This window comes from Mauremys mutica, chromosome 7 (genome assembly GCF_020497125.1).
Source record: "Mauremys mutica isolate MM-2020 ecotype Southern chromosome 7, ASM2049712v1, whole genome shotgun sequence".
NCBI lineage: Eukaryota > Metazoa > Chordata > Testudines > Geoemydidae > Mauremys > Mauremys mutica.
Window position 1 is genome coordinate 70329175 of NC_059078.1, and position 218453 is coordinate 70547627.

Sequence of the window (218453 nt, forward strand, 5' to 3'; positions counted from 1 at the left end):
CTGGTCGGGGTTCTAAGGGTATGTTGATTTGTTCCGGTGTTAGCGTAGGGAGTGTCCTGAGTAGATGGTGCAGTTTCTTAGTGTATTCCTCAGTGGGATCTGAGGGAAGTAGCCTGTAAAATTTGGTATTGGAGAGTTGTCTGGCGGCCTCCTTTTGGTAGTCAGACCTGTTCATGATGACAACAGCACCTCCTTTATCAGCCTCTTTGATTATAATGTCAGGATGGTTTCTGAGGCTGTGGATGGCATTGCGTTCTGCACGACTTAGGTTGTGAGGCAAGCGATGTTGTTTTTCCACAATTTCTGCCTGTGCCTCTGTGTTTTGGGATTCTTGTTTCCCCAAAGGTTCCTGACCTTTGCTTTTCTTTGCTCTCTGACATTATGCAAACATATGCCTCCTTTTCACTTTGCCAGCTACTAAGCTTAATCTCCTGGTCTCTGGAGCAGTGATGTTGATGCTCCAACCCAGTTAGAATTCATACTACATACCTCCTAAGCTATACTGCTCCTATCACACGGCACTTCCATATTCCCCTTGGTCCATATGTGCCTACGTAGTACAGTTAATATAGATCCCAGCAATATCGAGGTATAGTTTATATGATTCCTTCCAATGTGCATCACCTTGCACTTGTCAACAGTGAATGTAGTCTACCCTCATGCTACCCATTCACCTAACTTTGTTAGGCCCTTTGAAGTTCCTAGTCTTCACTGTTTTTGATAAACCTAAATAATGTTGTCTCATCTGCAAAGTTGGATGCATTGCTGTTCCTTCCTTCTTCCAGATGGTTTACAAATCTTCACCATCAGCAGTTCCTATATAGAACTTTAGGCTACTCACTTTGGCCTGTGAAAAAATGAACATTTATGTGTACCCTGTTTTCTCTCTTGGCTTGTTTCTAATCCATGACTTTAATTCATACTCCATTACTATTTTGTTTCAGTAGTAGCCTCTTGTGAGGGACTTTGTCAAATGCTTTTTGCAAGCTCAAAAAAAAAAATTAACCAGTTTACCTTCATCCACTGATTTCTTGATGCTTACTCTCACAGAATTCTAGTAGATTGAAGGAAGAATTATGATTTTCTTTAGCAGAAGCTGTGTTGCTTTGCCTTTATCATATTTTCACGCAGGTGTCTAATAATTTTATTTTAAATGATCGTGGCACGTAGCTTTCCTCATAGTGGAGTAAGGCTGATGGGCTTGTAGCACCCAGGATCATCCTCAGCACCACTTATGAACATAAGAACAACATTCCCAACTCTCCAATACATTAGCTGATGTTAAGGAGATATTGCAGATTTCTGGTAGCAGTTCAGCTACTTCATTCTTAAATTCCTTCAGAACTCTTTGGGTGCAAATCATCCAGTCCCCTGACTCAATCTATTTAGTTTATTCAAGAGAAGGTGACTGCATCATGCTCTACACCTACCTACGTGGGGTAGAGATTTCTGATAATAGACAGCTCTTTAGGTCATGTCTACACTTACAAGCTGTACCTATACAGATCTGCCACTGCACGAGCACTCCAATGTTATGCCAATGGGAGAGAGCTCTCCAGTTGACATAAAATCAGCTCAACCAGTAGCGGTAGCTATGTTGGCGGGAGAGCATTTCCCACCGACATAGTGCTGTGCACACTAGTGCGTATCCCCGCAAAACTTATGTGGCTCAGGGGTGTGTCTTTTTTCCGTGATGTTCTCACCTTTTATCATCTGAATGGAAGCAGAAGGGATAATCAGGGCTAGAAAGCAGCTACTTGGTGGGTGAAAGGGAGGGTGTAAATGTAACAGTTGTTTTCAAAATAACCATGTCATCAGTGCAGTATTTTCTAAACAAAATGAAAAGCCTGAGGCTACCACACCATTATTTCTATGTACCAACCTCTTTGGAGCACAGCCAGTCTTTGTTCTGTGCTTGTACCGAACTTAGTACAATGGAGTCCTGGGGACCCTAGGTACCATGGCACTATAAAGAGTAATTATTATTATTGTGTGTGTGAAAGAATAGGAGTGGAGTGGTGACTTAGGGAGGGAGGGGCTGGCTTCTCAACTTCTAAAGGGCCATTAAAAAGCCTGACCAAATGATTTGTTCTGACCTATCGTCTGTACAACCTCAGGGTGACTTCACCGAGGTTGGGGAGGGTTCAGTCAGCTGGGAGTTAGTCAAAAAGATGTTGCAAGAAAAAAATTGCATAAAATATTATATAAGTTTCCTTTTAGGTTTAGTGACAGTGGAACTGCAGCCTAGTACGTGGGAGACCCCCTGACTCCACATGCAGGCCGGTTACAGCGTAGTTATGTAGCCTATTTTGGGCGAGTTTTCAAGCCTCACCCAGGCCCTCGGGCGTGCACTGCAAGCCCTTTGTAACACTGACCCAGACCGGGAAACCCATGCGCTGCTGCGTGGGCAGCCGCCGAGCGGGAGGAGCGGGAGCGGGAGCAGGCGCTGGAGCTCGCCCGGGGCACAGCAGAGCTCTCCCGAGCACGGAGCGAGCCACACCTGCATTTTCCGAGCGCAGCAGCCCGCTGGGCTCAAGAGAGCCCCGCCTTTCCCCAGGCTGCAGGGCGCGCTGTCATGTTTTCCACGGCTGCTGCGGGCGAGTGACACTCTCCTCCCCGCCCCGGGCCCGGCCGAGCCCACAGCGGGGAAGCAGGAAGAGCTCTTGTCAGCAGCTGCGGCTCCTCCTCCTCCTCCTCCTCCTCCCCCCCCAGAGCGCCTCGACCCACGGGAGCAGCGGCCGCCTCAGCTTCCGGGGAGCCCCGCGTCCCCCAGGTAGGGGCCGGGGGTGCAGGGGTGGCTGGGCCAGCCGAGGCGCGCTGGGGTTGGCGGGGCCGGGCTGGGCTGGCAGGCGAGGCGGAGCAGCGGGAAGCGGCGCAGGAGCGCCCGCGGCACCTGGACTGGGCTGGGCGGGCGTGCGGGACCCTTTTCCCCCCCCCCCTCACCCCCTTTCTCTGCTGCGCGCCCAGCCCCGACTGCAGTTCCCCGGCCCGAGGCCGAGCTCCCGGCAGCCAGAGGCGAAGGAAACCCCCACCCTGAAAGCCCGGGGAGCTGCACCGGGACAGAACCAGGCAGAGTCCGGCCCCTCGGCTGCAGCGTACCCAGGATTTCTGGTGTTGCTGGGTTGGGACTGCGAACTCCGGGGTGGGGGGCTGTCTGTCTGTGCCGTGCAGCACCTAGCCACAGGCAGGGCTGCCATGGAAATACGTGTCAATTTCACTGCTCAGTAACTACTGCTGAAAGGACAGGAGGGGTATGTATACGGGGGAGGGGAGGAGTATAAGCTTCCATATTTACATTTCTTCCCCTCCCTGCACACATTTTCCTACACTTCTTTTGGGCAGTAGCCAACAGCGTGATGCCATGTGGTTGCTTCCTGGTATGGTCCAGGAGAGTGGCTAATAAAAATAACCTTGTTGAAATATATTGTTAAATATTACATAGGTCATACATGTGCCTTTTAATCAGCTGAAAGTGTTTCCTCTTCACCTGAATTCCCTCCAGAGTGTTGTCACATCACATGCTCTTCGTAGGTGTGTTACATTTAATTTCAGAAAGGGGGAACTACACAAAAACTGGGAGGTTAGTTAAACAAAAATTAAAAGTTACAGCACTAAAAGTAAAATCCCCTGCAAGCTGCATGGAAACTTTTAAAAGACACCATAATAGAGGTTCAACTTAAATGTACACCCCAAATTAAAAAAAAATAGCAAGAGAACCAAAGAAGTACCACTGTGGCTAAACAAAAACGTAAAAGAAGCAGTGAGAGGCAAAAAGGCATCCTTTAAAAAGTGAAAGAAAATAGAAAGGAGCATAAACTCTGGCAAATGAAATGTAAAAATATAAATAGGAAGTCCAAAACAAATTTTGAAGAACAGCTAGCCAAAGACTCAAAAAGTAATAAAAAAAATGTTTAAGTAAAGAAGTAGGAAGCCTGCTACACAACCACTGGGGCCATTGGACGATCAAGCATGATAAGGCCATTGCGGAGAAACTAAATGATTCTTGGCATCGGTCTTCATGGTCAAGGATGTGAGGGAGATTCCCAAACCTGAGCCATTCTTTTTAGGTGACAAATCTGAGGAACTGTCCCAGATTGAGGTGTCATTAGAGGAGGTTTTGGAACAAATTGATAAACTAAACAGTAATAAGTCACCAGGACCAGATGGTATTCACTCGAGGGTTCTGAAGGAACTCAAATGTGAAATTGCAGGACTACTAACTATGGTATGTAACCTATCATTTAAATTAGCTTCTGAACCAAATGACTGGAAGATAGCTAATGTGAAGCTAATTTTTAAAAAGGGCTCTGGAGGTAACAGTGGTAATTACAGGCCGGTAAGCCTGACTTCAGTGCCGGGCAAACTGGTTGAAACTATAATAAAGAACAAAATTGTCAGACACATAGATGAACATAATTTGTTGGGGAATAGTCAATGCGGTTTTTGTAAAGGGAAATCATGCCTCACCAATCTACTAGAATTCTTGGAGAGGACCAACAAACATGTGGACAAGGGGTGGATATAGTGTATTTAGATTTTCAGAAAGATTTTCAGACCTTTGACAAGGTCCCTCACCAAAGGCTATTGAGCAAAGTAAGCAGTCATGGGATAAGAAGGAAGGTTCTCTCATGGATTGGTAACTGGTTAAAAGATAGGAAACAAGGGGTAGGAATATATGGTCAGTTTTCAGAATGGAGAGAGGTAAATAGTGGTGTTCCCCAGGGGTCTGTACAGGGCCCAGTTCTATTCAACATATTCATAAATGATCTGGAAAAAGGGCTAAACAGTGATGTGGCAACATTTGCAGATGATACAAAACTACTCAAGACAGTTAAGTCTCAGGCAGACTGCCAAGAGCTACAAAAGGATCTCATAACTGAGTGACTGGGCAACAAAATGGCAGATGAAATTCAGTGTTGATAAATGCAAAGTAATGGCCATTGGAAAGCATAATCTCAACTATACGTATGAAATGATGGGGTTTAAATTAGCTGTTACCACTCAACAAAGAGATCTTGGAGTCGTTGTGGATAGTTCTCTGAAAACATCCACTCAGTGTGCAGCGGCAGTCAAAAAAATGTTGGGAATCATTAAGAAATGGATAGATAATATGACAGAAAATATCATATTGCACAACTTTAAACGGAGCATGTTCTGTAATTGAGCAGGGATGTAAGATCAAAACAATGTTAAGCGAGAGGATGTTAAGTGGGGAGTTACTGTATATAAATCTATGGTATGGCCACACCTTGAACACTGTGAGCAGATCTGGTCACTCCACCTCAAAAAAGATATATTGGAATTGGAAAAGGTACAGAGAATGGCAACAGAAATTATTAGGGATATGGAATAGCTTCCATATGAAGAGAGATTAATAAGACTGGGACTTTTCAGCTTGGAAAAGAGACGACTAAAGGGGGATATGATAGAGGTCTATAAAATCTTGACTGGTGTGGAGAAAGTGAGCAAGGAAATGTTATTTATTCCTTCACATAACACAGGAACTAGGTGTCACCCGATGAAATTAATAAGCAGCAGGTTTAAAACAAAAGGAAGTACTTTTTCATACAACATATAGTCAATCTCTAGAACTCATTGCCAGGGATGTTGTGAAGGAATTATAACAGGGTTCAAAAAAGAACTAGATAAGTTCATGGAGGATTGATGGGCAGGGATACAATGCCATGCTCTGAGTGTCCCTAGCCTCTGTTTGCCAGAAGCTGGGAGTGGGCAACAGGGGATGGATCACTTGATGATTGCCTGTTCTGTTCATTTCCTCTGGGGCACCTGGTACTGGCCACTGTCGGAAGACAGGATATTGGGCTAGCTGGACCATTAGTCTGACCCAGTATGGCCATTCTTGTGTTCTATGTTCTTATTCATGCTGGGAGGTGCGATTAGCAGTTTGTGTAGATGTGCTTGTGCTAGCTCTGTTTGAGCTAGCGTCTAAACATAGTGGTGTGTCCATGGTGGCACAGGCAGCCACTTGGCCTGGAGTACAATCCTTCCCGACCCCCTGGCTATGTACTGGGGTGGCAAGCCTAAGCTGTCATCCATGCCACTACGGACACGCTGCTGTCTTTTAGGTACTAATGTGGGTATCTCTGTGAGCTGGGAGACATGTTTCCCAGCTCAAATGTAGACATAGCCAGAGAAAGGAACTGTCAGATGAATGGGAATCCCTGCCATGAGGTGGAGCATATAGGGCAGGGGTGGGCAAACTTTTTGGCCCAAGGGCCACATTGGGGTTGCAAAACTGTATGGAGGGCAGGGTAGGGAAGGCTGTGCCACCCCAAACAGCCTGCCCCCCTCCCCGCCCCCCTCAGAATCCCCAACCTGTCCAACCCCCCCCCCCGCACTTTGTCCCCTGACCGCCCCCTCCTGGGACCCCCCACCACTAACTGCCCCCCCGGGATCCCACCCTGCTCCCTGTCCCCTGACACCCCCGCCCCCTATCCACGGGCCCCCCAGGACCCCCGACCCATCCAACCCTCCTGTTCCTTGTCCCCTGACTGCCCCCTCCTGAGACCCCATCCCTAACTGCCCCCCCAGGACCCCACTCCCTATCCAATCACCCCTTCCCCCTTCTGGGACCCCCTGAGCCCCAGGGACCCCACCCCCTATCCAGTCCTCTCACTCCTTGTCTCCTGACCGCCCCCCCCGAACCTCCGCCTCAACCAACTGCCCTCTGTCCCCTGACTGCCCCCTGGGACCTCCTGCCCGTTATCCAACCCCCCTCTTCCCCTGCCCCCTTACCATGCTGGTGGCAGGAAAAGCTTATTGGAAAGCCTGGGAGGTGGGCAGGTGCAAGCCGCGCTGCTCGTGTGGCGGCATGGCTGCGGGGGGGGGGGGGGAGGGCGGAGGGGCCGGGGATTAGCCTCCCTGGCTGGGAGCCCAGGGACCGGCCAGGACAGTCCCGCAGGCTGGACGTGGCCTGCGGGCTGTAGTTTTCCCACCTCTGATATAGGGGATGGATCTAGTGTCTCAAGGGGGAATTGCAAGTGATGCTTCAGGAAGTGAGGGGAAACTGCATTGGGGAAAAAAAGACATGGGAGTGTGCATGGCGGCTCTTTCCCTCAACCCATAAAATATATAAATACAACTGCCATTGGGTAAGCCATCAGAAATAAATGTCCTAGACCAAGCCTTAAAATACATATAAGGCTGTTTTCTCTGTTTACAGTGGAGTTATGCCAGCAGAGAACTTGGCCTCATATCTATCTCCTTATTGAGCAAGGCAGAGTTCCCAGACTCACTGAGGTTCTTGCGGAAATCCCACCTGCTAATCCTATACCTAGTAGTCACCAGAAGTCCTGCATCATGAGAGCCTGTCATGCTGTCCTGCAGTGGCTCAAGAGCATAGGTACCAACGTCAGGGCAGACTGTTAAGAACCAGGGCACAAACACCAAATTGGTTCTGAGTTCTATACTTAGATTTCACTAGCCAATTATCAAGTGTAAATTTCTCAAGCCCTGTACTAGCCTTAACATGGAGTCATAGACAATCTCCTGGGGTACTCCGATCTATCTTGTGATAGATGGTCCCTTACACCAAAAATCACAACAATATTCAGATTATTCCCAGTCCCAAAGGACCAGTCCCTTACCCCAGTTCAATTGCATCTTAGATCTCTCACCAAAAACAATGCTTGTATCCAAACTTATAATAAACTGTCTAAAGAGTTACTAACTAGGAAAAGGAAATAAGTGGTATTTACAAGGTTAAAGCAGGTAAATGTAGATTAACACAAATGGGTTCCGATCTTAAGTTTCCAAAAGTAATAGAAATTTTTATAATAAGCAAACTTTCTATGTTCTTTAGTACTAACCTAGACTAAGCACTGGTATTCTTTTGTTTATGCTTAATAATCTTTGCCCTTCAGAGTTCAAGCAGCATAAAAGATACAGTTCCTCCTTGCTAGGGCTTTTGATTCCTTCCTGCCTTCTGCAAATTCAACTGTTGGGAGGAATTCACTTGCGCATCTCCTGGGGCGGGAGCGGGAGGGAGGAGCAGTCAACAAAGTCTTTTGTCCTCTGAGGCCACGTCTATACTTACCCGCCGGGTCGACGCGGCGAGTTCGACTTCTCGGAGTTCGAACTATCGCGTCTGATCTAGATGCGATAGTTCGAACTCCGGAAGCGCCGCGGTCGACTCCGGTACTCCACCGCGGCAGGAGGAGTTGCCGGAGTTGACCTTGGAGCCGCGGAGTTCGCTTCTGCGGCGTCTGGACGGTAAGTCATTCGAACTAGGGTAGTTCGAATTCAGCTACGTTATTCACGTAGCTGAATTCGCGTACCCTAGTTCGAACCAGGGGCTGTGTGTAGACCAGGGCTGAGAGTCCACAATGGTTCGTCTGGTGGAGTTGGCCTTCTTTTCTTGGCCAGGAGATAACACCTCCTGCTGGAAACGAATATGTCACTCGATGCTTCTCTTTTGTCTGGTGACTTACAGTTACAAACACTTCAATATTGCCTTATAACTAGTCAAGCAATTTAAAAAATAATTATGATTAATCGCGTGATTAATTGTGCTGTTAAATAAATGTTGTTCTATTATTGTTTAAGTATTTTTGGGTGTTTTCTACATTTTTCAAATATATTGATTTCAATTACAAGACAATAAAAAGTGTACAGTGCTCATTTTACATTTATTTTTTGCTTACAAATATTTGCACTGTAAAAACTAAAATAAACAGTATTTTTCAATTCATCTCATACAAGTACTGTAGTGCAATCTCTTTATCATGAAGGTTGAACTTACAAATGTAGAATTATGTACAAAAAATAACTGTATTAAAAAATAAAACAGTGTAAAACATTAGAGACTACAAGTTCACTCAGTTCCACTTCTTATTCAGCCAATTGCTAAGACAAACAAGATTGTTTACATTTATGGGAGATAATGGTGCCCACTTCTTATTTACAATGTCACCTGAAAGTGAGAACAGGCATTCACAAGGCACTGTTGTAGCCAGTATCGCAGGATATTTCAACCACCATGCCAGAGAACATGTCCATGCTGATAATGGGTTCTGCTCGATAACCATCCACAGCTTTCAGATGCCACCAGCAGAAGGTTGCTTTTTCTTTTTTCGTGGTTTGGGTTCTGTAGTTTTTGCATCAGAGTGTTGTTCTTTTAAGACTTCTGAAAGCATGCTCCGTACCTTGTCCCTCTCAGGGCTTGGCTACACTTGCAAGTTGCAGCGCTGGTAGAGGCTTTCCAGTGCTGCAATTAGTAACTGTCCACACCTGCAAGGCACATCCAGCGCTGCAACTCCCTGGCTGCAGCGCTGGCTGTACACCTGGCCAGGTTGGGGTGTAGCGATTGCAGCGCTGGTGATCCAGTGCTGCTCATCAAGTGTGGACACACACCAGCGCTTTTATTGGCCTCCAGGGAATAAGGGGAGATCCCAGAATGCTTTTAACTAAATTACTCTCTTTGTTTTGTTATGCAGCCTCTCTTTGTTTTGTTGTGAACTCCGATCGGAGAACTGCTTATCTAAAAAACAAACACTGATCACAGCAAACAGGAGCTATCTGTACCTGGCTGTGAACGATCAAATGAGAGGCAAGCAGTTTGCTTGACAGAGAAACAGCGTTGGAGGCAGGCTGTTTGCAATTAAGACTAAGGGTTCGCGAACATTTTGTGATTTTTCAATCCAGGGAAGCTAACACACAGTGTTGGCTCCAAAAATCCACTCTCTCTATCTCCCCCGCTCCCTGTCACAGTACACCACCCTCCACCCCCCTCTTTTGAAAAGCACGTTGTTGCCACTTGAATGCTGGGATAGCTGCCCATAATGCAGCACTCCCAACAGCGCTGTAAATGCTGCAAATGTGGCCACACACCAGCGCTGGTAGCTGTGAATGTGGCCACACACCAGCGCTGGCCCTGCACAGCTGCACGACCAGTGCTGTAACTCCCAGCGCTGCAACTTTCAAGTGTAGCCAAGCCCTCAGATTTTGGAAGGCACTTCTGATTCTTAAACCTTGGGTTGAGTGCTGTAGCAATCTTTGCATTTTGTCAAATCTGCAGTGAAAGTGTTCTTAAAATGAACAGCATGTGCTAGGTCATCATCCGAGACTGCTATAACATGAAATATGTGGCAGAATGTGGGTAAAACAGAGCAGGAGACATACAATTCTTCCCCAAGGAGTTGTCACAAATTTAATTCAAGTTTTTTGTTTCTGTTTTTTTGTTTTTTAACAAGCGGCATTAGCATGGAAGCATGTCCTCTGGAATGGTGGTTGAAGCATGAAGGGGCATATGAATGTTTAACATACAGTATCTGGCATGTAAATACCTTGAAATGCTGGCTACAAATGTGCCATGCAAACGCCTGTTCTCACTTTCAGGTGACATTGTAAATAAGCAGTGGGCAGCATTCTCTCTTGTAAATGTAAACAAGCTTGTTTGTCTTGGTAATTGGCTGAACAAGAAGTAGAACTGAGTGGACTCCTAGGCTCTAATGTTTTACATTGTTTTATTTTTGAGTGAGCGAGACGTGATAAATCGATCCCTGATAGATCGATCGCAACCCGCCGATCCGGCGGGTAGTGTGGACGTACCCATAGGCTCTAAAGCTTTACATGGTTTTGTTTTTGAGTGCAGTTATGTAACAAAAAACAAACAAAAAAAATGGTAAGTTGCACTTTCACCATAAAGAGATTGCACTATGGTATTTGTATGAGGTGAATTGAAATATACTAGTTCTTTTATCATTTTTACAGTGCAAATATTTGTAATAAAAAATAATATAAAGTGAGCACTGTACACTTTGTAGTCTGTTGTAATTGAAATCAATATATTTGAAAATGTAGAAAAACATCCACAAATATTTAATAAATTTCAATTGGTATTCTACTATTGTTAAACCATTTGATTAAAACTGCGATTAATCGCGATTTTTGAGTTAATTGCGTGAGTTAACTGCGATTAATTGACAGCCCTACTTATAACATGAGGTACAGATATTATGACATTAATGCATGCAACAATTTACAAGCATTTCATAACGTCTGAACACTAAACGTGCTTAGAATTCTAATACCTATTTTAATAATACTAACACACAGGTGAGTGCGATGGATTCCAGCTATGTATTTGTTAGTGTTTATTTGAGACATGGGGACCTTGGTGTGAGCTACCTGATCTGCCAGCATCATGGTGTCAAAATGATTTTTTGAAACCACATTTGTGGTGAGGGTTTAAAGTCATCAAAGCAGCTCTGTATGTAATATGATATTTAATGGGAAGCCAGTGGAATGACTGTGTTGTTTTAAAAAAAAAAAAAAAAAAGTTTGGGGGTGCGGGGGGAGTGGTATTAGCTTAAAAATCCACGCAGCGATTCTTTGCCTGAGCTCAAGCCTACAGAATATTTTATTTACTAGTTCATAAAACAGCCAGTTATGGTAAATGCAGCCTCTGGAGGACCATTTGCTATCTGGTAGCATGGGAAAAAGGTCGCATGGGATGAAATATAATTATGATCCAGAGATGGCAAGAGAGAAACTCTGGTCAGAATACAGATATGACCAAAGATGTTGGCCAGATGTGAGAGTAGCTGTGATATTAACAGGGCTGCTGACTCTAAGGGCCAGCCCCGTGTATTCTTTAGTATGGCTCCTGGTGCTGCATATAGGAAATCCTGTGTCAGCTACAAGTAAATTCACAGATGGAGGCTTATCCTGAATTAAATCTGAAAGTGAATAATACAAGTGCTCTTTCCCTTTTTATTTATTTTCATATCAAATCATATTAGTTTTACACTACTCCTTGACCTTTATTTCTCACTGTGCCACTTTATACACCCAATGTAACGCTATAAGCATTTAACTGCATTATATGAGCTATGTAGAGAAAAGATGGAGTCTCGACCGCTGGTTAGGGACGCCTTTGGCTTTGGGTGTTCTTGGGCTTGTAAAATAAGCATAAAAGCAAGACGTTAAGGTAAGAAAAGGAGTTTAACTCTGAAATATAAGCAACAAGAAGTGACAAAATGTTTAATGTCCCCCATAACAAGTGAGGTACTAGTTTGCCCCTCTTTCAGTTATTGCGTAAGCTGTTTGCACACAGAATACACTGGGAAGGTTTTTCAGCAAACCATAAGCACTAGAAATGTAGTTTAAAAAAAAAAATTAGGTGGTGGAGCACAATCCTGTGGCAAATATGGAGTCAAAGGAGTCATTTAGTAGTTCATGGGTAAGGCTCCGTGTTTGTCATGGAAGTCACGAATTCCGTTACTCTCCGTGACTTCTGCAGCAGCCCCATGCGGCTGGACCAGGAGCCGCCTGAGCAGCTCAGACAGCCCCCGGGTCAGTCACACTGGCTGCCCCCCAGCAGCAGGAGTTTAGGTGTGGCGGGGCTCAGGGCATAGGGTTGGGCTGTTGCTTACCTGCGGGGGCTCCTCTCCCTCAGTTCCCCTAGCTCCACGTGCTGCTTCTGCTGGCAGCCAGGCACTGCCCCTGCAGTTCCCATTGGGCATTGGGGGCATGGGGCAGAGCGGAGGCAGCACATGGAGCTTCCCAGGAGCTGGGTAAGGAGCAAAGTCGAGCCCACCTCCAAACACCACCCCCCCCCCCGGCAGCAACTCCCACCCAGCACCTGTGCTCCCCTTCCCAGCACACGTGGTGCTCAGTTTGTCGGTATTTTTAGTAAGTCATGGACAGGTCATGGGCCCGTGAATTTTTCCCTGACTTTTATTAAAAATGTATGGCTAAAATGTAGCCTTATTCATGGGGCCTACGTAGAGGCAATGGCACCACAAATATGCAAGGAGGCCACCTGCAGTAAACTCTGCTTTGTCATTGCTCAGCTGAAGAAAACGATCTGACATCTGGGTCTGGACTTAGGTGAGACACAATAGCAGAGAGAACCTGTGATAGAGAAGACTGGAGCTCAGTGTAATCAGAATAACAATGATGATTCAAGTGTACAGGCAAATATCTGAAGTTTGATACTAAAACAGCAGGGTTCTCAAAACAGAGCCTGCTAGATTTTCTACAATATACAGAAATTATATAAGAATAGAATACACAGGTAGAACTAATAAGTAGTGTTCTGATGCTTAGGTGATTGCCTTCACACGCCTTTTATAATGGATAGTATTGATGGAGGTAGTCCTTTTAAATTATGGTAAAACACTACTATTGATCCCAGCATCTCAGCTAAATGGTTTGCTGTTGACCTGAACAACAGAGACCTTACTGTATTTTTTCAGTTTCTGATATTATGCAAATACTGTATTTCCCTTCCTGTAGCTGCCAGGGTGAAATATCCTGCCGTGCTGCAAGTATATAGGTAATGAAAAGGGCAGCAGTAAATATTTACAATGTATTTCTTCCACTGTTTTTCCATCCCAGTCTTAATTCCAGATTCTGCCCTCTGATTTCATAAAGCTTCCTCTGACCATTGATATAGAGCTAGTTCTGTCAACAAGTTATCTGTCTTTTTAAAGGGAGGAATCACATGTGATTCAGGTATCCAAGCAGTAGATATCTGCTACAAGCTGGAGAGCTGGTCTCTGGTGCATTAACCCTAAGAGAATTTGTATCCATATTACTGCAGAAGCCAGCCGTGCGGCAGCTGCACTAGTGCTAAACAGTTGGTGTAGATGGGGCTCAGGTATTATGTCATGAGAACTTGGTCTGAACAGGCTTTTGTTTCATGGTGGTAATAATACTAGAGCCCTGTCTACACCAGTGCCTATCTAGAGCGTGGCAAAATTTTTCAGGCAAATAGTTTTAGACTGAAAAATGCAGTCTCAGTGGATCCGAAACTGTGTTGATTTCTTTTTAATACCACAGAGGGAGCGGGTGTTGGTGTTAGCCCGGTGGTTGGGAGTTCTTGCTTGGGGTTTGGTAGACAGAGGTTCAAATCTCCTGCTGTGAAACAGACCCAAAACAGACTTTTTTGATTAATAAAAAATTCCAAAACATTCAGATTTTGTCTTCTCAGCTAGGCATTGGATTGTGATACCACATTCTCTCACTGAAGCCACTGAACAGACATCATATGGGAACAATGGAAGATGGTCCTTGGATACAGAATCCAGGGAGTTCTGAGGCCAGTTTTAGTTTGTTCCATTAGAGGAAAGGTGGGCAACCTGTGGCCCATAGGCCGCACGCAGCCTATCAGGGTAATCCGCTGGCGGGCCGTGAGACAGTTTGTTTACATTTGCAGGGCTGCCCGCGGCTCCCAGTGGCCGCAGTTCGTCGTTCCTGGCCAATGGGAGTTGCGGGAAGTGGGTTTTGGTTTTGGCTGATCTTCAATAACATTGTTCAGCCTGTACAGTGTTATTTATAAAGGGACACTTCTAGCCTGAAAATCACATTTTGTCTGAAAATATTGTACCTGGGATTGTTACAAGTACTAAATTACAAGAACCTGCTAAATTTGACAAAACTTTGGATATAATCAGGCTGGACCCCTGTAAAGTCAGCCAGTTTCTCCATTGCTGAAAAGACTTTTAAAATTGATGGAACAATTTTTTTTAATAGTAATGATAAAAATCTGGAGATGATATGGGAAAGGAGACTGTCTCAGAAATGATACCTTTAGGCTTAAAAGGAGTGTATTGGTAAATGTCAGTAAATGTTGATTTCACTATATACACACAAACTGACAACGTTTACAGATAGCAAAGTAAGAAAAATGTTGCTTGGGAGCTTGATAGGGTCAAAATCCAATAATTTAGACTTTTAAATTAAGCTTTTTACAAATGGACAAGCAAATGAATAGTAAAAACAGATATGATTTGTTGACTTTAGGATAATATATATATATTCTGGCACATGATGTTGATAATTTGTTTTAACGGTTAATAAAACTTTAACTTTTTGAATCTCAATGTCTGTCATCAAATAGCTGTCTCCCAGGCATAATTTCATACAACTGTTAAAATTTAAATTGATAACATAAAAAAGCTTAAAATGAACATCAATATCTGTTAAAATTATTTTTAAAAATTGAATTCTGCCCAGTGTTTTTATGTTAAAGATGTAAATTGACCATGTTCTTTTCAAAATTGTTTTGTTGATTCGACCTGTGCTGATGGAAGGGTCACATGTTGTAAGGGTTGTAGCACTTCAGTGTAGACATGAGCTACAGCAGCTGGAGGGGTTTTCCAGGTAATGTAAGTAATCTACCTCCCCTAAGTCAACGGAAGCAGACAGTGTAGCACTGTCTACAATGCGGTTTTTTTCTCACCTCTCAGTGACGTAATTAAGCTGACTTAATTTTCTAGTGTAGACAAAGCGTTACTTTCTTTTAACTACCTTTTGACAATTTTAGTAAAATTTTAATTATTGTGGAATGCATGGATTTCTGATTTTAAATACAGTTAACTTGGGGCCTGTGAGGAATTAGTTGAGGCACAGCAGTAACTCTTTGCCGTCATTAATGAACAAAGCACATAGTCAAAGTATGACTATTGAATACAGTACTTTACATGTTGACTTCCTGGACAATTCAGCACCTGAGGGAGTTAAGTATCTAGTGAATGTTGTTACACTAGTCTCCATTAAAAACTGTTGACTGATTATATGCAGACTGATATTTAACTGTGTTTTGACACCATTTGTCCCGATATTCGGGTAAGGAGGTGATTGGGAGGGAGGCGCTGACCCTATGGGTGCTCCAGGGCTGGAGCACCCATGGGGAAAAATTGCAGCCAAGCTCCCTTCTCCTCGCCTCCTTCTCCCTCCATTCCCCCAGCATACCGCGTCCCTGCTCCTCCCCCCTCCAGCACTTCCCGCCGCCTAACAGCTGTTTGGCGGTGCTTAGCGCTTCCAGGAGGGAGGGGGGAGGAGCAGATACGCAGCGCGCTCAGGGGAGGAGGTGAAGAGGAGGCAGGGCAGGGGCGGGGACTTGGGGAAAGGGGGTGGAATGGGGGTGGAGTGAGGGCAGATGCTTGGGTGGGAAGAGGCGGGGGGTGGGTGAGCATCCATCTGGCAGAGGGAAAGTCGGTGCCGTAGGGGTGACTGGCGGGTGGGTGTGGGGGGGTGAAGAGGCGAGGGGCAGGCGGGCGAGGAGGCAAGCGGTGGGTGGGGGACTGAGGAGGAACACAGCAAGTCAGTGGCTGGCCGGGGATGAGGAAGGGCGTGGTGGGGGGGGGCCGAGCAGGGAGGGAGCAGGACCTGGGGCAGAGTGGGGGCAGAGCCTGGGAGAAGTGGGGGTGGACTGTGGGCAGGGCTGATGGCACCTCAGTGTGTCCTAATATTTTAGTGTAGTGATCTGGTCACCCTACTTACAGAGCACGTTCCTATATTTGTACTGCATAGGTTTCACAAATACAGCTTCTACTAAGGTCTCTTCTAGCCAGTATTTCTCAACCAGGGGTATGCAGAGGTCTTCCAGGGGGCACACCAACTCATTTGGATATTTGCCTAATTTTAAAACAGGCTACATAAAAAGCAGTAGCGAAGTCAGTATAAACTAAAATTCATACAGACTTGTTTATACTGCTTTGTATACTATACAGTGAAATACGTATAAGTACAATGTTTGTATTCCAGTTGATTTATTTTATATGATGTGGTAAAATGAGTGAGTAAGCAATTTTTCAGTAATAGTATGTTGTGACACTTTTATATTTTTATGTCTGATTTTGTAAGCAAGTAGTTTTTAAGTGAGGTGAAACTTGGGGGTACACAAGACAAATCAGAGTCCTAAAAGGGGTACAGTAGTCTGGAAAGATTGAGAGCCACTGGGGTTTTCCATCCTAGTGTGTATGAGATTGTCTCCTTAAGAGCTAGGTATTGTTGTTGTATTTTTCCCCTTCTTTTGCAGTTTCTGGAACAGAAATACAAGTATTTGCAATAGAGGTTTCGAAAGGCTTCTGTATTTCTTTTTTTATTTCCCCGAGCTAGGTGGAGAGAATTCCTGAACCCTTAGGCCACAGAGGGTGGCTGCTACGTTCTCTAAGGCCCCACCTTATAAAGTTTGTTATAGGACAAACAGTAAACAAGGCAGGGGTTTGTAATACAAATTGCCATCATGGTTAAGAATGTTTGTTTTTTCTTTTTTAGACAACTTAAATATGACACTGTTTTTTTCCTATGTTTGTGTTTTCTTATCAAAGAAAAGGGCAAGGTTATTTTAGTGCTGTTTGACTCTCTGAAAAAACCTACTCAGAGTAATTATTTTGCAAGGTGTGGACTGTGTTGGACGTATGCCCTTTTAAAATAGAATATTCTAAACCTCTGAGGAGTAATTGAACTCTGAAAAACATCCATGATATTTGTATGGAGGCTGTTTTATCTATTCTCCAAATGACTTTATAAAAAATATTATAATTAAATCATAACCATTCAATTGAATCATATATTCCAAGAGCTCGTAGATCTAATTTGATGTCAGCTGAAGATCTTTTCCTTATGCAAACATCTTGTTCTTACAGTGTGTCATAATGTGTGTATTGTCAAAAATGTTTTTTGACTGAAAGTATAAGAAGCATTTCAAAATGAACTTCCCTGGTGGTGCTACAAAAGGAAAATGATCAGTCAGGGCTGCTTGTAAACTGAGAGATGGAATTAATTGACCTTTTGACACTGGGTGGGGAAGTTAGAAGCTTGTACAGACACAGTTAAAGGCTTTGGTGTTTGTTGTCCCCCAATATGTATTTAGAGACTTTTTAATAAACCAAGAGCTTGTCTACGTAGTGCTTTAGTTCGTACTTGAGTCTAAATTTTAAGGCACTCCAGTGTGTTGCACAACAACTGGCTCTCGTGGACTATGCTGGTATTCACCGAAAAGTTCTCTAATGAGCATTAATGTAATCCCCCAAACCCACAGGGACTGAACTATTCCAAAGAGCACAGACACAATGATTGGGAAACATGTTCAGCTGCATAATAATGTTACAAATAATACAGGATTTTTGGAATTAAAACCTGGACTTTTCTGTGGATATAGCAATTGAGCTGATGATGATTGGCTGCTCCATATCATGCTATTTAACATATTATCCCTTCTCCTACTCATCTGTAATCCTAATGTAAAGTTTCCCTTAAAAATAAACATACAGACATTTTCTTTCCTTTGCCTGTGATTTCTTCTGACTTAATGCTTGTGAATGGTGCTAGAGACCTTGGTCCTGCATATGTCAGAAAATGTGCGATGGCATAGGTGCGGATGTTTTTGTATTGCTCCTCCGTCCTACCGCTGGGCTGATTTGGAAGAATTACATCCATGGCTGAGAAACCAGTTCACTCTCCAAGATCATTCAGTCCATGACCTTTCCTGAGAATATGGGTGTCCCGGTGGTATGATATTGATGAGAACGTGGGCTTACCTTGCCCATTTGTTTCACATAGATTGAAAGTTGTAATTTGATAGCTGTTTGGGAATCACTACCAACTGTGCTAACATAGGTGGGACCTACTGTGAATCATCTTTAAAGAGTCTTGGTGTGGAGCTGCTGAATTGCTCACTTCATGAAATCAGCCTTTGAAACTCCACAGTAGTTCCATTGAGGTCTCCCTTGAACATATCGTGCTTTTTTTCTCAGGCACGTGGTGATTTGCAAGATATAGGTAGTAATTCAGAAGAACAGTGATTTGTCAAGTCCCTTTTGGGAAATGCAGAATTCTCACTAACCACTGGTAAAAGAAACCTTTGGTACTTCAGGGAAATAGAATAGAAAGGCAACAGTTTGTTACTGTTCTTAAATATGGTAGAACTCTTTTCTTTCCTTTCTGTCTCTGTCTTTATCTCCACCCTGGATGGTGATACACTTGATTCAATTGTAACAACTGAAGACTGAGAGTAGAACTCCAGTAATTTGAGCACAACCTGCTCTTTCAAAATAGCATGGTACCTTCTCTAGCTTTACTCAAGTCCAAAGGCAATTCCAGCAGATCTGGGAGGGCTCCTGTCACCCCACCATTCTGATTAAAACAGAGAGGAGCAGCAGACCCAAAGAGTGTGGGGCAAAGGTAGAAGGCAGTGTCCAGGCTGTGGCTACGGTTAAGGAGACCTTAATCAAGCTTTGTTGAGGGTAGTGGCTGTAGCAGTGGTGCTGGAGAGGATCCTGAAGCAGTTGTTGGGGGAAGAAAGGGTTTGAAATCACTCTCGTTAGGGGCAGCAGTTGGTGATCGATCTGATGCAACTCTAGTATGAGGCAGAAGCAACTGCCAGGCCACAGTCACTGGGGCTCTAGCGTAGCCCCTGGTAAGGAGTGCAGCTAGCAAGTAAGAGTGCTAGAGGGAACTCGGACCGTGCTTCCTCTGCTTTCAGTGGGGGACAGAAATATCAGTAGGCCTCCTCCAGGGATGTAGGCTGGCATACAGCTCCAGAAACTGGATCTGGGGCAGCCATATCTCTCCACCATTCATGGATGTTCGCTGCTTGTGCCTTCTGGAGAAGGACTGATGAGCAAGTTTGCCTCTCTGTCTCCCTTATGGGGCCCCTTCCAAACAGGTGGGTGCCTGTTTCACCCTGCTCTTCTTATGCCTGCATTCTTCTTGGAACTGGTGAGATGGTTTAATTGGGATCATTTCCTGCTTGGGAAAGTATTTGTCTTCACTGAGCCTGATTTGAGTGAGTGTGTCTGTGTTCTTTCCCCTCCTCCCTCCCCCTTTAATATAGGGAGGGTTTTAAAATGGCCTGAACCAATATAAGAATAAAAAGACAATAACTTGTTACTACTATTGCACAGGTCAAATCTTTGCTGTTTTAGGCCTGACTCACTCCTGCTAATGGTAGATTCAAGCTGTTTGGGGTTTTTACAGGGAATAGAATGCTTTTTCTTTCTTTTTTTTTAAATCAATGGGAAAACACTGTCTTATCTTATACTGGCCTTGCTTTGACAGTGAAAGTAGTTGTTCCCATAGCTGTCAACTTACTTTACAAAATGCCATCACCTTTTCTTGTCCTGTCTCTTAAACAAGACCTAACACAACAGGAATTAGTTCACTAGTCACCCTCTTGGGTGCACTGTAAATCCCCATGGTGGAAGGGCTATGAGTTATGGGCGCCACTCTGCATAGCACATCCATAACTTTGTGAATGAAGTTACACATGTGAATTAAAGTTTCCAAGATTGAGGCTTAAGTGCATAGTGTTTTTCAGTGATAACACCAAACTTGTCCTGGAATTACTGCCTTTTATTATGTGGGTGTTCTTCAAGGGTGATTAGTCAACCACTGCATAGGCACAGCGGAACTACTTATGGGAGTAAGGGATGCAGGGACCCTGTATTTGCAGGGATCAAAATTATGTCTTGTTTAGATTGTGGTTGTCTGTTTACCTCATGACTTATTTGGTGTATTTTATCAGACACTTTCGGGAAACATGAATACAGAATAACCAAATGGAAATCTCTTTGCTGCATGCTATCTCTCTGAACCCATTGTGACCCTAAGAACCCTGCAATGCCAACTGGCAAAGGGTTCACTCTTCTGTAACAGCAACTCTTAACGGGCTGCTTTCATAGTATTTGTCTAAAAAGGGTGACTAATAAAAGCTTATGTCCTATTGATACTCATAATCATTGTGAGATGTATGTATGATGATTTTAAGGAGTTACGTATAGGTGCAAAAATGTGTCTTAGAGTTTGTGTCCCAGGCAGATTTGTCAAACAAGTTTTGTCATACAAAGGGATGTAGACTCTACAGTCTATGTTCATGTCTAAATCAAGCACTGTAAGCCAACACAATGGAAACCCATTTTGCATACGGAACCAGCTGGGGGATGTGAAATCAACAGTAAAGAGCACACTGGAGAATAAAACACTGGTGTGTGGGGAGTATACTTTAAAAGTTTACTGCATTGTTACTGGGGGACAAGGACAGCACCCAGTTATCCTGCACCTTGGGAGTAATTGATCAGTGCAATTACATTCATGAAAACGGGATCCCAACTTGTCTTGCTTGGAAATGCTGTGAGAAAGTTTTCGGTGAGACAGATGGTTTGCCTGTAAAAAATAAGCTGAGACTCTAAGAAGCATGTTATACCTTCTTGTTTTCTATGTAACCATTTCTGTTCCCACATGTTATCCTTATTTGCTGTCTCTTAGATCTTAATCTTTATTATTAAACTTATGATTGTTTTCACTATAAATATATCTCTGTGCTGTGAAGTTATCAAGGACCTGATCCTGAATTGTACCAGTCTAGCTGTGTGCATACTAGCCCTTTGGGGCCTGCAAACCTGTTAATTTCTGTGAGTGTCCAGTGACAGAGATGTGTCAAGGGGGTTGCGGGGATTGGTATATGCCTATTGCTTGTCTGCACAGAGAGAGCAGGGCCTGCGGAGACCTGGAAGACAGTGCTTATGTGGCCAGAGGTTGTTAGTTTCAGGCAGCTCATAAACAAGAGTTTAACACTAATGGGAGGTGGTGGTGACAGCCCTCACAGCCCTGACCCTCTAGGGCAGGTCTGCACAACATGCGGCCCGCGGAGGCTCACTGTGCGGCCCGCGGGGGGATTCTAAATACTGCGCACACGGTGCTCTGTGGGCAGCCCCAGAGCCCTTTGAATCCCGGCCGTGGCTCCAGCGGATGGGCTGGGGCTGGGATTTAAAGGGCTCGGGCTCCCCTCAGCGGCAGGAGCTCTGGGCCCTTTAAATCCCTGCCCCAGCCCTGCAAAGCTCAGGGTTCCCCCAGCCGCTAGAGCACCGGGCCCTTTAATTTGCCCCTGAGGTCTCCCGGCCACCACCTTCAGCTGGGAGCCCCTGGTTGATTTAAAATCAAGTATCCCCACCTCCAACCTTCCTTTTTGGCCCACAGCTGTTTTGGTGGGGTGGTGCTGGGGAAGGAGGGTTTGTTTCTGCAGGGCTGGGCGGTGCTGGGGCGGGGTGTTTCCGCGGGACCGGGGGGTTTCGGCCCTCAGCTCTTTTCTTTGGAGTAATATGGCCCTCGCCGCTTTACGAGTTGTGCAGGCCTGCCCTAGGGAGCATAACCAGATTTCACCCAGCTCATAGTAGTATGATATTAAAAGTAACTTTGCAGTCACCCTACTTCTTGGTGTGCAAAGTATATAAATTTTGGTTTGGCCTTTAAAATATTGCTAGATCCAGAAATGATTACCTATTCATACTGAGTCTTACAGTGTGACACCACTTGAAACCCTATGTACGTTAGAAGTTATCTGAAATGTGGTCATTTTTGAGCAAGAGAGATAAAAGCTGGTGGTCTTCCGGTGACTTAAAGAAGGCAGAAGTAATTTACTGTAGCATCATGATACTGGGTTTTAAGTGCTGTAGTACACAGAGTCTAAAATCTAATCTAAGATTATTCAGTTAGAGCCTCTCAGTTTTCAAAGTTGCTGGTGTGCTGAAGATCTATATTGATAGAAAACAACAGGATTGTTTTCTGTTTTTTTGTTTCTGTTTTTTCTGGTAATCCTGCAGACTGAAAGCAGAGCAGGAACAGAGTTGCAGCTGTTTGGCCAATGTTATCCATGCTTTCCAATGCATGTTGACTTTTTTTTTTTTTTTTTAAGTTTAACCTTGAATTTTCAGGGTTTTTAATATTCATCTTGCTTGAGAAAAATGCAGTAGTTTCTTACAAATTTTTTTTACCCCTTATTCTTATGTACAGTCTTTGAGTGTGCAATTGGATGCACAAATTTAAGCCAGTATTTCCCCAAACAAGGATGTCCAGAAAACATTTGGCTGAGACAAACAACCATTGGCAACCAATCAGTGTAGAACTTGACTTAAGAGGAAGGGAGGAAAGTTCTTTTTCTGAGCAGATAAAGGATGCTCCGATACTACATGTGCAGTTGTGGGAAACACTCTATAAATGGATATAATCCTGACTCCAGCTTAACAAAAATTCCCTGAACAGGAAAATACCTTCACTTTAGACAAAGGGCTTAGTGTGTCAGTAAGTCAAGTCCCCGTGGAGTTGGTAATCTTTAGAAAGACTCTGCTGCAGTGTCTACGTTATGTAGGAATGAATTAGCGCATTTCTCTCTAGATTGTCCTCGATTTTACCACGTGGCACCTTTCTCCTGGTTCTCAAACCTTGCACCAGTTTTTCCTCACCACCTCCGTTTGGCTCCCGCGTTAACTTTTGACTACCTGATCCTACAAAGGCTTAAGCACATGCTTAAATGTACAAACTGTGCGCAATCCATTGACATGAATGGAATTGCTCATGGGATGCAAAGTTAAGCATTTGCCTAGTAGCTCTTTTCTCCCACTGAGACCCCATATTCAGGTGTGTGAGGAAAAGAGCTCCATATCCATGGAGGTAGGGGGCGGGAGGGGAGGGCGAGGGAGGAGGATTAGTGTTTGTTTATTTGTCCAGTGACATCAAGATTGTTTTACCTCCTTACCTTCCTAAACCAGACCACCAGTCTAGCCTTCTTCTCACCCTCACATATAACTCTCTTCTGTCATGGCAATAATGTTCTTCTAATTATCTATCCCCTATGAAGTCCCACTCTGATATCCAATTAACAGAGTAGCACTACATTCAGGTAACTTGTGGGCTAGTGTTCCTGTTAGATTGCAGAACCAGAAAACATCTGCTTTAATGTGAGCTTAGTTTATTTTCCTGCTCGAATGGTTTTGTTTCACAAAATTGTTTTATTACATGCACTGTGCAGGGCTTTATGGCACTAGATGTATCCTTACTTACTTAGTGTTAATGACTGTTTTTCTAATAGTTTGAGGTCTTTTTAAGGGTACTCATGACAGCTGTCAAAATTCCTGAAAACTATGGGGGGAAATCAACGGATTGCTTTCAGATTTCCAGGCTGTAATGGTCAGTACACAGTCTCTGTTGCAGGAAATCATATTGATACTAGTATATCTTGTTTGATTGCAGTTTAAGGGAGTTGCTGTGTACAGGCTGAAGTGAAACAAAATGGCTTAAATAATTAATATGGCTGAAAGTGAAAGTAAACAGGCTCTAAATACCAGAATCAAATATGCTAGGAAATGTCTGACACCAGAGTATTTTCTGAATAATGTGAAATTTGTAGTTATTGACTAGCTTTGCTTCTGTTCCTACTGTGGTATGGTTCTGTATTGCTGAAAATAAATACTAATTAACAAAAGCAAAGTTTTTTGTTTTTTTTAAACAGAGCTGCTTTATTGAGGAACCTTCATACTGAGCTGCTGTGTGGTGGAAACAGCTTCTTTCCCCCTGCTTTGACCTTGTTTTGACCAGGGTTTGTAACTGTGGCTTCTGTGATTTTTTTTTTCTTATTCCATTTTATTGCTGCTGCCCCCCCCCCCCCCAAAAAAAAACCAAAAAAACAAAAAACAGCCAGGACAGAAAATGTTGGGATGTTTTCCAAGGAAGTAATAATATGGTATGTTATAAAATTAGCAAACTTCAGTAATGTTTTTCTCCTAATTCTGCTCCAGAAGGCAATTTTAAAAACATCATTTAAAATGTGAGGGTGGTTTTTTTTTTAGGTGAATTCATTTTTTGTTTTCCTCACTTACCATTGTCTCATGGGTTGTTGAAAGCACCTTTGTGTAGGGAATCATAGGTTTGGTGAATGAGACTGTAGTGCTTTTTAAGGATGATTATACATGGTTCTCAGTAACATGTCTCTTGGATGGAAACCAGAAAGGTTCCCAAAGAGAAACCGTGAATGGCACTTTCTGCACATGAGATAGGGCTTATGTCAAATCACAGATTGAGTCAATGTTTACACTTACTGCAATGGGTTTAAAATATTTTATTGAATTAGGTCATATCTACAGTTTAAAATGGAGGGGGTCTAGACAAGTATTTGAAATTGTATAAAATAAACACACATACCTCCCATTTTGGGGCGGGGGGAGGGAGGTGAAATATTAAAGAGCTCTTATCTGACATAATGATGAACATGACTTGCATTCAGTGTAGGGTGACCAGATAGCAAGAGTGAAAAATCAGGACAAGGGTTTTTATTTGGGGGGGGGGGGGAAGGGTGTTATAAGTGCCTATAGAAGACCAAGTCCTGAATATTTGAGGTTGTCCCAATATTGGGATATCTGGTCATCCTAATTCAGTGTGGACCAGGACAAATCTGACTTAATGATGAGAGTGATTATATCTTGCTCAGCCCTGGGTTTAATCACAGTTAGCTGATAGGATGCTAAATGTGGCTTGTCCTCATCTACACTGACTGATAAATGAGTTCAGCATTATAGCCTCATTTGATTAGCCATTGGTAAAGTGTGACAGAATTGACACCACACTTGGATAGAATTTCCCAACGAGAGAGAGAGAGAGGAGCTAAGGCAGCATGATCTCGAGAATTACAGCGCTGGGCTGGACTCAGGAGATCTAGACTCTATTCCCAGTTTTGCCACTGACCTACTATGAGCCTTTAGCCAGATTACTTCACCTGTGTGCATGTTTTTCCCCTCCATCCTTTGTCTTGTCTTATTTAAACTACAAGGTCTCTGGGACAGTACAGGACACAAGGGCCCCTGGTTTAAGCACTACTGTGATGCATATAATGCTAATTAGATTAAAAGGGGTTTTACAACAAAAATAGACGATGACATTCATGCTCTTGAGCATGGCACCTATGCCCAGTGAGTTCTAACTCTGGGCATCCTGTAAAATTTTGTGAAGCTTTTTCTTGCTGCCCTTTGTAACAAGCTTTCTGCCAGCATTACCAACCAATTCTCTAGTTGTGCAGTAAGCTTTAGTATAACTTTATTTACTTTTTTGCATTTTGGTCTTATGCATATTGTAAAACAAATACTCTCTCTCGTGATTTTTTTTTCAACCACATTGGTTTATATGGGGGGTTTACTTTTAGAGTTTACTGAAGAGTAAGCCCCCCCCTAAACTTCTCAAATCCATGTTACCAGCTATATCTCTTACAGATAGATCTGTTTGTTTATTCTTGGGCACTTCCCTTTTTGTCCTGAATGGCTAAGGAGTCCTTCTGTTTGAATTTTGAGTCAGGTCAGGTAGCTCGTATTGCTGGGGAAGAACCTTGTACAGCTTTCAGGCTGTGACCAAGGGCGAACACTATGAAGGGATGTGGGATTGACGTCAAGGAGAGAGGATGGTGACTGTAGGTGTGTGGTTGGTTTTTTTTTTTTTTTTTTCCCCTTTGAGGACACTCCCTCTTTCTGTTGTTTATGTGGGGCTTGGAAGGAATATCTGGCACTTCTGTGCTTTTCATCAGTGGCTCGAGGAAATGTAGACATTGCAGCTCATGTGCCACATGCTCACTGTGTTTGCACAATTGGGTGTATTCTAAATCCTGTTTCAACTGCTCAGCTTTAGAATGTTGAAATAGCTGGTTCCAGCACAATGAGTATTGAAATGAGATACTTAAGCATTTTCTCCTCATTGGACATGTCACTCGCTGCATGCACTAGGCTGGGGAAATGTTAGGAAGAGGGAGACAGAGGGTTACAGCAGTGCTTGGGGAAAGTAACCTGGAGAGGTAGCTGACCACAGAGATGGAGAAATGGCTCAAGAAAAATTGACAGAGCAGGCAAGAAGCTGTGGACAGATCAGTTGCTGAGAGTGAGAAGTTTGGATTCTGGTAGACAGGACTTGACTGAAATCAGTGATGTTGAAAAAAATCTATTATAACACATGAATAATGTATTTACCCAAAGGGATTAGAGGATTTTATGTAACATACTTTGCATATTGAGGAATCCTGGCCTTTCTAGTTGAAAATAACATGTCTTCAGTAGTAGTCTTGCTTTTTGAGTCTAAGGATGTTTCTAAATTTCTCTATAATTCGAGAAGATGGTCTATATGAGCTTTTTAATTATTATTATTATTATTATTATTATTATTATTTTATTATTTTTTAACTTTCATCTTAATATTTAAAGGGTTCAGCTGGAAGATAGAATGGAAGGGCAAGTTGTGATTGACACCTTATGAAATTTGTGGTGGTGCTTCTGTAATCTATTATTAAGGTCTGATCTGTTGTGTTCTCCCCCCTTAGCCCCCCTCTTCCCGCCCCCCCCCCCCCCCCTCCGCATGCACATACACACTTGATTTTATTTCTGGAGTTCTATAATGAAAATATTGAGAATTTCAGAATGTCCTGCTGGCTTTACATTTATTTTAAACCTGGAGGCAGCAATGTTGTATTTGGATGCTGAAATAGTTTGGCTGTAAAAAATATAAACGGAGTGAAACAGCATTCAGAGTCATTAAGCCAAGGAGAGGTGTCTGGCTCAATAGGGTTATCTGGAGCAGGGCCAGTGTTGTGACTGGTTTTTGTTTTTTAAACTTAAAAGGAGGCACCATCATTCTGGTCACAGTCTTAATCTACCAAGTGTGTATATATACCCAGGTTTCCTTAATAAGAGTTTCTCCCTTTTGTAGCGCTTTGTAAGAAGCTGTGCTACATTGTACTACACAGTACTACTAAACAGAACTTGCTTAATGAGGAAATAGTATAGGGTTTTTAAAAATATTGTATTTTCTCTGGTTCATGTGTTTCAAAGGGCAGGGTTTATTTTATTGCCAGAAAACTCTGTATGTTAATTGGCCTGTTTTTATTTTTCAAAGATGAAGGGGGTGGGGAGGGAGAGAGAACTAGCTCAGTGGTTTGAGCATTGGCCTGCTAAACCCAGGGTTGTGAGTTCAGTCCTTGAGGGGACCATTAGGGGAACTGGGGTAAATATCTGTCTGAGGATTGGTCCTGCTTTGAGCAGGGGGTTGGACTAGATGACCTCCAGAGGTCCCTTCCAACCCTAATATTCTATGATATAGGTTCTATGAAAATAAGAAACTAATGGCCTCTCTTTCTATAAAGGCATTTGGACGAGGTCAGATTTTATTGCAAAGAGCAAGTTAATATGTAACAACTTGAGCTGCCAAACAATTTTCTCTTAATTTTTACGTAACTTCTGTGGCTCTTTCCCCCCCACCCCACATACTTGGGCTAAACTGGCCTTTCAAGTACAAATAACTGTAGTGGCATTAATGTAATGGCCAAACAAGCTTCCCAAGGCATTCTGCCCATGCAGTACAGCTGATAGAAAGGAAAGGCTGTACACAGGGTTCACGCTTACAGGGTCTTTTAGTTTGGAACTAACTCCAGAAATTGGCTATCCTTTGCATAGGCGGCAGGTTTGTATAATTTTTGGTGGGGCCCAAAATGGTGGTGCCCCCCCGCTCCCGCCCTGTAAGCCGATATAAAATGAAGCTATAACGCGTCAGTGCCACAAGATTACAAGGGTCAATTAAAAGTGGAAAGTCAGAAGCAGCACTTGCCTACTTCAATATACAGTATTATATTTTGTTGCAAATATGGTGATCAGTTAAACCCTGAGCATGTGGGCAAGACTCACCAGCCAGCACCCAAGAAAGTCGGGAGTCAGAGGGCTCTGCGCTGCCCGCAGGCTTTGCGGCGGCGGCTGGGATTTAAAGGGCTCAGGGCTCCCCGCGGCTGCCAGCAGCCCAGAGCCCTTTGAATCCCAGCCCCTGGCCGCTGATTGCCCCCTCCCCAGACCCCTGCCCCAATTGCCCCTTAGGACCCCCACCCCCTATCTAAGCACCACTGGTCCTTGTCCCCCGATTACCCCCTCCCGAGACAACTGCCCCTTGGAACCCCAGCCCCTATCTAAGCCTCCCTTCCCCTTGTCCGCAACTGCCCCCTCCTGAGACCCCACCCAATTTCCCCCCAGGACCCCACCCCCTACCTGTCCCCTGATAAGCCCCCTGGACTCCCATGCCTATCCAACTGCTGCCTGTCCCCTGACTGCCCCTCTGTACCTCTGCCCCATCCAACCCCCGCTGCTCCTTGTCCCTTGACTGCCCCCCGGAACCTCCTACCCCTTCTCCAACCCCCAAACCGCTTACTGTGCCATTCAGACCAGCGTGTCTGGCTCCGTGCAGCTCCAGACAGTTGCTGCCATGCTCTCCCATGGAGCCCACAGCCCTCTTCCACCCCCAGCACCTGCCTTCCAGATTTGAACACCTCAAAATTCAGGAGTGCTCAAGCTCCGTTTGGGCAGCTTTTACTTAATTTCTCCCAAATCAAATATACTGATCCACTGTAACTTGCTGTAGAAAAAGTAGGATAAAATTGAGCAAGAAATGCTTATTAGCACTGGAATTGCTACTTTCAACAGCCATTGCCTTTTTGTTTGTTTGAAAGGAAGACAGTGAGATTGCATTGGCAAATTCCCCATAGAAAGAAAGAGTGGAACAAAAGAATAATAAAGGCTCCTCAACTTTTCCTCATTTATGGAGGACAGTCTTATAATATGCATCCAGATATCCTCCAATCACACAAGCTGAAAATTGTTCCACTTTACTGCAGCTCTGTAAACATATGGGAACCAATCCTGTCTGTGTGTTTTGTGCACATCCAAAATTCCGGCTGAACGACCCACCCTGGGAGCGAGTTACCAGTGACCCAGGGCTGGGGCGGAAGGAGGTGGGTGGGGGGGCACTGGTGGGGGGAGCCTAGGGCTGGGGCAGCAGCAGGGTGGAGGGAGGGCACTGGTGGGAGGAAAGGGGGAAGCCCAGCGCTGGGGTGACAGGGGGTGTGTGTGGGTGGGGGGAGAGCCCAGGACTGGGGCAGTAGGAGGGTACGGGGGGAGCCCAGGGCTGAGAAGGGGGACAGCAGAAAAACCCCAGCTGTGTCCTTGTGTGTGTCTGTCTCCATCATCCCTGGCTGTGTCTGTCTGTCCCACAACCCCCTAGCTGTGTCCATGTGTGTGTCTGTCCCACAGGCCCCCCCCCCCCAAGCTGTGTCCATGTGTCTGGCTGCCCCCAGAGCTCACCGGCTGAGTCTGTCTGACAGTGACAGACCCTGCTGCTGCTCTGCCCAGCGCTGAGAGCCGCTGCCTGTGGCTCCCTCCCCCTCCCTGCTGTGGAGGCGCGGCCAGGCAGCTCCGGCACCGCCCCCGGCAGCTCCCATTGGCTGGGGTTCCCGGCCAATGGGCTGTGAGCCAAGTCAGCCCCGGAGCCTCTCCGGGGCTGGGGAGAGCTGCCGCTGAGGTAAGAGCGCCCACATTGCTGGCGCGGGGACCCCCGGAGCACAGGGCCTGGGGCCCAAACATTGGTGGAGCTGGGCCCACCCTCGGGATTATTGGTGGGGCCTGGGCTCCACGGGCCCATAGAACTCGCCGCCTATGATCCTTTGGGATAAGACAGTTTTGAAAAAGACACTTGGCTGTTTAGTATGATGTGGATTTGAGCCTCTTTTAATGAAGCTCAGCTTTCTTATGTTCCATTAAATTGTGGAGAGTTACAATGGCTTTCCAAGAAAAACAAAGAAGTTGCAGTGAATAACCTTTAGGCTGGAATGTTGTCTCTTTATATCCTTCAAAAGGGGACACACACAGTTTCCACCATAACTTTACAGTATTTGTCTTGGCGTTTCTTATCAGTAAAAATGGGAGGAGGGGCAGATTAGTAATTTATTGGACAATAGAGTGATATATTCTGAGCACTAGAGGCCTTTTCCCAAGTTTGAGATTTTATGCTCTGTGACTGCTAGCACACCAGTGGAGCCAAATTCTGTCCTTGGATGCACTCATGGCACTCCCATGGGATCTATGCGTTACCATCGATGCATGGAATTTGGTCCTTATTGCTAATTTAGTGTGGGGTATATGTGTGTGCTTTTAGTCCTGATTTGATACTTTAAGTTTTATGTAATGCACTTGCTGGTGAAATGAAAAATGGAGAATGGTGCATTCGTGATTAACTTTTTATTATTTTGTTTCCACTGTTATAGCCATGTTGATCCCAGGATATTAGAGAGACAAGGCGAGTGAAGTAATTTTTATTAGATCAACTTCTGTTAGTGAAAGAGGTGGTTTTCAGGCCGGAAACTCTGTATAGCTCGAAAGCTTGTCTCTTTCACCAACAGAAGTTGGTCCAATAAAATATATTACCTCACCCACCCTATCTCTTTATTATTTTAAATCTTTTGTGGATCCACTTTGAAACTTGTTTACCAGTGTGGAAAGGACATTATTGAGACCGAAGGTCAAAAATATGACCTCCCTGTTTTTCCTCATGTGTTAATGTTTTATAGTTAGTCTCAAAACAAATGCTTCAATTCCTGTATTTTCACACACACACACCCATCATGGGTACTTGGAGGGGGAAATACTACTAAGCAGAGCAATCTCAGTTCCAGAGATCTGATTTAAGATCTGATTTTGAGCAATAGCGGTGGGAGGATGATAGGAAATATGAGGGCAGGGGGCTCTTGACTGTGTCCTTTACTATTAAATATTTCACATTGCTCCAGCACTTTTCTGGATTATGCGAAAACACTGAACAAATATTGGGCTAGGTGGTTATTTATACTGGAAAAAACTATTTGGGGGGAAGAAAACACGGCAATTTTAACTCATGGAGTTTCCCTCCAATCGGCCCAGCTGGTTAGGGTGGGACTCATTCCTTCTGTGAAACTGGAAACTCCCTCAGGTACAAAATTCCACTTCAGCATCTGTTGGTGGGGCCTGGTTTCCCTGTCCCTTCATCCCTTGCTATCTCCTACCTGAGATCAGGGTGGAAATGTATGCTCACAAGGCCATTGTTGGTATTGAGAGAGTCATGGTCAGAGTGTCTGGAAACCAATTGACGCTAGCTGGGAGGCAGGAGAGGAGCACCTCAAGGATCAACCTGAAGCCTACTGAAGTGAATAGAAGGATTCCCATTGGCTTCATTGGGCTTTGAATCAGTGAACCTTCTGGCTGAACGAAACTTCTTCCATTCCCAACCATTTTCAGTGTGCAGAGGTTTCTTGTGTAGAAAATACCTGAGTTCTAAGGGAGGTGATGCTGTGGAGAAAGACCACAAAACTGCAGACTTTTGGAGGGGGTTTCCATAGGGCTCAAGGAGAAAGAATGTCACAATACTGTTGCACATCTCTGTTCTGTCAGGTGCTTAGCATGGTCACATACCACTGATTACAGTGGGAGCTGTGGGGGGTTCTAGCACTCTGCAAGATTGTGTCCTACTTGGGGGAAGTACGATAGAGAACCATCTGAATTTAGGTAAACTGTACAAACACTGGGGTGAATTCGATCAACAGGGAAATCCGAGAATTGCTTGAGCATATCAGGATGCCCAAAGGGAAGGATGGATGTATATTTGGAGGAGAGTGTAGACAGAGTCTTTGAGGAGTGGGGCAATGCGCTTCCTCACTCTTTTTTTGCCTATTGCATTTGCCTTTGCCTGCAGCTGAGAGCACTCAGGAGCATTTTGAGCAGCAAAGCATACTACCAAAGTTGATTCTGGCCTGCTATTGAGGCCCCTAACTGATTTTATATAGGCCTCTGATCAGTCACACATCTGATGGTACCAATTTTAGGCGGGTGAAGGTGTCTGTTTTCCTGGATTCTAAATACTGTAGTATAAAACACAAACTGTTTCCTCTGCTGCACTTGGGGAAAAAAAATTGAAGTTTCTCTATGTTCTTAAATCCTTAACTCTTTGAGAAATGGCAGTTATGAAAGAAGGTGCCCCTTGCATACCTGCTGCCTTGTTCACCCTGATTCAAGGATTATTGTTTACGGAATAACTTTCAGGTTATTGTTGTTTCTTAAGCTTATGTGCATTAGCATACTCTAGGCTTCTCTACCTAGCTCTTGTATACCGTTTTTCATCTATAGATCTCAAAGCACTTTACAAAAGAGGTCAGACCCATTATCCCCATTTTACAAATGGGGAAACTGAAGCACAGAAGGGAAAGTAACTTACCCATAGTCACCCAGCAGGCCAATGGCAGAGCCAGGAATACAACCCAGGTCTCCTGAGTCCTAGTCCAGTGCTCTATCTAGTAGGTCATACTGTGTGCCCACATGGCCTAAGACCCTAAGAGCAGGAGAGGGAAGCTGTGAGAATATGATGAGAGAAGTAAGCAATAGGATTTTGACAGCAGTCTGATATCTTAGAGAATTGGAGATGGATTCATTTGCCTACCCTGTGTTTCATAATTCTGATGAAAAATCTATTCAAAATAGAAATAGGCCTTAGCCACAAAATTTGGTTCTTGAGCCAATCCTTCCTCAAAGTCTAGATGTCTTTTGGATCCGGGGTTTTGGCATGAGACATAGGGATCAAGGTGAGTTGTAAAGTTTTGTTTTCAGATCTGAAAAATACCTGCAAAATTTGGAGAGACCAAATTTTAGTATTTTGCCTGGCCCATTGCTAACTCTAGTGGATCATATTTACTACATTTGCCAGATCATAACTTGGAGGTTCTTAGCATGAGTGCAAGATGCATCTGATTGATCTGGTTTTTCTCTAGCGTGGCGCTGCAGCTAAATATTTCCTCTGTGTGTGGGTGGCAAACTAATTGCTAGCAATAACTGTGCATTTATAAATGCTTTCAGTGAACTTGGATATTACGATGTCAGTAAGTGCTTATGTAAGTAACCAGGGACCAGGGGAAATGATGGGAGGAAATGTGGGAAATGTTTACTGCTTTCTGTAGAATATTGAGGGGGCACCTCACGGTGTACAGGATTTTCCTTTTTAAATCCCCCTTTCTTTTAAATGTAGTTTGGCCGTGCACTGTGCATTAGAAGCCAAACGATGGCTGTGGTCTTGCAATCAGATCTGTACAGACTTTGGTGGGGCCTTTTATGGGTATGAGGGTCTGCTTGTGAGGATCAGTTAACAGGATTGGGACCTAAATGTGCACAAACATCTGCACCTTGTGCTAAGATTCCTCCTGCTCACTCTCCTGACGGGTGGAGTTGGTTAAATAATTAACCTTGTTAACACCAACTGTAGAGGATGGACATTACAGCATTCACAGATACTTTTGCAGCTGTAGAGTGTAGCCCTTGTTATTCCTCAATGCTCCCTGCCTGACACAGGAACAGTTAATTGAAGGAGCCACTTATTCTTCCTGGGTGCGGCAATCTGAAGCTTCCATTGCAGTAGCTACAGGGGACAAGTGATTTGGTAAATACCCAGGCTTTTTCCAGCCTAAATTAGTTGTAGGGAAATCCTTATTTCAGGGAAAAGATATGTGACAGACATCCCGTTCTGGAAGTGAGACAATACTCTGCCTTTCTAATACTGAACTGCACACCAGGAAAGTACATTCTCATGTACCCAGTCGAATAGATTTTTCTTGTATATCCAATTTATTTCTTTGGACTTTTGTTAGTTTGCCCTGCTTAGTGTAATCTGTATTGCAATTCTTCAAATTTTGTCTCGTAAGTTAAATGAGTACCAGCAATTTGAAACCCAGTCAGTCTTTTAGAATGAGGTTATAGGCATTTTAGGTACAACACTCACACCCGCCACTTTCTGTGGCCTTTCCTGATCACCCTGTCCCTTTTTTTAAAATGGTTTTTCTGCACTGTTTGCTGTGTGAAAGATCCATTCAAACTGAAGAGGGAGATGAATCCAACTATGCAGAAGAAATAGCGAAACTGACTAGACACACAAGGGTGTCACATGCCCAATGTGAACAAATTGAAAAATAAAGCAATACTTTTTCCGTTAATCTCTGAGTCATTATAGGAGATTTTGGCAATAAGAGAACATAACATTTTGAGAGGGGGTATAATTTTTTTAAAGTCACTGATGTCCCTTCTTTTATTTCTGCTGATGAAGAGCAAGAAAAGGTGAAAGGTTGGTGGGTTTGCAACCACAAGTATTTATCACAAACTGATTGCATGTTGAAGTCTTGAACCTTTTTCATTCTCTAATAAAACACTTTCACTGCAACAGTCACAATGTGTTTCTAAAGAAGACTCCTGGTTCATTTATCCACAGTTACATCTGTGGCTTTACCGAGCATTTCAAGTTCTGATGAGTGACAATAGCACGTGATGTGCGCTTCAGTAACTGGTAATGAGAGATGAAGCTGTATTCCAGTCAGTGCTCTGCATATCCAAATGTATACTACGTTTCATGAGTGAAATACTCTGCACAGTATTTTTTAAAATAGACTGTGGTATTTTCTTATCACTAAAAATAACCTGGAAACCCTAGGAGTGAAGATTCACTGGACATTTGTCAATCTTGGATTCCTATACTGCTTTCACTACAATGCTTGCTAATGCCTGGAGATCCTGCTTCTGCAACCAAAAAGGTTAAAGAACAGACTGACTGTATTGCAGCCTGAAATATACACTTTAAAATAGTTTTTGCACAACATGTGGAACAGGGGCGGGCAAACTTTTTGGCCTGAGGGCCGCATCGGGTTTCATAAATTGTATGGAGGGCCGGTTAGTGGCCCAGCCCCCACCTCCTATCTGCCCCCCCCCAACTCCTGCCCCATCCAATCCCCCGTGTTCTTTGATGGCCCCTCTGGGACCCCAGCCTCATCCACACCTCCCCACTCCCTGTCCCCTGACTGCCCCTGGACTCCCGCTGCCTCATCAAATCCCTCCTCTCATTCCTGACAACCCCCCCCGTGACCCCTGCCACATCCAACCACCCCTTCTCCCTGTCCCCTGACTGCCCCTGAACTCCCGCCGCCCCATCCAACCCCCCCCTCCTTCCTGACTGCCCCCCCCGGGACCCCTGGCCCCATTCAATCCCCTGTTCCCCCCCCTCCCGACCACCATCTACACCCCCGCTCTCTGACCACCACCCCAAACTCCCCTGCCCTCTATCCAACCCCCCCATGCTCCCTGCCCCCAGATGTGGCCCACGGGCCGTAGTTTGCCCACCCCTGATGTGGAAGGATAAATATACAACAAAGCGCGAGTGTGTGAATCCCATTGTATATGTGATATCTTCTCAAAGGTTTTCCTTATTACTTACTAGGATGCTCAAATCCAGAATCAATGTTTCAGTAGGATCACTAGCAAAGTGTTAGTTTACCATTATCAGGAGCTTTTTTGAGTCTGTGTGTACCCTGAGAAATCAATCAAGTGGTGTTTGGGTAACCACATCACTCAGATAAATTAGTTGGCAGGAGGCACAAGACTAAAATCCTCGCACACCATTTAAAAATGTTTCCTCTCAATTTCTGGGTCAAGTTTTTTTGTTTTGAAGTAACTTTAAAAAAACAAAACTTTTATTTTCAGCTTGGGAAACCATTGTTGGGATTGTACAGCTGTCTTTCCCGTTTGGATCTCTGTTCTCTTTGCAGTTATTTTGGACAGCTGATTATTTCATACGCTTTAGTGCTTAAAGGGACACTGTCAAGATTAATGTAGCCAAAATTTGACCTGATTTCTTCTTCCCCTTCCCCTCACTACCTGTTTACAAATTCTATTAATATTGAGTATTGCATACATCCTCCTGCACTTCCACTGTGCCACACCCTCTCTTAGGCCTGGTCTAAACTAAAAAGTTAGGTCAACCCAGCTGCATCGCTCAAGTGTGTGAAAAATCCACATCTCTGAGCAACGTAGCTCAGCCGACCTATCCCCTGGTGTTGAGAGTGCTAGGTTGATGGAAGAATTCTTCTTGGGGAGGCGGGTTACCTGTGCCGATGGGAGAACCCCTTCTGTCGCTGTAGGCAGTGGCGTAGCCAGGTGGAGGGAACAGGGGGAGCGATTTAAAAAAAAAAAAAAGAGAGCCACCTGCTGCGGCACTTTTATTTTACTCACCCGGCGGCACTCCGGGTCTTCGGCGGCAGGCCCTTCACTCGCTCTGGGTGTCTTCGGTGGCACTGAATGTCCCGCCGCTGAAATGCCACCGAAGACCTGGAGCGAGTGAAGGTCCTGCCGCCAAAGACCCAGAGCGCCGCCTGGTGAGTAAAATAAAAGTGCCGCAGCAGGTGGCTCTTTCTTTTTTTTTTTTTTTTTTTTTTTATTTAAATCTCTCCCCCAGGTGAGTACAAAGGTGCCAGGAAATTGAGAAGGCGCCACTTGTGCTCAATGGGAGAGCAGCTGCTCCCCCCACTTCCCCGCCAGCTATGCTACTGCCTGTGGGGAGTGCCTACACTTAAAGCACTATCGTGGCACCACTGCACCAGTGCTGCTGTCGCATTTTAAGTATAAACATAGTCATAGAGTTTGGGGAGAGAGGGGCCCACCAGATCACTTAGTCTGATCTCCTGTATAACACAGGCCACCCACACAAGCACCCGCATACCAAACCCAGACCAAAATTAGACTGAAGACAGTGAAAACTCTAAACCCCTAAGTGCAGTTACTGTGCATGGCCTTCTAGAGTAGGGCAGCGTGAGGCTAGGGGAACATTAGTGAACTAACACTCATACTCTCAGTTAAGAAGGCGAATTATGATGGTTAATAGTACAGTAAGGATTACAAGTGGGTTGGGGCAATGCTGACTTAACTACAGTAACTCCTCGCTTAACGTTGTAGTTATGTTCCTGAAAAATGCGACTTTAAATGAAACGATGTTAAGTGAATCCAATTTCCCCATAAGAATTAATGTAAATTGGGGGAGGGAGGAGGGTTAGGTTCCTGGGAAACTTTTTTCACCAGACAAAAGACTATATATAAAATACATACTCAGTATAAGTTTTAAACAAACAATGTAATACTGTACACAGTAATCATGATTGTGAAGCTTGGTTGCGGTGGTGGAGTCAGAGGGTGGGATATTTCCCAGGAAATGCCTTACTGCTATATGATGAACTAGAACTCGGCTGAGCCCTCAAGGGTTAACACATTAATGTGGCCTCCTACTCTACAAGGCAGCACGAATGGAGGGAGGGGAGACAGCTTGGCAGACAGGAGACACACACTGTGTGCGTGTGTGTGTGAGAGAGAGAGAGAGAGATGTGCATGGTGAACCACTCTAAGTACATTGCCTTTTTAAGTAGACCAGGAAGTTGAGACAGCAGCTGCTGTCCCTCCGCCCTGAGCCCTTTTGTGTTTCCCCTGCTCTATGGAAATGGGGTAAGTGGGGGGGCAGGGGGGAGGGGGACACCCTGACATTGCCCCTCCCCCCCCAGCACAGCAAGCTTGAGGCTCCCAGGAGCAGCTCCAAGGCAGAGGGGCAGCACATGGCAGTGGGGGGAGGGACAACTGAACTACCGGCAATTGATAGCCTGCTGGGCGGTTGCCGCACAGGGAATTTAGGGGAGTGGGGAGCTGATAGGGGGGCTGCTGGTTCACCCTGGTTCCAGGCCCCCACCAGCTAGCTGCAACGGGCTGCTCTTTCTGCAAGCAGTGGACAAAGCAGGCGGCTGCCAAACAACATTTTAAGGGAGCATTGCACAACTTTAAATGTTCTCTAATTGATCAGGAAGTAACAACGTTAACTGGGGTGACTTTTAAGTGAGGAGTTACTGTATATGATTGTTGACTAGCCACTGTTCAGTCTACTGAAAGAAGGGGAAAGGATGGCTAGCTAATTATGGACTAGAATCATCAAGATACTTGGATGTTGGATCGAGGCGTAGGTGATTACTGGGGGAGGGAGATAATCATTGTTATAACTAGCTAGCCCCCACGTTGTTAATGATTAACCGAGGGTTAGGCAGGCTAGTTAATAGGTGGAGAGGCAGGTAGGATTAACACAAACAGCAGAGTTTACAGGTATAAGCATTAATTATATAACATTTCAGTGCTGTCAGTCGCTCTTGCTCTTTGTGTCATTTGAGTATGCGCACTCATACTGTTACTTTATTCTTAACATGAAGTGTTGCCACACCGTCTCACACATAATATCAATATCCCTTGATCCAGCACCAGGAGCTGGGAACAGGGAACCTCTGTTCATGTCTTTTTTTGTATCAGAAAGAACCTCTGTGGCTTACACAATAAGGGTAGCACAGCGAGATCTAAAGTTCGATGTTAGCCCACCATCTATACAATAACTGTACATGGTGTATATAAAACAGAATATTTTTTAAAACAACTTCATAAAATACTTCTCTTTTTTTCTTTTCAGATCTTAGCAATGAGTTACCCAGGCTATCCTCCGGCAGGCGGGTACCCCCCAGCAGCTCCAGGTAACTTATCCAAACAACCCAATTCAAGTGGAGACGGAGCACAAAAAAGAGGGATCTGAATGGCTTCAGGAATTGGGGATTCGAACACAGAGCCTTTTGTGTCTAAGTCATCAGTTAAAATTCAGGACAGGAATGAATGAGTGTTGTTATATCTGGTGGTTATGTGGCCTCTTATGAAATGAATTGAGTGCTTTCAGCCTTGCTCCTAATGTACAGGTACTTGCAGCACACTCAACACTGGGGTCAGTAGAAAATAAATTGATTTTGTTACTGGAGTCCATGATTTCCAAACGCGATGAGTGATTCCGGGTACCCAACTTGTGCTGCCTTAAAGGAGCCTGATTTCCAGATGAAAGGGGCTCGGCACTTTCTGCACATCAGGCCCCCTTAGAGTGTCTCATGTTGAGCATCCAAAAACCGATGCACCCAACATCAGTAGTCGCTTCTGAAAATTTTGGCCAGTATAAATAAATAGCAAGAAGAAATGCCCTGATGGCACTGGATTGGGGAAAGAACTAGAGGGCCTTGCTGCATGCTTAGTGAGGATCTGTTGTGTAATTTGAGACCAATAAGCCACATGGAACATGGGCCTTGGTCGTAATTATCCCCAGTGCACTACATAATACGATGAAGCAGTGAACACAGCCAAATATCAAACATACAGGGCTGCTAAAGGGCTCCCAACAATGCTGGAACTAAAACCTCTGAAGCTACTGTTTTAGAACAGCGTTTGAACTTTGACGCTGTTTGATAGTGAAGGGATCGCTATGTTACCAGAACTATGAAGTGCCTGAGAATGTCCATCCTATTGGAACGCTCAGCTTGCTGAATATCCAGTGTCAACTGCTGCCATCCCAAAATAGATCGAGTCCTTACACGTGAGGATTGAAGGGTCTTCAACTATATTCTATTATATAACTGTATCAAGTTTGCTTTTCTTAATAGAGAACATAATGGTCCAAGGATACTTCACACAGTATTGCACGTTTCTGATTAGATTTCTTTTCCTATTATGGTCATGTTATCACCTTGGTTAGGTGTGAGATCTGCTCATTTGAACGTTGCAGACCTTTTAGTTTAGTTTAGTTTCCTCTTGTCCAAACTGCCTATGTTTAATAGATATTACAGTAAAAATGCAAGTAGTAATGAATAGGGTAGAAAATCATTTAAATTTTGTGGTTCAAGGTGACTGTTTGACTATTTCAGGTAGTAATCCTTGGGGTGGTTCTGGCTATCCTCCTACAAATCCACCTCCAATTGGACTGGAAAATGTTGCCAACTATGCCAATCAATTTAATCCAGACTATATGTCAGGGATGGTGAGTATATTTCCATTTAACATATTTTAAACATGTTTTACTTCAATGTCAAGCGGTATTTCTACCGTAGCAGTGAGAAGGTTGGGTATGTTTTCAGTTTGTGTGTTTTTGCCTAGGAACATACAGGAGTAGCCCAAAGCTCCATACATTCTGGGGGTAAGAGTTCCAGAAAGGGGGGAAATAGGGAGTATATAGTAGCTGAATTCATGGCCTGATTTTTAAAAGTACTGAGCATACAATAACTTCCACTGAGGCTAATGTGTGCTGCTGAGAGTTCAGCATTTAAGAAAATCAGGCCACTAATTTAGTCAACTAAATATGGGTTTAGGAGCCTAACTTTAGGGAAGTTTTGGTGGGTTTTTTTGTTTGTTTGTTTTAATCTTGGCTTGGTATTGTGGCTCTTGCAGTGCAAAGAGGAAGGGGAAACTACTAATGTTAATGTATATGGCTAATTGGTTCACACTGGCAAACTCGGTCCAAGTTCTGCTTTTTACCTAACTCTTCAGCCAGTTTGAGTGAGCAAGGCTGTGAACAAGTGACTTAGTTGAAGTTACATAGTGTGAGACAGTGTCTCATCCCTTGTCTCCCACACTCCTTCTCCAAGACTGGATGCGTCTCCTTGTAATAGATTAAGGTGAAAGTAACTTTTGTAGACCTATGAAAATGCAGAAGTGGTTTATCTCTTTATTTTTATTTGATTCTTGTGCTCAAAGTAGAAGCTGCAGGAAGGCTGATAAATCTTCTTTCACTGTATGCTGTTTATACACAGAGTGATCAATGTAAATCTGACCTATCAATCCTCGTCCTCAAAGGAAACCTACACTCTTTCAAAAGACAAGCCTGGGTGCTTAAATTCATTACTCTGCTAGACACTAAAAATTGTGGACTGAAAGGAGCCACTGGATTTATGACTTATTACAAAAAATCTGTAACTCACAAACCCCTCTTTTTTGTCCTAAGACTGCAGAGGTATTAAGGAGCCACTCTATCTTGAATGGTCCCTAATGTGCAAACTACTTATGCTAAACAATCTGTTCCATCTTGCATTTTGCTGGGAGGCTGGCAGTACCTTCCCAAGACCTGAAGAAAAGCTCTGTGTGGCTCGAAAGCTTCTCTCTCACCAACAGAAGTTGGCCCAATAAAAGATATTACCTCACCCACCTGGTCTCTCTGTTTATACAACGGACTTGGGCAGGTTGTGAACATTTGCACCACAAAGTGCATTCCTGATTGTTTGTTTTTTATTTTTTGGAGATATTTGGTATCTACAGACTGAAATTAGTAGCGTGTTCTCAGTAGTGTAAGTAGCATCACCAGCAGCATGAAACTGACTAGAACCATCCTGTTCTAGTCTCATTTATGCTACTGGAAAAGAAGTACTTTGCAAGAGCATGGTGTGATCACTGAAGGATGGTTCTGTGGGATTCTACCTAGATGCCCAAGTGTGCTGCAGAGGCTATTATAAGTTATAAGCTACTACACATCTGTCTGCCACATAAAATAACCCAGGGAGGAGGGCAAATGCGTTTTACTCACAGTATCTGAGAGCAAATCCCAGCTGATACAGTAAGACAACCATGATCAGAGAAAGAATTGACCTGTTCCTTGTTTGGCTTTTTGGTGTTGGTGTTAATCTGATAACCTTTTTAGCTGTAATGGTGGCATGCTGCTTGTATGAGCATGTGGTCTATAATGCTGGAGGCTGTGGTTATGAGACTGTAGTTCTGATGGCTGAGGTAGAGAAACTTAAGAAGAGACGGTAGGAGATATGCATGGAGTGCGGTTCATTTTCTCCATGGTTGCTGGTCAATCCCTTTCCTTTCCTGACGGGGTTGGAGAGATTCCACTTTTTTTTTTTTTTTAAACAGTGCCAAGTATACAGTTGAAAGTCAACACATGATCCATCTTAATCTATATTGCTTTAATTGTCTGTTATTGCAGGCGTCTAATTTGTCAGGAACCTTTGGAGGTGCCAATGTACCACAAAGCATATATCCTCCTGCACCTGGAGGCTATCCTCCTGTCCCTCCTGGAGGCTTTGGGCAACCTCCGTCAGGACAGCAAGCCTCTTACGGCATGTACCCCCCACCTGGAGGAAATCCACCAGCAGGAATGCCAGCTTATCCAGGATACCCAGGCAGCCACATGCCACCACCGGGGCAGCAGCCAATGACCTACCCAGGACAGCAGCCAATGACCTACCCAGGGCAGCAACCCATGCCACTGCCTGGACAACAGCCAGTGCCACTGCCTGGGCAACAGCCAATGCCAAGTTATCCATCAGGTCCAGCTGTGAATCCCTCTGTGCCGCCTTATTCAGGATCTGTGATGCCCACCATCACACCTGGAACAGTAAGATGCATTTCAGTGTGTTTAATCTTTAATTGCTGCATGTTTCCTTTGTGTGGACCAGAAGCAAACTAAACCCAATAAAATACAAAGGAGGAGATTTGGACAGAGAGAGCAAGTCATAGCCTAATTTTGGCAATTAATTTGGCAATTGATCTTTGATCTTTATCAGCAGCTAAGTATGCCCAGTGGTCTGTGATGGGATGTTAGATGGGGTGGGATCTGAGTTACTACAGAGAATTCTTTCCTGGGTGTCTGGCTGGTGACTCTTGCCCACATGCTCAGGGTTTAGCTGATCGCCATATTTGGGGTCGGGAAGGAATTTTCCTCCAGGGCAGATTGGCAGAGGCCCTGGAGGTTTTTCGCCTTCCTCTGCAGGTGGGGCACGGGTCACTTGCTGGAGGATTCTCTGCAGCTTGAGGTCTTCAAACCACAATTTGAGGACTTCAATAACTCAGACGTAGGTTAGGGGTTTGTTACATGAGTGGATGGGTGAGATTCTGTGGCCTGCATTGTGCAGGAGGTCAGACTAGATGATCATAATGGTCCCTTCTGACCTTAAAGTCTATGAGTCTAAGTCTTATTCAGATCACAACAGTATAAATACAGACTAGGTGACGTTAAATCTCATTTTAGTAAAATACCCTAAATGAAATTCTTAAGGCGAGTTTTAAATCCTTTTTATTGAATCTGCCTTTCCTAACAAAATATTTCCGTTTACCTATACCTCTTTATGAAACCTTAATTAACGAGACGCTGTGAGGCATTTTCTTTTCCACATGTCCACATAGTTTGAATATAAAATGAATAAACCATTTAAATTCTATTGTCATTTTCTTCATTTCTTCTCTGACATGGGCTGTGACTCGGGCAAGTTAGCTAGAAAACTGGATTTCACATTATTACTATCTCATAGAGCTGGAAAGGACCCCGAAAGGTCATCTAGTCCAGCCCCCTGCCTTCACTAGCAGGACCAAGTACTGATTTTGCCCTAGATCCCTAAGTGGTCTCCTCAAGGATTGAACTCACAGCCCTGGGTTTAGCAGGCAAATGCTCAAACCACTGAGCTATATAGCTAATCCAGTATCCTTTTTATTGGCATGATTTAGTCTGGAAAACGAGGCACAATCACTGATGCACCAGGATTTGACCCCCTGCGGGATGCAGAAGTCTTGAGAAAAGCTATGAAAGGATTTGGTGAGTAGTTGATGGGCTTAGTTTCTGTTGAAAGCGGTATTGCAGCATTGCTCCACCACTGCCATTCTTCATTGTTACACTTGCGAAGAGTGGAATAGTTCCAGAACTATTATCCTTCCTGTAACAAACTAAACCTTAATCTGAGGTAATCAACTGGGAGAGACCACAAGAATAACCAGTATTATGAATCTGGTGTGTTTCTTTCCGTTGTATTTGCAGTTGAGATTAGAGCTGGAATTAATTTGACAATCATAGCCTATAACTAGAATATTTGATGTAATGTCCCATCTGATACATTGGGGACGCTGTGCAGTAAGGGTTCAATTCAGCTCCTAGTAAAGTCAAGAAAGTAAAAAATTTAGCTACTGACATAAGTAGGAGTGGGATCAGACCCTAATAGAATGTGATAGCGTTAAAATGTCATATGTTATGCACCCTTTGTGTTCACAGGAACGGATGAGCAGGCGATTATAGATTGTCTTGGAAGTCGCTCAAACAAGCAAAGGCAGCAGATCATCCTGTCCTTCAAAACAGCTTATGGAAAGGCAAGTATTTCACAGCAGACCATTAAGAGCCAACCACCACCTGCTGCCATGCCTTTTATCAATGGGCCAACCAGTCCCAGTGCTTGAAAAAAACACTGAGAATTAACCAGTGTTGATATCACTCCTAAAGGAATGCTGGTATTGGTGGGCAGCCACCCTAGCCCAAGCAGGTATGGCTCCACCCTCCCTGACCTCCGGCCTGTAATCCAGTTTTGTTGCAAGGCGCCAGTCCTCTTTGCTAACTGTTCATTTTGACCCTTTGTTCAGGACACGACATTTAAAGTTTTTTTTTTTTTTTTAAGTTGTTGCCAGTTGCCACCATTAGTACCGTTAAGTGGAACAATTTTATATTGTGTATGTGCTACTTATTCCTAAATGTGAAAAAGTCCCAGTAAGCTGCAAGAATCTAGTGCTAGTATTTGTCAATATCTCTGATTCTGAGCCTTTTAAAAAAATTATTTTTTCCAATCAGGATTTGATCAAAGATCTTAAATCTGAGCTGTCAGGCAACTTTGAGAAGACAGTCTTGGCAATGCTGAAGACACCTGTCATGTATGATGTTTGTGAAATAAAGGAAGCTATAAAGGTTTGTTTAGGGAAATTAAGCCTTTAAGATTATGTAATTTTTGTTAATCATGTTGGGTGCTTAAATTCCCCCATAAACTTGTCTTTGGATTGTCTCTCTCAAATGATTTGTTTATGCCCCACCTCTCAAGGAGATAATGACCAAGTGTAACTGAAATAGATTTGAGGTTCTTTTTTGTTTGTTTAAAGAGAAACAATATTATGCAGAGGATCTGTGTTGGTGAGACTCGGGAACTGAGTTCTAATCCTGATTCTGCCACTAACATGCAGTGTAGGTGGAGGCCAGTTATTTAGACCAAATTTTCCAGATTAGCTGCTCATTTGAGGTTCTTCCATTTTTGGATGCCCAGGCTGAGGCACGATGGGCCTGATTATCAGAGGTGCTGAACACCTACAGCTCCCATTGTTTTCCTTTGGGTTGGGGTGCCCTGAAAATCAGGTCCTTAGATATGTCACTTGGGCACCAAAAATTATTGGGCGAAAACTTTGGCTGTAACTTCGGTCTTGGTTTCCCCCATCAGTAAAATGGGGATATATTTTCCTATCTCACCTAGGACTTCACATAGAATGCTTTAAATGATGCAAAGCATTATAGAAATGATGGGTATTCATTATTATTGAAACTTTCCAGACTGTTTTGCAAGTCTGTTTTCTTGCAAGATAGTTTTCTCAAGATAGTTCCATTTTTAAACATGTTAATTCTTGAACTTTTTTGATAACTTTACAAAAATGAGCTGAAATAAACATGTAAATCCCTGAATCATAGCACCAAGGTTTACATAGAAGTTTTCAGTTGCAGGGTATAAGCAAAGTAGCCAGGGGGTTGAAACAACAGTTAATAACATTAGTTGCCCTCAGAAACAGAATTAGATTAAATCAGTCTTTCTCAAGTATTGTTCATTATAAGAAATATTAACTGTGTAAAATTTGCTGTATAAAATCAGATATAAATGATAATATCACTTAAAAATACTTTGTAAGTACTTAATTAATGCCCTTAACATGGTTCTTGTGTTTTCTCAGGGGAAAAAAGAGCCTGTTAATGTGTATTTGTGTTCTGGAAGTTTGTATTATGAACAACATGTAAACTATTTAGCTGGAATATTTCTTACACAAAATAATGACTTCTGAATTGCCTAGTTTTAATTCTGACCTGGAGATAGTGAGATAGCTCATTGCTGTAATGTACTATCATACCAAAAAACTGAGTGTCCAAGATATGTATGTGTAGATTTTTTTTCTCTCCTCTTCTTTGCATATAGGGTGCTGGAACAGATGAAGCCTGTCTCATTGAAATAATGTCTTCTCGCAGTAATGAGCACATTCGAGAAATCAGCAGGACCTACAAAACAGGTTAGGCTTGACATAGTCCCAGTAACTGTACCTTTTTAGATCATCCCTCAGAGTACATTTTCATAACAGTAATGGAAAAAAATCAGAGGCCTCCACCAGGCATTGGAGGCTGTAATCACAGATTTGTAGTAAAATTGTGTACAAGCACTTATGAAATGAGCAGATATGCACAGTGACTTTTGGTCTTGCAGAATTTAAGAAAACTCTGGAGGAAGCTATACGAAGTGACACATCTGGACACTTCCAGAGGCTTTTAATCTCACTTTCCCAGGTACTTCAACACTCAAGTAATACTTCTGTACAATCCTTCCTGAAAATTAGTGGACATAATGGGATGAGAGAAAGATGCATATCCAGCTCTTCATCTGATATAAACTGGCATCCCTCATTGGCATCAGTGGAACTGTGCCAATTTACAGCTGCTAAGGATCTGCTCTCTTGTATTTTTAGCCTCTAAAATTGAAGTGTGCTGTTTTTTGTAAGGAACTCTTGAATATGGCCACCATAGCAGTACATGGTCGGTCCTTACTGCGCCATGTGGTATAAGATGGTGAAAGTCCTTTAGCAACGCAGGTTGAATTATTCTGGCTAAGAAGAGAATAAAAGGATAGAAAAGACTTAAAATTATCATGTGGCCAGGCCTTAAGGCTCTAAATATTTGTCCACTTTCCCCTGTTTCTTGTCTTGTCTTATAAGAAAGGGTAATATGTAGTAGGGACACACAACTTAATTTTTAAACCACATGACAATTGTATTGAAGGTCTGCAATGGAACATGTTCATAAGTGTTTGCAGAACCTGGGGCCTTAGTTTTGAACTCAGTTGTGGCTAACACAGTTCACTGTTTCTCCAGGAATCTCATAACCTGCATTCAAATAAAGAAGCAAAGCGCTTAAACTAAACTTGTTTGGACAGTAATTTTATTGTTGCGCACGCGCACACCAACACCCTTGGCCTGTTTTTTTTTCAATTTTGATGCAAAATAGAGCAAGAAATTTTTTAAAATTTGTTTCCTGTTTTTTCTAATACTGGTTTCTACTTACCTATTTGCAGTGATAAAAGGGGCAAGTACCTCAAACTTCACTCATGCAAAACGTGAAATCAGTGTATGATTTCAGAAACTAATCCCCAGTCAGAAAAATGATTGTCTGTGTTAGTGCTGCTGGGTCTTCAGAGATGAGTGAAAGGAGGGGGAAAAAATAAGCTTAACTTTAAGAAATAAAAATACGATAATATTGATATCCTGTAACTACCATACATAAATCCTCATGTCCCCTTCTTCATGGATTTATTTTAATTCCCTTTCCCTGTACAAAGATTAGCAGGATATTCTACCTAGTAATTATTCTGAAAAACATTTTATAATGTAATGTCTGTCTATTAAATGGAATAACAGTAGATATAGTCCAGTCTAGAATCTAGGTTTCCCTCTTGATAATATAAATGAACAGTCCAAGGTTGTATGTAGCACAGGGATCTCAAACAAAAATGACCACGAGGGCCACATGAGGACTAGTACATTGGCCCGAGGGCCGCATCACTGACACACACCCCCTCCGCTACCCCCAGCCCCGCCCCCACTCCACCCCTTCCATGAGGCCCCTCCCCTCTCCTGTCCCCTCCCTGCTTCTATTCCAACCCCTTCCCTAAATCCCTGCCCCTGCCCTGCCTCTTCTCCGCCTCCTCCCCTGAGAGCGTGGCTCCTTGCTCCTCCCTCCTGGAAAGCAGTAAGTGCCGCCAAACAGCTGTTTGGTGGTGGGAAGTGCCTCGAGGTAGGCAGAGAAGCGGGGAGAGGGAGGGCAGCAGGTGAGGGGAGCTTGGCGGACGCAGCAAATAATTCAGTGGGCGCATGTTTGAGACCCCTGATTTAGGATATAGGATTATGATGGAGGACAGTGTTTGCTTTACTTAGGTTTAGGTAAACACAATAAATTGTGTTGCTGTAATGTTTGGGCCGGCATCCATTTAAGTACAAATTGGTTCATAATGTTTTCTGGTGGGTTTTGGATAAATGAAGATGGTAACAATGTCATTCTTTCTATTGTCCTTATGCTTGCACCAGTTTATTGCAACAGTAAGGCAATCATTTTCCTGAATTCAGGTGAACACTATTACTTGCACACAACTGTTTTTCTTTACTTGATTACATGTGAATCCTATATTTTTATCTGTTACTTCTATGAATAGGAATTTTATTTGCCCCAGAGTCAAAGGGTCTACAGTTTCCTGTACCTTCAGAATCAAAATCCCCATAGTAACAAAGCAAAAATGGTTTTGTTTGTCCTAGGTAATAAACATTAAAGTGTAAAGGCTTACTGGCTGTTTTTGGGTGTGTGGGAGCTTGAGTGGAAGGGGCTGTTTTGTTAACTGAAAAGTGTGTATATTAATCACTACTATTTGTAATTCTTTCAGGGAAACAGAGATGAAAGTACAAATGTAGACATGTCACTTGTCCAAAGAGATGTTCAGGTTAGTAAGAAATGCTTCCTTGTGTTCAAGTATATATCTCATCTCAGTATGTGGGAGTTTAGTAGCCCAATTCCCATTAAATCCAATAGGATTTGGTCTACTGAAACTGGGCACATTGAACTGAGAGATTCATTTGTAGTTATTCTCTTTCAAAATGTTGTTACTACTTTTTGTGTAGTTGATTTTGTACAAATATTTTCTTTTGACCCTTTAAAAAAATTACTTGTAAAAATAGCTGTTCAGAGATTGTTGATGATTCATTTAGGTTGGTTTTTAATAACTTCAGTGGCTTGCTGCCCCTCCCCCATCCTTCCCATTTCTACAAAACAATATCAAATGATGTCTGTGGCTGAGGATAGAAATTGCTTTGGAGATCCCCATGAGAATGTGGGTACCTCTAAACATGGTTCATCTTACTGATCCTGGCAAGCAGGAATTGTCAGGTTCATGTTTATCTGGTGGTTTACTACCAAATACTGCTGGGTGAGCCATTGCACTAAGAAAAAGAAAAAGGTTGAGTTGAACTGTGTTTTCTGTATACCTTTTGTGGGATCCAGCTCTGGGTGCCCCTCCTCCTGGCATCAGGTTATGAAAATAAAGTCAAACTGTTTTATTATTGTTGTAAAATGACATGGCAACATTGGCACTTAAGTCTCACCTCCTTGCAATGCATGCCCTTGACTATTTTATGCTGATTACAAAGTATGTTTTATTGGCCCAAGGCCAATGTTTCAGCCCAAGAAGGACCCCCGAAGGACCCTGAGGTTATGTCTACATTGCAATTAGACACCCACAGCTGACCCGTGCCAGTTGACTCAGGCTCACAATGACCGGGCTATGGGGCTGTTTAATTGCAGTGTAGATGTTTAGGCTCATGCTGGAGTCCAGACTCTAGGGCCCTCCCACCTCACAGGGGTGGGAGCTTGAACATCTACACTAGGGGTCGGCAGCCTTTCCGAAGAGCTGTGCCGAGGCTCATTTATTCACTCTAATTTAAGGTTTTGCGTGTCAGTAATGCTTTTGATCAGGCTCTGATTCTGTAAATTTGTGGATCCGTTGGCCAAAGCCCTTGTGTGGTGGGTGGGAGAGAAGTATGTGAAGCAGCCACAGGCTGAAGACCAGTGTTTTTAAGTACAATACATGTTTGGAGCAGAGGAAAACTTCCCCTTCCCAACTACTGCTCCTTAAAGCCCATTAACTCAGGATTTGTTCAGCAGGGAGACACTTGGATCCTAATGAAATGTTTCCTTGTCATAGCATGTAGCCACTTACTATCTGGGGAAGGGGGAGAATAAGATCTTTGTGCCAAGGACTGTCTTTCTCTGGGTCTGTACCATGCCTGGCATATTTAGTGCCCTAGTGTGATATAAATAGTAATAAAATTAGCTTTCTGCATGGTGAATTTCATCCTAAGGAAAAAGGAGAATTTTGAGGAACTCCGACAGTGTCTGGGAATATTTTAGGATGAAAACTAGAACGGAACCTTATCACTGGCAAGAATTTACTCTCATCCCGTGTGACCAATCTTTCTTTTTCCAGGAGTTTCCCCTTAAGGTGGGTACTCCGGAGCTCTTGTAGTTAAACATCTGTGCATCTTTCACTGGCAATTCTGGGTGCAAATAAGGCTCATAATGTGCATAAAGGCTCAAGCTCTAGTGCCACTCGGGTCACTTGTTACTTGTTCCTGTTTTCCAACAATGTCCAGACCAAGTTGTCTGTGTTTAGAGGAGGGGAAGTGTATAAGTGCCTAGAAGGCAGGTCTAAAAGCCACCAGACTGGAAAGCTAATTAATGACGTGTGGATTCCTTTTTGTGTTTAGGAGCTCTATGCTGCTGGAGAGAACCGTCTAGGGACCGACGAGTCCAAGTTCAATGCCATTCTGTGTACCAGGAGCAGAGCTCACCTCAGGGCAGGTAATGGTGTCTTAACTTGTTACATAAATGTCTCCTAAGGAGCTTAGATTACACACATAAATGTTGCTTTTAGCTTATCCTGCCGTGTGTGTGTGTGTAACAGTGAAAAATGTAGGCACATCTCTCCTAAAGGTGAAACTATTATAGAGGCTCATCTTTTGTCTGAATGTGTGCCTTAAGAAGAAATTAAGGAGCTCTACATAATTTTTACATCCACATGCCCGCATGGCAGTTCCACATATTCCTTGTTACAATCATATCAGTAGCTCTTTTGGAGTCTATACACAAATACTGTAATTGTTCTACAGTTAGCACTGTTTTTAAATGCTGGGTATTGGGACTCTGTGATGGCATGAGAAAGGAAAAGGTCTGAATCTCACCCTTTAAATCTAGTGCCATGCCCGATTAGTTTCCTCTATATCCAATGCTATAGTGCTCTGATCTCAACATGGGTCTTCTCTGTTCTCGTCTTTTATCATTCCTAAGCAGTCTCACCATTGCTACTCTCAGTGCAGCTCCACTGGTGTTAGCAGTGGGGCATGAAGCTGTAGTGTAGACAAGGTGCTTTTTAAGGGCTAGACAACATGGTGGTTAAAGACTGCTCTGCACTAGTGCTCCCACCATTGCTACCACTTGTGGAGCTACAGCAGAGGGAAATTTTAGGGAACATGTCTAGTGCAGAGACAGCCATAATAGTTCAGAATGTCAGTTTGCAGCTGTAGAAGATTTTGGTTGGCATTTTTCTGTCCTTCTCCCCCAAAACTGAAGTTTCATAATGGTCACAGTCTGCAGTCACTCAGCTCTAAATCTTGCTCATGGTACAGAGAGAGAGAGAGTCTGCATATAGACCCTAGACTTCATTTTTCTTTTGGATCTCTGTAACAATGTGCTCAGCATGGCTAAGAGCTGTGGCTTAGAAGTGTCCTAGGGTGACAGAGTAGAAGAGGATGCTTTTTTTTTTTTTTTTTTCATCCCTGGTCCTCCTTGTGATCCTGGATTAACAGAGTAGCTGTTACTGTACGACGGTCTTAAAGGTCACCTTCCAGTCTGTTGTCAAAGTTTTTTAAATGAATGGCTTAACCTCAGGGAACTGTGACTATGCTATAAAGTCTTTATGCTGAGATTTTCAAAGGAGCCTAAATGAATTAGGCTCCTGACCTTAACTGTGGGGTTGCTAGTTCGAAGCCAGCCCAGGTTGGCAATGACCAGAAAGTTGTTGTATGATTTGACAGTCTCAAAGAGGCCAAGATGGAGAAGTAATCCACTCACCCGCAGCCTCTATTTGCGCTAGCTAGGCTGCCTGATCATTAGGGTGGTGGCTTTGTGGTTTTGTTTTGTTTTTTTAAATCCTGTTTGAATTTAAAGGTTTTTTTTAAAAGTTTTTATATTTAGAGGTGTGTTCTAAATCTTTTTAAAGATTGATTTATATGATTTTTGTGTGTGTGTATATATAAAAAAGGCCTTTCTACCACAGACCCCTTTTCTGTTCATGCTGCTGGGTTCTAAAAGGTTGTTGCCAATAGCAGGACTATGACTCCTGTCTCCTTGAAGAAGCAGAAATCAAGACAGGGAGATATGAGGAAGGCATTTCCTATTTATTCACATCCACCCTTCACAATTACTGTGAAGAGAAGGGGTAGATTATAAATACATGGCTTCTAAATGGAGTACTAAGTGTGGGCAAGTCTTGCTGGGCATGAAGGATGAACTTCCAGTTTTATTTTGAAAACTGGCAAACTAGGCCTGAAAAGCATTTGAACCACCATCACCAGATGCTACGGTAAAGGCTCTGTTAGCATAGTATAACTTCAGAGGAAGCCGACAAGTATAGGCATGAATCAATGCCCATCTTACAAGACTGGCTGCTGAAAGCTCTTTTTTTTTTTTCTCCCCCAGTTTTCAGTGAGTACCAGCGGATGTGTAACCGTGATATCGAGAAGAGCATATCTCGTGAGATGTCTGGGGACCTTGAAAGCGGCATGGTGGCAGTAGGTATGTCTCTCTTTTTCATAGAATATCAGGTTTGAAAGGGACCTCAGGAGGTCATCTAGTCCAACCCCCTGCTCAAAGCAGGACCAATCCCCAGATTTTTACCCCAGTTCCCTAAATGGCCCCCTCAAGGATTGAACTCACAACCCTGGGTTTAGCATGCCAATGCTCAAACCACTGAACTATCCCTCCCCCCGTTTCAGCGTATAGAAGCTGTTGCAGCAATGACGATAACAGCAGGAATCGCTGCGGTTTTTGCACTGCTCGTTCTAGCTTGAGATGGTTTTTTTGTTTTTTTTTCCCCTCAGAGGAAACCTGACCTGTATTTCCAGTTTTTCACATTTTTGTTGAGCCTTCTAGTGAACCTGCCTGCAGTTAATAAAATGTGACAAAGAACTTACCTGGAAAGGAAGGGTGAGGCTTCCACTGAAGGCAGCCTCTGGACTTAAAATTAGAATTGGTTAGACAGAGGAGAGGTAATTATTAAGCATAGTTGGCCTCATTTTCAGAAGTGCTGAGCACTTTCCATTGAAGTCAACAAGAATGGTGCATGTTGAGTGTCTTTTGAAAACCAGGTTGTTAGCTTTAGTGGGCTTTGGATAGGTCCCAATTCCTTAAGCAGCAGCTCAGCTGGGTCAAGCTTTACCAGTTTAGAGTTGCTGTGTGTCCTCTCTGTAATACACATTGTTAAGGCTAATTTACTGACACATCTGTTCCAAATTACCTCCTCTAAATAACTGCCTTGGTATGACACTTGAGTGCTGCCTCCCACAGAATAATTCTTCTTCTTCTTCTTCTTAATTACATTAACAAGTAACTGGTTAACATGGTTTAACACTGACTAGAACAGGGACATGACAATAAAACTTTGAGCCCTGATCCTACTGTTGCTGAAATCAATAGCAAAACTACAGCTAACTGCAACAGGAGGAAGAACAGGCCATTTGGCTGCCTTAGGATAAAGTTGCGGGTTCATTTTATGCAAGTTCCAAACAAAACTTTTCAAAATGTTGAATTTTATGTAAATGTCGTTTATTTTTCACTCCCTAGCTCATGTGCAGAGTGTCTGTGTAACCATCCTTTACTAATAATTAACGTTTTTGAAATGCAGTTTTAGGACTGATTGCTCTCATAGTTAACTGTGCTTATATTTCTCTGCTTGGCCAGATTGTCATTCCAATGACTTTTTTTGAAGCCCTCAATGAGACTTATTTCTTTGGCTTTTCCCATGATTGATAAATTCATACCAGATTAATCATATCCTAATGTTAGAAAGTCAGACCTATGGAACAGAAATAATGGCAAATTAAGTACATATTACCACAGTAAAACCGGTACCTCTTTGGCATCGTATTTAGGACTGAGGATAATGTATTTGAAAAGGCTCCCATTTACCACAGCAAAGAAACTCTGTTGTCACAGCTTGGATCCTACATTCTGATCCTTTTAGGAGTGCCCTTTCCCCACATGGAGTCTCACTGATTTGGGTGGGACTTTGCAAAAGTGCAAGGGGCCAGATATGTGGATCCATGTACAGGACTCGGACTCTAGTTTGCAAGCAAAGCAATAACCCTTTTTAATGTGACCTTCGTAACATTAATGTTTGATCATTATGTAACACATTTGAAATCATCCTGGTTTTGACCAGTTTTTTTATTGCATAAATCAGCCTTTTCCCTGGGATGATTTGTTCTTTGCACCTAGTCTGCAAAAGTCTAATTGTAAATATTTGTTTCCTTTTGGTTTTGCTCTCTTTAAAGCTTTCTGGACTGTACAGATGGTAATTTACAATAATAGACTCAAAATATCTTGCAGTGCAAATGGATTGTTTTAGCCGATTATGGTAATCAGAAAACATACATTTCATGTTTTGTCATCCTCTGTTTTGAAGTGAATTGTGCACATCCTTGGCAGTTGTGTGTATATGTGGACTGCTGTCTTTCATCTACATTTCAATTAAAAACCAAGAAACCTACATTTTTCTCTATAAAGTTTGCATTGCTATGAAACACTCCTTTTCAGATTTGCTCCTTACGTTTTATCCTGATCTTAGTTGGTTGCTTTTCATACTTTTGTAATTCCCTATGAACTGTCCTAATGAGATGGATGTGTGGTGTGGTTACCGCTTCGTTTGTTTTACACTGTGGGACTGACTGTTTGTTCATATCAAATATGAGATCAGTTTGTAGATTTTCATTCTGTTGAAATGATGGGTGGGATTTTTGTCAGTATATTTTTAATATGCTTTTTTACCTTTCTAATTATTTATGGAAAGCCAGTTCAAGCTAGATTTCACTTCCATGGGGATGCCAAGATTTTCAAAAGTCCTTGTGAACCTGCGTGCGGTTACTAAAACAAAGAACAAATAACTTGCCTGGAAGTGAAGGGTGAGGCTTCCAGTGAAGGCAGCTGCTGGACTCAAAACTAGAATCCCAATTTAGACTCCTAAATCAGTTGAAGTCAGTGGAAGGTGCTGGGTTCTCATCAACTTTAGACAGTCACCCCACTGATTTAGGCTCCTAAATGGATTTAGAAGTTAAATTTTATACTCCTACCTTTGAAAATCTTCCCCACAGTCAACAACTGTAAGTTGAACTGCTAGTATAGTTTGGTAGCTTATCAAATTTGACGCTGACTATAGATTTCAGAACTGTTAAAATACAAATTCTTTGTGGCCGTGTAGCTGTTAAACTGCCACCTATTTCTGCATGTGCTACAATGGCTATTAAGTTGTCTAAATCACCTGGAATTAATGCTGTGCCATGCAGTGTACTAAATCCCTGTTGTTGGTTATTTCTCTGTCTAAAAATCCCAGACTTGGCAGCTGGAGGGAAACCAGCTGTCAAGTATTTGAAGGAAATTACAAGTATTTTTGATTATACAGCAAGAGGCTGGAAAGTTGAGAGAATGGGACTCATCTGACCAGCTCAACCACTCCCTTGAACTTTTAGGACAAGAAATTGAATCCACCTTGCACTAGAACTTCTCCACATCAGGAAGACTGGCGAAGACCTAATGTTGTTCCCCTGCCTCAGTCCCATAACTAGATTCAGTCCATTGACCGAAAGATTCACTTTTAGCAAGGAAGTACTGAGGTTTCTCGGATACTACAACTACTACCAGTCTGATGCAAAGTTAGAAACTTTGCCTTGCAAATTAAAAGTTAATTTCAGTGACCTAACTCAAGTGAGCAGGAACTGTGTGTGTGTGTGTGTGTGTATCTAGAGAGAGAGAGGTACATACCTGATTCAGAGCAAGTCCAATAAACTACAATGATTTTTATTTAGTTGTAAGTAACTAACCTGTTACTACAATTTCTTTTGCAGTTAAGTGCATGAAAAATACACCAGCTTTCTTTGCAGAAAGACTCCATAAAGCCATGAAGGTAGGTCTCTGTGGCTGTGTGTGATCTCTCCGTGCATCACTGTGTTTTTATATAATTGCATAAGTGCCTTGGCACTGATAAAACATAACTTCAATAGTAATGGGTCAAATGTGTTGAGAATTTTTGACTGAGCAAAGATTTGATCACTTATTGTGCAAGCACGGAATAAAGCTAATTTGGCTGAGAGGATGAAAATCATCCCAGTTAGGGATGTAAATGATGTGAAGAGCTTGGGGTATGCTGTCTGTATTAGGATAGGCACTACTGTACTTACTAATGTCCATATCTTGCCACCTTGTTCATGTTGAAAAGCACCTTTTTTCGATAAGCTCACCCAGGAGTAAGGCTGATGGAATCTGGCCTTCAGTAGGGGATTTATTAAAGAAATGCACATGATCATAACCTGCTGTCTATTTATGAAAGCCTCAGTTCAGCAAAGCACTTAAGTGTATGCTTAAGCCCCATTCAAGTCAAGACATTGAAGTTAAACTAATAACAGTTGTAATGCAACTCCCTGGCCTTCACACCTTGACCTTCCTACAAATGTATTTTGCTTCTATTTCTTGTTCTTGGAGCCAGAACATGAGTCTAAAACTGGGATCCCCTCAGAAATGGAACTCAGTGCATTTATTTATGAAAAAGACCGAGGCAAGGAAGGGTTGACAATGATGGGAATTGTGGAATGTGGTGGAAATTCATCATCCTCTTTGGTTGCTCTTTGTGCAAGGAACTGAAAGTGATAATATCTTGTTAGCACACGCTTCATTCACTAAAGCACTGTAGGCTAAATTCTGCCCTGTGTTACTCTGTTTCAATCCTATTGATTTCGATGGGGTTGCCCTGGCATAACCTGGGGAAGGATTGGCCCTTGGACTCTCCAATTTGTGTTGAATTGTCTAGAATTTGCAAGCTGATTGTATTCATGCACTTCACTGGTTTCTTCACAGGGAGCGGGAACAAAAGACAGGACTCTGATTCGAATTATGGTGTCGCGCAGCGAGGTTGACTTGCTGGATATACGCACTGAATACAAGCGGATGTATGGCAAATCCCTCTACGCGGACATCACAGTAAGACTTTTTTTAAAATTATTTTTCTCCTACCGTTAATTCCTGTACGTACCATAAAACCCCACTCCCGACACTGAATAACTGAGTGTATGCTCCCTGCTTCTCTCTTCATCCATGGAGGGCCATGGAAAAGCAGTGTGAAGAGGAGACTGGGAAGAGGCCACACTGGTGGCTTCTGTCTACTCTCCATGGCAGCAGTGGAATGTTGGTTTGGGGAGAGAGGGCAAAGGATCAGCATCTCCACAAATTCACTGGCACCCACCTCACTTGCAGAGGAGATGTGCTGGGTCCCCAGCCTTTACTGGAGTGTAACGGGCTGTAATGGCAGCCGTAGAGACTGCCTGCCTGCGCAGCAACTCTGTAACCTGGCTGTGGATGGCAGGGAGAGGACTACTGTCCCCAACCCTTAGCAAATGCTCACTACAAGTCTGTCTTTGGGTGGAGATGCGTTTGCACTATAACTACTAGAATGTAAACTAAAGCCCAAAAATTGGACATGCTGTCAGCAGGGAAGGGGTGTGTGGTTGTGTGTAAAATCAGCTCTTTTATCAGGCAGCAGCAATTGCCAGCCCTAATCAGTTTAAGCAGAGTTTGTAGTTCAAAGATATGAACCCATGGTGATTCAGTTTATTAGACTCTGATTATTCAGGACACCATGGATGTGAATTAAAAAGCAGTTTTATTTATATATATATATATATATATATATATATATATATATATAGCCCCATTCTGTTTCCTTTGAAGTAAAAGTGGAAACGTCCGTTGACTTCTGTGCAAACAGGATCAGGTTCCTAATGCATATTCCCCTTGTTAATGCAGAGCAGCCCTCTTCTTCCATTGACCATGGCATAGATCCGATTTATTAAAATTATTAAATGTTTAGGATTTGTCTTGGTGTATTGAATCAACTTCCAAACCCAGCTGAGAACTGCTGTGACACTGTTAATCCACACAGAACAGTTAGCAGACATGTCCAAAACCAGATTGTACCATGGCTTTAGCGAGTACACAATATTCTTGGACAGAAAACCCGTGTGAGCCCTTTTACAGCACCGGTTTAGCTATCACACATTGTCATTCAGAAACAGATATTTAAAATGATTGTAGCTGGCATGCCTCTGCTCCTAAGGAACCATTGGTGAATTTCAGCCAGTATGGCATTTATGATGAGATATTTGTTAGCTGCAAGATGTCTTGTAACTTTTTCACCTCCCTCTCATACACACTCTCTTTGATTTCTCATTTGGTTTGGGCCTAAATGGAAGCTTTTCTTTTCTTTTTTCTTTTTTTTTAAACCATGCCATAGAATGCAATAGATGTGTTAGGAGTGAGAAATCATTCTGCTAGAGTCATTAATGTGAAGTCACCAATTTCAGCCATCCTGGTGTCTAGTAGTACACTATAAGGATGTCATTCTCATTGCATGTCCCCATAACACAGCAGGATGGAAGGTCAGAAGGAAAGAAAATACGGGCCCCATTTTCCAGTTTCCATCACATTCCCATAGCACATTGTTATGGCTTTTATGCTGCTGCTCGAAAATTAGGTGAATTTGAATACTGGAGGACAAGTTGGTGTGTCCTCCATGACATAAGAACATAGCACAGTATTTAGGAGTCCAGGACAGTCTTCTGAAGAAATATGTTCTTGAAGGGTTTTTACTAGATAAATCCTGAAGATCCTACTGTGGACTTGTACAGTGGTTGGGGTCAGCTCTTTATTAGCCCTGGGATCTGGAATTCAAATGTGAGTCTAGAATAATGAAGGCTACTTTTTATTAAAGGCTACCCTTTTAGCCATTCTGAATGTTGGGATCTGTACAGTGCATCTTCTCTCACCTCCCTCACAAAAAACAGAAACAAAAAAGAAGTGTAACGATTGGATGGCTTTCTTTCCCTAACTTTTTCCCTTTGGATTTGTTGCTAGGGTGATACTTCAGGAGACTACCGGAAAATCCTGCTCAAGTTGTGTGGTGGAAATGACTAAGTGGAGCTTTCAGCTTTTTAAAAAGCAGCTGCTTTTCTGTTATCGCGTTAAAATATCCATGTTGGGTTTTGTTTCTTTTTGTTTTCCAAAAAACCAAACAGGCAGTGAATTGTTTTCCTAAAGCTAGTATGTATGTGTAAAACTAACTCTCCATATCTTCCCCTTTCCATCCAAAAATGTATAATAAACACAAGAAAATCTAGCTATTGTAGAAACTGCTCAGGATTTTTTAAGTCACTCTCTAGTTAATGAATAATGGATTATTATTTCTGCTTGCATCCTTAGCTGCACTAATTTTGTTTCCTGGTACAAAAATCATTCTTGTTGATTTAAAGGTGGTGGGGGGGGGGGGGGTTGAGGACTTTGTTTTTTGTTTTGGATGCTTTTTCTATATGGACATTGTATGAGTCTCTTTTTTCACATGCCAATTTTCTTGCATTTGTTGCACACCATGGTTTTGTGTGCATGAATGGAACCGCCCTCAATTATATTGTTTTTTTTTAAAGAAGTTTTACTAAATACTTTTTTTTCAGGAAGACCTGCTCTGCTCTTTATGCTTCACTGCAAGTATCACAAGAATGTAGAATCAATACCAATTCAGCCTCTCCAGTTAAGGTTTTTGGATTGTGCCTTAAAAGCAATGCATATATCTAAAAGAGGATTGTAAAATTAAAGCCATATATCTTTTAAACCACCCAGAACAGCTTCCTTTTGTTCTTAATATCATCCTACATTTTTTGTGTTGTGACTCAGTTAAACCATGTTACTTGGGACTTAGATGGAAACATTCTGCTGGAACTGATTAAGGATTATCCACAAACAGAACTGTTTTAGCCAATGACAGTGCCTTGCTAATTGTGCTTAGCTATTCTGTGTTTCTTTACTTATGCAATTTCCCGCACGATGATTAGATGTGGGTGTTTGACTTGTTTAATCACTGCTCTGTTTTTTCTCAGTAGGCATGTACCAAATATGCCAATCTCTCTACTCTGACTCATCTCTTCTATGATTGGCTCCTGTAACTCTGAATTTTCAGATCTTTTGCCACAACGTGAATGCCTCTTCATTTTGTCACTCCCAAAGAAGGAAAATGTCAAAATTTTCAAGAGAGTAGGAGGTGAGCTGGAGCTGTGAAAGGGAAAGATTTAGGAAAAATGCAAAGCCCTGTTAACTGATTTCATTCCTTCCACTCTTATCTACTAAAACTCAGGCAGGCGCCTGTTCCTAGGATAAATTACATTGTTTACACTGGGAGAAGCCTAGGCCTTCCAAATTCAGGTTTGAAACAAAATGTAAGCAAATACCTGTTGGTGTTATTCTGGGGAGAGGAGCCTGGCTGAGTCCTAGGGATGGGACAGGAGGCAAGTGACTTCAAACTCTTTTCAAAACCTGCTTTGCCTACTGTGGTTTTACAGCTCAATTAGTCTTAACCTTTGCCTAGTAAAACCTTCCTCAGAATAAATTTACCTTCACCTAATAAGCTCCTTGGCCTTCAGCATTTAGATTTTTATTTGCTGTGAATGCCTCCATCTTTGGCCTTGGAATGAGTTCAGCTCCAGATTTGGTTCTCACCACAAAAAGGCCGAGGGAAGCAGTGTGACGCTGTTATAATAATGTTACTGCACTTCCAGTTTAGGCGGTAACAATGTATCCAACATTCTGGATTCAGATATTCAGGCAAAGGTAGGGATGTGCTTGTATCCCAAGTCAGAATACCCCTAGTTCTGTCTGTTCTGCCAAAACAACCTAGCAGTGTGTTAAGAAAATTCTGAAAGGAAACCATAAGTGAATACGTGTCTTCACCAGTACACACTGGTGACAAGAGCTGAATTCTTAGGTAGAAAGGAGTAGCAGCTGCTTCCTGGACTTTGAGTTTGTGGTAGGTGAGCTTGTCAGGTGTGATCTGGCCCAGGTAATAAGAAAGGATCAGGCTCAAATTTTCAAAACTGCTGATCTCAAGGCATCATTGAAAATCCCACCCTCCAAATGCAATTTTTGTCAAGTGTGGGGTCTGGATTACTTGTAAGATAAAGCTTTAAAACAATGTCTGAAAAGCAATTATTTTTATTACAAAGCACAAATGCAAAGTAATTGACTTCTCAGTGTTCTTCATCCCTCTTCAATCTCTAGAAATCCTACAGGGCTTATTAAAGCAACAAAGTGAAACTGTCTGACAGCCATGCTTTGGAATATTATTAAATTCTGTTCTCTTCCATTGTCCTGGTGTTCAGCTGGCATCTGTGGGAAGAAGATTTGATATTATTTTTGGTGATATGGAGGACAAATAGATACTTCACGTGTGTGAGGTTTTTTGACACTTTAAAGAACAAATAAGAGACTGGCTTTAAGTATGAGAGAGGCTCTACTGATTCATTGGGTCACAGAGGGGAGACCCCTGCAATCTCTCCGCAATTCTTGGACCATTCAACAATTTCTTCCCTCCCCCCACAATAGTATATACTATACCCTGTAAAATATAAATAACACTATCTTCGTTCCTAATTCTACAAATCAGGTTACATCTGACTTCCATTCTATAGTCCCTCGAACTTTTTCATTTTTGGAAAAAATTCTAGTTAATGTAGAGGAGAGCCTTAATTACTGACTAGTAACTGCGGTTAATGGAGAGGCAGCAAGGTCTAATGAATAGGCACAGGACTGGGATGCAGGAGCCCTTGGTCCTAAACCCAGCTCTTGATGCTGACCTGGAGACAGATTTCTCAGGGGGGCTGAGGCACTGGACTGAACTCTCACATGAACCAAGGTCCATCGTAAACCTCAGGCTCCATGTGCCAATTCTTGCAAGGCACATTTCTGCAACCTGCCTTCTCAAAACACCCAGCTGTGTGTGCATTAAATAGCCAAAACATTCACCAAAACAAAACCCAATATTTCATGCACTGGTTTTTTTTTTCCTTTGAAGAGCGAATGGGAGAGAGAACAAACCACATGTGACCGATATTAGTCATTTCACTTAATGCATGACTGGCAGGTGCTCAGCTACTAAGGTGATGAATGCAATAAAAGATTTTGTATAGAAGTAATAAGGAGTCAGGTGGCACCTTAAAGACTAACAGATTTATTTAGGCATAAGGTTTCATGGGTAAAAAACCACTTCTTTCAGATGCATGGAGTGGATACAGACTAACATGGCTACCCCCTGATACTTTGTATAGAAGTGTGACCTCGTGGAAGTCACTTCACCTCTCTGGCCCTGCTGGTTTGCAGATGCTCTCCATGCATTTGGTGTTCAAGCTCTGCATTTCAAAAGAAAACTCAGGCTATCAAAAATGTAGTCTCCCCAGTGATTTTTCAAAAGACTATATGTGGGGCTACAACTGGGGGAAAAAATCGGATCCTTTGGTGTAGCATAACAAAAATTATTGCTGACCTTACTACATACTATCCCTAGGAGATACAGACCATCAAAAATGTCCACGAGGCGGGTTCCAGGAGCGATGGGGGCACTCCATGCTGTTTCACTGATGTCCTTCAGTAACGTCTTCACTTCTGACTCTAGATACTCGACTGTTTTCTCTACCTGCTAATAAAAATAGAGGCAAGGAAGTCAGGATAGGAGGGGAAAAACTATCAAGCCTGCTGGTAAAACAACTAACTGAGGGTCAGGACATTAGCTACAACTGTGTTTAAGTCCTGTACTCATCCAGTCAGTTGAACTGCCTGTTGGTTAATAACTTTTGTGTCATACTGACCTCTGGTGGCCATGAGAGATGAATTTTCATTGAATTTTTGTTTTTGACATGTAGCAGCTCAATAAACTGAACTGTTTGTAATGTTGGCTTTTGGAGGGTGGGTTAGAAAGGATGTGTGTGTTTGAGCCAGCAGAGCACCTAGGAAAACACAACCAATGGAGAAGCTAGGTCAGAGGTGCTGGGTGGAGGGATTGCCTGTTAAGAACTGAGAAAAGGCAGATTAGGTGCCACCCCATGTGCTCATTGAAAACACTTGGTGCTGAACATAAATTGTGTATTGCAGGTGCTTCCTACACTATGGCAAGACAATAAAGGGCCAGACTTGACTAGAAATCCATTCACTGCCTTCATTTGCATTTTAAGCATCTGCAAGAGCCCAGCCTTCTTCAGCCATGAAGTCTGCAAGGAACTGGTGTTAATGTTCTCACACAACTAATAATGATCTGATGCATGGATCGGCAACCTTTGGCACGCGGCTTGCCAGAGTAAGCACCCTGGTGGGCCGGGCTGGTTTGTTTACCTGCTGCGTCCACAGGTTCGGCCAATCGCGGCTCCAACTGGCTGTGGTTCGCTGCTCCAGGCTAATGGGGGCTGTGGGAAGCAGCGCGGGCCGAGGGATGTGCTGGCTGCCACTTCCCACTGCCCCTATTGGCGTGGAGCGGTGAACTGCAGCCAGTGGGAGCCGCGATCAGCCGAACCTGCGGACGCGGCAGGTAAACAAACCGGCCCAGCTCACCAGGGTGCTTACCCTGGCGAGCCGTGTGCTAAAGGTTGCTGATCCCTGATATGATGTGACAGCTTTGGATGGGCACTAGGAGTAATTAAATATCAGTGCTGTGAGCTACAATATAAACCCAGTCATAAATTTGACACCTCAGCCATCAACACTGATGTGGACACAGACCCTTTTGCCATAGGCTTTTCTCCAGTCTAGCACCTGGAAATAGGTAATAGGTTTGTTAACCTTCCGACCATGCTGCACAAGCAATCTTCACCGCAGACTTTTTGGGAAGAATGAGGATGAGAGGGTGGGGGTTGAGAGTGGAAACTTTCTTGGTTTGAAGGGGTAGGGTGGACTAGTCCTGTCCTGGGACAATCCAATATTCAAAGAAATTCTATTTGCAGCCTATATTATGAAGCACTAAGAAGCTGGGATTGGTATGTTGAAGGTAAATTTTATAAATCATTTATAAAGGGTGAATAAGTGAAGTCTTAGTAAATAGTTAATCAAGGGTTGAATGTAATAAGTCAATATGATCCTTAACCATGGCTAGCCCCATTCAATTAGCCATACCCTGCCATGCCACACCTGTGCAGGCTGTAGGATTTTTAAGAAGGGATGAAGCCAGCAAAGGTGGGCCTATCAGAAAGAGCTACAGGGACGTGGCAAGGCCAGGCTCCAGGAAGGCAGCCCTGGGGGGCCAGTGTTCCTGAAGAGGACCAGGGAGAGGAAGAAGTGGTGAGTGACTTCTTCTGTTCCAGGGGAGATGTAGTCTAGTCCTGGAGGCAAAAATCTTGTGTGTCAGTGCTCTGGTAAGGAGGAAGAGAGACTTGATTTAAATTAGCTGCAGCCCAGGTGGGATGGAAGCTCATTGTGGTTTCTGTTGTGCTTGGATTCCCAGGAGGAAATAGCCCAGGGAATTGGTGCTGTGGTGATGGCTGACAAGAATGGCATTGAGCCTGGGAGGGATAGAAGAATTGTGTAAATTGATTTAACATAGAACTAAACAACTGCATGGAAAGACGTGTCCCTTCCTTTTTCTCTCAGGTCTAGCCTAATCTCCATGGAAGTTCTGGTCTAGCTACTTACAGATGTCCTTGGGTGAAATCCTGGCTCCTCTGAAGTCAATGGCAAAATTCCTATTGACTTCAGAGGCACCAAGATTTTATTTCCTGCCTTTAAGCATTTAGTTCTCTTGCAGATAGTGCAAGAGCCCTTGCCCCATCTGGAAGGTCTGGCTAAACTGAATTTGGGAAGGAAAACTGCCTGAAAATGTGGCCTTTTGCTCCACCTTTTTGGTCAGCCTATTGGGACTAAGGTGTGGGGTCAGGTGGCAGCAGTTCTTACCTCTTCGATTGCATCTAAGTGCCTATGGATTGTGTTGTGTTCATTGCACCAGTTGCTCCTCCCTGAACTTCCAGGTGGTACGCTGACAGGATCTGCAGCAGCTGTGGAAACAATTACAGTGATGTGATAACTTTTCATCAGGCAGCACAGCTTGGAGTTCTAATGACTGAAGGGCTCTTGGGATGTTAAAGAGAATGCAATGAAACACCAACATAGGATGTTTGAACTTGTGGTCCTAATGACTAAGCCCCCTAAGCCAGGCCCTGGGGTGTTACATTGTGGTACACACACTGGGGTTGTTGCGATCAGGCTGTATGCTTTTTGAGACCATTGATTTTCTTCCGTGCCATGTAGCCCTTGTTGTATGCATATTCTATGCTTTCCATAACATTGCTGTATCTCTACTAATGTATATCCTGATGGTCAAGGAGGTGCAGCTGTACTTCCACATGACTCTATACCAGCCTTTCTCTAAGGAAAGTGGTGTACCCTGGCCTGGAAGGACATACAGTCTGTTTGGTGATGCCTGTTGCCATTGAACAAGTGTCTGTTGCTCTAGTTTCACAGCAGGGAGGATAAATAATCAAGACATGTACAAATGATGTTTTGTTGACAAATGGTGTGTCTGTGGAGCTGTTTATAATGTGGTTAATCTTTGTTTATCTGCTTAGTAGTGCTGTTGATTGTTTGCATTGCTCTTCCTCTTAATTTACTCAGGGACTTGATTGAGGGAACTAATGAGCTCCTTTTCACTTCATATTAGTGCACTTTTCATTTTCTTGTCTGTAGCCTCTGAGAGGACCTGGGTATGGGTTAGGAGTCTGTCAGCATTCATTCATTAATGTAGCCATCTCATGATTTCCCTTTAATAATTCTTTTGTGTCTATGTGCTGCTGCTTTAGGGTTTTGTAAGCATTTGTGTAAAATCCTATAAGAGCTATTACATTTTTTTTAATAACTAATGGTACCTCCAAAAAGACAAGCATTTCAGCTGGGAATGCTGAATGTGAGAGGACAGTCTTGTGGAAAAGGGTGTGAGCTGCAGACAGGTGGTATGGTGATATGCAGGAGATCAGAGTAAATGATCTAGGCGTTCCTTCTGGCTTTAAACTTCGTGATTCTAAACAAATAATGAGTTAATTTTAAGATGCTCCTATTAAAAGATGACTGACAAACACTAAAGAAATAGCGGTGAAACATCTTGTAACAGTGACACATTCTGCTATTTAAAAGGGCCTGATCTAAGGCTCATGGAAGTAATTGGGAGTTTTTTCTATCAATACCTATGGGAATTGCCTCAGCCCTTATATCTGGTGGCTACTGCTGGCACCAGCCCACAAGGCTGAGAGAAAAGTAGAGGGTGGCCAAAATGTAGAAGAAGAATATCTACATGGCTCAACTGAAGCCATACGGAGAGGGAAGGAGTGGGGGATGCTAGCTCCCAGAAATAAAAGACCTGGGATCTCACTGGCAGACCATTGGCATATGAGCAAATTCAAGTCCTGAAGACCTGTTGACAGGTCCTTCTTTAGGGACCCTTTGTCCCCCTTCACAGGGGAGAGGGAGTTATGGGTTATATCAGGTAGTCAATTATTTTGTCATGGTCCAGATTTCTTGGTCAAGCCATAGTCAAGGTCCAGCCTCCTGAGAAGAAAATAAGTAAATAAAAAGATTCTGAGGTCTATTCAAAAGCATCTGGTGGTCTGGATTTGGCCTGGGGTCCACTCATTGACTACCCCTGTATTATATGGTAAGTTTCTTGTAAAGCTGCACTGGACCCACTTAAATGCCCACAGAAAGAGCTGGGGCAGAGAGGGCCCTTCTTCACTGTTAAATTAATAAAGTTAAGCCTGCCGCTTAAATCATCCATATGTTGGTCTTCATTTTCCTGTGTGTCCTGATCAATGTGAGTCATAGCTTATGTTTAAGTTCTTCCCTACAACACATGCAGCCTCCATTCCCCCACAACATCTAAAATCTATGAGCACCCCTAGTCTCTCCCCACACAATATCATTTACCTTCTCTTTGCAATAGGCTTTCCTAGAAACCATGTTTGTACAATCAGAAGAAAAATTTGCCAAAGTTGCTCTGAGTAACTTTCCTATAGTTGAGTGAAGAGATTTTATTATTTCTTATGTCATCTGAGCCTACAGGCCCACCCTGTAGAGCTTGCAACCCAAAAAGATGAGACTGGTAAAGGCTGGGAGGGGAAAGATAAGAACTTGCGAGGTGAAATGACTCATCCAAGGTCACAGGAACAACTGGGATGGGAATCATTGGGCTCCTGCCTCCTAATTTAGTGCCCTATCCACTAGCCCATTCTGCCTGTCTTCTTGCTCCACAATATAGAGCTCAATTATCAGAGGGGTAGCCGTGTTAGTCTGGTTCTGTAGAAGCAGCAAAGAATCCTGTGGCACCTTATAGACTAACAGACGTTTTGCAGCATGAGCTTTCGTGGGTGAATACTTGCATCCGAAGAAGTGGGTATTCACCCACGAAAGCTCATGCTGCAAAACGTCTGTTAGTCTATAAGGTGCCACAGGATTCTTTGCTGCTAATATAGAGCTCAGTATCTCCTCACTTTAAAGTTGTCCCAGTTAATGTTGTTTCATTGTTGATCAATTAGAGAACATGCTTGTTTAAAGTTGTGCAATGCTCCCTTATAACATTGTTTGGCAGCCGCCTGCTTTGTCGCCTGCTTGCAGAAAGAGCAGCCCGTTGCAGCTAGCTGGTGGGGGCTTGGAACCAGGGTGGACTAGCAACCCCCCATCAGCTCCCTGCTCCCCTAAATTCCCTGTGTGGCAGAAGCCCAGCAAGCTATCAATTACCAGCAGTTCAGCTGTCCCTCCCCACACTGCCAGGTGCTGCTCCTGCCCTCTGCCTTAAAGCTGCTCCTGGGAGCCTCCTGCTTGCTGTGTGGTGGGGGGCGAGGGAGGAAGTGGGAGGGGGGGCTAATGTCAGGGTGTCCCCCTCCCCCTGCCCTCTGCTTACCCCATCTCTATGCACGTGGGGGGACACAACAGACCTCGGGATGAAGGGAGCTTGCTGGCAGCAGCTGCTGTCTCAACTTGCTGACCTACTTAAAAAGGCAACGTACTTAGACTGGGGACGGAGTACTTAAAGGGGCAATGTGCATCACTGTCTGTCTGCCATGCTGTCTCCCCTCCCTCCACTTGTGCTGCCTTGTAGAGTGTGAGGCTACATTAACAACAATGTGTTAACCCTTGAGGGCTCAGCCGAGTGCTAGTTCATCATTTAGCAGTAAGGCATTCCCCGGGAAATAGCCCACCCTTTGGCTTCACCACTTCAACCAAGCTTCACAATCATCGTTGCTGTGTACAGTATTAAATTGTTTGTTTAAAACTTATACTGTGTGTGTGTGTGTGTGTGTGTGTGTGCACGTATGGATGCCCCCCGGGTTACACAAATCTGCACTTATGGAAAAAGTTCCGTAAGCTAGAAATAGGAGGGTGTTTTTTTGTGTAATGGTCGGGGTATACATTTCCAGGTTACACACAATTTGAGTTACGCAAGGTGTTCCGGAATGGAACACTTGCGTAAGTCAGGGAGTGTCTGTATATATAATATAGCCTTTTGTCCAGTGAAAAAAATTTCCCTGGAACCTAACCCCCCCATTTACATTAATTCTTATGGGGAAATTGGATTCGCTTAACATCATTTCACTTAGTCACATTTTTCAGGAACATAACTACAATGTTAAGCAAGGAATTACTGTAGTGCTTACTGAGAGAGGGCAATTTGAATATTGTATTTCAAATACACACTTCTTCCAACTCAGAGCTCTAGTCAAAATGTCAGTGATCTCACTCACCGTCTAGCTTAGACCTACTTTACGTTGTCCAAATTAACTTTAAATAAACTAGTCTCAGAAGTGATTCTTTGCTTACCACCTTTTCCAATCCCCCTGCTCTACTACAAGCAGTAGGGAGGGGAAATGGGTACAAAATTATATATTTGCTGCTGAATATTCTATTGAATTTCTTAAGTACAGTTATAGAGTGGCTAACAGCCACAATAGTTACACTAAAAGTTGTCACTTGAACAGAATCTTAGAAATGTAGGGCTAGAAGCGACCTCAAGAGGCCAGTGAGTCCAGCCCCCTGTCCTGTGGCAGGACCAAATAAACCTAGACCATCCCCGAAAGGTGTTTGTTCAACCTGTCTTTTAAAATCCTTCAGTGATGGGGATTCCATAACCTCCCTGAGAACCCTACTCCAGAGCTTAATGACCTTCACAGTTAGAAAGTTTTTCCTAATAACTAACCTAAATCTCCCGTGCGGCAGATTAAGCCCATTACTTCTTCAGGTCCAGTGAAAGTAGAACAAAAACGATTGTCTGTTCTCTTTATACATACCACCCTTCACATGATTGAAGACTGTTATCTGATCCCCCCGTCATCTTTTCTCAAGACTAAACACGCCCAATTTTTAACCTTTCCTCATAAGTCATGAATCTTTTATCATTTTTATTGCTCCCCTCTGGACTCTCCTTAATTAGTTCACATGTTTCCTAAAGTGTGATGCCCAGAATTGGACACATTACTCCAGCTGAGGCTTCACCAGTGTGGAGTAGAATGGGACAGTTACTTCCCATGTCTTCCATATGACACCCCTGTTAACCCACTGCAGAATGATAATGGCTTTATTTTTTTTTTTTGCAGCTGCATCACATTGTTTACTCATTCAGCTTGTGATGCTCTAACCCCGAGATCCTGTTCAGCACTACTACTGCCTAAAAGTTATTCTCCATTCTGTAGTGGTGCATTTGATTTTTTTTTTCTTCCTAAGTGAAGTACTTTGCACTTGTCTCTACTGAATTTCATCTTGTCGATTCAGACCAATTCTCCAGTTTGTCAAGGTCATTTTGATTCTAATCCTGTGCTCTCAAGTGCTTGCAACCTTTCTAAGCTTAGTGTAATATGCAAATTTTATAAGCATACTCACCACTTCATTATCCAAGTCATTAATGAAAATATTGAATAATACCAGACTCAGGACTGAACCCAGGCAAGACTCCACTAGATAACTCTTTCCCAGGTGGACAGTGAAACATTAATAACTACTCTGAGTACAGTCTTTCAACTAATTGTGCACCTATTTGATAGGAATTTCATCTAGACCCCATTTCCCTAGTTTGATTATAAAAATGTCATGTAGGCCTGTGTCAAAAAGCCTTACTAGAATCCAGATCTATCACATTTACTGCGTCTCCCATCCACTAGGCTGGAGTGTCACTGATAGAAGAAATTTTCTGAAGCTAGATTAATTTTTTCTAATCTCGAACGTGATCTGGTCTTTATTTAAGCACTGACTAGCCCATTTTAAAATAAAGACCATTTCCATTCTTCTCTTTGAAGGTAGATTTTGGTTTGTTTCAGTGAATTCACCAATAGGTGGTGCTGCTGGGACTGAATCCTACTAAAGTAATATGCCAATTTAACTCTCAGCAAGGATGGCTGGAATTTGACTTGTACATAGCTACTAACTATTCTGCAAATGGATACAGAACAATACAGTCATCAATATTTTGTTGCTACTATTGATGTTCTGGAAACACTTTTATGCTATCTTAACTAAAAGTAAAACCAGAGTCTGGCTATAAGAATTGACTGCATAGATTAATTATGAAACAGTAATTTGTCTCATGTACTTGGGGCTTGACAGTTATGCAAGACTATCATAATGGGGTAAGCTCCATTCTACTGAGAGAGGATAATAAAATCTCTCTCCGGCTCCAATATTTACAGATTTAAGCCTGACTGATTCAGCAGCATGGCAAATGGTAACCTTTCCTGTCTAGAAGACCTAGGTCAAGAAGAATTGCATGTGTACCTTGCCTGCTGCTATTGTCAAAAGTTACATGTATGATTCTCATATATGCAGTGTTCTCATTCCCAAAGCTGACTTATTAACAGAGCATAGTGGTGGGTCAGATGTGAAGGAAACTGTTTCTAATTCAGCTTGTTGAGAACTTCCCCAGGTTTAACCACAATGGGTAAATGCTGTAAAAGTAAAATGTGTGGTATTCACATAATTCATGCAAATGGAAAAGAATGTTGCTATCTATAATAGCCTCTGATGTACACTGAATTCTTTTGTTCCGAGCTTAGCACAGCAAATGCAGGAAGGTACCCCCATGTAAAAATACCACAATGGAATATTATTCTCTTTAGTGTTGATTACTGGGATAATCTAATGGTAGGTGGCTGGATCAGGAGGCTATGGGAAGGTTTGAGTAGGGACCCAGCATCTGTGGTGTACATTTGTTAAGGTAAAGCTGACCAAAGGCTACTTTAAGTGTCAGATTCATTTGAGTTTGCTCACTTTATGGAAACAGAATGCAAGGAAGTTAGTGTTTAGCCAATGCTGCCTCCTCTCATTATGATCCTTCTAATGTTCATGTAGCTTATAGAAAACACAGGGCTCTATTGGCATGAATGGAAATGTAACTACTTGTGCTGCTGGACATCGACTGTGACCTTGGGGTTCTCTCTGCTTCTCTAACTCCTCCAACAGTCTGCAGTGCCTGGAATAACTAGATTTCCTTGCATCTTGGCCCTGACGTAGCAGCCATGGAGAATACTGCTGACTATGATGTGGCAAAATGGGAGTTAGAAGCAGGGATGGTACAATTAGGCCTTCTTCAAAGAACCAGCTTTTGTCTCTACTTTGCCTTGTCTGTCTGGGTGCCAGTGAGATTCTTTTCTGTAGGCGGCACCTCAACATGATGTTGCTTGACCTGAGTGCTGCTCTAAACAGGTGTTCACTGGGTGGGGCCAGGATGAGTCAGCAGTCCTTCCAAAGTTGGGCAGGTACACTTCATTGGGAGATCAAGAGGACAGTCAAAGAGTGTAATACAAAGAGTATCTCAAGATAGCTGGGTAAGAATTATATCTAAAGGTGGTTCTGAAACTCAGACTCCTTTAGTGTGTTTTTATGGAGTTTGTTTCAGGAATAAGTGTGGATGGGGGAAAGTGCAACTATAACAAGTTAACAAGAGCTAGGTCAAGAATAAGTCAGCAGCTACAAATCATATCCATGTAGACAAAGCACACCTGAACAATTCAGGTGTTCCAATGCACATGCTCTTCTATTACAGAAAAGTCATGTTGGAAAACTTGGATTTAGAAGTGCAGTAGAATCTACACACTCTCCCAGAGTAAAATCTTGATAAGCAGTTTATAATAAAGAACTCTTGAAGGCCAACTGCTCTTTGTACTGCAATACATAGATTTTATACACTATTACATAGATGAATACATTTTCAAAAATAACACATGAATTTTTTGCGGGGTGCTCAATTTGATAGCTTAAAGGGGCCTGGTTTTCAGAGGGTGGGACAATGTTTCAAATTAGGCACTCAAAATCACTAGTCACTCTTGGAAATTTAGGGGTGTGTGTATGTATGTATGATTGACCCCTGGTTGTCAAGCTATTCTCCAAGAGACAAAACTTTGACGTAATGATCTTGTCTTCCAAGCAGTTGTATTTACTTAGCAGACTAGATGTTTTGCAATAATGTTTCAATCTGGAGGAAAAAAATCAGTAGTTTGGGGCCAAATTTCTCTCCAAACTCAAATGCCAAGACCCCTGGGATACAGTCTATTTCTTGCAAGCAAAATGCTAAGCAGACTCTTAAAACTCAAACTACTCACTCTGGAGGTCGACATCTTAATATTCAAACATTTTTTACAACTCTATGTGAAATAGCTTAACTATTAAGAAAGAGGGCTTATTTTTCAGAAAATTTAGTCTTTTTGCAGTAACAGGGTAACTACATTCACATGCTATCAAGAGTTAGTTTCTATGACCATTGTATATGCAGTTGGAAACTTTTAAAAGGCTGCTACATGCACTATGCTGTCCTTTTTCCCCATTCCCTTTCCCTTGATTAAAATCTCTGTACTGAATTGTCTATGCCAATGAGTTGAGTAACTTTAAATTCCTTGTGGTACAGCCTGTAACTATAGAGGGACCAGGAAATTGTTAGCAGTTTATTCAGAGATTTACCAAAAATCTTTCATGGAAATGCAGGAAAGAGATGGAGTAATTTGGGATAGATTCTGATCTAGTAGGTCTTTTTTCCATCCCTAGAGGACAGAGCTTAGTCTTTTAATAGGGGATGGTTACAGTAATTAACTGTTAATTCATTTGAGCTTAGCCAAAAGACTAATGTGAAATAACATTGCAAACCTTGGTGAGGTTTTTAGGGCCATGGCTGCTGTTATACCTGACCCACCTTGGGCTCCTTCCTCCCCTTACCAACAGTTGCAGTCTGTCATTGTCTACAGATAATTTTAACAGCATATGGAAGCTATCAGCCCCCAGCTCTAATATATCAGATTGTTTTTTCCAATGTCCCCAGTGTTACTGCTGCCATGGGTGGCAAGTTTTGTAGAAATGTTGGTGGTGCCCAGAACCCGCCCCCCAAACTCCGCCCCCACCTGCCTAAGGCTCTGGGAGGGGGCTCAGCGGGGGAGGTCTGGGGTGCAGATCCTGGGCTGGGTATTAGGGTGCAGGAAAGGTGCAGGGTTCAGGCTTTGGGCTGGGGCAGGGGGTGGGTGTGCAGGAGGGGGTGAAGGGTGCAGGCTTTGGGACGGAGTTTGGGGTTGGGAAGGGGTGTGGGAAGGGGTGCACCTTCTGGGGAGGGAGTTTGGGGATAGGAGGGAGTACAGGGGTGAAGGCTGTGGGACTGAGGATGAGGGATTCATGATGCAGGAGGGGGCTCAGGGCAGAGGGTTGGGATGTGGGGTGATGGCTGTGGGGCTGAGGATGAGGGGTTCATGATGTGCAGGGGCTCAGGGCTGGGGCAGAGGATTAGGGTGCAGGGGGATGAAAGGTTCATGATGCGGGGGCGCTCAGGGCTGGGGCTGAGGATTAAGGTGCAGGGGGATGAGGGCTCTGGCTGGGGCTGAGGATTAGGGTGTGGGGGGATGAGGGGTTCATGATGCGGGGGCACTCAGGGCTGGGGCAGAGGATTAGGGTGCGGGGGGATGAGGGCTCTGGCTGGGGATGAGGGGTTTGGGGCATTGGGGAGGCTCAGGGTGAGGGCGGAAGGGCAGAGTAAGGGCAGCCTGCCTTGCCATTAGTGAATGGCAGGCGCTAGGACCCTGCGGCAGCAGACAGCAGTTCTGCCAGGAGCCGATCTCCGGCAGCACAGAGCAGGCAGGGGAGAGGCGCCGCGCTGCTTTTTGTCAGGCAGGGACACGGCGCGGTGGGGACGGGGGGACACGCGGAGGGGGGTGTGGCAGGCGGGGGCTGGGACCTGCTCCAGGCAGGGATGCAGCGGGGCGGTGGGGGGGAGAGGCCCGCGGGGGCCGGGGCCCGATCCAGGCAGGGCCGGGGGAGAGACCCAGCTCCAAATATTGCTGGAGCAGGGCACCCGGTCCTGAATATTCCTGGAGCCTGGGCACCGCAGGTGTATATAACCTGCCGCCTATGCTGGTTATTGCTACCACTGGTGGAAACAAGTAGGGTGACCAGATGTCCTGATTTTTAGGTCTTTTTTTAATATAGGCTCCTATTACACACACCCCCATCCCAATTTTTCACACTCGCTGTCTGGCCACCCTAGAAACAAGTGCTGTAGACAGAGCTCCGGGTGGCTGCCAACATGAAGCACCAGGTTTGGGTGATGTGGTTGCTGAAAAGCCAGCAGCCACATGTGCCTTGTCTACACTAGCAGTCCCACTGTTACTATAGCTGGATGAGAACTGAACTGGTGTAAATGATTACACATGATGATGACAGATAATCAAGCCCATAACTTTCAGTAATGGGTTGAATGTTTGCCATGCTGTACCAGTAAATGATGTGTACATTTGATATTGGGTTACATAGTGATTTTAGACATAATGTGGCTCATCAGCTGAAACTCTTTGCTTGATGACATGTAGGGAAGAGCTCTCAGCTGTAGATATGCATATGGGCCAGTCTAATTCCAGTTATAACAGTAATTTCCTGTAATTGCTTTCAAAAGCTGGCTGTGACATAGCAAACTTAAAAAAAAAATCTACTTGCACTCCTCTGTGGGTACGTCTTCGCTGCAGAGTTAACTCATTATCTACACTCAAGCTATTCCTTTGGCGTTAGCCTTGCTCCGGGGAGAACAGCCACACTGTGTGAAACACTGTAACATTCAAGGTGCTGTGTCCCACTGGCACTGCACTCACCCATGAGTGGCACTAAGGCTTCTGGGGGCATGTCCCATGGTTCTTTGCATGGCAGTAAGTTGAGCTGCTCTGTGAATTCTTTTCCAGTGAACTGTAGGAGACATTGTTTGTCCTTTCTGGGCAGATGGAGGGAATTGTGGGAAGGCATTGGAGGACTACCACCACTCAAGTGGAGATAGCTTGTGTCCACACTGCAGGGGGCATGTTAGCACTGATGAGTTGTTCTAATCTGAGCTTTAGTCTTTACCACTGACACTTCAGCCAATTTGAGGTAAAAGCACCACCACGCATGAGTTTTTGTGCATGGATGGGACTCAACTTGAGTGTTGTCCTTAACTTATATCCTGAGTTGACTTTGCCTCTCGGCACCGGCCGTCGCTGGCACAGACGTCCACTCGGCACCGATCCCTCTCCCTGAGGGTGAAGAGGCACAAGACTCCTGCTGCGTCCGAGCTGCCTGCTCTGCAGCCCGAGCACTATACTAAGTCGGACCGCCCGGCACCGATACCTGCCGTGGCACCGACAATATTGGCACCGTCGATTCCGGCCATGCAAGAGCCGTCGAGTCCGGTGCCTGAAAGCTCCCCGGTGCGAGCCGTGGTTGAGCTCACTATTCTCTCGACGCCGGAGACATTTTCCACGGTGAGGGAGTTGATTGCAATGACAGCGTCTGCGCTGCCTCAACCCCCGGCACTGCTGGTGCGGGTTATACAGTCAATCGGCAAGCCTGCCTTGATCAGACCACCCTCCGTCGGCACCGCAGAGTGGCACCATTCACGATCGCGGTCCCGCAGACGCTCTCGGTCCCGTCGCCGATCCAGGTCCCGACGCTGCTCGCAGTCCCGGCACCGTTCTCCATTTCGGTACCGGTTGTACTCGTGGCACCGGTCAGCGTCCTGTTCGTCGGCCCAATACACTCGGCACCGCTCCAGCTCCCGGCACCACTCCAGGCACCGTGACTCTCGTAGCCACTCCCGACGTCAAGCCTCGAGATCTCGGTCGACCTCCCGGCACCACTCCGGTCGCAGGTCCCGTTCTCGCTCCCGGTACCGGTATGCTTCCCGGTACCGATCCCCGGTGCCGCGTTGAGCGACGTCAGCTAGAGAGGGAGACTCTGCCCAGGGCTTTTCAGCTCCTCCATGGCCATCTAGACATGCATCAGTGTTGTCCCGCGCGGGCAGTTCATATGCGCAGGACCGTGATTCGGATGTGCCCACCAGAGTCTTCCAGGAGCCCCAGGCCCAGGACCCTGGCCCCCATCAGTGGTCATTCTGGACACCCTGGGCGTACCACCAGGCCAAAGGCATACCTGTGATCCCATCTCGCTCTGATCCGTCAGAGCACTGGGTGCCAGAGGCGACAGTTAGCCGTCCCCCTCCGACCGGTATGAAGGAAGCCCTGGTTCAGCCACCGGACTCCCAGATCCCACCGGAACAGGAGGTCGTCCAGGAACACGAGTCCACACAGGACCCGCTTGTCCCCAGCCTTTCTTCTTCCTCCTCCCCAGATGAGGCGGTGGCAGGAATATCCTCCTCGGGCCCTCCTCCAATTGACTTGAGGGCCCATCAGGACTTCCTGAGACGGGTGGCACTCAATATGAACCTCCAAGTGAAGGAAGTCTCGGAGATAGAGGATCCGGTCGTAGACATTCTGTCGGCTGATGCCCCCACTAGAGTGGCCCTACCGTTCATTCGGATGATCCAGGCCAATGCGGATACCATCTGGCAGTCTCCAGCCACTATCCCGCCCGCGGCCCGGGGAGTCGAACGCAAGTACATGGTACCCTCCAGGGGGTATGAGTACCTATATGTACATCCTCCCCCCCTTGCTCCCTTGTCGTCCAGTCAGCCAATGAGAGGGAACGCCATGGCCAGCAGGCACCAGCCCCTAAATCGAAGGAGGCTAGATGAATGGACTTACTGGGCTGTAAGGTGTACTTGGCAGGGGCCCTGCAACTCCGCGTAGCAAACCAGCAAGCCCTGCTTAGCCGCTACAATTACAACAACTGGGCAGCGGTGGGCAAATTTACGGAGTTGGTTCCTCAGGACTCCCGTCAAGAGTTTGCTGCCCTCCTGGAAGAAGGGAAGAAAGTGGCGAGAACTTCCCTCCAGGCCTCATTAGATGCAGCTGACTCCGCTGCCAGGACTCTGGCCTCGGGTGTTGCCATGAGGCGCATTTCATGGCTCCAGGTGTCGGGCCTTCCCCCGGAGCTGCAGCATACTATACAGGACTTGGCCTTCGATGGCAAAGGCCTGTTCTCCGAAAAAACTGACCCTAGGCTGCAAAGCCTAAAGGACAGCAGGGTCACTATGCGCTCTCTCGGCATGCACACGCCGGTGACTCAGCGCCGACCTTTCCGTCCCCAGCCTCACTGCCCTTATCCTGCACCTAGACAAAGACAGGACTTTTGCCAGCAGGCGTGGTCAAGGTGGTCGTAGGCGTCAGTCAGGACCCCAAGGGGGCCAAAATCAGGGTCCCTCTAAACCAACAATGGGGCCAAAGCCTAACTTTTGAAGGCACGCCCGAGGACAGCGTACCAGTTATTACCCAGGATCCGTTCCCTCCCTTTTACGACCGCCTCTCCTTTTTCCTCCCTGTGTGGTCCCATCTAACCTCAGATCGTTGGGTCCTACGCACGGTGGAACTGCCTCCAGTTATTTCGTCCCCCACCTCCCACCCTCCATCCTCGTCCCTCTTTAGGGACTCCTCTCATGAGTAATTCCTCTTGCAAGAGGTGCGGACGCTCCTCACCATCGGAGCTATAGAGGAGGTACCAAAGGACGAAAGGGGCAAGGGGTTCTACTCCCACTATTTCCTAATCCCCAAGACGAAGGGAAGTCTCAGACCTATCCTAGACCTGCGGGAACTCAACAAGTTCATGATAAAGCTGAAGTTCTGCATGGTATCCATGGGGACCGTCATCCCATCCTTGAATCCTGGAGACTGGTATGCCACCCTTGATATGAAGGGCGCATATTTTCACGTTGCCATTTATCCTCCACACAGAAGATACCTCCGGTTTGTGGCCAAACGTCATCATTTCCAGTTTACGGTCCTTCCGTTTGGCCTCTCTACAGCCCCAAGAGTATTCAAAGTGCATGGCTGATGTCGCCGCGTCCCTCCGCTGCCGTCGGATACACGTTTTTCCGTATCTAGACGATTGGCTCATTCGAGGGACCTCTGAGGCCCAAGTTACCAGTCATGTGGGCATCGTCAAGGACCTATTCCTGCGTCTAGGCCTGATGATCAATATAGAGAAATCCACTCTGATTCCCACACAGAGAATAGAATTCATTGGGGCCATCCTGGACTCCAATCTTGCCAGAGGCTGCTTACCTCAGCCTCGGTTTCAGGCGATCATAACAATTATACAAGGTCTATGGAACTTCCCGACAACTTCAGCTCACACTTGCCTAGGTCTCCTGGGTCACATGGCTGCCTGCACGCTCGTAACCAAACATGCCAGGCTTCGCCTCCGTCCACTCCAATCGTGGCTCACCTCGGTGTACCACCCAAGCAGAGACAGCATAGACATGATTGTCACGATCCCCCCGAGCATCCTAGGCTCCCTCGACTGGTGGTCGAAGCCCTCCCTGGTGTGTGCAGGGATGCCGTTCCATCCACCTCACCCCTCGGTGCCCTTACGATGGACACCTCATCTCTTGGCTGGGGTGCTTACCTTGGTCAGTTTCGCACTCAGGGCCTTTGGTCAGCTCAAGAGCTGGCCTTGCACATCAATGTCCAAGAGCTGAGAGCAGTCCGCCTTGCGTGCCAGACGTTTCAGCAGCAGCACCTACAAGGCCGTTGTGTCTCAGTGTTCACAGACAACACAACGGCCATGTATTACATAAACAAGCAGGGAGGAGCACAGTCCTCCCCTCTTTGCAGGAAGCTATCCAGCTCTGGGACTTCTGCATAGCCCAATCGATAGACCTGGTAGCGTCCCTTCTCCTAGAGGTCCAGAACACTCTCTAGCGGATTGCCTCAGCAGATCCTTCCTGTCTCACGAGTGGTCAATTCGTCTGGATGTTATCCATTCCGTTTTCCAGAAGTGGGGCTTTCCCCACATAGACCTCTTCGCTTCTCGCGAGAACAGGAAGTGCCAGACGTTCTGCTCATTCCAAGGCCTCTCCCCAGCCTCGATCTCGGACGCTTTTCTGATGCCGTGGACGAGCCATCTGCTGTACGCTTTTCCACCTTTCCCGCTGGTTCACAGGGTCCTGCTAAAACTCCGCAGGGACAGAACACACCTGATCATGATTGCTCCAGCGTGGCCCAGGCAGCACTGGTACACCATGTTGCTAGACCTGTTGATAGCCAACCCGATTCCCCTGCCTCTTTGCCTAGACCTCATAATGCAGGATCACGGCAGACTTCACCACCCAGACCTGCAATCCCTGCACCTCACAGCATGGCTGCTGTGTGGCTAAACCGATCCGAGTTACGTTGCTCTGCCTCGGTACAACAGGTACTCCTGGGTAGTAGGAAACCTTCCACTCGGTTAACATATCTGGCCAAGTGGAAGCGTTTCTCCTGCTGGTGCAAAACGCACAATGTTACTCCTACCGAGGTCCCTGATCCATTCCATCTTGGACTACCTCTGGTCTCTCAAACAGCAGGGCCTGGCGGTGTCATCATTGAGGGTACACCTGGCAGCCATTTCTACCTTCCACCCAGGGGAGAGTGGCCGCTCCGTATTCTCACACCCTATGGTTTCTAGGTTCCTCAAGGGCTTGGAGCGCTTTTACCCCCAAGTTTGCCGCCCTGCCCAAACCTGGGTCCTCAACCTGGTTCTAACCAGACTTATGACTGCCCCATTCGAGCCACTGGCAACCTGCTCACTGCTATACCTGTCCTGGAAGACAGTTTTCCTCATAGCCATTGCATAGGCCAGACGAGTCTCCGAGCTTCAGGCTCTCATGGTGGACCCACCGTATACTGTGTTTCATAAGGACAAGACGCAGTTGTGACCACATCCGGCCTTCCTCCTTAAGGTGGTGTCGGCCTTTCATATCAACCAGGATATCTTCCTTCCGGTCTTCTTTCCGAAGCCACACTCATCACGAAGGGAGCAACAATTGCACTCCCTAGATGTCCGTAGGGCGCTCGCATTTTATATCAAGCGGACAAAGCCCTTTTGTAAAACGTCCCAACTCTTCATCGTACTGGCAGACCGAACGAAGGGCCTACCTGTCTCCTCCCAGAGGACTTCATCTTGGGTGACGTCGTGCAGCCGCACCTGCTGTGACTTGGCCCATGTTCCATCGAGCTACCTCACTGCACATTCCACCAGGGCTCAGGCTTCTGCTGCTGCCTTCTTGGCTCACGTACCCTTCCAGGAGATATGTCGCGCAGCTACCTGGTCCTCGGTCCACACCTTTGCCTCACATTATGCACTGGTCCAACAGTCCAGAGATGATGCAGCCTTTGGCTCAGCAGTTTTGCATTCTGCAACATCTCACTCCGACCCCACCGCCTAGGTAAGGCTTGGGAATCACCTAATTGGAATCGATATAAGCAAGCACTCGAAGAAGAAAAGACGGTTACTCACCTTTGTAACTGTTGTTCTTTGAGATGTGTTGTTCATATCCATTCCAAACCCGTCCTCCTTCCCCACTGTCGGAGTAGCTGGCAAGAAGGAACTGAGGGGCGGATGGGTCGGCAGGGGTATATATCCGGTGCCACTCCAGGGGGCGCCCAGCCGACCCACCGAGTGTTGCTAGAGTAAAAATCTTCCGACGAACGTGCATGCGGCGCGCGCACACCTAATTGGAATGGATATGAGCAACACATCTCAAAGAACAACAGTTACAAAGGTGAGTAACCGTCTTTTATTGGTTCAACTCACAAGTAAAAGATCTTCCTAGTTTAGTCCTGAGAACATATGTCCTTATTCTAACACAAGCACATAGAGGCCTATGACAGTGTTATAGGTCAAGACTGATTATTTGTTTGCAGAAGACTAGTGGGAAGGGAAGTTTGCACAACAGCTGCCCACACCCAGGTGTAGATTTAGCCAAGCTATTTAACAGGACACTTGAATCAACATTTAATCCTTTAACAATCGTATGTCAAAGCAGAATTTTCTCTAGTTTATCTTAAAATATAACAGCCAGTTGTATTGTTGGACTGTAGCCAAGGGTGGAGTGAAGCTGTTCAAGTAAGAAAAATCCCATCGGGGATGAAGCGATTAAGATTAGTAATGTCATTGACTCCAATAAAAATATGACATACAGAGCCCACTCTGATCCATGTAATGATTATCTTCCAAACGTGCCTTCCCTTAAATGTGTGCCTGTTTGCACAGGATCTATTCCCAATTCACAGAGGTCACTTATCGCTCCCCTGCCAATAAGTGGAAAGCTTTAGATAATTTTATTTACTTGACAAAAAACCCAAACTTCATTATAACTTGATTTTAGTATTAGGGATAAGCAAACTCAGCCTCCAAGTAGCTACCTGGTGAAAAAATTTCTGATAGTAACTTGCTCTTCAGCCTAACAGAAGACATAATATGGTCCAATGGTTGGAAGCTGAAGCTAGACCAATTCAGACTAGAAATGTTTGTTTAAACAGTGAGAGTAAATAATGATTGGAACAACTTACCTAGGGATGTTGTGGATTCTCCATTACTTGCAGAGAGTCCTATGGCACCTTATAGACTAACGGACGTATTGGAGCATGAGCTTTCGTGGGTGCATCCGACGAAGTGGGCATTCACCCACGAGAGCTCATGCTCCAATACGTCCGTTAGTGTATAAGGTGCCATAGGACTCTTTGCTGCTTTTACAGATCCAGACTAACACGGCTACCCCTCTGATACTTGTCTCCATTGCTTGTAGTCTTTACATGAAAACTGGATAGCTTTCTAAAAATATATGCTATAGCTCAACGGAAGTTATGGGCTTGCTGCAGAAATTACTAGGTGGGTTCTGTGGCCTGTAAAGGTCAGGTTAAATGATCATAATTGTCCATTCTGACCTTCACATTGATGAATCTGCAACACTCGCTATGCTTCATTTCATCACCCCTGAGGCTTTGAAATGTTACCAGGTTTGTGATCTGCTCAAGCAAGTGTGTGTGGGGAAAGGGGGGACGGAGGGCAGAACAAATCAAAGAGAGAGAAGACTGCAAGCTAAATGACAGACAAGTGAGACTAAAACAGGAACCAGATGGCAAGTGTGAGAGCTTGACAATATCCAAAAGGGGAAGGGGAAGAGGGAATAATATATCAGGGGAGAGGAAGGGTGTAACTGTTGCAGATAACAGCTGTGTGTGTGTGTGTGTGTGTGTGTGTGTTGGGGGAGGGGATGTACAACTGAATAGAAGGATCCTTCTAGTCCTGATACATAGCACAAGTGTCCCTTAATGACTGTGTCCCATGGAGTTGTGGGGAGGTTAGAGGGGGTTTACGAAAAGTTCATGGTGAACCAAAACAACAGTCTCTGAAAGGTTTCTAGAAGCCCTGACCTCCCAAGGACTTTGCCCTTCCCTGCTTAAATGATTCCATATCTAAATACAGTGTTGTGCTCCACTTTAAATAACTTGTTAGTCCAGCAAATTATACACTTTACGAAAACGGGACTGATGTGGTTAGCTAAATGGAGGTTTAGTGTAAAATAGGCCCACTGCAAGCTTCAGATAGTTGATCCTGCTCTGCCCTGAGCCCCTGTTTGCCATGCTTAACTTGGTAGACTATATATGGTGATTTTGTGATGTGGATCAGTGCTGGTTAGGGGCATCACTCAGCTTCCATGAATCCCAAGTCTCAATTATGCTCACATCTCCAGAGTTAGAGGTACTGGATGAACTTATTGTATCGCTAACTGGGTCTGCTACTATCCGCACACCCCCAACCTCCAGTTAAGATACAATGTTCAGCTGTTGGATTTTAGGAATTTATATTGATGAGGCTCAGTGGAGTAATAAGTTACATGCAAAGATTGTTTTGAGTTTATGGTATATTGTGCATAGTCTTCTGTGCTCCATTCCAGAGGTAGCTGCAAGGATTTGCATATCTGCACAAATGCACCTTGATTCTCCTCCAACTCGCAATGCAGAACATTGTTGCAAATTCTGTAAAGAGCAAGTGTAGAATACGCAAAAATGACCCAAACTACAGATAAAGGTCTGCAGTGCAGACTGGAGAGGAAGAATATACCCATTAACTGTAAAAAGTTTTAAAATAATTTCTAGGACTTCAGTCTCCAGGGCTATTGATACAGTATCTGCTCTAAATGCTAAACGTCTTTCCTTGAAAAAGGGAAGTACCAAGAGAAGGAATTCCGATGCATTGGGTATCCAGAGGAGTTAATAAAACAGGTAAAGACAACATTAGTGTGCTTTAGAAATCACCCCCCCCCCACATAGAGTGCATTAATCTACTGTGTAGACAAGCCCTAGGATGTTGGTACTTGAGAGACTAGCCTTTTTCTTGTTCCGTACGACAACAGTGATTTTAAAAGAGAGGGGGCAGGTGGTACAACACTCTCTATGACAGGTCCTCTGCCCTGGATTCTGGAACATGCGTCCAAAATAGCCCAAGACTATTGACCTCCAGGCCATGCTGCCAATCTACTTGTGCAAACTGCTGCAGAGGTGGGCTTTTGGAGGAAAGCTGATTTATGAAAGGGGAGGGGAGTTTAGTGCTCCTGCAAATGGATTAACTTTATTTGGTTGTGTAACTTATGGGATGGGTGCCTAGAGCCTTGGAGATGTGCCCCTTTATTTTATTTGTTATAAATATATTTTTTGTTTTGGAGATTGCATCTGGCACTTGTACAAGACTATTGTCAGTGGATAGCAGTGTATGGATGATTTCATCTGGAAGGAAAATAAGCAGCATGTAGTGGCACTTGTGCTACTATACACTAGAGTTTTTAGAAGACCAATCTGATGTTTGAGGCACTCAGTCATTGGAGTGATGGGTGCTGCTACAAAACATTAAGATAGGGGTGGGTGTCTGATGTCTTGTTTCCTGATTGGATGGTGAGAGAGGAAGACTTACATTTTGGTTGGAGATTTTGAATCTTTGGAAGAAGTGTGAGTAACCATCTGATTTGCCCATGTCTGCACCTCCAAGAAAAGGAACCAAGTTGCACCACTCAGCAGAAATAGGATAAAACTACCTTTCTCCTTCGGCACGTTGCTTCCAGAAAGCCAAAGACAACTTGAAGAGAGAAGACTGGGGTCCAGGGCTTGGAGCCCTCCTGGTGACATCAAGTGCCTGTCTTGGAGAGGCACGTTCAACTGTCTTCCCATTTTTCAGCAATATAGGTTTCCTGCTAGCGCACTGGGAAAAGATGGTACTTGTGTCCATCCTTCACTCCACCTGATACAATAACGGAGCTGAAAACTGATGACTGAGCAAAGATTTAATAAGTAATATACAGACTTTTTCTTGAGTGATGACCCAAATCAGTTAATTGATCAGTTCCTGAAACAGAATACCTAATTAGTAAGGAAATGTATATGCTCCTGTATATGTTCTAAAGATTGTCACAGAGTTACAGGGTGTCTTGTTTTGTAACTGGTTCCAATCAAGATTGCTGTAAAGTAACTTTTAAAACTGAATAAGATGCTGTTAACTAGGATTATAGAACAGTATATGTGTGTCTACCATAGTCAATGGTTTCTCACAGCCTTTCAAGTCCTAGGTGTATGTAGACATAAAATGAGACCAAGAGTGCAAGCTTTTTGAACTGCGCTCCATCTGTAGGAGTGTTAGTCAGATCCTAGCACTAATATTGTTAATTAGGAAATAGGTAACAAGGGTTGACTGCCATAGATCCATTGGGAGGGAAACTTTGGTGAATTGGCATGTGAGTAACTGACCAAATTGTTTTGTGATCTAGCTTTGATTTGTTTTTCCTCTGTTGTGTTAGCAACACCAGAGCTGATAACCAATTGACACAAGTGAGGCCCTGTTATGAGCAACATTTAGTCATAAAATCGAAAAAAAAAAAGTCACCAATACAGTGACTGAATATAAGAAATTATTTTTCTATTGTGGATATAGCCAAATCATAGTCCAATACCATTTCTTGACTTCTTATATCATATGTTGTTGTTAGTTGCTGTTAAGGATGTATAATAAAACTAAATTGATCTCTTGAATTCTGTTCTTGTGTTAAGCAACTGAATTTAAAAGAACCCCAAGAAAGGTGGTACATGTACTCCATTAAGCAGTTGCTTAACTAGGTTTGTTTTATACCCTATCTTTCTTACAGTAGATAAGGAGACAGAAATTGTCTCTCGGCTTAAGGAGACACATCTCTTAATTTGTATCTAGTAGATAGGAGAGTGAAAGCTGTTGTAGCCTCTCATGCCAGAAGGCTCTGGGGCTAGCTTGTCAGCTCCATACTGAATGTAGTTTGTATGGGCTGTTTGTGTGAGTAGGTAGCTTGTACTGGAAATAGGACAGTACAGTGGGAGTTATTGATGTCTTTGAAACCTTTGTCTGGGGCAAAGGTGTGTGTGTGTGTGTGGTGGTTTGGTTTGGTTTTTTTCCCTGACGGTACTTAGCTACTCCTGGGAGCTTGCTGTAGATAGATTACATTTTCCTATTGTTCCATCTCCCACGTGGTGTAAATATGGTATATTTAAGGCTTTACTTGAATTGCAGGATGATTGTCAAAATATTGCAGCTGAGTTGCAGACAAGCTGTGGAAAAGTAATAATAGACCTTATTTGCAGTAATGAAGTCCACTATTACTTTTGTGATTTTTTTTCCCCACTGTCAGTTATTTACTTCCAAAAATGCAGTGGAAGCCTAATATTGCAATTTTGCTAGTTAAGGAGGGCCTTGTATATCTTCCATGTACAAGATTCCAACATTTAAACCCAATGCTTCCTTCAGCCAGAGCAGATCAACTACAGCTTATAAATACAGCTGGACAGCACAGGGTTTATAAATTCCACCTGACCCCTGGCTTTCTTTGAAGTTAAGATTATAAACTCCACATGTAACAAACTCCACAGAATTTAATAATACACTAAACTTCACTTAATGGAATGTAAAGTCTGGAACATGGAATTTTGAAGGGTTTATTAAATCTGGTAAAAAGCCCAATCCTACTTGGACCCCTTCTTCAGACCTCTGATTCTTCATACAATGCACAGTCCATCTGTGGAATGCTTTGTCAGGGAACGTTGTGAAGGCCAAGACTATAACAAGGTTCAAAAAAGAACTAGATAAGTTTATGGAGGATAGGTCCATCAATGGCAATTAGCCAGGATGGGTAGGGATGCTCTGAAGTGGCCCTACCCTCTGTTTGCCAGAAGCTGGGAATGGGTGACAGGGGATGGATCACTTGATTATCCGTTCTGTTCATTCCCTTTGAAGCATGTGGCATTGGCCACTGTTGGAAGACGGGATACTGGGCTAGATGGAACATTGGTCTGACCCAGCATGGATGTACTTATGAAGGGCCAGTGCAAGGAAGTTTCACACCCTAGGTGAAACTTCCACCTTGCCCCCCCCCAGCCCTGCAGCAGCTTTCCGCCCTGAGGCACCCCCCGCTCCGGGGAAGCCGTGCAGTACCTCCCCACCCACAGCTGTTTGGCGCCGCAAGCCTGGGAGGCGGGAGAATTAGAGTGGGGGCGGCGTGCTTGGGGAGGAGGCAGAGCAGAGGTGAGCTGGGGTGGGGAGCCCTGTGGCAGCTCCCCACCCCCCGGCCCGGGGAGCCGTGCGGCAGCTCCCCACCCCAGCTCACCTCTGCTCTGTGTCCTCCCCGAGCACGCCGCCCCTGCTCTAATTCTCCTCCCAGGCTTGCAGTGCCAAACAGCTGATTGGTGCTGCAAGCCTGGGAGGTGGGAGAAGTGGAGCAGTGACCGCGTGCCTGGGGAGGAACCGCTGTTTTAAAAAAAATAATAATAATAATTGGGGGACCGCTTTTTGGTGCCCCCAAATCTAGGCAATCACCTAGTTCACCTTAATGGTAGCACTGGCCCTGTACTTATGATCTTATTCTGCTCAGAGCCCTCCCTGTATCCAGACACACATCCCCTCTATTGTGCCAACCTTCCTTTTCCCTCCCCCATTAGAGCTCCCAGATAACAATGTCCATGTAACCTAGGTGCTTAATAGGAAGATATCTCTTAAAGAGATCTATGGGGGTAGGAATGAGTTGTCTGGTTCATTGTTGCTAGGCAGACGCACAATTAGCTCTCCACACCCAGAAGTTTCTGGAATTGGGTGTGGTAGTTCTGGGCATGCTCAATGAGTTCCTTGTAGCTGGACTCTGCTTGCCCTCATGAAGTCTGTCATGACAGCTGCTTTACAAAAGGCCATGTGCCCTGTGTGGGCTGGGAGAAGCTGAATCCAGAGCAGAAAGCAGGCTGTTTTCCCCCTAACTCTGAAGGGTTTTGCCGCAGGGTTCTTTTATCTACATACTTAAAGTGAGTGGTTGGTTAATTAGCTGACTAGCTAAATGAGTGATTTCAGCAGAGGAAGAGTCTGCATGGATTTCAGTTGGAGGTTTCTACAAGCAAGAGGAAAGATATTGTTGTAGTGCTTTAGACTCAGCAGACTGTACAGATTTTGGTGATAAAAGACTAACTCAGACTTGGGTGCACTCAACCTTTGCTTTTGGGAACTCTGAGTTAGTTCTCACTGCGTTTCTGTGGAGACTGACCTATTTAGATTTTATTTGTGTATAACTGTGAAGATAATATATGTGGATTATAAAGTAGCCATGTTATGTTGTAAAACTCAAGTTATTTATGTTGCTTTATCATTATAATATTATGTAAAGTTGCTACTTAATTTTTTTTTTTTGGAGTTGATTGTGTTGACCTTATGCATTCATTGCTGAAAATCCTCAGTGACTGAATTCGGGGTCTCCATGTGCTTTGCTATGGGAATTGGTTTTTTTTTAGGCATTAGGAGAAGGGCAGTGAAGTAAACTCTAGCCCATCCAAAGGTTACCCCTGCATATGTTGAAGTCTGTGTATTAGCGCTTCTGGAGTTGCATATGGAGATTAAATGTCCATGACTAGGGAATGTGAACTAACTCTCAACTGATTTATGACATGAGGGATAAAGGACAAAAATCTAGTTTACAGTGGAAATGCTCTTAAAATCTTAACTATGGATTTGCTTCTCCAGCTGAGAAATGTATTCAGTGGAGTGTAGACTCCTGGATGCAAAGCACATCACTGTGCAATTGTAAGATGCATGCAGCCAATCTTGGCAGGAATAGACTGATCTGAAGCAGTTTTTCCTCTCTCAAATACTCAGGCATGCTGATCATCCAGGTCTGGTTGCTGATCTAAGGTCATTCAGTATTGAGTTCAGAACAGCCCACTGAGCACCTTAAAGAGCTGCCCAGCCAGGGGTATCATGCTGGAGTACTTGAATGAGTTGAATGAACCAGTTGTTCTGAGGGGGCAGCCATTGCAGTGCACTGGACTGCCTAGTACACTTTAGCAGCAGCAGAACCCCATGGAATAGCCCAGCAAACCATAGTGAAGCACAGCTGTTATGTAAGGAGCATATGCGAGTTAACCTAGGAGACTCCATGCCACCACTAGTCTTCATCAAGCTACTTGTCAGTAGAGCAGGTTGAGAATTTTTCAGAGATGCATGATTTTGGTGGAAAATGCCAATTTTTGGACATGTATTAGTTCAGAGAAAACTTTCTCAGGTTGGGGCAGGAGAGAGAGGGCCCAGAATACCCATAACCTGATGACTAGGGTACTCACTTCGGATGTGTAAGGCCCAGGTTCAAGCCACTGCTCCCAATCAATACCCTGGTCTATTGACTATTGGGACAGTCTCACTCATGTTTGTTTGGATCAGAATGAAAACAAATTTCAACATTTCAGAATCTTTCATGAAACACAAACACTGTTTTGCAGCCAGTCCTACTTGAAAGCCACAAAATGCAGGAAAGGGTAATGAGCTCCTATAAAGTGAAGGAAAGTTAGTGCCCCATTCTAGGCTGAAAGCTGGCATAATCCCTGCAAGATGTAGGCTTGTACAATAACAGCGAAGGTTGGCCTAGGTTTGGGAGGGGAAAGGTACCACTAGTTTTTCAGAAACTGTTTTGGTTGTAAAGAAAACCTGCTACCTTGTCATAAAATCCAAAAAGTTAAGTGCTGTGAAGAAGTAATAGGAAAGGTAAAATAATGATTGGTTCTAGCTATTAAAAAAACACATAAAACAAACATTTGGCAATGCAAGGTTTGTGGTTACATGGGGACTATAAATGGTTGAACCAGCCAAATGGAAATGTTGCTTGAGAATAGATTTCAGTGCTCACCAGAAAAGCAGCTGCAATTTTTTTTATCTTTTTTTAGAGGGTAGCCCAGAGCTAGATGTACTACTAATAAAAATTAAACATAGATACCAGTGTGCTTTCTGTCTACATGCTTATTCTAGGCTCATCATCACCATGGTTTCAGCATGCTTAGAGTTATGTGCTTAGACAGCTCAGGAACAAGTAAAAGTCAATAACTGCAAAAGCACAGAAACAGAATTTGTTGTTACTAATAGAAAATTAAAGTAGATTTCCCGCCCCCCCCCCCCCCCAAGGAAAGGTCTTTCTGATCTCCTGGGACATTGATCTCCCAGTGCCCATGTGGCATTAGTTCAAGATGGTTTTGTATGTACATTATTATTTAAGATTGCCACAGCTATAATTATAAACATTCAGGACATTAGAAGCAGCCTGTGGATGTGGTTCTAAATTTCTGCAATAGCTCAATGATGGTATGTTTCATGAGTAGTGAAACATCTCCTATCCGGTAACATTTCTAACTAGAGCTGTAATGCTCACATGCATTTTAATAGCACAAAATATGAACCTCTCCTATACAGTGCTTTACAAACACTACATATGTCATCTTCACATAAAATCCTTGTTGACTTAATTTCTTTCTATAGGTGCTGAAATCATCTTTTTTTTTTTTCCCCATGCAAGCCCTTCACTCAAGAAGTTAGTTATCCTACAGTCTGTCCCTTTCAAGCTTGGAATCACTTACCTGAAAAATCTTGCTCCTGAAGCACTAAAATAAAAGCCAAAGCCCAAATGAAAAGCATGGTTTCAAAGCCTCCAAGCTCTGTCTGGGGATCTCTCTCCTAGTCCGGGAGGAGAGGAGCAATGCAGAGTCCCTCCTCCGTTTACATAGTCTCCTAGTCCAGGCTTTTGTGCTGAGGTTTAGCCAGAGCTCTGGGAGGAAATACTCCAAGGCTGAGCCAAGATTCTTAAACCGATCTCTTTCCTTCCTCTTTTTAAAAACACCCTTCAAACTCCACAAAGGGTCCAGTTAACCAAGCAAGCTGGCTGCAGTCCAAGCTTTCCAAACTTTTAACTCTTGTATTTATTTATATTGAGCATGAATGGAATGTGCTGAAGAGCTTCGAATCCTGACTATAGGCAAATGGGGCAAGAAAAAGAGGGGGTTGCTCTGCCTGGGATCCTGAGTAGGGTGACCAGACAGCAACTGTGAAAAATCGGGACAGGGGGTGGGGGGTAATAGGAGTCTATAGAAGAAAAAGACCCAAAAATCGGGACTGTCCCTATAAAATCGGGACATCTGGTCACCCTAATCCTGAGACAGAAGTGGGTGTGTGCATGTTTATTCCTCCTTTAGGAGTCAGTCTAGGGTGGGGATACTGAGGGTGAACATTTAAGAACATAATGGCTTTCAGCATATGATCTAACAGGTTTTATGTTTTTTAAATCCACAAATCTCCCTGGCAGTACAAATTCTTTCTTTTTAAAGATATTGGCTAGTGGCTAAGTCTCTTTTAGACATCTGAAAATTCTACTGGATTCAATAGTATTGGATTGTGTAGGGCTTTTCATCCATAGCCTTTGTAAAGTTCTGCATTGTAAATAAAGTCATTCCACTTTATGCCCGATATGACATTTGTAAAGTTCTTTGAGATCTATCATTACCCCATTTTCAGAGAAACTGAGGCACAGAGGGGAAATGACTTGCCCAAAATCACCCGGTAGGCCGGTGGCAGAATCAGGAATAAACCCCAGGTTTTCTGAATCCCAGACCAGTGCTCTTGCCAACACCGCCTGTATTAATAGTTGTTTCTGCCTAATGTCTTAAAAGTACTGTTGGACCTAATCTGGGGCTCACCGCATTGAATTTTCAGTTTTGCAGCCATCTTAAATCCTAACCTAAATCACGATATTTGTCCTTTGATACTGTCATGCATGAAAATTTCAGTGCCAAGGAAGGCTTGTCTTGAAGACTTGGTTATCTTTTAACAGGATCACAACTACCTGTTACCAAACATATTTTTGTCTAATGGGGCTAGCCTGTATTGGTTGGGCAAGTGGTTAGTATATGGGACTATGGTTTGGGTTCAGCTGGGCTCCAATCTGGACTCTGCCACAGAATTCCTGTGTAACTTTGAGCACATCACTTTAAACCGTCTGTCCCTCAGATTCCAACTGCGAAGAATAGTGAAGCTTACTTAATGTTTGTAAAGTGCTTTGAGATTTTTGAGTAAAGGGGATATATACAAGTAAAGCAGTATTCTTTGTTGAAGGAAAATGAACACAAGGGGGGGGGGGAGAGGGGAATTACAAAAGCCACTTCAGCAAAGAGTGGCTGTGATAATGACATCTGTTCTGGGTGGGACCCACTGAAAATCCTGTTGTCTTACTGAGCCTGCAGAGTTAGTATTTTTCTTGGATGCTTTTCAGGATGACCTTTGTGAATCTTTTGACCTGAGCAGAAATGTTAACAGAGGCCTAACTTGGATCCAAATCCTTAGTGCCTCCTCTGAAGGGGGGGACAAAAGCAGCAGCATGTCTTTCACAGTCAGAAATGTCTGACTTTTACGAAGTGGACCAAGAGATTAGTTCAGCCGCTCTGTCAGACAGAGCCTGCACAAAGCAAGTTTCATGACCATGTGTTTCCATGAAACATTTGGTGTCTTTCCTCTCTGTCCTGTGCCCTTCCAGGATGAGATTACCAAGTAGTGCCTGAATTTAATGCATGATACAGTCGTCATCTTAGTACAAAAATATAAGTTAAGAACAGAGCCTCTAGTTTTGCTTGGAGTATACTTGCTTTTAAAGGTTATTCCTAAATACCAGAACTGCTAAAAACAATTTTCAAGGAAAAAAATTTTCCCATCAGAAAATGCTGATTTTATGGAATTGAAGTGTCCCACAAGAATGTGGTGACCCCATCAAAACTCTTTTTGGAGACTAGGTAGGCAGGCTGGCTGACTGGTCGGCCTGCTGCTTCTTTCCAGCCAGCTGGTAGATGGGCAGGCTGACTGGTTCCCCAGCTGCCCTGAATTCTCTTGAATGGAATTCTATTTCACAAACAATGTCACAATTTGGATTTTTGGTTCCCATTCCGAAACTTTTTTCAAAATTTTCCACAGAATGGGAACTCCAGTTCCCACTCAGCTCTGATAAATACCTTCTCTGTTCACAAATGCTTGGTGTTTCTCTTGAATGTGCCCAGTTATGTTTGAGATGTGCTTGTGGTGGTGAGAATGTTACGTGGATGATTGCTTTGAGAGTAATGTGATAGTTGGTTTTACATGTGCTTCACCAATGAATGTAATTCCATTTTCCAAGAAATTAGTTATGCTGGGGCAGGAGAGCAGGCCTCTGGAGACATCACAATGGAATGACTGGCATGATGGTTTGGCGCTTAATGATAGCGTTATGCTCAGAATTTCCTAAAAGTGGATTTCACAAACTGTTCTACACCTGGGAGAGATCAGTTCTGCAGAACTGAAAAAAACCACAGGTGGTAAAATGGTAAATAAACCCTGATGTCCATTTTCTCTGCAAAACTCTCTGCAATTCTAACTGGCCCTAATGAAGAAGGGGGGAACCTCAGGTTATCAGATGGACTAGAAAAATACTAAAACTAGGAAAGCATTGTTGTGAGACTGGAGCATTCTTCTAGTACCTATGCTTCTGTGGCGATACTATTGTAACCGTCAGTGTGCTGGATGGTGAAGGAGTGCACCTTGGTGCACACTGCCCTAAATGCTTGAAAAGAGAGAGCAAATAAAGACTCCCCCCCACCCCCAAATTTTATTTTAAGAATCTCACATTTAAGCCAATCTCCTGGTTTTTTGGAGACCTGACTTGTGATTTGTGTGTGTTTAAGGCTTGAGGCTGGCAATACTGTTGTATCTTGTTGACAACTACTCTCCTATGCCTCTTATGTGAACTCTCAGAGCTAATGAGATTATCATACAATAAAGGAAAATGAAATTCAGCTGCTGGAAACTTCAGAACCAGCACTTTGCCACATGGACTGTTAGCAGAATGAAAGTGAGTCTATTCGAAAGGTGTTGTCTTCGCTGTCTATGCAACATCAAGACACTGGCACAGTTGGATTCCAAATCACTGTATTTATTAACTATGTACAATATACAAAACTAAGCTACTTACGTACACTGCTGCTTTGCTGCTGTTTCGATGGCTTCAGTAGAAGACAGAGTGGCTCACAAGTGGTTTCCAAACTGTTTAGAGGGATGCTACCCAATTTCATACGGCAACACTATACAATGTGCCCTTGTTAAGTATTCATAAACATCTGCATTGTAAATAGTCATTCCACTTTATGCTCGATATGACATTGGCGTTTTGTGTGGAAAGCTTCCAGCATTGCCCAGTCTGAGCGGCACAATGTCCACGTTTCGCAACTATATAGCAGTACGGACAGGATTCAGCTTGAATGGATCCTGACTGTGGTCACCATGCTGAGATTATGTTGATTCTATATTAGTTGTAAATGATCCATGGCAGATGCTGTCATCCAATCCAGTGGAGAAACCTCCATGTGAGAGCTGGAGCAACTGGTGAGTATAGAACCCAAATAGCAAAAGCTGGAGACTGCTTTGACCGCTTCATTATTCAAAGAGATTGGAGTCATGGGTGGACCTGATCCTAGGTTTTGCAGTTTGTCTTTTGACGATGAAACATAGTGGCCAACCCTAGCTGACTCCCCCATTTGCTGGAGTGCCTTGTGAAACCCGTCTGGGCCCTGTACTACAGCTGTTCCTCATTATTTCCAAAAATAGAGCCCAGGGGAGGGAGAGATGAAATGAATGGCAAAAGTAAACAGTGATTGATTGGTTTTTAAAGGACAAAATGCTTATCTCATCAAAGGCAGCTAAAATTTTTTGACTGTAAGAATGGTTTTCCATGGCAGAAATTGTTGTATGCACTACCAAAATGTTAAGTGACTGCAACATAGCAGTCAGTTCACATGGTCATTGTGGACATGCGATGGCTAATGACGGAGGATGATGCTCACTACAACACTATGGAAGCACCTCTGAGCTAGCAAAATGGCTGGTAAATCCTACAATTTGGTCCTATTAAGATTTTTTTTCCCCTCCCTCCTGTGAGACAGAATGGACAGTGGAGCTTCCCAGTGTGTTGTATTGGGTATAATCTAGCTTCAAACAGACTCTCATGAGACTGATATCAAGAGGCCCAACTAAGACGTCTCCATAAATTGATTTTCTTCATGTGATAGCTGAGCAGAACTTACCTTTTCTCAAACCATCAAATCTAAAGGGCCAGATGCTATATATTGGTGAGCTAATGCACTTTTTTTAAAGGCCACTATCCAGGATCAAAAGGCCCCCGTTATTGAAAACACCTGCTAAATTAAACAGGTTTTTGTATGTTCTGTTTGACACATTCCTAGTAAAGTTACAATCAAGTTACTTGAAAATAAAATTGCTTAAAGTCAGCTTTTATACATGACCTCATGGGATTCAATCTATTCAGCCTCCATATCAACCTTGGTTAGTTTACAGTCGAAAAGGATTAAAAATAATCCCTACCAGCTCCACTGGGACTGGTAAAATCCATGTGTCCCCCTGCTGCCTCTTATGTCATCCCCACTAATAACTGAATTCCAACTGCAGAATCTTTGTTTTCCTTGATACATGAGGCAGAATAGAATCCAGCTGCTTCATTCTGTGGCTGTATCAACCTTTCAGGGCTAGTGATAGTAAACGCTTGTGTGTGTCAATAAAACAGATCTGACCCTAACAGCTTGTCTTCATGAACACTTAGTTTGGAGCAAGATGAGGGGTAAATCTACTCAGGGCCGGTGTAACCACTAGGCGGCCACCAAGTTTGCCAAGATTTGGGGGGCGTCAAAGTGGTGCCCCCAATTTTTTTAAGGGGTTAGGGTGAGGAAGTCTCCACCTCTTCTGGCAGCTTGAACCTGTAGGTGCCAAGCTCCATTAAAACTATCAACAGCACAGGGCGGGGGCAGGGGTGGGGGGGCGCACTCAGCAGCGCAGGCATTCCTGCAAAGTGGGGGTGAGCGGGAGCCTCTTGGATCAGAGAGAGACACAGGGGTGGTTTAATGAGCCCCCTTGCCCCGCTGTCCCTCCTGGTGGGCTGCATGAAGGCAGAATAACAGCAGAGCTCCGGAGCAGCCTGTGCTGGCACTGCTGGGGCTGACACCTCCCTTCCTCTTCCCCCTGCCCCGCCCCCCGGCTCCACCAAGGCAGGTGAACTTCTAAGGGCTCCTCCTAGCCCCACATGGCTCTGCGGCTTTCCTGCAGGATCCGGCTTCACTGAGAATCCGATCCAGTGATCTGCCCCGGCCAGCCAGCAGGCTCCATTCCTCCTCGGTGGGCAGGAGGGAAGGAAGCAGGCTGGATACCACCATGGGCCAGTCCTGGTGCTTCACTGGGCTGCTCTTAGGTAGGTGACACTCTGGGACACTGGAGGGGAAGAAGGGACCTGGTTGCAGGTGGGTTCTGGCAGGGATGTGCATCCCCCCCCAATAGATAAGGGTCTGCCAGCATCCAGGCTGGGTCCTTTTGGCCTTCAAGTCCCTCCCTGGCTCTCTCCGGGGGCACCTTGGGGAAGGCCAAGTTCCTCTTTCCTCCTGCTTGATGCTCAAGCAGGGTGGCTGTGAGTTGGCACCAGAATCTCAGACCCCGAGCCAAGCCCTCCCCAGCACCAGCATGTCAGGCAGGGGCCCACAGCATTTGCCTTGTTTCATGGCACTGGAGGTCAGGGGCAGGGGGCTTTCCTTTCTGCAAACCCAGCAGGAAGCGTTCCCTGGGGTCCCATCCGCCAGAGGGCTCGGGGCGTGGAGACTTTTGCTGCGCAAGGAAAAGTGACGCTCCTCAGCTCACTGGACTGGACAAGCTCATCTGCTTTTTGAGTTGTTGTTTGACAGAGTATCCACCATTCTAATGTTAATAATAATTGGATATTCTAAAGGTAGAATAAAATGTAGTAGACGGGCGGCTCTAGACATTTTGCCACCCCAAGCACGGCAGCATGCCGCAGGGGACGCTCTGCCGGTCGCCGGTCCCGCGGCTCTGGTGGACCTCCCACAGGCATGCCTGTGGAGGGTCCACCGGAGCCTTGCCTGGCGCCCTCCAGGCGACCGGCAGAGCGCCCCCCACGGCATGCCGCCCCAAGCACGCGCTTGGCGTGCTGGGGCCTGGAGCCACCCCAGGTAGTAGATTTTGATATGAAAGAATGAAGGAAGGACATTTATGTGACTAAAAAGGGTGTATTTCTGATTACAATCAACATTGCTTAATTTTAAGGGAAAGTCATCTTGGTCTCTTAATCAATGTTTAGGTCAAACAGTTGATGAAATTCAAATAGTGACTCAGAGAATACATGTCACTTACTAACTATCCTTTTACTTTCAGTAGTGAACAAGAAAAAGAACTGATAGGAATAAATTTTTTTTTTTCATTTTCAGCTGATGCAGCCTCATGGCAGATAGAGAAAAATTGTCTGGGGCACAATTTTGGGAAGGGGGGGTACAAGGTGGAAGTTTTGCCTAGGGCGCAAAATATCCTTGCACCGGCCCTGAATCTACTCCATGCTCACCTGCAGTGCACAAGGGAAAGCTGTGTGGATCCTGCTGCCTTGCACTAGAAATTCCCTAGCCCGCTTTAATCTACCCCACTTTGCTGTTGTACATAATCTTACAAATGCTCTTTCTTAGAATGCCCACAAATTTTTACTCTTTGAAGAAATGCTGCTTTTAGTTTTGTTTGAAAGATGCTGTTGCAGACAGCAGAGAGTTTGGTCTCTCTCATTTGCTGTATTTGAGGTCAATTTTTGGGACCAAGCTGCTGAACTATACAATATTGATAGGTGGTCTCTCGCGCTCTCTCTCTCTCCTTGAAGCTGTTCCGCTTTGTACTATAGTGACTTTATAGTCCGGTGGTTAGGGCACTCCCCGAGAGGTGGGAAACTCCTCTTCAAATCCATTTTCTTCATCGTGTGCGTGCGTGTGTGTGGGAATTGAACTAGCATCTCCTACATCCTGGATGAGTAACCTACCAACTGGGCTAATGATTATAAGGGAGGCTGCTGCCACCACCTCCTCCCTGGCCATTATGTGCGGAGTTAGGCATGCTCCGGATCAGGCTGCACTGGCGGGGAGGAACACCTATCTACACCTGGCTTGAGACTTATGTGGAGTCTTAGACATAAGAGAGGCATCTGGGAGCTAGAAGTGAGGCAGCAGTGTGGATGCCCAGTGGCAGAAATTTAGGCACTTAAGGAATACTTACAGTGCAAATTTAGGCACTCTGAGTTTAGGTGTCTGCAGGGTTAGGTGGCCACCAAGCAGGGATTTTGTGGATTGCAGTCAGGGCTGGTGCAACCATTTAGGTGACCTAGGCGGTCGCCATGGGCACTAGGATTTGGGGGGCATCATTTTCTTCGGCAGCAACCGCAGCAGCCTGATCTTCGGCCACCCTGGTCACCACCGGCATTTAGGCAGAGGGAGCTGGGGCGGGGGGCACGGGGAGGGCCGCCTGCAGCAAATAAGGGGGGTGGAGGCGGCACGCAGGGGAACTCCCTGCCCCAGCTCACCCCTGCTCCGCCTCCTCCCCGAGCACAACGTGGCTGCTTCACTTCTTCTGCCTCCCAGGCTTGTGGCGCCTAAGCTGATTGGCGCCGCAAGCCTGGGAGGTGGGAGAAGTGAAGCAGCGATGGCATGCTCGGGGAGGAGGCAGAGCAAGGGTGAGCTGGGGGGGGTGCCTCAGGGCAGAGGGTGGGAGCTGCCACAGGAGGGGCACCTCAGGGTGGGGGCTTGGGGACTGGGGAGGGCGCAAGATGGAAGTTTTGCCTACGGTGTGAAACATTCTTGCACCGGCTCTGATTGCAGTTGTCCCTAAAACTGGCTAGCACCCAAGTCTCTTTATGGATCTAGACCTTAGAACAAAAATACAGGCAAAGAGCACATAGCTAGCAACAAAGTGACTTACTAGATAAAAAAGCACAGCACATGCATGACTAAGCTCATTAAGTAAATTCTTCAACAGAAGAGTGGAAGGAAGTTTTTGGAACAGAGGAAACAATGTTACAGATGCAGTTCTCTGGAAAGTAAGCTACTAATTACCATTGGAGAAAGCATTCTCTACTGTATTCATTTTGGCAATGGCATAACATGAGAAACTAATTAGATCATGTGAATATGGGTTTGTACAAAATCCAGCTGTTGAGATGTTCCCAACGTACCACTGGCCAATGATGTTTGCATAAACCTTTTCTCTCTCTCTTTCACTTGAACAAGTCCAATACTTGATAAAAGAAGTAAATAAATGCTCAATGATATTGCTGAGTTGTAGGGAGGAGGAATGAAGTAAAGAGGGGACATCTGTAGGCTGATTTGTGCTGCAATGAGAGAAACATCAGTAGCATTCCTGGGTCTGATCTCTTGTAAAAGGGCTGACTGAAGCTAGGGTTGGGCATGTCCTGGGCAAGGATTTTGTCTGATGAGGAGTCCCCTATGACCAGGGAAGCAGATGTAGTGACTGGCTTCAAAGGGAAATCACCCCAGGAACAGAAATGTTGTGGCAACGTCTAGGGAAAGAAAAGCATCCTTCACTAGAGAGAAGGGGGTGAAGTACAATGAGCTTTCTCCTGAGCAGATATGGATAAAAGACATTTCATCACTAGGAGGAGATCATTTTGCTGATCAAACCAAGGAGACGTGCCTATAGGTACTCTGAGAATTGTCTCACCTCCCCCATCTAAACTTAGCTAATGGTGGTTGGCTGGTAGTGACCAGAAGTTATCAAAGCTGTTTGTATGTAAAACAAGGGGGTTTGTTCTGGATCCATTCCAGTGTGCACTAGATAGGTCTCACTGGACACCTGTCCCACTTTGTTGGCATCTGCAGGCAAGAGATTGAGGGTTGAATAGACATGGAAACGAAACTGATCTTTTGCCTGCAGGGGTGGGTCCCTCCAGGGCACCATTGCAGCCCATGGGCTGATCTTTGCGTGGGAAGTTTGCATTGCTGCTGCTGTAACGTGTTCTGGGAATAAGTAAAGGTCCAAGGACCAGAGATTTTACCAGCGCTAAACTCTTAACTCTTAACAATGTCACACAAACTGTTCCTCTTATCTACTAATATCTGTATGAAAATATATATAATAGGCCAATAAGAGAGAGTGGGAAACCCCCAGGTACAAAGCACAGAAATATAAGCAAGTGCTTTATTTTTCAGTCCTTACTTTAAGAAATGAACGTGAATGGGAAAACTGTTCAGATCCTCTGAAAATATGAAAGAACTTCTAGTCTAATTGCAAAGAAAAAGAGTGAATAAAAAGACACAGATTACAATTCACAGAAGGGACAGTCAGTATTTGCCTAATCAAGGGTCATGTTGGCAGCCATACACATTTGTTTTCCAAGCAGCAGGAGTGCGGCATCCTAGGACCTGCAGTCTCCACTGAAGACGTATTATGCATCAGAGCACCTTTTATTAGGGTGACCAGATGTCCCAATTGTATAGAGACAGTCCTGATTTTTGGGTCTTTTTCTTATATTGGCCCCTATTACCCTCCACCTCCTGTCCCAATTTTTCACATTTGCTGTCTGGTCACCCTACCTTTGATCAGCATTGCAAGATTCTGTGGGCTACAGCCTGCGTTGTGAATGCCTTCACATTACATCCTGCTAGACAGTATCACTGTCATAAGCAGCAATGTAGCAGTTGAACTGAACTAGTGGTGTAGTCTACTATCTATACTTTATCATAGAATCTCAGGGTTGGAAGGGACCTCAGGAGGTCATCTAGTCCAACCCCCTGCTCAAAGCAGGACCAAACCCAACTAAATCATCCCAGCCAGGGCTTTGTCAAGCCTGACCTTAAAAACCTCTATGGAAGGAGATTCCACCACCTCCCTAGGTAACCCATTCCAGTTCTTCACCACCCTACTAGTGAAAAAGTTTTTCCTAATGTCCAACCTAAACCTCCCCCTCTGCAACTTGAGACCATTACTCCTTGTTCTGTCATCTTCTACCACTGAGAACAGTCTAGATCCATCCTCTTTGGAACTCCCTTTCAGGTAATTGAAAGCAGCTATCAAATCCCCCCTCATTCTTCTCTTCTGCAGACTAAACAATCCCAGTTCCCTCAGCCTCTCCTCATAAGTCATGTGTTCCAGCCCCCTAATCATTTTTGTTGCCCTCCACTGGACTCTCTCCAATTTATCCTTCTTGTAGTGTGGGGCCCAAAACTGGACACTACTCCAAATGAGGCCTCACCAGTGCTGAATAGAAGGGAATGATCACATCCCTCGATCTGCTGGAAATGCCCCTACTTATACAACCCAAAATGCCATTAGCCTTCTTGGCAACAAGGGCACACTGTTGACTCTCATTCAGCTTTTCGTCCACCGTAACCCCTAGGACCTTTTCTGCAGAACTGCTGCCCAGCCATTCGGTCCCTAGTCTGTAGCAGTGCATGGGATTCGTCCGTCCTAAGTGCAGGACTTACATGAAGCTTTACATTGTTTCAATAAAGCACTCTATTTTCTGACACTGAAGTACAACTCTGGAGATGACAAGGACAAAGTGGATGAGGCACTATCTTTTATTGAGCCAACTTGTGTTGGTGAAGGAGACAAGCTTTCATGCTTACAGAGATCTTTGAATCTGAAGAAGAGCTCAGTGTAAGCTCAAAAGCTTGTCTTTCTTGCCAACAGAAGTTAGTCCAATAAAAGATAACATCTCACCCACCTTGTTTTCTAATAGCCTGGGACCACCGTGACTACACCAACAGCTGACACTGTGGAAATAAGCAAAAAAACAAATGGTTACATGATGTATTGCTGAGGATAACTGCATGCATAACGATATACACACATACTGTCACAGGGAGAAAGAGAGAGACCTTAGGATAATGTAGCAGACCTCTTTGGAGCCAGTCCCCTTCAGAACAATACATTTTGTACTGTGTTGAAAGCCAGCAGTGAGTCAGTAATTGGAAATGTTGTTCCTAGGTCTTTTTGGTGCCAATACAATCTAGCTTAGTGTATTTGCCAAAACTGGCTAAGAATCTAATGATGACTCCAAGCTGTCTGCAGCAGTTGCTTCAGAGTTTTGTGAGTGATCAACTAGGTGGGCTAGGAAACTGACAGGAAAATAGGGGGTTCAGGTGGAAAACAAGTGAGTAATATCGTCACTTTGCATTTTTAACCAGCCTCGGACTGAGGATCTCAGCTCTTTATGAAGCCTCATTAGGACACAGAAGACCCCAGTGAAATATTATCGGTATCAATGAATATTAGTGTAAGCAGAGTCAGGATGAGCTCTACCCTGACATCTGGTGGTAGATTATGGGGAGTGCAGAGTGGCAGGTTCCAGTATTCGCATTAGCATTTCAGTTATTTGCATGGGCACTCCCACCCCACTTAGCATACCGCAAAGCAGTATGGGATGGTTGTTTTCACAGCTGTGGGAGCCCCAATTTCGTTGTTATTGGGGCAGGAGGAATGAAATGTTGTCACCCCGATTGGGTAAATGGGGAACTACAAAATTGTCTTGTGATGGGGGGTTTCCTTGTCAGCTGGATAGCACTTGCTAGATGGGGCACATGAGTTCCAAAACCCATTGAAAGGAGAGAGGCTGGGGACAGAGATCTGTACTGGGTGGTGCAGGCTTCTTGTGTGAGCCAGAAGCACCAGTTCCACCTGTGCCTCTCTCCACTGTGGAATGTTAGAGTTAATTTTTGATTCCCTTAAGAATCTAGATACAGGTTACTGAGCTGAACTCACTGGGGCTCCCCTACTATGAGCTGGTCTCACTAAGAGCTGAAATCACTGAAGAGCTGGACTTGCTGAGCTGAGAGCACTGAGTACTGTGCTTATGAGTGGGGGAGCCTGAAGCTATACCGTGGAGCAGAGCAGCTGGCAGAGCGGAGTGGAGCAGTTTGTGCAGCCACTGGGTGAGTGGAGCCAAGCAGCTCGTGAGGACGGCTGGAGTGGCTTACAGGACAGCTGGTGGACCAGAGCAGCTGGCAGAGCGGAGCAGCCCACAGAGCAAGCGGAGCTGAGCTGGTTGCAGGGACGACTAGTGGAAGCAGAACCCCATGACGAGGCAGGGCAGTTGGCCCCAAACCCACGTAAGGTGCCCCTTTCTACCCAGGCTGGGGAGGGGGACCTCTGCAGAGAGACTCTTGAACTCTGGGGCTGCACTGATCCGGGACCAAGACTTTTGGATGGTGGGACTTTTGGGACTGTGGGTGATTTGGGGGTTGCTGGACTCAAGGGCCCTGAGAGAAGGACACGGCACAATTTGCTGGGGTGGGTCTTTGCTCACGGTTTGACCCATGAACTCTAGCTGAGGTATTGTCCCAATTTAATGCTTGTCGTTTATCATGTATTAAACCTTTTCTGCTACACAAGACTCTGTGCTTGCGAGAGGGGAAGTATTGCCTCCTCGAGGCGCCCAGGGGTGTGTGTAAGATTTTCCCAGGTCACTGGGTGGGGGCTCGAGCTGGTTTTGCATTATGTTGTGGGGAAGGGACCCCTATGTATTGAACCCGGCCCTTGCTGCTATTGTTTCGGCCCGGCAGAAGGGTTACATTTTTGGGGGCTCGTCCGGGATCCCTGGGTCAGTACCCCTCGCAAGCACATGTTGAGTGTTCCACTGTATTGGGAAATAATTTTGAGGAAATTACTGTTGGTATAATGGCTATGTCGGGTCTGATGGGCCCCAGTCCTGCAGCCTCTAGCTCAGGGGCGGCAGCCGCAGCCTATGATTGGGCAAAAGCACTGGGGCATATATTGGAAAAGATTGTGCTGGCCTATGCTACGTCAAACTCTTGTCGTAAGTTAAGGCTATTTGATGGGAAAGAGGAGTTTGAGCCCTGGTTGGAGCATACCACTGAAATGCTGCGGGAGTGGGCCGTACCCGATGTAGAAAAGAGAAGATGTCTAATAGAGAGCCTTAGTGGCCCAGCACTAGATGTAATTCGCACCCTGAAGCTAGTTGACCCTGGGGTTAGTGTGCAGGACTGCCTAAAGGCCCTTGATAATACCTTTGGGAGCGTAGAGAGCCCTGAAGACAGTTACTGTAAATTCCTTGATTCCCGACAGCAAAGGGGTGAGAAAATTTCAGCCTATATACAGAGGCTGGAAAGACTGCTTCAAAGAGCTGTTATGAGGGGAGCAGTGACTGCTGAGCAGATGGATCAGACCAGACTGGCTCAAGTTGTAAGAGGGACTCAGTATCAGAACCCGATCCTACTTCATCTCCGACTAAGAGAACGGCAGGATCATCCCCCGAGTTACTCCCAGCTGATAAAGGAGGTCAGGGAAGAGGAAGAAAGGCAGACTGCCAGCGAGTGTTGGGAAGCCCAAACATTGGAACCAGGCAGCACCACGCCACTGCAAATGGCCAGTGTACTGATGGTGAGCACCACAGAGGAACTTGCCCAACAAATGCAGGCCCTGACGAAACGGATAGCTGAGCTGCAGAGCATCATTGACCGAGCTAAGGTTGCCAGGAATAAGGAGCCTCAGACTGTGACAATGGAGAAGTCAGTATCTAGAGCCACTGTCCCACCCCGGCGAAGGGGGAAAGGGCAATTCTTTTGCTACCGGTGTGGTCAGGATGGGCACAGTGCTGCTAACTGCCATAAGGAAGAGAACCCCTCCTTAGTGTATGAAAAGCTGAGGAGCAGTTGGGAGAGACCCAGTAGCTGCCAGAAGGTCTGGGGACGGAGACCACCTAGACCTACAGGATTTGAAGATTCCCCCCAAAGAGACCGTCCAGCTGGGATCCCTGCAGGACTGATAGGGCCGCGAGCAGAGGTCATGGTGAGGATTGAAGGGGTGGAGTGTAAAGCCGTGCTTGACACTGGATCTCAAGTGACTATTATATTTCAGTCATTCTACCAACAGATGCTTAGGCACCTGCCTATACAGCCACTGACTGGCATTGGTCTGTGTGGCCTCAGCATGGATGAATACCCCTACCAAGGGTATGTCATAGTGCACCTTGAATTCCCAGAGGAGGTTGCTGGGGTAAGGGAAGAGGTAGACACAGCTGCCTTAATATGCCCTGACCCTAAAGGGACCTCTGATGTGTCTGTGCTGATAGGGACCAACTCCAGTCTCTTCAAGGTGCTCGCGGATTACTGCAGACAACGGGCTGGGGACCAGTACCTGAGTACCCTGATGATCCATACGCTTTGTGCTGAAGCCTATAGGAAGATTGAGAGCGCTAAAAAGGAGACATCTGAGCTACCAATTGGGGCACTGAAGTACATGGGCACAACCCCCTTAGTAGTGCCCGCAAGGACAGAGCAAGAGGTGCTTGTCATGAGTACCAGGCTGAAAGGCAGTAAAGGGGCACTAGCAATGATAGAGCAGCCAGTTGAAGGAGAGCTCCCGGAAGGAGTGCTGGTCCCCAGTGGAGTCATAACCCTACCTGCTGACGCCCAGGAAAAGGTGACTATACTGATTGCTAATGAAACAAGTCAAGATGTTGTTGTGAAGCAAGGACAAAAGATAGCAGACCTCTTTGAGCCTGAATCAACTGTAAAACCCCAGTGTGAGACTCAAGTTCCGACAATAGACCCAGCAAAGTTTGACTTTGGAGATTCACCGTTGTCCGAGGAGTGGAAAGATCGCCTGAGGAGGAAACTTTGTGAAAGACCCAAGGTGTTCTCATTGCATGAGTGGGATGTGGGATGCGCAAAAGGAGTAGAGCACAACATCAGACTACATGACTCCCGACCTTTCAGAGAGAGATCTAGGAGGCTTGCTCTCTCCGAGATGGAAGATGTGCGACAACATCTTCAAGAGCTGGTTGCAAACGGCATCATTACAGAGTCCCGCAGTTCATACGCCTCACCCATTGTGGTGGTCCGTAAAAAGAATGGGAAAATCAGGATGTGTATTGACTACCGCACCCTGAACCGCCGTACTGTGGTTGACCAGTACACAATGCCTTGAGTCCAAGATGCCTTAGACTGTTTGCTGGGAAGCCAGTGGTTCTCTGTGTTGGATCTGCGGAGTGGATACTACCAGATCCCTCTGGGTGAAGAAGATAAGGAGAAGACAGCCTTCATTTGCCCATTAGGATTTTATCAGTTCGAACGCATGCCCCAAGGGATTTCTGGAGCACCTGCCACATTTCAACGTCTTATGGAGAAAGTTGTGGGAGACATGAATTTACTGCAAGTGTTAGTTTATTTAGATGACTTGATTGTGTTTGGAAGAACTTTGGAAGAGCATGAAGAAAGACTTCTTAAAGTGCTCGATAGGTTGGAGGCATATGGTTTGAAGCTTTCAATTGACAAATGCCAGTTCTGCCAAACCTCAGTAAAGTATGTCAGTCACATCGTGTCCCAAGAGGGTGTGAGTACTGATCCCGATAAAATAGAAGCACTCACTACCTGGCCACGTCCCACTAACTACAGGGAACTCAAGACCTTTCTTGGATTTAGTGGCTACTACCGCAGATTTGTGAAGAACTATGCCACAATTGTAAAACCTCTGAATGATCTTACCAGGGGATACCAGTGCAACAGGTACAAATCTAAGACCCGGCATAAGAGGAGGCCTCCAAAGCCTCCTGTGCAGAGACATTATGGCCCCTTCGAACCATTTGGGCCACGGTGGGATGAGAGATGTGAGAGGGCTTTTCGGGAAATCATTACTTGCCTAACTCATGCCCCTGTCCTAGTCTTTGCTGATCCAAGCAAACCATTTATCCTGCATACTGATGCCAGTTTGGAGGGTCTGGGAGCAGTACTGTACCAGGAGGTGGAAGGCAAGCGTAAGCCTGTAGCCTTTGCCAGCCGAGGACTGTCTGATAGTGAAACCCGCTATCCCACCCACAAGCTGGAGTTCTTGGCCTTGAAATGGGCCATCACTGAGAAATTTCGAGACTACTTGTATGGTGCCCAGTTCCAGGTGTGGACAGACAACAACCCACTGACTTATGTGTTAACAAGTGCTAAACTGGATGCTACAGGGCAAAGATGGGTGGCCGCTTTGGCTAGCTATGACTTCAGCATTCAATACCGATCAGGGAGAAGCAATGTAGATGCAGATGCATTGTCCAGGCGTCCACAAGCACCAGGAGTTGCTGTGATACCCACGGATGGAGTGAGAGCTATTTGCAGTGTGAGTCGCCGAGAGCCAGAGGCCCATGAGAGCCTTCATGGATGCGTTGCTGAAGCTTTGGGCCTGCCCCCTGAATGCGTGCCTTCTGCTTCAGTGAACTATATTGCTTTGGACCAATCTCCTTTGCCCGTGCTCAATGCGGCTGACTGGCAGGAAGCCCAGCTGCAAGATATTGCCATTCGTGATACGCTACTTGCCAAAAGGGAGGGGCGAGGCCCAGCTGCGGTTGTTCCACCTACCCCAGAGGGCAAACTACTGTTGAGAGAATGGACCAAGCTAAAACTGATTCAGGGAGTGCTACACCGCGTGATCACAGATCCCCTACAAAGACAATGGAACCAACTAGTGCTGCCGAAAGAGTACAGAGGCCTGGCCATGAGGGCCCTGCATGATGACTTTGGACATTTAGGGATGGAGAGGACCCTGGAACTTATCCGCAGTAGGTTCTATTGGCCCTGGATGGCTGAAGATGTTCGCAGGAAATGTGAGACCTGCGCTCGATGTGTCCAAAGGAAAACTCTGCCCACCAGGGCAGCATATCTGAAGAACATCACCAGCAACAAACCTCTGGAGCTGGTTTGCATTGACTTCTTGTCTTTAGAAGTGGACAAGAGGAATATTGGGAACATTCTAGTAGTGACCGACCATTATACGCGATATGCACAGGCATATCCCACACGTGATCAGAGGGCCACCACTGTCGCTCGAGTACTGTGGGAAAAATATTTCTCGGTTTATGGATTCCCAGCCCGGATACACTCGGATCAGGGATGAGACTTTGAGAGTCACCTTCTAAAGGAGGTGCTGAGGATAGCTGGAATTAAAAAGTCGAGGACAACGCCGTATCACCCGCAGGGTGACCCTCAGCCAGAGAGGTTCAACCGGACCCTATTAGATATGTTAGGGACTTTGCGGCCAGAGCAGAAGGCAACCTGGAGCCAACATGTTGCATTTCTGGTGCACGCCTACAATGCCACCAAGAACGACGCTACGGGAGTCACCCCATATTTCTTGATGTTTGGGCGAGAACCAAGATTACCCATAGACCTGTGCTTTGGTGTATCCGAGGATGGAGATAGCTATGAAACTCATCAGCAATATGTATCCCGACTACGAGAAAAGCTGCGGGATGCTTATCACTTAGCTCCATCTGCAGCTCGGAAGAATGCAGACCGCAACAAACATCGATATGATGCTAGGGTACATCTGCAAGAGCTCCAGCCAGGGGACAGAGTCCTGCTGCGAAATATGGGTATTGCTGGCAAACACAAGATAGCTGACAGATGGAAGGCAATACCTTACTTGGTAATGGAAAAGCTAGGAGATCTGCCGGTCTACAAGATCAAACCTGAAGAGGGTCCAGGGCACACAAAGACGGTGCATAGAAACCTTTTGCTCCCGGTGGGGGAATTGGTGGGCAGCCCTTATGAGATGGGCCACAACAGGGCAACTGGGCAGAACGAAGGTGCTGTACCAAAGCCACCTTCCAACGTGGACAGCCGGCCTCCTGCAGCTAACTTACCCCTACTCAGCACATCTGAGAGTGAGTCTGAGGAGGAAGACACAACCATGGTGTATCCTAGGATGAAGACAAGATTGCAGTCTCAATCAGCTGAATCCAAAGAGAGCACCTCCTCTTCTGCCCTAAACCCTATGGCAGAAGTATTTAGGCCCATTCCTGACACCCCTGAGCCACTGGTGGAACCCCCATGTGATGACTTACACAGATTATTGGACAGTGGCGACATACAGATGGAAGATGCCCCAATCACCTTCGACACTCCACTGCTAGAAATGCAGGGGCCTATGCCAGTATCTGAGGGGAACTCACAGGAAACTTCCCCATCTGTCACTCCAGAGGATGTCCCCCCTACCACAGCAACAGAGATTCTCAATAGGCGAGACAGGGTAATAAGACCAGTGAAACGGTTAACTTATGATGCACCTGGGGTGACTAGTGAGGAGCCAATACATTTAGCACACAGGCTTGTGGAAGCTAAAGTGGGCTATCTGAGGCCGTTTGATGGGGGCCAGTAAGTTGGTACAGTAGGGAATGTGATTTGTCGGGACGACAAATTCTCGGCTGGGGGGAGGATGTAAGCAGAGTCAGGATGAGCTCTACCCTGACATCTGGTGGTAGATTATGGGGAGTGCAGAGTGGCAGGTTCCAGTATTCGCATTAGCATTTCAGTTATTTGCATGGGCACTCCCACCCCACTTAGCATACCGCAAAGCAGTATGGGATGGTTGTTTTCACAGCTGTGGGAGCCCCAATTTCGTTGTTATTGGGGCAGGAGGAATGAAATGTTGTCACCCCGATTGGGTAAATGGGGAACTACAAAATTGTCTTGTGATGGGGGGTTTCCTTGTCAGCTGGATAGCACTTGCTAGATGGGGCACATGAGTTCCAAAACCCATTGAAAGGAGAGAGGCTGGGGACAGAGATCTGTACTGGGTGGTGCAGGCTTCTTGTGTGAGCCAGAAGCACCAGTTCCACCTGTGCCTCTCTCCACTGTGGAATGTTAGAGTTAATTTTTGATTCCCTTAAGAATCTAGATACAGGTTACTGAGCTGAACTCACTGGGGCTCCCCTACTATGAGCTGGTCTCACTAAGAGCTGAAATCACTGAAGAGCTGGACTTGCTGAGCTGAGAGCACTGAGTACTGTGCTTATGAGTGGGGGAGCCTGAAGCTATACCGTGGAGCAGAGCAGCTGGCAGAGCGGAGTGGAGCAGTTTGTGCAGCCACTGGGTGAGTGGAGCCAAGCAGCTCGTGAGGACGGCTGGAGTGGCTCACAGGACAGCTGGTGGACCAGAGCAGCTGGCAGAGCGGAGCAGCCCACAGAGTAAGCGGAGCTGAGCTGGTTGCAGGGACGACTAGTGGAAGCAGAACCCCATGACGAGGCAGGGCAGTTGGCCCCAAACCCACGTAAGGTGCCCCTTTCTACCCAGGCTGGGGAGGGGGACCTCTGCAGAGAGACTCTTGAACTCTGGGGCTGCACTGATCCGGGACCAAGACTTTTGGATGGTGGGACTTTTGGGACTGTGGGTGATTTGGGGGTTGCTGGACTCAAGGGCCCTGAGAGAAGGACACGGCACAATTTGCTGGGGTGGGTCTTTGCTCACGGTTTGACCCATGAACTCTAGCTGAGGTATTGTCCCAATTTAATGCTTGTCGTTTATCATGTATTAAACCTTTTCTGCTACACAAGACTCTGTGCTTGCGAGAGGGGAAGTATTGCCTCCTCGAGGCGCCCAGGGGTGTGTGTAAGATTTTCCCAGGTCACTGGGTGGGGGCTCGAGCTGGTTTTGCATTATGTTGTGGGGAAGGGACCCCTATGTATTGAACCCGGCCCTTGCTGCTATTGTTTCGGCCTGGCAGAAGGGTTACATTAGTTATACCTACATCAGAGAGGGGTAAACTTAGGTCTGGAGAAATTGACTTAACTAAGGTCTAAATGACTGAAGCAGAAGTAGAATTTGTGAGTTCCAGTCCCCTATTCTAAGCATGCTGCTTCCTAAATATACAGAATATTTTCTATTAAATAGACTGCACCCGTTTGTTACACACTTCCTGTATTATACAACTTTAGATCATACAAAGGTGCAATCCACCACTAACGTGGAGTATACCAGGGTTACCAAATGGTAAATGGATCCATGGCATATCATACTGCAGAAAAACTAGTCAGGGAATTATTTGAGTAACCCAGAGATCAGGATTAGATTGCTAGGGTCTTTGGCAGGTTAGCTTTGTAAATTGCACTTGTCAAAGTGGGAAAACAACTGAAAATGGAGAAAGAACCTCTTTCATCACAAGCATGAGAAATTGATTGCTGAGAGAGGCGTAGGTGGCTGTAGGACTTGCATATGGCAAGTTAAGGTTCTCCTCCTGTGGAGGAAGGGAAGTCATGTTGTCAAATACCAATGAGGCTGAGCACTGTATTACTTTGCATTTTTGTAGCAGTTGCCATGAGTGACTTGGTGCCTGAGTGTATTAAGCCTCACGACATAGGTAACACTTAACAAGTGTGGAAACTGAGGTGCAGGATATAAAGCAAACTTATCCAAGGCCATTCAGCAGGTCAGAGGTAGAGCTGGGAATAGAACCTGAATCTGACGCCTAAATTGGGCTCTAACCATTGGCCTATGCTCCCTTTTCCATAGCTACAGGAGGTCACCGACTGATTCAGAAAAGGGAATGTCTTGCCAAAGGGAGAGACCAAACAAGCCATTTCAATGAAAATGTGCATAGTGAATAAAAGACACCTTCAATGCTCCCCCATGTTCCTGCTATGTTACCTGTAATGTTCCAGTGGTATTTTTAATAGGCAGGAACCAGCAGAAAAAAGGTTAATTTTTTACCCATCTTCTGATAACATACAGAGAGCACATGTCATGTTTCAGGTGGCATATAGCAGAAGCAAGCCATGAATCCTTTAAAGTAGATTGTAGGAGAAATGTTAGCCATGTTGTCGTAGCTGTGGTGGTCGCAGGATGTGAGAGAGACAAGGTGGGTGAGGTAATATCTTTTATTGGATCAACTTCTGTTAGGGAGAGAGACAAGCTTATGAGCTTCGCAGAGCTCTTATTCAGGTCTGGGGAAGGTAACCAGAATGTCCAAGCTAAATGCAAGGTATGACAGATTAAGTACAGGTAAGGGCTTCACGTGTGCTGTAGAACACCATGTAAAGTGAAGTGGGAAATTTTCACAACGTGGTCACTTCATATCTGACCTCTGTCTTTTGTCCTCAAAGGAAACCTGCACAATGCCTTCAAAAGACAAGCCTGGGAACTTCAGTTCATAACTTTGCTGAGCAGAGAATGCGAGTGTCTGATATTTTCTTAGTTACGTAGTTAATCACATAAGGGCTCCTGACCAGCTTTGGCATGTACAATAAACCTAAAACTGTCAAATGAGAGCTGGCTGATCATCTAGCATTGGCTTCTCCTTATTTCCAGCTACAAACCTACATGAAAAGGCATCTTAAATACTTTCCCAAAGACTTTATTTCTTGGAAACAATTGCTGCATTTGCCACACAGATGGTTTGTGATCATGAATAGAAATGCAGATAGCCATGAATGAGGTCCACAGCATAAAAAAAACTTGACACACTCTAAACTACCTAATAAAAGATCTAAATTAGCAGGAGCCAAGGCTTTGGTTGATGTTGTCAGGAGCCAGATGCATAATCTGAATTATGATCCTCCCTCTGTCTTTTTCTCTTGAGGTTCCTTTCTAAAAAAGACAATGTATTTCTTAAGATGCACTAATCCTTACAGAAATATACACCAGTTCTGTACAGTTTCAAGTATAGATGGTTACACCAGGGACACAGTGATGATTCCAATAAATGCTGAAACTGAAATGAACAAATAATGACCAAGATTCAGGAAGTGAAATAAAGTGAGGGCTTTCATGTGAAGCTCTGCATTATTTAGAATGCTAGATGCTACTTATAATGTGAAGTTTTGGTACATCAATTATAGTTTTACAATAACACTAGTTTTGTACATACGATGATAAAATATTTGTGTGGCAGCATTTTGTCAAAACAAAGTTAAATGTACAGATGTGCCTCACATGGTCCTTCGTGGCTAATTTTGTGGTTCTTAAATGTAGAACCCCCACACTGGAATTCAGTGGAAGGTACGCACACAGACCTATTTGTTGTGGCTTCACCTATTTATCAGTAGTTATTTTGCATTAATATATATGGACAGTGTTGTGACCCAAATAGTAATCCAAGGGCATTCATAACTTTATTATGACCTCTTAAAAAATATTTGATGCTTACTTAGAAAGCTAATGCACTTCTAAGGCCACTTGGTAACATTGCCACTGAGGAAAGCTGATACAGAGAATTCACAGAGCACTAAATATTATACAGATTGGAAGATAAAATACACAGGAGAGAACCGGGGAGCTAATTGATTATACTCAAGAAATGAAGAGTCAGGATGGGAGAAGAGGAGATGATATGAATTGTAAGAAGCCTATGAATAATTTCAAGGAAGGAATTCTTTCTCTCAACTAAGGAAGGGAACTCTTTTTTCCACCTCAAAAGATGGTAAAACAAGAAGCAATGGTCCAAAGCTTTTTTTTTTTTTTTTTTTTTTTTTTTATTAAAGGTAGACTAAGCAGTAGAAAATGTTCTGCCCCATGTGGGTAACTGGGTATTGTAAAAAGATTGGGGGGGGGGCACCACACGTCCTTCCTGGAAATAGTCAGTATAAGGAGCCTGATCTTTCAGCCTTTATGAAGTTAGCAGGAGATCTGACTGCACAAAGGCCGCAGGATCTGATCCTAGACTAGTTAACTTGTGAGTGGGAATGATTATAGGGAGCAGACCAACCAAAAAGCAAGGTGGGTAGTGGGTAGCAATGAGATTGAAGGACCCAGGTAAACTTTTTTTCTGAACTCAAGAGCTATGATCCAGAAACTTGCATAGGTAGTCCACTTACCTGATCTCACTCATTTCTTAGTCTGATTCTGGTACTTATAGGTTACCTATTTCTTAGGTTTATTTCCTGTTTGTGTACATTTTTGTCAGGGTCCCTTCATTATTGTTGTTGGCCTATGTGCCAAATAGGCATACATTTTGCACAGCTGTTCTTCCCCCCCCCCCCCCCCCCCACACACACAATTCAGACATTTGGTTGATTTCGGTGTTGCCACAACTGCACCAACAGAAAATGAGGCCTACCTGGAACTGGGCCAACCGAGCTGATTTTAAGCACAGTTTGAACTGTGATCCAGTTTTAATCAGACACATCAGGAGGATAGGAAAGAGGATTTAGATCAATGAGGGCTTGGCTACACTTACAAATTTGCAGCGCTGCAGCAGGGTGTGAAAACACACCCTCTCCAGCGCTGCAAATTGCGGTGCTGCAAAGCGCCAGTGTGGTCAAAGCCCCAGCGCTGGGAGCGCGGCTCCCAGCGCTGTATGTTATTCCCCACAGGGAGGTGGAGTACGGACAGCGCTGGGAGAGCTCTCTCCCAGGGCTGGTGCTTTGACTACACTTAGCGCTTCAAAGCGCTGCCGCGGCAGCGCTTTGAAGCACTAAGTGTAGCCACAGCCGAGTCTAGAACAGGGTAAGAGACTTTTTGAACCATTAAGTACTTTACCTTGGGACTACTAGTGCTGACTGGAAAGCAAAGAGTTTAGTGTTCCACTTCCAAATCCGCCCTGATGTATTGTCTAACACTGAGCGGAAACATTTATTTGCTTTCAGCAAAGTGCACAATCACTGATGGTTTCTATTGTCACATCTAAGCAGCAATGCATCATAAATGAAGGCTTTTTGAGCTCTTATCAACACAACACATCACATAACTAAACACCATAAGGAATGCTAGCTACTCTGAGCAATTCTAGAATAACCTACATGTGTCTGCTCTCAGGTTTTATTAGAATTTTAGCTCTTTGGCTACATTTGTAGATATACATACATTGTACACAAAATGAATTTTAAATGTTAATTGAGGTATTGAGTTTTTAAAATCACCAGTCCCTAGCTCTTGTATAACAGTTTGAGATCTATGGATTTCAAAGTGCTTTACAAAGGAGGTCAGTATCATTATCCTCATTACACAGATGGGGAAACAAATAGAAGGGCAGTTAATAGAAAATGATAGTAATTCTTGAGCCTTGTGAGTTATGGACTGTGCCACTCCCCACCACTTTCTGGTCTTTTTCCTCTAACTGTGAATGGAAGAGTCCACTCACCCTGGCAAACCTCAGGGGCTCTGCATGGGGTTCTTCCTGCACGGATGCAATTGCGGGTCTGAGGGCTTAGACCCTAATTTTGCAAAGACTTAAGCAGGTGCTTAAGTTTAGAAGCCGTGAGTAGTTCCATTGAAATCAATGAGACTGCTCACAGTGCATAAGTGTCTGCAGGTAAGGGTGTAAGTCTGGACAGAATCAAGATCACATCTTGGTACTCCTTTTTGGACCATGTGCGCAGCACCTTCAGGCCATGATCAGAGTGGGAGGGTGGGATGGGGAGGATGGCCCTCCTTTTTACCTAATCTGTAATGGCAGATCACTCTACAGTATCAGGAGACAATAATTCTGTACGTGAATTACAAAAGGGGAAAACCACAGTCATCTGTTTACTCTTGTTCCTTTCGTGATGCTCATTTTTCTTGTCTATTTTGGTCTGATTGGTCTTTATTATGCTGTTCTGGCAGGTGTCCCCCAGTGGTGCTATTACATAGTTTTCTTCTGAGTTCTTTCTAAGTGTGCAAGCAATCAAAAGTGCCATCTTGGCACACAAGCTGTGTTATTGCTAGTTTTTGTTTTGCAAGTTTGTGTGTAGGGAAAGGGTCCTTGGAGAAGGAGCTGTGAGGCGGCATCAGAGCTTGATCTCTGATTAGAGTAAATTCTTGGGGCAGAGTTAATTCCTAGTAACCGGACATTAATTTTGGGCTGTGATTTCTGAAAAATGGGGTTGCCCTGTGTGATGATTTGACCACCTCTGTTCCAGGACTGACATGTGTAAATAGTGCAAACTAAACATAGGATCTGAGTTACTGATTTCTTCTGAACTGGGAGCCAACCTGCAAGGCCCCAAACATCTGCTACCACTCATCTGAGGGACAATGCTGGTGTCAGCAAGGGATGCTAGTGCCTGTAAAAGGGGAACGATACATTTAAAGACTGGTGTGGTTGCATAATATGAATTTATTCATGCTTCTCTATCTAGATATTATTTTCCCTGGTCAGTATAATATGTTGGTTCTAAATGATTTGTTAGACATTTCTGTGTATCTGCAGTGCTAGTACTGTCTCTACTTCTGCCTGTGTTAAAATGATGTTTTTTAACATTAAGGCAAGCAGAAGCCTCATTTATGGCATTAAACCACAGGTCATTTTGGTGCACTACTTTCTGGCACCCTCATTTTAGTCCCAAAGTTACCTTCCTTCCATCAAACTGGGAGTTGTTTCACTTTCATTGTTGAATATGGCTTAAATCAGAAATGAAGCATGAAACAAAAAGTATAAAAATTTACTTATGCTGAAGAAATGAATCCCACAGCAATCAGTTGCCTGCATAATTTTTTTTTTGTCCACATTTTGCATCGGATACATCTGTCTTGGCAGTTAGAGAGATGCTTTAGTGCACAACAATAAATATAGACGTTAGGTATTATCCTTTTAAATGGTCAGGGCTGCCCAGAGGATTCAGGGGGCCTGGAGCAAAGTGGGGGATCTGCGGCGCTTGTACTCACCCAGCGGCGGTCCGGGTCTTTGGCAGCATTTCTGAGGCAGGGGGGTTCTTCAGTCGCTCAGCATTGAAGGGCCCCCCGCCGCTGAAATGCTGCTGAAGACCCGGACCGCCGCCGGGCCAGGGCTCACGGGGCCCCTGCGGGGCTCGGGGCCTGGGGCAAATGGCCCCACTTGCGCCATCCCCCCTCCCCCCCCGGGTGTCCCTGTAAATGGTGTGTGAGCCCTCTGGTAACCATCACAGTCTGTTCTGTTGGAGTCTAGCAGAACATGACCAGAGAACATAGCGAAGCTTAGTGTGCTGTAAATAGTGAGTAAACACAGCCATTTGGTCCCCACTGTGCCTGTGGTTCCTTCACATTGTTTGTGTAAAGAGCACACAACACCTATTTTTGTCTCTGAATTGCAGGAAGGTCTGGAGCAGTGATACTCAGACTGAGGCTCGCAAGCCTCAAATGGCTCTTTAATGTGTTTCCAGTAGCTCTTTGCAGCACATGATATTAAAATACTGTGTGATGTAATTATTAACCAATCAGCATGCTTTTACTCTGTTAATCAATTGTAATTGATAAAATAATACTACTTGGTCAGTCATTTTGCTGTGAGAATAAGATATAAAAATTAAATATTTCCCCTATCATACTGTTTTAAATATGAATATACAGCACTATTGTAAATGAAATAATGAATTCACATGACTGTGGCTCTTTTGGATAATTAGGAATCAACATTTGGCTCCTGAACCACTGAAGTCTGAATATCACTGGACTAGCGCATATTGGCCTAGGCATGTGAAGGTACTCGGCCTTTGTGAAAATCAGATCACTTACATAGGTGTCTAAATATGAATTTTGGAAGCTAACTTCTGCACATGTATCTGAATTATAAATGAACATGGTCTGTGTCTGTATCCCACACAGTAAGTGTCTTGCAGAAAAGTCTCTGACTCCATTCCAGAGTGTTACACTGACAGATATTTTTCTTTGAATTGGTTTTCCTCCCTTCTTTCCACTTTACGTGGCGTAGGAAAGCTGTTTCTGTTCCCACTCATTTCAGCCTGCTGCATCATTTTGGGGGAGGTTATTCAGTTGCTCCCTGGAGATAATGAACAATAAGATGAAAACTGTGCCCACATACCTCAGCTGCTATTTTACAAATATGAACAGATGGGGACACATTCTGATCTTACTCACCACTAAACTCTGAGTTATGCGGTCTGTAAGATTGAACAGAGCATTAGGTAGAACAGAACTTGAAACTGATCAAAAGAAATTTGCTATCAGTTAGTGTTTGTTCTATATTTTGTGTGTTTCTTGTTGGCTCTTCACCTCACACATTTTGTGTGGCCACATTAGTTTTTATATAATGATGTTCTGTAAAATGTCAGTTGCATCACTGCACAGCATAATTCTAAGTGATCATTTTGTTTTCCTGTGTTGCCTTGTTTTACAACTTTGAGTGTTGGCTTTACCATAGGCCCCATTTTCCCTCCTTCTGTAGCTAATCAAATTCCCCAAAGATCCCTCCACCTTGGAGACATGCCGTTCCCACCCATGCCATTGTATGCTTATGTTGGAAATATTACTCATCTTAGATATGGAAAACTTAACTACATCCTGTGAACCCACCTTTAAGTGACATAATTCAAGGGAGGTTTTCTTTACTAGGATAATAGTCTCTTGTGCTGTCCAAAATGAGTTCACTCTGGTTTCATGCAAGTGAATTTCCCCTCCTGCCCCATTTTAAAAGCCAACACGATCACTTTGTTTTTGTGTTGACTCTCGAAAAAGGACAGCACAGAACCTTCTAAACTAGGGCTGCAGTGAAACGAGTAAGCTGTTCTTTCACATGTGGAAAGCATTACACAGCCTTGGGATGTCTTTCATGAGAAGAGGGAGTGGTCAGTGCCAAGGGCAGGCTGTTTGGGGAATAACATGTACCTTAATGAGTCCAGTACAGCATGTAGAGCGTTTTTATGACTCTGTGTGTCAGGAATGTACCACCAAGATGCATAAAAGTTAGCACAAACATTTGTATAAAAAGACTAAGGGTTCTGTCCTGCAATCAGTTATTACTGTCTATATCTTTTCACCTGATCTGAGTTTCACTGAAGGTAAAGTGTTCATGTGCTGATGCAAAAGATTAAGGATTACCATGTGACATTCACCCTGAAGATGAGTTCATCTCCGGTATTGGCATAAAATGCTACAGTAGGTAAAACTTGTCACACTGGTAGTGAATTAAAGACCCAGAATAAAATATCGCAAACATCTGAACCATGTGGGGGTTGTGGTATAGTGTGTAAAGTAATGGAAAAGATTGTCTCTTTATAAAATTAAAGGGTCTCTGACAGAACGCTGGCTTCACTTGAGACCCATTTGCTAGATGTGCCTACAGTCATGATGCTACCTGGGTTTGCGATCTCCCTGCTCCAAATAAAGTGTGGGTGTGGGATGTATAAGAGGCTCTTAAAATGCTGCATAGTGTGGAGATGGCGGCTTTCTTCCCTTTTAGGTCAGTATTGAGCTACAGTGTGGTATTTAAAGAACACTGTTTTTTTGGAAGTTCTCTGCTTTGAGATCTTGACCCCTTATGGTCTTTAAAGATCTCATAGCAATTGTTTTGTATTTGAATAGGGGTGTTATTCAGGCTGGAATTTAGCCAGGCCACCAGGTTCATTTTCTTGTCTATTTAAATTCTCATAGTTTTAATTGTGAAAGATAGTTTTTCCTTCCTGTTTTGGTTATTGTATGTTCTTCAACAGTATTCTGGCTTGGAGGTTGCTGCATTTCAGTGAAGAATAAATGGAACCCTGTATGTCACTTAAATTGTATAATGTACTTACGATCCTTTTGGGTGAAATGGGCTCTGCAATTCTTACTGTGTGGAGAAGTCACTAGGACTCTGAACAGAGTGAAATATACAAAGCAGTGACTCTGTAGGATAAAGCCCTAACTCTGCAGCCCTGTTCAAATTGTTTTGATTCAAAATTGTGGTTACTTCCCATACCATTGCAGTACTAATTGCATTCCTATGAAATGCATTTTGAGATCATAATTGCAATACTTGGCATTTAAAGCTGAGTCAAAGAACAAAAAGTCCTTGCAAGATCAGCAAAATGTGGTAGTAGTAAATTTGGTTTCTGAGTTAAATTGCTTCATGGAATCATAGATTATTAGGGTTGGAAGGGACCTTAGGAGATCATCTAGTCCAACCCCCTGGTCAAAGCAGGACCAATCCCTAAATGGCCCCCTTAAGGATTGAACTCATAACCCTGGGTTTAGCAGGCCAATGCTCAAACCACTGAGCTATCCCTCCCCCTTCTTCACAGAAGAAGGCTGAAAGTTAGGGCTCATGTGCTTCCTCTGTTCAGCTTGTTGCAACCAGATATTCAAGGAGTCTGAGAAAAGTGTGAATCCCAAGCCCCACATTTCTTACACACAATGTGGGGAGTTAATGAATGAGGAAGAGATTGAAAGGGACAATGTGTCCTAGGCAACTCACTGCCATGGGGTATTACTAAGGCTAATAGTCCAGTAAATCCTTTAAAAAATTTAGTCAGCAATTACAAGGGCTCTTAGGGCTATTTAAAGAGTGTGGCTAGAACCTTGAACACATCCAAAATCATTGTAGCAAGCTGACTTGGAAGTTAGATTACTGTTCTTTAAATACATGCACAGACCATTCCCCAAATAGTTAGGTGACTTCCCTTTGCACTCTGCTGCTAAGAGGTTAATGAGATGGCCTATCCCGAAGGACGTGCTCTTTTCCAGTTTCAGAACAGGTTCAAAATGATTGAACCTAACACAACGTACTTTACCCAGTGCTATGCAAGAGCTAATTGTGGGACGTCTGGTAATTCATATCCACGAGGCAGACGGTGAGGTTACATGTGAAGGGTTATCTGGATCATCCTTTAAAATAGATGGTGTACTGTAGAAGTGTAAGTATGCTGCTTGCTGCAGAATCAAGCAGGGAACAAGGCACCTTGTGAGTCGCTCAGTCAACCATGATAGTTACTAAAGCTTGCAAACAACTGACTTACTGGGACTGATATTGGAAAAAGGGATTTATAGGGAATTGGATGGCTCATTGAGGGGATTGCTAATGAGCTAGAGAATCTTTCACTTCTAGGTCATTAGTTCAAATCTGTTGCTGGCTAGTAGTGACCAAAAGGCTGTTTGGTGGCCTATATGAAATGTTTCACTGCGGCTTCCAGTGGACTGATGTCCTTCTCACAGCTGACAGTAGTTGCATTTGGTGGCAGTGTGAGAGCTAGTGTGGTGACCTCACCGTGATGACTTCAACTGTCAGTGTCCACTTGACCAGCTGTGGGGGCTAACCTCAGGGTTTCTTTGCTATGTTTATGCTGGTCTGAATGATCAAGTAAAGTACCTCTAGCAATTACAAGGCTTTGCCAGGGGGAGTGGAAGGAGGGGAGGCCTGAAAAGACAATGAATTACTGAGGAATAAGACTGTTAAAACTACCATGTCGTTGTTGCTTATGATGATATAGTTAACACAGTTCAAATACTATAGTTTTGTACTGGATTAGGTCCCGATTTGGCAAAGCATCAAGTATGTGCTTAAAACCAGACGATCCCTATTAAGCAAAGCATGTGCTTAAAGTTAAACATTTGCTTAAATGCTTTGCTGAATCAAGGCTAGGAATATTTATAGCAAAGTGTTGATATAGGAGCATGAACTAATTTCATTTTCCATTGTGAATAGGCCATTTCAAGCTCTTCTTCTGCTCTCACTAATTAATTGTTGCAGATTATACATAAAATTTGCAATTAAAGATGGCACCAGCCTCCTGGATCTGAGTTTTGATCAAAAGTTTGAAGCTCATTCTATCTCTGTACTGGGCTGAATTCAAACTCCCTAAAGCAGAGGGCTGTCTGGATTGGAACCATTGGAGTTCTGCAGTGATGTGACTCTGGGTTTTGGTTGTATCTGTTAGAGTGAGATGTTCATTGCTTCATCTGCAATTTGGGTTTTGGGCCATCTTTTAATCCCTTAACCAGTGTTTAGCTGCCCTGGTTTTAGGTGCTTCAGGATTTACTAAAATTAAGTCCCACCGGAGGGGTCTCTTAGACTATGTCTGCACTGCCTCACAGTTCAGACTACTGGGATGTGAATAGCAGTGCGCACTCACGTCCTGCACTGTTACTGCCCTATGTGGACACTGTGGTCACGTTAACTTTGTCCTCTTCAAACAGAACTACATTAATGCAAACTAGGAACTTTTTAGTTCATGTCCAGACGTGGGAGTTACAGTGCTGCACTTTGGGGTGTGTGTTGCTATTCACAGCCCTGTAATCCAAACTGTTGGGCAGTGTAGGCAAGCCCTTAATTTTAGAGCTTGTTGGAAAACCATGATTTTTTCCCCATGAAATTATTTGCAGGAAAAATCCCCTTTTGAAATTTTCCCATAGGAAATTTAGAAAAGGTTGGAAAGTGTCCACACCCACTTTCTTACTGTGTGAGGAAACACTGTTAAATGTTCGGAAGCATTGCTCTGAAAGGTGAAAATATGGCTTTGTCTGAAAGTGTTTAACAGACAGAAAGTAACACTTTCAACTCGTCACGGCTGTTATCGCACATTCTTACCATTACCTACTATTGGGGGGGTGAGGGGGAGTAAGAAAGTGTGTGTGTGTGTGCGCAAATCTCTTTGGAAATTGTTTTTACCTGTTAAGAGAAACAGGAAAACAATCAACAATAACATTTTCTTGGGGTGGGGGTGGGGAATCATTTTTATACAATTCCAATTTCTGAATTAAAAATTTTTGATCACCTCTGTTAAATCTTGATGTGCATTAGATAAATTATTTTGAGGTATCTTTATATGGATATGTATGACCTTCTTAATGTTAAGTCAAAGGTGCACAGAGTCTGAGACAGGTCCCTTGGTCTCCGTAAAGAAAAAAGGGAATAGTGTGCCTCATTAGTAACTCTAGGGTTTAATACTCAGTACTGGAGACAGGCTTGGATGTTTCGGGTTTTTGGACAGCAATGGGAAGTGCACCATGATAATCTGACTCCTTCCAATAATAGCAGTAGCAAAAAGGAAGGAAACAGAATTTCCTGGAGAGGGGTGTTAGGGAGAGGGAAAGACCAGATTAACTTCCTAGATGAAGGCTGCCTAGCTATGAAGAGGGTTTAAGTGAGAGAGAGAGCGGTCAAGGTCAGGGAAATAACTATAGACATTCAAAATAAAATTGGTGCCCACAAAGGGTGATAAAATCCGGTTGCTTCAAAAGAGGAGAAAGCAAGTGCACGTGTGGTATAGTATGTAAGCAGGGCCAGCGTGTGTCTGGGCAGTGCAAGCCAGCAGAGCATAAGAAGCTTTCAGTGACAATGAAGTTTGACAGGCAAGAATGAGAGGAAGAGACCTCTAATAATAGGGCATGTTTAACCGTTTATCTCTCATTAAGGAAATAGCAGCTTGGAAAATGGCTGTTAACTTTCAGAGCAATTATGGTAATGCAGCACCTTCTGAGTTACAGCTCAGTCAGCATTTCCAGCCTAAACTTAATTGGCAGGGCTTTCAGTCTGGGATATGGACACTTGACATGGACTTGAACCTCACTGTGGAAGTGTCTTCTCCCAGCAGTTGGAGAGTGTCTTTGCAGGATGGCAGTTAGTTTTGAATGTTTCTCCCCAGAATAGCCTCAACTTGGTAAACTGGCTGGCAGCTGCTAGGCAAAATAGTTCTAAGGATTCCCTGTTACCATAATACAAACAATAGTAGTAGTGCCTCATGGTCCCGAACGTGGATCCCTTTGTGCTAGGTGCTGTACAAACCTAAAAATATGTGGTCATTGGCAGAAGTTGGCTTCATGGGTTCTGTTCCCAGCTCTGCCACTGACTCACTGCACACTCTCTGTGCCTCAGCTTCCCCATGTATTAAAAGAGTAAAATAAATTCCTAAGAAGCTGGTTTGTGAGAGGTGATAGAATGGAAAATTAGTATTACTTTTTGGCTTGTAGCATCTTTAAAACGGTGACCGCAGTCTTCAGTATTTACAACAGTGTTTTTCAACCTAGGGGTGTCAGGCCAGCCTGGGGCATTCACAGCGTTTGTTATACCTGAAATATATGGTCCTCATTTCTCTCTCCCTTCCCCCTAGCATTCAGTGCAGGTTTTCCCCATCTCTGCTCTGAAAGCAGCAATGCTGCAGGGGCTCCCTATGCCTTGGGAAATGTTTTTGTCTTTAATCGAAACCATGTGAAGTGCACTTGGCAATTAGTTAGGAGTGCCTCATAAATGCTTGTAATAATAATAATAGGATCCTTCTCAGAGCATCTGAAATAAATAGCACTGGTTTATATCAATAGGAGCAGTGTGAACCTTTACCCACTTAGGGTGACCAGACAGCAAGTGTGAAAAATCGGGACGGGGTGGGGGGTAATAGGAGCCTATATAAGAAAAAGACCTCAAAATCGGGACTGTCCCTATAAAATCGGGACATCTGGTCACCCTATACCCACTCCACCCCCACTCTTCAAATGTTCTCCAGGTAAAGCAGCTGATGACTCCTTGAAAGTCCACTCACCTTCCCTCCTTGCCCCTTAATAAACTGGCCCTGGTCTTAGCTGACATGTACAAGACTGAGGGCTCTGGCTGTAGCCACTGACCTGAACATGGTGTGTCTGCACCCATGGCACTCTGCTGAGGTGAGACCACGTGTAGCATGGCCTCTCATGGTTCCCAGCCAAGGCCACTCCCGACCCGAAACAGCTGATGAGTGGGAGAACTGGAAGTGGGGGAAGTATGGAGAGCTGAGGGAGAGTGAAGCAACTGTGTCACGGCTTGGGGAGTTCGGATGAGGGAGTGAATGCATACAGGCCTGTTGTGTGGAAGAAGGAGGAAAAAATGACCGAGACTGTGGTGGTACAATTGACAAGTCTGCGGTAATGTAGGGGTTCCCAAGCAGTCTAAATCTTATGCTCTGTCACTTGGGAAAGAAGTGAAATTCACTGTTCCTGACGTATCTTTCCCCACCAATAATACATAAGTCTTGCAGCTCTGTACCTCTGCCACTGATTTTTAGTAATGCTCCTTTACAGCACCCATATACCAGGGGTCAGAACTGACCTCAGAGACATGTCACTGCAATCTTCTGCCTCTAACCCCAAAGGGCTCGTCTTCCTACTTTCCCTGAATGAGCTGTGTAGACTTTTCTCCTACTCTGAAGACCCTGAGCAAAGCATCCTATCACTCAGCAACTCTGCTGCTGACACTGCTGAATTCAGGGCTTGGATTCCAGACTACCAAGGATCCAGCATGCTAAAACTCTGCTTCCTAAGCTTGTAGGTTAAATAATATAAAACCCAGGTATCTGTAAAATGCCCCATTGCGAATTCACAAACCATTATGACCCCCTCAGGAAAGTGGCAGCCTTTCCTTGTGGTTTTTCTGCAGAAGTCAATGTTGCTAACTTCATGAGCCATTTAACAAACCTAGATCATGCTCTGTAGCTAAGTATATAAAGCTTTACGTGTTCTGCCAACTGAATGTCACCTAAGTATAATCCAGGCCCTGACTCAAATTGACAGGGACAGGCTGGCCTGGGAAATAATCTCTTTAAATAGCAGCAGCCAATTCTCAAAGTCATTTCTTTTGCCCTGTCTAGCATTGGAGAGCTGCTTACTGCAAGTCGCCTACAGAGCACACATCCCTCCCAGGCTTGACAGGGGCGGTACGTTCCAAAGGCAAGTGGGTCAGTTGCCTGGGGTCTCGCCGCTTTGGCTAACGCTGGGAATTGCTATGAATTTTGCAGCACAGTTTCTCTACTCCAAGGTTTTAAAGAACAGAACTCCCAGGGAATGCTCCAGGGAAGAGGAAGACTATGATCCTTTCTGGCAAAGGTTGGAGAATATTGCTGTGTGACTTAGAACTAGATTGCTCCTTACAAGTGATGGACAGTCCCAGGGCTGTACCTGGGGCTGGAGCCACGGACATCACTTCCCCTGGATCCCTTCTGCCTCCTTATGGTGCTATAGTTGGAGTTGTGCTTCACCTCTTTGTGTATTTTGTTGCTCTGCTTTATAGGTAATGCTTTTTGTTTTTCCTTTCCTTTCCCAGTTCCCTAGAAAAACAAAAGTGATTGTAGTTATTCAATATTTTCTAAAGCTCTCAGTGGCCAAAGTGATCGCTGAGGTCACTGCACTGGAATCAGTGAAGCAGCACTGGGAATGAACTTGTCCCACCGGTACAGGTGAAGACTGAATTGACTTATCTATGGGACTCAAAGATTTTACCTTTCTGTAAATATATCCTGATGGAAAAAGGCCTGAAGTGGTCAATGAAATACTGAAAAATGAACCATCTTGTGGGACATTTACTTTGTGTATTTCTGGAATATGGTGTTAATGGCATGTTAGATGTCTTTCTGTTGGTGATCATGGTCTACTGTTAATTATTGTATTACAATAGTGTGTGGAGTCCCCAGTTGAGATCAATGGCCAGTTGTGCTAGGTACAGACAGGTATGAACGTTCCCTGCCCCAAAGATCTTACAATCCAAGGCTCTGATCCTGCAAATCCTTACGTTTGTGCTAAATATTCAGTAGCCACACTGATAGCAATGTACTCAAAGTTAAGCACACATTTGAGCATTTCCACCTATACAGACAAGACGGACAGGTGAAGTATTATCATCCCATTTTTTACAAATGAGGAGCTGAGTCAGAGAGAGAGAAAGTGACTTCTCCAAGGTCATGTTAGACATTTTCAGCAGAGTCCAGAATAGAACCTAGATCTCCAGAATTGAGTCCAGTGCCTCTAACACAAGACCACCCTTCTCATCTGTGTTGTTTGTCATTTCTTACATGAAAACTTCTCATTTGGTTAATAAACTCAGAACTCTATATTTTAAGATTTTTTTTTAATTATAAAAATGTTTACAACTGTTTTAGCTTTGATCCTTCTCTTTCCTAACAGATGCAGCCAACCCTGAAGTAAATATTGTTCTTTTGGCTTTCTTAAGGAAGAAGCCTCCGTCCATTCAAGGGACTTTGTGGAATTATTGTAACATTAGCATCACAGGGAATGAACCACACAAAGTGTAGCCATTTAAACTCATCATGCCTCCACATTTTTAATTCCCATATTAAGGAGGTGTCAGATTGTTAAGGGGATAATACTGCCAGCTTTAAGCAGTGGCGTTTGTTTGGACTGAGGTCACAGTGACTGTTCAGACAGGACTGCTGGTCAAGCTGAAGCCAAATAGAGGGTTTGACTTGGCTCTGCCTATGATGATGCTGAATTAGTGAAGCTAATGCTATACACACAGAGAGAGATAGAAAATACATAGAACTTGCTATTGCAGCTTGACTGCTGGGCAGCAGACATAATCAGGCCTGAGCTTTACATCCATTAACTGTAGAACATCGCACATAAGGAACTGAGACAAATGTGCCTGCTGTATGTATAGTGTCCAAACCATTTCCCAGCTTGGTTATTCAATTAGTTTATTTTAACTGAAACAAACTCCAGCTAAACTCTCCGGTTGTGATGTATTGGCTCCATCACCCAGTGCATTTAGTCTGTAGAGAGGTAGGCTTACCATTAAGGCATGGTTATGAATGGCTAAGGCTCTGGGACTTGGGAAATCTGGGTTCTGTTCCCACCTCAGACACAGACTTCCTTCATGATCTTAGGCAAGTTGCTTAAATCTCTCTGTGCCCTGATTTCAAGTCTGTACAGTGATTATAATTCTTCCTTGGTCTGTCTTGTTTGTTCAGGGGAGGCTTTCCAAAGTGCTGGAGGGATTTAGGGGCAGAAGTCCAAATGACTTTCTGTGCAACTTGGGTGCCTAAATCCCTGAGCAACTTTGGAAAAACCCACCCTTAAATTGTCAGTGCCTGGGGGGCAAGGACCGTTTCTTACTGTGCGCTAGTACAGTGCCTAGCACAGTGGGGTGCCACAGCCTTGGGAGTCTCTAAGTGCTACGGAAATAAAAGTAGTAATAAAACTGGCAAAGGGTTTTCTAATCTGCCATTATGGATAGAGTGCTGCAGGGGGTCCTGGGCTATGTGCTCCCTGTATTAGGGGAAAACCCATTGGACCTCAAGTCCAAGCCATGTAGAATGCACTTGTACCACTCCGAGTGGTGCCTTATAATTGCTGCTGCTGGTGGTGATGATGCTTTTTATAACTTACAAATATGCAAGTATTGATTTGTTTTCCATTGATCTTTGTTCTCAATGCACTTCAGAACATAGGACTGAATGAACCACAAGTTATACTCTTGATGCAGAAATTACTGGCTGAAAGGTTATGGTCTGTGCAGGAGGGTCAGACTGGTAGATCATAATGATTCCTTCTGGCCTTAAAATCTATGAATCTGCAGTCCTTAATCCAAAACTACCATTGACTGGAGGATTAGTCTACAGTATTTTTCTTGGTCAGTCAGACTTCTAGTCCATCAAGTGTAGTGGCCCACACCTGATTCAGAGGAAGTTTTTAAAAAAAAATCTATAATGCATGTTGTGGCGAACTGGGAATGTTCTTAATGTTTTCTCTGAATACTGTGTTGGTGCCTCAGTGTCCTCTATGCAGTTCTTAAGTATCTAGGTGATGGAATAAGGGTGTGTGATTGCTACAGAGCAAAGGGCCAGTGCACCTAAATGCCTGGCACGCTGTCTCCTAGCAACTGATGGCCTGGGCCCTTTCTCTGCAAAGGTGCCAACTGAAGGTGTTGGAGACAAAGAGATCAGGTGACCTCCTGGCCCAGGAAAGGAACTGAGCAGAGAAGGAGGGGCTGGAGGGGATTGGCAGTCTGGAGCTGGCTGGGGACGAGGAGTGAAGTGCAGACGTGGGGGTCTGGCTTGCTGCCCCCCCAGAATGGACCCAGCTGAGGGGTCCCATTTGCTGTACCTACAAGCTCTATTTTAGACCATGTTCCTGTCATCTAATAAACCTCTGTTTTACTGGCTGGCTGAGAGTCACGTCTGACTGCAAAGTGGGGGTGCAGGACCCTGTGGCTTCCCCAGAACCCCGCTGGGGCAGGCTCGCTGTGGGAAGTGCACGGAGGGGCAGAGGATGCTGAATGCTCCAAGGAGAGACCCAGGAGGTGAAGACGTGTGAGCTTCTTGCCCTGAAAACAGTCTGCTCCAAGGAAGAGGAGGCTCCCCAAAGTCCTGACTGGCTTTGTGGGGAACAGTTCCAGAGCATCGCCCAGGGACTCTGTGACACGTGTCACAAAGGCTGGCTCCTGTAAACTGCTGAGCCACTCCTGAGAAGTGCTAGGGTGCTTAGCATTTTTAAGGAGATGTGTTCAGTTAGTATCTTAGAGGGTCAGGCCTCAGCTGAGTAATGTTTTACAGGGGTAGGAATCTTTCCATCCCTGGAAGTCATTTGAGACCTAGAAGCATGAGATCTGGCTGCCCTTATCTTGAATGCAAACTACAGGTGGGTCTATTGATTATAAAAGGATCTGGCTCTTTTTTTTTTTAAACCCAGATTTGATGTTTGTTAAAATAAATTGTGGGTTCATCCACATTAATTGGTGTTATCAGAATGGTGTTGATGCATAATAATCCCTAGCAAGTTTGCACACTACCATTGTCCCCTGTGACATATGCAGAGGAGTTTTGGATCATACAGAAATAAACACACACATAATTACCCTTCTAACATCTTCCCTGAATAGCCCCAGTATTGTCTCTTAGTGACTGTGCTAGAGTTGAAACTTAACTTGTAGATCCAAATTCTGTTGGTCACTTATATCGACTCATCCATGAGAAGCTTGTTGTGCCCATATTCTAAGTTGCCAGCAACCCCACAAGACCTTGGATTTCACGCTCAATAGACCATCAACAGTTCCTTGAAGCCATGGGCAGGATGTAGGGATTGGGGAGTACTCTGTGTGTCTTAGCCAATACCTCCCTCTTTCACTGCACTCCCACTCAGCTTATTTTCCCTCTTGACCTGAGCAATCTGAGTATAGGTAGCTGAGTAGGGGTTTCATAGGCATTCCTGGACTATCCAGACTCAGAACCAGGGTCTTTTAATCTGTCGTCAATGCAATAGCAAAGGGGGGAAAAAGCAGAAGCATTCTTTGCCCATTCAAAGCATGGGACTTGGGCACAGATGTTCAAGAGGAATCACTGCTGGACTGCAGGCACTATCATCAGAGAACCACTCACAAAAGTGGTGTCTTCCTACTCCTAGTGTTGTCATGTTGTTTTATCCAGCTTCCAGGTGATCTGAGGGAAGGCTGTCTTTTAAAATGGTAACACTGATAAATGGAGGCCTGGAAGTTCAATGGGAAAGTTCAGATGCTTCTCTGGCCAATCCTTCATTAATTTTGCCAGCACTACTTGGAGTGTGGTGTAAGAAAGCCAATGGGTCCTGTCAAGGGCATCAAGAACACATTTTTCCTCTAAAGAATTGTGTGTGTTTCAGAACTGATGAACAAGCCCAGCTTTGGATATTGTGTGACACAGGTGAAGAAATCTCTCTGGACCTGGACCTTTGCTCTGGTACAAACCATCCGTTATCACTTTCTTTATGCTCAGAATGTGCTGTGCATCTAGATTGCGGCTCTTGTTATGAAAAAACTTCCTTTTTTTTTTTTTTTTCCAGACTGGCCATCCATGCGGACCTGGTTCTCCATAGCTTAGTCACATAAAACAACACTCGGTCTGTTGTCTATTAGTTCACGGGCATGAGTGCCCACATTCCACTTACCTCTTTAGCTCACAAGAAAATATCCAGCCTGACTCTGAGGCCTCTGGCTCCAGAAATACTGGAGCGGTCAAGTCTAGAAAATAGACCTTCTAGTAAGAGAAGGCTTCTCTTATACCACTTGAGTTCTAGTTCGGCTCCTTGTAACCAACAAAGGCTGGGTGATCAGTTGAGGCCATTTTGTCTCCACAAGGCAACCTTGTATAATTCTGGGGACCTGAAATCCAGCCATCATCACAAACCATGAGAGGCTCCTTTGCTTAAGCAAACAAACAGACCCCATTCTGAGAAAGGCCTCACTTGTTTTGAGGTTATCTAAACCCAACAAAGGCAGTTGGACTCCAATGCCCTCTGGGCTTGCTACTCAAAAAGATATATAGCAAGCAAACAGCCTACCATATAGGGCTGGGCTCCAAGGCATGCCCAAGTAGACTTCCTGTGGAAACAGAGAAAAGTGATAGCAATTCCAGTACCTCAAACAGCTGCAATCTTGGCTCTTCTGACTGCTACAGCTAAGAAAATTAACATTCTGACTCCTAACGGTGACCTCTCTTGTAAATATTCAAGAGCAATACACAAACTCATATAAATGAGTCTCCTTCATGAAAGGAAACCCCTCTCTGGGAAGGAGCAATCAAGTGTAACCAGGGTAATTCATAGTTCTCAGATCCTGTCAGTTGGCTACATTCTACAGTGTTCTAGAGCAGGACAGTGTGTGTTTGTCTGGTTTGGTGGTCAGAAATTAGGCAGGGCTGGTGTGGTTGTGTCCTCTAGCATGTTCAGGAGTTTCTGCATGGCTGAGTGGTAGTTGGTGAAGCAGGGACTCTATAATATGGAAAGCTTGATAGTTTTTAATGGACTTGGAGGGATCTCTTGTAGTTTACGAACAACACTTGCATAACACCATCTTTTGTACACACAAGGAGACTAAATATTTAGTCATTGCACTTATGGGGAAGAATGGCCTTTTGTCTAGCATTGTGCAATGGTTGTTACCCATGGAATTGCACCTGCTTATCTGGGGGGCCACATTCGATTCACTGCCCAAAACATGCATAACTTGGGTATCTAAAGTAAGCACCTCCACTCCCATTGACTCAAGTGCCTGAAGTTAGGTGCCTAAGTTAGGAAAACCTTGTCCAGTGAATCTAATTTGGCTCACACAAGCAGGTGCAATTCTATTAACATCAGTTGAGTTTCACTCACTTCCACAAGGCTGAATTTGGCCCATTGAATCAAATCCTTTCTTTTAATTATACTAGTGAAACACAATAAAATCAGACTGGTCCCCTTAGTGTAACCAAAGTCAGAATTTGACCCGTTGTCTTATAAATGAAATAAAATATATCACCTTTCCAGTATTGTTTCCATACTGTTGATAATTCAATATACTTAGGCAGGAAATGTTCTGTGACAGTCTGTATAAATAAAGGCTTGTTAATGTGGTCACAGTTACATTATCTATACTGCAACTATTTCCACCGAATAATCTTTTACTTATCATACAATCATAGTTCACCAGAATTTTTGCTATGGGGAGTTGTAATCTCTAAATAAGTCAGCATGTTTTCCAGTAGTCTAATGACCACATAAGAACAGATAAATGAAGTATAATCTTAGATATGGATAAACCAATTTTTCTTAAACTGTACTAGGGTCCATAATATCTTATATGAAACTAGATAACCAAATACCGTATTTCACTCACACACACACACACACACACACACACACACACACACACACACACACACAAACCACACCGTAGTATTAAAAATGGCTGAAATAGCCAGTCATTTTAATCACTTTCCACTAGATTGTCAGCCTATTAAATTTTCAAAGGGACAGGGTGTGCAAGTCATTTAAACCTTTCCAGCTTCTGATGTCATGGGGATTTATTGAGCATGCTGATTTGAGTAACGCTCTTTGGAAAACGTTGCAATCATCTTTGTTTAAACAGTACTTACACAAGTAAGTAAAATCTATTTACAAGAGCAACAGGTACCCTTCTATCTTTTAATAAGTAGTACTTGGCTTTGACTGGCCCCTGGCATCACAAAATCTTGTGCAATTAATTACTATTTACTCATTAGTACCAGCTGTCAGAATTCACAAGATTTGCTTGTTTGAACAGCAAAATACAAATTATTTCTTCTAGGAGTGGGAGGTTTGCTATATAAGGTCATCATCTTAAAATTTCCTAAATTTGCATTTTGGTCTTGAATTTGACCAATCAATGTAGCATCAGGATAGTATACCTATTCTTACTATAGCAGTTCTTTACTAAGTGAGTGTTCCCAGAAGTAGTACAACCTATTTTAAAGCCCAATGTGAAGAGTTAGTGAAATTGGCTGTATCAGTATGGATCAAAATTACAAATGTCCAGTTAGAATGTTCTCAAGCTATCCTAAACATTTTATCTTTTAAACTGAAGATTTTGGGGGGTGGGCGGGAAGGCTGTGAGGCCTCTGGTATTTTAACATCCAGCCATTGCTACATTCCTGTATCATCTTACGGCTAATATAAGCAGTATAGTGACTTCTTGTATGGATGTCCACATTTCTGTCATCTCTGCCCATAAATACTCATTTTGCAGTAGATGGAAAGACTGACAAATGGATCAGATTTTGTCCTCTGATATGTGTCCAATGCCCATTGGTTTCACTTAGCAGTTATGTTGGATCTGAGTGTGGAGTTTAGCCAGTTGACGAGCTACTGCAAGATAACTATAAGTGTGTATTTCTTTCCTCCTTGAAACAAAAAAGGCAATTTTGTGGTTCAAATAAAGTGTGCAGAATTTTTTTCCCCAAATGCTACTTCACTTAATTTACAATGCTGAGAGTTTTGAAAGCAGACAAACCAAAAGACAAAACTTATTCCAAGCTTTTTATCATTTTAAGAGCATATTTCAAAACCAATGACCATGCCGCTGCATTGAGACTGCATTAGGTAAGACTGTCTGTATAAGTAAATAATTTCCTACAGTTCCTTCATTCTCTTTGGAATGTCTTCATATGGATTTTTTTCTTTCTTCCCCCCTTCCTCCTCTCCCCCCCCCCCCCCCAGCTATGCTGAGCAACTGTTCACAGAAAAGTAGGTTTATAAGCCATGTTTGCATGGTTGTTTTTACTAACCACACTGAAGGTGAAATGGCATGAATTATATGCATGCAATAAAACTTTGATAGCTGGATATTTGTTTAATGTGTGTGCTGGAAAGTCACATAGAAATAAAGAAGCTCATTCACTGAGCTTTTCTAGAAGAATCTATTGAAAAGCACAGCTGATTCATTTGGAAATAGCTATGATTTATATTGTGTGAGGAATATATTTATGAGCTGGGCACATTCCCTCCTCCCCCAAATAATAACAAATTCACTGAGAGACACATTTTTGCAAGGCACTGAAACTATTTGAGATTTTAACCTGAATTTGGAATAGTCTGGCCAAAAAAACCTTGAAAACAAAAATTTTGGAAAAGTCACAACTGTTTTTGTTACGAAAATGTTGACTTTTTTTCTAGATGTGTTCAAAATGAAATGTTAATTCAAAATGACATTTTTGAAACTAAATGTTGACTTGAACTAATATTTCATTTTGAAATGTCACTTAAAATTTACATTTGATTTTTAAACCATTTTTAATTGACATTTGAAATGTTGCATTTGACCTGAAATTTTTTTTTTCAGTTTTGTGTTTTGTCGAGGAAAAACAACCGTTCAGTTTCAGTTCAACACAAACCACTATTTTTATTTTATTTTATTGGTTTTCTGGCTGGGCAACTGAAGTGAAAAATCAATTATTTGCTAAGCTCTAGATCTGATCACTAAATACTGTACCACTTATTGTTACGGTGCATGACAAGTCATGCTTCTACTTTTCATTGCCCAGACTGTTGTTCGCATGTTTTTATACATGCATTAACTGTAATCTCCCTGCTAAAAAAAACACATGAAGAAGCAAGTTAAGCAAAGTAACCAAACTGCCTTCAGGAAGATAAATGCAGGTGACCTGGCATGGCAATTAGTTACCTGTTGGTGGATTTGCAAACTTTCAAATTGACTGTTGACTTCTACAGATCATGAGCTCTCCGTAGGTAGATGGCACATCCAGATGGGTTTTATAGGGAAAAATTTAATTGTCTGATGAGACAGATAAAATCATATGAGACAATCAGCACTTACAATAACCTGAAGCTGTATCCTTGGTGATGTGGCTGCTAACCTCTTTAGCAAGAATTTCCCACTGGTAACATAGTAGCAGTGGGAGTTCTCACAAGGACAAAGTAAGCTGGAGTAATTGCTGAAGTTAATGGAGTTATGCCAGGAGGCAATTTGGCCCCGTGTTCCTGTAGCCCTCAAAACTGTAGACTAGATGAAGTCTAAGAGTCTGATTTATTCCCCTTCCACCTCTCTTCACCCCTTTCCTGGGCCAAAACAAGGAAACCCAGGAATAAGGCCAAAACCCCCAGTCTGCCATTTTGGCCTCTTGTAGAGAAAAACATTTGATGGCTTGAATGCATGATGGGAGTATCACGTCAAAGCCTCAGATCTACATCAGTCTAAGCTAATTAATAGAGTTTTGGGGTGGTTTTTTTTTAATAGCAATAGAAAAACAGGAGTGTGTCTAGTATCTGTATCTTTCTTACAAATCAATCAGTCCTTTTGAACTGAAAATAAAATCCCTATTTCTGTATCTACCTAATAACTTATCCTTTTTACCCATCAACCATGTAAGAAACCTGATATGTTTCTACTAATTTCTGAACTAGGCAACTATGCATTTAGGGAAGTTATGAGCATGTGTGTTCTTGTCCTTTAGAGTAGTTATGGTCTACTGGGTTATAGAAAATGTTTTGTTTGCCGGTCAATGAACTACTGAACTGAGATGTTAGTCTGCTAGAGCGTGATTGCATTAGGCCTATTTAGGTCATGGAATTTTGCAATATGTTGTAACAACTCCTGTAGGAGCCATTTTGGTCTAATGTGTTGTGCTAGACACCATGCAGGAGAACTAACTCCCAACTCCAAAATAACTTAACTGTAGAAATCCATTAGCTATAGGCTAATGGATGAAAGAGTTTAATTTAAAACCACAGTCTGTGCTCTGAGAGTGTGGCAATTTTCAGATGTGTTCCTGAGAAGAATCTTTTAAAACACAAACTTCAACCCAGCTAAATTAGAAGCCTGGGAATACAGACCTTGTTCAAGACACAGAGGTTTTATCTAATCTTGCTTAGAATAGTGATGGAATAATGTTGCTTTTTTCTAATGAGGAATTTTGAAGAGACAGGAAAGTTTTTGTGGGAAATAGTCTTCTCTCCTTCTCTCTCACAAAAATACTCTTATAAGGATACATTTGCAAAACAATTGATGAGGCTAATACAGGACTGCATCCAAAATAACACAAACCTTTTCTTAGCTGCCCTAAACATTCCTCTTCCAAGACACGTAATGGAAGAAACAAGAATGTATTGGGAAGGAAAGCCTCTGACATGCTTCAGGAGTCCATGTAGGAGCATTGATGGAAGTTCTTCAGCACAGGGGTTTGCAGCTCTGGAAAAGCGAGGATTTGTCCAGGGAACATTTCCTTCTAAATGCGCCATAAAGGTCTTGTTGAAAGTGATTGGAATGGGCAGCACCATGGTGATCAAAAATCTAAAATTAGAGTGCCATTCCAGTCACTATCTCCATGGATGAATGGCCTCCTAAATCACTTGGGAATCTTCCAGGACCATAGAAAATAACCACAGCTCATAGATAGATAGTTGGCAAGGATGCTAAAATCTCATATTGAAAATATATATTAAAAAAATCTGGCAAATGTTTTGTATTAGAGTGACACTGAGCTATTATAGTACAAAATTTGGCTTTTATTAGGTTGTTTTTTTTTAACCACAGAAGTATGAGCAAGAAGTATGAGAAAGGGAGTTATCCCCTATCTTTCCAATTGTGCTGTTCTGTTTTATGTCTCTTTCCCTCTATAAGTCACTTCCTAAATTCCAAGAGTTTTTGGAAGTTTGGCCTTTATCTGTTCAGAGAGACTTCAGTACATGAGAATTCATGCACAGGGCTACACATTATAATCTCCAACGAATAACTTGTAAGGATGATGATTTGGAATGCAAGTCTTATTCCACTTAAAAAAAAAATTCCAAGAAGAGAGGATAAATATGTATACATAGTGATCGAGTCACCTCTCAACCTTCTTTTGATAAACTTTTAGATTGAGCTCCTTAAGCCTCACATTTTGTCTAGCCTCTGAATAATGTTTGGGGTCCTCCCTTGAACTCTTTCTAGTATTTCCACATCCTTCTTGATGAGCAGACTTCAGAAGTGGATGATGTAGTTGAGCATCAGTCTTCCCAATGCTGTGTACTGAAGTGAGATCACTTTCGACTTGATATACCACTGTTTATATTTGGCCATTTTTGCCACAGCATTGCACTGAGAGCTCATGCTGAGGCGATTATCTACAATGACCCCCCTAAGTCGCTATAGGCATAGTTTTGCATTCTGTGCTCCCAGCTGTATTACCTTGCATTTGGTTGTATTAAAAAGCATTTTGTTGGATTGTGACCATTTAACCAGGCAGTTCAGATTACTTTACAACAGTAACCTGTCCTCTTATTATTTACTTCCCCACCAATCTTTAACTGTAAACTTTACCCGCAAATATTTTTGTCATCATCTGATCTACCTTCCATGACACCATGCCAACAGTCATTAATTTTAATTTTAGCCTCCGAGTCTTTGTTGATGGTCTCAAATTAACCATTGCATTATTGTACCTGGGACTGATGTGTTGAAACTGTGTTGGCAATCCTTTGGAATTTGGTTTTTCAAGGCTTGTTACACATTAATATTAGTGGTTAAGAGCTCTGCTAAATCCTTTAAACTCTTGGGTGTAAGTTATCCAGGCCGGTTGATTTGAAAATGTTTAATTTTAGCAGATGCTGCTTCACAGCTTCCTTTCTATTCCATCCTCAGCATCATATAGGATGGATATAGCCTTCTGCTTTGTTCCAAATGCAGAACAGAAATATTTATTAAACATTTCTGCCTTTTCTACATTATTATTTACAGTTATACCATCTGTATCTAGCAGTGGACCTATACCTGACCTAAGTTTGGGTTTATTCTCCTAATGTTTAAAACATGCATCTTTATTATCTTAAACCTATTGGCCACCGATATTTCACTTATTCTTTTGGCTTCCCTTATCAGTTGCCTATATTTTTCACTTATTCATTGCGGTTTAATTCCCCACTTTATATAGAAATTCTTCATTTTATTGCCATTTCCACATCTTTTAACTAGGATAACTTTTTGCCCAGTATAACCTCGTTTTTATATGTCGCAGAATTGTGGGGGTTTTGGACATTCATTAATTTTTGTTAAAACTTCCCACTTTTTAAATTTTGTTCTTGGTCAGTTATGCTGACAATTGCTTTAAGTTTTGGAAAAATGGCCCTATTACTGATTGATGCCATATTCTCTTTGCAGAAAATAAATGTAATGAGATCATGATCACTGGTACCTAGGCAACTAATATATATATTTTTTTAAATGTATACTTTTTCTCCCTCATTTTTAAGTGAGGGTTTTATTTTAACATTAGTAATAAAGTATAGTTCCTATCCTGGGACTAAGTCAGATTCTGCCCATGAAACCCTTTGAAATCAGTGGGTATTACTGGTGAAAATGAATGCTGAATTTGGCTCTACACATGGGCATAGGTTGTTTGGTGGCTTGGTTAACTGCTTGTCAGACTGATTTGATGACTTGCTAATTTACTTATTTTTTAAAAAATAAGTAAGGCATGAATGAATTCAGGTAACTACACTTGTGCATTATGTGCATATCTCTTAGAAAAACTAATAAGAGACTGGAGAGCCACTGGCACAACCTATGCCTATGTATGGTGTTAGCATTTTTTAAGTTGTCATCCTTTCTCCCCCGCACCCACCGATAGGCCCCAAAGGATGAATTCCTTTATTTCTCCCCACTTTTCAAGTGTGTTATCCAGGTACAGAATGTTTTAAATTGGGGCTTAGGAACCATCGTCCTTTATCTTCATGGTAGGATATAATTATTAGCCCTTGTTGCAGTCAGCCCATCCCCATCACATGCCAGGTAATGGCTGCTAACAGCGTACTTTACAAGCATCTAAGAGCAGAGAAGCAGCCTCCTGATGCATATGATATAATCACACCTGCTACTGCTATTATTAGCTTTAAGGGAGTGCTGTGTCAGACATTTTGTCTTTTTCCAGACTTCAGTAGTTCTGTGAACATAGGGCCAGAGTTTTCAGCAACCTTTGAACAAATTAGAGCTATTGGTGCTGAGCACTCATGAAAATCTAGCTCCATATGGTGCACAGGTACATCCTTATTAGCAAGGGAATGATAATTCCTTGGTTTGTTCATGTGCCCAGTTATCTGCTGCCACTGTGCCAGCTGGCTAGCTGCGTGAGCTCACTATGCACATGGAACATGATGGTCCATTAATAACTTAATTTATCTGTCTGCGGCATGCAAGTGAAAGAGAAGATGAGTCGTGGTGTCCTTCTTAAACAGTAGGTGTCAATCTTTTAATCATCCAGACTGTCATTGCTTTATAACAAGATTATTTCATTCTTCCTTAGGAGTGACCGGAAAGTGAAAAAACAAGATGCCCCAACACCTTGTGAACGTCGTTGCTGTAAGGAGGGGCCGATTAGAAATGGCCATGTTGGGCAGCGGCCACCATCCATCAACCCCGAGAGACTGAAAGATTTTGGGGAGGAGGATTACCTGAATGGTGACGTGAAGACTTGGGAAATGAAGATCGTGAGCCGTAATGAGGAATTGCTCAGGGATGCCCTTGACCCAGTCACTCAGCCAAACAGTAGAAGCAGCCAGCCAACCTCTAATAAGCTGATTCGATTTGAAGATATTAGTGCTGCAGCTTTCAAAATCCAGAGTGGTGTTCAGAAAACCCCCTGCATGGTACGGTATTTACAATGCTTTGTTCTCTGAATCTCTCTCGTCTTATGGGAGTTAGTCAGAAATGACCAGGGAACGTGCATTGATAGCATGAGATGCGTCTCTAGGATAATAATCCTTCCAACAATGTTACATTTTTTCTTCTGTTTTTTCACTATCCTAAATTCTCAATTGGTTACAGTGACCTGTAGAATGAAGAATACTATTGCATTATGCACCCAGTTAAAAACACTTGCCACAAGTACTGTATCTTCTTGCTTATGTAGCAGTAAACTGTGTATTGTTGTATCCCTTTCAACAGTGTTATACTGAAAGCTATGGCAGCACTTCCAGCATAAAAATCCTTCGCTTCACAACAGGCAGACATTTTTCAGCAGGGCCTCAGATTTAAATTTGGTGGCAGATGACTGTGTAATCCACTTACAAAATAAAATTATTAAGAACCAATATCCCAATGGAAATTATGTAAAACTTTGCTGCATCCTTTATAATGGGTCAGATAAGTGCTTTATATTGCTGGAGCAAAAGTCAGTGTTCTGGGGTTGAGGTGATGGCTCCAGCGTAATAACCCAGCATGCACTATGTTGGAGACGACGATCCAAATGGGGACTGAACATCATGGGATCTGTAAAACAAAAGTGATTCTAAACATCCAGAGTTAAATTCTGTAAGTAACATGCAGCGAGCAGGGGAAGTATGGAGCGCAAGATGCATATGCCTTTTCCATGGGGTTGTGTATATTGGGTCTTTAGGAGCCCAAATATCTTGCTACCTAGGTAAACTTGAATAAGCACGCATAGCTCAGGTTTGCTAGCTATCTGTTTTTCATGTGTTTTCTGTCTTGGTTGGATTTTTTCCTCAGATATTTAAGCCACAACAAAGTAAGAATCAGGTCTGTCTTCACTATTTCCACTGTCCAACAACTAAAATAACAGGAGAGAACACAATCCAGCCCCTTACTTTTCTCTCTAACCATTCCACACTGCCTCAAGAGAAAGATAGTAGGAAAAATAGATTTGTTTTTAAAACAGAGACTTTTTTTTAAGCCACCATCTTTCTCTGAGTCTCCCATTGTCCCCTGTCTTGTCAGTCTGTTTTAGACAGAGCAGTGGCGTGATGCCCATAGCTAAGATTTCCTAACACTTTATATGCAAGTGGGCAGTGGAGTAGGCTCAGGGCCGTCCTTAGGCATACACAGCTGGATAGGGCACCTGAAAATTTAGGGCACCCCGGGTCTTAGTGTCCACCCTCCTACCTCTTCTTTTCCCTGTTCTGAGCCTTCCTGCAGGCTCCCACAGCTAGCTGCTGCAGCCTGATGAGTCTTCCTCTGGAGAGGATCTAGTAACTTAAAAATGAAAAAGCGTTCCCACCTGCTAGAACTATTATCACCACATTTAAACCATTAAAGAGCAATTCAAGTGGTAATAAAGCCATTTAAGAGGCATATGCCAACCCCCAGGTATATACTGTCAGTCTCTGAATTTACTTTAAAAAACCATTGTGCATGACTGTAATATTCACTCAGAACAAGTTAGTCTACAGGACCTTAGTTTAAAATTTGCTTTAAAAATATTTCATTAGTGTGTTGCTGAAGATGATAAAGTCACATCTCTAAAAAATCCTTGCATACATTTTTAGATGCACAATCTGAGTATTCATCTTTAGCCTTAAACGCTTGGATCTTCAGACATACGGGTTTTTAAATAAATCCTTCAAAGGACCACCCTTATCTAAAATACACATTTTAATTTTAATTACTATAGTACAAAAAACTTGCTTCCAAAGTCTTCCCTTCCTTTCTGTCCATCCCTTTCTCCCTTCACCCCTCCCCTGTTGAAGAGAGCCCTTAACGGGACAACACCCCTTTTCTGCCAGATAGCTGGACAAACGAGTTTCCCTTTCTTTACTTCTGATCATTTGATGAACTAGCTTTAAGAGAACCCTCCAGCAAAATCAGTACCTTAGTAAGATATAAAATCCTTTGTTATGCCTAAAAGTTTTGGAAACATATTTTTTTAAAGTTGGTGAAATTTCATAAACGTCTATTGTTATGGAGATCACACAAAGCAAATTGGTGTTCCCTTTTTCTAAAAGCGATGAACATTGTTATGACACACTAACCCTTTGTGACTGATTAATTTAAAATGTCTTTGTTTCAGTGAGTTAAATATGTGGTAATCTGGAATGATTACTTTATGAAGGCTTAAGAGTACATTTAAAATATAAAATCAGCTTAGAAATACTGATTAAGAAAATGTAAAACAGAGAAGAGCTGCATCATGTATTCCATATGTTTAATGTTGTATTCAGCAGGACAGCTGACTTGCCCTTACTACAAAGTTTTTGCAAATAAATCTCGGACAAACTTCAGGGTATATCAAAAAACCTGTGACTGACATTTTTAATTCCCAAATCTAGTGGTTTTAATAAGGTACCTTCTGCATGTCCAGTCTACACCTTCTGGCATTCAGTGGAAAACATGCTCCATTTTCTTTAGAAAGAAATTGCAGAAGAGTGGTGTTTTGGTTCTCTCTCCCCCCCCCCCCCATTGTCATTTGTTTGATTTGAGTTCAGGGCTTTGACTGGAAGGGGGTGATCAGGGAGTGGGAGGGAAAGAGAGGAGGGAAACAGTGGGGCCTGGTCAGAGTGGGGGCAGGGCCTGGGGCAGAGCAGGGGTGGAGTATGGGCAGAGCCACAGGCAGAAGAGGTGGGCTGGGGAGCTAGCCTCCCCAAGCAGCAGCTTCACCCACCGCCCATGACAGCAGGTAAGAGCAGGTCGGCTCCCACACACCCAGCACAGGCTGCAGTCTCCTTAGGCAGGGGCTATATTCACAGAGCCGAATGTGCGGGCGCCACACATTCTGCGTGAGGGAGAGGGTATGGGGGTCTCTGCGGGGAGCTGTGACTCTCTGCCACCGTGAGGTGGTCCAGGCAGCTCGGTATCCTTTGCTGCCTCCCCCTCCCCCTCCCCCCCGAGCTGTGAGCCCAGTCTGCCTTCTGGCATAGGGCCCCATAAATCCTAAGGACGGCCCTGAATAGGCTCAATGGACCTGAGGGAGACGTCATCTCTGCAGAGGTACAAACTACTGAGTAGATCATAGTAGCTGGAATGGTGTATGGTAGAGGCAGACTGGTTGATTTGCATCATATTCCCTATCTGTACTGTTGAGAGCTCCATTCCATTTTCCCTGACTGTGCCACTTAGATTCTGTGCCTAACTGAACACTGGTGCTGACACATCAAGTTTTTGTTTATGTGCAGTGAATATTCCAGGAAGAGTAGATCAGCATCTGTATTGGAACCAGTGAGTTGGGTGTATGGATTCTGTACGTTTTTCATTATGCTCAACAACTTGAGTTGGTATTTAATTGTCAGATTTAAAACTGCATTAAGGAAAGAAAACCAGAACTGAGTGAACTTTTTTTGTGTGCTGGATACATAACATGTAAATAATTTACCATTTCCTCTCTGATTTTGGCTATCTATAAAAATTTCTGTGGCTTTTAACATTTATTTTGCTTAATATAATCTCTCCAAAATACATCTTAAGTCACAGGAATCTACAGAACAGACATGCTTTAAAAGTTCTGGCAAGCTACAGGTTTTATGTAAGCACCATTCTTTATAAAGTCCAGACATGAGCATATCTGATGGGGCGTAGGACAGAAAAAAAAGAATGAAAAAGGCAGCAGTGACTAATAAAGTAAAAGTGTAGAAGAATATATTAAATGGCAAGTTCTATTTAAATATGGGGAGCAGAAATGCTGCACTGACTCTTTGCACACTGATAGCCTGGGCCCTCACTTCCATGCACCTCACACAATCATTTACTTCATTTAAGATCTACTGGCACTAGAAAAGGTTCAGAAAAAGGGCAACTAAAATGATTAGAGGTTTGGAGAGGATCCCATATGAGGAAAGATTAAAGAGGCTAGGACTCTTCAGCTTGGAAAAGAGGAGACTAAGGGGGGATATGATAGAGGTATATAAAATCATGAGTGATGTGGAGAAAGTGGATAAGGAAAAGTTATTTACTTATTCCCATAATACAAGAACTAGGGGTCACCAAATGAAATTAATAGGCAGCAGGTTTAAAACAAATAAAAGGAAGTTGTTCTTCACACAGCGCACAGTCAACTTGTGGAACTCCTCAGGAGGAGGTTGTGAAGGCTAGGAGGTTGTGAAGGCTAGGACTATAACCAGGGTCGGCTCCAGGCCCCAGCACGCCAAGCGCGTGCTTGGGGTGGCATGCCGCAGGGGGTGCTCTGCCGGTCGCCGGGAGGGTGGCAGGCGGCTCCAGTGGACCTCCTGCAGGCGTGCCTGCGGATGCTCCACCGGAGCCGCGGGACCAGCGGACCCTCCGCAGGCATGTCTGCAGGAGGTCCACCGGAGCCGCGGGACCGGCGACCGCCAGAGCGCCCCCCGCGGCGTGCCGCCGTGCTTGGGGCGGCAAAATTGCTAGAGCCGCCCCTGACTATAACAGCATTTAAAAGAGAACTGGATAAATTCATGGTGGTTAAGTCCATAAATGGCTATTAGCCAGGACAGGTAAGGAATGGTGTCCCTAGCCTCTGTTTGTCAGAGGATGGAGATGGATGGCAGGAGAGAGATTACTTGATCATTGCCTGTTAGGTTCACTCCCTCTGGGGCACCTGGCATTGGCTACTGTCAGTAGACAGGATACTGGACTAGATGGACCTTTGGTCTGACCCGGTACAGCTGTTCTTATTTTCTGTGTAAAATGCTACTGCTCAGACTTAGCGTGACCATACATCCCTTTTTGATCAGTTGGCAAGAGCAAATGGGACAAATGCCCACTTCTATCAAAGTGAGGTGTGGAGGAATGTGTCGGGGGGGGGAGGAGAGAGGGAGTGGCGATGCCTGCGTGGGCTTGGGCCGGGGGTAGGCAGGGCTCTGGCAAGCAGTGATGCTGACCCCTTGCGGGGGCAGGGGCAGGGCTCAGGTGGGGGTAGGCAGGAGCTGGGCAAGCAGCGACACAAGCCCCGTGCCGGACAAGCAGCTCTGGCCAGCACTGCATGGGGAGGGGGCTCAGGTGAGTGGCTCAGGCTAGCCCCACGCGGTATCCCATTTTTCCTTACGGAAATATGGTCACCCTACTCAGACTCCAAAAGGGTGTGAAGCTGTGAGGAACCAGACAGATTTAGCAAAAGTGACTGTAGTGCAAGCTTCACTAGGCTATCAAGAGACTGCTGTTACGTAGTGAGATCATCTGTAAATTGGAGTCTTCCCTCATCCTTTGCCTCTCCACAGACACTGCCAGTGTGTGATAGTGTTCCACGTGACATGGATACCTGTGCACAAGGAAGTGTACTGGTGCATGAACTTGGGAGCAGGGGGAGTGGTCTCATTACAACTCATCTGCCAGTCTTCAGGTGGCAGTCACTTCATCATTGCTAGCATTGGATAGACTGGAGCCAGCAACACAAAAGTGAAAGGTTCTGCATTTCATTACCAATCCCAAGGGCCATCTAATTGCCTGCAATGTGTTTTAAACACATTTTCTGGGCCAAATTGAAAAAGGCAAACCCATCAAGTTATACATCAATGAATGTCTTCTCCAAGATACCACTTGTAGAGAGGTCATTAGAGCTATGTTTTCTACCTCAGGCCCTGAGGGAAATTGTTGAGGCTTTTTAAGCGTAATATGATGTGAATGATAGAATATAACATGCTTCAGCATCTCTCCAGTCAATTGCAACATCTTCCATTAAGATACCAACTTTGAAAGTGGGTGTGCATGCAGATGTAAAGGGATGTAGCAATAAATTTGTGGGATTGCTTTGGTTCTTGATGTGCATGCTGTTGTGTTACAGTAGCAACTGAAGGCCCTAGCTAAGAACAGGGCCCCACTGCACATAGGGTTGCCAGTTCTGACTGGACATATTCCTGGAGGTTTCATCGAATGATGTAATCTTTTGTTCTGGAGTCTCCAGGAATTAACCTGGAGGGTTGGCAAACCTAGGCATACAGCAGGTTGGGGCAGATCTGGGAATAGACAGCTATTGTTACTATGAGGAGTATAATAGTTATAGTATACTTAGGCCTTATGGAAGAATGTAAGGAGAAATTTGAAGAGGGTGGCCTGCTAGTTAAAATGTCCCTAACATATAGTGTAGATGTAGCCTGAGTTAGTTAAGCACCTGAAAATAGCTTAACTGAATTAACTTCTAGGAAAATATAGGTCTATTTCTGCTTTCTATAAAATGCATTGCACTTTAAAAGTCCAACAATATCAAAACTGTTCAGTTGTCATAATTAATATGGTATGACACATTGCAATATGTACATACAGAGAGATTTAATATATATCGTCCAGCTGTATATTTAAAATAACACAACCCCTCTTCATTCACTATCCTAAATTAGGGCCTGATCCTGCAAACCATAGTCCTTACGCCCATCTTAAGTCGGTGGAAATCAAGTGCCTGTTTCATAAAGTTGTATGCTATTTATATAACAGTCACATTCGTACCAGAGAACTGCATTTTGGTGGCAAGTGAAACGGTTTTGTTCATTTACTGATGTATATAATAAAGTAATATTAAAAAAATGCAAACTTGCATGTGGTATCCGTATCCATGTGAGAAATGATGCACATGTGGTATTAAGGTAAGGTGGCTCCATACAAGGAAGGAAGTCAAAAATAGAACTTAAAAGAAGGTTATAAGTATTACTCTAAAAATACCTGAATTATCTTTTGCTGTAAAATATGTGGCATATACAGATACATAATGGTGCGGTGTAAATGTTTTATGGACAGTTGTTTGGCATGATCTACATAACTCCCGAGAATCTTGGAAATTACACCAGACCATCATGTATTCTTTCTTAATGGAAATATGTAATACTTCTATTTTGCTGGAACTGACTAATGATTGTGCTGTGGTAAAACAAGTGAAAGACTGTCTTGGAATGTAGGCATGTAAAATACCGCAGCAACATCATAATCATTTTCCTGTGTTTTAGTATTCTAGACTTTCAAAGCAATATGGAATGGATATCTATCTAAAGAAAGAGTTCCTTCAGTACACAGGATCTGTAAAGGAGCGAGGTGTGCTTTACCTGCTAACATCTCTACAGCAGGTATGACAAATTATCCAAGCCTATAAAGAACAACAAATTAAATATGCTTAATCTATGTGCAACTTCATGCTGTAAAATTAAAGGTGACCCTATTATCTGTAAATCCTCCCTGGCTTGCTGTATTTCCTCATTTAAGTATTCAAATACTGCTGGGTTGAGCAGCCTAGACATGCCTGTGAATAAATGAATTAAAACATTGTACTTCTATCTTTGTCAAATCAACAGGATTTTTTTAATGACATCTTATGGGAATAATTGAAGGAAAAGTTTGTAGCATGTAGATTTTAGAATTTATTCATGGTGTTTGATCCTGATGCATATTATATACTACTAGACTGACAAAAAAAAGTTGAAATCCCAAATTGTGTGTGGATTCTGAGAGAAGAACCTGGATTAGTGAATGGTTTTGGAGAGAATTCCAGCAGTTTGAATACGGGTTTTATCCCCCTTCTTGTATAAGATGTGTTACCTATCAGTAGAAGAAATAATATTTAGCTTAGATAAGGCACTTTAGAAGTATTGATTTTTATAGCCACTCTGCATTATTATGTTACAGAGAGGGAAAGTGAGGCAGAAAGGTCAAGTAATTTTCCCTAGGGCAGAGATGGGGACCTGATCTTGTATCTATTAAAATCACTCTGAGTTTGGCTGTGATTTCAATGGGAGAAGGATTGGGCCCAGGGAATGTTGGAGCTGGGATTCAAACTCAAAAGTACCTGATTCCTATGTTTTAAGCCATTAGATCACATGGAGGTGCATATGCTGTATATCTGTGCCATACCTTGATAATGTAACACTGGGGAAGAAGACTTAAAAAAGGCTAACACAGAACAGTTGAAATCATCTTTGCATGCTTATATGACTAAGCTGCCATTTTCTGTGATACTGTGTGATCTAGAAGCAAATGTGTTTTGCAGGAGCAGCAGAAAAAGGGTGTGATAGTGGCTTCTGACAGTAACTTTTCCATGGCAGTAGCATACCATGCCTCAGAACTCCACATTCCAGTATTTGTCATCATGTCTACCAGCACTTCACCAGCCAGAGTGAAAATGTGCCGTGAGTATGGTGCCTTGGTGATCTCCTATGGCACTACTGCCAAGGATTCCCAGATCCATGCAAGGAGGCTGGCCCAAGAGAATGGCTATCTATACCTCGAAGAGTAAGTAAATTTTATCAGATAACTGTTCAGAATCTTCAGCTCAGCAAAACCCATTGGTGTCATATTTTTTACAACTGTAAATCTTGACCCTTGCTCACCAAAAGTTTCACTGAGTCTCCTATGAACCTGGGACAGACTTCCTGAGAGTCTGGACTGACATATTTTTTATTTTGCTGGTGAGCCCATGATCACTGGCATTCTTGTATGGTTTCCTCTCCAAATGAGGCAAATTTGGTGGCTTTGGTTGGAATTTACATTGAGCTTTTGTACTGGTTCAAAGCAAAACTTGAAGTGATGTTTCACCCCCTATTTAATTTAATAATGGAAATATACCCATCTCCTAGAACTGGAAGGGACCTTGAAAGGTCATTGAGTCCAGCCCCCTGCCTTCACTAGCAGAACCAAGTACTGATTTTGCCCCAGATCCCTAAGTGGCCCCCTCAAGGATTGAACTCACAACGCTGGGTTTAGCAGGCCAATGCTCAAACCACTGAGCTATCTGTCCCCCCCCCATTTTCCTCCTTCTGCCTTGTAGAAATATTTTACATGGACGGCATGTATATGGTCATGCAAATCTAACCATTTAATATTAAAATGGTGGAACAGTTCCTATTAAAGCACCATCCTGCAAATCCTTCATCATGGGAGCAGTCCTTAGAAATGGTGGGAAACCTAAGTGGTTTCTCTGCATATTTGAGACCTGTTAAAGCTCCCAGACTGGCCAGGTGACTCCTCTTTTTGGCCACTTTTTGCACTGCTCCTCACTAGAAGCTTCACTCTTACAAGTTGGAAAGCTGCAAGAGCTCACGAGGCTGCACCTCTGTCTATAGAGTCATAGCCTGGAGGACACTAACCATAGGATGCATCTGAGTATGATCCGTCAGCCTCCCCATGGTTATAGACTCAGATCTATGGCCAGAGAGCTGCTGGACAATGTTGTAGCCACCTGTCTGTGGACATAGGGGCCAGGGACCAGAGTAACCAGGGAACAACAGCTAGTGGCCTGGGAGCAGTAACAAGGGAGCAACAGGCCAAGGCAAAGAAGCCTTCCAACCATAGCCTGCCATCCATTCCAGGAAAAGGAGCAACTAGTTACTTGGGTATCAGGCCAAGGAGATGCCAGAGACAACCATGTGTTAACTAGTCAGCAGGGGCTATTAGCAACAAGTCAGCAACAGGTCCTGTATTGCACACTCCATGGAGAAACTTATGCCACAACAGACAAAAGAAGAAGAGAGTTTCAAGTATGAGACAGGAACAGCAACAGGTTGGCTATAGATGCCAACCAATGAAATCTGGGCAGGAGATGACTAACAAAAATGCCCTTTACCCCTCTGCTTCCTATGGAGCAGGTTGAGGCAGGAGCTGCAGCCCTAATGAGCATGTGCAGGTAGAACTCCAGGTCTTGTACCCTGTAATGTGAAAGTAGATGCAGAGCAGTGGCCATGTTAGCGTGGATCATTGCTTGGGTGGAGACACTTCTCTTTATATATAAAAAATCTCTCCTGCTAACTACTGTCTGACATGCATTAGGAAGAAACTTCCCGACTTGGGACCATAACATGTAGGTAATACTGAAAGAGGGGGAATTATTAAAAGTCAGAAGAATGTATCTGTTTTACAGAAAGATCTTGGTTGGGTGTATGAGGTCAGAGCTGAAATATGAAAACTAATGTGCCTAAGAGCAAAGGGATGAGTTTTGATAGACAAACCTAAGTGCCATATACATGGCACTGAATTAGTTAATATGGAAGAGGAAAAAGATCTAGATATCTTGCTAGACCTATCTGTTAAATTCTCAGTCTAGTGTGCACCAGTGTAGAAGGCTAATAAAATATTGGCTTGTGTCAAGGGGCATATTATATAAGTCTAAGCATACTGTGCTGATATTTTAAGAAGTAGTGTTCAATTTCGGTCCCTTTCTTGAAGAAAAATGTGGTTAAGATGGACAGCATACAGTGTAAGGCAAGGAGAGATTAATGGAATGGAGAGTCTTGTATATGAGGAATGATTGATGAAACTGGGACTCTGCCTTGAGAAAAGGTGATTAAGAGGTGACATGACTGAAGTATTAAACTAGCTAAGGATTATTATAAAATTAGGCATGATTATCTGTTTGAGGGCATTGGAAAGGCCAGATCTAGGGGACGTTGGTTTAAAATGGGAGAATATATGCAAAAAAATGTAAAGAGTTACTGTTTTAGAATGAACATGGTAAAATAGAACAGAGAGGGTTCTTAAGTCTTGCTTAATTGGTTCATCCATCTCTAGTTTGATTTTTGGAACAGATTTACTGAAAATCCTAGCTTTTCAGTGGACAATACGTCACTCGCTGTAGACTGGAGTTAATTAGAGCAGCAGGAGTTCTGTGTATGAACTCGGGAAGTCTTAGGTCAGAACTTTCAAAGAACTCTAAGGGAGTTAAGTGCCCCAAACCACAATGAATTTAAAATGTCCTTAGGTTCCTTTGAAAATCACAGCCTTAGGTGTTAAATCCCCACTCATCCATTTTCCTCCAGTTCTCACTAATTTTGACCTGTTTTGACTGAATGCCACTTTTACCAATTAGAAGGTTTTTTTGTTTCATTGGAACATCATATCATGTATAACAACTAAGGTTGATGGTTTTGTGTGTGTGTGTGTGTGTGTGTGTGTGTGTGTGTGTGTGTGTTTGTTTTTTAACATCATGGTCTGAGCTTGGTTTATAAATCTGGCAACTTTGAGACAAGCATCTTCCCAGGTTGAAATATCTCTGCTGTCAACAGGTTGTGCTTGTGAGAATTTTTATAGCAGTTGCAATTATAATTGATTACTGTAAATATCAATTACAATGTATACATGCTTCCACCAGGTGGCTTTTAAGCACTTTGGTTAATTCAAAACTCAACTATAATAAAGCAAAGGCACCTGTGATCAAAAACCTCTTACTCTGTGATCAAAACCTAATTCCACATAGAAACATCACTCAGACACCAAAACTAAAAAGAAAACACAGAGCCGTGCCCTAAAGGGATGTCTGACTCATGCTCTTTTGGATGTAGATTTGAACAGCATTCCTGAATAATGGACACTCACAGGAGACATCCCTGCTTCTCATACTCTTGAGCTCATGTGTGTCAGGAGTTTCAACCCTATCTGTCCCAGTTTTACATAATAGACTAAATGATTTCCTGTGTAGTAACTTTGTGTTTTGAACAGTTAGGCAATGTACAGAGAACCAGGAGTATTTGTTTCAGGGGTTTGTAATCTATGTGTTTTATAACATTTGGAAGGGTTTTTTTGGTTGGTGGTTGTGCAAAAATACCCCAAATAAAAACCTCAAACCCCCCCCCCCCCACCACCACCACTAAGCTCAAGATTTGATTCTTCTACTTTGGATTTGTAACCCACTTGAAGTGCCTGATGCTCTGAGCCCAAACTGTTAAAAATCAAAATAATGCCTTTCCAAATAGCAATTACAATCCCATTAAAAACCATTCATGTGGATGTACTCCTCACACACTAGCTATACCCTATCACCCACACACTTTATTGAAAAAATATGAAAAGTGTGACAAGGAGGCTAACATACCTGGACCTTAGGAGACTAGGATCAAGTAAATCTCAGAGGTGAGGGGTCTCCTGCCAGTAGTCTCCTTCCACTTAACCAAGAGAACTCTAGTTCAAATGCCTACACCGGTCACAACTGTGGCTGTGACAGGCAGTTATGTAGGTACTCAGATCTCCAAAGTCTCCATCCAGTGACATAACCAACAAACTATCCTTCCTCCTCTGCTATGGATACCATCTGACCATCCTCTAAGTTATGATCCTTGTTGACAAATACTAACTCTCTCAGTTGGAAGTTTTGGTGTCAAGCTCACTACTATTCCACCTTCAGAGTGCAAATGAAGTGCTGTTCTGTGTCAGTAAAACCAACATGAGAGACTTTAGGTGGGGAAGCAAAACTTCATAACTGCCTGTGAAATTCTAGGTAGCAGTATGTAATTACCCAAGTTGGAATTCAGTCATGATGTCCACATTAATGCCATACTAGTGGCAGGGATCTTTAATAGCCACAAGTCTTCAGGACATCAGCTTTACATTTCTCCTGAAAGAAAGCACATACAGTAGCACAGTGACTCCAGAACAATGCTGAAGCATGGATTCATTTGTGGATTGGAGGATGGAAGAATTGCACATATTCCTTCCTTGAGTGTCCTGGGTTTTCTTGTACAACTCCACATCCAAGTACTGACCAGATGGGACCTCAAGTCACTTGAGATCTGATATGCTTCCTGAGGTTGGGATAGCTTAGTGGTTTGTGCATTGGCCTGCTCAACCCAGGGTTGTGAGGGGCCATTTAGGGATCTGGGGCAAAAATCTGTCTGGGGATTGGTCCTGCTTTGAGCAGGGGGTTGGACTAGACCTCCTGAGGTCCCTTCCAACCCTGAGATTCTATGATTCTAGTACTACACAGGGTTAAATATTTCTAGAGCTATGTCTGTGCAAGGAAATCCGTATAAGTGAGCAGCCTAAATACCCCTGAGGATCTGGCCCCAGGAGTTTTGAAGGACATGTACAAAACTATGTCATGCAAAAATTATAATGGAATGCCTGAGGTGGAGAGCCTGTTTTCAAACCCTGGCATCTAACAGGGCATTTGAATCCTACATTTTGGAAGTAAATAGACACTCATCAAATAGCTAGTTTTACATTACAAGTGCTAATTTTAGAATACAAATGTGGGATTTATGTTCTATTAAATTACTGTTTATGTATAAAGAGGGAAGTGAAAGTGCTGCTCATATTCCCCTTTATATCTAATCATGTAAAGGTAAAAAAAAAAAAACACTAATGAATTAGTTTCACCACAAACGAAAGTGTTAAACATTTAATGTAGGAGGCTTGGATTGGAGTCCTTTCTAAATGTTAGCACGGAATGTGTGACTGTCTAAAATGCCTGTCCAAGCTGCTAACAGGAATGTCGATCATGCCATATGAAAGGCAGTCTGGCATTTGATACAGCTTTGCATTTTTAAAGCAGCTCTATATATACATTGAATCTTCGAGAGCAACATTCACCTTTGCAAGCCCTCATGAACTTCAACATGTAGATTGCAAGGGTAACTTTAAAAAAAAAAATTCTTGGTTGGGGGAAAAAGTGTTCTAATAGCCCAGTCGAATTTCAAAGCGCTGGTGATATTTTTATCTTGTTTTACTTGTAAAACAATCCTATATAAACGGGAAGGGATCGTCTTCAGGTTATGGATCTGGATTGGGGTTCAGTTCCCAGCTCCTCCACAGACTTCGTGTGACATTGAGCAAGCTGGTTAATCTCACTCTGCCTCATCTGTAAAACTGGGATAATGTTGATTCCTCCCCCCCGCCCACCCCTATGTCTTGTCGATTAATATTGTAAATTGTTCAGGACAGGGGACTGTCTTTTGCTGTGTAGGTAAAGCAGCAAGCACATTAGGGCCCTGAGCTCTGTTGGGGCCTCTAGGTGTTACTATGGGATGTTAGATGGGTTGGGATCTGAGTTACTACAGAGAATTCTTTCCTGGGTGCTGGCTGGTGAGTCTTGCCCACATGCTCAGGGTTTAGCTGATCGCCATATTTGGGGTCGGGAAGGAATTTTCCTCTGGGGCAGATTGGCAGAGGCCCTGGAGGTTTTTCGCCTTCCTCTGCAGCATGGGGCACGGGTCACTTGCTGGAGGATTCTCTGCAGCTTGAGGTCTTCAAACCGCAATTTGGGGACTTCAATAACTCAGACATAGGCTAGGGGTTTGTTATAGAAGTGGATGGGTGAGATTCTGTGGCCTGCATTGTGCAGGAGGTCAGACTAGATGATCAAAATGGTCCCTTCTGACCTTAAAGTCTATGAGTCTATGATACAAATAATTAACGAATAAATATAGCCCCTTGCACTAGAGATAAAATTAAGGGATGAATATGTTGGTAGAGTGTAAAAAATGAGATCACTGGTACAGTAACTCTGCTTGGTTTATTGATGTCCGAGTATGTAGAACGCACACAAGTACTCAAAAGTCTTACAGTTTTTTATTAATTTGTCATTCTGCAGGCTTAATTAAAATGATTCTAAATCAGCCACCTCTGAAGTTACAACAATCTTTTGTTGTACCTTGCTGGCTGTGTGTACTCTTAATATGTTCATATAACTGCCTGTAGCTGTAAGTGTTTTTCCAATGAATACTTAGGCAGACTAAATCCTCCTCTTATCCTTCATGAAGGTCTTCCAAGGGGTGTTAAGGTATCAGATTTTGGCCCTGGATTGTGGAAAGTTTTGTGCTCCACTGATCTGGTCTGTATCTACATGACTACATAAACACAGTGCTTCCCTTTCCTGTAAATTCCCACTATTGTGAGCACTAAATCACACTCAAGTGAAAAGAGATCGCTATACCTACCTTAGATTCCTTCTTACTGCTTACAGTTTTGACCGGAGGATATTAGAACTCATGCAGCTTAAGGAAGTTATAGCAACAGAAAAGGGAGTCCTCTCCTTGCCAGCAATGCCAATAGAGAATTCACCTGATCATAATTATAGTAGCCTGAGAGCTAGCAGGATAGGCTTTCTAGGGGCAGAAAGTTCAGTTCATTCGTCGAGCAAAGCACTGCTTGTCACTTTAATCCTGACTCACCTGGATGAAGTCCATCAGCCCTGTCACACTCAGATGGATTGCATACAGTAAAGTGGCTTAGAGATCTTGAAACATTTGCTGACCTGGCTGAAACTGCTGAACTTGCGTCTGTTTCTTCTCATGGGATTATTTTGCTCCATGTTGCCTTTCAATGTAATGTTGTTTTAGAAAGTATCAGGATTGCTAAGGTTCATTGCAGCAATATCTATAGTTGCAATGTATGTGAGGATCTGATCAGTAGCAGGAAGTACTTGCAATGCCTCCTGGAAATTCTAACCCTATATATTTCCATATGCAGTTTTCCTGATAAACTATAGCTTTACAATAGTGAACTGCTAACAAGTCTCAACTCTGCAATGACTTGTTTTTTTCTTTTCCCCTAGGGAGGACAGTGCTATATACCTGTCAGGGCTGGGTACCATGGGATTGGAGATATATGAACAAGTGCCAAAGCTGGATGCAGTGATTTTTCCTGCAGGAGGCCACTGTGGATTGCTAGCAGGATCAGCTGCTGCCCTCAAACATCTCAACCCACACATTGCTGTGATTGTAAGTTGTTTTCACCTTTCAACTGTGTATTTTGAGAAACTTATCCTCCGATCTCTCAGGCTTCAGAAAGGTTCTGTATTCTACTAAAGTACTGGGAATGAGTCTGTGTACACTATAGACCGAGGTTATTGGTTCCCATGGTCATCCTCCATGAGAACTCTATTTTAGAATTTTGGCAGTCTGCTTTGTTTCTTGGTTAATTGTTTGGGGGTTTGTTAACTATGTAGGAAACCTTTTTTAAAGCAAATAAGACCAAACTCTCCACATCTAAAGTTTTAACTGACCTGTTTGGGGCTGTTTAATGGATTTAAGAGTGTTTATTTAGCTTGTTTGAAACCTGTGTGATCTTATTAAGTCTTTAGTTGCCTCCAAGTTTTAGGACACTGTAGAAGGCTTATTTGAAAGACCTTCAACTAGATAGAGCCCCAATATAGTATGGAGATTACTTAATCTTTCCTCCTGGAAGGAGCAACCTATTCAGGTTAAAACTGAGGTCTTTGTGGATTATTGTGAAAATTTGTCCATAAAATAAAATGTTCATCCAAAATTATACACAGAATAACCCCTTCTGGCTCTTGGTGTAGAAATTTCAGCTAGCAGCTGTTGAAATTGTAAGTGGTGGGATACAGCAGACAACATATTTCTGGATGATGCAAGGTTGCTTGACATTACAAGATCGAATTACTTTAGCCACCCACAAATGTATAATAGCTATAAAAAAAAGTACTACCTGGAGGGTTCCTAAAGATGGGCACCAAACTGAACTTAAATGCAAACACCTCTGAATTTTAAGAAATTGGAATCCAGAGCCAAATTTTTAGGCTCTAGTCCATCTCTGCATATTGGTCGTGGTGATGATTATTCATGATAAATTAGATTTATATATTAAAAACATGGGATAAGACTTGAGGACTTTGGTCATTTTTTATTCAATCTTGGGAGTTTGAATCTGAACTTGTCCCCAAGGGAAAAACAAACCTATACTGAATATAATGGAAACTGGTATGAATCATTGACAAGACCAAAATCTCCAGAGGACCATAGTACTCAAGGCTGGAAATGTATATGATTATATTGATGCTATTCCATTATTCCCCATCCCTGGGCAAAAGGCTGAGGCCCTACTTAAGACCTATTTTGAGGACTTAAGTGGCACATGGGCCTTGTGCTCTCCCTGTGCATCAGGGTGAAATTCACCCTGTTTTTGTATGTGTCTTGTTTTTTCCTCATTTTGATGTAAAGCCTGCAGAAAATGAGGTGATGCCTGTTGGTTAAGATAGCTGGCACCAGTGTGTTTTCTTCTTAGGGACGGATGTAATAGTCCAATGACTTAATTGTCCTTTCTTTCTATGACACAAAGGAACTGTTGGATTAAACATACATTTTTATTTATTTATTGCTTGCTCCCGTTACAGTAGAACTTGATGTTATTTAAAAGGAATCTTTTATGATCAGGTGACAAGTCAAAAGGAACAATTCAGACTCCTTTTATGAGCTTATTCTCTCATGCCAAAAGTGATGAGAGATTTTATTTGATCTATTTGGAAGAGTTTAGCGACTGAGAAATCATAGAGGGACCACTGTCAAGGTAAAATCATAAATTAAAATCAACACACCACCTTATCCAGTTAAAATAATGCCCTAGAATACTGAAAGGTTTTTTATAATATAAATAAATGGCAAATATTCAACTAAAAGCAAAATTATAACTCATCCGTCATCTCGTGTCAGTAGGATTAGACTAGTCAATTTCACTTTGGTTTGTACCAGTACAATGCTTCTGTGTTTTGGGTCCCCATGTAGGGAAATGGTCTTGATCCTTTTGAAATTCATGCAAACATTTCTGTTCACTTTTATTTTTAACCTATTCCCATCTCCCCTCCCCCTTTTTGTCTTTAGAAAACCTAAATTTGGGCCTTTACCAAACAGACGGTATATCTTTAGTACAAGGGAGCAGCTAAAATTTAATTGGCAAAAGGGTTCATGATGGTTGCTGATCATAACAAACTTTGCCCACACTTCTTACAGAATTGGTTTCCTTGCTGTTGGTGGTTCCTGTTGTAACTTGATCTGCATAGTAGTAGTTAAAAAAAAATTTCCTCCTTTCCCAGGGTGTTGAATCGGAGAGTTTCCCTGTGTTACAACAATCATTAAAGATAGGCCATCCTATTGAAGACCAGGCCTGTAGCAACCATCAGTTTTATAGAGGTAAAAGTATGAAATCAGACAATAAATGTTGTTATGGATTTCTACAATCTGTGAATCTTCTTTTCCAGTTGATCCATATGAAGTCTAACTGAAGTGAAGTGTCCCATTTGAAGTGTCGTGGTTTAATAAATGCTGCTAATAGCAACCCACGGAGCTGGACTTTACAACATGGATGCAATAATAAGACTTCCAGATCCCACATTTTGATGCACAAATGAACACTTAGGGACATAAATGTATTTATTTAGGGCCACATTTTGCCAGTTGTATCACAACTAGTAGTACCTTATTCCACTGAAATCAATGGGATAGCTTGCAAAGTAAGACATTAATCAACATAAGGGTGGCAGAATACAGTGATTACTTACTTAGATGTATAAAACAACAAGGCAGCAGCATTTGGAAACGGGGTTCCCAGTTTTGGGGTTTTGTCATTTAATTTTCAGAGAAACCTGCATATTTAAACAAACAACAAAACAAACAAAACTCCCTGTTTAGCTGATTTTTTTTCAGAGCATCTCCTGCATTAAGCTCAATGAGCGTTAGAGGTCAACACCTCTGAAAATACAGCTGTGTGAGCATGAAAAATCTCCACTTCCTTCTTAACAATCTCTCCCTCCCACCCCACGCATGATCTCATATCAACTTGTGGATATTCCTCCACTTAACTGAACTAGAGATACCAAAACCAAACTTCTTACTGAAGCAAAGAACCAGACTAACACGGCTACCCCTCTGATACTTGAAACTTCTTACTATTGTTGTTAATCCCTCCTGCTCTATAATCTCATTTGTTGACCACTCCACTTAGCCACTATGGCTCACAAACTTGATGTCCTTTTCAAATCCTCATACTTATTTATAATATATAATTCAGGTGCTGTTGCACATCGAGAACCACATAATCACTGGGTCATTGGAGTCAATGGAACTTTGCAGGCCCTGGGGTGCAGCTGTATGGTTCTTACTGCAGGACTGGGGCCTTAGAGTGTAAAGTCTTTGGTCTCTTATGTTGGCAAACTACTTTTATTTGGATACAGAAATAACAGGTAATTAGAAAATGTATATTTTTAAAACTGTATAATGGCAATGTGCTGTGGGTTTGTTTGTCTTTTGTTTTGTTCTCTTTTTTTAATAAAATAAAAAGAGAGCCCAGGGCTCTAGGCAAGTTTGGACATCACTAAATAGCCAGCTTCACTTTTGACATGTTTCTGAAATTTGCAGATGTGAGTGGACCTTGCTTTGGTACCAATTCTTTGCAGTTGACTGGGAAGCTTGTAGACAAGGTTGTTACCGTGAGGTAGGTGAAGAACAATGCAGTGAATGATGTTGACCTGAATGGGTATTTGTAAAACAAAATACGGTTGTACGTTAGAGAAGGGCTATAGAGGCTCCTCCCTGAGGGCCTGATCAAGCCTGACTTCCACGGCTTATCAATTTATTTCAATGAAAGTTTCAACTGCTTGGGACTGCAGGATCAAGCTCTGAGGTCCTGAGTGAACTCTTTGAAGTCAGGAACAGTTTTTCTATTGATTTTTCTATAGCTCTTGAATGGGGAGATAAATGCTTCTTAGTCGGAGGTTATCTTCCCATCTGCTTTGGCATTCATTCGACTGTATGGCCTTAAGCTGTATTTTATATAGTGTGTTTCATACCAACTGTATCCCAAGTACTTTCAGGATCATAAATAATATTTACGCAGTTATATATTTTAAAATGGGAAAGCGGTATCTAGACACAGAAGCAAAGGAGAGGTGTTTTTCAGGTGAGATTTAGAATGGGGAGAGACAGGCAGGGGAATAAAGGGAGGCTCTTCGAGATAACAGGCATTGTTGGATGACTGTATGGAATTGTAGCTGACGTTTATATGATGCAGTGCTATTTACCCTAAAATATGATCAACACATGGAAGAAATGTAAGCCAGATCCATAGCTGGGGTAAACTGGCCAGTTGAGGATCAACCCCTATGCCTTTTTCAGGGCAACTATGCTTGCACTATCTACCTTGAGATTCATAGAATCATAGAATCTCAGGGTTGGAAGGGACCTCAGGAGGTCATCTAGTCCAACCCCCTGCTCAAAGCAGGACCAAACCCAACTAAATCATCCCAGCCAGGGCTTTGTCAAGCCTGACCTTAAAAACCTCTAAGGAAGGAGATTCCACTACCTCCCTAGGTAACCCATTCCAGTTCTTCACCACCCTACTAGTGAAAAAGTTTTTCCTAATATCCAGCCTAAACCTCCCCCTCTGCAACTTGAGACCATTACTCCTTGTTCTGTCATCTTCTACCACTGAGAACAGTCTAGATCCATCCTCTTTGGAACCCCCTTTCAGGTAGTTGAAAGCAGCTATCAAATCCCCCCTCATTCTTCTCTTCTGCAGACTAAACAATCCCAGTTCCCTCAGCCTCTCCTCATAAGTCATATGCTCCAGCCCCCTAATCATTTTTGTTGCCCTCCGCTGGACTCTCTCCAATTTATCCACATCCTTCTTGTAGTGTGGGGCCCAAAACTGGACACAGTACTCCAAATGAGTCCTCACCAGTCCTGAGTAGAGGGGAATGATCACATCCCTCGATCTGCTGGAAATGCCCCTACTTATACAACCCAAAATGCCATTAGCCTTCTTGGCAACAAGGGCACACTGTTGACTCATATTCAGCTTTTCATCCACCGTAACCCCTAGGTCCTTTTCTGCAGAACTGCTGCCCAGCCATTCGGTCCCTAGTCTGTAGCAGTGCATGGGATTCTTCCGTCCTAAGTGCAGGACTCTGCACTTGTCCTTGTTGAACCTCATCATATTTCTTTTGGCCCAATCCTCTAATTTGTCTAGGTCCCTCTGTATCCTATCCCTACCCTCCAGCGTATCAACCACTCCTCCCAGTTTAGTGTCATCTGCAAACTTGCTAAGGGTGCAGTCCACACCATCCTCCAGATCGTTAATGAAGATATTGAATAAAACCGGCCCCAGCACCGACCCTTGGGGCACTCCACTTGATACCGGCTGCCAACTAGACATGGATCACTACCCGTTGAGCCCGACCATCTAGCCAGTTTTCTATCCACCTTACCGTCCATTCATCAAGCCCAGACTTCTTTAACTTGCTGGCAAGAATACTGTGGGAGACTGTATCAAAAGCTTTGCTAAAGTCCAGAAATAGTACATCCACTGCTTTCCCCTCATCCACAGAGCCGGTTATCTCGTCATAGAAGGCAATTAGGTTAGTCAGGCATGACTTGCCCTTGGTGAATCCATGCTGACTGTTCCTGATCACTTCCCCCTCCTTTAAGTGGTTCAGGATTGATTCCTTGAGGACCTGTTCCATGATTTTTCCAGGGACTGAGGTGAGACTGACTGGCCTGTAGTTCCCTGGATCTTCCTTCTTCCCTTTTTTAAAGATGGGCACTACATTAGCTTTTTTCCAGTCATCCGGGACCTCCCCCGATCGCCATGATTTTTCAAAGATAATGGCCAATGGCTCTGCAATCTCATCAGCCAACTCCTTTAGCACCCTCGGATGCAGCGCATCCGGCCCCATGGACTTGTGCTCGTCCAGCTTTCCTAAATAGCCCCGAACTACTTCTTTCTCCACAGAGAGCTGGTCACCTCCTCCCCATACCGTGCTGCAGAGTGCAGCTGTCTGGGAGCTGACCTTGTCTGTGAAGACAGAGGCAAAAAAAGCATTGAGTACACTAGCTTTCTCCACATCCTCTGTCACTAGGTTCCCTCCCTCATTCAGCAAGGGGCCCACACTTTCCTTGACTTTCTTCCTGTTGCTAACATACCTAAAGAAACCCTTCTTGTTACTCCTAACATCTCCGGCTAGCTGCAACTCCAAGTGTGATTTGGCCTTCCTGATTTCACACCTGCATGCCTGAACAATGCTTTTATACTCCTCCCTGGTTTTGTCCAATCTTCCACTTCTTGTAAGCTGTTCTTTTGTGTTTAAGATGAGCAAGGATTTCACTGTTAAGCCAAGCTGGTCGCCTGCCATATTTACTTTTCTTCCTACACATCGGGATGGTTTGTTCCTGCAACCTCAATAAGGTTTCTTTGAAATACAGCCAGCTTTCCTCGACTCCTTTCCCCGTCATGTTATTCTCCCAGGGGACCTTGCCCATCAGTTCCCTGAGGGAGTCGAAGTCTGCTTTTCTGAAGTCCAGGGTCTCTGTTCTACTGCTTTCCCTTTTTCCTTGTGTCAGGATCCTGAACTCGACCATCTCATGGTCACTGCCTCCCAGGTTCCCATCCACTATTGCTTCCTCTACTATTTCTTCCCTGTTTGTGAGCAGCAGGTCAAGAAGAGCTTTTCCCCTAGTTGGTTCCTCCAGCACTTGCACCAGGAAATTGTCCCCTACACTTTCCAGAAACTTCCTAGATTGTCTGTGCACTGCTGTATTGCTCTCCCAGCAGATATCGGGGTGATTAAAGTCACCCATGAGAACCAGGGCCTGTGATCTAGCAACTTCTGTTAGTTGCTGGAAGAAAGCCTCGTCCACCTCATCCCCCTGGTCCGGTGGTCTGTAGCAGACTCCCACCACGACATTACCCTTGTTGTTCATACTTCTAAATTTAATCCAGAGACACTCAGGTTTTTCTGCAGTTTCATACTGGAGCTCTGAGCAGTCATACTGCTCTCTTACGTACAACGCAACTCCCCCAGAGTTCTCTACGGGTACCCCCCGGATCGGCGGGTAGCAATCGAATTCTCAGAGTTCGATATATCGCGTCTCATCTAGACGCGATATATCGAACTCCGAACGCACTCCCGTCGACTCCGGAACTCCACCACCGCGAACGGCGGTGGCGGAGTCGACGGGGGAGCCGCGGATGTCGATCACGCGCCGTGAGGACGGGTAAGTAACTCGAACTAAGGTAGTTCGACTTCAGCTACGCTATTCGCGTAGCTGAAGTTGCGTACCTTAGTTCAACCCCACCCCCCAGTTCAGACCAGGCCTTAGTACAGCTGGATGAATAGTGGGGAAAATTATTCCTGGATGTTTAAGCTAATCAAGATTCATCCATGTTCATGAACAATTTAGTTCATTTTCTATGAACGTTCAAGCCCTCCAAATTTAGCAGTGTCATTATTGACAAAAATTGAACACGAAGCTCAGGTGACTTTTTTGAATTGTATATTTCACTGTAAAATACACAATTCTGTGTGGGTTATATAATCACCTAAACAGAAACAATGCCAAGTGATTTTTGTATATAAGCAACATAGCATAAATTGCAAATATTAATCATCTGAAGGCCAAGATTTAGGTGTTAACGAAATTCATGAATAATTAAGAATAACCCACAAAAGAGAATATTGGTGGGAAAATGGCAAAATGCGCATGTACATATAATACCTTTTATCCAAATATCAGATGCTATAAACAAGCCCTATCTTACAATCCTTATGGACATGTTTAGTCCCAGGGTAGCAAAAGAGCTACCACATGTGAGTAAGGACTTCACCCACTAGTTAAATTTGGTCACCTTCATGGTGTGGGAACAGCCCTTTAACAACATACAGCAATACTATACAACAGTGCAGGACAGCTAGTGGAAAACAACTTACCCAAGTCAAACAGCAGGGGCAATTTAGGTAGGTAGGATGTACATATCCAACCGGGTATTTAGCCAGGATGCTGAGGCTAAAGCCCCTACTCTTGCAAAAAATACCGTGTAGTCAAGACCTATTTTCACACCCTTAATACATAAATATCTTGTCTCATCCCATTAATTCTTTTAAATTCACTCTGTATTTTGTTCAGTTTTGACACAGTTCCTTTTGCCTTCAGGGAAGAGGACATTCTAATTTCCATGCTGCGGTTGCTGGAGTTTGAGAGAGCCACGGTGGATGCGGAAGGGGCTATTGGACTTGCAGCCTTAATTGCTGGGAAGCTGCCAGAGTTAAAGAGTAAAAGGTACAGCATCTATAAACCAGCTATTGCAAACACAGAGCTTACCAAGGAAGTCACATGAAAGAGAGTGTGTGCACACTCTACTTCTCAGACACAGAGGGGTCTCTTCTCCTTTATTCTGAATGTTGAAGCAACCACTATTGTCAGTCGGATGCTGCACTAGGGATAACTTGCTGAAATAGAGAGAGAAAGAGGGCCAGACCTTCAGCTGAAATCCTCCGTAACCAGGGGCAAAAGTAACTTAAAAGTCTTACCAGTACAGGGGCCTGGCTCCAGGCCCCCACAAGGGGCAGGGCCTCAGGTGGAAGGGGCAGGGCTGGGGGTCAGCCTCCCCCAGCCAGCCCTTCAGCATAGCCGAGCCCGCACCACCCAGGGCTCCAGCGGTGATTTAAAGGGCCTGGGGCTCTGGCCACTGCTGCGATGGCAGCAGCTGGGAGCCCCAGGCCCTTTTAAATCACTGGGCCCTGGGGCAACTCCCCTTTTGCCCCCTCCCACAGCCCTGGGGGGGGCAAAAGGGGGCAGCAACATTAAAGCGCTGTCGGCTGCATACGGGCCCATTCCGACGGCCATTTCTTACCAGTATGCCAGCCCGACGCGGCCCACTTTCACCTCTGTCCGTAACAATCAATGCAGGGAAACAAATTGATCCAAAGGGTTCAATCCTGCAAGATGTTGAGCACTCTGGCCCCAACGTCAATCAGTGGGATTCGACATGTGTTTAAAAACGAGCATGTGTGTAAATGCTACCTTGGATCCGGCTCAGGATGTTCAGCACCTTGCAGGGCTGAGCCCAAGCTCATGGCAGAGCCCATAATGTGTGTGGGTTATTTCAGTTTTGGTTTTTCATTGTGTGGGATCTCCTCTGGACAAAACTGATGTCTTTGGTCACTTTGTAGGCTCAAGAAGAGAATTATCGGCTGAGTGAAGCAACCTAGCATATCTTGTACTATACTGGCAATTAAATTACGGAGTAGCGCCTAGAAAAGATGAAGTGCAATAAACTCAAATAGAGTGAGACTGTAGTGAAAGAGAAGAAGCCTGGAATTGGGAGTGAGGAGATCTGGGTTCTGCTGCTTTAGCAGTGCCATAGACTAATGTGTGACTTCAAACAAATCACTTAGATTTCAATAGAGGTAGGAGCTTAAATATGATTGAGGATCTGGCCCTTAACCTCTCTGTGGTCAGTCAGCAGAATTATTATGAGACTTAATGTTTATATAGCACCTTGAACACATCACCCAAATGTTCAATGGGCTTTTTCACTGTTACTAAAGTCCCTAACAGTGACTCTCAGAGGGGCGGTTCCACTGAGCTGGTCTTAATACTTCTTTGCGATTGCTAGATGGGGGTCTCTTAATAGTTATTGATTCATTTTACTTGACAACATCGGTTGGTATTTTGATGGCACCCACAGAGATCTGGGGAGGCTGGATATTCAGTCCCACAATTGCCTACAGAAAATACTGGACAATGGTCAGGCAACTGGTGTGTTGAGACCATTGCTTATTGGCTCATTGTTACCTTGCGCTCTTTATTGTTCCTTAGATTTCAGCGGGCTCTTCAGGGCAGAGGCCTTATCTTTTTTAACAGTGCCAAGCACAACAAGGCCCTGGACTGCGTCTGGGGCTCCTAGGCACTACTTCAGTACAAATCATCATCCCAGTATTCTACTAAACAGAACTCTAAACTGTAACAACGTTAAGGCTTCTAAAGCCTTAACTAGCCTGGGACAAGCCTCACAAGCTACATCTATGCTACAAGGTAGGGGTGTGATTTCCCTGCTCATGTAGATGTACTTGTGCCAGTTCTCATTGAGCTGGCATGGGTAGGTGCACTAGCAGGGGTAGTGGCAGCGGAGGCACAGCTGAGCCATGCCCAGTACAAGCCTGCCTCAAACAGGTGAGTACCTATTCAGCACAGCTCAGCCATGCTTCCATGGCAGCTACCTGTGCTACTGTGGCCATACTGCTATTTATACTCATGCTAGCTCGATGAGAACTAGTGTGAGGATGTGTATGTGAGCAGGGAAATCACACCCTTAGCTCATAGTGTTATATCCTTGGGGCAGCCGGTGTAGGAAGCAATCACTTGAGGCCAGAGAGCAGGCAGCTAACCAAAATCTCCATTTTATTTACATATATACAGAGAGCACCTCAGCCGGTTGAAACCGGTTGAGCTAACCCATAATAATCAACTCAGTTGCCATAGCAACAAAACCATGACAACCAAATACACAACATATTCCTCCCCCCCTAATAAGAACATCCCCTAAATAAAACACACACTAGACTAGAGAAGGAGGGTAGACTGCCTCCATTCCCGGCTAAACCCTGGGGATTATTTTGCCCCATAACCGTGGGTTCGCCCTAGCTAAAGGTCCAGCCAATGAGGAGGCCTTCTGTCTCTAGGTGGATTACGGCGAACTACTGGTGTTATTGCACCCGAAAGCACTAGGGGCTCAGGGTCTGCAGCACGAACAGGTGAGGAGGTGGTATCAGCTCGTGCTGGGCAAAGGGGTATCTCAGCCGCCGGCAGTAATGGAGGAGAACAGTCAGAAACAGGTGACTCGTGATTCGATCCCTCACCAGAAGAGGTGAAGTCAGACCCCTCAACTGCAGATGGGTCCTGAGGGCTGGCATGACCTGGCAACAGCTGATCTACATGTCGCCGCCAGGTAAGATTCCCTGCAGTCCGGACTGTGTAGGAAACAGGTCCTGTTTGAGTGATGACTGTGGCCGGAACCCATTTAGCTCTGGAAGTATAATTCCGAGCCAAAACTGGCTGTCCCGGGCTAAAGGTTCGGTCTTTTGCTCTGGGTGCCCGTCTGATGACTTGATATTGCTGCTGATGTTGCACAATTTGTCGGGGTTCAGAAGGTTTCAGCAGATCAAAGCAAGTGCGCAGCTGTCGTCCCATCATTAGAAAGGCCGGAGATGCGTGGGTCGTAGCATGAGGTGTGTTTCTGTAGGAAAGTAAAAAGGTATCCGGACGCTTTTGAATGGAGTGTTGTCCCCTTGCTGATTTCAAAGCGTTTTTCATTGTCTGCACAAATCTTTCAGCTAATCCGTTGGTGGACGGATGATATGGTGCTGACGTGATGTGGTGTATCCCATTTGCTTTCATAAAATTTTGAAACTCCTGAGAAACGAACTGCGGTCCGTTGTCGCTCACAAGTTGTTCTGGCAGACCAAAACGACTAAAGAGTCCTCGTAGTTTTTGGATAGTACTCTCTGCAGAAGTGGACTGCATTATAGAGACTTCTGGCCATTTAGAATGGGCATCTATTGCCACCAAGAACATGCTTCCTTCAAGGGGGCCAGCAAAGTCAACGTGAATACGTTGCCACGGGTTTTCAGGCCAGTCCCATGGGTGTAGGGGTGCCCACTGGGGTGCATTCCTCACACCCTGACATGACATACAAGCTTTTGCCTTCTCTTCAATAGCGCTGTCCAGTCCAGGCCACCAAAAATAGCTTCGTGCCATTTCCTTCATGCGCACTATTCCACAGTGACCAGAATGTAGCTGTTCTAACATCTGTGATCTCAGTGGTGGTGGAATAATGACACGTCTCCCCCACAACAAACAACCAGATTGGACCGATAACTCCGTCCGCTTGGACATGTAGGGAACAAGGTCGGATGAGACCGGAGAGGTTTGTCGAGATGTTCCATGCATCACCAGGTCCATAACGTGGGACAATACTGGGTCAACGCGAGTTGCCTTCTTTATCTGAGTAGCAGTGATGGGTGTATTCTCTACCTGTTCAAAGTAGAAGATTTCCTTGTGGGCACTATCTTGGTGTTTGACCGGCAAAGGCAACCTTGAGAGGCCATCTGCATTGCCGTGTAGAGTGGATTTCCGATATTTGATTTCATATGTGTGTGCTGAAAGTAACAATGCCCAACGTTGCATACGACTAGCAGCTAATGGGGGAATGCCTGTGTAAAGTCCAAAAATTGATGTCAGAGGTCGATGGTCTGTGAGAAGAGTAAATTTTCGCCCAAACAGGTACTGATGAAACTTCCGAATTCCAAAAACAATTCCTAATGCCTCACGTTCGATTTGGGCGTAGTTAGTTTCTGCTTTGCTTAGAGTGCGTGAAGCAAAAGCAATAGGTCTCTCTTCTCCTGAAGGCATAATGTGTGACACGACTGCTCCCACTCCATAAGGGGAGGCATCGCAGGCCAATTGCAGTGGTAAGGATGGATCAAAGTGCGTTAGAACTTCAGAATTTAGCAATGCATCCTTAGCTTTGTTAAACGCAACATCACAGGCTTCAGTCCACTTCCAGGCCTTGTTCTGCCCAAGGAGCTCATGAAGTGGTTTTAGCAGTGTGGCTAACTGTGAGATGAACTTTCCATAATAGTTCAGGAGTCCTAGAAACGAGCGCAGCTGGCTTACATTTCGAGGTGGGGGAGCCTCCACAATAGCTTTAACTTTTGCAGGGGCCTTATGAAGACCTGCAGAATCAATGATATGTCCCAAATATTCAACAGAGGGCTTGAAGAATTCACACTTGTCTTTGCGAACTCGTAGGCCATACTCTTCCAGTCTTTGTAGGGTAGCCTCTAAATTCTTTAAGTGATCCTCTTCATTTCTTCCAGTGACCAGGATATCATCCAGATAGCACTGAACTCCTGACAAGCCACACAAGATCTGGTCCATAGCCCTCTGGAACAGGGCGGGAGCCGATGTGATTCCGAAGGGTAGGCGACAGTATCAATAAAGCCCCTTATGAGTCACAATAGTCAACAGCTCTTGGGACTTTTCATCGACGTGCATCTGTAAATATGCTTGACTCAGATCAATCTTACTGAACTTTTGTCCCCCAGCCAGGCCTGCGAAGAGGTCATCGATGCGGGGAAGCGGGTATTGCTCTGCACACAACACTGGGTTGACAGTGACTTTAAAATCACCGCAAATCCGGAGAGAGCCATCTTTCTTCACGATTGGAACGATAGGAGTGGCCCATGAGCTATGGGTAACTGGTATTAGGACTCCATTGGTGACCAGGCGCTCCAGGTCTGCTTCAACTTTTGGCCTGATGGCATATGGCACAGTTCGGGCTTTCAGATATTTTGGTGGACGGCCAGGTTTAATGTTCAATGTCACAGTGATTCCCTTCATACTTCCCAAATCATCTCCAAAAACAGCAGCATGTTTCCTTAGTATAGGGGTTAGACTGGTTTCTTCTTTAGTCATCCGGTGCACTTCTGCCCAGTTCAGTTGAATCTTCCCAAGCCGAGACCTACCCATTAAGGCTGGGTAGTTACCTCTCACCACAAACAGTGGCAATTTAGCCACCTGTCCATTGAGCTCCACCTTAACATCAATAGTGCCCAGCATAGGCACAGCTTCTCCCGTATACGTCTTCAGAACAGTTTTTGTTGCCTTAAGCGGAAGATGCTGTAGCTTTTCCTTATACACAGTCTCAGAGATCAGTAGACGGCTGCACCGGTGTCCAGTTCCATGCGTATACGTTTGCCATCCAATAACGGGGTTACCCAGTATTCATGTGAGCCCATTGCCAAAGACAAAACATGCAGTGGCACTTCCACTTGCGATGAGGTGTCACCTTGATCATCCTGGGTCTGCTCTAGGGTATGCAGGGTTCCTCTTTTTGTCGGCCAGACCACAGGCCTCTTTTTCTTTTGTTTACAGGCACACTCAATGTGTCCCTTTTTGCCACAGTGTCGACACACCAGGTCCTTACACCAGCATTCTGATGCCTGGTGACCCGGCTTACCACAGCGGTAACATTCTTGACTCTGCACAGTTTTGTGGGTCGGTTCTTGTGACACTTTTTGCACCCTAGGGGGTGCACCGATGTATTGTGCCTCCCTTGTAGCCAGTTCCATGGAGACAGCAATATCAACAGCCTTCTGTAAGGTAAGCTGAGCCTCTGTCAGTAGGCGCTTCCGTATAGCTTCACTGTACAGGCCACACACTAACCTGTCACGCAGGGCATCATGTAACATTTCTTTAAATTCACAGTGTTCTGCTAGCTTTTTTAAAATGGCTACAAATTGTACAACTGTTTCATCTTCCTTTTGGTCTCTTTTGTGGAACCTATATCTTTCAGCAATTACCAGTGGTTTTGGGGAGAAATGAGACCCCAGGATTTCCACAATGTCACTGTAAGATTTAGTCTCAGGCTTAACAGGGTGTAGTAAGCTGCGTAGCAGAGAGTAGGTTTTAGCCCCTACAACAGTTAAGAATATTGGCACCTTCTTTGCTTCTGTAATGTCATTTGCAATACCAAAAAGCTCAAAACGCTCAGTATACACATGCCACTGCTCTGTATTCTCATCAAAAGGCTCCAGGGGCCTGGTCAGAGTAGCCATGATTTTTAGTTTCACTTTCACAGTCAGTGCAACAAGCAGCTTTTTTGTTTGTTTGTTCTTTACCTTAACTTCTACTTCCTTCTGTTACTGGAGCAGCACCGGAGTCTCACCCTCGTCGCCAGTGTTATATCCTTGGGGCAGCCGGTGTAGGAAGCAATCACTTGAGGCCAGAGAGCAGGCAGCTAACCAAAACCTCCATTTTATTTACATATATACAGAGAGCACCTCAGCCGGTTGAAACCGGTTGAGCTAACCCATAATAATCAACTCAGTTGCCATAGCAACAAAACCATGACAACCAAATACACAACACATAGGGTAGAGGTAGCCTGAGAGACCACCTCTCTCCCTATGACACACTGCCACAGGTCTGATCAACAGAGGCACTGATATAATAGAGAGGGTGTGGTTGACAGTGTGTTCTCATAAGGGTCCTGGGGGCTCTGGAATGCCCTCCCAGATCTGGACTGATAGATGCTCAGGGTACACTACAACTCCATGACCTTTTGAAGAGCAGTGAGAAGATTTCAAAATGAATGTGAGTATTGGTATTTAACTATGAGCTGCTGCTTGATGTGTGATACCATTGTGATGAGCACCATAGAAACTCCCATGGGGAAATTGGTAATTCTGTCTTGAGAGAAGGGTTTGAATAGTGAGCAGTAAATAGGGCCTGGGACTGCCCATTGAATGAGGAGAAAACAAAATATTGAATGGAAATAAATATATCCCCACTGAGCATATTCAGCACCTCTCGCTGTCTTGGTCTTACACCAGTGCAGCTCCACTGCTTATAACAGTAGAAGTGCTAATGTTGACACAGCACAGACCTTTTTACTCCCATGTCCTCTATGGAGCATGGGCTCCTTTCTTTAGACAGGAGCAGGAAAAGGAGCACCTCTTGGAATATCACTGGTGGAAAAACTCCAGACTGAGAGTTACTGAGCGAGCTCCCCTCCGAGGCATGGATATAATGAATGTACACTTATATGATGCCTTTCATCTGGAAGCATCCCACACTACTTTGGAAGGCGTGTACATGGCGTCTCTCACATCAAAGAAATGCAGCCACCTCCAGCAGCAGACAGCATTTACAACACCCTGTTTGGCCAGTATAGGCTCCAAGAGAAAAACATCTACTACATTGTCAACGCCTCTTCCTGGATCGTGTTTTTTGTCTCTTGTGAGGTCCCTCATCCAAGTACTGACCGGACTCTGCCTTTAGCTAGTGAGAGCTGAGGTGATCGTGGCATGAGGTGATACTGAAGCATATGCCATCTGAAAAGTAATAGGAGAGGGCAGCTGCAGCAAATGGCAAAAGCATATATTGCGTACTGTATCAATACAGTTACTGAAATATCCGCATTACTCTCTAGTATGGCAATTCTACAGGAATTTCTTTGAATAAAAAAGAAGGAAATAGTCCCTTTTTGCTCTTGTCTTTCAGAGTGGCAATCACTGTATGCAGTGGCAACTTGGAGCTACCTTTGATGAGACAGTGCATAGATCGTGCCCTGACCCTTGACAACAGAGTCTGCAAATTTTCCCTCCTTCTCTCTGATTGTCCAGGAGCTATTTCAAAGCTACTGGAGATACTGACTCGGGAGGAAGTGAGGTAATTCAGAATCCTGTATTTATAGCTGGTATTACACTGTTGAGAAAATAGCACAATGGACTCAGTGTTTTTAAAGACTATTGCATGCTTATAAGTGACAGCTGAAGGCAAAGGGAGTAATCCAGTGGTTTACACAAATGACTAAAGTAACCCAGGGAATCTATGTATATAGCACTGTTGTAGCCTCTGTCAAAAACCTTTCCCTGTCACAGGCGGAACACTGGTATGTGCCCTCCATAATACGTCTACAACTATCCAGCTCTGGGTGGCTCATCAATGTTGAAATGTAGAATTTCATTGCTTCTAGTCATTGTGAGGCATCTACTTTTATTAAAACAAATTTGAATTGCTTTCTGAGCCATATGGTGCTAGTTTCTCTCCTAGTCATTTTAATCTCTATATTAAATGCTTCTCAGAAGCATGAAACAGTATAGAGTACAGGGCAAATCCTGCCTTCTGATGTAAATGCAAGTCCTGTGCACACATACAAAAGCTAAGTTTGGCCCTTAATCCTATAAATAAAATACATAGTTGTTAAAAGCAGAGGCATATCTATTGCTAACAAAACTTGCTGGCCAAGTGACTCCATGGGGGAGTACTTGGGAAATGAAAGGAGAAATGCAATGAAGAATTCAATTGGAAAAATCTCTTCAGGGTTAAACTTCTACAAGGTCTTTCAATGCTGTCTAATTTCAGCATATTATCTCTTTTTTTCCTGGTTGCTCCCATCCAGCTCTTGCACTTTGGTCCAACTGCGCATATCCATTTGATTGTTGCTATACATTTCCCAGATACGTGCTAACAATCCATTGATTTAAATGCAACGGTAATAGGATGACAGTGGTGCAGCAGATGTCGTGAAGGGCCAGTAGCTACGGGACTAAAAGCATTTTAGGGATGTGAACAGCCTCTGCTATGACCCCATATTTATTTCAGCATATGAATAAGGTTTGAAGTACATCACCCTTCTTTCCTCCAACGACACCTGCATGAATTTTATTGCTCAAACACTTACAGAAAGCATTTGACAATTACAAGGATTTGCCCTGCTCTTTAATTTATTCTTGGTTTGTTCTAGGGTGCTGGACATCAAACAAGAACACATGTTTGTGATATCTGATCTCTTCACTATTAAGGTAAGTGGGGGAATGCAGTTTGTCACTTCAGCAGTACTGGCCTCTCACAAACTTGGCTGTAATTGTAATTATAGAGAAGTTAGGACTCTTCTGCCTTCATATATCTTCACATAATCATGTGGATTGATAAGGCATTGTAATGCCACCCAGCAGAAAATATAGACTTTGGAAGCAGGATGTTAGATAATCAGTAGTACTGTGTGTTATAAGGCAACTTAATCACTGTGTTCTTAACAGGCATATAAATAATCCATGAGTAGTTCTCCTATCATTGAAATGCAGACAGTTCTGGGTGAAATACTGAAGCTGTTGGTACTGCAGAGCTACATTGTATATAACATTTCTGGACTGGAAGTGATGAGCAAGAGCATCCCGCTGAACTTTCAGGAGGAATCTGTGTAGTTTGAATGTACCTACCCAAACTTGAATTGGGCCAACACCCCCTGTATGGCTAACACTGCTATTCTTAGGCTAACTGTTATGGAATCTTTGATCAGAGGTGGGACCTCAGTTCTGCACTAATTTTCCTGTTTTTGGCTTGCTGGCAGTTCTGAAAAATAAATCAATGAAAGAGTCTGTTCTAGATGAACCGAAAATGTTGGCCCATTGAAAAAAATCCATTTCCAGTCAAACATTTAATTTGACCTGAAGGTTTTGTTCTGGGTATTTTTAAAGGGCACAAAATGGCCAGAGAATGTGGTGGTAACGGTGCCACTGTCTTCATTATTATTTTTTAACCTAGTGGTTATAGGGGATGTGGAAGACAAGGGTTCAGTTTTTCCCCTTTGCTTGATAGGGAAAAGGGTTTTGAAAAGGAGTCTCCTACATATCAGGAAAGCGCCCTAGCCCCGGGGCTATGGGATAGTCTCAATCTCTCCTTTCAGAGTTGAAGTTTCATGTTGAAGTTGGTAGTTTTGAAAGACAAGATTTTTTCACTGGTTAATAGTCTTTGGCAGGTTAGAAACAACTAGGAACGGGCAATTCCCCGAAGGATTTTTTTTATGTGCACCTCGTGTTTACAGAATTTGTTTATAGAGGATGGTAGTGAGTTTGGTTGCAAATATGGATTCTAGACCTGAAAGACTATCCCCTTCCTCACTCTCCCCTCTCTGCCATTCCTTCCCTTCTATGCACGAGGGCCACAGATCTCTTCTGAGAGCTGAAAATCCTAGTCCCTCTCCCTTCTGGGGTATTTCAGAGAGGGAGTTAGTTAGGTGCCTTTGAGGAGCTGGATCCAGGTGACCACTTTGGGACTCAGAGAGGGAGAAGGGAATGTTTTCCCCACTGTTCCTAGCCTAGGTTCCACATTGGACAGTAAAGTGTGTGTCTGAGGGTCTATAAAACTCAGTGGCACCTTGGGGAAGGAGATCCAGGACAGAAGAGAGTGGTCAGTGACAACATAGAACTACAGTAAGAAATATGCAAAATCTTAAAGCCTCACGATTGTGTAGGCAGCAAAATTGTAGTAACATCAATGAGTGAAAACCATTAACATGCTTCCTCCAGCTATTTCAATTGCTCCATTTTTGGTATGGTGGGGTGAGCTGTTGAAATGATTAAATGAGGCAAATATCCACCTAGTTTCCAAAGGAATGTGTTTGATCTCTTTGGGTGCTAACGTACTGGCATGACCTGCTTCACACTAGATGCAGTTTGGGAACATTTTACAGGTTCTAAATATATAAAAATATACTCTTACCAAATCATTTAAAAAATCTAGCAATCCCCTCCTGTTTGTGTTGACATTGAAGAAAGATGGACAATCAGCAATAGCAAGCTAAAGTCTGGGTCAGACCCAGGGGAGAAGTGGGCCTGCATCACTGTGGGCTTATAGACTGGGTGGAGGTGGGTGTCTTGGAAGATATCTCCTAGTCAGAGGGCAAAGTACTGCTTCCCTAATCAGCTAGTGGTAGCTTTTCACAGCTGCTCCCTTTTCTAAATCCGTCTAACTCACTGAGGGCTAGATTCAGATCCCCTTCGGCTGAATACTGCTGTCCACCAAGAGTAGCCCTGTGGAAGTCAATGGACTATTTGTGGCACAAGCTACTATTCAGTTTGGGTAAGCATTGCAATCTAGTCCTGAGTTTCTCTCCTCCCAACTATTCCCCCAGTATCCAACACTGAACAGTTTCTTGGGTGAGTTGCTGCTTCCTCCTCCTCTCCAATCTCCTAGCAATCGAGGAGCAGACTCTCTTCTTTGGCATGAATGAAAGTCAATCAGTGGGTGAAGAAGTTTAGAGGGCTGTGGCTCTCCCTTGGTAGCTTGCTTCATGGATCAGTCAGGGCAAAGAAGGGGGTCAGTGTTCAGAGGGAGTGATTTACAGTGGTGGGGATAAGCAGTTTGCCAGTAAGTCTAAGCATGTGCTGAAGGGAGAGAAGAGTGGGAGGGGTCTTAGAGGGAGAATATGATTTGAGTCAGGCTCAAGATCTTGTTCTTTACCATTAAGATGCTCGATGGCCGGGCTTGGCATATTCAAAAACAGCCTAACACTCTGAGAAGGAGTGTGGTCAACAACTTGGCTTCTTGGCCACAATGGAATGTGCCATAAGGGTAAAGCTCATCTGTGTGGGAAACAGACTTTCTGAGGAGCTGGTCCAAGACTATGGAACAAACTACCTCAGGAACTAAGGACCATCATGAACCTCCCCACATTCCACTCTAAGTGCATTTCTCTAACTCGCCTTCTCCAATACAAACACAGAGCAGCATGTGTGTATAAAAGAAAACCCTAACAAGCCAAAGCACTGCCCTGCACACACAATTCTCCACTTGGGAAGAAGAAAACAGACCAGTACAAGAGTAGACCTTGGCGCAGGGATGACTTAACAATATCCAATGCATGTGGTGAATTCCACTACCTAGGGGCACAAATGTCCCCACCAGCCCATTCTCCTTCAGTTGACATTGGATTTATGTACTTATAAAATGTGGCTGTAATTAACAGGCTGTGCATGATCCCACTTACCCAAGGAAAACAATGACGAAAGCTCATGCTGCAAAACGTCTGTTAGTCTATAAGGTGCCACAGGATTCTTTGCTGCTTCTACAGAACCAGACTAACACGGCTACCCCTCTGATACTATGATACAGAAGACACTACTGAGAGTGAAATCTATTCCATGCACATCTGTAATACTCCTCTAGTCTAGGTGCATATTTCTCCCAAATAGATATGTCATGAGTCTCATAGACCATGTACTGGAGCAAAAAGGCAGTGAGTAAACAACATCGAAGTGATACAATGCTGAAGGAAAATGTAATTTTTACTACCGGACTACTCAAGGCTTTGCTACAGATCCATAGCTTGTCAGCATATGGATGATCAGAATCCTGCTTGGCTCCCGGAAGAAAAAAAAAATGTTTGACCTCCTCTGGTTCCTAGTGAACACTTGTCCTCCTCACAAAAACCACAACACAAACTGACAGGACTGGCAAACTCATCAGAGCACCAGGAGTAGAAGGTCTATACTGATGGCAGTTTAGCACAGAGGGTTCTAGCAGCACTTCTTCATAGTGTCCTGAGTTCCGTTTAGTTTTCTGTCCATTCAACTTTCATAGGAATTAATTCAGCCAAACATGGAAACTAATAATAATAATAGACTATAGATGCTACTTTGCCAATCAATCTCTCTCTGCTTTTCTGGCAGCAAAATCTTAAGTCAACTGTTGCTCCCCATCATGCAGCAGATGCTGGGAGGGACGGGGAGGAGTTGATCAGCGGGGCCCATGGACCCCCTGGAATGCCCTCATGGACCACAGTTTGAAAAACACTGCTCTAAAAAAACCCTCCATCTCCAGTTACTTGTAGGCCTGTTGTATGTTCTAAAGGGGAAAAATAATAAAGCCATCTTCAGACTGAGGCACATAGCTGTGGGTAATAAATCATGCTTCATTTCATGGCTTTTCATAGATTCCATGGCCAGAAGGGACCATTGTGCTCATCTAGTCTGACAGGCCACAGAACTTCTCCAAAATAATTCCTAGAGCATGTTTGCTAGTGGGCAACCATAATCAATAAAAATGAGCTCAGGGCTACTTGGCACAGACTGTAGCTGGGTTTTGGGGTGTCTCACCATTCAAATGGCTTTTTCAGTGTTTTATTTTTATTTTAAACTTTATGCTGGGGAAGTATGAAATGCTCAAGGGTCTGATTTTTCGGAATTTCACTGTGAGCATTTTTCAGATGATAGGCTGAAAGATAATGTTTTTAGTCTCACTGCATCCTTGAAAGTATCTATTCCTTATAGCTGAAATATAAAAAGCTGTACTTTTTGCATAGTCACTGGTGACTGAGAGTAATCAATAAACCCCTGGAGGTCCTCTAAAAATGGCCACATCCAAAATGTAACGTACGTTAACCACATCCCTTCTGGAGTAGCAGAGTGTATTTTTCCCTAAACTGCTATGTGCCAGTGAGAGGACTTCTCCATTAGGTTAAATTGCGCAGTTTTGTGCAGCATCTTACAAGCTATGCAAGCTAGTTCTATACAGTACATTGTAAAAGGTACTTGGTGCTCTTCATGACAGCATGTGCCATAAAAGAATGAACTATATTTGGTGGTTTTGATTTCAGTTTCCCATCCAAGCCTCACCTTCCACAAAGTTTAGAGGGAGGTGGAATTAAAATCAGTATTAAACTGGAGCGGAAAGCATAGATTTCAGGATGCTTGTCCAGGATTGACAGGATCTCGGGACAGCATAGATGTGAGTGGCTGGAAAAGATGAGTGAGACAGGAGTTGAAAATGACATTGAGGTTGTGAGCTTGAGTGACTGGGAAAATAGGAGAATTGTCAATATACTGGTGGAAGGAGGGAGAGAGTGGGAGGGAAAATGTGGAGTTTGGTTTAGCCGTGTTAATTTGAATTAGTAGCAGAATGTCCAGCAGAGATACTAAGAGATGTAGGACTGAGTGGAGGACTGGAGACATGGTAACAAACCATGTAAGCAGGTGAAGTCACCCAAGGTAGTGTACAGAGAATATTGGGTTGAGGATAGATCCCTAAAGGATGCTGACAAAAGCAGGAGAGAGGAGAAGGGGTGTCCACTGGAGATGGTGAAGGAGCCATTGGAGCCATGATAGCACAGAATCATGGAAACTTAGAGAGGTAAGCATCGAAGAGGAGCGAGGAAGAAGCCAAGTTGATAGGCAAATCATGGGAATGAGAACAGAAAAGAGATTCATCCAGAAGGTGGTAATGGGTGATTTCATGGCAGTTTATTGGAAAGGGCAGAGTCAGAAGAGAGGAAGTCAATGCCAGTGGAGTAGCCTGTAATAGAAGATTTTGCAGGTAAAGGGGAGATGGGTTGGGGAGACAGGTGGGACCAAGGGAGGACTTCAGCATTCTGTTTCTGAGGACTGGAGAAAGCTATAGCATTGCTATAAGATAGGGAGTGCAGGGTCCAGAAGCTTTTAACTTAGATTGATCATCTAGCCTTTATGAATGCATTTTATGGCTTAGTTGCAAATACCATTGTGGTCTGAGAATGTTGTCATCTGTTCAAGAATGTTCCTAATTCTTTTCCCAGGTCACCTGCATTATAGAGACTAGAGACAAAATCCACACGGCACAACTCAGAAATGCTCTCCTGGAACGCTACCCGACAATGATGTGGATGGAACGGTGATGAGAAAAGCGCAATGGAAAATGCTGAGGTTCTTTAACCAACACATTATGGAAAGCTAAACTTGAAGCACTAATAACAAAATATGCATAAATCTTTCCAAACTGAACAGTTAGCAAATAGCTACAGAATCAATTGATTTATTTATTTGCTCACAATAAAGTGACTGTCCTTTTGAAATCAAGTAAAACTTGAAGCATTAGATTAGCTCAGGAAAGCTTGATAGCCTCTGCTTGTGTTGGAATTCATTACTAAGTTATCACGTGGCTGTTTGGATTTTGATGTAGAATCCTGTGGTGTTCAATAAGTAAATAGCAAGAGGACATTTTTCTTTAGTTCATAATGCAGCTCTCTTATCACTCTTCAGATTTTGATGCCCACTGCTTTAGTAAGTAATGCATCCTCCTCCTGCTGGCTTTTCACATATTACTACTATGCTCACTTTGTTTTCCAAGCCAGAGGCAGCACTTCATCTGCTGAGTCTGCCTTGGCAGTTGTACAGGTGAATTTATGTCTGCATAAAATACCTTCACTTTCAGGGGCAGGGGGAAAAAGGGGGAAGGCTAATAACACATATTAAAGAGACTGTTGAAAAGGAAAACACCAGTTTGCATTTTTCCTATGGGAAAATGATCATGTTTATATGGATGTGGCTCCTAAAAATGTTGTGATTATAAAAGGCTGCTTTAATGTGATTAGACCATGCATCAAACAGGAACAAAGGGTTTCTTCTATCCTATGGGAATTTACCACAACAAACAATATATAAAATGTTTATTTCACCTAGGAGAGTATATTTCCTCCTTCATAACCTCTGCACTTGAATTTTGTGCTTAGAAGTCAAATGATGGTCTTAATCTGCTCAAAACAGAATCTATCCAGCTCATGTGACAGATTAAGTATAACATTAAGAGTTATTAACTAGCTCTGTTATATGTAAGCAAAGGCTGCTCCAGGAGAAGAGGAAGCACAAGTCTTAAGCAAATCACTAATGCAATTAAGAAGGAACGAATTGAACTGAATGTCCCTGATGACCAATTGTTACATAACCATCACCAGAGAGCTATTAATAAATGAGCACCATGAGATGAGGAGAGACTTTAGTTAGAGAAAGCTGGAGTCTATTACTGAGCCTAAGTATTCCAGTTGCCTCTATAGTTGTATGTGTTTCAAGTCAAGCTGAGCTATAATGGCTTCAACCAAAATCATTCCATTGGTTAAAATTAAACAGAATGAACCCAATAGTCCAATGTGGGCACATTTGCCTCCAGCTGCTCCAGTTAGGACTTAAACACAAAATGTTCATTTTACCTATTTATGTGCCGTATTAGGGCCTAATCCAAAGCCCCCTGAAGTCACTGGGCATTCCCCCCTATTTAGATGCCCAGGACTTATACACTATAAGCCAATTTTGTTTGTAGGGGCTGAAGAAGAAGGGAGTAATGAAGCCCTGTAATGACCGTATACATTTCTATATTACAATTAAAATATGGCTCGCCTGACCTGACATTTTTATCCCCCTCTAGTTGTTTGAAGAGCATTGTGCTTACCCATACACTTACCCCACGCACTGTTATGGGTGTAAAAGTCTGTGCTGTCTCTAAGAGGCGCGGCACAGGACTCACAGCCTGAGAGGAGAAGGCTCTGGTGACTTACCGCTACCTCTGCCCCCTCATGATTGTGGGCTAGTCTGTGAGCTGGAAACTGACAGCATAATTGACAGCTTTGGGACCTGTGTAAGTTACAGCAGCCTAACCAGGGTGGTCCTATGGACTACAGCACTGCCCAGAATTTCTACAATGCTGTGCCCCTGTCCCAGACATGCCCTGCAGCCCTGCCCCCCTGTAAGCGCTCTATTCTAGGGCTGGTGAGGTGGTCCTTGGAGAGCGGACGTAGAGCTGTTTTTGCGGTGTCTGTGCTGGGGAATATAGGACTTTTAGGGCTCCCTTATGTTGCTTTGGCTCTTTTATCCAGTCTAAAAGAGTGGGACTAGGTGTGAGGATCTCAACTCTGGAGTTTGACATGAAAGTTCAGTGTTTTGTTGTTTTTCTAGAACCATATTTATTTGCACATGAAAATTAAAAATTACTGACATACCCCAGAGTGTTCCTGTCTTTTTGCTGGTTGTAGAAATACATACATGGCAACTGAGTGCTTCCACACTTGAATTCATCATCCTGTAAATCTCAAACTATCAACTACAGCTCCATATTCCCTGGTCACAAGACTTCAAACCATTTTAAGAGACAGCCATTAGGCCAGTTTCTGTCCTTGGAGATGCCCCCATATGACTTCCCTTGGAAGCTGAAGAGTTTGTGTGCATCTAGAATTTGGCTCATGGGACGTAAAACATAAATAAGAGCCTAACTTCACCTCAGTGAGTCTGGCAAAACTCCTCTTGATTTCAGTGGAAGTTGCGTGTTTATATCTGAGCAGAGAATTTGACCCTACAACCAAAATTTTCAGTAGCAACCACTGATTCTGTGTGTCTGAATGCTTGGATGGCCAACCTGAGACACCATGGGCCTGATTTTTAGGGGTGCTGAGCACCCTTAACTCCAATGGAAGTCAATAGGCATTGCAGATGCTCAGCCATCCAGAAGAAGGCTGCAAGTAAAATAAAATTGTCTAAGGGTATGTCTACACTACGAAATTAGATTGAATTTATAGAAGTTAGTTTTTCAGAAATCGTTTTTATACAGTCGATTGTGTGTCCCCACAAAAACTGCTCTAAGTGCATTAAGTTGGCGGACTGCATCCACAGTACCGAGGCTAGCGTCGACTTCTGGAGCGTTGCACTGTGGGTAGCTATCCCACAGTTCCTGCAGTCTCTGCTGCCCATTGGAATTCTGGGTTGAGACCCCAATGCCTGATGGGGCAAAAACAGTGTCGCAGGTGATTCTGGGTACACATTGTCAGGCCCACCCCCCTCCATGAAAACAATGGCGGACAATCGTTTTGCACTTTTCCTGGGTTACCTGTGCAGATGCCATACCATGGCAAGCATGGAGCCCACACAGCTGACTGTCACCGTAAGTCTCCTGGGTGCTGGCAGACGTGGGACTGCATTGCTACACAGCAGCAGCTCATTGCCTTTTGGCAATGGTGCATTACGAGCGGTAGCCATCATTGTTGTACTCCTGGGTGCTCTTTTAGCCAACCTCAGTGAGGTCAGTCAGGGGCACCTAGGCAGAGATGGGAGTGACTCAGCCAGGTCATTCCCATCTTCTGCCGAGCACCCAGGAGATGATGATGGCTAGCAGTCGAACTGCACCATCTGTTGCCAGCCTAAAGATGTAAAAGATAGATAGAGTGGATCAAAACAAGAAATAGACCCAATTTGTTTTGTATTCATTTGCTTCCTCCCTCCCTCCCTCCCTCTGTGAAATCAACGGCCTGCTAAACCCTGGGTTTTGAGTTCAATCCTTGAGGGGGCCATTCTGTGTGACAATTGTTTGTGTTTGTCCTTGATGCAAAACCACCCCCTTTGTGGATTTTAATTCCCTGTAAGCCATGTTGTCAGTCGCCCCTCCCTCCGTCAGAGCAGACAATCATTTTGCGCCTTTTTTCAGCCCAGACGCCAAAGCACTGGGATCATGGAGCCCGCTCAGATCACCACAGCAATTATGAGCACTGTAAACACCATGGGCATTATCCTGCAGTATATGCAGAACCAGAACCTGCCAAAGCAAAGCCAGGCAAGGAGGCGACGGCAGCGCAGTGACGAGAGTGATAAGGACAGAGACATGGACATAGACTTCTCACAAAGTAGGGGTCCCAGCAGTGTGCACATCATAGTGTTAATGGGGCAGGTTCATGCTGTGGAACGCCGATTCTGGGCCCGGGAAACAAGCACAGACTGGTGGGACCGCATAGTGTTGCAGGTCTGGGACGATTCCCAGTGGCTGCAAAACTTTCACCTGCGTAAGGGCACTTTCATTGAACTTTGTGAATTGCTTTCCCCTGCCCTGAAGCACCAGAATACCAAGATGAGAGCAGCCTTCACAGTTCACAAGCGAGTGGCGATAGCCCTGCGGAAGCTTGCAACGCCAGACAGCTACCGGTCAGTCGGGCATCAATTTGGAGTGGGCAAATCTACTGTGGGGGCTGCTGTGATCCAAGTAGCCCACACAATAAAAGATCTGCTGATATCAAGGATAGTGACTCTGGGAAATGTGCAGGTCATAGTCGATGGTTTGCTTCAATGGGATTCCCTAACTGTGGTGGGGCGATAGAACCCATATCCCTATCTTGGCACCGGAGCACCAAGCCAGCGAGTACATAAACTGAAAAGGGTACTTTTCAGTGCAGCATCTTCAGGAACTCTGGTCTGTTTCAAAAGCTGCAGGAAGGGACTTTCTTCCCAGACCAGAAAATAACCATTGGGGATTTGAAATGCCTATAGTTATCCTTTGGGGACCCAGCCTACCCCTTAATGCCATGGCTCATGAAGCCATACACAGGCAGCCTGGACAGTAGTCAGGAGCTGTTCAACTATAAGCTGAGCAAGTGCAGAATGGTGGTAGAATGTGCATTTGGACGTTTAAAAGCTCGCTGGCACAGTTTACTGACTCGGATAGACCTCAGCGAAACCAATATTCCCATTGTTGTTACTGCTTGCTGTGTGCTCCACAATATCTGTGAGAGTAAGGGGGAGACATTTATGGCAGGTTGGGAGGTTGAGGCAAATCGCCTGGCCGGTGATTATACACAGCCAGACACCAGGGTGGTTAGAAGAGTACAGGAGGGCGTGGTGCGCATCAGAGAAGCTTTGAAAACCCAGTTTCATGACTGGCCAGGCTACGGTGTGAAAGTTCTGTTTGTTTCTCCTTGATGATAACCCCCCCCCACACCTTCGTTCATTCTACTTCCCTGTAAGCTAGCCACCCTCCCCTCCCCTCTTCGATCACCACTTGCAGAGGCAATAAAGTCATTGTTGCTTCACATTCATGCATTCTTTATTAATTCATCACACAAATAGGGGGATAACTGCCAAGGTAGCCTGGGAGGGGTGGGGGAGGAGGGAAAGACAAGGCCAAACTGCACTTTAAAACTTATTGAAGGCCAGCCTTCTGTTGCTTGGGCAATCCTCTGGGGTGGAGTGGCCGGAGGCTCCCCCACCGCGTTCTTGGGCATCTGGGTGAGGAGGCAATGGAACTTGGGGAGAAGGGCTGTTGGTTACACAGGGGCTGTAGCGGTGGTCTTTGCTTCTGCTGCCTTTCCTGCAGCTCAACCATATGCTGGAGCATATGGGTTTGATCTTCCAGCGGCCTGGGCATCGACTCTTGCCTTCTGTCAGCAAGCTGACGCCACCTATCATCTTCAGCCCATCACCTCTCCTCGCGTTCATATTGCACTTTCCTACACTCTGACATTGTCTGCCTCCACGCATTCTGCTGTCCTCTGTCAGTGTGGGAGGACAGCAGGAGCTCAGAGAACATTTCATCCCAAGTTTTTTTTCCACCTTCTAATCTTCGCTAGCCTCTGCAAAGGAGAAACATTTGCAGCTGGTGGAGGAAAAGGGAGAGTGGTAGTTAAAAAGACACATTTTAGAGAACAATGGGTACACTCTCATGTTAAACCTTACTGTTCACGTTACACAGCACATGTGCTTTCGTTACAAGGTCGCATTTTGCCTCTTGTATTGAGGGCCTGCTGTTTTGGTGTGTGAGGTCACTCACGCTTCACCCCTTCCCCCACCGCATGGCTGACAGCAGGGAACATTTCTGTTCAGCCACAGCCAAACAGCCGAGCAGGAACGGGTACCTCTGAATGTCCCCTTAATAAAAGCACCCTATTTCAACCAGGTGACCATGAATGATATCACTGTCCTGAGGATAACACAGCAAGATAAAGAACGGATATTGTTTGAATGCCAGCAAACATTGGGACCATACAGTGCCATGCTTTGTTATGGAGTGATTCCAGACTATGTGTCAAGTATCAGAGGGGTAGCCGTGTTAGTCTGGATATGTAAAAGCAGCAAAGAGTCCTGTGGCACCTTCTAGACTAACAGACATATGGGTTACCTGCCATGGCGGGGTAAAGTGTCCTACCATGGCAGACGGAATAAGGCCGCCCTCCCCAGAAACTTTTTGCAAAGGCTTTGGGAGTACATTGAGAAGAGGTTTATGGAGATGTCCCTGGAGGATTTCCGCTCCATCCCCATACACGTTAACAGACTTTTCCAGTAGCTGTACAGGCCACGAATGCCAGGGCAAATTAATCAGTAAACATGCTTAGTTTTAAACAAAGTGTAATATTTACAAAGGTACACTCACCAGAGGTCTCTTCTCTGCCTTCAGGGTCCGGGAGCACGCCTTGGGTAGGTTCGGGGGTTACTGGCTCCAGGTCCAGGGTGAGAAACATATCTTGGCTGTTGGGGAAACCGGTTTCTCCGCTTACTTGCTGTGAGCTATCTTCAATCTCTTCGTCATCTTCCTCATCCCCAAAACCCGCTTCTGTGTTGCATGATTCTACATTGATGGAGTCAAAGCACAGGGTTGGGGTAGTGGTGGCTGCACCCCCTAGCATGGCATGCAGCGTGGCATGTTTGTGGCTCTGATCCGGAGCGGCCGTTTGCCTGTCTGTTTTTTTGGTAGGCTTGCCTTAGCGCCTTAATTTTTATGCAGCACTGCTTTATGGCCCTGTTATGGCCTCTGTCCTTCATGCCCTTTGAGATTTTCTCTAATGTTTTGGCATTTCGTTTACTGGACTGGAGTTCAGCTAGCATGGATTTGTCTCCCCATATGGCGAGTAGATCCCATACCTCCCATTTGGTCCATGCTGGAGCTCTTTTGCGATCCTGGGACTCCATCATGGTCACCTCTGCTGATGAGATCTGCACTCACCTGCACCTTGCCACACTGGCCAAACAGGAAATGAGATTCAAAAGTTCATGGGCCTTTTCCTGTCTACCTGGCCAGTGCATCTGAGTTGAGAGCGCTGTCCAGAGCGGTCACAATGGAGCACTCTGGGATAGCTCCCGGAGGCCAATACCATCAAATTGCGTCCACGCTACCCCAAATTCGACCCGGCAAGGCCGATTTCAGCACTAATCCCCTCGTTGGAGATGGAATAAAGAAATTGATTTAAAGAGCCCTTTAAGTCGGGGGAAAAAAGGGCTTTGTCGTGTGGACGGGTCCAGGCTTAAATTGAGGTAACGCTGCTAAATTTGACCTAAAATCGTAGTGTAGACCAGGCCTAAGTGTTGTCTGCAAGTGTCTACAAGTTTATTGAATGTAGGTAACATGCTACTTGCACACCACACATAACATGGGTGTGGTGTTATCTTGTTGTACTGACTATGAATAATTAACATGTTTCTCATAGTTCTGCTATCCTGATAGTTTTCCTTATCATCTGTTAATGAAATGATTACCAGAGTTGATTTCCATACTACTACAGTGCTTTTTCACTGCAAGTCAGTTGGTTTTTAAAGCTAAGATGAAATTTGTACATAGGTAAAAGTCATTCTGAATACTTAAATCAATGTACACAACAGGAGAGGATAATAAACTGTCTGTGCAACCAGTTGTTGTTTGTATTCTGAAATACAATGGGATTGTCAAGGCAATGTCTAACATATTAAATTCTCATTTAAAGGAGTATATTTAGTATGCATTGTTTTAAGTACCCTACAAGAACTTTGGTTAAAACATATTAAAATTTGTTAGTTCCACAAATTGTAAAAACAAGCAAACATTCCATCAGACTAATAGTTACTTTTTTTTTAGTTAAAATCATAACATATCATCTCAGTAGTGAAAGATTATTTACCCTCTGATGTGCTGTTAGTACCAGAACAGTTTGTTAGTTCCAAACCCCCCTTGGATCAGGAATTCAAGACTGGTTTTGCTCAGTTGTCCTCAATGGGTGACATGAAATTCGCTTCATCCACCTAAAGCCCATTTGCAGAAGTTCTGTGAGTGAACTATGGTAGGGATGGGACATCTAACCCCATCCCCAAACACAGAGCTGGGACAGGGCTGCTTTTCGGGCCTATGGAATGGACATAGGGGACTCTTCTACCATTTGCACAGAGTGATTGGGCCACTGGATCTGGATAAATGGCCTCACCTGCAGTGCCACCCTCCATGTTGACTTAGCACAAAGACCCCATTCACAGCACACTGGAGATGCAGGGTATGCTTTGCAAGTAGCAGTACTATTCCACCACTCAGCAATCCTCTGAAGATAAATGCAGCAGAGGGCCTAGGCTGGCTGTCCTCACCTGAGTGAATTTTGTCACATGGTAACTAGTGTCTGTACATGTTCTTAGAAAAGCCAGGTGGTTAACTTTAGAGCCATTCACTGTTAAACTTGGAATCTTTTTAACTCCAGTAGCTCCGTTCCTGACCAAGTCTATCTTTCAGGAGTAGTCTTCTCTTGGCACAGGATAGGACTGACTCTCATTCACTTAGATGAACATTGCTTATATCCTATGGCAGAAGACTCTAGGCCCTGGTTAAACCATTTAGAAGTAAGTGCTACTCTCAGCTTTCACCCCAAGTAGCTAAACCAAAGGTTTCTGGCCCTTCTTGTTGGCAAGATAGACCTTAAAATCAAACCTGATTGCTGGATTTGAAAGTTTGTGTTTGCATCTTTTCCTTGAAACAGGGCCGCCTGGGGTGGGGGGGGGCAATTTGCCCCAGGCCCCACAGGGGCCCTGGGAGCCCTGGCCTGGCGGTGGGCCTGGTCTTCGGTGGCATTTCGGCGGCGGGCAGGGCTGGCTCCAGACCCCAGCGTGCCAAGCGCGCGCTTGGGGCGGCATTTTGCCGGGAGGGCGGCAGGCAGCTCCGGCGGACCTCCCGCAGGCATGACTGTGGAGGGTCCGCTGGTCCGCGGCTCCGGTGGACCTCCCACACATGTGCCTGCGGAGGGGCCGCTGGTCCCGCGGCTTCGGTGGAGCAGCCGCAGGCGTGCCTGCGGGAGGTCCACCAGAGCCACGGAACCAGCGGACCCTCCGCAGGCACATCTGCAAGAGGTCCCCAGGAGCCACGGACCAGCGACCGCCAGAGCGCCCCGCACGGCGCGCCGCCCTGCTTGGGGTGGCGGAATTCCTAGAGCCGCCCCTGGCGGCGGGGGGCCCTTCAGTGCTAAGACATGGAGTGACTGAAGGGCCCCCGCCGCCAAAATGCCCCTCGAGCCCTGGCCCGGCGGCAGTCCGGGTCTTCAGTGGTGGGGGGCCCTTCAGTCGCTCCGGGTCTTTGGCAGCATTTTGGCACTGGGGGCCCTTCAGTGCTGCCAAAGACCTGGACCACTGCCAGGTGAGTACAAGCACCGCAGCTCCCCTGCTTTGCCCCAGGCCCCCTGAATCCTCTGGGCGGCCTGGCCTTGAAACTGCAGCTTATTAATGGCCTTCTTCCCATCACCAGGCCTCAAAGTGCTCTTTGCCAGGTCCCTCCTCCCCAAATATTCCTCCTGCACACACACCTAGTTCCCGCCTTGTGAGACAGGGAGTGGTGGAATCTTCCCCTCAGATTTCTGGTGTTCAGAGGTCTATGCTATGGAGAGGAAGTGTCTCCAGGCACATGGGGTAAGGTTTTAACTCCTGTCCTCCAGAAGGGATGAAGTGATGACATAAGTGTTATACACACCAGTAGCCAGTCTTGATTTAAGTGTATAACACTTATCTTCATTTCAGATTTTGTCAGTGAAAGTAGCAAATCTGGATCAATGAATTAAAATAACATGCAGTTCCTCAGCAGTAAACATGATTCCACATTTGCACTTCAGAGATAATTTCATTGGCTCCTTTCCAGGCCCCATCACCTGGGTTTTTTACATTGATGATATGCAGGAGGAAACAATATGCTTGTTTGTGATCTGAACAAGGGTAACTCATTGACATGAGTGAGAGTGCCATTAGGCACCAAGGCAAGTACGCTGCCCATATTTATAGAAGGCTAGTCCTGGGTGGGGAGAGAGCAAGGGGAGCTGTGTACAAAGATCCAGGCTGTCTAGCCTTTCTAGCAGTGCTTTGGATCTCAAATTTGTCTGAAAGGGTGTTCTCCCTGCCAGCAAAGACTTCTTATTTCTTGAAAAGGGACTTAATCGCTCCTTCCAACAGTTAACCACCAAAGAAGCCCACCTCTGGGTTACATAAATAGTTCACTTTCCCAAACTAATGGCATTGTGCCTCCTTGACTGGCTTTCTTGCTGTCTAGGCTATTCCTTTTTAAAGAACCTCTTTTTAAAATGAGTTGTGAGAAAAAAGCAATGTCAGACAGACATTTAACAAAAAACCCACAACCACCCCCTACTTGCCTCAATTGGGGCTAGCTTTAATTGAGAGCAGAAGTGCCACTGGTGAGCAGACATATGTTTCTATTTCTGTTAAAAAGAGAAGAATGTTACAGAGAGAGTAACAGTAATTGTATGGCCTATTCCAAAACGCACTTTGTAAATTAGCTGTGCTGTAAATGAACATGTCTGCTAAATTCTATCATGTTACGCAGAGCAAAGGATGAGGCCCAGTGGTTAGCACAGAAACTGTACGTCTCCTGGGTTGGACTCTTGGCTCTGCTACTGATTTGTGTGGCAAGTGAGTCAACCTCATTTATATATCATCTGCCAGCTAGGCGCATTCAGGCTCAGTTAATATTTGCACAGCCAGTTTCCATTACAAGCCACAGTTGAGGAAGAATTGTTCTATATTTGGTTTCTGCTCAGATGGTTGTTTTTTTGGGTGTGTGCGCACGTGATATTTGAATAAATGTCTTTAAGCTATTTTAATAAGCTACCAGCCACAAATAAAACCCATTTTAATAAGCTATGAACCATACTACACACACACACCCAAAACCCCTGTAATTAAACTTTTTTAAGGCGGCAGCAGCAAAAAAGGGCTGACGTTTGAAATGAGGCCTGGATGTACAATCCCTAAGGGGGAGAAAGTGCTATGCTGAGTCTGGGGGGGAACGATTCCTAGAACCTGACTTACAAAATACTTCCAGCACATGTGTGTTTAAAGATGGTTGTGGCTGAAATTACTACGTTTTAATCTGGTTCATTCATGCCTGCAAGGACAGACGAAACCTTGTTGCTGGCATCCTATTTTAGCCCCTGGGGCTCTGCACACCTGTGTGACTCCTGGCTGCAGCATGGTCAGCAGTACTGAAGTTCAGTTTGTGGTCACATGGAACTGAATCACTACAATCACATAGGCCCAGCCAGACCTATCACTTTTGTCTGTGCTTTTTAAAAAGGGGGTTCTGAGACACTCCTGGCAGCTAGCTCAAGGCGCTCTCAGCCCCAAGGATAGCGGGTGTTTAAAGGCCCTCTTTAAACCTAATGTTCTAGGCCAGTGGTCCCCAACTTTTTTGTGGCCAGTAGCACATTCATGTTTTCAGAAGAGTGTGGCGGACGCCAACAATTACATGCAGGGCTGGCTCCAGGCATCAGTGGAGCAAGCACATGCCTGGGGCAGCACATGCTATGGGGCGGCATTCCATCCATTCTGCAGAGCCGGAGCATTTTTTTTGTTTTTGGCGTCAGTTCTGGGCAGTGCAGAGAGAAGCTGGGAGGACAGAGAACACAGGCGCCTGCAGCCCCAGAGTTCTCTGTCCCCAGCAGGCGTGGGGCCCCGGCTTCTCTCCCCTGCTGTGCACTAGGTTGGCCCCGCGCCTGCCGGGGACAGAGAACACTGCTGCCCGCAGCCCCGGAGTTCTCTGTCCCCGACAGGCGCGGGGCTGTGGCTTCTCTCCGGCTTAAGCCGCGGTCCCACGCCTGCCAGGGACCAAGAACACCAGCACCCGCAGTCTGCAGCCCTGGAGAAACTGGAGAGAAGCCACGGCCCCACGCCTGCCAGGGACCGAGAACTGCCGCCCGCAGCCTGCAGCACCAGAGAGGCGGGAGAGAAGCTGCGGCCCCGCGCCTGCCAGGGACAGAGAACACCGGCACCCACAGCCTGCAGCCCCGGAGTTCTCTGTCCCTGGCAGGCGCGGGGCCACGGCTTCTCTCCCTTGCTGGGCACTAGGTGGGCACACATAAATGCCCTGGCGAGCGCTATGGCACCCACGGGCACTGCACTGGGGACCACTGTTCTAGGCTTTCATTGGCAAATACTATAATGCACTGTTCCATGGGGCACAGTAGCCATTTTCCAGCACCTCAGGGTGCTGCAGTCTCCCCCAGTTCTCTGGCAGCTTGGAAGGGAGCAGGATAGAAGTGTTTGTCAGCAGGCTGAGGTAGTAGCTGCAAATGACATGGAATGAAGAGCCTTGTATCTATCATTGCCAAACTGAATTGCAGGGTGTCTAGACTGGGGCTGGGACTAACTGCACCCACTGGAGAAATAACTTGTGGCTCTCAGGACTGCCCGTTAATTGAAATCTGTGGAGGGCAAAGCCATTTTTTGACTTTCTGTGCAGGGAGCTGTCCCCAGCCTTACATGGCAAAATGGCTCACATAAAAGCTACTGTCCTACTGGACAAGAGAGTTGTTCTAGTGCTGTAACAGCTGGCCAAAGCCCACTGGTGCCCATTCCAAAAGACAGACTATGGCGTGGTCAAGTCTACCCAGAGAGCCATTGTGTGATACAGTATTATGGCAGCAATGTCCCAGAGCTTATGGAGTATTCTGAAAAGTGCCAGGGGCTATTAATAGAATTCACCTCTCAATTCCCCCCCACCCTAATCCAGCCATATTATCATCATCATGGCAAATTCCAAAAGGATTGAGCACCACCACCCAGATTGCTCTGTAGCTAGGTCTTTAAGGTGGCCCTGCTGGATATTCAGTTTCTGTCCATCGTTAGCCATCTTACTGAAGCTTTTGGCGACCGCTTGATCGCTAGCTCTGATCAGGCCACAGCGGTCTATTAAAGTGAGTCACAGCAACCCATGCTGCATCCTACAGAGCCCTCCGTGTTGTCTGAGCAGGTGAGGTTCATGTTCAGACTTCCAGTGTGTACACAATTTCCTTACTGTAGTTCATGGTGGGTAAACCAAAGCGAAGAGGCTGTGGGAGGCAGTGCACCTTTACAGGGGCCACTCAGGAGGGCTGCTAAACTCTGAAATATGAAGTGCAATTTTCTGCATTTTTAGAAGACCTACCCACTCTTTTTATTTTGATGTCTAGCATAACTTCCCGGGGCAAATCATGGTCTATTAAATGCCAAGAAACATACAGTTAAAAAGCCCAGGCTCTAAAAGCCCCAGGTCACTGTCATTAGACACAATTGGACAAAAATCAAATGTAAAAATTATTTATCAGTTTCTTGTCACCAAAGCCAGCTTACCCCCTTACTGCACATGGGAAAGCTAGGCTCCCATGCCTGGTTCCCAAAGGCAGTCTGTCCTACCATGCCCTTCTCATAACATGCAAGTGAAAGACTGGCCTGATGTCAAATTTTGGCACAGTGCTTTCTATTAATCAGTCAAAACAGATGTCAAATTTATTGGCTCTTCCTGGTTTGGTCTTTCTTCGTGTGACCTTTGTTCCTCCTATGCCTCTCTTCCTTGGGTCTGTTTTTCCTGCAGATAGACTTTTCCCCTGTGCTCTAAAGCTCCACCCTCCCCAATTTCTGTCCCTCTTACCCTTCTTTCCTCTGTTTGACACATCCCTGCATTCACTCTTCCCCCCACCCCCGCACTTCTTTGCCTCCCCCTTCCATATAATGTAAGCTAATTTCCATGGCTCCCCTTCTGCTCTCTATTCCCTTTTCTGGTCTGTCTTCTTGCTCCCATAGTCTGTTATTTCCCAAGGCATCCTTAACCTCTGCTGTCTTGCTCTCAGCCCTTGTTGGGATTTGCAGCTCTTTTGCCTCCTCTCTCCATTTCTCATTTGTTTTGCCTCACTGCTGTCAATCCATCCAGCATTTGTTTCCATCTGTCCTTTGCCTCACCCAGCTCCACCTGTTCAATTACCCAATTCATCTGTCTCTTCCTTCCTAATCTCAAAAACATCTTCAAATAATCATCCCTGTGAATCCTCTGCTCCCAACTAAATCCTTTCCCAGACCATCTGCTGAGGAGTAGCCCACTTTTCCCATCAACCCAGCCTCTGGATCCATCTAAGATGGCTCTAGCCCCAATCCATCAATTCTCTCCTTCCCCAATCAGTTAATTCCCTATCCCTTCCCCACACATACTGAGATCTCTAATTGCAACCCTTCACTTTCCTGTCAACCTGCTCCACAAAAACTCTGACCTCTAACTCAGGGTCAGTCTTACCAAGCCTACCATTCCATCCTCTGCTGCATCACAGCTCAGGTCTTTCCTTGCCACCACCACCCCCAGCTGTACATACCTCCCAGCCGCACTCTGGAGATGAAATAAAAGCACTTTCTCTACTGCTTGATGTATTCAGTGTTTGCTCTGCCTTTGCAGACAACAGAGAGCTGCATATGCAAATTGTCCCTGGTCAGAGCTAGTACAGAGTCTTCAAGATCTAAAAGAGATCTTATGACCTTATGGTCATAGCACAGCTGCATCCAAGTTTCCCTAGTGATGGAGGGAAGCCAGGTCCCAGAGGAGTTCCCTCAGAAGAAGAAGTTAAATCAGCTACACCTGCAGCTCAAAGAGGGTTGTCTCTAAGGTCTCAGGCTGTTGGTAAGAGGACTGTTCCTTCACTGCCTGCAGGAATATGCAAAAGGTATGTACTTTTAGAGTGCTTATATAATTATTGTTAAATGTGTTTGTATAAGGAACTTGAGGGGTCTCTAGGAAAGGACTTCATTTTGCATTGGCTTGTTAATGAATAACCAGATCTCTTTCCCCAAAAAGAGCTTTCTCTTCGCTAATAAGATCTTATGGCTTGTGGGAAGGCCACACCTCCACAGCAGAATTTGGCTCAAGACTACATTTCAGTCAAATGAAATCTCTATTTGAAGATGCAGTATTCTCAAGTGAGCTGCATAGTTCAGTCCTTTATACAGCTATGCAAACCACTTTATATTTTGAATAAGGATGGTAAATGAACTCAATTTTTTTTATTCATCTTCATTTCAATTTGTGAAAAGAAGGAAGAAAATAATCACTTGTGCTGTTTACACAGGCCTTGTCTGGGGCTGGACCTCCAGACTGGAAAAAACCCCATAATACTGATAAGACAGGCTAAACTAGCAGGACACGGATCATATGCTGAGGCTGTCATTAAGCAGCCATGTGTACGACAGCATGACAAACACAAGAGGAACTCAATCTATGTTATTTAAGGCCACTTCTATTTGCAAGAGAAAACATAAATGTTGAAACACCTTTGTATCTGTTGAGCTAATATCAGTGGGAGTTGACCAGTAAAGACATATCACTCTTGCAATTATGACTGGGATAGTGCCAGAGTTGTGGGTGCTAGCAAGCTACATGCAAATAGACCAGATCCTCATCTGGTGTGGCCAGGGGTGGCTCTACAAATTTGGCCGCCCCAAGCAGTCATGCCCGGGAGGCGCCCCCGAACCCCGGGAGCAGCGGACCTCCTGCGGGCATGACTGCGGAGGGTCCGCTGGTCGCTCGGCTGGACCTCCCGCAGCTGCGGGCAGTTCGCTGGTCTGGCGGCTCTGGTTGAGCTGCCGCAGGCATGCCTGCGGGAGGTCCAGCCGAGCCGCGGGACCAGCGAACCGTCCGCAGTCATTCCTGCGGGAGGTCCACTGGAGCCGCCGGCCGAGCGTCCCCTCCGCAGTCATGCCTGTGGCAGGTCCGGTCGTCCCGGGGCTCCGGTGGACCTCCCGCAGGCATGACTGCGGCAGGTCCGCTGGCCCAGCCTGCCGCCCCCCCGGGAAAGGGCCGCCCCAGGCGGGTGCTTGCCCCGCTGGGCTCTGGAGCCGGCCCTGGGTGTGGCTCTACTGATTTCTGTGAAACTATTTTACACCAGCTGAGGATCTGGCCCAGAAAGCCAAATCCTGATCATACTAAAGCAAATGTGATTATTGCTCCTTATTTTGGTGAGATCAGCATTTTATCCAAATGGAGAATGTTTTTGGAAAAGAGTTATAGTGAAGGACCAGCCTAAAAATTGTCTTATTTTGCAAAATATTGTGAAGCTTTGATTCCCATTACATACCATGTTGTTTGATTACAGTTCTTACTTTTGTGATGTAAGAGATTATCATTAGATCAACATCCTCTTTTTAAAAAGAAAGCTTTGCCCAAATTCGTGTTGATATACCACTAGTTGACAAATAATTGTAACTACAGCTAATAATCCTACATGTAAACAGAAGATGAATAAACATACTGCAATTTAGAGGAAGTAAAGCATTGCTTACATATCACAGTGCTGAATGTTAGCCATGAACCCAGAAGGAAGAAAATCCAAAATTTTAAGATAAGCAGAGAAGGCAAGAAGGAGAAAAACAAGAGAGACAGATCAAATCCAAGATCAATTGGAACATTATTCTGGTAGATGTAGTCAAGCTGGAGCTCATCTCATGCTGACTGGAAAATAAGTGTGGTTGCGTGGTTCTAAGTTAAATGTCATAGAGTAAGAGTTGAAAATGTAGTTTAGGAATATTTATGGAACTTTTCCCACCATACATATTCACTGAATTGTACCCTAATACCGTATATTAAACAGTTGCTGATAGCTTCAGCCTCTTCCTTAGCAAATCACAAAGAGTTCTTAGGTAAGCTTCCTAGGCTCCATTGTGACCTGGGTATTAAGGAATGGTTGGACTGGCGATGTGCTCTGGAAAATCAAGGAGGGCTATGTCATTAATCAATCAGGAACTCATTCATCAACCACAAGACAAATACAATGTCCCTAAAGGCAGAATGAACCCTCAGGGACTGATCCAAAGCCTCATAGAAAGACTCCTGCTGTCTCTAGTGTCTCTAACAAGAAGCTATTCAGGAGTGTTTTCAAGGTTCAACCATATCTTTTAGGCATCAGGAAGTCTTCTAGAAGCAGATGGCATGCTTCTTACTGCAGCTATGTTTAGCTGACCTTATAAGAAAGGTCCAGAGGACGGCTTCTGAGCTTTCCTCTTTCCCAGGATTCTGATTATGGCATCCTATTTCTCAAACTAGCTTGACAACAAAACTCATTCAGTTAAAGAAGGCATTACAACCTAGCCATATAAGCAGCTGTTTACTGAGCACATTGACCTGGCTGTGGGGTTTACTCTGAGATATACTTTGTGGGAGTGTATGGCAATTGTGAGCATAAAGCTACTTGGAAGTGAACGTTACTTTTAAGAGCTGGAAAGTTTCTGTGCCTGCTGTTTTAATTCTAAGAGAATTTGATTACTGAACAAACCGAGCATGCAGAGCGGTTTGTGAGTAATAAGTACTTACATCACTAATTTCTGCTCATCTCTGGTGCAAGCCAGACAAACTAACCCTTCTTAGTCTGACCTGCTTACACAAAACAGGACACTGCTGAGGCAAAGTCATCTCTGAGTCTCTTGGCATCTGTCCCCAGGAGATTTTATATTGGTTCTGTTTCATTAACACAACTCTTTGCATTTTGCGTACTGAAAGCCCAGATGGCAAGCAGGATTTCTCCGTATATGTCAGTGTCAAATGGGGTTGAAAATAAAGCTTTTCTTCTTTTCAGTGACCTCCTCCGCAACCTGGGTGAAGCTGAGCTGAATTCAATTGAGATTTCTCTTTGTAATTCTCTAGTGTGTATGTGGTAAGAAGTGAGACACCTTGTGCAGGTGGGAGAAAGTCTTCATTTAATCCTATTTTTAAAAGGACTGCTTTAAAAACACTTTCAGGTACTTTAGTTTAATTTGCAAAATGCATACTTCAGTGAGTATACTTCCATTAGTTAGGACACAGATTTGGAACCCAGGAGACCTGAGGTCTATCGCCTGCTCTGCCACTCACCTGCTGTGTGACCTTAAGCAAATCTTGTCACTGTTCCATGCTGCAGTTTCCCCACCTGTAAAATAGGAATGATTACATCCTCTTTTATAAAGGGATTTGAAATTTATGGAGGGGGAAAGTGCTATGCTGGTGAATATCTGAATTTCAATTATCCCTACAGCTTAGTTACCAAATGAACAATGTGTCCCCCATGTATTTAATGAATTTGTACTAGCTTGTCAATTAGCCTCTTAGTGCTTGTTGGCATTAATCAATGGCTTTCTATTGGAAAGACTGTTACGGTTTCAACAGCAGGTTGGCAGAATGGCAACAAAAACTCACTAAAGTTGAATTTTAATCTTTTTAAGAAAGTATAAATACTAAGAATCAGCATTATTCAGTTTTCCCCTCATATCAGTGAAACTGCATTTATACTTCATCTTCATGATAAGGCTGAGAAGTGATGTGAAACCACACCTAAAAATAGCACTTTGGTTTATCCGACTACGCAGTTGGGTATGCGATAAATATCCATGCCATTTTGGATTACTGGAATTCACTTGTATAAAACAAACTATTGTTTTTGTCATTATTGTGCTACAATACCCCTTGGAAAAATTGACTTTCAGAGATCATAGTCTGTATAATTGTGACTCTTTTCCTAGCTTTTATGGGGCTTAATTAGCCCAGAAAAGAAATGGAAACTGGGCTTAATCTAAAGCCTGTTAACTCCATGGGAGTTTTACCATGATTTAATGGGTTTGGAATCAGGTCTGCTATCATTTATATTTTTTGAAAATATTTTGTGAATAAATTAATACTGGGGTGTATTTATATTGGTGAAAAACTTGCAGGACACTATTGGTAGATCCAAATAGCCATCGTATATCTTCACCACCACCCCCTTGTTAATCTGAAAAGTTCATGAGTCATGTAAACTATTTGTAATTTTTAAAACCAACAAATGTTTCAAGGCTCTTTTTCCCATTAAAACAAAATCAATGGCACCAGCCCAAAGTGCTGTGCATGTGCAATGGAATGGGGAGAGAATATTTTTTAAATCATGAAAAATACCTGGCTAATGTCCTCTAAAAATATTAAAATATTTTCTTTTAAAAACAAAACAAAACCCATTACCAAAGATGGCTTAGCTCAGGGGTTCTCAAACTGGGGGTTGGGACCCCTCAGGGGGTCACAAGGTTATTACATGGAGGGTCACGAGCTGTCAGCCTCCACTCTAAACCATGCTTTGCCTCCAGCATTATAATGGTGTTAAATATATTTAAAAGTGTTTTTAATTCATAAGGGGGGGGGCATCACACTCAGAGGCTTGCTATGTGAAAGGGGTCACCAGTACAAAAGTTTGAGAACCACTGGCTTAGCTAGTTATCACCTGAATATATTTTTCATAGTAGTTCTCTTATTCTGTGGTGAGATTTCTCTTGCCTGTTTCTTTCTTTCCTTTGAAAGGATAAATCCACCAGCCCTTCCTAATAGGTGGTATCCTAGCTCCCAGCACTACAAAGATAGCTGTGCAGCGCTGCACTTGGGAGCATGCCCACCTCACTGTGACTGGTAGCCAAAAGCTGTAATGAGCACAAGCTATGGATTTGATTTGCAGTAACACCAAGCCACCTTTATGCCACTCTGTGCTGAAGGCCTCTAGCTCATGAGAAGCTGGCTCAAGGGCTCCATTCTGGCCAACTCCTACCCGCACTGGTGTACGGGGTGTTGTAGGTGGTGAGGAGGCATGGACAGAGTAAGTTAGAGCAGTAACTAACTAAACTGCAACCTACATCAGAGGCTGCAAAGTTCACCAGCTGTCATAAAATACAGGGTTTGCACTGGGGAGTTCCTGCCCCAAGTGCAGGGATAAACTAAGAATCAGGACTTCTGTTCAGAATCTGAGTATAAATAGAACTATGAGCAAGTGATTGTTCCTTTCAACTGTGGGGTAAAGGTATACATATATTAGCAATGCTGAACTTGAAGAAACAAAAGGATTATAACAATAAAATGAAGGCTTGCCCCTTGAATTGGCAGCCATATCTTGCTGAAAGGACACGGGGCAACCCTTAATACTGGGATATAGTTAGTTGTGAGAGATTACTCTGTACAGTATGGAGAAACAGGGTAAATCCCAATATCCTAAGTACCTGCCATTTTTGAAAATCATATCCAAATTGTTATTTCTATGGCACTGTGTGTGCATGCACATGGTGTTTTGAAAACAATGAAGAGGTCCTGCTGATGAGCCATTGGTCTGTGCTGTCTAAATATTGACCTAAAGTAAACAAGATCCTTCATAACATTGTTTTGTCCTCAGGGAAGAGCCATCCTCTTGTCTCTGTCCTGGGCCTAACTCTGTTTATCTTCTCCATTTCTCTTTCTAGTCAATTTTCTCCTTCTTGTATTTTAAACCTTTTTCTTAGCAGTAGGAGATGGTGCCCGTGATGAGGCGTTCTGTGTCCCTTTCTTTACTTCTCAGGTTTCTTGGAAGGGGCAAGAGACTGGTTATCTACTCCCAATGTAGCTTACTGCTTCGCTGCCTTATTGTGACAACCTTGCTGACACACCTCTGCTACAGCACTGCGAGTGCTTTAAGCTGGTAGTTGAATGGATTTGTAATGATGCCTGCTTCACTTGCCACTGTTAAGGCTATAGATATATAGATGGGTATTTTTATCTATAGTTATGGGCTACTTTAACTAATTATGCAGTGTTGAATATCCCTGCATGTTGCCAGGGAGCCTTTACCATAGTGCAGCAGGAGTTTAATTGTCTGAGGCAGGACTTATTATCTCTCTCATATCCTCATGACTGCAACACTATGCAGGATGGGCAGACAATTCCCTGCCTGCCATTCTTCTATGGCTCATAAATACTTTAACAATTTAACAAGTTTTAACAGACCCACAGGATTGTTTAAACTGAGGCCTGGTCTACACTACGCGTTTATACCGAATTTAGGAGCGTTAAACCGAATTAACCCTGCACCCGTCCACACAACGAAGCCCTTTATTTCGATATAAAGGGCTCTTAATATCGATATCTGTACTCCTCCCCGACAAAGGGAGTAGCGCTCAAATCAGTATTGCCATTTCGAATTAGGGTTAGTGTGGCCGCAATTTGATGGTATTGGCGTCCAGGAGCTATCCCCCAGTGCACCATTGTGAGCGCTCTGGACAGCCATCTGAACTCGGATGCACTGGCCAGGTAGACAGGAAAAGCCCCGTGAATTTTTGAATTTCATTTCCTGTTTGCCCAGCGTGGAGCGCTGATCAGCACAGGTGGCCATGCAGTCCCAAATCCAAAAAGAGCTCCAGCATGGACCGTACGAGAGATACTGGATCTGACTGCAGTATAGGGAGACAAATCTGTTCTATCAGAGCTCTGTTCCAGAAGACAAAATGCCATAGCATTTGAAAAAATCTCCAGGCTATGATAGACAGAGGCCACAGCAGTGACTCAACACAGTGCTGCGTGACAAGCGTAACGGAAAGCCAAAGAATCAAATGGATGCTCATGGAGGGAGGGGGGACTGAGGACTCGAGAGATCCCACAGTTCCTGCAGTCTCCGAAAAGCATTTGCATTCTTGGCTGAGCTCACAATGCCTGAAGGGTCAAAAACATTGTCACCAGTGGTTCAAGGTATATGTCGTCAATTTACCCCCCCCCCACAAAGAAAAGGGAAAAAATCGTTTCTCACCTCTTTTCAATGTCACCGTATGTCTACTGGATGCTGCTGGTAGACGGGGTGCTGCAGCGCTAAACAGCAGCATCCCCTCCCCTCCCCCGTGGCAGACGGTATGGTACAATATGACTGATAGCCGTCCTTGTCATCATCCTGTGAGTGCTCCTGGCTGGCCTCGGTGAGGTTGGCCAGGGGCGCCTGGGCAAAAATTGGAATGACTCCCGGTCATTCCCTTCTTTAAGCTTTGTCTCCTGGAGATTCAGTCCTGGCAGACGGTGCAATAGGGCTGGTAACCGGCCTCATCATAGCAGCTGGAGGCTGAGCTCCTCTCCCCCACCCCCACCCCCTTTCATGTCTAATGGAGATTCTGGACTATCATAGCAGCGGGAGGCTGCGCTCCTCTTCCCCCCCCCCCACCCCTTTAATGAGTAATGGAGATGTCCTGCCTGGAATATCATAAAAGCTGGAGGCTGCCTCCCCCTCATTTTATCTCACTAAAAAGTCAGTGTTTCTTATTCCTGCATTCTTTATTACTTCATCACACAAATGGGGGGATAACTGCCACGGTAGCCCAGGAGGGGTGTGGGAGGAGGGAAGCAACAGGTGGGGTTGTTGCAGGGGCACTCCCTAGAATGGCATGCAGCTCATCATTTCTGCAGGAATCTGGGGCTCTGACCCCGAGCGGCTGTGCTCTCTGGTTCTCTAATAGACTTGCCTCATATTCTAGGCAGGACTGACTCTATTTTTAGACAAAACATAAAGAAGGGAATGACCTGGGGAGTCATTCCCATTGTTGTCCATGCGCCCCCGGCCGACCTCAGCGAGGCCAGCCAGGAGCACCCATGACAGCAGAAGACGGTACAAAAGGATTGATAACCATCATTGCCAATTTCCAAATGCAAACGGTGCAAAATGACTGATAACCATCATCTCATCACCAATTTTCAATGGCAGACAGTGCAATAGGGATGGTAATCATCTCTGCTACCTTGCAAAGGCAAATGAATGCTGCTGTGTAGCACTGCAGTACCTCCTCTGTCAGCAGCATCCAGTACACATACGGTGACAGTGGAATAAAAGTTAAACGGGCTCCATGGTTTCCGTGCTATGGCGTCTGCCAGGGAAAAAGGGCACAAAATGATTGTCTGACGTTGCTTTCATGGAGGAAGGATTGAGTGACGACATTTACCCAGAATCACCTGCGACACTGTTTTTGCCCCATCATGCATTGTGATCTCAACCCAGAATTCGAACGGGCGGGGGAGACTGTGGGAACTATGGGATAGCTACCCACAGTGCAACGCTCTGGAAATCGACGCTAGCCTCGGTACATGGACGCACACGGCCGAATTAATGTGCTTAGTGTGGCTGCGTGCACTCAACTTTATACAATCTGTTTTAAAAAAACAGTTTCTGTCAAATTGGAATAATCCCGTAGTATAGACATACCCTAAAATAATCTTCCTTGGAACTCAAGACAATAAAGATATTTACACAGTATGCTGGACTACTGTGTACATTTTTAGAAATGGAGAGAATGAGGAATATTGACCTGTGGCTAGAACAGGGAACTTAAGAGTTAAGGTTCCTGTGTTCTATTCCCAGTTCTGCCATGATTAACTGTAGCTTTAGAGAGGTGGTAATCTCTGTCCTTCAGTCTAATAACTAGTTCTCGGGCATCTTGTGGGATTTTCTCTTTGGAAAGTGTGCAGAAATTGATTGTGTGTGTATGTATGTGTGTGTTGAAAGAAACAGTATATGTTAAATGGGCATTTCAGACAGCTGTGGTTGACAGTGAGTATTTACACTGAGTATACAGGTATTTGTTCTTTTTTTTTATTGTCCATCTGGTTAACCTACTTTGCCAGTTCATCAAAGTAAAGTCTCAAGGCAATTTTTTCTTTCTATTCTTTATTTTTAGGTTTCAAGGATTGGAGGTTCTAAAGGGGCAGGCCGATTACAGAAATGAAGCAAATCTTGTGCTCTCATGCCCCGTTCTTTAGTACAAGGTATGACACTATACCCTCCTAGATGCTCTTACACTTAACAGCACAGGACTGTTGTTGTTAAACTGCCTCTTACCTTTACACTTAAAGCAGCATTTGTCAAGAAGTTAACCTCCTATGCTCTAGTGCTGAAATGAAGCCTCTGCACCCCTTTACTAGCTGCTTAAAAAGGGCAGTGCCAGCACTGAGAGATCTGCCAGCCTTGGTTCACAAGCATACCTAGGCACTGCCTGAAGTATTTAAGATTACTCAAGGTGACTCCACTACTGCAGCAACGGGGCTGGCAGCTGCTCTCTCCATTTATGTAAGAACCATCAGGCAGTCTCCCTTCCACCCCAAAAGGAGCCTAGCACCACAGGGGCTATGAATAAGGCTAAGATTTTTGTCACGGATATTTTTAGTAAAAGTCACAGACAGGTCAAGGGCAAAATAGAAAAATTCATGGAAGCTGTGATCTATCCATGACTTCTACTAAAAATATCCATGACAAAATGGGGATCTGCGGGTCCATACACTGCCTGAAACAGTGCGGCTGCGCAATGGCTAGGAGCTCCAGGGGCCGCCAGAGGCAACAGGGGTATGCTGCAGGTCCCTGCCCCCTGCAGGCAGCAGGGGAGCCTACAGCTCCCAACCACCACAGGCTGAAGTCACTGAAGTTGCTGGAAGTCACAGATTCCATGACTTCCACGACTAAATAATAGTTTTAGCTATGAATCATAGTAGTAATACTTTGTAACCATCTTTCTCCCAAAAAATACTTTGAATATAGCAGCTCAGATATTTTAAGTGGTCATGCTCCTTTAGAGCAATGTTAAAACATGACGGAACACGTTTTCAATCTCTTAATCCTCCTGAAAAGTCCAACAATAGACAGATACAACAGTGTACAGTACAGTGAAAGCTGTCAAACCATAGACAAATTGACTGCTTATTAGAGGTGGTCTAAGAAAGATGGAGCAGAATTTTACTCCTTACATTTGGGGAACTGCGTAATACAGAGTCTCTTGGACCAGCGCATTAACATCTAGTTGAAAAGTTAATCTACACAGTAACAGTAGATATAAAAGACTTATGTTTTGAGATAAGAAAATGTTATGTATAGGAATCCTTCTAATTAACCTTCTACATGTATTATTAATCAGTCATTCAGAAAATAGCTGCACTTAGTTTCCTCTTTCTCAAGTTATATTTGGTCACTGACTTCCAAGGCAAGGTAACATCAAGTTCTCTGTCACCTTAAATTAACAGAGTGAATTGTTTCACTACATATTCTGGCTCAGATCAGTGCACGTCATCCTGTATAATGTAGCCACCTGTTAGTGTTCCTGCAACCCTATGGACATTTCCCTCTGATATGGGAAAACTGAACAAGATAAAAACATGTAGGTGGAATTTTAACCAAAAATGTTGGTGAGAATTGTTTATTGAAAACCTGGGAAAACAGTTCTAATCTAGAACAGGCAGAGACTTCTCTACACTACATAAGTCAAGTGTCTCTCTGCTGATGTGGAAGAAAAACACCTACCAAAAAAAGTAGTTCTGTCTTAATGCCTATTGCCAACAAGTGTGATGGGGTTTTCTTTGGGTGGGAGTGGAGAGGAATTGTCCTTTTCAGTAAGAAGCAAACTGAACATAGAATATAGGTAAGGCTAAGATTTTGTCACGGATATTTTTAGTACAAGTCAGGGACAGGTCACGGGCAATAAACAAAAATTCACAGAAGCCCGTGACCTGTCCCTGACTTGTACTAAAAATATCCGTGACAAAATGGGTAGGGAAAAGGGTCCAGCACGCATCATTGCTGGGGCTCTGGTGTGTCCCACCTCCCACAGCAATGGGACAGTGCAGGGTGCCCAGCTCAGCACTCCAGGGGCCCCCATCGCCTATGGCTCAGAGCTCCAGGATCTCCTGGCTGACTGGGAACTCCATGGCTGGGAGCCATGGGGGCCCCCTGCAGGGGTGACTCGTGGTAGGAGAATGGAGGGCCTAGTGGCCCTCCAGCAGGGTCAAGTGCCCTCAGCAGCCGGCCCAGGCCAGAGCTAGAAGGGAAGAGGTGGGGCCAGAACCTCTCCTCTTCCAGCCATGCTGCCTGGTGCAGTGTAGCGGCTGACTGGGAGAGCAGCATGCTGCCCCCAGCCCAGGCTCAGCTTCTGGGGACAGGAGCCAATTCTGAGAGGTCTGGGGGGGGGGAGCTCCAACTCGCTCAGCTGCTGTCCCAGAAGCCAAGCCCAGGTGGGAGGCTGCCAGGCACTCTCTCAGGCAGCTGCTGTGTTGCACCAGGCAGCATCCGGGAACAGCTCTGGGGCCTGGCTGCCAGGAAGAGCAGCTGAATATGCCAGGGGGAGCTGGTGCAGTGGGAGGACAGAGCCCCCGCCCCCCCCCAGGTAATGTGGGATGGGGAGAGCACAGACTCCGGGCTAGGGGCAGTGAGGAGTCACATGGGGAGGACACATCCTCCTCTTTAGCTGGGGCCCCCTTTGTGTCCCTCCCACAAGTCACCTTTGGCCCCCTGTGACTTCTGCAACCTCTGTGACAAAATCATAGCCTTAGATATAGGCCATTAAACAACCAACTGGGGGCAGTGATATCTGGTCCCTGACCCAATCTGGACTGAATTTTGCAAGCACAAAGTGAGATGCTCCATGTTCCCATACTAATTTCTTGAGCTATCAAGTGAGCCCATATCTCAAACCAGGCATTTAATAATAGCCGTGATACCACAGGACTGCCTTGGTACGAGTGCACTGGCTCACATAACAGGAAATACCTTTTGGATCATTCACTGCAACTAAACACATAGGGTGGATCCACTTTGAGAACAAGGTTGAAATATTAGCCTTATTTGCCTCTTTCCCAATCCCTTATCTCTGCTTCTTAGGCGGAGGCTTGTAGGCTAGCAGGTGGGAGAGAGAAGCTATACCAAAGAGGAAGGTTTGGATGAACCATCGACGTTGAACAGAGCTGTCAGTGATGCCTTTGATCCTGCAGTAAAACAAAGTTAGATTTTATTTAACGTACTATATATACATTCTCCATAAAAGTGAACTGTGAAATGGATCTAACACACCACTGATCATATTGATTGATGTTTACAGCTCAAAGCACCTTGATGTGAGGAATGTTTAGTAATGAGGCTCAACTTTTACACTCCATTTAACACAGTCCTCTGTACCACTAATGAAGACTTGTTAACCACGATCACTAGACACGTTTTTCTGACATTAACTCAAGTTATTGATACTGTCAATGTTAACATTATGTACAGTCTATATATACTGAAGTGCAAAATAAGCATGGGGATGAGAGACATTTGGCATTACTAGTATAAAGTAATCATGAAGTCAAGTACAGTATGCTAAGCAAATCCCTACACGATAGAGTTTATTAATGTATTTTCACTATGGAAAGAACTTTTCAGTCACAGTGGCAGCCTGGAGAATAGACAGCAATTAAAGTTACACACAGACTTCCTTTTTTTGCCTCCTTATGAAGCAGGCATTTCAGGAGCAGTGATGAGTTAAAAATGTGAACAGATGAGACCTAGCAGCAATAACAGGGATCATGTTTCTTAAACAGTGTGAAACTTTTTTCATATGGAACAGCTGATTTGCATGTGGAAAGTTGATTCTGTGGAAACACTATTTGCTAAACAGACTAATGGCCTAAAAGTGCTTGATGTCATGATTTCAGACGACTTTATCAGTTAAAGAAATGAGCTGCACAGTGATGGTTAGCAATCCCAAGAACAGTACATCAGTGTAGAAGAAGCAATACTAACCCAGATCCATTGCGATTACACTTGAGTAGTTTTCTCAACTGTCTTTGAATTAATACAGTTTGCAACTTTTGTACTGACTATACATTTCCAAGGTAAATTCAAACAAAATGAACATAAGAGGCACATTTAACATTAATTTAACTTAACCACTTGAATGTTCATTAAAAGATCTGTGACCTCAACAGGTGCAGGGTTGGCTAACTATTTTGGCATTTCTCCATAGTGCAGAAAGGAAAAAAGATGCTACTGATGGCAGCACACCTGCTAGTTAGAGACAAGCCTCCAACCCTCTCCTTCCCTCATCAGGTGCTATTGCTTTGGAAATAACTTTCACTGGTGAAACCATCAGAAGAATGGCTTCTTCCTGTGCTGCAGCCATTTCCAAGAGCATATGGCTAATAGTATCAAGAGATCTAGCATACACTTTAAGTCACTGTAGACTAAGACTGGGAGTGCATTTAGATTCATTAGAAGAAAATCCCAAAAAATGTAAAGCTCTAACTTTTTCCTGCCCTTCCTTAGATTGGGGAAAAGGTAAACAGATAATGCCACAAAAGCTCCTGACAAACTGGTCAGGAACTAAGTGAAAAGCTCATTATTGGAGGTATAAAAATAGCTGGTGGGCTAGACTCAAGCTCTGATTTAACATGTGTAATACAGGAAGCTTTAACTATACACACTGCCTCAACTTACTTGGTGCTCCCTCTACCAATTTAAACTAAAATATCCTAACCCTGTTTATACTGTTGGGCCCTGTCTAGATGAGGAAGATGAGCAGATAGCAAATGTGTTATCTAATACATGTGAACATGTTTTTAGTACCTACTGTAAAGAAAGGCAGTGTTTAAAACACACTAGCTCTAAACTCTTGTAGTCCAAACAGGGTTTTAGCGTTCCTGACTTTTTTTCTGCATTCATTGAAAAATTGTCAAATACTGCAACTTGCTTATGCAAGATTACACTCTTGCAAATGGTGTGTGTATGTATGTGTGTGTGTGTGTGTATATATATAAAAAAATAAAATCTAGGCAAGCAAATACTTTCTGCCCTCAATGAGATTTAACTGTTTGATTTCATTTCCTGTCTCCTTAGTAATGTCTACAAATACTACTGGAAAGTGGATGTTGGTATCATTGGAATGATATTAACAGCAGCTTCCTAGACAGAGGCTTATCAGAAAAGGGGTGTTAAGTAAGCAGTCTTTATTTCTTCCTCTTCATAGTACTTCACATTTTAATAATGCTGTATAAACTGAAGTGCTTCCTGAAGGGTGCAAAACCTAGAAAGGGGTTGTCATACCTACTATGTTTGACATCAGGCATATGCTCTTGTAAATTTGTGCACAATCTGAGGTATTTTTTAACTGAGAGAGAAGTCTGCTCTTTCTAGCTTTTAAAACTGGGACATTATATAACTGCAAATAGGCATCACTTCATACTCCCCTTTTTAATTAAATCAACTGAGGACAACTCCCCTCCCCCCCCCACAAATAATCTGAGGGCCATATTAAGCAATCGTTACATGGACAAAACAAAAGCACTATTTACTTTGAAGTTTTGTCTGAATAAGGAGTGCCAAACAGCATGTGATAAGTGGAAGAAGAGCATGTGTAGGTTTCCAGAACACTGCATGAGACTGTCTTCCCTTTCCCACTACACATGAACCAAGATGTAAGCAAGGCTGCAACTTTAAGAGTTGGCAGAAGAGCTACATAATAATTAAAAAAAAAATCATTTGAAAGTATTAAGTTTCAAAAGTATTGCTGATCAACATGGGGTTTAGAGTAAACATAAAAACGATTACTCTGACTGTGGAGCTTTCACAATCTTTTACTCCTGAGCCATATACATCTTCGTTTGAGTAGGGCTCGACTTCTGGACACTGACTGATACAAACAGAATTCTGATATTCCAGAATTCCTTTATACCACATTTTCTACTTCACAAAAACCCACTAGGTGGCAGCCCAGTCCTGCCAACCCCACACACATTTTTCACAAGATGTATCAGCTCTATTGATTACAAAGGTGCTGAGAATTTTCTGAGAATCACAGAAATGTAGGGCTGGAAGGTCCTCAAGTCCTACCCCCTGTGCTGAGGCAGGACCAAGTAAACCTAGACCATCCCTGACAGGTGTCTGGCCAACTTGTTTTTAAAAATCTTCCATGATGGGGATTCCACAACCTGCCTTGAAAGCCTATTCCGGATCTTAATCATCCCTATGGTTAGAAGGTATTTCCTAATATCTAACCCAAGTCTCCCTTGTTGCAGATTAAGCCCATTACTGCTTGTTCTACCTTCAGTTGACAAGCAGAATAATTGATTACAGTCTTCTCTTTATAAGATTTGACTATCAGGTCTCTTTCCTCTAGATCAGTGGTTCCCAAACTTGTTCCGCTGCTTGTGAGGGGAAAGCCCCTGGCAGGCCGGGCCGGTTTGTTTACCTGCCGCATCCATAGGTTCGGCCGATTGCGGCTCCCAGGGGCCGCAGTTTGCTGCTTCAGGCCAATGGGAGTTGCTGGAAGTGGCATGGGCCGAGGGATGGACTGGCTGCCGCTTACAGCAGCCCCCATTGGCCTGGAGCAGCGAACCGCAGCCACTGGGAGCTGCGATCAGCCGAACCTGCGGACATGGCAGCTAAACAAACCGGCTCGGCCTGCCAGGGGCTTTCCCTGCACAAGCGGCAGAACAAGTTTGGAAACCACTGCTCTAGATTAAACATGGACAATTTTTTTTACCTTTCCGCATAGGTCAGAGTCTCTAAACCTTTTATCATCATTGTTGCTCTCCTATGCATTCTCTCCAATTTGTCCACATCTTTCCTGAAGTGTGGCACCCAGAATTGGACACAGTAGTCCAGCTGAGGCTTCACCAGTGCTGAGAAGAGTGGAACAATTACTACCCTTGTCTTGCATACAACAGTTCTGTTAAAACATCCCAGAGTACTAACCTTTTTTGCAACTGCATTACATTGTTGAGTTGTTCAATTTGTGATACACTGTAAGACCCAGGCCCTTTTTCAGCAGTACTGCCAGCCAGCAAGTTATTCCCCAGTTTGTAGCTGTACATTTGATTTTTTTCCCCTGCCCCCAACCCCCATCTTAAGTGTGGTTGTCTTTTTATATAATTTTATCTTGTTGAATTCAGACTAATTCTCCAATGTGTCAAGGTCCTTTGAATCCAGGTTATCTGTAAATTTTTTAAGCATACTCTTCACTCCATTGTCCAAGTCATTACTGAATAGTACCTAACCCAGGACAGATCCCTGCAGACTACCACTAGGTACACCCTCCCAGACTAACAGCAAACCATTGATTACTTTTTAAGCATGGTATTTTTGACAGTTGTGCACCCATCTTAAAGTAATTTCATCCTGACCACATTTCCCTACGTGCTTATGACACTGGTGTGAGAGACTGTAGCAAGAAGCCTTACTAAAATCAAGATTTCCAATCTACAGTTTCTCTCCCATTCACCAATAATCCTGTTTATCTTTGAGATCTGCTTAAAGAAAAGCCCCTAATTTGGTCTTAATATTTGAAAGTACATGAAGGGAAGTGCCCTCGCTCACTCTGGTGTAAGGGAGATCAACCAGCTCTTCTGGGCCTGTTTAGCACTAATGAAGCAAGGCTTGTTCTTTCTGGAAGGGAAGAAGCTTAAAAAGAGAAGGGGCAGTGAACCGGAAGACTATTCCACTTCAGAGACTGCTGCCAACAGATAGTGCAGCTTGTGACCATTGCCTTTTCAACTGAGGGTATGGCTACACTTGCAAATTTGCAGCGCTGCAGCAGGGTGTGAAAAAACACCCTCTGCAGCGCTGCAAATTGCAGCGCTACAAAGCGCCAGTGTAGTCAAAGCCCCAGCGCTGGAAGCGCGGCTCCCAGCGCTGTCCGTTATTCCCCACAGGGAGGTGGAGTATGGACAGCGCTGGGAGAGCTTTCTCCCAGCGCTGGCGCTTTGACTACACTTAGCGCTTCAAAGCGCTGCCGCGGCAGCGCTTTGAAGCGCTAATGTAGCCATAGCCTGACCTGACTAGCAGCAAAGCAGTAAGTCCCTAGAGGGGCAGAAGGAAGGCTCCACTAGGGTGGTAATAGACTCCAATAGACCAAGCTCATAGGTGTTAGGGGCTCCCTTGATTTTTCCCCCACCCCCCAGTACCATAATTTTTATTCCACCTTCTGATATGATTCTCTTCTATGAGTGCACTCTGCACTGTAGTTAGATTTGGAAAAATTAATCGATAAATGTCAGTAAACATCAATTTCATCAAACACACAGACCAATAAAAATACTTTTTCATTAATAACTGAAATTTGCAGAGAAGAAAAATGCTGCTTGAGAACTCAGTTTAAGGATATTTATTTATTTTGTATATTTTGACAACTAGTGTTAAGGGTTATAAGGCTTTAACTTTTTGAATCTCACTGCCTCATTAAAAAATTCTGATACTTTTCCATTTCCTACAACTGAAAACTTAATTTGATTAAAAAAATAATAATGTTTAAAACCCACAGATTTGCTCAGTTGTAAAAGTTTAAATCTAAGAAAAAAATGCTTAAACTGATAGACTTGGCTGAATTCAATTTTTTTTTTTAAATGGCTAACTGAAATATCAGAGCACCACATGGGAGGATGAACTCTTCCTCCCAAATTTCCTCAGTAACAGTGCCTGAAGTTAGGTTCCTAAACCCATATTGATCTTTTTAGGCTTTTTTTTAAATCTTGTCCATAAAATCTAAGATAGAGGGGAATTTAAAAAAAAAAACCTACACACAACTTACTTGCATAACTTGATACTGTACAATGCTTCAGCTATATGAATTCCCCAGGCAAGCCAAAACCTGGTAAGATAAGCACACGCATTAGTTTTAATGTTGTTGAAAATTAGGACCACACTGTGACCATAATGCAAAAGATGGAAAGATGATATTTAAGAAACCGACAAGTTGTCTTCTAGAAAAAGCAGAAAGCTAACAGAAACTTTTAATCTAAGGGCGTATTTGAAAGAGAGGCAGAGTCTCTCTTAACTGTACTCTCAGGACAAACTAGGAAGTTTAGGTACAGTGCATCACCTAAAGCAGCTGGTTTTCATCCAAAACTTTTCATGGTATGTTTGTAAAATAGCAGATATTGGGCCAAATCCTGTAGTATAGTATCAGGCTCAACTTTCAGTGAAGTCAATACAAACTTGCCTCACTACAGAATTTAGCCTTGTACTTATTAGAGGTGCAATCTAAGTACCAGAGAAGTCAAATAGTCAGCTTTTCATTGGATTTATAGTTACTAGAAGTTTCATTAGCTTTAGTTTATAAACGGATGGTATGAAGAGATCAAATTCATGCCTAATTTGGCATTTAAGAAAAGACTAGCTTTTCAAATGAGTCAAAAGCAGTCAGTCTTCTAAGTGGAGTAATGATGGGGCCATTTGAAGCTTTTAGCAAAGCCCTTCTAAAAACAGGTCTCTGACATCGTTTTGGTCTATATTGATATGCTCTTGTAAATTGCCCTTCTCTTGTATATTGGTGCCCAGTTACAGACTTTTCTGAACTTGTATTTGTCCACCACCAATTTTAATGTGTAGCCTTGTTCCAGTTCGGAGCTGTGGATACCAATCTTGTATCTGAAGCAACACACCAAGGCACACTGAGTAACTTTTATCTAGATATTAAGTGTATGGTTACACTTGCAGTTGAACAGCGCTGTGAGTTAAACTTGCCTTCGTACAGCTGAGTAGGGAAAGCGCTGCAGTCTGTCCACACTGACATGGCCACATTTGCAGCTGCATTGGGAGTGGTGCATTATGGGCAGCTATCCCAGCATTCAAGTGGCTGCAAAGTGCTTCTTAAAATAGAGGTGGGTGGGGTGGAGTGTGACAGGGAGCATGGGGGGAGACAGAGTGAGTTTTTGAAGTGCTGAGAGTGTCAGCATGCTGTCTTGTAAGTTCAGACCCCCGCCCCACTCACTGAAAGCAAACAGCAGCTGTTTCTTTTTTTCTCATAGACCAGATAAGCAGCGGCTTGCTGAAAGTGACCCCAACCCCCCCGCACCGCCTCTCTTCAAGCAAACATTAGCTGTCGGTACTCCAAACGGAGCCCCCCTGCCTGCCTCTCACTCATTCAAAGTAAACAGTAGCTGTGTTTGTTTTTTTGATAAGCAGCCTCCAGAAACGGAGCTTTGAAAGGGTACTTCCTCCTCCGGAGTTCACAACAAAACAAGAGAGGACGCTTCAGTTAAAAGGATTATGGGGAGTTTCCAGAGGTCAATCAATGCGTAATAACATTACTTCCCGTTTACACTGGAGCAGCAGCGTCTCAGCCAATACGCAACAGCTTTTACTCCTCTCGGGAAGGTGGAGTACCAGCAGCGCTGTAGCCACGGAGACACAGCACTGTACGTGCCTTGCCAGTGTGGACGGGGAGTGAGGTACAGTGCTCTGGGAGGCTTTAATGTGCTGTAACTGGGAAGTGTAGCCAAGGCCTAAGTGTTCCAAGTTCCTCTGGTGATTGGAAATCACAATGAGATTGAGTCCTGATTCGGTGCATGGTGAAAGGAACAAAAAGTGAAGCTGGAATGTCCTAAACAGTCTAAGGTCCTCTCTACACACAAGTCATGAGAGCTGGCTGCAATACAGGCTTATCTAAACATAATTCTTCAGAAAGAGCTCTTTCTATCTAGTTCTTCCTGAATAACTTCATGTGTGGACACTTACTCTGGAATAAAAGTGTGTCCACACAAAGCGTATGTCTACACTACGGGATTATTCCGAATTTACATAAACCGGTTTAGTAAAACAGATTGTATAAAATCGAGTGCACGCGGCCACACTAAGCACATTAAATCGGTGGTGTGCGTCCACGGTCCGAGGCTAGCGTCTATTTCTGGAGCATTGCATTTTGGGTAGCTATTCCGTAGCTATCCCATAGTTCCCGCAGTCTCCCCCGCCCCTTGGAATTCTGGGTTGAGATCCCAGTGCCTGATGGGGCAAAAATCATTGTCGCGGTTGGTTCTGGGTAAATGTCGTCAATCATTCCTTCCTCCGGGAAAGCAACGGCAGACAATCATTTCGCGCCCTTTTTCCCTGGATTGCCCTGGCAGACGCCATAGCATGGCAACCATGGAGCCTGTTTTGCCTCTTGTCACTGTCACCGTATGTGTAATAGATGCCGCTGACAGAGGCGATTCAGCAGCGCTACACAGCAGCATTCATTTGCTTTTGCATGATAGCAGAGATGGTTATCAGCCACTCTGTACCATCTACCATACCCTTGTAAATTGACTATGAGATGACCGTTACCAGTCCTTTTGTGCTGTATCCTCTGCTGCTGTCATAGGTGCCCCTGGCTGAGATCGGCTGGGGGCGCAAAAGACAAGCAGAGACGGTTACCAGTCATATTGCACCATCTACCACCAGGGAGGGGGAAAGAGGATACTGCAATTGAGTGCCGCAGCATCGCGTGTACCAGCAGCATTCAGTAGACATAGGGTGACATTTAGAAGAGTCAAGAGACAATTTTTTTCCCTTTTACTTCTGGGGGGGGTGGGTGGGTGGGGGGTGTAAATTGACGAGCTATGCCCTAAACCACCGCGGACAATGTGTTTGACCCTACAGGCAGTTGGAGCTCAGCCAAAAATGCAAATGCTTTTCGGAGACTGCAGGAACTGTGGGATAGCTTGAGTCCTCAGTCCCCCCTCCCTCCATGAGCGTCCATTTGATTCTTTGGCTTTCCATTACGCTTGTCACGCAGCAGTGCGCTGAGTCCCTGCTATGGCGTCTGTCTGGAGATTTTTTAAAAATGCTTTGGAATTTCGTCTTCTGTAACGGAGCTCTGATAGAACAGATTTGCCTGCCCATATAGCGATCACATCCGAACGGTCCATGCTGGAGCTCTTTTTGGATTTTGATTTCGGACTGCATCGCCACCCGTGCTGATCGGAGCTCCACGCTGGGCAAACAGGAAATGATATTCAAAAGTTTGCGGGGCTTTTCCTGTCTACCTGGCCACTGAATCCGAGTTCAGATTGCTGTCCAGAGCGGTCAGTGGTGCACTGTGGGATACCGCCCGGAGGCCAATACCATCGATTTGCAACCACACTAATCCTAAACCGATATGGTAATACGATATTAGTGCTACTCCTCTCGTTAGGGAGGAGTACAGAAACCGGTTCAAAGAGCCCTTTATATCGATATAAAGGGCCTCTTAGTGTGGACTGCTGTGGCGTTAAATCGGTTTAACGCTCCTAAAACCGGTTTAAACGTGTAGTGTAGACCAGGCCATAGTTACTCAGGAACAGCTGATTGAAAAAGCTTTCTGAAAAACTCCATATATAGACAGGCTTAAATGGCATAAAGCCATAAGTGTTCAGCAACCCCCAAAAACCTTGATCCTGTCTACACTATAAATTGTAACACCTTTAACAAAGGTCCTTCAATGTAAGCTGAGACTAAGAAGTTGCAGCATTAAGAGGAAAAAGGGGAACTCTGAAAACAGTCTGCAGTGTCTGTACAGCCATTTAGGGATGCTTCCAGGGTAACAGAAGCATTTGAGAAAAGTTAATAAGAGGCCTTGTAAACTTAACTGTTACCAAGAATTATTTGATAGATATGTTCTTGTCACCCTAAAGACAGCAAATTCCCAATTCAGCTTCTGGATCTCAGGAACTGGCCTTGACAAGTTTCTCACCTAGCCTTTTACCACCCCTACCTCCACTGAGGTGAAACACAAGCCATTAAAATGTAAAATTATCAAATTAAATTATGGAATCTTAAGTAGGGGGTGGAGATGGGGAAACAAAACAATGTAAACAGCAAAAACATTAGCTTTCCAAATCAAACTTACCCATTATACAGCAGTTTGGGGTGGTTGTCCACTAAATATTTAGTAAAATGGCCAAGTTGTCCCAGATTCTCGTAGGGTATTGTTGAAGGTAAAAAGACTGTCCACTAAGAGACATATACACTTTAGTAATCCCCAAATTCTTACTTTGAGAAAACATTAAGCTTGAGCCTTTAAATTTGAGTCCTCACATCCCTCCTCAAATTTGCTTGCTATTAAACTAGACTTATACATGCTGATTTCACATATGTGCTACTTTCTCATCTTTGCCCATTTCTCCCCCCATCCTTAACAGGCAGGTTACTAGCCCTCTAAGATGACTGCAACAAAAAAGGTGCTTGCAGGCTGGGGGATCCAAGCAAAACAGGCTTCTGACTGCATTTCTTGTGCTAGTTATACCAGATGTAGGGGCGGAGGAAATGAAAGGGATGAATCATTAACAGCCAGGAACTATGCGTGATGTTTGACAGGCAAGATAAATTGTCTGTGGTATGAAAAATTCAAAATCTAACTTGCCTATAAATGCTGATTAGACACTGAGGGTATGGGAGAAGGGAGGAAAAGCATAATAGCTTTGGTTGGTAACCAGTATGTCAGCACTTGCACAATGCTTGAGTCGTGCATGTGCAATACTTCACCCACCTCAGAAATGTTTTGAGGAGGAACTGGAAGGTAGGGACATGGGGTCAGAATAGAAGGGAACAGAGAGCAACCAGGTGGGAGGAAAGACTGGGGAAGGGTGAGGGTAGGATAGGAAGGTAAAAGAGGCAGGCAGGGACTAAAGTTGTGCAGTGATGGGACAGAAGTGAGTTTTTAAATGGATAAGGCCAACTTGAAATCTACTAATTTCAAGAAGTGGTTCAAGAGTATTTTCCTGAACCACTCCTGCCGATTTTTAGTAATCTTAAGCCTGGGCTACACTAGCTGGGGGGGGGGGGGGGGTTTCAAACTAAGATATGCAACTTCAGCTACGCTATTCGTGTAGCTGAAGTTGAAGTATCTTAGTTTGACTTACCTAGCTGTCCTCACAGCGGCAAGTTGACTGCCGCAGCTCCCCTGTCAACTCCGCTTACTCCTCCTGCTAAGGTGGAGTACCGGCGTCGATTCGTGGATCAATTTATCGTGTCTAGACCAGACTTCCGATAAATTGATCCCCAATTACATCGAAAGCTACCCACCGATTCAGCGGGTAACATAGACGTACCCTATCTTTTTAAAATAATTCTCTCAGGCTTGTTGCTTTGGGAAAGACTCATACAAACAAAAGGAAAATTACTATTGGTGGCAGCAGGAAGTGTCTCACACAGGACATAAATGGCTGTCAAGTACACAAACTGAACTTTCCCTCTCGTTTTCACAGTAATCTTTGGCTACTGTTTCAACTAACACCCATGTCCCTTTTTAAAGATGAGACTGGTTTAGTCACTGTGCCCATATAATCCTTAGTCTCTTTGGGTTTGTTTACACCAGCACTTTACAGCGCTGCAACTTTCTTGATCGGGGTGTGAAAAAACACACCCCTGAGTGCAGCAAGTTTCAGCGCTGTAAAGCGCCAGTGTAGACAGTGTCCCAGCACTGGGATGCACGCTGGTAGCTATGCCCCTCATAGAGGTGGGGTTTTTTTTAAAGAAGGCTGGCAGAGCTCTCTGCTAGCACTCTGTCGTGATTACACAAGCCATGTTAAAGCACTGCCACGGCAGCGCTTTAACATTGCAAGTGTAGACTAGCCCTTTGCTGAATCTGTCACCAAAAGTCCAAAACATAATGGTACTTGCAGTTGTCTCAATGAAACTCAACCCACCGCCACTTTTTTCATGCAATTTACTGATTGGCCAAGTGTAACTTTTGGCCTCTACTCCCATTAAGAAGTGTTTTTTACCAATATACACTTCTGCCTCAGCTTCCACTATGTTAAAATTCTAAAGTACCGGAAACCCATCTCCCCTTCTGCCTATTCAAATTTGCATTGAGTGTAATACTTCACTTTCTCCTATATTTAAAGATGTGTAGTCCATCTTCAAACTCCCTGTTGGATCCGCACTCACTTCAGAATTCAGTTAAATTACCCTTATTTTAAAAAGCTTTGATGGACGTGCTCCTCCTTAGTACACAAGCTGTGTCCTTCATTCCTCAGTTAGAATGAACCTCTTTTTCTGTACAAAATCTAGCCAGTTGCCTCTCTCTGCAATTTTATTTTTTTTTAATTCCAACTGTTGGTAATATGGGTTCAGCTTTCCTACTATTAGAACTGGACAGAAGGCTACTGTACACAAGCCTCCCAAGGTCACTGGTGTTTGACACTGTGCCAACTGAATGTACTCTAAGCATGTTTAACTCTCAGGGCAGCAGGAGCTGTGTGCGCACAGGAAGAGTGCAGTGCTAGTATCAGGAGAAGATACTCTGCTCTTTGCAAGAGTGGCATTTTTTTATAGATATGCAAAAATCCCTACTCTAGACAAGCCTTGTGTAGGAGATGTACATGAATGGCAGATCTATAGTATCGTTACCAACTTCAGCATCTCCTGGCAAAGTTTGTTTCTGCTGTCACCTCTTAGAGAAGGGGGCGTTATATCCCACTTGCATAAACAAACCAGGTGGGGTGGGGGAAATAACTACCTCTAAAACAACTGCCCTTATTGTGCTGTTTTCATTTTCCTCACCTCATAAATGCAAGAAACCACCTCACCCACTGAACCCCCACAACACTCCCCCGCCCCGAGCCCTGGCGCCCCTCGGATGCACACACCCTGTCCCCATCACTCCCCTACCGCCCGCCCCCTATCCGCCCCCGGCGCCCTCTAGTCCCGACACCCCCAGCCTCACCCCTGCCCTGACCCCCAACCCCCCTCCCGCCGCTGACGCCCCGGCGCGGGCTGCCCGGCTACTCACAGCGAAGTAGCCTATGCAGACGGCGATGACGCCCATCCAAAAGCGGCTGGTGCATCGGAAATAGCCGCCGGGGTTCCCGGGGGGCGCCTCCATGTTGGCGCTGGGCTCGAGCGCCGCTCACAGCGTCGCCCCACGCAGGCGGGGCAGAGCCGTCACTGTCGGACGAGGTGAAGCGGCGAGAGGCGGATGATTGCGCCCGGACCAGACCAGACCATTCCCGCCGCGGGGGGCGATCAGGCCTGAGCTCGAACCTCTCTGCTGGGGAGGGCGGGGAAGCTGCCAGAAGCCCCGCCCCGTCCCTGAAGAAGCCCCGCCCCTTCTCGCTCTGGCGCTGAGAGCTCAGCTCTGGTGCGGGGCCGTTGGCTGCTGTTGGCGTCCCAGCCGGACGGGGACGTGCTGCGTGAATTCGAGCTCCTGGAGCTCGCTGGAGCGGGCTACGCTGAGCGCATTGGGGCGCCTCAGAGCTCTCTCGCTAGAGAGTTGCGTGGTGGGGGCGGGGCTCCTCCTCCCCCCCGCCCCAATTTCATGGGGAGCTCTGCTTGCAGCACTTGCCCTGGCCTCAGGCAGGCTCTTAAGGGCCGCCCAGGGTGAGTTCCATGCTGGTGCCAGCTTCAGCCCTTGGGGCAGGGAATTTGTTTATAAACAGAGGCGTGGTGATTAAAGTAACAAAAGGCCTGTCATTAAATTAAGGATTCTTAGGCACTCCAGTTGAAAGATAGACAACAAAGGGTGAGACTAGATGATCAGTTCTCAGAATGCATCCGCACAAATACTAAATTGGGTCCCCTGGGGGTGGGGTGGGGTGGGGGTCTGTACTGGGACCAGTACTGTTCAACATGTTCCTAAATGATCGTGGGGGGGAATAGTGAGGTGGCAAAATTTGCAAAATTATTCAAGCTAGTTAAGTCCAAAGCAGACTGTGAAGAGTTACAAGGGACCTCAGAAAACTGGCTGCCTGGGCACCAGAATAAGAGATGAAATTCAGTGTGGATAAATGCCAAGTAATGCACATGGCAAAATACAATCCCAAGTATATATACAACATGATGGGGTCTAAATTAGCTTCTGCCTGTCAAAAAAGAGATCTTGGAGTTATTCTGGATAGTTCTCTGAAAACATCCACTCACTGTGTAGTGGCAATCAAAAAAAGCTAACAATGTTGGGAATCATTAGGAAAAGGATAGATAATAAAACAAAATATCATTGCCTCTAAATAAATCCATGGTACGCCCACATCTAGAATACTGCATGCAGATCTTGTCACCCCATCTCTAAAAAGATATATTAGAATTGGAAAACGTACAGAGAAGGGCAACAGAAATGATTGGGGAATGGTATAGCTTCAGTATGAAGAGAGATTAATAAAATTGGGATTTTTCAGCTTGGAAAAGAGACAACTAACGGAGATATGATAAGGTCTATAAAACCATTAATGGTGTGGAAAAATTGAATAAGGAAATGTTATTTACTCCTTTACATAACACAAGAACTAGGCAACACCCATGAAATTAATAAGCAGCAGATTTAAAACAAAAAAAAGAAAGTATTTCTTCACAGTAAACCCATGGAACTCATTGCCAGGGATGTTTTGAAGGCCAAAACTATAATAGGGTTCAAAAAAGAACTGGATAAGTTAATGGAGGATAGGTCCATCAATGGCTATTAGCCAGGATGGGCAGGGGTGCAACATCATGCTCTGAAGTGTCCCTAGCCTCTCTTTGCTAGAAGCTGAGAATGGGTGACAGGGATGAATCACTTGATGATTGCCTGTCTGTCCATTCCCTTTGAAGCACCTGGTATTGACCACTGTTGGGATATTGGGTTAGATGGACCATTGATCTGACCCAGTATGGCTGTTCTTATGTTCTTATATATAACCCAGAAGTATCTGACCCCTCACTGTAACCCACTAGACCCCATTCCCCTCCCAGAACCCAGGAGTCCTGATGGGATATCTCTTTCTCTCTCTCTCAACAGAGTTAGTAACAAAGTAAGAATATACATTAAAATTGTAAACCTAACCAGTGTCCCTTAAGTGACTTGCCACAAGATGTCAGAACATGTTAGTATTAGAGCTGAGTGGGTCTAATATTTATTTAATTTTCTTTCGTTTATATAGGAATTAGATACAGTGTTCCTGTCAGCTAATTATTAAATTATCTGCCAAAAAACTAGAGTTTTCAGGTCCCTACTTGGCCCCCGGAATCATGCTTAAAGTTCCCCCCTCCCCAAATCTGAAATGGTACCCCAGGTCGGGGTGAGGATGAGGGTATCTTAAATCTTTGCTAACAAAGGCAGGTTTTCTACAAAGGATCTGTCTACTTGTATACTCAGACTTGCTCAGGCAGGTGGTTTTTAATGGGGAGGGTTATTCCTTGTGAATACCACATTGTGCTCCTCCCCTCCATCAACAGCTTCTTGTTGCTGTTCTCTCTCCCCTTTGACATGGGTTCCATGTAGCTCCCTAGGGAAGACCTGCATCAGCTTGAGCTTTGAGCAGATGCAGCATGCTGTCATCCTGGCTTCTGGGGTTAGAGCCACATGTCTTCCTGCTAGCTTGGGAATTCAAGAACTAATGCTGCTGTTAGACCACTGGGCTGGATTTTGTAGGTGATTTTCTGAAATGAAACACAAATCCACTCTTGGGATAATTAACTGTAGAGTGAAAGAACAGGAGTACTTGTGGTACCTTAAAGACTAACAAATTTATTTGAGCATAAGCTTTCGTGAGCTACATTCCACTTCATCAGATGCTTAGACTATGCAAGGCACTGAATTTAGCCGTATAGAGAGGAAATCCATCTCTATGCATCTGATGAAGTGGGCTGTAGCACACGAAAGTTTATGCTCAGATAAATTTGTTAGTCTCGAAGGTGCCACAAGTACTCCTGTCCTTTTTGTGGATACAGACTAACACGGCTGCTACTCTGAAACCTGTCACTAATTGCAGAGTGAATCTGATTTGAAGTAGGCATTGTGGCCCAGGGTAATGAGCAAGTAGTGGTAAGCA

The 218453-nt window shown here is 44.2% G+C and overlaps 4 protein-coding genes and 1 long non-coding RNA gene across 16 annotated transcripts; 3 read left to right on the forward strand and 2 right to left on the reverse strand.

Annotated features, from left to right (window-relative positions):
• Window positions 1-2446: 2446 nt before the first annotated feature.
• Window positions 2447-59615, forward strand: ANXA11 (annexin A11). 2 transcript variants are annotated; one of them, XM_045023522.1, is made up of 15 exons: window positions 2447-2773; window positions 38695-38755; window positions 39962-40074; window positions 42016-42426; window positions 43533-43620; window positions 44071-44165; window positions 44638-44751; window positions 46013-46103; window positions 46295-46374; window positions 48515-48571; window positions 50391-50484; window positions 52381-52476; window positions 55800-55858; window positions 56806-56928; window positions 58858-59615. In XM_045023522.1, the coding sequence occupies exons 2-15, from the start codon at window positions 38704-38706 to the stop codon at window positions 58915-58917; spliced, it is 1533 nt and encodes a 510-aa protein (XP_044879457.1). In that variant the 5' UTR covers window positions 2447-2773; window positions 38695-38703; the 3' UTR covers window positions 58918-59615. The 2 variants fall into 2 exon arrangements, with proteins under 2 accessions (XP_044879457.1, XP_044879458.1); XM_045023523.1 differs by lacking the exon at window positions 2447-2773 and adding an exon at window positions 29871-29892.
• A 1177-nt stretch (window positions 59616-60792) lies between these two features.
• LOC123374077 (placenta-specific protein 9-like) lies at window positions 60793-90279 on the reverse strand. Of its 4 annotated transcripts, none has more exons than XM_045023529.1 (4): window positions 84020-84328; window positions 64699-64799; window positions 62341-62458; window positions 60793-61155 (listed from the first exon to the last, which is right to left on the reverse strand). In XM_045023529.1, the coding sequence occupies exons 1-4, from the start codon at window positions 84150-84152 to the stop codon at window positions 61145-61147; spliced, it is 363 nt and encodes a 120-aa protein (XP_044879464.1). In that variant the 5' UTR covers window positions 84153-84328; the 3' UTR covers window positions 60793-61144. The 4 variants fall into 4 exon arrangements, with proteins under 4 accessions (XP_044879464.1, XP_044879466.1, XP_044879463.1 ...); XM_045023531.1 differs by lacking the exon at window positions 84020-84328 and adding an exon at window positions 89877-90279 and having other exon boundaries at window positions 60815-61155; XM_045023528.1 differs by having other exon boundaries at window positions 60818-61155; window positions 62341-62461; window positions 84020-84244.
• LOC123374075 (putative threonine dehydratase) lies at window positions 63922-178571 on the forward strand. 4 transcript variants are annotated; one of them, XM_045023525.1, is made up of 11 exons: window positions 63996-64163; window positions 137852-138194; window positions 145179-145295; window positions 146213-146454; window positions 153482-153647; window positions 155759-155855; window positions 157080-157155; window positions 161649-161774; window positions 169563-169730; window positions 170809-170866; window positions 176395-178571. In XM_045023525.1, the coding sequence occupies exons 2-11, from the start codon at window positions 138027-138029 to the stop codon at window positions 176491-176493; spliced, it is 1317 nt and encodes a 438-aa protein (XP_044879460.1). In that variant the 5' UTR covers window positions 63996-64163; window positions 137852-138026; the 3' UTR covers window positions 176494-178571. The 4 variants fall into 4 exon arrangements, with proteins under 4 accessions (XP_044879462.1, XP_044879460.1, XP_044879461.1 ...); XM_045023526.1 differs by lacking the exon at window positions 63996-64163 and adding an exon at window positions 116261-116303; XM_045023524.1 differs by lacking the exon at window positions 63996-64163 and adding an exon at window positions 137536-137587.
• A 3045-nt stretch (window positions 178572-181616) lies between these two features.
• On the reverse strand, window positions 181617-215978 carry TMEM254 (transmembrane protein 254). Of its 5 annotated transcripts, none has more exons than XR_006581091.1 (7): window positions 215444-215974; window positions 212558-212661; window positions 208502-208561; window positions 202864-202925; window positions 194265-194319; window positions 182772-182966; window positions 181617-181997 (listed from the first exon to the last, which is right to left on the reverse strand). XR_006581091.1 is itself a non-coding variant. In XM_045024321.1 (7 exons), exons 1-6 carry the CDS (start codon window positions 215534-215536, stop codon window positions 193041-193043), a joined length of 453 nt encoding a protein of 150 aa, XP_044880256.1. In that variant the 5' UTR covers window positions 215537-215978; the 3' UTR covers window positions 190143-191069; window positions 192995-193040. The 5 variants fall into 5 exon arrangements, 4 of the variants coding, with proteins under 4 accessions (XP_044880257.1, XP_044880256.1, XP_044880258.1 ...); XM_045024321.1 differs by lacking the exons at window positions 181617-181997; window positions 182772-182966 and adding exons at window positions 190143-191069; window positions 192995-193119 and having other exon boundaries at window positions 215444-215978; XM_045024322.1 differs by lacking the exon at window positions 181617-181997 and having other exon boundaries at window positions 182445-182966.
• On the forward strand, window positions 191034-209771 carry LOC123374398. The gene is made up of 5 exons (XR_006581092.1): window positions 191034-191088; window positions 193990-194092; window positions 199859-199946; window positions 204814-204912; window positions 209721-209771. It is a non-coding gene; the product is annotated as an uncharacterized LOC123374398 (long non-coding RNA).
• Window positions 215979-218453: the final 2475 nt, after the last annotated feature.

What these genes read in the sequence shown, in the direction of transcription:
- LOC123374077 (XM_045023528.1), bottom strand. Translation starts at nt 84,152, where the DNA reads ATGGGAAGACAGTTGAACGTGCCTCTCCAAGACAGGCACTTGATGTCA. An exon ending in CAACGTGCCGAAGGAGAAAG is followed by an intron (nt 64,800 to 84,019) that starts GTAGTTTTATCC and finishes TTGTTTCCACAG; the next exon opens with CTGCTGCAGATCCTGTCAGC. An exon ending in ACTTAGATGCAATCGAAGAG is followed by an intron (nt 62,462 to 64,698) that starts GTAAGAACTGCT and finishes TATTTTTATTAG; the next exon opens with CAGGTAGAGAAAACAGTCGA.
- ANXA11 (XM_045023522.1), top strand. Translation starts at nt 38,704, where the DNA reads ATGAGTTACCCAGGCTATCCTCCGGCAGGCGGGTACCCCCCAGCAGCT. An exon ending in CCACCATCACACCTGGAACA is followed by an intron (nt 42,427 to 43,532) that starts GTAAGATGCATT and finishes GGCATGATTTAG; the next exon opens with TCTGGAAAACGAGGCACAAT. An exon ending in CCCTCTACGCGGACATCACA is followed by an intron (nt 56,929 to 58,857) that starts GTAAGACTTTTT and finishes ATTTGTTGCTAG; the next exon opens with GGTGATACTTCAGGAGACTA.
- TMEM254 (XM_045024321.1), bottom strand. Translation starts at nt 215,536, where the DNA reads ATGGAGGCGCCCCCCGGGAACCCCGGCGGCTATTTCCGATGCACCAGC. An exon ending in TCTGCATAGGCTACTTCGCT is followed by an intron (nt 212,662 to 215,443) that starts GTGAGTAGCCGG and finishes TATGTCTCTTAG; the next exon opens with TGGACAGTCTTTTTACCTTC. An exon ending in CATCCAAACCTTCCTCTTTG is followed by an intron (nt 194,320 to 202,863) that starts GTATAGCTTCTC and finishes CCTATTTTACAG; the next exon opens with GTGGGGAAACTGCAGCATGG.
- LOC123374075 (XM_045023524.1), top strand. An exon ending in GGCTATCTATACCTCGAAGA is followed by an intron (nt 146,455 to 153,481) that starts GTAAGTAAATTT and finishes CTTTTCCCCTAG; the next exon opens with GGAGGACAGTGCTATATACC. An exon ending in CCAGAGTTAAAGAGTAAAAG is followed by an intron (nt 161,775 to 169,562) that starts GTACAGCATCTA and finishes CTTGTCTTTCAG; the next exon opens with AGTGGCAATCACTGTATGCA.